Below are 288,358 nucleotides of genomic sequence, written 5' to 3'. Positions count from 1 at the left end.
GCAGAGGCTGAGTGGAACCAGAGGCTACATACCAGAAGAAAGTGTGCAAAATGACTTAACTCTAATCTACAGTAGCAAAGACTACCTATGGAAGCCAGCCCCAAATTGTACTTTAACCAATATACATACTTTATTTTTTCAGTCAGAGTTATACTAGTATAACTATAAGAACAGACTATCTCCTCTCTATTCCCTGATATGGTTTGGCTCTGTCCCCACCCAAATCTCTTGTTGAATTGTAATCCCTGTAATCCCCACCTGTCAAGGGCAGGATCTGGTGAATGGGGGTGATTGGATGCGTTTCCCCCATGCTGTTCTCGTAGTAGTGAGTTCCCATGAGATCTCATGGTTTTATAAGGCAGTTTTCACTGCTCTTACAAGCTGTCTCTCGCCTGCCTCCATGTAAGATGTGCCTCTTCCACTTCCACCATGCTTGTAAGTTTACTGAGGCCTCCAAAACTGTGAGTCTATTGAACCTCTCTTCTTTATAAATTACCCCATCTCAGGTATGTCTTTATAGCAGTGTGAAAATGGACCAATACATTCTTTGACTGGAGACTTAGGAGAACATAGACTTTTGTGTAGTAAATTAATGACTTTTTGGAATGGTCAGTTCACAGTTTCTCTATCTGCCCTTAAGGGACTAGCTCCTAAAATATATGTAACCCATTTTGCTTTCTAGTGGATAAAAAGATTTAAACCATAGCAACAGAGATAAGCTGGGGAAGATTATTTGATAATGCTGGGTCCTAAATCGTATTCCCAGATTCTGAGATCTCTATGTAGTACAGGAATCTGTCCTTTGAGAAACCAACTCAGGAAATGTGCACACAATTACACCTGAAGCTACTTTCTAATTATTAGAAAGACAGTCTCTAATTCAAATTAGAAGAACACAAAATTAAATGAAGGAGAAATTAAAGAGTAATACAAAGAGATCAGGGAGGCAGAGTTGGGGTAAAGAAAAAGTTTCCATAGAGTCCATATCCAAGGTGAACCAGAGCATATCCCTGAGCACTGCTTGCTCTTCTTGAGTTCCCTTGTCTGCAAGTTTATGATGAAGTAATTGATCTGTTTGTTTACACATCTCTTTACTATCCTTTTGTTATAACCCACTTTCCCCCAATAGAAAATTCAGTCTCAGAACCACTGCAAGAGGGAGGCTGAAATCTCATAATTAAAGAGTATCATGGTTAATGCCTATTTTTATGTTTGAAATAAATGTCATCAGAAATAAACACTTTTAAACTTAATGCAATCTTCCTGTTTTTTTTTAAAGCTCCTCAAGCCACTTAGAAGTCAAAACATTTATGTTATTGAATGATTAAGAATTTCTCACTTGATCATAAACTTATATCTGTTTCTATTTCTAATATAAGTAGCATTGTCAGTGTCCTTGGGTCTTCAGAAAGAGAACGAAAGATAAATGAATATAGGCCTTGAATCCAGAGAGTTGAAATATAAACTACAGACAGAGATAAAAGCAGCGGCGTTGTCAGCTATTTGATTCAAAGTTACTGGGACAACATTCTCCTGTCAGTGTATAAATTCCAGAGTCACATTTGTGTTATAACAGCAGAAATAATATTGCACAAATTAAATTGTTTTGTATGTGTACATAACATCATTGCCTACTAGGGCTATCTATGTAGGAGTTGGGGTGGCTGCTTTCCTGTAGAGGAAAGAGATGTTCAAACACCTTATTTCATAAATATGTATAAATATATATCAATAAAAATTTTATTTTTTTTTTATTTTTATTTTTTTTTTTTGAGACGGAGTCTCACGCTGTTGCCCAGGCTGGAGTGCAGTGGCGCGATCTCGGCTCACTGCAAGCTCCGCCTCCCTACCTCTGGATAGTGGCTACAGCAACAAGGTAAAGAATTGCGCTCTTGCTAGCCAATCTGCTTCAAAGGTCCCCATATATCTCATCCCTACAAAAAAAGAAAAATAGTAGAAGGAAAAAAAAAAAAACAGTTGTTCTATTTCTTTCCATTACTTCCTGCTAAAGTAAACTGAATGCAAATTGGTTTTAATTTTGACTATCTAATACTAGTTAGATATTTTGAAAATCTAATACTAGTTAGATATTTTGAAAATCTAACACAAGTTAGATATTTTAAATATCTAATATTTAAAATGGGCAGCAGGATACACTTATCACAGAAAAAATTTTCTTTGATGACTAGACTAATATTAGAAAATTATGCAGGCCCTTGTATGTTTCTCTTGGAAAACTCATCTATTTTACTGTCTTTCGTACTCTACACTATTGCCAAACTATACCACATGATGTTTTTCTACTGCTTTTTTTTTTTTTTTTTGCACCTACATGCTTTGTGAGATTCTGTCTAAAAAATTATTTCTTTGAATCTTCACATGGCTAATTTATCCATGTGATCTAGCTCCAAAAGTTTTTTTCTACCTCTTACTTTTTTTTTTTTTTTTTTTACTTTCCTCATGTTGTGCTATAATAACCTGTACTTCTTTTTGTATAGCTGTATAGCACGGACTTCTGGTTTGTGCCCTAATGTGGAAAGAGATTGGAATTTATCATTTCTTTTCTTACAACAAGAAAAAACTGGACAAAAGGAAAATCAGTGATTTTGTTGAATCTGTCAGTGAGGTGACATTATGAAGCAAATTGCCATCCCCAAATCTGGAGAGACAGGCTGATACAGAGAGTCACAGTTGATATTCTTGTTCATAGCATAAGTCGTTGAAGCCATATTCTGCTAGAAACACTGAAATGGTCATTTTAACAAACTGTTGCAGTCCAAATGTGTGTTTGTGTAGACTAACTAGCATGAGAGTATAAAACTTCTTTGGGCCACAGTTTTAGGGGAGCCACCATATTTTCATAGGTTTTGCCTCTAGGAACAAATTTTCCCCCTGGAGGTTCTCATCGAGAAAATCAGAAAAGATGCCCTCAGGATTCTGGCAGAGGGTGGGAGAAGTAATCATAAAATACACTCATGACCTTCTCCATAGAAAAGGCCTATATTCTAGCAGACATGACTTTACTAAAATCTTATGCCATTTGGGGAAGGACATTCCTCTTGCCATTAGAGCCTCTTGTTGCCTTTCTATCGCACCTAAGGAGTAAATAAACAAATATAAAACAACAACAACAACAAAAATACTCAAAAAGGATTGGGGAATTGAGGAAATAGACTGGGAACACTGCAATAAGAGGAGAAAAATAAGTTGTATCACCAAAAATATATTGTGAATTTCACAGCCCCAAGACACAAGTTGAATAAACGTGGTAATATTCAATTGGAAAATTATAGAACTCTCTGTTCTTCACACATTATCCACATGAACAATGCTTGAATATGACAGGGGATTAGAGATAAATTAGCTCCAAAATATAAATGCTTTCTGAAGAAGAACACACAACGAAGCTAAAACTCAAAAGAAAAGGCAAAAATAAAGAAACTAGAGAATTTTGAAGTTTCTGGCACCTATAGCTAGAGAAAACATTAAACACAGCCAAGTCTTAGCCCATACATCTCGCTAAACATCTCTTTATGCCCTCTTCTTATGTTATGCATATGTCCAATTTTCTACCAAAAGTGACAAAACATGCCAAAAGGCAAGTAAATAAAAGCAGTCTAAAGAGATAATCAGTAGACTCAGACATAAATGTTCAAATTATTATATAGGACATTTAAAATAACTATGACTAATACAAGCTATTTCCTATCCAAAATGCTTGAGACCAAAAGTGTTTTGCAGTTTTTCAGATTTTGAAATATTTGCATTATACATAAGGAGATGCCTTGAGGGATGGGACCCAAGTCTAAACATGAAAGTCAGTTATGTTTCATGTATACCTTATACACATTGCCTGAAGGTAATTTTTCATGATATTTTAAATAATTTTGTACATGAAAGTTTTTATGACTTTTGACTGTGATGCAATATGAATAATTTTGGATTTTAGATTTTTGGATTAGGGTTCAACCTGTATGTTAAGGCTGTAATGCAAATAACTAGACAGCAAGCAAGAAGGATACTCAATGTAAGCAGATGCGTGGAGACACTACAAAAACATAAAGAGGAAACATGAGAAACCAGACACTGTAACAGAAATGAAGAATGCCTTTAGACTCAACAACGTACTTGATACAGCTAAGGGAGAACTTCACAAGCTTAAAAGAAACCTTCCCAACTAAAACAAACAAACAAACAAACAACAACAACAACAACAAAAAAAAAAACGAGAAAACAGAGAAAAACAAAACAGAATAGAACATGTAACCGCTACAGGATAATTTTAAAAGGCATAACAATGATGTAACTAGAATGTCAGAAGAAAAAAAAAGGCAAAAGAAATATTTGGACAAATAAAGAAAAACGTTTGCCAACATAATAAGACCTTTCCAAGATCCAGCAAGCTTAGAGAACACCAAGAGTGGGATACACACCAAAACAAACAAACAAACCTCACCACCAACAGCTCTTATAACAACTACAACATCACCACACATACACTTCCCTATCACATAGGAACTGAAGAAAGCCAAAGACAGAAAAATCCTGATTTAAGTCCTGGGGCTAGGAGTGTGGGAAGGAAATGACTTGTCTAAAGAGGAACAAGAATAGAAGTTAGAGTGAACTTCTTATCAGACGCCACCAAGCAAAAAGAGAGTAGAATGAAATATTTGAAGTGTTCAAGAAAGTCAACGGCCAACACAGACTTTTGGATTCAGTAAAAGTATGCTTCAAAAGTGAAGGAGAAAGAAGGACTTTCTACAACAACAAAAAACGGAGGTAATTCATTGCCTGCATACCTGCCCCAAAAGAAATGTTCAAAGAAGTTTTTCAGGCAGAAGCAAAATAATATAGATCAGAAGCTTGGATGTACATTAAAAAGAAGAAGAAATAAATGAAAGCAAAGTGAAATATATTAATTTTCTTACTCTTACCCAATCTAAAATACAACTGGTTAAAGTCCTAATAGTAGTATTTTAGGTTATCATAGTATATGAATAAGTAAGAAGAAAGTCAGTACTGTCACCAGGAATGGAAGGAAAGAATTGAGAGTACTCTTATAAGATACGTGTACTATGCGTGAAGTGTCATCGTATTATTTTAAGATGGACTTAGATTAGTTAAAAATGCACAATGTAAACTCTAGGAAAACTGCTAATTTTTTTGAAAGAAGTATAAATGAAAAAATAAGTGAGTTGATCAAATTGAATGACACAAAATTTTCAATTAAAACCAGAAAAGGAAGAGAAGGGAATAGTGAGGACAAAGAAAAAACACAATAAATAGCAAACGTTTAAAACATGCTAAATACTAGTCCAACTATATCATTTTAAGTGTAAATTATCTAAATAACCAATTAAAATATGGTTGTCAGCATGTATACAAAAATCAATACCCAGCTGTATGTTGTCTGCTGTGAAGATCGAATTGGGTCATGGCAAAAGAAAATCTCTTTGAAAAATGTGGTTGCTCTCTCCTTTTGTAACCTAGTAAAAATGTGGAGAGATTAACTAATGGGAAATTACGTGTGTACCTTTAATTTTTCTTAGGAATTGCTTTGATTGTGGTTATTTATTTCAAGAATATCAGTAGAGAGTCACGTTTTCTAAAATGTGTGCTATGGTAAAAACAATGCAAATCTCTAGTTATTTTCTATTCATAAAGATTTGGTCATTAAATACTGTACTATTTATCAATGGTAGTGATAAAAGGACTTTAGCTTTCTGAGAAAAAATTAAACAAAATGTTATTGGTTTCAAATTCATAGTCGATTTCTTAAGTGTCCTCAAATGCATACTGGAAAACTGGCATTCCTGGATTTTGACAGCTCCCAGATACATTCACATGCATCTTGGTAAACGTTGCCTCCAGGTTATCAGTTAAAAGTGAGATCTTAAAATGTCTTCATCTTAAAGTTCTGTCTGCAGTGGGACAGTCACACACAAGTTTAATTGACTGAATTACAGATTGCACCTAGGGAAATCTACTCAATCTAATTTAGATATATTAGATGATATCTATTTCTCAACACCCAACCCCTCCCATTCCCAAGCCCTTATAGAATGAGAGCCATCTTTTACTCATTACCCATTTTCACATTCAACCCTAAATATCTTTATCATATAATCATACAATGACCATCATAATGTTTGTAGAAGGTACCTTATGTTGCTTTGCTTGTCTTGATGCTTGTTTGCTTATTGGCTAGCACCAACTGTTTCTCTGAGCTCTTTCTATTAACATCTGCTTCTGGACTGGATTATCTCCTGTAATGTAAGAAAATTACTAAAAATGCTCTTTTGATAACAGAGAAGGTGCATACTATTTAACAAAGATTGGTCGGAGGGTAGCTAATATTAAATTAATTTTGTGATAAGCCTTGAGTGTTTATTGAAAAAAAATCATTTTCTTCTATTTGAATTCTTTAATCTACAGTTTGTTTTAAAATATTCTATTGAAATATATTTATCTTCGGAGAACTTCCATAAAATAAGGATTATTAAATAGATTGATTACTTTCCAGCAATAAAAGCAACACCATGACCATTTATATTTTCTCTTATCATTGATTTTTAAGCAGCAGAGCTTTATACAGGAGTATTGTAACTCAGTTAATTGAATGAATTTTCATGGGAATTTCAAGTGCTCTCAAATAAACTAAGTGTATTTTTACTAGTGTATGTAAAAATTTACTTTTCATAGCTAACCACTATATGTATTCACAGGACAGTATTAATAATAACCTGAGCCCATAAGACAATGTAGTTTCTTAAATATCTTCTCTTGAGCTAAACTAAAGTATAATCTTCTGAATTGCAATCCTAATTTGAATCTAATTTCTTTCTCAAGTAGAGTAATTTTATATAAACTCAGCCTACTGAGTCCCTGGAAATTGATATTCTTCCCTGTAATTAAGTAACAAAGAAAAATTCCTATTCAACATCAGGCCTCAGGCCTATAGTAAGTAAATAATAATGAACTTCTGATCACTAATAGGCAACATTATGGGGTAACATCAAAGGCAAATTCTTCTGGAACTGACAGGTGACTGAAAAGGCTAGAAATACAGATTTATTTTGTATTTGTGCTTACATTATGATATTTAAGTGCCAAAGGATAGTGAAAAAAGTCATTGCACATATAATGAAATTTAGGAGAGGTACTGACATATACATTAAGAATTATCTTTAAATCAGAGACCTTAACATATCTATTGTTTAAGACAAGGATGACTATAATATAACAAAAATGGTGAAAAAATGTTGTATCAATTAAATTTTGTCTCAAGTGGTGATTTTAAAATAAAATATATCATATTTGTATAGAAAGAATTATTTAGTATCATTTTCTCCAGTAAAGTAGTTTCTTTTTGCCAAAGCTAATTTATATTTCCAGAATAAAGTAGATAAATTAAAAGCTTACTTGAATAATATTTAGGCAACAGAAGCTTTTTGAAACATTTCCTTATGAATGTTCTTGTAACGTAAGCATGTAGAGAAGTCGAGGGTAGTGAGGGAAAGACAGGAATCTTATATGTGGTCTAAAAGGCACTTCCATTTCCCACTTTTCCCCCTAGTAAATAAAGACAGGATGAACGGCTAAAATTACTAATTGGTTTACTGATCAGTTGTACTTTGTTCGATTGATTTGCAATTAATTCTGGTTTGTGGTGCGCTGAAGAAGAAGGTTGGCGCCAACCTTTGAGGCAGCTGATACTTAATACCCTGCTGGAGTCTGCAGGGTAGGGTATTCATACTCGGTTTGGAGGCAGCTCCTAGAGTCTCTCATGAAGAATTGCTCTGCTCCATGATCTTTCTAGGAAGGCTGAGCTCATATTATTTGTTTCAAGAAATAGTAAAATGTAGTCTTCAGTTTGAGTTTTAATCTTACATAATTAGGAATGAAAACACCACACACAAACAAAATTTGGAAGTATCAGTCTTTTCAGTTCTTAATTTGCTCATTTTCTTTTTCCCCTACTTGTGCCCCAAACTCCACATATAGTCGTGTAGTCACACACATGCTCCTGAGTGCTCATGAATGTATGTGCGCGCGCACACACACACACTCACAGACACACTCATCCATTTAACTAAAGAGATTTTGATAAACTTATTTATTTCTCCTGAGGGAAAAGGATTCATTAAAACTTAAATAGTAAACTTTCTAGGTTAATTTTAAATTAATATCCATTTTAAATAAAGTCAAAGCCTGAAGAAACAAAGCTTTTTATTCTTAAAACTACCACTATCAGACAATCAATGGGTTAAGTGTGGAAGGCAAAATATTTTCTTGGTTTTGATGACACTATGCGTTTGCTGACTCTGCTGCTGTTAGTCCCTGTTTTCTCCCCTCACTAAGAAAATCGTGAGTTTCATGCCTTCTGTTCTTAAGTAATTTCTTGTGTCTATATCCAATTCTTTATAGAACATTTTATACTGTTATTTATCCACTGCATTTTCCTTAATAAGAACTATATTAATGCTAATATTATAAAACTATATGACCTCATTTAATAAAAATCAAAACTATTCTTAATATATTTTTGACTTTAAAATCTAAACTCCTTTTACATAAATATAGAATGTAAAGTTTCACAAAAATATTTTTAAACCTTATTTGTATATTTTCCTGCTCTTCTATAATGGTAAGATTTGTTTCACACTCACTACTGATTCTCTGACACATGTGAGCACAATTTTCTTCCGCTGATATCTGAATAATCACTTTATCAGTTAGGACTGCATTAGGTGCACTTAGCAGAAACTGTGATAAAATTAGTGTTTGCTTGTTTGTTTTTCTTACCCTACATGAAGGGGCTGGGGGTTAGGCAAGCCACAGCTGATACCACTATTTAAGAGCCAGGCTCTTTCTTCCTTACTTTGCCATCCTTAGGGAATGACTAATTTTCATGGTTGATAGTCATCTGTTGCACTTCCTATCATCATCTGTTCCACTTTCCCGACAGGAGAATAGAAGAAAAGAAGGAAGAAATGAAAGACAGCCTTGTGTGGACCATCCAGTGACTTACGCTCATTGATTAGGACTGCATCATGTGGGTATACCAAATTTCAAGAAATTCTGAGAGGTAAATATGTTGGATGGGGTACCTTGCCACATCAAAAAAAAAATTGAATTCTCTAGATAAGGAAAAAATGAGAATAGATATTGAATTTAATATTTACTTGTTAAATTTAATGTTTATTAACATTAAATGATTATTAAATTTGATATCCACATTTAAGACTCTGAAGTTATAGTTCTGCTATTTTCTTTTCATTGAATAAATTAATGGATTTAATCATTCAGGAATTTATAACAAATTTGTCCGGCATCTACATGGCATTTCGATGCCAATCAGAATGCCAAGTATTAAAAATACAAACTAAAGCAGTATTAGTTTGCTTTTTTAATAAAAATTTTCATTTTAGCTTTTGCGGGTACATTGCAAGTATATGAAATGTTAGTTTTCTAACACCAAAATGCATAGAGTTTATGGGGAAGTCAGTCATGGAAACAAGTGATTGGAATGATATGCAGTAAAGGCCCTGATTAAAGTATATATAGGGAAGGATTCCAGGAATCAGGACGTCTAAACCCAGGTTCAAAATATAAGAGTCTATGAGCCGGGGAAGTAGAGTGGAAATTGCGTAGAAAAGAAGGGAAGTAGGAGCTAGGCCAATCTACAAGACAGAAAAGCAATAATGTAAAGTCAAGAAATCCTGGCACTATCGGGAAACTCTAAGAAGGTTAATATGACCAGACAAAAGCTTGTGTGTATGGAAGGTGTGGGAAGTTGGCGGAGGGGGGCCTTGTTGGTTATAAGAGGAAGGTTGGGGTTGGAAAACATGAAATTGGGAATAAAATAAAAGGCCCTATTATGAAGGGCTTGTTAGCTAAACTGAGGAATTTGATCCTGAAGTCAAATAGAAAATCTGACACAATGTAATATGATTTGGTTTTCAGAAGTATATAAAGTTAATTAGAGGTAAATAAGAAACTGGGGGCAAGGAGATAGTTTAAAACTAGTAATAGTTGGAATACATTAGGAGATAAATTACAAGGATGTGAGTTAATATCCAGGGAATAAAGGGAGGAGGCAGATTCCAAAAGAAGAAAACGGTTACAGGGCAGAAGAATGGTTTAGATGATGGGTGATTGTGACAGAAGGAGGAGTCATGAATGGCTCATGGTTTCTTAACTGGTTAGACAGAAACACAGGAGGATTATAGCTTAGGGGCTTAGAAGTTAAGAGTTTAGTTTTGGATGAATTTAATTGCAGGACATTCAGACATTATCCAGTCTATCAGAGTTTTGAAAAGAGTAAGAAATCACTCTGTAGGACATGAATATATAGCTGGTAAGTGATTCCATGGAAATGAATATTTTCCTCTTAGAAGAATGAGAAACATAAGAAGAAAGAGCCCAGGATAGAACCCCGAAAAACACCAAGAAGAGATTAGAGACTGATGAGTGAAGTGAACTTTATTAAAGACATTAGTAAGAAGTAACTACAAGCTAAAAAGGAACCAGCAGAGAAATCTGTCCTTTAAATTAGAGGAGAGTATTTTAAGAAGGCAGTAGTGGTCTGCATTAATTTCTTGAGAATCAGTCCAGTATTACTAACACTATTTTTCTTGTGGAGGACATTGGCATTGTAAAAAAACATCTCACTGACATTTGTAACTAGGGAAAACCTAGGCTCTAACAGTACTAAATCCTGCATCTCCCAGAGCAGACATAAAGTTCTGGGCCATGATTGGTGCTAAGAAATTTTTTGTTACCCAGTATCTTACCAATTACAAATTAGAATGGAGGTTGAAAAACAGAATATCTAAGATTTGGTGAAAATCACAATTGCAGAATTTATTTTTTAAAAAGTCTTACCTCAAAGGTCGGTATTTCATGAATTAAAATGTAACTAATAAATTGTTGTAAGTTAGAAAAAGTCACAGAAGGCATAAATTAATATGTTACATAACCAAATATAGGTTGGTACAAGAGTAATTGAGATTTTTGCTATTGCCTTTAATGGTAAAATATTTGATAACATATTTTTAGTAGATCTTGGAGTTTAAAAAACAAGCTTCTTTATTTTATTTTATTTTATTTATTTTTACAGCTTCTGATGAATGGAACTCCCTTTATTAAGATGTAAGAAAGTGATTAATTAGAGAGCACATTTTCCCGAAAGCATGTAATCTTCCTTTAGATTATCAGAGACTAAATCCTAGGCCATGAGTTTTCCTTCATTAAGGAAGTTCCTTCTTCTGGTCACAGTTAGAAAATCCCTTAAATTCAGTTCTAAATTCTGATTTTGGACAACCATTCTAATTCAATCCTGTTTTCAGACTGTCTAATGGAGGAAACAATATTTACAATTCCGCCTGTTTATATTAATTTCTGAGTACCAATGATTATTGATTAGTCATGGTCATTATTTAATTATATTTATAAAAATTTAGAGACTGAAATGCCTGTGATGTCAGAAAGAGCAACAATTAATGCTTTTGAATAAAGGTGGAATAATTCTAAATAAAATTAATGAGATCAAGTACATGCAAACTTGCTCAACTTAACATAATTTTTTCTGCTTTATAATGATCAACTTTCACCTAAATATACTACTAATAAATTAGGCCACATACTCCACTTTGCCAGATGAAAATGGATAGACAGTTAATTTGGGTCCCATATTATAATAAGAAAAATGCAAAATATGCCAAGATAAGATGAGCTCTTTCAGATAACTTGTAAAGACTGATTCAAGACCTCTGGGTGCCTAGCAATGTCTTCACACCAATGCAGGACAATGTTAATGACTTATAAGCGTTGCTCCCATATAGCCAAGTTTGTTGTTGTTGTTTGTTTACTGGGGTCAATATAGCTGACACACAGCACAGAGGCTGATATTCAAGCTTACGTCTATTTCACTTATCAGTTAATTCAAGCAAGCTAGCATTAAAATTGCTTTACATTTTTTCAATGATATTTTTCTTTTATTTTTTCTCTATCTTTCATGATGTCCTGTAATTGAAAAGAATGCACTCTTGAGAGATTTGTAACACACTCTTAATACACACTTAGCAATGTGAGAATCTTATCAATTTAGATTTCACTGAGTTTTCTGTATACTTTGTTCCTCGTAGTAAAACAGAAAGCCTGAAGTAATTTGTGGAGTTAATTTTTAACTTCTTTTTCTCTCACACGTTATTTCAGGAAACTTATCCTGCCATAAAACAAGTTTTAGCGACTAAAACAAAGAATGTATTCTGATTACTCCCATGTAAGTTTCACTTGTCACTGAGAACAGCCCCATCCCCACCCGGTACACTTTATACAAGAGACACCTGTTTACATTACTCTAGCTCTATGATGAGTTTTGATTTTCAACTATCTTAATCTTGAGTCTTACTCTTGTATAATTTATTAGCACCAATAAAGGAGAATAAAGGAGGCTCTTTTTCTAAATGCGCATTTTTTTTTTCATTAAGAATGTGATGGCATGCCATGGATATATAACAAAGAGAAAACAGAATAAGGGCAAATGCTTTGTTCAGACTTAGTAGAGCTAATAAATTAGATACTTGATTTGAGGTATTGAAGAACAGTGATAAGAAAATGAAACTCAGAATATGTGTTACTCTAGAGTGTGCTTTTCACTACTGTAGTGATCGTGTTTCTGCTACTGAATGAGTTTTCAGCTCTGTTTTAAATCAGCTACCTTAAGGATGTTATAGTCTTCATAGAGCATTCCCGTGAGAGTGGTGAGAGGGTTTCTTGACTCCAAGGTAAGAAAGCTATCTGTCACTTTATCCAACTGAGCTCTCTTAACTGATGTCGAGTCTGCTTACATAAGGAGACTTTTTGCATCCATACTCAGTGGAAGCTTGTGTGGCTAGCAAAGATGTGAGGCAAGATAGAGTTGGGGAGGGGAACAACTTTGCTAAATGAGTAAAATGATTCTTTCTATTCATCAGAAAGATGACTTTTTATCCCATCTATTCATTGTGATGCTTAGTTGTATGACATCGATTTGAAGAACAGAATTCCTTATGGGACAATTCCTAGCTTATGTCATAATTCAGTCAGCATGTCACATTACTTATGTGTCATGAACGAAGAACCCAGATAGTAGGTCTTAGAAATCTATAGATTCACTGCTTGATAAAGAGGAAACTTCAAGTTCTAAATATGTGAACTGCAAAAATCAATCATTTACTATTAAATCAGTCCTAGTCCAAGCACTGTAATCAGTGGCAAGGATGAAGTATAACATATTTCTAAGTTCAAGGAGAAATAATTATCATACCACATGACAATGATGAACAAATAAGGCCCCAAAATGGAGAAAACCACCTTTAGGTGGAAGAGGGCATAGAGACGAGAGCGAGGGAGGTGAGCGATGGGAGAGAAGGGAGAGAGAGCAGGGAGGGAGAGGACACTATAGTCTCCCTAGAGCTATAGTGGAGGGAGAGAATCGTAGACATGCAGGAGTTGAATTCAGTTTTGAGAAACAGTGGAAACAATGCAGAAACGAATCATTGTTTCCTTATTTTGTGTATTTTTCTTTGTTTTAAATATTGGATCCTTTTCAAAGATACTATTTTGAAAAATAGATGTGGTACTTTAAGATGACATCATCTGCATAAGCCATACTACAGATCTGTGGCCTCCTGTAGACGCTGATAACACATGTCGTGCTTTTATAAACCACTTGAAAGGAAGAGGAAAAGCTTGAGTGGAAAAGCCTTGACATAAATGTATTCTTAATGAAGAAGGCTGGTGAGAAATGTAGCTGTTTAGTGGTGAAGGCAAAGCACAGGTGTCACTAGTGGCATAGTGACACTACCATTAATTTTAGGTCAAGAAGCAGGTAAAGATGACATGGGCAAACCATGATATCCTTCACCTTTATAGATGGAAAAATCAATAAGTTTCATGTAAGAATTGGAAAGAAGGGGTGGGAAGAATAACTGAAACTGAAAGAAGAGGGAAACTGATGAAGCTGTTAATAAATTATAGCAATAAATTATTAAATAAAATAAATTATTATAGTAGAGCCAATGTTCAAATGACATACAATGGAATGTCTGACTGATAAAATGCTGCAATACCAGTATGTAGATGTAAAACAGTGAGTGTCCCAGATCTTCCAAATGATTGTGCTACTCTTATCTTTTCCATGGAATTCCCAGGAGTATTCTTAAATCCATCAAGTAAGTGGGTAAACTTGGAGCAGCGGGGTCATTAGAACCCCATCCCAAATCTAAAGTCCCTGGTCCCAGACATTGCCCCCCACCCCCCCACCCCCCCACACACTGCTTTAACCAACTTCTTTTGTATTTTAAATTTGTCATATAATCTTTAAATTTAAGACTTAATACCAGATTTTCCTTCTGCCTGAAATGCTTTAATCTCCCATACTCTCCTACAAGTAGCCAACTCCTACTCATTCTACAGACCTCAATGGTTTTATCTTGAATTACACCATGAATGCTTGTCTTCTCTGTGAGCGTACAGACTGTGCCTTGCTGAAGACCTAACACTTATCACCATGTCTTGAACATAGATGTTTAATAATTATCAGTTAAATAAATACATAAATAATTCCCCTTGAATTCCCATCCTCCCTTTCAGATCAATTAATGCCATGATTTTACCTACATCATTTTCTCCTAAAGCAGAAATGTCCTTCCTGCTGTCAAAATATAATGCCTCTACAGAAATTCTGGTCCTTAAACCCCTTACACAAAACCATCTTTCATCAATTATCCCTTCCAACTCAGGGATACTCAAGTTATCCCTACCACCAGCAAATAGGTTTTTTAAAAATTATCATCTTAAATATAGTCTACTTATTACAAATTTCCAAAATGCAAATCAAAACAAAATAGACTTCTTTACTCTATGTTTCCTTAAATTATCAGGATTCTATGCTTGCTTTCAAGCATGTAACATTACAGGACCAAATTGAGCACCAAATTAAACTACTCAAATTGCATTTATTTAAATAGTTTGAAATAGAGAGAGAAGCAGAAAAAAAGATAGTGTATGTTTACACCCTTAAAAGAGGGCGTAGTGGGATGAAATTATTACACTGTCAAAATTCTATGTTATTCAATGTTCATATTGAAGATAAATGAAACTAAGTACAGAAGCAAGTAGCTTGTGAGACATTTTAGACAAATATACAATAAAGTATATGTGTGCTGATGACAGATAGGAAGATATATAAAGACCAATTGAAGCAATAAACTTTAACGTGTCCATCAGCCTTCCCCATTGACAGTGCAGATGTGAGGACTGGAGTTGAGGGCAAGCAAAGGTGATCAGAAGATGATATTTTCTTGTAGCTGAACACACTTGCTTTGTTAGAGAGATACAAGGCTACCATAGTCTATCTTCCCTCTTCAGCAGCACTGCTCAAGTTGCTTCTGTCTGAAAGGCCTGTCTCTGGGACATAAATGTACCTAAACAGCTACATTTCTCCTAAGCCTGCTTCCTTTCCTGGGAGAATCTATCTAACTGCATTTCAAATTCCTGGTCAAGCTGTCTGTCTCTAAGGGTATTTCTTAATCTATGCGTTTGAGATTCTAGGCGCTATTATAGTAGAAGTATTTCCTCTATTTTATTAAATAGAAAATATTTTATTGTAGAAAATGTCCTTATCATATGTTTTATACCTGTGATATGTTTCCAGATAGTTTGAGTTATTGTGAATCTGCTTTCTGAGGACCACCTATCAAATGCTGCTTATTGTCAAGGATATATAGTTATCCAGGGCATTATTGCCAAATATTAATATTTGAATTCTAAAGAAAGCATTCTAGTTTTATTGCAGCAGTGTAAATGTAGTTGCAATGCCTTATAATATAATTTTGTGTTAATATTTCTTTGTTTATAAATGTATTCATATGTTATAAAAAGTTGGCTTAATTATAAAAATTTGAAGTTATTTATTATACTCTTTTCTAAAATAGTTATTTTATAGTTTATAGTTATTTAACTCCAATTAATGTAGAATTAATTACTTATTAAAAAGGGAATCCAAAAAAATAGGAGGGGAATCAAGGTTATTTTTCATATTTAAACATTCAATAAAGGTTCTTGAAGTGCAAGATTATTTACAAAATATCTTCTGTCTTAAAAAAAAATAACACACCAAGTATTTCATGTTTCTTTTTTATAAGTGAATACTAAGTTACTTCCAAGGAAGCTTGTGAGTTACCAAAAATTGTACTTAGGGAATTAAAACTATAGACAGTTAATTGCATGGTTAAATATAAGTGCACAGAAACCTCTGAAAAGGCATGATCCTAATACCATATAATATGTTCCTATTTTCCCAGTGTTTGCTTATCTGTTTTTTATCAACAGCAGTTTTACAATGTCCTTATTTTTGCAGTCACTTTATAATGAGTTGTTGTAAAGAAATCCCAACAGAGCACTTTGATTTCCCAACATTCTAATCTACATTCTCACTCCTGTTTTCACTGCTTTTTACTTTCAAATGATTGGACAAAATTTTGTATTTAAGAGCTTCTTGATTTCCTTAAAACTAATCACCTGATATGCTACTTATGGCCACCTTATAATTGCTTCTGTAAGGAATAAAAAAATTTTACAGAAATAACTATATGCATTTAATTATGCATATTTCAGTTCTGAATCTGTTGCTTTTATGTATTCATATACATTGGATTTTATGTTCAAATTTCTTTATAAATATGTGTCCTACATGTTGTATGCCAATTGCAAAATTTATGAAATTATTTTTTAAACTTTTAAATTTACTGCCAAATAAGTTATTTTAAGTTTACATTAGATTACAGCTGAGATTATTTTCTGATGAAAATTAATGATCAGGAGAGGATCAAAGACCACTAAGTGTGTATGCTTTCCCTATTCAAAGATTGAATTAACATTTGTTAAAGTGAAAGATCGTTAAAAGAAAATATCTTTCTTTCTATTCAATTTCCCTAAAGGTAGGGGGTGGGCAGTGGGATTTGTAGTCTGGGGTTTCTTATATTTAATTGCCTCAATAGACCTGACGTACTATTTAGTGATGAATTTTACCTAAAATGAATACCTTATCTCTTGCTCTGTAACTTGAAATATAGAGCCAAGCTCACCAAGCTATTTGTATTCCTTACTCATTCTTTTACGTATTTAAAATATTGAGAATGCATGAATGATTCATGAATCTGAATCTTTGAAAAGTTGTTTTACACCCCAACAAAACTGTCATTCATCTTAATCCACTAACTCATAGGAGAGGGAGGTGGAAGGTTGAGGAGATGATATTCTTTAAATAGCACAGATGTTTAAAAATTGCCTGTATTTCTAATTAGTCATGTGACACAAGATAAGAGGGTTGCTTGTCATTGCTGTTGTGTAAATTGGAACTGAGAGGCAGGTAAATATTTGAGTACTTGAGGAGAAAATAAGTAATTGTGGTTAAGAATTAAAAATATTACATATATTTAATTTTCTACTGCTAATAAAAAGTAAAATCTCCACTATTATTTAGATTATGGCAGGTAGACTTTTTTTTTTTTCCCACTGTAAATGAAGAATCCATTGATAAACAAATGTAACAAAACACTAACCATGCATCATTGATCTTGGGAAAATGGTGGTAAAAGGAAAGGATAAAATTTTGGGTAACAGACAACTTCCCTTTCTACCTCTACTATTTACTAGTCATTAACACTCTGTCACCTGATTCTCCCTATGGGTTTAAAATGATTAAATGAAAAATTCAGTATAAGCAAATTATTTTTAATATTTAGTTGAATGTATTTTTATTACCCTGACTGTCATTTTTCTTCTTTAGTCGCATTTTTCCTTTACCTATGCCTACACACATACACATGCACACACACACACACGCACACACACGTATTTCTCCCCAAGATCCTTTTCTTATGCTTCTTTTCTCTTGTGTGTATGCATTGTCTTGTTCTTCGATGTAGTCAACTCTAATGCCTTTAACTTGCAAATGTACAAATGAGCCCCAAATTTCTCCAAACTTCCATCTTTTACACTTAAAATGCTCCAAACCTTATGTTTTCTTACTTTTTAATTTTTCAAAATTTTCTCCATAAGAAATTTATCTTTACCTATCCCATTTTACATACAATCATTGAAGCACAACCTTTATTTTCATCTACACTTTGTAGATAATTTTTCTCCACTTCTAAAATTATTTTATTTTCACAAAGCAGCACTAGTTTTATTTCCCACTTCCTAGTACTCATTATAATTTATTTTCTTTGTCTTTGTAATTAAACAGATAGGCATCTTTTTATTAATTTTACTTAGAACACAGTGAGCCCATGCCAAGTTTAATTTTAAGTTTTTATTGTGAACAAACTATATTATTCGAACTCTTCGTAAAAAATCCATACTGGTTTTTAGAACTCTCTGCTTCATTCAGGTTCAAATATTTTTATATCAAACGTCCAGACGTTAATTTAAATAGCAAAAATAGTGTTAAATAAGATCCACTGATTAAATAAAAAGAAATTTTGAAAAAAAACTGGGTGAAACCATAAATTTTAACTGGGAAATTTTACAGGCTCTTGCTTCAAAGAAGCAGTATAATCCCTTGATTTTTGAAAAGTGTACAGCTTTGTGAATTTTGGCAAACATGTTCAGTTTTATGAAGCCTAATATAGCCAAGATTTAGAAGGTTTTCATCATCCCTCCAAACTTCCTCCTATCCTTTTATAGTCAACTCCTCCTGCCACCACTACCCTCTGGCAATTGCCAACCACTGATTTGTTTTCTGTCCCTATAACATCTTCTTTTCCAGAATTTCCTGTAAATGAAATCATACAATGTATGTAGCCTTTTGGAACTGGCTTCCTTCACTTAGCAAAATGCATTTGCAATTCATGCATGTTGTTCTGTGTGTCAATAGTTTACTTCTTATAGCTAATTAGTATTCCATTTCATCTATGTACCAGTTTGATTAGCCATTCATTGGTTGAAGGACATTTAAATTGTTTCCAGGTTTTGACAATTATGAGTAAAGCTGCTCTAAACATTTGCAAATGGGTTTCAGTGTGAACATAAGTTTTCAGTTCTCTGAGGTAAATATCTAGAAGTGGAATTGTTCAGTTATATGGTGAGTGTGTGTGTGATTTTAAAATAAACTAGAAACCTGTGTTCCAAAGTGGCTTTACCATTTTGCATTTCCATCAGCAACTATGTGTAGTTGCGAGAACTTACAAAAACTGAAAATTTATCTCTCTCTTTCTCTTTTTTTTTTTTTTTTAATAATCATTCTGTTAGATGTGAGGTAGTACTTCATTGTGAATTTAATTTGAATTTTGCTAAAGACTAACAATTACTACTGCCTTAACTCAGATGCATAGCCTCTCTGGGATGGATTATGGATTACCTCCATATGGACTTCCCTGACGCTAGGTCAAATCTCCCTTGATCTATCCTTCAAGCTCTCAAATGTATTCTTTAAAGCACTGGTAAAACTTTGGCGTATCCATATTTAAAAGCCTTTTATTGTTTCTTAACACAATGATTCATGCATTCATTCACAATACAGTAATGCCCTGCATAGTGATTTTCAGTCAATGACAGACCACATGTATGATGATGGTTCCATAAGATTATAATGGAGCTGCAAAATTCCTATGACCTGCTGACACTGTAGCTGTTGTATGGTCCTAGTGCAACACATTACTCCCATGTTTATGAGGATGCTGATGTAAACAAACCTACTACACTGCCAAAGGCATAAATGTAAACACATACGAGTATGTACAATACATAATACTTGATAATAAACAACTATGTTACAGGTTTATGTATTTGCTATTATATAATTTTTATCATTATTCTGAAGTACACTTCTTCCACTTATTAAAAATATGTTAGCTGTAAAACAGCCACAGGCAGGTCCCACAGCAAGTATCCCAGAAGAAGGCATTATTACCATACGAGATGACAGCTCAATGCATGTTACTGTCCTTAAAGACATTCCAGTGGGACAACAGATGGAGGTGGAAGACAGTTCTATGGAGGATACCGACATTCTGTAAGCTTAGGCTAATGTGTGTGTTTGTGTCTTAAGTTTTTAGCAAAAAAGTTTACAAAGCCAAAAGAAAGTAGAAATGAAAGTTTATAAGGATATAAAAAAGAAAATATATGTAACAGTTGTACAATGTGTTTGTGTTTTAAACTAAGTGTTATAAGAGTCAATAAACTTAGAAAATAAAAAGTTTATAAAGTAGAAAAGTTTAAGGCTAATATTAATTTCTTATTGAAGAAACAATTTTTGAACATTTGTGTGGCTCAATTATACAGTGTTTATAAAGTCTAAAGTAGTAGACAGTAATGGCCCAGGCCTTCACAGTCACTCTCCATTTACTCATGACTCAGCCAGAGCAACTTCCCATCCTGCAAGTTCCACTCATGGTAAGTGTCCTACACAAGTGTAATCACTTGTTTTCTTCCATACTATGTTTTTACTTTATCTTTTTTTTTTCTTTTTTTTTTTAAATTTATTTATTATTATTATACTTTAAGTTGTAGGGTACATGTGCATAACGTGCAGGTTTGTTACATATGTATACTTGTGCCATGTTGGTGTGCTGCACCCATCAACTCGTCATTTACATCAGGTATAACTCCCAATGCAATCCCTCCCCCCTCCCCCCTCCCCATGATAGGCCCCGGTGTGTGATGTTCCCCTTCCCGAGTCCAAGTGATCTCATTGTTCAGTTCCCACCTATGAGTGAGAACTTGCGGTGTTTACTTTATCTTTTCTATGTTCAGATATATTTCTATACACAAATACTGTTTTGTTAAAATTGCCTAGAGTATTCAGTACAGTAGGATACTTCACAGAGTTTTAACCTAGGAGTGATAATAGGGTATATAACATATAACCTAGGTGTGTTGTAGGCTATACCATCTAGGTTTGTAAAGGCACACTGTATGATGTTTGTACAATAAGGAAATCACCTAGGAATGCATTTCTCAGAGAATATCCCCATCATTAAGTGATGCATGGCTTTAGTAACAAATGTTTTTTGAGAGTTTGCTGTGTACTAGTAAATGCTTTAAGTGATTAAAATATATTAATTTATATCAGTCATCACAACTGTATGAGGAAGATAAAATTATTTTAACTTTTAAGATGAGCAAACTATGATTCAGAAATATCGGGAAGATTTTGAAAAGATAGATTTTCAAGGCCAAGCTTCCAGTTTTGGAAGCTTCATTTTCAAAGTTCATGCATTTGACCCCACCACATTATTCATTCAGCAAATTTCCACTGGGTACTAAGTACTAGGAATTATGCTACCTGTTAGGTCTTTTTAAAAAAAGTACAGAGACAAAGTATCACTGCAATACAATTTTAAGACAAAAAGGACAGTAGGAAATGAAAAGAGAGATGAAAATGTTAGGAATATGACAAAAAGATTAATGAAGAGTAAACAATTTTGAAGAAAAGGAGGTATAAATCTTAAAAATTAACTCAAATTTTGAAAGGCTTCAGACTGTTATAAAGGTGGCATCAAACTCAGATGAGGAGGTAAGAGATTATCAAGTCATATACTGATAAAACTTAGGCCATTATGGTTGTCTATTTCTACTTGAGTGAACTCTTGTTGTTTGTGTCTTTCGAGGTATTTGTCCATTTCATCTAAGTTGTCTAATTTATTGGCATAACGTTGTTCATTTTTTTGGTTATTTTATGATTATTAATAGAATCTGTAGTGATATTACCTCTTTCATTTTCAGGTCAGGGATCACTTCACTGAGCTTTGTTGATTAATTTCCAGTATCTTAAAAACATAACTTTCCACATATTGTGTTTATTTATTAGCTGTTTTAGGCAGGAGTTAAAGCAGGAGGTAAAGAATTGCAATTTATTTTAATTCATCTCGGAAGGAAGCAAAGGGTTCTAATATAAATTGAATTTGAAAAATTTCAAGAAATTAGCATCCAAATAATTTGATACTCAGTTGAAGAGGAGGAAATAAAATTTGAGGAACAATTCTAGATTAATATATAAACATTTAATGTGTTAATTGATGAATTCTTAAATAAAAGAGGACTAATCTTTAGAGAATTCCTTTATTTAATAAGTAGAAAAGGAATAAAAGCCAGTAAGATGGAATTCACTGGTTCCTGTAGAATGTTGGATATTTTAAAACACAACATTCTCATTGAATTTAATTGGCCAAAGAAGCACAAGTAACAAGGAAAACGACTTGAAAAATTATCCAGGTATAACCAATTGTTTTAAGGCATAAATTATTTTTCTTAAATTTTTAACCATTTTGATCCAAAAAGATAAGGACTTTGAAAGGAGATGGAGGCCAGGCACAGTGGCTCATGCCTGTAATCCCAACACTTTGGGAGTCTGAGGTAGGGGGATCACCTGAGGTTAGGAGTTCGAGTCAGCCTGGCTAACATGGTGCAACTGTGTCTCTACTAAAAATACAAAATAAAAATACAAAAAAAAAAAAAAATTAGCCAGGCGTGATTGTGGGCACCTGTAATCCCAGCTACTTGGGAGACTGAGGCAGGAGAATCGCTTCAACCCAGGAGGTGGAGGTTGCAGTGTGCCGAGGTTGTACCAGTGCACTCCAGCCTGGGGAGCAAGAGTGAAACTGTCAAAAAAAAAAGGAAGAAAGGAAGGAAAGAAGGAAGCAAGGGAGGGAGGGAGGGAAGGAGGGGGAAAAATGTGAAAGAAAGAAAGAAAGAAAGAAAGAAAGAAAGAAAGAAAGAAAGAAAGAAAGAAAGAAAGAAAGAAAGAAAGAGAAAGGAAGGGAAGGAAGGAAGGAAGGAAGGAAGGAAGGAAGGAAGGAAGGAAGGAAGGAAGGAAGGAAGGAAGGAAGGAAGGAAGGAAAGAAGGAAGGAAGGAAGAAAGATGGACATTATAGTTGTTAATGATTAAGTCAATGATTTTTTGAGAAGAAAGGAAAAAGAAGGCACCACTCCCACCTTAACTTCCAAAGTGTTAGGGAAGAATCTCTTTGGGATGAGAAGGATTTTATTTGAAAACATAAAATAGGATCTACCTAGTCTACTTGCTTTACAAATGAAAAACAAACAAACAAACAAATAAAACTAAGTTAAAATAAAAATGGTATGCTTCATCCCACACATCAAGCTACTTGGCAAATGAAATAGTTGGAGCATAAAGAATTGTATTAAAGCAGCAAGTATTTCCTGGTTGCTAAGACCTCATTTTGGTTGACTGAATTGAACCATGCCAACCTGCCAATTAATTATTTCTGCCAATTTCTGCACCATTTGAAATGTGATTTTGTAGCTCCTCACTTCAAGAGTTGGAGATTTTTTACATACTCTTTTGAATCTAGGCTTGCTGTGTGAATTTCACTAGCCAATAGAATTTGTCAGAAGTAATGGTAAATGTGGTTCTGAGCCTAGCTTTTAAGAAGCATTACATTCTTCTTAACACCCTTTATCTTTCTCTTTGCATCCTCCCCCAGAATGAAAATAAATTCAGACTAATCTAGAAGATGGGAGAACATATGCAACAAAAATGAGGTCATCCTAAATGACTCAGCTGAGGTCATCCTAAATCAGTTTGTTCAAACCTGACCTGTCAGCTGACCCAAGAGTCATGAGCAAGCCAAGCCAAGACCAACTAAGACTGGTTCTTATCAGACTTGCCCATAAATACCTACAAAGTTATAAGTAAATACCTGTTTAAGCCATGCAGTTTTGAATGGTTTGTTACATAGCTATTGCTAACTGATTCATCCATCATTATGTGCTATAATACACAAACAAGTCAACTATAGCTTTGTTCGTTTCTCTTAATGAAGACTCTCACATTATTTTCCTCCTCAGGAATACATTGAGTTTATTGTTGAAGACTAAAGACTTTTCTGAATGAAGCATGCAATTGGTAGTTTCACATGTAATCACACACATGTTGCACATCCTGATCCATGCCCATCACTTTGTACCTCCACCATCATTGTGTACTTCTGAAGCAGATTGAAGAAATCAGATTAAACTTACTTCTCCCCCATAATTGAGATATGAACCTTAAAGGGTGGTATGATTTGGCTGTGTCTCTACCAAAAATCTCATCTTGAATTGTAATTCCCACATGTCAAGGGCAGGACCAGGTAGAGGAGATCGGATCATGGAGATGGTTTCCCCTATGCTGTTCTCGTGATAGTGAGTGAGTCTCAGGAGATCTGGTGGTTTTGTAAGCATTTGACATTTCCCTGCCTTGCACTCCATCCTGCAGCCCTGTGAAGAAGGTGTCTCCTTCTCCTTTGCCTTCCACCATGATTGTAAGTTCCCTGACACCTTCAAAGCTATGCAGAACTGTGAGTCAATTAAACCTCATTCCCAGTCTCTTTACCCAATCTCAGGCGATTCTTTACAGCAACCTAAGAACTGACTAATAGAGTAAATTGGTACCAAGGTCATGGGAAACTGCTATAGGGATATCCGAAAATGTGGAAGCAACTTTGGAACTGGGTAATGGGCAGAGGTTGGAACGGTTTGGAGGACTCAGAAGAAGACAGGGAAATGTGGGAAAGTTTGGAACTTCCTAGACAATTGTTAAATGGCTTTGATCAAAATGCTAATAGTGATATAAACAATGAAGTCCAGGCTGACGTGGTCTCAGATGGAGATGAGGAACTTCTTGGGAATTGGAGCGAAGCTGACTCTGGCTATGCTTTAGCAAAGAGATGGGGCATTTTGCCCCTGCCCTAGAAATCTGTGGAACTTTGAATTTGAGAGAGATGATTTAGGTATCGGCAGAAGAAATTTCTAAGCGGTAAAGCATTCAAGAGGAAACAGAGCATAAAAGTTTAGAAAATTTGCAGCCTGACAATGCAATAGAGAGGAAAAAAACATTTTCTGGGGAGAAATTGAAGCCCACCGCAGAAATTTGCACGAGTAACGAGGAGCCAAATGTTAATAACGAAGACAATGGGGAAAATGTCTCCAGAGCATGTCAGAGACCTTCCTGGCAGCCCTTCCCTTCACAAGTCCAGAGGCCTAGGAGGGAAAATGGTTTCCTGTGCTGGGTCCAGGACCCCATGCTGTGTGTAGCCTCAGGACTTGGGACTTGTCCCTTGGTTCTCTGTGTCCAGCTGCTCCAGACATGGCTAAAACGGGCCAAGGTACAGCTCAGGCTATTGCTTCAGACAATGCAAGCCTCAAGCTCTGGCAGCTTCCATGTGTTGTTGGTCCTGTAAGTGCACAGAAAACAAGAATTGAAGTTTAGGAACCTACACCTAGGTTTCAGAGGATGTATGTTAACAAGTGGATTTCCAGGAGCTGTAAGAAGAGGGACACCATCCTCCAGAACCCAGAATTGTAAATCCACTGACAGGTTACACGATGTACCTGGAAAAGCTGCAGACACTCAATGCCAACCCATGAAAAGAGACAAGAGGGGGCTATGGCCTGCATAGCCACAGGGGTGGAACTGCCCAAGGCTGTGAGAGCCCACCTCTTGCATTACCATGACCTGGATGTGAGACATGGATTCAAAGGAGATCATTTTGGAGCTTTGAGATTTGATTGCCCCATTGGATTTTGGATTTGCATAGGGCCTGTGGCCCCTTTGTTTTGGCCAATTTCTCCCATTTGGAACAGGTGTATTTACTCAATACTTGTACCCCCAATGTATGTAGGAAGTAAACTAACTTGCTTTTGATTATATAGGCTCGTAGGCAGAAGGAACTTGCCTTGTCTCAGATGATACTTTGGCCTTGAACTTTTGGGTTAAGGCTGGAATTAGTTGAGACTTTGGAGGACTGTTGGGAAGGCACGATTGGTTTTGAAATATGAAGACGTGAGATTTGGAAGGAGCCAGGGGCAGAATGACATGGTTTAGCTGTGCCCCACACAAAATCTCGTCTCGAATTTTAATTCCTATGTGTCAAGGGTTGGACCAGGTGAAGGTAATTGGATCATGGGCATGGTTTCTCCCATGCTGTTCTTATGATAGTGAGTCTCAGGAGATTTGATGGTTTTATTAGTGTCTGGCATTTCCATTACTTGTAGTCACTCCATCCTGCTGCTCTATGAAGAAGGTGCCTGCTTCTCCTTTGCCTTCCATCATGATTATAAGTTTCCTAATGCCTTCTCAGCAATGCAGAACTGTGAGTCAATTAAACCTCTTTATTTTATAAATTTCCCAGTCTTGAGCAGTTCTTTATAGCAGCATGAGAACAGACTAATACAAAGGGTAATCCAACTTTTCTGGAAAGTCAGCTAGAACTTTTTGGCAGAAAAATTTTATCTGCTAAATTGTAGCCCATTGTGGATGCAACTGTCACAGTAAACTGTCCTAAATTTGGCAATGTCAGTGCTATCCTGAGAGCTCTGACAGTCTCCACTGTATTTAATTTCACTAGACTCAGGCTTCTTGTGTGTACATGATAAGACTTTTGTTTCAGCTCTGCATTAAAAAATTGTTTCCTTGGAGACATTTGAAGTAACAATGAAGACTTACTTTCAAGTTTAATCATTTGTGGAACTACCAATAAAATACCTCAGCTGACAAGAAGATAAACAGATACCTTCTTAGCACTGCTAAATACACACATGAGCAGACAATGACATCTATATCATAATGTAACCCTTCGCCTGACAGATGGCACATTTCTTTGCATGAAACATAAGAAGCTGTCCCATTTTAGAGAAGATAAAATGTGATAAAAGTCATATGACAAAATTGAAGAAAATCAGTAACTACCATTTACTGAGGGCATTCTATATGCAGGATCTTTTTAGTTTCAGGCAGTTTTGTATGGCTTTGTATATAATGTGTCATTTCATCTTTATATAATACCCTAGGAAGAATGTCTAATTATCCCCTTTTCATATGATGACACTGCTATTAATAACTAGGAAACCAAGTCTGTTCTCCTACAGCTCAGCAGTGACATATGAGGCCTTGAGTAACGCAGTGCTCCCTCCTCAGGAGATTTTGCCTGACCACAAAAGATCTACACTGTTTGAGTTTCAAATGGGTTTAGGCAATGTGTCTTTATGATCATGCAATTTCATTTGTATGCATGTATCACTTTTTTCCACATTGTGTTATAATTACCTGTTTGTTTATCACTACCTCTTGATTCTGAACTGCTTGAAAGCAAAAAAAATGTGTTTATTTAACTCTGTTGACTGATGAAGCAGAACAGAGGATTCCAGCTGAGAGTGTATTCAACCATTTGGTCTAACTCTACACAACCTCTGCACTAAGACGTATAAGATTTTGAAAAGGAAGATGTAATGGTTGGGAATGAAAACTAGATAACATTTTACAGGTCCGTGTATGAATAAGTAGACTGACCTGTCCCTTCTAATAAAACTGCAACAGCAGAGTGCTCTCTCCTAGGCTAAAAAAAATGCAAGTATTATTACCTAAACAAAGTGAATAAATCATCAAAGAGGAGTTAGGTAGCTAATGTAGGTGACAGATCCCTAGAGTACAGGCCTCTGTGTTCAGACATTTAGACGTTCCTTATATAGTGACAACCTCACGGTGAGTATTGTACCCTCCCACTCTAAAATAAATCCTATAAATTAACAAACCCAGCAATGTACACAGAGTCATGTAAACTTTTATTTGGGATGGGGGCATTATTATTAAATATGAGGGGATGTACATAGAATACCAAAGATTTGAGAAAAACCTGTAGCATAAGGGTTTAAATAAATAAAAACATAACCCTAAGAGAAAAGAGAAGAGATTTGAAGGACAGTATAGAAACAAAACATAGCAAAATGTTTAAGTGGAATTTTTATATAAAGTTGAAAAGATATTATATCTAAAAATCCAGAATGAAATGTCAATAAAAAAGAGCTAATAAAAACAAGAAAGAGCTTTTGGAAATTAAAATTGTTCTCCCCAATATAACGCTAAATAGAAGGGTTACAAATACAGTTGCAGAGAATTCCTAAAGAAAAGCAAAAAGAAAATAGAATTCAAAGCTCAAACATAAAGAATGCAGATATTCAATATGGATGGCCAAAATTTGACCAATGGAAGTTTAATAGGACTCAATATGGAAAATGAAAAAAAAAAAAAAAAAAAAGATACTTTCAAATAACCCAAGAAAGTTTATCAAGCTAAAGAGAAATATCTAAAAACTGAAATGGTCTACCAAATGCTCACAAGATTAGTGAACACTACCTTAGTAAACCTATCATTGTGAAATGGTAGAACAACAAATTAATAACAACAATCACAAAGAGCAAAAATGGAGTTTTTGCAGTATCATGACATTTTACAAAGATCCTCCCACTTTTTGCTCATCCCCATACCTCTTTCCCTAACTTCATTGTCTTGGATCTTTCAACATTGCTTCTTTCAGCCCCACTGCTAAAACATTTGCTCCTGTGTATTATTCCAGTATATACTTACCCTAGACCACTTTTCTCTATCACAGAAAGATCATAAGTTGCACTTTCTGAAGCTATGCCCTTGGGAAGAATTTTCCCTTTGCGATGAGAGCCACCTTTGAGTGGGGCTGTGATACATGAGTGTTTATAATATTTGGCTGTCCCTCATGCCAAGTTGAACCATCTGAGAACAAATCTCATGCCATTTCCTCTTTGTTAGCATGTCTTGGCACTCTCCCATAAGGTCATCAATATGAGCCAAGAGAGTAGCATTGTTTCAATTGTGGCACATGATAGGGTTTCTGGATCATTTTTTTTTTCTTAATTTTTAAATTATTTGTCTTCTTTTTTATTTTTATTTTTATTTTTTAAATTATACTTTGTGTTCTAGTGTACATTTGCACAACGTGCAGATTTGTTACATATGTATACATGTGCCATGTTGGTGTACTGTACCCATTAACTCCTCATTTACATTATGTGTATCTCCTAATGCTATCCCTCTCCCCTCCCTCCACCCCACAACAGGCCCCGGTGTGATGTTCCCCTTCCTGTGACCAAGTGTTCTCATTGTTCAATTCCCACATATGAGTGAGAACATGCGGTGTTTGGTTTTCTGTTCTTGCGATAGTTTGCTGAGAATGATGGTTTCCAGCTTCATCCATGTCCCTACAAAGGACATGAATTCATCCTTTTTTATGGCTGCATAGTATTCCGTGGTTTATATGTGCCACATTTTCTTAATCCAGTCTGTCACTGATGGAAATTTGGGTTGGTTCTAAGTCTTTGCTATTGTGAATAGTGCCACAATAAACATACATGTGCATGTGTCTTTATAGCAGTGTGATTTGTAATCTGGGCCATCTCTTAATGCAAGGTTACTTATACCATGTGGACCTACTGAAGCTTGATTCCAGATGTATTGCCTATACTTTGTAATAGATTGCTGTTGGACTTATCTAATATTACGACTTGGTAGGTCTGATATTCAGCTCATGATGGAGGACTCTAATTGCACGGTCATTTGAAGTCTCCATGTTTGGGAACTTTCTATCAGGACCCATAGCATGCCTACAGTTGCTTTTTGAGTGATGCATAGTTCTCTGCTGCAGATAGTACGGCTTTGCTCCAGAACTTTAGGGGTCTTTGGAATGACACTCATATTGGCACTTGTCATAGTGGTAACACCAAATCCTTCTCTATCAAGATATTCTCATAGCATTAGATCTGCTGTCCCTTGGCTCAGGTGTCAGGGCTGCTTGTACTGAAGTTTGAACCTGTAGAAAAACCTTTTCTAGCACTGGCCCCATTCAAATCTAGCAGCCTTCCTTGTTGCCCAATAAATTAAGTATAACAGTATTCACTAGTACACACTATGCTACTTTCACATTCAAAATAAAAATCTATTCGAGTCCTCTGAGAAAATGATGCCAAAATGAGGTTAGATCTACTGGGGGATATGCCTATAAAAGATAAAAAGAGGGAGTAAAAATAGATGGTGAGACCCTCAGATTGTTGTGAGAGATCTAACGTTTGTGAAAGAAAGGGGGAAACAAAAAGGATTGGGTAGTGTATTACTATTCTGTTATTGCTTCAACAAGCTACCACAGACTTAGTGGCTTAACACAATACGGCTTTGTGATGTCACAGTTTCATAGGTCAGAAGTCCAATGCAGGACTCAGTTAAAATCAGGCTAAAATCAATCCATAGACAGGGAGGGCTGCATTTCTTTCTGGAAGTTCTAGAAGAAAATCAATTTTCTTGCTTACTTGGGTTATTTAAAAAATTTAGATCTTTCAGTTCTAGTAACTGTCTTTTTCTTTTTTTCTAATAGTAAACTGAGGGACGTTTCCATTTTTAAACAGCCATCCCCATTCCTTGTCTCATGGATCTCTTCCACCATTATCAAAGCCAGGAGTGTCATGTTAAATTCCTCTCATGCTTTGTATCTCTTCTGATTTTTCTTCTGCTATACCTTCTGCACTTTATCTGGAAAAGGTTCTGAGTTTTCAGCGCACTTGTGATTAAGTTTGGTCCATCCATACAATCCACGATAATTTCTCGATTTTAATCATATCTTCAAATCCCCTTTTCCAGGTAAGAACATATTCACAGGTACTAGGGATTGGGATCAGATATCTTTAACAGGGTCATTATCCAGACAACAATACTGTTCCAAAATATTTTGGCTAGGCTTATGGATAGGTATCAAGCTACAGTTGTTAAGGGATCTTGCATCTTGTGGGAATTGGACTGTGTCAGTACCCATGCTGTTCTCAGTCACTAGCTGGAGTAGTTTGCAGGAAGTGTGGACTCTCTGCAAATATGGTAGAAGACTCAAAGGAAGAATAGCTGGTGCCATTAATCAGTTATGGTCCCTGAAGCAAATCTGCAAGGCACATTTTTATGGCTGCCAAAAACACCTATTAAATATTGCAATGCTTTCTTACCGGTTAGTTGGTTATGTTTTCAATTGTCTACTGTAATCTACCATGGTTAATATGTGTTTGGCAGATTCCTGACTAGTGAATTTAATTGAAATATAATTAATATATTTGCAGGGAGATGGGCTACCCAAAACTCCTTTCAGGGAAGATTTTTGTGCAGCATAGTTAGTGGATAACCTCCAACTTCAAGCTTCTTCAGGGTCTGCCTTAGTTTCAGATAATTGCGTTGCTGAGGTTATGCCCATCCAATAATTGTTCAAGGTAGAGTATAAAATATTGATGATTTAATCCAATTGGAGACAATTTCACAAACATACTAATTCCAAAATTCTCAGCTGACTTGGCCAAAGTTTCATGAGTCTTGACTGAATTTAGCTTTACTGGTAGCTTGTTGCAACAATAACAGAACAGTGATACACTACCCATTCCTTTTTGTTTCTCCCTCTCTTTCACAAACGTTAGATCTTCTGTCCAGATACACTTTATCCTCTTTCTTTTCATAGGTACTGATATCTCATAAATATATTACATCAAACTTTACTTTAGCCAGGTTCTAGAAAACCCAACCTACCTCAGATAAAAACTATCAACTCTTCATTCTCTGTCTTTAAAAGTGACACTAATCACTGTTACCCCTTATTTAAGGAAAGGTATTATTTTTTAATTTACTATACTGGCTGGCCAAGACAGGAAGCCTTCCCTACTACAATACTTTTACTATACAAATGAAGAACAAATATGAGAGTTCTTTCAACTATTAAGTACAGTAGGTCCTGAAATAACATTGTTTCATCCAATGTCAATGCATTATAATGTTGATAAGAAAAAAGTAATTGATTCCATGTCAGGGCCATTGTTTGTGAGGAGTTTCATGTTCTCCTCATGTCTGCATGAGTTTTCTACATGTATTCTGGTTTCCTCCCACATCCCAAAGATGTACATGTTAGATGAATTCGTGTATCTATATGGTTCCAGTCTGGGTAGGTAGAGGTGTAGGTGTGAATGTGCCTTATGATGGGATGGGTCCTGTCCAGGGCTGGTTCCTGTCTTATTCCCTGAGCTGCTGGGATAGGCTCTGGCTACCTACCTCCCTGAACTGGAATAACTGAGTGAATAATTCTTTCGCTTGTTCTTGGTAATCTTTCTGAAATGTGTGTATAAGTCACATTTACTTCAACATTTAATATTAGAAGTGTTTGGTCTTTATTCAGTCATTTGGTGAATTTTTCGTGACCAGAAATATGCCGTAGGAACTTAACTCTTATTTATATCAGTTAACCTATGGTAAAATTGGTTTGTGTATATATTGTCTTTGTGCTTAGAGTTCCAAGAAACTATTGATGATGTTAAGTGAAAGCTTATTGTATATCCATTTCAACTACGTATTTGCAATCTGGCAAAATGTCGAATGGACACAGCGGTGCACTGGAGCTGACTTTTACTGGCTCACAGGAGCTAATCACACACATCTCCCAGCTCTATGTCCAGTGTTGTCATGTTGGTAGCTCAAAATTAGCTATAGTGGGAGTATTTACACCATAGATATCAAAATTGCCACATATTAGGATTTTGTGTTCTCAGAGAACTAATTGACACACATGTACCAGCACACTACTTACCAGATGTATCTGTTGACCCAGTAGACCCCACTGTGAGGTGGACCTAAGCACAGGCTTCATTTTTTACCTGACCTGTATGTGCTACTACTAGAAGGAGGCATGATGGCACTGCTTCCTCCAATCCCAGCATCAACTTGGATCTTTCACTAAACAACCCTTAAAAGCCCTGGAGACTGTCCTTTCCTACTGTGTACTTACTCTTGGAAGAAGGACTTGAGGGAATCACTATGGTTTATATTTGCTCTAGTGTTGCAGAATCTTTCTTCATGGAGATCCAACTTCTAGTAGGTTCTGGGTATAAAACTTAACTTAGGTTTGATAACTGGGCAGGAGCTTGTGACATATTTAGAATTACAAATTTCATTATTCTGCTTACCCCTTTTTGATTATATGTATATGTCAATTGATTATATTTATTTCTTAGCTATTTATCAATGTTCTGGTGTCATACACTCCTGAGTGTCCTTCAAACTTTGCTACTGATTATATTAACTATACTCACCTTGGTTTAGACAGTTAAATGCTACAACCTGACCTCTGATATTCCACAATGCATTACCATCATTACTACCAGAGATCTGGGTTACGCATCTTCTGACAGGAATCTCAGTGGACAGACCACAGTCACGGATAAGCTTTAACTGATGCTTGTCCCATCCTCATTAGTGCAGTTCTCATTGCCTTGGTAAACACATTTTCCTCCAGGCTGTCCAAAAGATCATAGTCAGTTGGTGAGTTTTCTAATTTTTCTATTAGACACCTTTCATATCATGCTCACTTTTCTGAATCTTTTGTTCTCTTCCTACCTAGTCTGCCATAGCAGATCTAAGATTTCTGTTCCTTTTATTGTTGACCATCACTTTTTTCAAATTTCCAAAACCAGTCTCAGGAATGTATTAAACCTGTCAGTTAGGGCCCTCGAAACTGTACAAAATCATATGCCATTGGAGAGTACTTCCATATCACCAACCTCTCCTTTATCCAGCTTTATCTGATAGTACCTTTTGATCTAGTACCCTCGGGAGATATTCTCAGCCATACTATTCTCATTCCTGCGTTACACGTTAGCTGGGTCCTGCAAATTCTTTGATGTATGGAACTGTTCTTCTATTACCAAGCTCACCACTTCCCCAGTTGGGTTATGCTGAGGTTTTACCATAATAATGTGTCTGAAGAATAAGAAGACAAAATATCGATCGAGTAAAGTTGGGGTAGACCACGAAGTGACAAGCCCTGTGTTATAAGACACCTGCTTCATTTGAAGACTCTACATAGTCTTTAATAAAAGGAGCCTCTTTTTAAAAAATAAGATTATTCCACAGGTCCAATCTGGGAATTTAAATTCTCACATGCAACTACTCATATAATTCTATCTCAAATTTCAGTTTTTAATTTTTTTTTCTTTTTTTTTTTTTTGTCTAGTAGGACCTTGATATTTTGTTAGGAGACTTGCCTAAGATGAACTTCTTTCATTTTTACTACTAAGTCCAGAATATACCTTTAATTATTCTAACTTTCTGTTATAGGAATCAAATGTCTTTTTACATGCTGCCAAGTAGGCCTTCACCTTTACCTGAAAATATTGTAGATTAATAGATTTGAACTTATCATGTTTCTTCCACATGAATTAATAACAATTAGCATCACCCATTCAATTACTCAGCCAAATAATTTTTATTTGGCCCATATACCTTTAATGCCTGAGATATTGGACCCATATGATATGTAATATAAGAGAGATTTTGATGTGGAATTTTTACTTTCAGGTGCAGTATTTGTGTAGTTTTATTATGGTTGTCTTGACCTCTTAAGAATATTGGGTAATGTTGCATTTTCCTCTATTTCATTAAATTGTTTGAGATTTGTGTTATACCTTTGTAAAAAGTTTGATAAAATTCATCAGTGAGACCATCCTCACCTGGAGTTTTACTGATGGAAGGTCATTAATGACAAATTTAATTTTGTAATAGATATAACACTATTCAAATGTTCTATTTTATCTTTTAGTTAGTTTTGGCAAATTGCTGTTGGAATATTTTATTATACCTGGTATTGATAAAGTTGTTTATAACATAACCTTATTAACTTCTTAAATATCTGTAGGATCTAAAATCATAGGTTTTCATTACTTATATTGGCAGTGTGTGTTTTCTTTTTTCTTTTCTTTGTCCTGCCCTCTGTCCTTCCTTTCCCTTTCCCTTCCCTTCCTTCCTGTGATGGTTAATGCTGAGTGTCAACTTGATTGGATTGAGGGAAACAGAGTTTTAATCCTGGGTGTGTCTGTGAGGGTGTTGCCCAAAAGACATTAACATTTGAGTCAGTAGGCTGGGGAAGGCAGATCCACTCTTAATCTGGTGGGCACAATCTAATCAGCTTTCAGCAAATATAAAGGAGGCAGAAAAATGTGAAAAAGCCAGAGGGGCTTAACCTCCCAGCCTACATCTTTCTTGCTGGATGCTTCCTGCCCTCAAACGTCTGACTCCAAGTCCTTCAGTTTTGGAACCTGGACTGGCTCTCCTTGCTCCTCAGATTGCAGGCAGCCTATATTGTGGGACCTTGTGATCAGGTAAGTTAATACTACATACATACATATATATCTCCTATTGGTTCTGCCCCTCTAAGAGAACTCTAATACACTTCCTTCCTACTCTCCTTCTTTCCTTTCTTCCTTCCTTACTCCTCTTCCTTTCTTTTCTTTGTCTTTCTTTTCTTTCTTTTCTTTTCTTTTCTTTTCTCTTCTTTCTTTCTGTCTTTCTTTCGCTATTCTAGCCAAATATTATCAATTAATTTTCTTAATCTTTGTTAGATTTGGTAAGTTTTCCCTGTATTTTGTTTACCTTCTTTTATATTGATTTCAACTCTTATATTTGTTGTTTCCTACTAACTCTTGGCTTACTATATGTCTTTTTTTCTGGATTCCTAACATAAAATCTTAGTTCATTAACTTCAGACTTTTTCCCCCCCAAATATAAGCATTTAAGCAATACAGTTTCCTCTAGTTACAACTTTGGCTGCACCTTACATACTTTAATATATTGAGGTTTTTCTTTCATTTTGTTCAAAACATAGTTTTCTTTCAGTTTATTCTTTTTGCCAAGGATTATATATAAGTTTGTTTCATATTTGGCATGGCCATTGGGGTTTGCTGTATATAAGTATTTCCTTGGCCTCTCTCCTGAATCAGATTCTTCATGAGTGAAGTCCATGAGTGAATTATTATTTGAAAACTTCTCCTACTTTCATTTATGTAGCCAAATGGACACTGGTCCATGGGCCAGCCTTAAGAGTCACTGCTTTTCTCTCATGATTCATGATGAGCTTGTTGATTTAGCTCCTGTTTGTCTCTACCACTAACCAGCAACTGATACTACCTTCCATATGTCTCTCATTCAGCCGTTCAAGAAAAAAATCTGATCACTTCTATCAAACACACACTTTAATTAATAAGTAGTCATACATAAATTTATATTTCTGTATGTAAATATGTATGGAAACATGTATATATGTGTGTTTGTATATTATGTGTATATGTAAATATATATGTTCACACACAATTGTACCCATGTACACACATGAATGCAATTATACATGATCAGATATATATATACACACACACACATACACACACACACACACACACACACACACACACACATATATCCAATTTGTCCTTTGGGTCTAGTTCTTGATCTTCCTTTTTCAGTGTTTCTACTCTTTTTCTGTCCCTTTTGAATTCACATGATCCCATGAACATTTATGATTCATTGGGCACAATGGTTCTCTTTCGGTCTTTGAAAAAAGAAGAGTTATGCTGGGTAAATATAAAAAGAGCTAAATTTACTGCTCGGTCTACTGGTTTCGGTTTCAATTTTTTTTGGAAATATAACAGCATAGCAGAAAGATTCAAATAACTCCAAGTGGTGTTTGAAGATTCATTCCAGCTATGTGCTGACTGACCTGCAGGATAAACAGACTGCCAAAGTCCAACAGCTTTGGCATTTTCTAAGTGTCAAGATTTCCTTCAATGATCTTTTGATCCAGGGCTTAGAGCTCAGAAATATCATTATCTCCCTCTCTCTGTCCTTCTGCAGCATAATGTAGATGCCTCTGTTGGAGACTCTTTGAATCTACTTCACGAGATCCATGACACAGTCTGCTATCTTGTTGCAGAGCTTCTTGCAAGGAATGATAGTGATGTACTTGCTCATGTGTAATTTCTGTAGTACTTCTCTGTGAAGACCCAGTTACCTTTATGGCTTTGGGCCAACACTGTTGGTGTAAATGCTATCGGTGGGTACCTTGTAAAAGACCTCAGTCTACTTTTATTACTTTTGTTAATTCATTTCCTGTTGCCTAATTTTTTGTAGCAGATACATTTTCCTATAAGATATGCCAGCAGGTAAAAAAAAAAAAAAATGTCTTTATCAGACAGAGAACAGAGATTGAGCTTGTCCACTAAAATCACATATATGGAAGCGATAGATCTTATTGATGCTGGCTGTTGCAGTTTTTAGAGCAACAAGACTACCTGCACATTAGGAAAAAAAACGTTATTGTGAAGGGGAGTTTAGTGGGACTCACTGGTGAAAACTGGAAGTTAGTGTCAGCATTAAGTTCATTGTTCTCAGCATGGAAGCCTTTGATTCTGATTAGAAGATTTATCCCTTGGCGTAAGAAGATAATTTTCACTCAGCAATGTGTCAAAAAGGGTGGATAATTCTTCAACAATATTAAAATAATACTGTACTACTTTTTTTACTACTGAACTAAGATCAAATCTCTGGAAACAAATGCGTGGACATTCATTTAGTACTTTTGCTCATCTGTCTATAGCTTGCAGAGAAGGAAAAGTCTGAATCATTATACATACATCTTGCGAACCACTGCTATAAAGAAAATCATGGTAGTCCTATTCCTTTGTAAATAAAACATGAAAGGTAATCAATGAAAGGATTTGTTTTCTTCTATCTTAGAAAGAGACAACAAAAATAAACAGTCTCCTTGTTTTGTTTCTAGATGCTGTCATATCTGCATGAGAGACACAGAATTGCAGCAACCACTCTAGTATCAGGAAGAGAATTAAAGAGTCATGCTCAAGATGGCAGAGAGGAAAAAGGAGCAATCATTGTTCAATAACTCAATGATATTGACAATTCACTGAATTAATAAAGCCTGCAGTCACACCTACTCCTAACTCCTTATTATTTGAGACAATAAATCTTAAATTTTTTAGAGAAATAGATTTTTCTATTTTTTTTTTGAGATGGAGTTTTGCTCGTTGCCCAGGCTAGAGTGCAATGGCCTGATCTCGGCCCACCACAACCTCTGCCTCCTGGGTTCAAGCGATTTTCCTGCCTCAGCCTCGCAAGTAGCTGGGACTACAGGCACACACCACCATGCCTGGCTAATTTTGTATTTTTAGTAGAAACGGGGTTTCATAATATGGCCAGGCTGATCTCAAATCCCTGACCTCAGGTGATCCACCCGCCCCAGCCTCCCAAAGTGCTGGGATTAGATTTTTCTTAAATTTCTTGTTTAAACTATTTTAAACTGGTTCTTCTATTAATTGCTGCCAAATGCCTTGTAACTGATTTGTATGGATTAATACATCTTTCCTTTTCACAAAATCTTGACATAAGCAAAGCAAATATTAATAGCTCCATTTTAAGAATGAGAATTCTGCAATTCAGAAAAATTGAATGAACTTCATAATAAATAGTGATTCCTAGTTAGTAGAAAATCTGTGTTAGAGTTCTACTGATTAATCCTGAAGGTTAAGGGATGGCCTTTCAAAAAGAATACATGCAGGATCACTGAATGCTAATGATGAGGACTTTTACTATATAATGCCCTTCTGCAGAAAGACATTTTAAAGGAGAATATTATCTACTCTCAGTAGGTAGTTAGATATAAAAAGTGATAATAGAATGATTACCTAAGTAGGAAACACCACTTACAGTACATTTAGTATTTCACTAGCTTATTTGTACATTTTTTAATGCGTAAATGTTAATTCACTCAACACGCATGTATTGAGGGCCTTCTATGTGCCATGTACTGTACTAGGCACTGGTGTTGTAAAGATAAAGTATAGATGACTTTGCCTGGAAAAATATTACAGATATATAAAAAAATAAGTGAGATGTAATGTTTTCAGTCCTATAGATTTGATCCTGGATGCCATTCTTTCCTGACCCATGGATCCAAAGGTGATTAGCAATGAGCGAAAGAATCCAGCAGATAAATCTGAAAGAAAATACTGTCAGTGAATAGGATCTATGTGTCAGGGAAGAACCTCAACCTCATAGAGGTTGTCAAGGAATATCAAGACTCTAAAGGCAATAACTAAGCAAACAAGCACATTGGCGTGCCACAACTTCATAGGTGGTGAAAGTAGACAATGAGTTTCAGTGGTTCACAGTATGACAGTTTATTGCTTACAGCACAGCAAAGAGTACAAGCACCAACATTGTGGCAGTGGCTCCCTTAAGCATCACAAGTGAACAATGGGCCATGTAATGGCCTCCCATTCAGTAGGTGGAATTACAACAAAGGAACCCAGGGGCAAGGGCTGAATGCTTATTGCACCAATAGATAAAGTTGTAAGTAAGCCAGTCTATCTCCCTTGGAGAGCAAGCTCTCAAATGACAGTCATGCTGTGTTTGCCTTGACCTACTTAATTGCTTATATAGCTTTGTACAGAAATGGCTCAGAGTCAATGGATGGTGAGATTTGCAATATGGCATACTCAGCAAAGATGTGTTGAGAGATGGGGGCAATGGTAGATTGCATGTCCTAAACAGTTCGCTTATAGCAAGAATTTCTACATTCAAGAAAATCTGCCATTTACCTACACTGTTTACTGGTATTATGGATTTGAGTAACTCACTCCACCTCTTTATTTCCCCACTTGTAACATGGAATTGAAATCTGGGTCTCCTGCTAATGGGATTGCTTAAAATCAGTCCTGGCATATAGTAAGTGCTAAATACATGTTCACTTCCACTTCAGTGTGATAATATTTTCAGGTTGCTGGAAGAGAATTAGCATGATTAAAATTTTTAAAATGACAATTGTCGTTTTTTTAGAGGTAAACTAAAGTGTGCACGAAGAGTTATTTTGGAGAGCAGAAGTCAGGGACCTAATGTTGAATAAGGAAGAGGAAGATGGCAAATAAATCCAAGTGGACATAAAGCCCAAAGAGTCTATGTAAATGAATCATTTGTAATTTCAATAAACTTGTATATTTCAGTAAAGAATCAATGCCTACATCCATCCAATTTCTTGTATATGAGGCTGTTCACTTTTTTTATTTACAAAACTGAGCGTTTTCTTTTATGTGGTACTCTGATTCTTCCTCAAAGTCAATATCTCCGATTTAAAAACTGACATATTGACTTGTAGAAATTTCAGTAAAAGAAACAATCAGTTAGAGTCCTGAAAAAAATGTGTACGTTTATGTCCTCTTTATGTTGTAAAATATTGCATATAATATTACTACTCTAGACATCTTACTATTAATAAGAATGACAATAAAATAATGTTAAGATGGTAGAAGTATTGAGTGCCTACTTTGTGCCTGGAATTATTTTCAGTTGTTAAGTACTGTGGACAGACTAATTCATTTAATTCTGAAAAATATCATATGAGTGAATGTTAATGTTACCTCATTTTATATAAAATGGAAATTAAGGCATAGAGTAAGTACACTGTTCAATGTCGCACTGCTAGTAAGTAGCTAAACTCTGACTCAGACGGCTGGACTTCAGAAAGCATCCACTTAAACAACATCTAAGAAGAAAGACAAAACTCACTAGCAGGTCAAGCAAGCAGATTATTTCTCCTAAAAATGTAATCTGTTTTTTGATATATATACTTTAGTAATTTATGCATGGGTTTTTCATGCTCAGTAGACCAACCCTTAATGAACAAATCATTTTGAACAGACTTTCACAAATTTACTACTAGAACTCCAGTGACCTATTTGCTGACCTGGAAGTTTGGTGTCAAAAGTTCTTACTGATCTTTAACCATGCATATCTTATAGATTCTCAGTCTAGTAAAGGGACTTGATAGATTTATGGATTTATTTATTGTAAATTATTCACAGGAGAGAGAGATTTCATTGTAAAACGCTCCCTGGTATTGATTTGGTAAAATGAGGGTGTCATCATTAAACAAATCTTCCCGAATATCCATGCTATCAAAACTAATTGACCGTGTCTTTTCTTTAAGGAGGTTAGCTGTACATTTCATGTGCTTTCTAAGGAAGGTTTTATATGGCATATCTACCCTATTTACACAGTATCTCAGGATGACACCTCTTACTTGAGGCTTTGTGGAGGTTTTCCCTATCTGGATAAAAGGAAATCATCTAGAAATGCTCAAAACAACTATGACTATAAAAATTACTTTTCATTTCAATATATATTATTATCTATTGAAAAACTGTAATTATTTGAACCACTAGAAATCTGATTTTTTAATAAAAAATGTCATTTTATTTGTATTATTTTCTATGAAACATTTTGAAATTTTCTTGTCAATGTTATTAATTTTTCTCAGCTACTTTGTATCAATTCCTCTCTTTGACTAACAATTTAGGGTTAGGGTTGTTGTCCTTGCTCATTTTTTAAACTTCTAAATTTATTATTATTATTATTTAATATTTATGGTTACATAAATACTCTTTTAAAAATTTATTATTATTATTATTATTAAATTTATGTGGGTACATGAAAAAAAAAGAATGTCCTCTTTGTTCTTGATTGCTTCTTTGGATGATGATTCTCTAGCTCAATTATTTAAAATAAAGTAAACTAGCTGTTCATCAGGACGAATACGTTTAGTTAAATCATTCTCTCCCTCTTTATAATAAAAGTGCAAACTTTGGCATGTAACTCACAGTTTCCTCTATCAGCCACGGAAATGTCAATATTCATATGACTGACTCATTTGATTTCCTTACTTCTAAGTTTCTTTATACCTTATCTCTACTTCGTTCATACTACTAAAGTTACACTTTTACTACCAGAAACTACTCTATCATTCCAAATCCTTGAAAAAAGCATGCGATTCTATGACAAACTATTCCAGAATTCTACTATTTCCATGAGAACTTTTTATTGACTTTCTCTTGTGAATTTTCTTCTTTCTATCACTCTAGGCCCCTCTTCTAATTTTTATTAATAACTTACTTAGGCTCATGATCTATCATTTAGGTAACAATCTTGCTTCTTTATCTTATATTACCAATCTGGAAAAAACAACCTTTGATGAGCAAAAATTTACTTACTCTCGATTATCTTGAAGTTGATTATTGCTCAAGAAATTTATGAACTAATAGAGATTGGCACCATTGTTAAATTGTGATTGCCAAACTCAAATGTTCTTTAATGAGTACAGAAATTCTATTATGTTTTTCTAATTGACTCCTCAACATACACTGCAGAAGCTATTTCAAAACTTCTTTACTCTTCAAAACACTCTGATTTTGCCAATCCACTACAGTTACTCTCAACAAATGAGCATGTTTTCAAGATCATGGAAAAAATAGAAGACATGAAACAAAAAATCACTCTTAATTTTGGGCACCTGTGCTTATTTTATCCTCGTTTTCCTTCTTTAAAGAGAGATTATCTTCCTCTCTCTTCTCAAACTTTTCACCATTGCCCTGGATTCTACATATTCTAAATTTCTCCAAGATTAAGAAGGATGGTCATTTACAAGCCTCTTTACCCTCATTCTGTGTATGGAGACATTTTTAAGGCCAAAGGAGAAAGACCTGTTTATACTGTGTTATGGTACCTATAATATGTTGCCCAATAAATAGCAGAAATATTACTTTGCTAATAATTTTCACGTAATTGGTCTGCAAAGGGCAAGACCAAAATCATGCTCAAATAAGAAATATAAATGACTAAAATGATATTAGACTCTGTTAGCCATGGAATAACATTCATGTTTGCTTGGTCAAAAGGGGCTTGATTTTTAGATAAACAAGTGAAAAATCTAGTCATATCTATCCCTGGTACAGAAGGAAGCTAGAATGAGAGCATCTGCTCTTACTCTCACTTCTGGCCCTATAGGTCACACTTTCTATTTGGAATCACAAGCAGTATATAAAGAAAGTCTTCATGGATATCTGGACTAAGTTGAAATACTTTACTCTGTAAGACACAAAAGGAGACCAAGATTGTATGTGACAATTGTAGTAGGGGAAGGGAAACACAGTGCTCTTAAGGGAAAAATGGATTTCCTAAGGGCAGATGTGGGACAGCAAATCTGGAAACTTGAAAAGGGGAAATGAGAGAGCAGAAGACAAGGATTATTCACATGAAGATTCAAGTTTGTGAATTAAGAGGAAACAGTGAAAAGTCAAAAGAATCTTCACTACTTTCTCTATGCTGTATTATTCTGTTAAGAACACCTGAGTCTTCATTGAACAACTTGGTAACTTGGGTTGTGCTAGGTCTGGAAAAATTAGTCTAACAAAGGTTCTCAAGAGCAGGGATGTAATTAATTGCTTCTTACCCTTGTTGAAGAAACTGGTGGAGACAGAGGCAAAGGTTGCTTGAATAAATTAGATTTTTTTTTCATTTTTTGTTTTAAAAAAGTATTACAAAAACAGAGATGGGTCGTGCTTTGTCATTTGGGCTGGAGGGTGGTGGCACGATCACTCACTGCAGCCTTGAACTCCTGAGCTCAAGCAATCCTCTGAAGTATCATTCAAATGATTTTTCAAGTTTTCAAAAACATCTTTCCCTTGGCATTGGCAATGGCACGTTCTCCGCCTTTTCTCGTACTTTTTGGCTGTTTCTTCTCAGCCTTCTTCCGATTCATTTTTTCCTACCTGATTCTTAAGTGTTTTCATTGTTCTTTCATGCTGTACTGTCTTTAGACTCTCTCTTCCATACCTATGGCTTCAATTACTGTCTCTAGGACAATGATTCTGAAATTTCTATCTTCAGCTTTGAGTTCTCCTTTGATTTCCAGACCTCTATCCAACTAACTACCTACATTTGGATATCTCAAATCCAGTTAAACTCTACATGCGAGAATTGAACTCATGGCCCTCTTTCCAAAGTTATCATCTTCCAATGTTACCTTGTATGGTAAAGTGACATAATGATACTGAATTAATAGATTTAGAATTTGTGATAATAAAGATTTATCTTTAAGAGTTTCTTTTTCTCTCCTTCCCTTTCTTGTTTCCTTCCTTTCTTTCCTTCTTTCTAATTGACAAAAGAAGGAAATAAGGATATAACATGATACTTTGATCTAAGCATACATTGGAGAAAAACTCAGTCAAGCTAATTAACATATTTTTCACCTAACCAACTTATCATTTTTGGGGATGAGAACATTAAAAATTATTTTCTAAATGATTTCTAAATGATTCTAAATAACTAAAACTCATTTCTCCAACCTAACAGACTTTGTACGCTTTGATGAACATCTCCCTCCCCTTTCCCCATTCTTCTCTTTCTCTCCCCAGCCTCTGGCAACCAATTTTCTACTGTCTCTTTTTGTAAGATTGACCTTGTTAGATTCCACATATAAGTGAGATCATGTAGTATTTGTTTTTGAACCTGGCTTATTTTACTTAGCATAATGTCCTCCAGTACCATCCATATTGTTGTGAATGACAGAATTCTCTTCTTTTTAAAGGTTGTATAGGATTCCATTGTGTATATATACCATATTTTCTTTATTTATTTATCCATTGGTGAACATTGGGTGTTTCCATAGCTTGGCTATTGCCAATAATGCTGAAATGAACATGGGAGTGCTGATATCTTTTGAACATACTGATTTTAATCCCTTTGGATATATACTCAGAAGTGTGATTTTACACTCAATCGCTTTTCAACAAAGGTGCCATGAACACACAGTGGAGAAAGGATAGTGTCTTTAATAAATGGTGTTGGAGAAACTAATATCCACATGAGGAAAAATAAAATTGGACCCATATATCTTACATGCATTGATTATGTCTCTGCCTGTAACTTCTGTCCTTCTAAAATATATAAAATTGAGTTCTGACCCAACTACCTTGGGCACATGTCTCACAATCTACTGAGGCTGTGTCATGGGTCGTAAACCGCTTTAAATATTTTACAGTTTGGCTTTTTGCATCAACAAGACAAATGGGATTGCATCAAACTAAGAAACTTTTGCATGACAAAGAAAACAGTTAATCAAGTGAAAAGACAACCCACAGATTGGGAGCAAATGTTTCAAAACCATACATCTGATAAGGAGCTAATATGCAAAATGTATAAGGAACTCAAACAACTCAATAGCGAGAAAACAAATAACCTAGTTAAAAAAAAAATGCCAAAGGATTCAAACAAACATTTCTCAAAAGAGATACAAATGACCAACAGATTTATGAAAAAATGCTCAACATCTATAATCATCATGGAAGTACAAATTAAAACCACAATGAGATACCACATGACACCTGTTATAATGGTTATGATCAAAAAGACAAAAGATAGCAATTCTTGTGAAGCTATGAAGCAAGGAGAATCCTTGTATACTGTCGCTGAAAATGTAAATTAGTGCAGCTATTTTGGAAAATAGTGTAACGGTCCCTCAAAAAATGAAAAATGGAATTATCACAAGAAATAATTCCTTAAAAGAGAAATTTGTAAATGAATACAGTTTCTAAAGTGAGTCATCACATTGCAATAAGATAGCACCTTAACTCTTGTCTCAGGCTATTCTGGTCAGTTGAATAAAAATAAATTTCACTTTGTTTATAATATATTGCTGTAATTTTAGGCCTTTAAAACAACCTTTTTACTTATGTCATCAGAAAATCTTAAGGCCTAATACTATACATTGATGTAAATATAGGACATTTTTCTTCTAGATGAAATTCTTTTTTTTTTTTTTTTTCTTGTGGGGAGCACTTCAGGCCCTGAGCTCCTCTGTGATATTCTGTCCCCAGAGTTGGACATTGCCCACCCAATCCTCTATTCCGTGTGCACTTTCAGTGGCTCTGTGTCACAACTTACTCAGCACTCTCTGCTATCAAACATTGAACCATTTTCAATTTTTCAGGCTCAGAGTAGTGCTGGAAGAAACATCTGCATCTGTAAATCTCTATTTTTTTAACGTTTATGTTAGGTTCGGGGATACATGTGAAGGTTTGTTGTGTAACCGGGGTTTGTTGTACAGATTATTTCATTACTCAAGCATTAAGCCTAGTACCCAATAGTTATTTCTTCTGCTTCTCTCCCTCCTCCCAACCCCTAGGAAGACCCCAGTGTCTGTTGTTCCCTTCTGTGTTCATGAATTCTCATTATTTGACTCCCTCTTATAAATGAGAACATGTGCTATTTGGTTTTCTGTTCCTTATAGCAGGAATTTTTATAATTGAAAAATAAAAGAGGGTGTTTTAAAAATATATATTATTACATTGTACCATGATGTTTTGTTTAAAAATAACTTTTAAAAAAATTAAAGGAAATGAAAAGTTGTGATTATTTTTAATATCACATTTTGGATCTCTCCCATAGGATCATATTTATAATATAATCTCTGCTGTTAAGATTAAGAAACATGGTCCAGTAATTTTAATTAAGTAAATCTGCTTGGAGGTTGCCTTTTGAATAAAAAAAAAGTACTTAAGGTTGTTATATCCCCCTTCAAATTACTGACAAAAGACGGAGGTGTGAGGTCATTCCTTAGACTTTTTCCTCACATCCAGAGTGAAAGGGAAATGGAAGCATGATGAGAATCACCCTCATTTGCCCATTTTGAGCTTAATAAGGCACTTTTACACAGATACTTAGGGGTCTCTTGTAGCTGCACTAGTCCTAATTAATGCTCGCCACCTAACATCCTGGGCTTAAAAACGAAATCAAGAGAATCTCCTCAGGGGGAGGAAAATGAATTAAAAAAAAAAAAAAAAAAAAAGTCCCTCTGAAAGATTCAATGATACAATGCAGGGACTTTATGAAATAATATAAAATGATTGAAAAAATGTTTACATGGTTTTCAATAATATGCTCATATTTATGTTACGTTTGCTGAATAATGAACAAAAATAAATGAGTGATGCCTTTTATGTATGATGCATACATTATGGGCAAGTCACATTTTAATTTCATACTTGATGCTTCAGCTTGTGCTGTGTTTTTAGTTAGTGCTGGTCTATTAAGCTGCTAATTTATCTACTGTTGTTCAGGCCTCTGGAAATGCTGCTCCATAAATAATAGAGCAGTGATCCATAACCACCTCCCATGTAACAGCATCAAGTCCACTGCAGCTAATAGGAATGAACTGCTGGTTGCTAGGTGCCAAAATGCTGCTTGCCTATTTAGGAAGTGATATAGTTTTGTCTCCCTGCTAAGATGACAAAACTGTAATTAGAGATTAATCAAGAGCTACATTAGTGCCACAGTTTCCTGCAGTCTGACTTTTGTTGCCCACCAGCAGTTAAGTGCATCTGCCTGTATTTACCAGTTCTCTGGAGATTTAGAAATTTATTGTCATATTTACAGGAACAGCTGCCGTGCAAGTTGTCAAATCATAAAGAACTAACTCAAGAGAATGCATATAATTAACTACTCTGTCTTTAGTCTATTTATTTTTAAAATGAGGCTTCATTTGAAAAGATTAAATAACATATTACATAACCAGCTTTTTTTTGTTCTTGGATTTTGTTATTTTTCATTAAAACATTTCTACCAACTATTCAGTGATTTATACTGAATAAATAAAGATTAATTCAAATATTAAAAGAGATACAAATTCACGCAGATATCAAAGAAAACTTGAATCTAGTGATTATCCTGGGGGCTGGGATGGTGGTATACATTCACATCACATAGAGTTCTGGGCCACTATGGCTTTCTTAAGAAAAAATAATATGTGTTTTTATAGAATTCACCTTTATTTCAGTTTCACTTGCTATTCTCTAATAATCTTGGTTATATTTGCTTTGGACAAATTATTCCTCCTCCATTATTTGCATCCATTATACTTGAATGTCTTTCAAATGTGTTAGCATAGGGGACACATTAATCACAAGTATTTTTTCTCATAGAAAACCTGATACCATTAGAGAATGGCTTATTTGATTTAGTTAATTACTATAGCAAATATGCTATCAAAATTAAGACCTGAAATATTTGAAATCTTAGATTGCAAAGTTATGAACAATGCTAAATCATGAATGCTTTAGCTTTTCCTTTTTTATATTTAATATGCAATTTTCTTAAAACTTGAAGTGAAATTAAATGTAAAATTTGTTTTTATTGACTTTGTTGCAAAAAGCAGTTATGAATGAAATCATTGGAAAATAATTTTCTTATGAGTACACTTGAGACTACTGTATACATATCACACATATACACATATTTAAGCATACTCATAGTATATATATTATTTTGAACTTAAAAGAAATACACTAGATCCTATTTTGATTCTTTTAGTTTGCAGCAGAATTTTGGTATAGTTGCAATTCATTCCATAGAGTTATTGCCATTAAAGGCCAGATGTGGTGGCTCACACCTGTAATACTAACACTTTGGGAGATCAAGGTGGGAGGATTGCTTGAGTCCAAGAGTTCAAGGCCAGCCTGGGCAACAAAGCCGTACCCCCATCTCTACAAAAATAAAAATAAAAATTAGTCAGGCATGGTGGAGCATGCATCTACTACCAGCTACTAGGGTGGCTGAGGTGGGAAATTCACTTGAGTCTAGGAAGTTGAGGCTCCAGTAAGCCATGATTATGCCACTGAACTCAAGCCTGGGTGACAGAGTGAGACCCTGTCTCAAAAAAAAAAAAAAAAGAAAAAAGAAAGAGAAAAAAAGAATTATTGCCATTAGAACTTGCAAAGCCTTTAATCACATTACAAAACTAAAAGCTACTTTCAAAATGAATTGAGGTTTTATGCTCAGATTTCAAATCATGATACTACATTTCAAATGCGCAATACACTTAGACACCCAATTCACTAATTTTGGACTTCACAGGAAAAGTATGTAATTTTTTCAGAACACTTCATGCTTCACTCATCCTTCCTAAAAGTGAGGAAGAAAAACACTGTATTGTTATTGATGTAATTATTGCTTCTAAAATTATTCTATTTTTGTATACATATATACATATATCATATATGTTCAAATATTTGTCAAAAATCTTGTTGAAACTCTTTAGACTTCTTATAAAAAATACCATGAGATCAGTTACAGAACTGTTTGTGTTAAGGTATGTCAAAGTTTATTTTAAAGTTTTTGTTTTTGTTTTCTCTTCAATCTGTGACAAACTGCTGCATATCACAGAAAAATTCTGTCTATTTATAAATAAAAGATGAAGTATAGAAAGGGTTATTGTGTCTGTTGCTGTAAGAGGACTGCAGAGACTGCATTGAGGGGTTTAACAGATCTGCTCTGTTCACTAAACTCTGGCATGCAATCAGGTGGAAATCTCTTTGCACTGTAGTCAACTATAGCACTCGTAATAGATAAAAACTTCTCCATTAAAAAACCCGAAATCAGAGTTTTACTGATAATTTAATAAGCATACCATATTATTTGCAAAAATATGGCATTTTTGTAGTCAGAGATTATTTTGGAAATACCAAAGATATCCTGTAAATTTTATAATAATTTATTTAGCTAACATAGAAAGCACTGATTTTGAATAGAAAATGACAATGTCCTTATGTGTACAAGAGCATATAGATATTTTAAAAACTTTAATAATATATACAGTCAAAAATTTTCTTAAATTTTTATTACTACTACCACCTATTGATCAGTACATATTTAAAAATGTAAAGCATAATAAATGAAAACACTATTAACTAGAGTGCTATGGAAATAAAGCAAACCAATGCTGTTACAAGTAATTAATAGGAATTTTTCTTCCCTTACAATACATATGTTCCTTTCAGTTGGAAATGTGGGTAGGACTTAGTTCTTCAATAATATTAAAAGAAACCCCAGAGCACCAAAGTTAATTTCAGGCAGACAAGTTGTAAGCTGAGGCCAAAAATTTATTTTATGTAACATGTCATTATCAATGCAGAAAAGCATTTCGGGGCAATGAAAGAGGGAGTGTTTCATCAGCTAATCACTAGACTTAGCTTCATTATTGTGTTGTTTGTCCTCCAAATTACTTAAGATACATCAATAATAACAACAATACAACCTGTTATTTTTCTCTAAGGATGTAATCTGACACAAACATTAAAAAACAAGGAAATATCCATGAGCTTTGAACTATCAAATTCCAATATTTTAGGGTAGACAGAGGCTAAATATCTCATTACACTTTTATGTAAGTACTTCATTAATTCATTTGTTAGTGTGATGTGCTAAGTAATTTATTAGTTTTTTATCAACATTGTAAAAGCTATGTAAAAACATTACTGTAGTAAGTTTCTTGGAGCCAAAAAGGCCTTGGATTGAGAGTGCCATATTCTGCCACATTTTTGTTTGTGGTCTCAGGCACATTATTGTATGTGCCTCAGTTTCTCCATCTGAATGGAGACTATAAAATCTACCATGAGGGAGGTCTTGAGATTTATCTTACTTGAAACGTGAAATACTTAAGATGCTTGGCACGTATTACTGCCTCAAATATCCATTTTAGGAAGTCAGGTAAACATAAAAATGAGTGAGATGTTTTCACTACAAGTACATTGCTATTAATACATTAATATATTTACTTTTAGAATATATATACACAAATGTAGAGTGAGTGTATTTGTTTATACAAAATTCAAATTATGCATTTAGACTTGTGTTCTGCCTGGTAACTTTGTCCCATTTAATGCACTCTGAGCATTTTTCATGTGGTTAAATTACTTTTAAAAATAATTTTAATGAATGACAGTTTGTGAACATATTATACATTTAGCTATTCTATCATTATTGATCATTAGATTGCTTACTATTATCATAAAAGTACTATAACAAATTTTTTGCAAATATACTTTTGTTTCCCATCTTCATAGGATAGAATGCTAGCAACAATTATTATTAGAAAAAGATTACCAAAAAAACAAGAACTATAGATTGGTGCAAAAGTAATTGTGATTTTTGGCATTAAAAACCGCTCTTACTTTTGCACCAACCTAATATTTTTTTTCCAAATTGTTTTCCCAAAAGGCCATACCAATTTATACTTCTATATGTACCTTATGAGACCCCTTGTCCTACTATACCAATACCTTTATTCAGAATTTTTTGCATTTCCCAGTTTTATGGTATCTTTTTAAATTGTACATTAATTAATTACTGGTGTTACAAAATCTTTATGTGCTTAATAGCTATTTTTCTTTCTTTCTTCCTTCCTTCCTTCCTTCCTTCCTTCCTTCCTTCCTTCCTTCCTTCCTTCCTTCCTTCCTTCCTTCCTTCCTTTCTTTCTTTCTTTCTTTCTTTCTTTCTTTCTTTCTTTCTTTCTTTCTTTCTTTCTTTCTCTCTCTCTCTCTTTCTTTCTTTCTTTCTTTCTTTCCTTCCTTCTTTCTTTCTTTCTTTCTTGCTCTCTTTCTTCTTTTTTCTTTTCTTTTTTTTTTTTTTTGAGACAGAATTTCACTCTGTTGCCCAGGCTGGAGCACAGTGGTGCGATCTTGGCTCAAGGCAACCTCCACCTCCCAGGTTCAAGCGATTCTCCTGCCTCAGCCTCCTGGGTAGCTGGGACTACGGGCACCTGCCACCACGCCCGGCTAATTTTTTTACTATTTTTTGAAGAGATGAGGTTTCACTGTGTTAGTCAGGATGGTTTCGATCTCTTTTTTTTTTTTTTTTTTTGAGACGGAGTCTCGCTGTGTCGCCCAGGCTGGAGTGCAGTGGCGCGATCTCGGCTCACTGCAAGTTCCGCCTCCCGAGCTCACGCCATTCTCCTGCCTCAGGCTCCGAGTAGCTGGGACTATAGGCGCCCGCCACCACGCCCAGCTAGTTTTTTGTATTTTTAGTAGAGACGGGGTTTCACCGTGTTAGCCAGGATGGTCTCGATCTCCTGACCTCGTGATCCACCCGCCTCGGCCTCCCAAAGTGCTGGGATTACAGGCTTGAGCCACCGCGCCCGGCCTGGTTTCGATCTCTTAACCCTGTGATCCACCCACCTCGGCCTCCCAAAGTGCTGGGATTAGAGGTGTGAGCCACCGCGCCTGGCCCATTTATGTTTCTTTTTCTGTAAAGTGCTTAAAGAATTTTGGCCATTTTTCCTATCGCATAGCTAATGATTTATCTACCTGACTTGAAAGTGATCTTTGTGTAACAGTGCTTGTTTTAAACATTGTATTTTATTTTATCATTTGTTTTATACATTCGGTTATGAAATTATTGATAGGTTTAAAATATTTATTTACATCTCGACATCTTTCCCTTTAGGAATTATATAATGCACCTAGAGACTCATCTTCCATTCCTAAATATATTGATATTCATCTGCTATTTTTTCTCATCTTTGGAATGAATTTAATTTTTACATCTGATGTTTTAACATATAAGTGCATTATTTCTAAAATTTTAATAAAGTCTAGTATTTTGTTCCCGAGAAGTTAACCTAATACTGCTAATATCATTTAGAGAGTAAGCATTTATTTCTCCACTGATTTGTTATATCATATTTTTATCATAGCCAAATGTGATGTGTGCTGAAGCCTATTTCTGATTAATCAGTCTATTGAGTCTCCCAGTAACTCTTGAAACATGACTATACTGTTTAGATCTTTGTTAGTAAATCTTAAAAACTACAGAATTATTTCATTATTTTTAAAATTACTTTTTAGTTTTTGAATCCCACCTATTCTTCCAAATTACCTGTCAGTTCCCAAATAAATCCCATTAGTATTTTGCTTGGAATTTTGTTAAAATCAAAATGTAATTTGGGAAAAAATAACCTTCTCTACAAAATCTATACTTCCTATCAAACAAATATGTTATGTCTTATCTCTCTATACAGCTATTTTTTACTGTCACTGAATATTCTTTTTAATCTTTATGCTTTCTATAAGCATTTTCTATGTGTTTGCCACCTTGATGAGTCCTGTATATTATCTGTTTAAATTTTGTAATATCCCCGCCAGGTGAATATTGTTATTATAACCATTGTATAGAAGAGCAAGTTGGGAATTATAGATGTTAACTTTATTCAATGTCCCATGCCAGTGAGTGGCAGGGCAAGTTCTACCTTACTCTAAGCCTATAAACTAAACTACCATACCTGTTATCTTAGGAGGCAGTCCTTATCAGTAATTATAGGTAATAACTTATGAAGGAATTTTTAACCTGAAAATGTTACTCAATACAAAATAATGCTCATTGCATTAATAAGTGTAACAGTTTGACAATCTGTCCCACTTGCCTTTTTGTATAAAAAACGAATGATTTTCTGATAAAGACATTACATTTTTAATTATTTCTGTGGCTTATGATGTTTATCAGCCTTTTTACTTAGAACAGGATTATTCAACTTGAATTTATTGTAATATTACACAGATAAGGCCAAGCAGAAAAAAGGGGTATATGCATTTTTAATCTCTATCATTTCAAAAACATTCGAGCACAGAGTATCCGATCCCCAGTCTGTCGCCATACCCAGAGGTCATTTCAAATGACCATAGAAAATTAAACAATTTCTCATCACAGACTTGGCAAAACTCCACAGTGTCTAAGTTATTAGAGTAGCCTGGGAGGGTGAGTCTTTTCTTAAACATTGTTCCTTACTTCAGTACAGTTGATTTTCAGCCATATAATTATTCCCATCAAGACTTTAATTTCAATTTGGATATTTTTGCCCTTCAAATTTCCCAGGTCTCCAAATACATACCACTTACTATGTTCTTAAATTCAAAAATAATCTCTGACTACCATTCTTCAGGTTAAGATTAAGTACAATTCAGGATAAAGCAACCACAACAACACGGCCAGTTTTGCACATTCTATTTTATTATTGTGTAAACTGTACTACGAAAATACTTTTTTTTCTGGCTTAAGCTTACAACTTGAATGTGAGTTCCCAAATACTGTCTTTTATTAATGGATGAAAGAAATCCATCAATGAATCTAGAATCAATACATTGATTTAAATACATATTTTTTTATGGGGCAATTCACTTTTGCATCATTAATATACTATTTTTCAACTTCTCCACTGCCCAAGCAACTGTTTATTTTCTAGAATTTCACTTTGTGTAACTGAAATCCCAATGAGAAGTGACTTGCTTCTGAGTCTTTGTGTACATTGCTGAAGTGGTTTTGATTCCTCATATTTGAATCATGACACTGAGCTGCGTTTTCTACTTTTGATCACAGAGGAAAAGTGGTATCTATGGCAACAGAAAAGTGGAAGTGTGGCTCCTGACAGGGTTTTCATGTGACAAAAATGATAGCCATCTTTGTTAAGTAATACTATGTTAAGATGCTATCTTTTGTGTCAAATTTACTGTGATATCCAAAATTGGGGAATTACAACTTGAAAGAAAAAGATAGCTCACCAATTAAAGTGTATATTATAGAGTCTTTAGACTGAGTTTCTGTGACCTGCCTTTCAGCCCAGTGCTTCATTTATACAGCAGCATGGACTTGTGTTCCCAATTCATGATTAGGTAATTAAAAGATGTCAGCCTTGAGTCATGACCCAATCTATTTTTTATAAAAGTGATCAAAATTGCAATATGAGGGGAATTTTGACTTCTTTCTTGTCCAATTTATTACAAAAATGAAAAGTTCAAGTTATTCAAAAGTTGTGATTAGCAAAATCCAATTAATATTATCAGTGGCCTCTTTTTCCACCTTTTAAAAAAAGAGTGACAACTATCTTCCTGGACATCCTCCACACACATACACAGAAAAACATCCCATATATTTTATTAAAGTTTCAGTTAACGTAGGTTTTGTCTTGTAAAACATTACATGATACCTACCCTTTCTCCTCTTTCCCCAGTCCCTTAGCAACCACCATTAATTTTTCTGTCTTTATGAGTATTCTAGACATCTTACGTAAACAAGACCATACAGTATTTGTCCTTTTGTGACTGACTTATTTCACTTAGCATAATGTCCGGAAGGTTCACCCATATGTCAGAATTTCCTCCCTTTACATGGCTGAATAATATTTAATTGTGTATATAAACCTCCATTTGTTTATGCATTCATCCACTGATGGAAACACGGGCTTTGGCTATTGTGAATGATGCTGCTATGAACATGGGTGTCTTTTCAAGTCTCTGTGTTCAATTTTTTGGGTGTATACCCAGAATTGTAATTGCTGTATCGTATGGTAATTCTCTTTTTTCATATTGTGAAGAATGACCATACAGTTTTCCATAGATGCTGCACTGTAGGAATATCTTATATTCCCACAAACAATGCATAAGTATTCCAGTTTATCCATATCTTTGCCAATATTTGTTTCCCATAGACACCACAGCTTAAAACGTATCTCAGTATTTGAGAATGATGTAATGGTTGATTAATATGGCCTCTGGTATCAAAGTGCTTATGTTCAAAACCCAGATCTGTATGACACTGGCAGTATTTAACTTCTTTGAATTTTGGGTTTGCTATGGATAAATAAGGATAATAGCATATACTGTTTGAATATACTTTTGTGAGAGAAAAATGGGATATTGCATTACAAAGTCTTAGTACAATGATTGCAATTTATTTAGTCTTCAATATTGGTTATGTATAAGTGTCATTAATTACTCAATGACACAATTAGATAATACTATAATTATTTTAAAGATAGAGAGGTTGAGTAAGTAGCTCAATGTCATGGACCCAATAAATAGTGAAAAAAAAAAAAAAGATTCAAACTGTGGGCAAAGGCCATATCCTTGGTCTACTAGGCTTATAATTCTGTAAGTGAAGGTAAGTGAAAGTAAATGAGAATATTAATGTCTGAAGATCTCAGTTTCACATGATAGGAAACCAGAAAGAAAAATTATAGTTCATTTAACTCATTCAAATCCTTCTCTGTTTCAAAGCTCCAGCTCCTTCATCACCACTGCCATGAGGACTTAACATTCAGCCTCTCACTTATGGATTTCTTTCCCATTTTCTGTATCATTCCTTGTATTCAAATCACTCATCAAATATTTGTTATTAATTTTTTTGTGTTTTCCTCTCTTACAACTTTACTAGATTCTTAAGAAATTATTGGATATATTTTATTCTTTCATGTTTCCTTACTTTTTAAGTAACATTTTTATTGAATAAACTGTTTGTAATAGTTTTCTGATAATAATATTTGACCGATCCTAATAAAATCCTGCTGTTTTTATAATATTTGCATATAGTTTTAAAAAGATTACTTAGAAAAGGAATGTTTATATTTAGAAAGAGATTTTTGCTGATTATCCCTTCTCTCCCTTAATTGACATTAGATGAAACAAGTATGATTACTTCACTTATATACAGAATTTCATACCTACAGAGGCCAAGTTACTTCAGTGATTGAATAGGTATGAGACAAAAGTTTTGCTTTCCTAAGATCAATTTTTCAATATTCCATTTATACTAAATTGCTCCTCCTATTGAAACTGTGCCCATATTGCAAGTTTGAATGTTTTACCTTATTTAAAGGCATCCGTTCTGAAATAGTGTTTATCAAGGCTTACTTTGCCGTGTGTGTGTGTGGATGTGTCTGTGTGTTTCAGGCACACACCATTGTGAAACTGGATCAGCTTTAGTAAGCTTCACTAAATTTTACTTTAATTGCATAGAAAATGAGAATAAGCCTATCCATAGAACTGAAAATATTCAAAGTGATAACACATACAAAATATTCAGGACAATGTCAACCATATAATATGCTCAAAATAAATGTTAGTAGTTAAAATAGTTTTAATGATTGTTCTAAATGGCATTTTTATCTAAATCTAGACTTCCACCTCTGTAGTTGGGATTGTATTAGCATATTTTAGGCTTTGATTCTTTAAATGAATCATACAATTTTGCTCGAAAAATGAAAGTTTCTAGTTTTGCTACCATATTACTTTTATTACTCCTACTCCTACTACTTGGTTTTCCCATGTTGATGGCAACTAACTGCCCACAAGTAATAGAGACAGTGTTTGAGAGAAAATCAAGTAAAAAACTAGCATGGTAACCAGTGAACAAGTGAGGAGACTTTATGGCAAGTGAGAACCCAACAACCTTGATCCAATGTGGGCCTATACAAGTGCTAAAATCAGGCATAGCATAAAACACAAATGATGGAGGTCACGAAGCAAAACTTTATCCTCATCAAATAAATATTGACTTTGATTTTTCTGAAAATATTAATGTATGCCTTTCATTATTATGAATTTTAAGATTTATAAATGATAAAAAAGGAAATATACATGATGTATATAATTAAGGCAGAAACTATGAATTTAAACTATATCAACTTCTTAAGGACTATTTGCTAATGAGAGTCGTAATTTATGAGTAATATGTAAAATATTTTTTTTTCCACTGGAAGAAAAATATCAAAGTAAAGTAGAAAACATATATAAACTGCCCTTTTAAAATGCTTGCAGATTAAGCTATCCCTCAAGTAGTTGTCATTCTGAAGAATAATGATTGAAAAATCTTTTTGGTAATGGCAGCATTTTGCATCAATAATTATTTGAAATAATGGATTAAGAAGCAGAATTTACTCATAAGTAACTGAGTCCCACCAATATAAGATATAGATAGACTCTGATAGATTACCCAGAATATTAACCAGGCAGACTTAACATAAGAAAAAAAGAATTATTAATTTTTACAGACACAATCACACAAACAAATATAGAACTCAGAGTCATTTTATAATTGATAGCAACAACTCTGCTAACAAATTATCAAATTATATATCAAAATTCATAAGAAATCTAATTCAACCACACATAAATATAAGATTTTTTATAATATACAGAGATTCTTAACTAACTGTTAAGAAAACAGAACATTTAAAATTGAAATGGAGGCATGAGATATTTAAAATATTTACTGAAAACTAGTACAAATTATTTTCAGCATCAAATCAGGTTGCATTTCATTTAAGTGCCACAGGGTTTACAAGTTTTCTATTGATATTTTGGCTCATGTATTATTCCACTGGGAAGAATGAAGAAGTCAAAATGAGTTTTTTAAAAGTGAGTTTTAAAATAAAAAAGTTTCAATGGATTAAAGAACATTTGTATAGTTGTAACTTCTTCAGTCACTTGGGATCAAGCACAAAATCCAAAAGGCAGCTGCACAGCACAGATGAACAATTTTGTTCTCCACAATTACCTTGATTGTAGATAATCTAATTTGGACTGCTCTCTCTCTCCTCTCTCTCTGACTCTCTCTCTCTCTCTCTCTCTCTCTCTCTCTCTCTCTGTGTGTGTGTGTGTGTGTGTGTGTACCTAATCTTATATAAGGGTTGATGCTTTTGGTGGCTGAATTAGGCCAAAATAACAAAAGACAAAATAGCTAATAAGTAAGAAACGTTATCAAGATTTAAAATCCACAATTGTACTCTATTTCTCCAAACCCAAGCTTTGATGAAAATTGTTTACTACATGGCTAAATTCTTATCCTGAAGGCATCTTCTGGGCTTTGAAGATTTTACCATAGTCTTAGAAATAAAAAATTGAGCAAATTGCAGTGCTTTTCTGTAATTTTGTAGAACAGGGTGTTTCAAGATAAATTATACCAGTGGACTATATCTGTTTTGTACCACAAAACACATGTAAAATACCTGTAATTTAGTCATTTCAAGGCATGCATGAAAAAGGTAATAAACACAAACACAGACATCCTAGTTTGCAGACATGCAGTCTTCACAAGTTAGAAAGATCTCAGGCTTACTAAATATCAAAGATGAAATCTGTACTGCACACCAAACTACCGAAAATTGCCTTCAAATTTAAGGTGCAATTTATTTCAAATGGGGTAAAGTTGTAGATGGAAGCATTGAAGCAGACAGAGTTACACCTAGACTTATTATTTCACATTTACAATACAAACCCACATAAAACGTTCATACAAACAATGTACGCTTCAAATACTGTTCATTCTTATTTAGTTTTTAATGGCTTAACAGTTCTAATATTTAATTTATATTAAAATCTTTATTTCAAAGCATATTTTGATCTTCAGAGGTTTTTAAATTCTGGATTTCCTTAAAATATTTTGGGGTGTTTATAAACACGTACTTATATTACGTTTTGTTTATGCCATTAAATCATAAGGCTCTCTTATTCCTTATAGTAAACTAAATTAAATGCTAATAGTTTTCATAAATTGGAATATATTTTTTTCTCTTTCAATTGACTAATAGTGATTCTGGTCTCATTTTCTTAAGAAGTATATGCAACCTCAGGCACAGCAGGCATGCAAAAAATGGATAACTCCAGTAAAATTAAATAACTGCAATATTTAGGTTTCCACAAAAAATGTTCTACTTACTTGTTTGAAGAACACATGAAACAATTCTTTCATGCTTAGTTGCTTAAGTTGGGAACCAGAGATTCAGTAGTGTCAATACTATTTTCTTATTTCAGCAACAGATATATCTAAATATGTGAAAAGGTTCACAAACATAATACATGTGCAATTTCAATATGGGAATCTTAATACAATAGAACATTGAACTAAGTCTCAGGAAAGCAAACTTTTTGTCTTCTACCTATTCAAAAGATTAAATTAACTTGGCCATTTCATTGACTTCTGTGGCTACGAGAATTCTACGTAACAATGTGAAAATAGCAATTGTCTTGCCTATGCCAATTAAGGGAAAGACAGGATAATCAGTAAAACTCACTTGTGGGTGAGAATAAAGTTAAGAGTAATAACATACATACAAAAGTAGAAGAGTTTTTACTTACAAAGCAAAAATGATTGAAGGTGTAATTAGAGACTTCAGGTTAGAGTCAATTTTATGGTACATCTTCTGACATTTTGTATTCCTCTTGTGACATTGTCTACTTCTGTTCAAAGGTTCTGCCTTTCCTTAACAGCCTTATGTTTATTGCCACGATTCTCATGGCAGCCTCAGAAGAGGTTCTTTACGTGTAATATACTTCCACAAGGCCAGCTTCATGGGCTTGTGACCTGTGATGTCAGACAGGGCCTGTCATTTAGAAGGGCTTTGTGCTTGGTTTAATGTTGATACTGTTTTGAAATTTTTGATAATATACTTTTTAAACTTGTGTTTTGTAAGTGAAATTCAATGGGACAAAGGAATATGCAGATGAGCAGAAGAGATACACATATTATGCATGTCTGCAACAGTTCTTGATATGTGGTTTGTACAGAGCATTTGCGATGCTTATAAGCACAGCCTTGTAGGGAACACATACTTGTGGGAGCTCAGTGAAGTTCAGAGTATTAAGTAAGCATGTTGCATTTTCACTGAGTACATGCAGTGAGTAAGGGGGCACTAACAAGAGATCATCTTTTCTGTCTTTTGAACCAGAACTTCCTTTGAATACAGAAAGAAACCCAAATGACACTATCATATACCTTTTCTTGTCTTACTTCCTTATATTTGCCAACTACTTACATTGAAAATGACATGGAAGGAATGAGAAAGATAACATAACCCATAGTTTATTTTCCTTTCAGTTATTTCTTACTCATTGATAGAATGAGTGTGTATCAAGTAAAATAAAACTAGTTTAGTTCTGTGCAACTATTTCTGCCATTTCGTTTAGAATGAAGTACATAAGCAAGCACAAGCTAAGAATACAAATTGTGTGATTTTCATAATTTTACACATAAGTTAAAGGCTCTTATCTTTGCAGTTAAAACTGGTGTTACACAGTATAAAGATGAATGGTAAAGTTCACATTAATAATTTTGTTTTTAATTTTTCTTTACTTTTAGTAACATAAAACAGCAAAATACACTAGGGCAAGTTGAGAGAAAATCTGTGAAAGAAATAAAAACTTTATATTTAATACTTTAATAGTATTTTTCATGTTTTTTGAACAGAAGACCCACAATTTTAATTTGTCATTGGGTCCCACAAATTCTGTAACTCACCCTGCATTTCTAAGTTATAGAAAATATGCTTTGAGTGCATACAATGTGTCTACAGGTAGTTCCAAACAGCTAGGGGAAGGGGGAACAATGTATTTTATAAACCCTCATTTTATTCTTATAATAAGAATCTTGTAATTTAGGTGGTAATATCCTCATTTACCAGATGGAGAAAATGAGGCTGATGTTACAAAACAGGTAAGAGTCAAAGCCAGAATTTAATCTTAAATCTACCTGACTAAATTCCCATACTTCTTCTAATATCTACAGTCACCAAATTATTGACCTTCCAAACTAGGACACTTTTGACAATGAAATGGGATGATATTAATAAAGACTCCAGGACTATTGGCATAAACTGGCTGGATGGGACAAACCACGATGCGTGATCATGTAGACAGCCATTGATTTATCTTTTATTATTCCTTTTATAACTATGGGAGGGCAGGTCCTATTCAACACTTGATAGGTGATCCATAAATTATTTGTTGAAAAAACAATTTTTGCCTAGAATATCCTAAAAATCATAAGGTGAAGGTTTTTCTAGATGTAAAATAATAATCATGTTAAATAAGTATATTAAGTTGAAAAAATCAAATAGATTTGTAATATGTTTGATTTTATTTCATTTTATGCCTGGTAAACTTTGGATATTACTTCAAACTTAATATGATACCAGATTACAAAACAAAATTAAAAAAAAAAGTTCTAATTTTTAGGTGTTCGCAAGTTTTAGAATATCATTGCCTGAAAAGTTTGCCATAGGATTTCTTGGTCTTTAGGGGGTTTAACTTTTATTTGGTCCGACACCAATACAGTACAAAACCAAGCGTAGATCTGTCAATTACTTAGGGGAATTTAATCTGTCATGCAGTCTGCACTAGACTGAGAGAGAAGAGTTTTGGAATACTTTTGATACTTAAATCATTGAAGAGCAAATCACTTGCATCCGTGTCTCACTATGAATTTAGTTTTAATTTGATACTTTCCTACTTTCAGACAGCACATAGCTGTTCTAATTCGCCATTGTATTCTACACAGTCAGTAATCAGTGCAGAGTTCAGGACAAAATCAGAGCTCTATCAATATTTATTAATAATATTAGATAGAGATAAGGACATTTAGGAAAGCTATGAATACAGTTCTAAGAATCACTATTAAGGGCCATCTTATAAAAATAGTAGTGGTTTTGGGAAAGAATTAAGACATTTTGTTGATAATAAAGAATGCTATTCTCACATTCTAGAGGAAGGAGACAGAAGTTATATATCCTTCTAGATGAAGCTTACAGTATATTATAAAATTTGATGCATTGTTTTAAAAATTGGATGTTCATAAAAGTTCCTTGAGACTTACAGTATCTAAAGCATGGTTCTCTCTTTTCATTCTGTTTCTACCCCTTACTTAAAAGTTACTGAATGAGAAAACTTTACGTCCTTCACTCTGCTGATTACCATTTCTGGGAACATTGCCTTTGAATGCAGGACATGCAGAAGTGACATCTCACTGCTGGATGTGCTGATTCACTGGCACTAATTTGTCATTTTCAGAAGCGTTCACTCTCACAGATATTTCAGCATGGCAGATTCGTGGGTCGAAGGGTAAAAGCAGGTTACCTATGGATAGAAGCAGATAATGGGCATTTTATTACCCAGACATCTCTCATTTTAAAGCTGCTATTCTCAAGGATTAGACAGCTGACCTCCAGTCATGATTTTGATTCCATAAATTGAAATTGGTTGCAATACTATTCATTGCTCACATATGATTATGCATGAAGTTAATGCTATGTGATTTTCCAACTGAGGTGATTTCTTAACCTTTTCACTGCCTGACTCCTCTTATGTCCACTGTATTTAAGTTCCCACAGAAATCTACTAAATTCCATAAAATTCTGAGTAATAAAGAGCACATTTAAGAAACTGGTCCAAGTGATTTTGTTATTTTTTGAATCCACAATGCCCAATTTAAAATAATTTTATTTTTACAGTTAGGGCACTTGGCTAGGTACTGAGCAGTACACATGGTCTCCACCTGGTAAAGAATAACTAATTATAATAATAAAGTTACAGCAGTTATTACAACAGAAAACCCTTCCATAGTGTGAATTTTATACTCTTTACTGAGTATTTACATATATTAATTACTTTGGGAAATGCACAGTGTTTAAGGTAAAACAAAACAAGTACACATAATTAAAACACAAGTAACTTTTCATTAAGTGCATAAAAATATGTACAAAAATGACATGTAAATTTAGAAGGATAAACCACTCCTAGCTGCTAAAATCAAGAAAGATTTATTGGCTATCTTCTATATGCTGCCACTGTGGTACATATATCAGGGGCCTCCGAGAAGAACATGAGACTAACTTATTCCTCAAAGAAGTCCAGAAGGCAAAATTCATACAAAGCACATAATTAGAGAACTACATAAGACAATATATTATTTAAAATTTATTATATATGTGTATATATTCCTAAATATTTTATATATATGTGTGTGTATGTGTGTGTGTTTATGTGTGTGTGTGTGTGTGTATATATCCTTATCCCAATCTTATGGAATAGTCAGATATGATCATTTTATGTAACAGCAAAAATTGAAACTAAAGGACACATCTTCATGATTTAAAGCACATTTCCATTTAAATAGGAGATTTAAAGCACATTTCCATTTAAATAGGAGACCCAAAGCAACTAGTAAATATAGTCAACTTTTAAGTGAATATTTACTCTGTATCATGCCCTAAACCCCAAATAGTGTTATGATATAGGCATATAAGGAGGAATCCAGGACTTAAAAAAAATAAGCAATTTGTCCAAAGTAATGTATATCTTAGTAACAGAATTGATATTCATTCTGGGCTGAAAAATTTGAGAGGTGAACCTCATGACAGCTCTGCAATTTTCCACATGTTGATGTTGTCTGAATGTAAAATGGAGGCATAAAACAATAGTCTTGCATGCACCCAGTGAGTCATGACTTTTTGTTGTTAGTAACACAAAATGGAGAAAAATCTATAGTTTCAAACAATAAAATGATTTCTAATATTTTCTTTCACCCCTCCACCTCCATCATCTATTAAGTCCTTTCAGCTTAAATATCTCTTTCAGAAGCCTCATCTTACGTAATTATGACAATTGTCACCATTCTGAACAAAGCACTTTAAATTTCTCTGTTCACGTGTTTGACATCTTTTAAAATATTACAATTTTAAAAAATGAAAAGATTAGACATTTTGTGACATCTACATCTACCTCCACGTCTGGGATTTTTATTTACTAATCCCACAAAAAGTTGTGGAAAACAGCTCTGCACCATGGAGGCAAAATTCTTGTGTTCAGCTCCAGGTTCTTCCTTTAACCAGCTGTAATATATGACCCTTATTTGGATCTGATTTAATCTGCTTAATACAATGAAATATTTTTAAGTGTATAAAGAAATTGGGGGAATATGATCTGTAACTAGATATTTAATTATATGAACAAATTAATGTCAATTTGTAGGTGAGATGATGTCTGGTAGCTATTTTTGAGCACTGTTTTTTTACAGATATGCATAAAAATATTTACCAGTGAAATGATCGGATATCTAGGTTTTGCTTCAAAGTAATCAAAAGTGCTAAGAGGATAGGGGAAGGCCTATGGATAAAATAATAATGTTTGGCCATGTGATGCTCAGCTTCATATTAGGTCACATTATTTATCCAGCTAAACAATAACGCTGATGAAATTATGAATTTAATATGCTAGTTTTATATTTTCATTCTATCATATATTAGAATAAATATATAACCATTAAAACAAAAATGTAATACGAACATGTACAATATGAACATTATAAATTTTTCATTTTATTTTTATCTCTACTTTCATTTTGTTTGAAATATTGCATAATAAGGCATTCAAATACATATAATAAAAATATTCAGGGAAAAAAATCAAATACAAATGAGAAGACTGGCCTAAAGATTATTAGCCAGTGATGGGTAGTGGAATGCCTAAATAATAATTCATGTGAGTGAAATTTGGCAGCAGATTTTGCTCATTTGTGGACATATGAAAATTACTAGGATTTTGCAGGTTCATCAACAATGTGATTTAAGTTGCCATTCTGAAGATCCATCAACAATGTTGTTTAATTCCCCATTCAGTGCAGCAAAATATAGTAAACCATAGTGGTGATAGGAATGTTATACAGGCTACTGAGTAGCAGAAATAAAACAAATAATCCCTATGAATAATGTCTTCTTGTATGAAATGAGTACAATAACAATATTTACCTCATAGATTCATTGTGTTTACACTTTTACTAAATGAGACAGTTTGATTAAGGTAATTTGGTGCAGTTACTGATTTATAGTAAACATATGACACATGATAGTATACTATTACTACTATAATCAAGAAGTTTTGTGTTTTTACATGCTTTTATATGTGGCCTTTACATGACAAACTTAGTAATTAATCTTCCACAGATGATAAAGTCTGAGAAAAATTATATAAAATGTTATGGCAGGGGAATTTGGTTTATAATTCATTAATTTACAGTGAGAAAAATTATGCCATACTAATTAAGCAATTTATGTTGCTACGATTTGGCTCTGTATCTCCATCCAAATCTCATGTCAAATTGTCATCCCCATGTGTTGAAGGAGGGGCTTGACTGGAAGTGATTGAATCATGAGGGTGGATTTCCCTTTGCTATTCTCACTATAGGATTCTCTAGAGATCTGGTTATTTCAAAGAGTGTAGCACTTTCCCCTTCATTCTCTCTCTGTCTCCTGCTCTGCCTTGGTAAGACGTGCCTCATTCCCCATCGTCTTCTACCATAATCGTAAGTTTCTTGAAGCCTCCCAGCCATGCTTCCTGTACAGCCTGTGGAACGGTGAGTGAATTAAACCTCTTTCCTTCATAAATTACCCAGTCGTAGGTAGTTCTTTATAGCAGTGTGAGAACAGACTAATATACATATTTCCATGTTCTGTGAATTATATTTAAAAGCAAATTTGTTAACATAACATTAAATGATAAGCTATATTTGGGCAGGAATTGATTGTCCTCATATCCCCTAAAAGTTGCTCAGTGACTATGTTCAATGCATGTTTTCTGGAAAAAAGAAAGAATAGAATGGGCGTTTCATGTAACTCAGATAAACTATCATATTCAATGTGTCAGATCAATACTAACTTCAAAAGAAATACCAGTTTATTATCCAGAAAAACAATTTAAATCACATGTAATATAGTATATTATTAAAATATCCTCATCATTTTTTTTTGGTGATGCTAAAGGAATGCTCTCTCAAAAAGTATTTCCCATTGAAAATATTTACTCAAACTTCTAATCTTCATGTTTTCTCCATTATTCTCCTACTTTCTAATTCTTGTCCCATTTTCTACTTTTTAAGCTATAATTTTCTTGTAAAAGCTTCTCTTTACTACTTAGAATAGGGGAGAATTCTAAAATGTTTATTTCTTGCCTCTTACAAATAACTGCTGTCTTTGCAAATCAAAGAACAATACATTTTTTTCTACAAAAAAGTCCTTTAATCACATTCAAGCTGCTGCTACTCCCCTGCTACTACTCCTTCTCTTTTTTCTCTCTTCCTTCAGAATGAAGTTTGGTTCTCCCCAATGTAAAAAGGAAAAGTACAAACTTCAAACTTGGTGGTTTCTATCCTGGTGTAATCCAGCCAAAGCAAATTTTGGGGATTTAAATTTTGAGAGTAGTAAATCTATCTGAAGCTCAGTTTAATACCTCCGAAATTCACCAGAGCTGATTTTTCTGCATGGATAAAAAAGAATGAAATGAGTTCCTTTTCGTTATGGCTATCTTAGTCAGTTTTGGATTGCTCTAAAAGAATACCTTATGCTGGGTAATTTGTAAAGAACAAAGGTTTCGTTGGCTCACGACTTTGATGGTTAGAAAGGTCAAGTTTGACCACATACATTTGGTGAGGGCCTCTGACTGCTTTTACTAATAGAGTAATGAGAAGGGAGGCCAGAAGATACAGAGATCACATGGAAAGAAAGAAAGCAAATGAGACAGAGAAAGAGAGAGAGACAGAGAGAGACAGAGAGAAGGTAGATCGAGGCTCTATTCGCTCTCATGGGAACTTATAGAGTGAGAACTCAATCCCTTCTGAGGATGGGCATTAATCTATTCTATGAGGGACCCATCCCTATGACCTGAATGCCTCGTCTCCTCCAGCAACAGGAATCAAATCTCAACATGCAGTTCGGAGGGGACAAACATTCTAACCATAGCTATGGCTGAAGTTGGCTTCTAATTATCCTTCTTTTTATAGCTGAAGAAAGCAAGGACTTAATTCCCAGGAAGTCCTGGTTTGTGACTCAATTATTCTTACATTATCTAGAAGTTTTCTGAAGCATCATGATATTAGCATCTCATTAGCTAAAATTATTCTTTTGTGAACAATGTTTTCTTTCAATAAAAACAAATAATTAAATAAATCAGAGGATACAGTTCCTAGCTCAGATTGGTTCTGAGCTTATCTTCTGTTTGATTTTGTTATAGAACTTAGTCTTCTCCATTCAAATCTTTATTTTTGATATCTGATTATATTAGAGTGGGGTTCTGCATTAATTCCGAGTCAATGAGTATTTGGACATTTCAAGTCCATGTTTCAGTCCGACTTTATTCTTTGGCAGTCTCCACAAGGGCATCTTTCTTTTTTCCCTTTTTAATTGCTTTCGGTAATGCTTGAAATGTAGATGTCCCCTCTACTATGGTAAATTATAAGCCACATTAAAAAAATTACTGTTTACCTAACTCTCTTACTTGACTGGATCATGTAGACTTTTTGTTGGTGTTATCATTTTGATTTTCATTTTCAAAACACTGCCCTCATCCCAATAGCTAACCTGCTACAAAGTCCATGAAGTATGAATCATGTAGAACTACAATTTTTACCTTGAAATGCAATTCTGAATGTCATCTAGATATTCCAGCTACTTTTCACATGAACCACACTCTTTTTGGATGGTCAAGCTATCCAATAAAGAAACGGAGGTTTCTTGGGAACTTGAGTAAATAATATATATTCTAATGCCAGAAGAAGAGCATGTCACATATTATTCCACATATTTCCAACTCTGACATCTGCTCCTTTAAGCACTTCTGTAGCATTTTCCAAGCAGACACAAAATCCTCCCTTTTCATCATGGAAGTTTTATTAGTTCATTTTCACACTACTATAAAGAAATACCCAAGACTGGGCAAATTCTAAAGGAAAGAGGTTTAATTGATTCGTAGTTCCAAATGACTGGGGAGGCCTCAGGAAACTTACAATCATGGCAGAAAGCAAATGAGAAACAAAGGTATGCCTTACATGATGGCAGGTAAGAGAGAAAACAAGCATGGGAAATGTCAGACACATAAAAATATCAGATCTCATGAGAACTCACTATCACAAGAACAGCATGGGGGAAACTGCCTCCATGATCCAATCACCTTCCACTTGGTCCCTCCCTTGACACATGGGGATTGTGGGGATGATAATTCAATATGAGATTTGGGTGGGGACACAGAGCCAAACCATATCAGAAGTGTTTATTATTATTATTATTATTAGGTCTTGGAACAAGCTATCTTTACCTATTATTGTAAAGGCTACATAATTAATGATTTCCCAGTGATAATTTACTTTCTAATGGTTTTAGAATCATTCAGGTAAGATGAATAAAGTGACTTGAACTAGTCTTAACTTTTCTTTTTAACAAAATCAGGGAAATGTGCAGTGGTTCATGCCATATGATTTCAAAAATCCCTCTTTTAAAGTACTCGAGAAAAATCAATATAAAAGACAGGAGCAGGAAGGAGTAAAACGACTGAAAGAAGATAAAGCTACTGAGTGAATTCCACATTTATTAAAGTTCTTTAGTAAGGGCAATTATCTCTTGCATGGAGAATTAAACTCAAATACAAAATAAATATTTTATATTTTTAGGTCAGAGTTTGGGGCTTCCAAAGCCAATATAAATAAGCATAGGAATCCTGAAAAGCCACCCTGGGCAACGTGGTGAAATCCCGTCTCTACAAAAAATACAAAAATTAGTTCAGCATGGTGGTGCATGCTTGTAGTCTTAGCTACCGGGGAGGCTGAGGTGGGAGGATCACCTGAGCACGGGAGGTGGAGTTTGCAGTCAGCTGGCTGAGATGGCACCAGTGTGCTCCAGCCTGAGTGACATCAATACCCTGTCTAAAAAAAAAAAAAAAAAAAAGAAGAAGAAAAAAGAAAGAAAGAAATCTTGAAAAGGGAAGGAGACACAAAGGAAGCTCCCAAACCTGCCAACAAACATCTGCAAATTCCTGGTTGATTACTGGATGTTATAAATGTGGAGTAAGACTCACAGTTTGAAAGTAACAATGGGAAAGATGACAAACTGAACACAAATTTGAACAATGGAGCAGCACTTGAGAATATGAGTCTGGGGTTCAGATTATGCCAAAGTAAACAGTCTTGCTAAATGGTCAGCCTATCCATTGAAACTCCAGAAGAATAACATTTAAAAATTAAGAACCCTAATACTTAAGAATAATAGTTATACCTTAGTGTTAAGGGGAAATAACAAGACATAGGTCCCAAAGACACCTAAAACCAAGCTTCCCATAATATCAAAGTGGCCAAAAATAATTTATCTGCCAGTAGAATACAATTCAGTCTCAAAAACACTACATAATCAAATCTCTTTCTCTGTCTTTAGTATATGAAAAACATGTGAAGATGGTCAAAAATATGACCGACAGTCAAGAGAAAAAGTCAATAGAAAAAAATCTAGAGCAAACATGTTGTATTTAGCAGAAAAAATAATTAAAATACCCATTGTAGATATGTTAAAACATATATGGAAAATAACTGATATAAGTAGTGAAGAGAAAAGAAAAAATCTGAATAATCAGAAAATGTTAAAAACTTCATTTACTGCTTTAAAATATAATTTTAAAATATTAAACTTTGCTAATTATCAGGAAAATAAAAATTAAAACTGCTATGAGATACCATCTTACTCCTGCAAGAATGGTCATACTTAAAAAGTCAAAAAGCAATAGAGGTTGGTGTGAATGTGGTGAAAAGGGAACACTTTTACACTGCTGGTGGGAATGTAAGCTAGTACAACTGTTATGGAAAACAATATGGACATCCCTTAAAAAACTGGAAGTAGAACTACCATTTAAGCCAGTAATTACACTACTTAGCATCTACCCACAGGAAAATAAGCATTATATGATAAAGACACATGCACATTCATGTTTATAGCAGCACAATTCACAACTGCAAATATATAGAACCAACCTAAGTGCACACCAACCAATGAGTGGGTAAAGGAAAAGCGGTATATATACATCATGGACTACTATTCTGCCATAACAAGGAACAAAATATTTTTTTGCAGCAACTTAGATGTAGCTAGAGGCCATTATTCAAAGTAAAGTAACTCAGGAATGGAAAACCAAATATTGTGGGTTCTCACTTATAAGTGACAGATAAGCTATGAAGATGCAAAGGCATAAGAATGATATAAAGAACTTTGGGGACTCAGGAGGGAAGGCTGAAAGGGGGACGAGAGATAAAAGACTACATATTGGGTACAGTGTACATTCCTTGGGTGTTCAGCGCACTAAAATCTCAGAAATCACCACTAAAGAACTTATCCATGTAACCAAAAACCACCATGCCCCCAATACTATTGAAATACAAATACAAATTATTTTTAAAAAGAAAATTAGAATGTGTTAAGTGGTTCATAAAATATGTCTACATGGTATAGCATGAAGTTTAGAAGAAAGTATAAAAATTATGGTCTTTTAAGTTTCTCATATGTGTTGGCATAAAAAGAATTGATGGCTGACTGTAATAAATGAAGGATGAATATTCATGGTGGACTGTAATGACTACTAGAGCAATCATTAAATGAGTAAAAAGACCAGTTAAAAACTGAATAAAGGTGATATAATAAAACTAGTAAAATAGCTAATTGATCCAAATGGAGAACACACAGAAGGACCAAACAAACAAACACACAAACACCCAAGAAAGGAGACAAGTAGAAAACAAAGAGCAAGGTGGTAGGTGTTAACTCATTCACATCAAATAATCACATTAAATGCAAATGAAAGAAACATTGCAATAAAAAAAGCAGAGATTGTACAAGTGAACTGAAAGAAATAACTAAGCATATAACCTCTAGTGTGAATAAAATAGATCAAAGTAAACTTTAAGAGAACAGACATTACCAGAGGTAAAAGAGAATCATTTCACAATGATAGAAAGATTATAAATTTATCAAAAAGATAAAATAATCCTAAATATGTCTGTACAAAATAACAGAGCTTCAAAAGTACATAAAGCAAAATCTGAGAGGACTAAAGGCATAAATAGACAAATCTATAGTTATGGTTGAAAATATTAGCATTTTTCTTTCAGTAATTGATGGGAAAAAAACTAAAAATATAGACAATTGAAACAATGCTCTCAAGCAACTTGTCACAATTAGCACAATTAATATTTATAGAACTCTCCACCCAAAACATCACAATATTCATTCTCCTGGATACTATGCCATAATCAAATGTATGTGTATGTGTGTTTGTATATAAATATAAACACACATGTTATATATGCTATAGTATAAATTATATATTGTACATATGTTTATATAATATATCAAAAACATTTTAAAAATAGAATAAGAAAAATATATAGAGATATCAATCTATATCTATATATGCAGAGAGAATTTTCTCTGACCACATGGAATTAAATTGGAAAATTTTACCTAAATTACCTAGAAAACCTTAAATATCTGAAAAGCAAACAACTGTATTTCTGGATAACACATACAAAAGGTCAGTCTCAAAAACAAGAACAACTGTTTAACATTTTTAAACACATGAAAATGAAAACTCAACATTTTAGATTTGGAAATGGTGTAAAGGGTTTTCTTCTTTAAGAAAACAAGAAAATATTTTTTTCTTTAGAAATGTATTTAAATACTTTTATTGGAAAAGTTTTAAGATAAATTATGTGATCATTCACTTTGGAAAATTAAAAATAAGCGAAAGGTAAATTAAATGCAAAGTTGAGTAAAAATGATAAAGATATACATACAAATTAACAAACTATGAAACAGAAAATAATAAAGATAATCAATTAGCCAGACACCAATTCTTTTTTTTTATTCATCTATTTTTATTTTTTTTTATTATACTTTATGTTCTAGGGTACATGTGCACAATGTGCAGGTTTGTTACATATGTATAAATGTGCCATGTTGGTGTGCTGCACCCATTAAATCGTCATTTACATTAGGTATATCTCCTAATGCTATGCCTACCCCCACCCCCCTCCCCACAATAGGCCCTGATGCATGATGTTCCGCTTCCTGTGTCCAAGTGATCTTATTGTTCAATTCCCACCTATGAGTGACAACATGCAGTGTTTGGTTTTCTGTTCTTGCGATAGTTTGCTGAGAATGACGGTTTCCAGCTACATCTATATCCCTACAAAGGACACAAACTCATCCTTTTTTATGGCTGCATAGTATTGAATGGTGTATATGTGCCACATTTTCTTAATCCATTCTGTCATTGATGGACATTTGAGTTGGTTTCAAGTCTTTGCTATTGTGAATAGTGCTGCAATAAACATACATGTGCATGTGTCTTTATAGCAGCATGATTTATAATCTTTTGGGTATATACCCAGTAATGGGATGGCTGGGTCAAAAGGTATTTCTAGTCCTAGATTAGATCCTTGAGGAATCGCCACACTGTCTTCCACAATGGTTGAACTAGTTTACAGTCCCACCAACAGTGTAAAAGTGTTCCTATTTCTCCACATCCTCTCCAGCACCTGTTGCTTCCTGATTTTTTAATGATTGCCATTCTAACTGGTGTGAGATGGTATCTAATTGCAGTTTTGATTTGCATTTCTCTGATGGAGATTGATGATGAGCATTTTTTCATGTGTCTGTTGGCTGTATGAATGTCTTCTTTTGAGAAATGTCTGTTCATATCCTTTGCCCACTTTTTGATGGGGTTGTTTGTTTTTCTGTTGTAAATTTGATTGAGTTCTTTGTAGGTTCTGGATATTAGCCCTTTGTCAGATGAGTAGATTGCAAAAGTATTCTCCCATTCTGTAGGTTTCCTGTTCACTCTGATGGTAGTTTCTTTTGCTGTGCAGAAGTTCTTTAGCTTAACTAGATCCCATATGTCAATTTTGGCTTTTGTTGCCATTGCTTTTGGTGTTTTAGACATGAAGTCCTTGCCCATGCCTATGTCCTGATTCGTACTACCTAGGTTTTCTTCTTGGGTTTTTATGCTTTGAGGTCTAACATTTAAATCTCTAATCCATCTTGAATTCATTTTCGTATAGGAGTAAGGAAAGGATCCAGTTTCAGTTTTCTACTTATGGCTAGTCAATTTTCCCAGCACCATTTATTAAATAGGGAATCCTTTCCCCATTTCTTGTTTTTCTCAGGTTTGTCAAAGATCAGATGGCTGTAGATGTGTATTATTATTTCTGAGGGCTCTATTCTGTTCCATTGGTCTATATCTCTGTTTTGGTACTAGTACCATGCTATTTTGTTTACTGTGGCCTTGTAGTATAATTTGAAGCCAGGTAGCGTGATGTCTCCAGCTTTGTTCTTTTGGCTTAGGATTGTCTTGGCAATGTAGGGTTTTCTTTGGTTCCATATGAACTTTAAAGCAGTTTTTTCCAGTTCTGTGAGGAAAGTCATTCATAGCTTAACGGGGATGGCATTGAATCTATAAATTACCTTGGGCAGTATGGCCATTTTCACAATATTGATTCTTCCTATCCATGGGCATGGTATGTTCTTCCATTTGTTTGTGTCCTCTTTTATTTCACTGAGCAGTGGTTTGTAGTTTTCCTTGAAGAAGTCTTTTACATGTAAGTTGGATTCCTAGGTATTTTATTCTCTTTGAAGCTATTGTGAATGGGAATTCATTCATGATTTGGCTCTCTGGTTTGTCTGTTAAGAAGGCTTGTGATTTTTGCACATTGATTGTGTATCCTGAGACATTGCTGAAGTTGCTTATCAGCTTAAGGAGATTTTGGGCCGAGACAATGGGGTTTTCTAAATATACAATCATGTCATCGGCAAACAGGGACAATTTGACTTCTTCTTTTCCTAATTGAGTACTCCTGATTTCTTTCTCTTGCCTGATTGCCCTAGCTGGAAATTCCAACAAGATGTTGAATAGGAGTGGTCAAAGAGGGCATCCCTGTCTTGTGCCAGTTTTCAGAGGGAATGCTTCCAGTTTTTGCCCATTCAGTATGATATTGCCTGTGGGTGTGTCATAACTAGCTCTTATTATTTTGAGATACGTTCCATCAATACCGAATTTATTGAGCATTTTTAGCATGAAGCGCTGTTGAATTTTGTCAAAGGCCTTTTCTGCATCTATTGAGATAATCATGTGGTTTTTGTCTTTGGTTCTGTTTATATGCTGGATTACGTTTATTGATTTGCATATGTTGAACCAGCCTTGCATCCCAGGGAGGAAACCCACTTGATTGTGGTGGATAAGCTTTTTGATGTGCTGCTGGATTCAGTTTGCCAGTATTTTATTGAGGATTTTTGCATCGATGTTCATCAGGGATATTGTTCTAAAATTATCTTTTTTTGTTGTGTCTCTGCCAGGCTTTGGTGTCAGGGTGATATTGGCCTCATAAAATGAGTTAGGGAGGATTCCCTCTTTTTCTATTGATTGGAATCGTTTCAGAAGGAATAGTACCAGCTGCTCCTTGTACCTCCGGTAGAATTCAGCTGTGAATCTGTCTGGTCCTGGACTTTTTTTGGTTGGTAGGCTGTTAAATATTATCTCAGTTTCAGAGCCTGTTATTGGTCTATTCAGGGATTCAATTTCTTCCTGGTTTAGTCTTGGGAGAATGTAAGTGTCCAGGAAATTATCCATTTCTTCTAGGTTTTCTAGTTTATTTGTGTAGAGGTATTTATAGTATTCTCTGATCGTAGTTTGTATTTCTGTGGGTTTGGTGGTGATATATGCCCTTTATCATTTTTTTTATTGCATCTATTTGATTCTTCTCTCTTTTCTTCTTTATTAGTCTTGCTAGTGGTCTATCAATTTTGTTTATCTTTTCAAAAAGCCAGCTCTTTGATTCACTGATTTTTTGGAGGTTATTTTGTGTCTCTGTCTCCTTCAGTTCTGCTCTGATCTTAGTTATTTCTTGCCTTCTGCTACATTTTGAATGTGTTTCCTCTCACTTCTCTAGTTCTTTTAATGGTGATGTTAGGGTGTCAATTTTAGATCTTTCCTGCTTTCTCTTGTGGGCATTTAGTACTATAAATTTCCCTCTACACACTGCTTTAAATGTGTCCCAGAGATTCTGGTATGTTGTATCTTTGTTCTCATTGGTTTCAAAGAACATCTTTATTTCTACCTTCATTTCTTTATGTACTCAGTAGTCATTCTGAAGCAGGTTGTTCAGTTTCCATGTAGTTGAGCAGTATTGATTGAGTTTCTTAGTCCTGAGTTCTAGTTTGATTGCACTGTGGTCTGAGAGACAGTTTGTTATAATTTCTGTTCTTTTACATTTGCTGAAGAGTGCTTTATTTCCAACTGCGTGTTCATTTTGGAATAAGTGCGATGTGGTGCTGAGAAGAATATATATTCTGTTGATTTGGGGTGGAGAGTTCTGTAGATGTCTATTAGGTCTGCTTGGTGCAGAGTTGAGCTCAATTCCTGGATATCATTGTTCACTTTCTGTCTCGTTGCTCTGTCTAATGTTGACAGTGGGGTGATAAAATGTCCCATTATTATTGTATGGGAGTCTAAGTCTCTTTGTAAGTCTCTATGGACTTGTTTTATGAATCTGGGTGCTCTTGTATTGGGTGCATATATATTTAGGATAGTTAGCTCTTCCTGATGAATTGATCTCTTTACCATTATGCAATGGCCGTCTTTGTCTTTTTTGCTCTTTGATGGTTTAAAATCTATTTTATCAGAGACCAGGATTGCAAATCCTGCTTTTTTGTTTTTCTTCATTGGCTTGATAGATCTCCCTCTATTCCTTTATTTTGAGCCTATGTGTGTTTCTGCATGTGAGATTGGTCTCCTGAATACAGCAAACTGATGGGTCTTGACTCTTTATCCAATTTGCCAGCCTGTGTCTTTTAATTGGGCCATTTAGTCCATTTACATTTAAGGTTAATATTGTTATGTGTGAACTTGATCCTGTCATCGTGATATTAGCTGGTTATTTTGCCCGTTAGTTGATGCAATTTCTTCCTAGCATCGATGGACTTTCCATTTTGGCATGTTTTTGCAATGGCTGGTACCAGTTGTTCCTTTCCATGTTTAGTGCTTCCTTCAGGATCTCTTGTAGGGCAGACCTGGTGGTGACAAAGTCTCTAAGCATTTGCTTATCTGTAAAGGATTTTATTTCTCCTTCACTTATGAAACTTAGTTTGGCTGGATATGAAATTCTGGGTTTAAAATTCTTTTCTTTAAGAATGTTGAATATTGGCCCCCACTGTCTTCTGGCTTGGAGAGTTTCTGCCAAGAGCTCTGCTGTTAGTCTGATGGGCTTCCCTTTGTGGGTAACCCAACCTTTCTCTCTGGCTGCCCTTAACATTTTTTCTTTCATTTCAACTTTGGTGAATCTGACAATTATGTGTCTTGGAGTTGCTCTTCTCGAGGAGTATATTTGTGGCATTCTGTATTTCCTGAATTTGAATGTTGGCCTACCTTTCTAGGTTGGGGAAGTTCTCCTGGATGATATCCTGCAGAGTGTTTTCCAACTTGGTTCCATTTTCCCCCTCACTTTCAGGCACCCCAATCAGACGTAGATTTGTTCTTTTCACATAATCCATTTCTTGGAGGCTTTGTTCATTTCTTTTTACTCTTTTTTCTCTACACTTCTCTTCTCACTTCATTTCATACATTTGATCTTCAATCACAGATACTCTGTCTTCCAGTTGATCAAGTTGGTTACTGAAGCTTTTGCATTTGTCACATAGTTCTTGTGTCATGGTTTTCATCTCTATAAGTTCTTTTAAGGTCTTCTCTGCATTGATTATTCTAGTTATCCATTCATCCAGTCTTTTTTCAATGTTTTTAATTTCTTTGCAGTGGTTACATAGTTCCTCCTTTAGTTCTGAGAAGTTTGATAGACTGAAGCCTTCTTTTCTCATCTCGTCAAAGTCATTCTCTGTACAGCTTTTTCCATTGCTGGCGATGAGCTGCATTCCTTTGGAGGGGTGAGATGTGCTCTGATTTTTTGAATTTCCAGCTTTTCTGCAGTGCTTTTTCCCCATCTTTGTGGTTTTATCTGCCTTTGGTCTTTGATGCTGGTGACGTACTGATGGGGTTTTGGTGTGGGTGTCTTTCTGTTTGTCAGTTTTCCTTCTAACAGTCAGGACCCTCAGCTGTAGGTCTGTTGGAGATTGCTTGAGGTCCACTCCAGACCCTGTTTGCCTGGGTATCAGCAGCAGAGGCTGCAGAAGATAGAATATTGCTGAACAGTAAGTGTTGCTGTCTGATTCTTGCTCTGGATGCTTCATCTCAGGGATGTACCCAGCTGTGTGAGGTGTGAGGTCTCCACCTAGTGGGGGATGTCTCTCAGTTAGGCTAGTCAGGGATCAGGGACCCACTTGCGCAGGCAGTCTGTCCATTCTCAGATCTCAACCTCCGTGCTGGGAGAGCCACTGCTGCCTTCAAAGCTGTCAGACAGGGACTTTTACATCTGCAGAAGTTTCTGCTGCTTTTTGTTTAACTATGCCCTGTCCCCAGAGGTGGAGTCTACAGAGGCAGGCAGGCCTCCTTGATCTGTGGTGGGCTTCACTCAATTCGAGCTTCCAGAGGGCTTTGCTTACCTACTTAAGCCTCAGTAATGCTGGGTGCCCCTCCCCCAGCCTTGCTGCTACCTTGCAGTTAGATCTCAGACCACTGTGCTAGCAATGAGGGAGGCTCCGTGGGCATGGGAACCTCCAGGTCAGGTGTGGTATATAATCTCCTGGTGTGCCCTTCCCTAAGACCCTTGGTAAAGTGCAGTATTAGGGTGGGAGTTACCCGATTTTCCAGGTGTTGTGTGTTTTAGTTTCCCTTGTTTAGGAAAAGGAATTCCCTTCCCTCTTGTGCTTCTCAGGTGAGGCGATGCCTCGCCCTGCTTCAGTTCTCGCTATTCAGGCTGCACCTGTGGACCAGCATCAACTGTCCAACACGTCCCAGTGAGATGAACTTGGTACCTCAGTTGAAAATGCAGAAATCACCCATCTTCTGTGTCACTCATGCTGGGAGCTGGAGGCTGGAGCGGTTCCTATTTGACCATCTTGGACAACTGGATTTTATCCCAGAAATATAAATTGGGTTTACCATGTGAAAAATTAATCATTAAAAATCAACAATTAAAATATTACCTGAAAAAAATAGTCATCTCCATATATGTCAAAAGAGCATCTGAAAGAATTCAACACACATTTATAAAAATAATAAAAATTCTTAGCAAATTAGGAACAGGAGGCAATTTTCCTCCTCTCCTAAAGTGTGTGTGTGAAAGTCCTATAGAGAACATTATACTGAGATCAAGAAGTCATGAATATTTTATCTTATCACTTATACTTGACATAGTACTGGAAGTCTGGTCCAAATCTAAACAGCAAGGAAAAAAAAAGCATAAAAACTGGAAATGGGTTAAACTCTTTCCTATGTTAATAAAGCTACAAAACACAACTACTACTGAAATTGATCAAATTCATTTAGGAAGGTCACAGGGTCATGATTGACATAGAAATACTAACTGCATTTCATATTAGCAACATACAATTAGAAAATGGATTTAAAATGTTATTTGTAATGGCATCAAAAACATACAGTACTTAAGAACTGATTTAGCAAATTATGTGCAGTACATCCACATTGAGAATCTATTAGATTACAGAAAGAATAAGTCAATAAGTAAATACTATTAACTAAGTCTAAATAAATTGAGAGATATATAGTGTTAATGTATTGAAAGATTTAATACTGTCAAGATATAAATTTCCCCCCAATTGATATACACATTCAGAGTAATCTGGATTAAAATTTCAGCAGGCTTTTATATTTTCAAAATTTGATTAGCTAAATTTATTATTTGTATAGGTTTATATAAAATATCAAACTTCCTGAAACAGCTAAAACATTCTATAAAAGAAACATATTTAAGAACATACCCAATCTGGTTTTATGATTTAATATAAAGCTAAAATAATCAAAACAGTGTGCATTTGGCATAAGGATGGAAAAACAGGCTGTTAAAAAAGGATAGGGCCTAGAAATAAACCTTAACATATATAATCAATTGATTTTTGAAAAAGCACCAAGGTATCTCAATGTGTGCGAGAAAACTTTTTCATCAAAAGACGCTAAAATAACTGTATAATGTCTGGGAAAAGATAAACCCAGACCCCTACCTCATGCCACATGCAAAAGATAGCTTGAGATGGATCACAGACCTAAACTTAAAAGGTACAAATATAATTTATTTTACATAGAAAAATATCTGTGCTACCTCTTGTAAGAAAATGTATATTATACCAGACATAAAAAATAACAAAAAAAGAAACAAAGAAATTAATGAATTAGACTTAAACTAAATTAAAATTTTCTGCTCATTAAAAGACCCTTAAGAAAATGAAATATCAAGCTACAGACTGTAAAAAAATACGCCAGTACATATATCTTGCAAAAGTTTGTGTCCAAAATAGACTAATTTTTTAAGTCCAACAAGTCTATAATAAAAGTCAAGATCTTCATATTAAAATGAGCAACAGCTACTTCACAAAATAAAAATATATTAATAACCAGTAAACACAGAAAAGGATGTTCTCATAGTATTTGTCATCAGGTAAATACTAATTAAAATGACATTGATATATTATTATACAACCACTAAAATTGTTAAAATGTAGGAGACTGACAAAAATGAGTTTTAGCAAGGATAAGGAACTCTGGATCTCTCATACATTGTGTGAAGTGATGTAAAATGTTCAGTAGTAATTAAATCACTCAGCATATCTTTTTAAAAATAAATGTACAATTGCACTCTTTGTAAGTGACCCAGCAGTTGCATTCTCAGGTATTTTCCCCAAGAAGGGAAACATAGGTCTCCCAAAAAATATATATGAGAATATTCATAACAGTTTTATTCTCATTAATTAGAAACTTGAAATGGTATATTCATATATGATGCAATGCCCTTGGCTATCAGAAGAAATGAACTGATATATACAACAGAATGTATGAGAAAGAAAGTAGAATACTTACCACATGATTGCATTTATATAAGGTTCTGGAAAAGGCAAAACTTAGTTGTAGAAATTAGAACTCTGGATATTTCTGTAGGAGTTGGTCATTGGGTTTGATGACAATATCTGAGATAATTAAAATTTTTAATATCTTGATATGGGTAGTGGTTACAAGGGGATGTACATTTGTCAAAAGTAATTAGGATGTGCTTTTAAAATCTGTGCATTTTTGTGAATCATATTGCAATTAAAATATCATTAGGATTTTAAGTTTCACAGTTCTTTATCCACATCTCAAAGGGGAGCCATAGAATACTATTGTGTGGTGCAAAGAATAAAATGTCCCTCGACTCCTCAGAGCAGCTAATGAAAGGAAGAAAGAAAGAAAGTGAGAGAGAGAGAGGCAGAGACAAAGAGAGAGAGGAAGGAAAGAAGGAAGGAAGGAAGGAAGGAAGGAAGGAAGGAAGGAAGGAAGGAAGGAAGGAAGGAAGGAAGGAAGGAAGGAAGGAAGGAAAGAAGGAAGGAAGGAAGGAAGGAAGGAAGGAAGGAAGGAAGGAAGGAAGGAAGGAAGGAAGGAAGGAAGGAAATAGATAATATAAATTGTCTATATTTCCAGATTTTCTAAGTCAAAATTATTTCAGCTCTAAGCAGCTCTATAATTTTTCTCATAATAAACTTAGCCTTCTTTGAGTCTCCATTTTGAAATTCTGTCCTTTAGCACAACAAAAGCCCATGCCTATACTTTATACTTTTGTTCAAGCAGCCAGTAACTATTTCTCCATGAAACATTGGGCCAAAAGAATGGCATGGATACTCCATTCAAACACATATATAACAGAATCAAAATTGTGCTTGCAAAATATTTTGTCAGAATAAAAGAAAGCTAATACATTTAATGGTCAATGTAGAATTGTCTCAGAGCATTCACAAAAAAGTTTTGCCAATAGCACTGAACAGATTCCAAGTTAACAGCCAAAGCTTTCTCAAGGGTTGTTGACAAATTTTGGATGGGCACCACCAATATTTTTCTGTCTGACTTTCATTTTCCCACATGCCATGACTGACACACCCCTTTGGGGTTGACACTTTTATTTTGATTTTTTTTTTTTTGTCATTATTTGAGTGTTCATTTTGCATGTTTACCCCAGGTCTATAATTGGTTGATACAGCACTTTTGGGAAAAGGAGGAAAAAGTGTCTGTCTGGTGGATAGCAGACCTACAAGGGCATGGTTTGGTGATCAGTGATATTGCAATGAGTAGAAATGTCATTCTCTCTCTTTGGTAGATGCAGAACTGCATTGCAAACCTTGACATACGAATTATGGACTAAATTTTGTACCACATTTACCTTTCCCGAGGCCCTTTGGACAGTGCACAAAAGACATTAATGTCAGCTCTGCCTTTATTTTTCAGCAACACGTCTTTTACCATTTCAGTATTTAAACTTAAGTTGGTTATCTGTATTTCTTCAAAGTAATGGCTACACTGCTGATTAAAAACATACATGTGCGTGTGTCCTTTCTGCTAATTAATTTCTTTAGGACTAAATGAAATTCATGTCCATGTTTCAAATATATCTTTCCCTTTACCATTTTCCCTTTATTGACTTAGAACAGTTGTTAGTACCTTAAGAGTGGGAGATCCAAGCTTCTCCCTTTCTCTGTAAAGATTTAGTAAGACTTTCATATCAGAAAATCTCTGCATTAATTTTCTCTAAGATAACACTGTCTAACCTAACAGAACACATTTTGATTCTAAATAGCATTGGAAATATTACGATTTAATTAGATCTAACATTACTGCTTTGCACTTAAATAATTTTTCTATGCAAAAGTTTTATTCTTTTTCTTCTGCCTAAAAATACTGTGAACTTTCTCTTTGTCAGAGCTCAATGTTGCCTAAGCATACCTACCTTTATTTTTTTAATAATATGAATTGGAAGAAGCTTTGTGCCTTAAAGCCAGAGGTGGAGGGTTTGGAGGGGCCCAGACTGCTGGTGTGGATCCCTACCAATCAGGCTTGCTGGCTCTTTAGTGGTGGGGCAAAGGATGTCCCTCTGCAGGATTTTTTTGCTTGTTTTGGTCTACACCTGGTGGTGCTTCCAGATCACAAGCCTCTTTGGTACCCACATTAGGATATTTGGGAGACAAAAAGAAAACCCAGAGAATTTGGGGCTGTGAATTCATCTTTTTCTTTACTCTGTTCAGAGTTCAAAGTCCATTTACGATTGTCTGTTGAATAATTACTGGAACACTTAACTGTATTTATAGGGGAGGGACCAGGAAAAGGGAGTCTATGCCATATTTTAAAAAGCAGCAATTTAAATAAGATTCAGATGACAATATACTGTCAAGCAACACCAAGGACTCTAGTGTCTTTTAATGTGGCCATTTCTCATATTTTAACAGTGACTTATTTGTTAACAGTTATTCCTTCTGAATCTTTGTTCATTAAAATATTGAAAACCTTTCAATCTAATTACATAAAATTTTGCTAGCATATTTTTATCCTTTTTTGCTATGGTTGTCCATATTTACACTAATGTTTATGAAGGAATATTTTATTATTCATTTATGTGCTTCATAATTAAATGTTTTCTAATTTAAGCCCTAGTTGTTATAATACATTCATTCAGCTCAGCGATTGCCTCTGCAATGAGTAAATACATAGAAGACCATTTGGCTTCGCTTATTAATATATTGGATAGGCTTCCTTTTGACATCCTGATAGAGATATTATTTTTCTTTTGTTCTAAAAATAAATCACTTGGTCTCCTTCAGCACAAAAGTTTACATTGACCACAGCTGACCTAGGCAGCAAAAAGTGAAACTATTTGTTTTGTAAATTTGACCAAGTAGGAGGACAAGTTTCACTGACAGTACAAATGGCCTCACTAATACTGAGGCAAATGAGATTCTCCTCTAAGCTTTGCCAAAGTTTTAAAGTCAACTTTTAAACAATGAGTTTTCTAATCATAAAATATTTTAGGATGCAAGTGTCAGGTGTAGATAAACCACAATTAACACATAAAAATTGGTGGGTAGTGTGCTAAAAGTTTTGTTCATCTGAGCAAGAAGAATTGTGTACCAATCATTGTGAAATTGGTAAATAAGGCACTCCCTTTCCACAGCAAGCCAATAATGGATAAATTAGCTATAGTTGTTGACTATAGAGAGTATACCAGCATTATCATCAGAGTCCCCTTCTAAAGGCTGGGAGCCACCGCACAGAAAAACACTTTCATTCAGTGTCCATAGGTTCGTAAGAATGTCTGCTTTGTTAGCCATAAGTGAATCTTTTAATGAAAAGATTCAGTTTTGAGCTTTTTGATCACTATTGATTTTTCCCTTTACAGTCTACTCAGAAACAAGATTACTGAGAAGGTATTTGTTGTGATCTAAATAATGGTCCACCAAAGATGCCCATAGCTTCATCTTGGAAACTATGAATTTCTCACTTTTGAAGCCAAAGACATTGTGAGATATAATTAATAAAATAAGGTTGGGATGGGGAAGATTATCCAGGGTTATCCAGGTAGGAACAATGTAATTATGAAAATGCTTCTAAGAAGAAAACAGGAAGGTCAGAGACAGACGAAGGGAGATTGAAAGATGCCACATTGCTTGCGTCGAAGACGAGAGATGGAGCTACGAGCCAACTAATGTAGGCTGTCTTTAGAAGCTGGAGAAGGCAAGAAAACAGACTTTCTCCTAGACTCTCCAGAAAAAAATGCAGCCCTGCTAACCCACTTCAGCTTTCTGACCTTCAGAATTGAAAGATAACAAATTTGTATTTTTTCAGCCCCTAAGCTTGTGATAATTTGTTACAACAGTACAAAATAGGCAGTGCTCCACAGCCAGGAGTGTTTGCTATCAAAGAAGGTTTAACTTAGTGATTCAATGATTGGACTTAATATATAATCATTTTATTTATGTGTGTATTTATATATACATGTGTATGTATTTATATATGTGGGTTTATATTTTTGCTTGTAATTTTTGTACTTTCCTATAACCTTCAATATTTTTCACCTTGAATATAATGTTTCCATGAATAAAAAAGTTATTTTGCCAATAAATTGAAAGACATTTCAGGCATATAGGAATATATTAGTGTGAAAACAGGAAATATTGAAATTATGAAAGCAGATATGGCGGGCACTCCCTTACCAATGGAAAAAAAGAACCTTATTACTTAATGGCATTGATATAATAATCATTTATTTCTGGAAAGAGTTACCCTAATATGAGAAGGTACTTAAAAAAAACCTCAGCAAAGAAGTTTAAAAATTACTTGTCTTTGACTAGAATTGTTATGTAATACTTAAGTGGAATTTTTTTTTTTTTTTTTTTTTTTTTTTTTTTGAGTACCAGGAGATAATATGTGTTCTTAGTGGCACTGTTACAAATGCAACTATCTGGACATTACCCAAATAACTATCAACAGAAAAATGAGTACACAAACCCTGGTATGGATTACTATGCAGCAGCAAAAATGAATTAAATTTTAAACACAACATTATTTAATTTAGAACATGGTGACAGGTAAAAGGGCAAATCAGGGATTTCATATGATTTTGTTTATATAACATTCAATACATACACAACTAAACAATGTATCATTTGAAATAAAATCGGTGTGGTAGAAATATTCAGAAGGTCAGGGGTGATAAAAGACAACGCAGTGGTTAACTCAGAGAGAAAAGAAAATAATTTTTGTACTTTTCTGTAAATTAGAAAAGATTACACAAGTGACTTCACATATAAAGTTAAGTTTGTCCCTAAATTGATGTGCTTCACTGTATTATTAGACTTAATACTTCATATATCTGTTATAAACAATATATATCTACTCAATATTGAATAAGACATTTGTATAAAACCCATAATTAATTAAAACTACAGGATTTGCAGGCATGATCTTGTTTTGGGTGAAACATGATAATCCCTAATTTTTATTATTATTATTATTATTATTATTATTACTATACTTTAAGTTCTAGGGTACATGTGCACAACGTGCAGGTTTGTTACATATGAATACTTAGCTATGTTGGTGTGCTGCACCCATCAACTCATCAGCACCCATCAACTCATCATTCACATCAGGTATAACTCCCAATGCCATCCCTCCCTGCACCCCCCTTCCCATAATAGGCCCTGGTGTGTGATGATCCCCTTCCAGAGTCCAAGTGATCTCATTGTTCAATTCCCACCTATCGGTGAGAACATGCAGTATTTGGATTTCTGTTCTTGTGATAGTTTGCTGAGAATGATGGTTTCCAGCTGCATCCATGTCCCCACAAAGGACAAGAACTCATCCTTTTTTATGGCTGCATAGTATTGAATGGTGTATATGTGCCACATTTTCTTAATCCAGTCTGTCACTGATGGGCATTTGGGCTGATTCCAAGTCTTTGCTACTGTGAATAGTGCCACAATAAACATACGTGTGCATGTGTCTTTATAGCAGCATGAGTTATAATCCTTTGGGTATATACCCAAAGGTATATGCGATGGCTGGGTCATATGGTATTTCTACTTCTAGATCCTTGAGGAATTGCCATACTGTTTTCCACAATGGTTGAACCAGTTTACAATCCCACCAACAGTGTAAAAGTGTTCCTATTTCTCCACATCCTCTCCAGCACCTGTTGTTTCCTGATTTTTTAATGATTGCCATTCTAACTGGTGTGTGATGGTATCTCATTGTGGTTTTGATTTGCATTTCTCTGATGGCCAGTGAAGATGAACATTTTTTCGTGTGTCTGTTGGCTGTATGCATGTCTTCTTTTGAGAAGTGTTTATTCATATGTGTGTTATTATTTCTGAGGACTCTGTTCTGTTCCATTGGTCTATATCTCTCTTTTGGTACCAGTACCATGCTGTTTTGGTTACTGCAGCCTTGTAGTATAGTTTGAAGTCAGATAGCGTGATGTCTCCAGCTTTGTTCTTTTGACTGAGGATTGACTTGGCAATGTGAGCTCTTTTGTGGTTCCATATGAAATTTAAGCAGTTTTTTCCAATTCTGTGAAGAAAGTCATTGGTAGCTTGATGGGAATGGCATTGAATCTATAAATTACCTTGGGCAGTATGGCCATTTTCACGATATTGATTCTTCCTATCCATGAGCATGGTATGTTCTTCCATTTGTTTGTGTCCTCTTTTATTTCACTGAGAAGTGGTTTGTAGTTCTCCTTGAAGAGGTCCTTTACATCCCTTGAAAGATGGATTCCTAGGTATTTTATTCTCTTTGAAGCAATTGTGAATGGAAGTTCATTCATGATTTGACTCTCTGTTTGTCTGTTATTGGTGTATAAGAATGCTTGTGATTTTTGCACATTGATTTTGTATCCTGAGACTTTGCTGAAGTTGCTTATCAGCTTAAGGAGATTTCGGACTGAGACGATGGGGTTTTCTAAACATACAATCATGTCATCTGCAAACAGGGACAATTTGACTTCTTCTTTTCCTAACTGAATACCCTTTATTTCTTTCTCTTGCCTGATTGCCCTAGCTGGAAATTCCAACAAGATGTTGAATAGGAGTGGTGAAAGAGGACATCCCTGTCTTGTGCCAGTTTTCAAAGGGAATGCTTCCAGTTTTTGCCCATTCAGTATGATATTTGCTGTGGGTGTGTCATAACTAGCTCTTATTATTTTGAGATACGTTCAATCAATACCAAATTTATTGAGAGTTTTTAGCATGAAGGGCTGTTGAATTTTGTCAAAGGCCTTTTCTGCATCTATTGAGATAATCATGTGGTTTTTGTCTTTGGTTCTGTTTATATGCTGGATTATGTTTATTGATTTGCATATGTTGAACCTACCTTGTATCCCAGGGATGAAGCCCACTTGATCATGGTGAATAAGCTTTTTGATGTGCTGCTGGATTCAGTTTGCCAGTATTTTATTGAGGATTTTTTCATCGAAGTTCGTCAGGGATATTGTTCTAAAATTATCTTTTTTTGTTGTGTCTCTGCCAGGCTTTGGTGTCAGGATGATGTTGGCCTCATAAAATGAGTTAGGGAGGATTCCCTCTTTTTCTATTGATTGGAATAGTTTCAGAAGGAATGGTACCAGCTCCTCTTTCTACCTCTGGTAGAATTCAGCTGTGAATGCATCTGGTCCTGGACTTTTTTTCATTGGTGGGCTATTAATTATTGCCTCAATTTCAGAGCCTGTTACTGGTCTATTCAGGGATTCAACTTTTCCTGGTTCAGTCTTGGGACAGTGTAAGTGTCCAGGAAATTATCCATTTCTTCTAGGTTTTCTAATTTATTTGCATAGAGGTGTTTATAGTATTCTCTGATGGTAGTTTGTATTTCTGTGGGATCGGTGGTGATATCCCCTTTATCATTTTTTATTGCGTCTATTTGATTCTTCTCTCTTTTCTTCTTTGTTAGTCTTGCTAGTGGTCTATCAATTTTGTTGATCTTTTCAAAAAGCCAGCTCCTGGATTCGTTGATTTTTTGGAGGGATTTTTGTGCCTCTATCTCCTTCAGTTCTGCTCTGATCTTGAATGTGTTTGCTCTTGCTTCTCTAGTTCTTTTAATTGTGATGTTAGGGTGTCAATTTTAGATCTTTCCTGCTTTCTCTTGTGGGCATTTAGTACTATAAATTTCCCTCTACACACTGCTTTAAATGTGTCCCAGAGATTCTGGTATGTTGTATCTTTGTTCTCATTGGTTTCAAAGAACATCTTTATTTCTGCTTTCATTTCATTATGTACCCAGTAGTCATTCAGGAGCAGATTGTTCAGTTTCCATGTCATTGAGCGGTTTTGAATGAGTTTCTTAGTCCTGAGTTCTAGTTTGATTGCACTGTGGTCTGAGAGACAGTTTGTTATAATTTCTTTTCTTTTACATTTGCTGAGGAGTGCTCTACTTCCGACTGTGTGGTAAATTTTCAAATAAGTGTGATGTGGTGCTGAGAAGAATGTGTAATCTGTTGATTTGGGGTGGAGGGTTCTGTAGATGTCTATTAAGTATGCTTGATGCAGAGTTGAGTTCAATTCCTGGATATCCTTGTTAATTTTCTGTCTCGTTGATCTGTCTAATGTTGACAGTGGGGTGTTGAAGTCTCCAATTATTATTGTATGGGAGTCTTTTTAAGTCTCTAAGGACTTGCTTTATGAATCTAGGTGCTGCTGTATTGGGTGCATATGCATTAGGATAGTTAGCTCTTCCTGTTGAATTATCCCTTTACCATTATGTAATGGCCTTCTTCGTCTCTTTTGATCTTTGATGGTGTAAAGTCTGTTTTATCAGAAGCTAGGATTGCAACCCCTGCTTTTTTTTGTTCTGCATTTGCCTGGTAGATCTTCCTCCATCCCTTCATTTTGAGCCTATGTGTGTCTCTGCATGTGAGATTGGTCTCCTGAATACAGCAAACTGATGGGTCTTGACTCTTTATCCAATTTGCCAGCCTGTGTCTTTTAATTGGGCCATTTAGTCCATTTACATTTAAGGTTAATATTGTTATGTGTGAACTTGATCCTGTCATCGTGATATTAGCTGGTTATTTTGCTCGTTAGTTGATGCAGTGTCTTCGTAGTATCGATGAACTTCCCATTTTGGCATGTTTTTGCAATGGCTGGTACCAGTTGTTCCTTTCTATGTTTAGTGCTTCCTTCAGGATCTCTTGTAGGGCAGACCTGGTGGTGACAAAATCTCTAAGCATTTGCTTGTCTGTAAAGGATTTTATTTCTCCTTCACTTATGAAACTTAGTTTGGCTGGATATGAAATTCTGGGTTGAAAATTCTTTTCTTTAAGAATGTTGAATATTGGCCCCCACTCTCTTCTGGCTTGGAGAGTTTCTGCCAATAGTTCTGCTGTTAGTCTGATAGGCTTCCTTTTGTGGGTAACCAAACCTTTCTCTCTGGCTGCCCTTAACATTTTTTCCTTCATTTCAACTTTGGTGAATCTGAAAATTATGTGTCTTGGAGTTGCTCTTCTCGAGGAGTATCTTTGTGGCATTCTTTGTATATCCTGAATTTGAATGTTGGCCTGCCTTACTAGGTTGGGGAAGTTCTCCTGGATGATATCCTGCAGGGTGTTTTACAACTTGGTTCCATTTTCCCCATCACTTTCAGGCACACCAATCAGATGTAGATTTGTTCTTTTCACATAATCTCATACTTCTTGGAGGCTTTGTTCATTTCTTTTTCCTTTTTTTTTTTCTCTACACTTCTCTTCTCACTTCATTTCATTCATTTGATCATCAATCATTGATACTCTTTCTTCCAGTGAATCGAGTCGGTTACTGAAGCTTGTTCCTTTGTCACGTATTTCTTGTGTCATGGTTTTTATCTCTGTCAGTTCATTTATGGCCTTCTCTGTATTGATTATTCTAGTTATCGATTCTTCCATTCTTTTTTCAAGATTTTTAGTTTCTTTGTGCTGGATACGTAGTTCCTCCTTTAGCTCTGAGAAATTTGATCAACTGAAGCCTTCTCCTCTCAACTCATTAAAGTCATTCTCCATCCAGCTTTGATCCGTTGCTGGCGATGAGCTATGTTCCTTTGGAGGGGGAGATGTGCTCTGATTTTTTGAATTTCCAGCTTTTCTGTCCTGCTTTTTCCCCAACTTTGTGGTTTTATCTGCCTTTGGTCTTTGATGCTGGTGATGTACTGATGGGGTTTTGTTGTGGGTGTCCTTTCTGTTTGTTAGTTTTCCTTCTAACAGTCAGGACCCTCACCTGTAGGTCTGTTGGAGATTGCTGAGGTCCACTCCAGACCCTGTTTGCCTGGGTATCAGCAGCAGAGGCTGCAGAAGATAGAATATTGCTGAACAGCAAGTGTTGCTGTCTGATTCTTACTCGGGAAGCTTCGTCTTGGTGGTGTACCCAGCTGTGTGAGGTGTGAGGTGTCAGTCTGCACCTAGTGAGGGATGTCTCCCAGTTAGGCTATTCAGGGTTCAGGGACCCACTTGAGCAGGCAATCCGTTCTCAGATCTCAATCTCCATGCTGGGAGAGCCACTGCTCTCTTCAAAACTCTCAGACAGGGTCATTAACATCTGCAGAGGTTTCTGCTGCTTTTTGTTTACTATGCACTGTCCCCAGAGGTGGAGTCTACAGAGACAGGCAGGCCTCCTGAAGCTGCAGTGGGCTCCACCCAGTTTGAGCTTCCTGACGGCTTTGTTTACCTTCTTAATCCTCAGCAATGGCAGTCACCCCTCCCCCAGCCTCTCTGCCACCTTGCAGTTAGATCTCAGACTGCTGTGCTAGCAATGAGGGAGGCTCCGTGGGCATGGGACCCTCTGGGCCAGGTGTGGGATATAATCTCCTGGTATGCCCTTTCCTAAGACCCTTTGTAAAGTGCAGTATTAGGGCGGGAGTTAAACGATTTTCCAGGTGTTGTGTGTCTCAGTTTCCCTTGGTTAGGAAAAGTGATTCCCTTCCCCCTTGCACTTCCCAGGTGAGGTGATGCCTCACCCTGCTTCAGCTTTTGCTGGTCAGGCTGCACCAGCTGACCAGCACTGATTGTCCAGCACTCCCCAGTGAGATGAATGCGGTACCTCAGTTGAAAATGCAGAAATCACCCATCTTCTGTGTCACTCACGCTGGAGTGCTGGAGGATGGAGCTGTTCCTATTCGGCCATCTTGCTCCCGACCCTAATTTTTTTTTTTTTTTTTTTTTAATTTTGACCCAAAGTTTCGTTGTTATGATCTTTTATTTTCTTTTAGTAAAAACTAATTTTTGGAAAATTTTAATGAATTTTGGAGTAATTTTTAATGTTTTGATTGTGACTTTGGGCTTTGTATTCTGCTGTATTATGGTACAAAGATGTAAACATATTTTCTCTTCAAAATGTATTAACATTTTCCTCTTAGGTTAACGGGTGGTAATTTATTTACATACTCTTGGAGGAGGCTGGTATGTTTAACACTTTATAGATTTAAATGCAATTTTTAATTATATTTCAAATGATCTGCACCTGTACTTAATTTTTACATTCAGTTGAAACTGAGCGAAACTATGTAAGATTTTACATAAATGATGTTTTATAAATTTCCAACACTTTGATTTTTTGATATCTCCACATGAGCATGCCTGTTCTTCACCAAAGCACTGCTTCAAATTTCCCTTTCTTCATGAGTCTTTCCCAGTCATACTCTAACCATATCCAATTATTGTTACAAAAGCAGCAAATCTTTTAGTTTTGTTTAATTTTGTCCCATTTCATTTGCTAATATTTGTTCTTTAGGCCTCCTACTTCTTTAAATTTTGTTGTGTGAATTCACAATCTACAAAGATGAGGAATATATCCTTCCTTCCCTTTAGTAGTTTACTAAATTGTATTTTGAGTTATTGTGATGTGGACGTACTGAGGTAAGCATAATATCTGGCAGTGTGAATCAGCTTTAAATTCTCTCTCTCTTGCTCTCTGTCTCTGTCCTCTCTCATCTCTCATATTTTCTTCTTTACCTCTGTCCAGGCTCAATTCCCATTAGACTCTGACTTGTATACTGATTGATATGAAGTGTTTGAAGAAATATCAAATATAGCTTATGAATACTTACCCAAAACAAAATCTAAACACTTCAGGAAGACAAACCTGTCTGTTCAATTAAGACACCATCTGTAAAAATGAAAAAGAGGGAGAAATTTTCATAATTTTTATGGTGTTGCCCTCTTCTTGGAAGTGATAAATAGCTGTCAGCTCAAGTGGAAAGCATTACACAAAACAAATAGAATTTGGTTTTCTTTCTCTAAGTTAATATGTAGTAGCTATAATCTATAAAAAGGGAACTTCTCATGCTCAAGTTAACATAGATCTACTACAGTCATTTACACATCTGGTGTCATTTTTGAATTAAAGTTTAAAGTAAAAGACATTGTGAAAAGACAAAATATCCTAAAACAAAAAGTAAATATAGGTAAACATAGACAATTGCTCACTTTTTATTTTTAAAAAGTAAAACCATATGCACATTCCATAGAGAAGCTATGCCCTCCTTTACTGACATAAAACTCTGTAGAACTAATGTGTCCCACTTGATGTTGACAGTTTAAATATTGAGCACAAAATGTCCATGGTATATTGACAAGCTTGCCATTTGCTTCTCTGTTGAACAGCATATACAGCCTTTAACTAATCCTTCTCAGCTCTGAGGAACAAACGGCAGAAATCAGTCAATATTTTGTCATTTCAATATTACTACCTTTGCCCACAAAATTCTGCATAGATGGAGATAAAAGCTCTACGACATGCAAAGAGGGCATTTCTTTCCCTTTACCACAAAATATTGATGAAGTGCTTTATTGAAGTGGAGATCTCATTAATTATTTGATTTACAGAAAAAGAAAGCAGAGGGAAATGAGTGCCTGGCTAATACCATGATGTACCATCTTGAGACTTAAGATCTTTTTAATGTATTCATCAGGGGTGCATCTGAAAGGGGAAAGAGTGAGCTGAATGAGTCCATTAATTTAATTGAAGCAGCTCAGACAAGAGATAAAACATCCTATCCTGCTTCTTTTCATACAGCATGAGCGCTGTAAGTAAACAGGCAGAGATCCAAACATACTGAAAAGAAATAAAGGTACATGAAGACTCTAGAGACTTCAAGGCCATGGGACATCAACAGATGCAGAGTTGAATTAACCCTGAAGAGGCCCTGTCTTCATGCACCACCATGTCAGTGTTCTGCAGGCACTGTCTAGACTTTGTTGTGAAACTGAAGGACTTTGAGGTTACACGTAAGTAATTTAGACTTCCTAAGGGAAAGTTGCCTTTGTTCCTTTTATTCCTCAAACTTCTGACATGTAGACTCCATCTCCTGCTCTTGAAAGGCATAGAAGGAAGAGGGAAAATGGACTTCAGCTGATCTCAGAGGCAACTTAAATGACACTGCTCTCTTTCAGCTATCTGGTTTTGCAACATAGTAGTCAGAAAATTATTTTAGACCTGAAGAGGTTGGAGCCTGTCGGTGCACTCAACATTTTTGCGTTTGGTGGTCAGCATGATTGTACAAAGCACATTAAGTCAGTCCCTGACTGCACAAGAACACAAAACAAGCAGAAGGAGTCTCCCAACTCAACATAAAACTTGTCTATGCCCGTATAGCATCTAAAAAAACAAAACAATTAATGTGTATAATCAAGATTGAATTACATGCAGATAGCTATAAAGTCTTTGAATATCCTCCTTTAGAGGTTAAGCCATAATGTGTACATTAAAAACCATTAGTGAATATCAAACTAAATGTATACATTTCTATACAAACTTTTGAAAAAAAGTCCCATTTAAAAGTGTTGTCAAATAATTTTCCATGCATAAAAATAAATAAACGATTTGTAGAAGAAATATATTTTAGTCAAGTTAGATTCTGTCCAATATTACAATTGTAATGGCAATAAGCATGGTGAATAAAAATGGTTCTGTGTTTTAGCATGTAAATGTAAAATAGACGACACAATACAGATATCTTCATAACAACAACTAAGATGTATTTTTAGGGCTATCTATCATGAAAAGAATTTAATATCAGTGTTCAAAACTCATTAAAACTGTAGGAATCCTTAAAAAGTCATTTTAACAAGAGGCATATACTCGTGATCAAAGTAATTGAAATTTTCATTTTTTATTGTTTTATTATTTTTATTACTTTTATTATTGAAATATTCTTTATTAATGTGTCTAGGAGGCATTTCAGTTTTTCTTTTAATTTTCTTTCCTTTTTATTCTTCAAATAAAAACTTTATTTCCACTCCCATACATGGAAAATTCTTCTTTCTTGCCTTGACAATTATTTCATCAATAGAACCCACTTTTTTCAAATATAATTTTAGGTGAATCACCATTATATAGAATGGTTGAAATTAATATTTACTAACTATATAAATTTATTTCATGTGTTCAAAGATATCACAAGCAATTTTTAGAGTTAATAATTTTTTATAGTTGAGTATATGAATTACTTTTCAAATCATCAAAATAAGTGGGGAAAAAAGAAGTTACTAGAATGTTTGTAGATTCCCTGAGGTTGTGAAACAGAATCTTGTCCCACAAAAACAAGAGGAAAACAACACTCATTCAATACCCTCCCAGAACAAGGGCAGATGACACCTCCGTGAATGAGGCAGCTTCATTAGCACAGATTCAATCACTGAATAATTCTTGACTGATTTTATATCACCTCTTAATTTACTCAGATTGGTGGTTCCACCTAAGTTCAAGATTGTTTATGCCCCTTTATCTTTCCTTGAGTCTCTGGAAATAAAAAATTAGAGAATCACTGTGCATTTATCTACAAGTTGACAAGTATTTAGCCTTTGTCTAGTGTTGTGTTTAAGACTGAAGTACATGTAGTCTCATTAGCATGGCCTTTTGACTGATAAGTCTAAGTTATTCAATTTGATTTTACCAGATATAATAAACAGCTTAGTTTTGAATCATTAATCCAGATTCTATGTTATATGAGGCAACAGATAAAATTTAATCATCCCAGTAAATTTTTTCTCCATTAACAATAAACAAATATTATGACTGCTTCCATATATTATTTGAAAATAAATTTACATGTCAGTTGTCTGATGACACCTTATGAACATCACTGTCATAAACACATAAAACTATGACAACTTTAAGACTCAAAAAAAGACTATAAATTATTTTCATTATTTGCACTATCAATCCAGTTTGGTGTATACAGTGATGGAATCACTGCAATTATTACTGTCTGAATAAATGGCCAAAATGTAATTTGCTTTGGACTTACTCTCAAGCTGTTTGGCAAAATCCTTCCCAGATCATCAGTGTAATCATCGTAATCAGCAGCAATATTAGTTATAGAAGAAAATAGTAATTTAATTTAATGCCTGAACATGTTATTATATTAGACATTGAACAAAAACAAACATAATTGTTAACAATATAAAACAGTATAGGCCTTAGAATCAGCCAACCTATGGTGAAAATGTAGCGAAATCATGTAATATTTGAATATCTCAATTTCCTCAAATATAAAATGGGAATTATAATATTAGGTATAATATAATATTAGTGTTATTAGTAATAACCTATAATGTTATTGTAAGAAATAAATGAGGTGAAATACATGAAACATCTCAAGGACTATTTAGTAAACATTATTATTATTACATAATTATTACATGCAATGGAATGTTGTTAACATTCCATTAGAAAAATGTGGTCAACATGAAAACAACTGACCAGAAATGGGTTTATGATAACAGCATCATTTATTGAAACAAACTTTATTACTCACGTATGCAACTTCAGGTATTTCCTAAGTTTTGGTATGGAAACCAAAAATTTAAAGCATATCAATTTAGAAAAGTATGTAGCTATAACCCGTAAGTCCTTTTTCCACCCCAGTCAAATCCGATTTTGAGTATTTTTTGTACTTTAACATGCTGAATTAGTCCATTTTCATGCTGCTGATAAAGACATACCAGGTCCCTCCCACAACATATGGGAACTCAAGATGAGATTTGGGTGGGGACACAACAAAGCTATATCACACGCTATGTATATACTAATTTTTAATCAAGTATAACCTGAATGAAAATACTATTAGAAGGTAAGTAAAAGTTCTTACTCTCATGGATTTTGTGATGCCTATTTTTATTACCACCATAATGGTTTTTGTGGACGTTACATTTCTTTCTAGATCAGAAGTTCATAGTGGACCCTTATACTTTTAAATATCACCTACCCAATTTTTTGCCTCCATAAATTCTCATGAGTATTTTTTGTAACCTAGATAATATCAGCTGAGGTCAACTATTCCTTTAAGATTTAAAGGAAATTGCTTACAGGCATCTATCTCTTGATTCATGGAAAGAAGCCCTTCCCAAGGTACCTATGAAATCAAGGGACTTAGATTCTCTGAGTCACTTCTGTCTACAGTTAATGTGCTTCCTGAAATTTTGATCTCTCTCACTTTTCTCCTTCTCTTTTCCTCTCTTTTTTTTCTGTGTGGACCCAGATGGAGAATTTAGTCATTTCTCTTTATTTCTACATAACCTGACATTTCTTTTCCTCCACTATACATATAAGGCTTTTGTTTTTGGCTTTTTTTGAAGATTTGGAGCAGCAGTTGTTTATTCCACAATTTACAACTCAGAAATGTGTTGCTTACATTTTTTCAGCTTAAATTCTATAGGAATTGTTTTGGTCAGTTTCCTCTATTACAGATTCCAGCTTTTGGGACCAAAGTTTCACCACTTCTAGCTTCAACCTGCTTAACCTCTGTAAAAAATCGTATAATTTCTTCCACTCTCTGCCTTATTCCTCAAAGACTGTCCTTCGTACATATAAATAATCCTATAATCAATAAATAATATGAGTTTGAGCAATATTGACAGAAGACTTCTAATTGCAAACTTTTAAAAATACCACTCATTTCCGTAAACAAAAGAAATTTATGATGTACATTTTTGCCTCTCTCAAATGAACTATGTCACCTTTTCTGTGGAAGGTAGAATAGCTTTTCTAAAAACATAACTTTAAATGAACTTCATGACACACATGAAAGTAGAGATTTTATTTAATATTTGCCTCCACTTTAACATGGTTGAGGAAACCTTTAAAATACGTCTTAAATACATTCTATACTTGTACCTGGAAGAAGATGCCACTACCTGGAGGGTCTCTCACAGGTCCCCTAGATTGTCAATTGGATTATTAAATTTAAGTTTCCACGTGGAAATGGGATTTAAATATGTGTACTTTGTTTTTCTTCTTATTTTTATAACTATTCTGCTTTTTAAATTAGTCAATTTTGTGTGATCTGTGTTAGCCAGTTATGAATCCTACAAAACATGAGGTACTATAGGAAATGGTCAGCAACAGAAGATGTATTTCTCATCACTACAGTTACAATTTGTCTCAGGGGATGAGACTAATATGTTATAAAATTGATTTAATAGAAAACAAATTATGGCTCATAAATCCAATAAAGTACAAAATTAGACTTAGGGATTTCAGGTAATAGAGCCAAAGAAGGTTTCTTTAGTAAGAAAAGTAGGCTACAGAATAATGTGTAGGAACTGGGAGAGAGCAGTTAACATGAGTGAAACTATGACTTTGGCATAATGCAGGACATTGAGCAAGCTGGAGAGAAAAGAAGCCATTTGCTATTATTCCAGTCAGACATGCTGGCTCTGCTTTTGAAGGCCTTAGGCTTTAAATACCCAGAGTTCATCTATTCTGTGCTTTTAGTAAGACTGTTTAATACAATTACACTCTTTCTTGTGAACATTATATATTTTAAAATAATGTAAAACTTTCATGACTCTTACTGAACACACACACATGTATTCACTGTGGTTTTTTGAATTCCAATTGCACACTAAAATGAGATTTAAAAATTATTTTGTGATGGTAATTGTTTACAAGGATGTAGTTACAAATATTTTTGTTTGAGTACATTTTATTGCCTACCAAGAAATAAATTTCTTTGCTTTAGGGGAATGTAACCTAAATTTATAAAGAAATAGTATTATACCAAGTTTAGAAATGATTTTAGTACAGTAGATATTCCATCAACATATGCATTTCTTATTAAAGTATCTGACCAATTTTATAAACATGTCGTTAATTTTACATATAAGGCTGTGTATGTGTAGTACAGAAGAGGAGAGTATCAGAGTAGATAGGTGCATAAACTTTGAAGAAAATCATGGTTTACTAATTATAGAATGTGTTGAACTTAAGGTATCTATTATTCAAATTATAATGCAAGTAGACAATTAGAAGCATACTTCTAGAGCTTAGGGCTTAGGAGAAAGGTCTGGGCTATAGATAAAAAAATTGGGAGTGCTTTGCATAGAGATGGTGTCTAGAATTATGAATTTGGATATGATCACCAAGGGAGTAAGAACAGAATTGAGAATTGAGCCCTTAGTCATAGCAATATCAAAAGTCTGGGGAGAATAAGAGGAATGAGGATAGAAAGCTGAGGAGAAGAAAGTAGAAGAAAAATAAAGAGGATGTTCTTCTAGAAACCAAGTGAAGAAAGTATAGTAAAGAGGAGGTTAATGTGAAACCATCTAAATATTTTTGATAGGTATAAAGAAGAATGACAAGTGACCATTAGATTTAGCAATGGAAAATTACTGATTCACAAAACCAATCTGGGTAGAATGCTTTTGGCAAAAATTTGATTTGATTAAGTTTGAATGAGAGGGTGATAGTAAGTACAGATAAATACTTCAAGGTAATAGAACTCTCTTTATCAAAGTCAAAGAAAGAAAACCACTGCAAAGACTAAAACTCTAAATTACCATAATTAACAATAAGGAATGAAATAGGGTTACCCTTTCTTAGTATTAGCATTTGATATTGTCCTTCAGTTTTAGCAAATATAATAAGAAAAATGAAATACCTAGCAAAATATAAAGGAAAAATTATAAATTTATTTATCCGATGAAACCCAAAAGTTGCTAGTTGAAAATTTATTAAATTAAGGAGATAAAAATGCAAATTAATTTGATGCAAGTATAAAAACTAAACATCTTTTCTACTTTCTAGAAAAAAACTTACAAATGTAAATGGGAATGTTATTTACAGTAATTTCTAAAATTATAAAATGTATAGAAATAATTTTAATAAAAGTTAGAGAATGTATAATAAAAAGCTTTTTAAAAAGAGTAAAATATGTGTAACAAATGGAAAGAGAGATCATGCTTTTAGAAGGAAAGACATACAAATTACTAAACTCCAAATATTTTTCTGTAAGTTCAATTGAATTCATATTTGTATGGCAATATTTTTAATTGAATTCATATTTGTATGGCAATATTTTTAATTGGATACGTGTTTTTCCAGATCATGTTAAAAAAAGTTTTCTAATAATTTCCAATGCAGTAAAGAGAAAGCACAACTATGATGTTTTTTCCTTTTCAGATAATACTATAAAGCTACCATTATTATTTAATTTGATTCTGCCTTAGCTTCTAGGAATAGAGAAAGCATGCAGGAATAGATCCCATCACATTGAGAATGTAAATGGTAGGAAACTAATGCAAGAAAATTTAATAGTTTCCTTTAAAATCTAAGGATAAAGGAGATGTTTAGATGTTTATAACCAAGTCTGGAAGCACTGATGCTATAAAATGCACATATAACTAAAATGTGTATATATATATTTTTATATATGTAAATATATGTGTATATATGTATGTATGTGTATGTATATGTATATATAAAAATACATATATATACACAAATACACACAAGTTGTATATAGAACTTACGTAGGGTAAAGAATAAGATTAACATATCCAGTTCTTAGATAATAGATGTGAGGGAGAAAAGTGTAACATATGAAGAATTTCTGTAATAAACAAATAGCTCTCATAAATTGGAAAGAAAAGACAAAAGCATCCAATAAACTATGAACAAATGAATAAAGAGGGATTTTACTAAAGAGTAAATACAGTCAACAAACATATTAAAAGCTATTCGAATACAATAGCCATCAGAGAAACACAAATTAAAGAAACATTAAGGATTGATTTATGAATGGTTTAGGAGAAATCAAAGAGTTTTACCGGCGGAGATGTGATGAAACTGGGTATTCTCATAAATTGCTATAAGGTGTGTGAATTGTTAGAGATGAAAGCCAATTTGTTAACATATATTGCAATTAAACACATAAATAATGCTTGACCTGGCAATCTTTCTCCTGGGACTCTATCCCTAAGAAATAATAACTTTTGGAACTCAAGGACAATTGGCAAGGGTATGTATGATAGTATCACTTGTTATTTGTAGAGGTAAAAGTGGAATACACACACATAAAAAAAAAATTTAAAGATTTAGGAAATATACAGAACATTCACACTATAGAATAGAATGCTGGCATTAAAAATAATAAATTGCAGAGATGCTAGCTAATTTGCAATGATTTTAATTAGATATTATTGAATGAGAAAAAAACGTACTATTTATGTATAATATGTATATACATATGATCACATTTTTATAAAGTAAATTGACAAAAACGTTGTGTTCGTGTGTTTCTCATTAAATAAGCATAGGGAAATATTATGAAGAGTATTAACATGAGATTACAAATGGTAGTGAGATAAAGGATGATTATTTGGTTTATTCTGTTCTGGAAGAATATAATTAAAAAGAAGGCAGAAATGCAACAAAATTGTGTAATATGATCATATTAATCTAGTTTTGTAAAATTTTCTGCAAATGTCTAGATAAGAGTTTTTTAAAAAGAAAATCAATATTCCCACATTAATTGATGCAATTTGAGGAATAACTCAAATATCTAGATTAGATCTGAACTATACTGTTTCTAATACTTTAAGTATTTTGGAATTACCCACTCCCTCTTTATTTTCCTTATGAATCTGCTTGGGTCTTTTTTAAAGGTAATATCAAACTTGGTTTTCTGGAATTAAGCGTCTTGAAATGTCTGATTTGTGACTATTACACGTTCTGATCATTTGTGAAATTCAGCACTGGGAATCCTTTGGCTATGAATTCTTTGGGTAGTCTCCTAGCAGTGCAAGTTTCTGAATTCTAGGACATTTATAAGCTAACATATTTTTATCAAAAACATAGAGCTATCATAACAAATTAGTGCCCTACTTTGCTCCTAGGACAAACACATGAAAATGAATGTTTCATATTATAGTTTTATTAACAGTTTTTCTTTTACTTTCATTTAAAATAGGCCTAAAACATGAAACAATTGACTCATTCCAAGAAGATGTACCAAGAAAAAGAGATCTGGATTCTAATTGCCCTTCTACACAACAAAGCTATACTATTTTGGTCCAATGAATTTTTGCATTTATATGACAGGATTGCTAATATTTAAGCTACATAATTCACAAAGTTTTGGGGGAGAATAGCATCTTTAAAAGGGAGAAAAAGTGCTATATTAGATACTTGGTATAATTAATCATAATTAAAATGGTCTTAATTAGCACCAGAAAAGGTAGAAAACACATTTTTATGCTGTGGGAGACATTTATTTTCAAGTATTTGATATTATAACATACTATCAAAGGTGATTTTATATATAAAAAAGTGTGATCTACATCCATATTTCATAATGCACTTTGTATGATAAATTCTGTGTGCTGTTAATTAGCTATTATGTGGCAGAGTAAAAGTGGTTTGTAATCAAATTTATTATAGTAAATTCTAGACAAATTCATATTAAAAAGTTCTCTTTCTCTTTGTAGAAATTCCTTGAACTTTTATTATCTTGACACTTACTGTAATTTTCTCAGAGGGGAAAGAGGATATACCACTTTCCATACGTGTTTGATGATCAAGTTTTTCCCCAAAAAATTTCCAGGGTAGGCATTTCTTTAATAACATAGGAGGAAATATTAAGCAAGATGTCACATTTTAAAAGTAGAATTTAAAGTAGAAAAGAACAAGCAAACAAAGAAAAAACACACACAAAATACTGACGCCAATATAATCGCAAATCTATTTTCTTATTTAAGAATAATTATTTCACTTGGACTCAGGAAGGGGAACATCACACACAGGGGCCTGTCATGGGGAGGGGGCGGGGGAGGGATTGCATTGGGAGTTATACCTGATGTAAATGACAAGTTGATGGGTGCAGCACACCAACATGGCACAAGTATACATATGTAACAAACCTGCACGTTATGCACATGTACCCTACAACTTAAAGTATAATAATAATAAATAAATTTAAAAAAAGAAAAATAATAAAAAACAAATATCCATTTGAAAAAAAATAAAAAAAAGAATAATTATTTCTGCTAAACTTCACATTTTAAAATTAGTTTTTATGAAAAATAAATTGGTATTTTTTCTTAACCTACACTCTTGTCGACCATATATATAAATATAGCAAAGATAAGGTAGTAGTTATTTAACATTTTTTAAAATTAACGTTTTTTCCAAATACCCTTCTATCAGAAACATTTTTCATAGTTTAATCAAAATATTTATAATTTCTTATTTCATATTTTTCTTGTTCTGCAGAAATATTTGGTTTAGCAGATGTCATGATTCATGCTTCATTTATATCATAATCCAAGGGTCCACATAAAATTAAAATAAAGAAAGCCTGAAATAGTATCAAGATAATTCAAGATTTGGAAAATATAATTAATTAATCTCTATGTTATTTTTATGATGGCAAACACATTATCTCTGCCTGCCTTTTTTATGAAATTAAGGTATATTCATGTTTAAATATTATGGAGTTTGGGAAAATTGAAACCAGACTAATTAGGAGATTTAAATCTATTTCTACACCAAGAGTATAAAGCAGATATTTTTTGGTTCAGAAATAACATACAAACACCTAGGACCACAGCTTCTTCAAAGCACTGCTTTTAAGTTATTCTAGAAAAAAAAATTGACAAATTAACCCGAATATTTTTTTCTTCATTTTGAAAAGTACTTTTCAAAGATTATGGGATGAAGCAAGAATTATAATATTGAAATAAAAAAGCAAGTGCATGCATTCTGACAAATTCATCTCTTGGAGTTGTAATCACCCCCTAATTTTGGCATTTTAGTTTCTGCTTTTCTATCTTCCATTGTCACAGTATCTTTATATTTTACTGTTCTAATGGCATGGTGGGTGCTGAAAAGGTCAGGGATAGCAGTGATAAGAAAGTTAATAATATAAAATAGGTCTTTCTATAGGTTAAACTGTTAAAAGGAATATTGAAACTAATCAGAAATGAAATGAATCAGAATTATGAAACCTTCCATGTGAAAAGAGAAGAAATGTTAAACATAGTATGTTGAGTTGTTTAGGACTGAATAAAACTGCTCACGGGATGATGGTAGATGTTTGCTTTATAATGTAGTCTATACTTAAGGTCATAACATTGGGCTCTTTTGTTACTAGACAAAGTATTAACAGAAAATCTTGACATAATCCTGGTGCATTCTAAAAAGAAAAAAAAATGGATTGCCACATGCAGAAAAATGAAACAAAACCTCTATCTCTGGTAGAGAGAGGTTCTCTTTTGTAGATCTACCATCTATAATAATCAACTCAAGAAGGCATAAGACTTAAATGTAAGACCTAAAAACATAGAAATACTACAAGAAAACCTAGAGAAAGTTCTTCTGGACATTGGTCTAGGTGAAGAATTCATGATTAAGACCGCAAAACACAAACAACAAAAGGAAAAATAGAAAAATGGGATGAAATTAAACTAAAACACTTCCATACAACAAAAGAAATACTCAACAGAATGAATATTCTGCAGATTGGGAGAAAATATTTAGCGAACTATGCATCCAACAAAGGACTAATTTCCAGTGTGTACGAGGAACTCAAACAACTCAACACCAAGAAAACAAAATACCATGGCTGGGTGAGGTGTCAGAGCCCCAGCTTCGAGAAGTGGTCAACTTGAGAGTTGGTAAAAAGAATTTACCAACAACGGTATAGGTTAGAAAAAGGAGAGTTTTATTAGAAAGAAAGAAAGCTGCAGAAAAGTGCAGCCAGGCACCTCAGCGAGAGGACTGAGCGCATGGTGGTAGATTTTTTCCTGCAGGGTATTTATGGACCTTAAAGAGGGCACTTAAGGGTAATTTAGCCATGTGGGTCATAATAAATGATTACATTTTTAGTGATTTGGGTGCCTTGATGTACAATGAGTTTTGGCATGGCATTCCAGAGACATATAGAAATTCTAGTTACTTACAGATTTTTAGATGGGGAAAGAATTCTGGAACCAGATGCCTGCTTTAGATAAGAGAGAAGTCTAATTACTTCTAATTTCCCCAGATAAGGAGTTTTGCTTCTGGATGGCCTGTTTGATGATCACCAGGTTGTTTTTGCTTCCTTCTAAATTCCTCAGATAGGGAGTATTGGTACCCAGGGCCTGTTGAATGGTCATCAGGTGATTTTGCTCCTTCATGCACAAATATTCCCATTAAAGAACAGGAAAAGAACATGAACAGACTTTTTTATTCAAAATAAGGCATACAAGAAGAATAAATGGCCAAGAAGCATAAGAAAAGATGCTCAACATCATTAATCATCAGAGATATGCAAATTTAAACCACAATGAGATATTATCTTGCACCAGTGAGAATGGCTATTTAATATATAAGCAAACACACACACACACACACACACACACACACACACACACACACACCAGATGTTGATGAGGATGCAGAGAAAAGGGAACCCTTGTATGCTGTTGGTAGAAATGTAAATTACTACAACTTCTATGAAACACAGTATGGAGATTTAAAAAAAAAAAAAAAAAGAACTAAAAATAGAACTACCATCCCATCTAGCAATTCCAGCAATTTCCTGGGTATCTACCCAAAGGAAAATAAATCATTATATCAAAAAGACACTTGCACTCGTAAGTTTATTTCAGGACTATTTGTAAAGCAGAGAAATAGAATCAACTTAAGTGTTCATCAATGGATGATTGGATAAAGCAAGGTGATACACACACACACACACACACACACAGAGAGAGAGAGAGAGAGCCATAGTAGAATGAAATCAATTCTTCTGCAGCAATGTGGATAGAGCTGGAGACCTTAAATTTATACAAATAAAATACATTTTACAATGTATAGAGTTATGTTTTTTGTTTTTTGTTTTTTTAAAAAAGACACTTTGGCTTAGCTAAATTGATGTCTACCATTTTTTCTTTGAGATACTGGTGGCTCTATATATGCACCAGAAAGGATTGAATAAAATTATGCTCTTTGATTTCAATCCAAATTGAAAAACAAATACCTTATTATAGTATTTGTGTATATCTCCTTATGCGTAAGCCAGATTGACTTTGTAAGAGAAATTTATCTAACATAGATAAAAATTTCTGCTGAAATGAGGTACATGTGTTGGTTAAATAATTTGTAACTACAATAAAATAAATTTTAAAAGGCAAAATTATGGAGAGAAAAAACTGTTAGCAACATAAAAGACAGAAGAGAAAGAAAAGAATAATAAAGAAATAAAAAATATATTGAGAAAACATAATCAGTAAACAAAATTACAAGATTTTGAAATAGCAATATATGCCACATTATTCTTTGATTAATAGTTATATCATGTTGAGTGTAACAAGATAGGATAAAATTATAAATGCTTAAATAATTACAGAGTAACTTATTCTATCAATCATCAAATATATTTTAGGTTACTGTTGGGAAACATACACACACAGGTATACATTTGACTAACAATAGTTTTATGAGGTGTTCATGTAAATAAAATAATTGTTACATATTTCATGGTCTACAATTGTTTTTAAAACAATGGAGACAGTGAAGATTTTATATTATATACTAATTACTAAATTAGCTTATAAAATGTGTTCAATCGTCTAGTCTGGAAGGTAAATTAACTCACAAATAAAAAGTATTGCCCACAGATGGTTCTTTCCAATGCAGTCATAGGTCTGAAGTTAGGGAAGATTACAGTTTTTGAAGGTTTTATATAAACTTAGACACACTGTCCTATTAAATTTCAACTATTTAACATTAGATATCTCAGCTCCTTTTTGATTGTACAAAGCAAATGTTATCATGTTATATACACTATGTGACACAGTAATTCCATGCTAAATTAAAAGAAGAAAGCAAGCAAAGAATAAGATGACAAACAAAACAGGTTTACATTTGTAAAATCTAAACAGTCCTTTAAAAATGCACTTGTGCTGCTATAAAGACACATGCACACGTATGTTTATTGCAGCACTATTCACAATAGCAAAGACTTGGAATCAGCCCAAATGTCCATCAGTGACAGACTGGATTAAGATCACGCCACTGCACTCCAGCCTGGGAGACACAGCGAGACTCCGTCTCAAAAAAAAAAAAAAAAAAAAAGAAAAAAAAGAAAATGTGGCACATATACACCATGGAATACTATGCAGCCATCAAAAAGGATGAGTTTGTGTCCTTTGTAGGGACATGGATGCAGCTGGAATCCATCATTCTTAGCAAACTATCACAAGAACAGAAAACCAAACACCGCATGTTCTCACTCATAGGTGGGAACTGAACAATGAGATCACTTGGACTCAGGAAGGGGAACATCACACACTGGGGCCTATCATGGGGAGGGGGGAGGGGGGAGGGATTGCACTGGGAGTTATACCTGATGTAAATGATGAGTTGATGGGTGCAGCACACCAACATGGCACAAGTATACATATGTAACAAACCTGCACGTTATGCACATGTACCCTACAACTTAAAGTATAATAATAATAAATAAATTTAAAAAAAATGCACTTGTATGAGACACAGTAAGATAACTTCATATATGAGATTTAAAATAATTTAAAAATGGAAACTAATATACAGGAAATGGTAGTATCTTTATTTTTGTTTCATATAATAAAATGGATAGTGTAGCTAATCTATAGAAAGTCATATTTTCATTATAATTTATTCTGATAAAAGTTTTATAGTTGTCATTGTACTCAAGATCTACAAATTTGAAATGAAACATTTCTTAATCTCTATTATTATTAAAACAGATAGCTATGGAATCTGTTAGATTTCTGACACTTTATCATCAAGAAACTTTCTTTGATATGATAAAAGACACCATGTACCAGAATCTCTGGGACACATTTAAAGCAATGTCTAGCGGGAAATTTATAGCACTAAATGGTCACAAGAGAAAGCAGGAAAGATCTAAAAGAGACACCTTAACATTGAAATTAAAAGCGAGCAAACAAATTCAAAAGCTAGCAGAAGACAAGAAATAACTAAGATCAGAACAGAACTAAAGGAGATAGAGACACGAAAAACCATTCAAACAATCAATGAATCCAAGAGTTGGTGTTTTGGAAAGATCAACTAAATAGACCACTAGTCAGAAAAAAAAGGAAGAAAAGAGAGAAGAATCAAATAGACGCAGTAAAAAAAATGATAAAGGGGATATCACCACTGATCCCACAGAAAGACAAACTACCATCAGAGAATACTATAAACACCTCTACGCAAATAAACTAGAAAATCTAGAAGAAATGGATAAATTCCTGGACACACACACCCTCCCAAGTCTAAACCAAGAAGAAGTTGAATCCCTGAATAGACCAATAAAAAGTTCTGAAACTGAGGCAGTAGTTAATAGCCTATCAAACAAACAAAAAAAAAAATCCAGGACCAGAAGGATTCACAGCTATATTCTATCAGAAGTAAAAAGAGGAGCTGATACCATTCATTCTGAAACTATTACAAACAATAGAAAAAGAGGAAATCCTCCCTAAATAACTCATTTTATGAGGTCAGCATCATCCTGATACCAAAACCCGGCAAAGACACAACAAAAAAAACAAAATTTCAGGCCAATATCCCCGATGAACATCTATGTGAAAATCTTCCATAAAATACTGGCAAACCGAATCCAGCAGCACATCCAAAAGCTTATCCTCCATGATCAAGTTGGCTTCATCCCTGGGATGCAAGACTGGCTCAACATACACAAATTAATAAACATAATCCATAACATAAACAGAACCAAAGTCAAAAATCACATGATTATCTCAATAGATGCAGAAAAGGCCTTTGACAAAATTCAACACACCTTCATGCCAAAAAACTCTCAATAAACTAGGTCTTGAAGGAACGTACCTCAAAATAAGAAGAGCTATTTATGACAAACCCACAGCCAATATCATACTGAATGGGCAAAAGCTGGAAGCATTCCCTTTGAAAACCAGCACAAGACAAGGATGCCCTCTCTCACCACACCTATTCAACATAGTATTGGAAGTTCTGGCCAGGGCAGTCAGGAAAGAGAAAGAAAGAGTATTTGAATAGGAAAAGAAGAAGTCAAATTGTCTCTGTCTGCAGATTATATATTTGTATATTTCGAAAACCTCATCGTCTCAGCCCAAAATCTCCTTAAGCTAATAAGCAACTTCAGCAAAGTCTCAGGATACAAAATCAATGTGCAAAAATCACAAGAATTCCTATATACCAATCATAGACAAACAGAGAGTCAAACCATGGGTGAACTCCCATTCACAATTGCTACAAAGAGAATAAAATACCTAGGAATACAACTTATAAGGGCCGTGAAAGACCTATTCAAGGAGAACTACAAAACACTGCTCAAGGAAATAAGAGAAGACACAAACAAATGATAAAACACTCCATGCTCATGGATAGGGAGAATCAATATCGTGAAAATGGTCATACTGCCCAAAGTAATTTATAGATTCAATGCTATTCCCATCAAGCTACCACTGACTTTCTTCACAGAATTAGAAAAAAACTACTTCAAATTTCATATGGAATCAAAAAAGAGCCTGTATAGCCAAGACAATCCTAAACATAAAGAACAAAGCTGGAGGCATCATGCTACCTGACTTCAAACTATACTACAAGGCTATAGTAACCAAAACAGCATGGTACTGGTATCAAAACAGATATATAGACCAAAGAAACAAAACAGAGGCCTCAGAAATAACACTATACATCTACAACCATCTGATCTTTGAAGAACATGGTACAAACAAGCAATGGGGAAAGGATTCCCTATTTAATAAATGGTGAAAACTGGCTAGCCATATGCAGAAAACTAAGACTGGACCCCTTCCTTACACCTTCTACAAAAATTAACTCAAGATGGATTAAAGACTTAAATGTAAGACCTAAAACAATAAAAACCCTAGAAGAAAACCTAGGTAATACCATTCAGGACATAGGCATGGGCAAAGACTTCATGAGTAAAACACCAAAAGCAATTGCAACAAAAGCCAAAATGGACAAATGGGATCTAATTAAATAAAGAGTTTCTTCACAGCAAAAGAAACTATCATCAGAGTGTACAGGCAACCCCTACAGAACGGGAGAAAATTTTTGCAATCAATCCACCTGACAAAGGGCTAATATCCAGAATCCACAAGGATCTTAAACAAATTTACAAGAATAAAACAAAGAACCCCATCAAAAAGTGGGTAAAGGATATGACCAGACCCTTCTCAAAAGAAGACATTTATGCAGCTAACAAACATATGAAGAAAAGCTAATCATCACTGGTCATTAGAAAAATGCAAATCAAAACCAAAATGAGATATCATCTCACGCCAGTTAGAATGGTTTAATTGTCATTAAAAAGTCAGGAAACGACAGATGCTGGAGTGAATGTGGAGAAATAGGAATGCTTTTACACTGTTGGTGGGAATGTAAATTAGTTCAATCATTGTGTACCTAATTTTCCAACCATTGTTGAAGACAGTGTGGTGACTCCTCAAGGATCTAAAACCAAAAATGTCATTTGACCCAGCAGTTCCATTATATACCCAAAGAATTATAAATCATTCTACTATAAAGACACATGCACACGTATGTTTATTGTGGCACACACAACAGCAAAGACTTGGAACCAATCCAAAGGCCCATCAATGATAAACTGGATAAAGAAAATGTTGCACATATACACCATGGAATACTATGCAGCCATAAGAAAGGATGAGTTCATGTTCTTTGTGGGGACTTGGATGAAGCTGGAAACCATCATTCTCAGCAAACTAACACAAGAACAGAAAACCAAACACCATATGTTCTCATTCATAAGTGGGAGTTGAACAATGAGAACGCATGGACACAGGGAGGGGAACATCACATACCAGGGTCTGTCAGGTGGTGGGGGGCTAGAGGAGGGGTAGCATTAGGAGAAATACCTAATGTAGATGACGGGATGATGGGTGCAGCAAGCCACCATGGTACATGTATACCTATGTAACAAAACCGCACATTCTGCACATGTACCCCAGAACTTAAAGTATATATATATATATATATATATATATATATATATATATATATATATATGACCTACTGTTTGATAGCACAATAGGGTGACTATAGTCAATAATGATTTAATTGTATGTTTTAAATAACTTAAAGAATGTAACTGGATTGTTTGTAACTCAAACGATAAAAGCTTGAGGGGATAGATACCTCATTCACCATGCTGTGATTATTATGCATTGCATGCCTGTATCAAAACATGTCACATACCCCACGAATATATACACCTACTATGTACCCACAAAAACATTTTAATTAAAAAACCTAAAACATGCTAGTTGAAAACGATGAGACATAAAAGATCACATATTATGAGATTCCATTTTAGGAAAAGGGATATGTTCTGAGAAATGCATTGTTAAGCAATTTCCTCATTGTGCGAACATTAGAAACTGTATTTACACAAACCTAGATGGTACAGCCTACTACACACCTAGGCTAAATGGTAGAACCTATTGCTCCTAGGCTACAAACCTGTACAGCATGTTTCTGTACAGAATACTATAGGCAGTTGGAACACAACAGTAGCTATTTGTGTATCTAAGCACAATAAAATATAGAAAACAGCCTGGGCAATATAGTGAGACCGCCTCTCTACAAAAAAAAAAAAAAAAAAAAAATTAGCCAGGCATAGTGACACGTGCCTGTAGTCCCAGCTACTGGGGAGGCTGAGGTGAGAGGATCGCTTGAGCCCAGTAGATCAAGGCTGCAGTGAGCAGAGATCCCGCCACTGCACTCCAGTCTAGGTAACAGAGTGAGACCTGGACTGGAAGTTACTCTGGGTAAGTCAGAGAGTGAGTGGTTAGTGAATGTGAAGGCCTAGGACATTACTGTACACTACTGTAGGCTTTAAAAATACTGTACACTCAGACTTCACTAAATTTACAAAAAAAAAAAAATTCTTTCATCAATAATAAATTAACCTTAGGTTACTGTAACTCTTTTACTTTATAAACTTTAAAGTTTATTTTAACCTTCTTGACTCCTCTGTAATAACACCTGGCTTAAAACACAAACACATTGTACAATTTTAAAATAACTTGAAAAGTGCTGTTGAATTGTTTGCAACTTAGTAGATAAATGCTTGAGGAAATGGATACCCATTCTCCATGATGTGCTTATTTCACATGTGTGCCTGTATCAACACATCCCATGTACCCCATACATATATACACTTACTATGTACTCACAAAAATTTAAACATTAAAACAAATTGCACAGCTTTAGAAAAATATTTTCTTTATATCTTGATTCTATTATTTCTATTTCTTAAATTTTTAATTTTTTTTTTTACCTTTTAAACTTTTTTGTTAAAAACTAAAACACAAACAATTATCAGCCTAGGCCTTCACAAGGTCAGGATCATCAATAATAGCATCTTCTGCCTCCACATTGTGGAGGTGACTAGAAGGGGACAATAACCTGCAGGGAGCTGTATCTCCTATGATGACAATGCCTTCTGGAATAACTCCTGAAGCTCCTGACTGAGACTGTTTTACAGTTAACTTTATATATATATACACACACACACACACACGTAAGAGTATACTCTAAAACAACAATAAAAATATAACATAATAAAAGGCCGGGCGCGGTGGCTCATGCCTGCAATCCCAGCACTTTGGAAGGCCGAGTCGGGCGGATAACAAGGCCAGGGGGTTGAGACCAGCTTGACCAACATGGTGAAACCCCGTCTCTACTAAAAATACAAAAATTAGCCAGGTGTGGTGTCATGTGCCTATAGTCTCAGCTACTCAGGAGGCTGAGGCAGAGGAATCGCTTGAACTCATGAGGTGGAGGTTGCAATGAGTCTAGACTGCCATTGCAATCCAGCCTGGGCAACACAGCAAGACTCTATCTCAAAAAAAAAAAAAAGTATAGCATAATAAATACATAATAAGCTAATAATAGTCATTTATTATTAAGTATTATATACTGTACATAATCATATGTGCCAGGCTTTTATACGACTGGCAGCACAGATTTGTTTATAGCAGCAGCAGCATCACAAAAATGTGAGCACTGCCTTGTGCTACAACATCATGATGGCTACAGAGTCACTAGGTGATGAATGGAGCTGGAGTTTTTCAGCTCCGTGATACTGTTGTGGGACAGCCACCACTGACTGTCTGAAACATCTTTCTGTGGTAACTGTAGGTAAGAGAAAAATCACTGGGGCTGTGTGATAGATACACAGAGGTTTGTTATACCAACCAGTCTAGTTGTGTCTACATCTGAAATTCTGCAAGATAAGAAAGTTAAAAGAAAAAAAAAAAACATTTCTAACAAGTACCTGTTTTTATTTGGTTAAGTATCTGCATATGTCATGAAGAAACTCACTTGAGCATGGGGGTAAGGTTAGCAAGTGGTCAAATTGTGCAATATGGGTTTCTGCTTCTTTTTCCTTACTTATGAAGTCAAGATTAATTTGTTGTATCTGTACTATTCTGCTGTCAATAAACGCATAAAGTCATTACCACTAATCAGTTAAAAAAATTACACAAAATTTCAACATAAAAATAAACACAATGTAAAATGAAAAATTCCAAGTAGACATTATTTAAAATATAATATTTAAAATATAATTAGTTATTAGACTAGAAATGAAAATATTACGGTGTTTGACACCCAAATGCAAAACTCTTGATGTGTAAATGTATATAACATTAAAGTAGACAACATTACCCAGATGTACACACAGTTTTCTTTTGTATTTAATTATAAGAAAGTTAAGTATGCTACTTTGGTTAAATTAAACATTTATGGCAATTTTTAAAAGTTATAAGCAAATAACATTGACCTTATATGAATGCAACGGATCATTCCATTTGAAGAACTATAGATAAAAAGGAAAAATATACCTTGTTATAGAAATTATAGCAAGTCAGGGAAATGGATAAATTGAAGGTATGTTTGATTCAGTGAATTACATCTAAGTAGCTAATATTCATCAAAAATTAGAATTTTACGTCTGCTTCAAAATATCAATTTTTAAAAAACTAAAGGTACTTTATGGAAGTTTCTTAAGAAGTTTAGACCCCTTAACTTAAAGCTTGTTCACATGGAATTTTGAACTAAGCAAAAGAATACATTGTGCTTTCATTTGTTTTCCCTGGGTTAATTCCTTTAGTAACAGTCCAAATAAGAAAAATAAATTAACTAAAAGTAAATTTATGAAAATGAGACTTTTTTTATTTCATGAATTGTTCTAGTTGTAATTTTTGAGCCAAATGTCTTTTATACATAATACATATTCTCTCTATTATATACTATTCACACTGTGAAACTTTCTACTAGAAGTAGCAAATACAAATATATAAAGAGGTGTTTTAAGCATGTCTGTATTTTTATTTTTGAGACGGAGTCTCGCTCTGTGGCCCAGGTTGGAGTGCAGTGGCGCGATCTCGGTTCACTGCAATCTCTGCATCCCTGCTTGAGGCCATTCTCCTGTATCAGGCGCCCGCCACCACGCCCGGTTAATTTTGTGTGTGTGTGTGTGTGTGTGTGTGTGTGTGTGTGTGTGTGTGTGTGTATTTTTAGTAGAGATGTGGTTTCACGGTGTTGGCTAGGATGGTCTCGGTTTCCTGACCTCCCGATCCTCCCGCCAAAGCCTCCCAAAGTGCTGAGATTACAGGCGTGAGCCACTGTGCCCGGCCTGTACTCTTTAATACCTCTACATGTACCTTCTAAAATACATGTATTGGAAAAAATGAGACTATATTAATATCAAATAAAGTAAACTTTAGAACAAACAAATTTACCAGAAACAGAAAGGGGACATTGCATAATGATTGTCTAGTCAAACCACTAAAAGATACAGCCATCCTAGATGTGAATGAATCACAAAGCAGAGCTACAAAATATGTGAAGCAAAACTGATAGAACTGAAAGGAGAAATGGGCAAATTCATAATTATAGTTGATTACTTCAAAACCAATCTGTAAAACACTGATAGAACAACTAGACACAAAATTAACAAGGTTAGAGAAAATCTGAAAATCAAAAAGAAAAAAATTATCAACCATGAGGATCTAATAAGCATTTACAGAACACACCAAAAGAACAGAATACACTGTTTTTAAGTTGCCACACAACATATATGAAGATAAATCATATTTGGGGAATGAAACAAATCTTAACAAATACATTAGTTGAATCAATACAGAGTCTGTTCCTACTTTTTTTGTTTGTTTTGTTTTGTTTTGTTTGTTTGTTTGTTTTGAGACAGAGTCTTGCTCTGTCGCCCAGTCTAGAGTGCAGTGGTGTGATAACTCACTACAGCTTCTGCCCCCTGGATTCAACCGATTCTCCTGGCTCAGCCTCCCAAGTAGCTAGGATTACAGATGCCCGCTACCACACTTAGCTAATTTTTGTATTTTTAGTAGAGACAAGGTTTTACGATGTTGGCTGGGTTGGTCTCGAACTCCTGATATCAAAGAATCCACCCACCTCAGCCTCCCAAACTGCTGGGATTATAGGCAAGAGCCATCGGGGCTGGCCGAGTGTGTTCTCTGATGACAATAGAATAACACTAGATTGAACAGAGAAAGATAACATGCAAATCTTCAAATACTTGAAATCTAATCAACAGCATTCAAACAGGAAGTCTTCAGAGAAATACAAACTACAGAGAAAGAAAATTTAAAAAAATAGCATGTTAACATGTCAAAATTTGTGGAGACACAACTAGAACAGTGTTGAGAGGGAAACTTAAAGTACTAAAAGTTTACATTATAAATGAGGATGGGTCTCAGGTGAACAATATAAGCTACTACCTCAAGAAATCAGAAAAAGAAGAGAAAAATAAAACCAAAGCAGTAAGGAAGAAAGAAATAATAAAGCCATAGCATAAATCAACGAAATTGAAAATAGAAAATAGAGAAGACAAAGCAAAATGTAGTCCTCTGAGAGATCAATAAAATTGAAAAAACTAACATAAAAAAGAAAAAGACTCAAATGAAGAATTATCAAGCATAAAATGAAAGTCATCACTGTAGTCCCAAAAAGAAAAAAGGAGCTGACATGGAAATACTATGAATAAATCTATACACACAAATTTAACAACTTAGATGAAATGGCCCAATTCCTCAAAATTTAAGGCATACATATTTTTTAAAATAATCACACAAAATAATATAAGATTATCCTTTGTTTTCCAAGTTGTAGCCTCAGATGAAATGAGGATAACTTGATGTTAGATGTGATAATAACATTATCAGAGTTGTTTAAAATAAACTTAACAATCATTCCTGGTACAATGTAGATGAATTGGATGGTTAAAAAAAAGTAAAACAGGTAAGTCCTAGGTGAACAATAATCAAGAAATAAGTGAAGGCAATAGCAGTAGAAAATGTGGAGAATAAGACAGGTTCATGAGCTTCAAGGAATTCTTAATAGGCTGAATTGGTTGGTTTGGTAGCCAAAATGAGCAATACTAATGTCATTAGTGGCCTTTCTTATCTCTGGTGAGAATGGTCAGCATTTTATCCACAGACAATGTCACATTTTCCTTCCATGCAAAGGTTATTTTTTTAGTATAATGAAGTTAAGACTGAATGAGTACTGGTTCAGGGACATTATTTTTATTGTTGATGCTGTTCTTCTTTTCTGGTTTATTAATTTTTCTTTCTTATAATAAAATCTCCTATATGTTGTCATTGGGTGACTAGCCATCTCAGTTTGCCTGCGACTGTTCTGATTTTAACACTGAAAGTCCCACATCCAGGGAAACCCCCAAGTCACATGTAATATGGCCTGATTGGTTACTGTATCAGAATATAATACAATAGAAATAAGTTCCTTATGGCATAAAGTTTATTTTATATTATATAATTGTGTCTGGACTGAGAGACACACATAAATATATTCTATGAATTGCATAGTTACTATTTCCATTAACTAAGTAGATTTACAAGGGAAAACTCCAATTCTAGGTAGTACAGACTTATTCAGTGAAGAAAGTAAAATATGCATGTTTTATTATTCTGCATGGAAATTTAAGCAATAAACTTCCTTAGAGAATATAGTAAGTATAAGTTTTTGAAATTTTCTTTATGGTATACAGAAACACTTATAAGTAAGTACTTAAACATCATTTACAATTTTATCTGTGTGAAGTGTGGGTGTTATTGCTTTAGTTAATCAACACTGTAAAGATGAAACATTATTTATTTCTTGAGTGAGCTATTGGCAGTAGTGTGTATGACTTGTGGCTTGATATACAATTGTTTTCAAATCCTATTTGAAAGATTGTTTGCTTTTTACAAGAAAGAATGGCTTATTTTGAAATCAGCCTGACTGCTTGCCTCCGTTTTTCTGACTTTACCAAAGTGCAATTGCAAACACAGCTCCGATGTGGAATTCTGTTTATTCTTCTTTGACAGGACTGCCTCATCCTTCTTTCATTGACTAACACATGGACTTTGTCAAGTTCAACTGCTGATGTCATCCCATTGGCCAGAAAGTATTCATGGAAGGAGAGAAAATGCTGTCTTCTGGAACGCATGAGTGATAGAATGCAGGAAAATGCAGGATAAGTTATATATGCATACATGTGAGTATTTCATACATAACATGTTGATGAATAATTGTAATGGCCTTTTATCAAACTGAAGGTTCATGTACCTATATGTTTTGCTATTGATTTAACAATTATTCTATATTTAATCTGTGAAATTATTGAGTTAGAATTGAAATATACTTATAACTGCTTCATTAAAGAAAATGTTACATTTGTTATAGCTTTATTTAGCTCTACCTGTATATGCAATTGTACAATCAATATTTTTCATTTAATGCTTTAACATTTTTGCAACCAGAAATTATTAAACAGCAACTATTTAAATAATAATCTTTATATCTGTTGTCATGTATCTATTTTCTACATGAGAAGATAAACATGTGATTTGTCTGTGGAATATATGAACTGCATTAATAACTAGAATGGCCAGAACATCACAAGCTTACAAGATATTGTTTAGTTTAAATTTTAAAACTTGCTGCTAAATATTTATCTAATATATCTAAATTAAGTTAGCAAATAAGCCAGATATAATCTTGACATTACAGAAACATGATTTCACTGAGTTTTTCTCTTTAATAGTTCAGTAGTATATTCATTTATTCATCTAATGCTAATTAAGGGTCTACTGTGTTTCATTCAGCACAAGGCTAAGCACTGGCAATAGCTTAGGTATCCATAGTATATCTCTATATAGATCTTACAATTTAGTTACCTTGAAGTTAGAAATATCAAGATATGTCTTTTCTATCTATTATATACCTACTTATATATTGTTATGGGTTGAAAAGTGGCCCCAAAATTCATGTGTTGAAGTCCTAACCCCAAATATCTCAGAATAGGACTGTATTTGGAGATGGAGCCTTTAAGAAGTTACTAAGGTAAGATTAGGTCAGATGTATGAGCCCTGATCTAATTTGACTGGTGTCCATATAAGAAGAGGAGATTAAGACATACGTAACACATAGAGAGATGACCGTGGGAAGACACAAGAAGGTGGCCATCTGCAAGCCAAGTAGGGAGGCCTCAGAAGGAGCTAAACTTGCTCACACCTTGATTGTGGATGTCTAGCCTTCAACCACCCTCTCTGTGGTATTTTCTTATGGCCGTCCTAGCCCCAGAAGACTAATACAATATCTAATCTCTCTCTCTCTCTCTCTCTCTCTCTCTCTCTCTCTCTCTGCATATATAATACTTGTTTTTTTGCTTTTTGCTTCTTTGGTTATCCACATACATGTAGAACTATCACTTTCTGTTAAATATAACTGCATCACTTTTTTATGGTTGTATACATGGATGTATCATGTATATGTATCATATATGTATAATATGTGTATATAGATATATAAATATATGTGTGTATATAGATATATAAACTCCTGAACTCTTTCAATCAATCATTGAGGTTACAAATTTTGCCAATCTTGTTGCATCTGGGACTCCCTTTCCATGCCTGCCACTTCTTTCCCCACCAAATTTTAAGAGGACAAAAATGAAAGCAGAGGATCAACAAGGGAAAGCCTGCAGTAGTCTCTCTCTCTCTCTCTTTATCTATCTATCTATCTATCTATCTATCTATCTATCTATCTAAAACCTTTACTTCATGAAGGCAGGAAAACCCTAGAGAATAAATAGTTTAATACATAGTATTTCACATTTCCAGGGATGATAACAGTAAGAACTTCCTACAGAATATTCTGCATTTTCCTGCACTGCCATTTATAATTTAATTTCTTATAAAATAATAAGCTTTGATTTAGACATGAGAAAAATAATCCTCACATAAGCATGACTTTTTTAAGTAGAACAGGAAACTTGATAAATCAAAGCATGTTATTTTTCCTTTGGATATTCCTAGTTCTGTGCCTTTATTAATCAATAAGCTTTCTGTAGAAATATATTTAAAAACACAAGCTGAAAAACATTTACAGTTAGTTAAGGGTTTTTGGTTTTTTCTTAAGAGCTTAATCAAATAATAATGGGGTTTGTTGAAAGGATGGAGGAATTAAAATAGTTACCGGAAGAATTAGAAATAAATGTAGCCCAACAAAGGCCTCTGATGTTCATCATCCTTTATATTGGCTACCACAGGTTTTCCCTATTGTTCTTCTGCTTCATTATTGTCCTGTTACAATTTGGTGGGAAAGGAATTGGCAGGCATGGAGAGCGAGGCTCAGATGCAACAAGATTGGCAAAATTTTGATCATTATCACCTGAGTGATGGGTTGAAGTTTATTTTTCCATTTCGATTACGTTTGAATTTGTCACAATAAATAAATTAAAAGTATTAAGTACATGTAGCACACAGCTAAGACCTGAATAATCAAATATATTACATCGATGTAGGAGAAAATCTTTCTATCCCACCAAACACCCAAAATATGAATTTCATGCAATTTGCATACAACTTGTACTCAACTATATCATCCTCTTAAAATAATTACACAAAGAGAAACTTAGGGTACTTCTTTTCTGCACTTTTCCAAATACTTGTTTTTTGCTCTTTGCTTGTTTGTTTGTCCACACATGTAGAGTTATCACTTTCTGTTAAACACAACTGCAACATTTTTTTATGGATGTATCATGCTTTTAATTTAACTAAATCCCAATTACTTGTACTGTAAATATTACAAGCTATGATGTAGTATCCATGTGAATATAAGTAAATGAACTTCTGTGAGTATATATGTTAGTTAAATTCGTAGCAGAAAGATTGCTAGACATATACATTTTGAATTTTAATAGATATTATCACATTTTTCCACTGAAGTGTTGCACCTATTTACATGCTCAGTAAATGTAAAAGCCATTTTTTCAGTAAGAATACCATTAATTCCATTTAGTTTAGTTTACTTTGTTTACTGTCATGCTGAATGGAATTCCATTGTTGTTATGATTGGCACATCGTTTTTTCCACTTTCTTTTTAATAACAAATATATTTTGAGTATTTTTTTAATTAAGGAAATTTACCCTTTTTTATATTGAATATTTATTGTTTGTGTACTATTTTTAATGAATGATCTATTATTGTGAATTAAATAATATTAATCACTAGCCCTTAGATTTTTATATTTTGTATTGCTTAGAAAGGCTATTTTCACTTTGAGATTATTAAAAATTTGACCTGTGTTTTCTTAATCTAGAGTAAAACATGCTCTAAAATTTATGAATCTTGAAACTATTTGTAACAAATTTTTGTTTAAATATTAGAATAGGGTTTATTTTTATTTTAAATTTTGTTATCTACTTATTTCAATACTTATTCATTTATTCTTACTCATTCATTAGTTTATTCATTTATATATGTGTTAACTGTGTCATACCTTTTCCTAGTACCGATGATGATATAGCAGTGAAAGGTAATCAGACAAATTATTTCTCCTTATGAAGTTTATATTGTTAGGGAGAACAAGTGCATAAATAAATAATAAAACTATTGTAAGTTAGATGATAGGCATGAATGTAGCAAGCATGTGGAGATTAAGTGGAACGGCATTCTACAGAAAGGCAAAAAGAATGAAGACTCCAATACATTCCAATGAAGGAAATTCTTTCTGTGCATGGATTACAGTTAAATCAGTATCATAGAAGAATTTTGGAGATGAGTTAGAATGATTGGGATAAAATATCTAAAATTGGCTTATTAAACTTTGCAAGGTTTGGGAGTTTATTCTGAGAGTGGTTGAAACTATTAGAGAGTTTTTGTTTGTTTGTTTGTTTGTTTGGTTTTTTTTTTTGAGACGGAGTCTCGCTCTGTCACCCGGGCTGCAGTGCAGTGGCACCATCTCGGCTCACTGCAAGCTCCGCCTCCCGGGTTCACGCCATTCTCCTGCCTCAGCCTCCCGAGTAGCTGGGACTACAGGCGCCCGTCACCTCGCCCGGCTAGTTTTTTGTATTTTTTTTTTTTTTTAGTAGAGACGGGGTTTCACCGGGTTAGCCAGGATGGTCTCGATCTCCTGACCTCGTGATCCGCCCATCTCGGCCTCCCAAAGTGCTGGGATTACAGGCTTGAGCCACCGCGCCCGGCTTATTAGAGAGTTTTAAAAAGGAAAGTGAGATAACTGAATTTGCCTTTAGGAAGGTTAAGTCGGCCTGTCACATTGAGAATATACTGGCCTGAGAAAAAATATCAGGAGGATTATTAGGATCCTAGGGCAAAACTCCAGGAAAGAGGTGACGACTGTATTAAGTAGTGATTGGAATCCAGACATATTCTGAAGCTAGAGCCACAGGATCTGTTCTTAGTTATGTTATTGGAAATGAAATAAAGAGAGAAATCAAGTTATGTCTCAAAAATATTTAGCCAGAGCATCTCGAAGTCTTATGTTTCCCTTTACAGAATCAAAAAAAAGTACTAAGGGAATAGGGTTGCAGGAGCAAGAATAAGGACACGTTTAGTTAAAGATACTTAGTAAACATCTGAATTAAAATATAGGAAATTGAATAGAGAAGACTAGAGATAAAAATTTGGGCATCACTGGCCAAGAAATTAGATGACATCACCAGGGAGAGAGTATGAATTCAGAACAGGTCTGGTCGTCACATGTTGGTAGAGGATGTGGTCGTCTGTGGCAAAATGATGGAAAAACAAAGCAAAGTAAAAATCAAAGCTTTTAAGAAGATAAGAACTGTGTCATCTCCTCACCTGTAAACAGCAGAAAATAATAAATTGTATCTTCAAAGAGTCCCTTTAAGAGTGCATTAGATCAAACCAGTTTCTATCTTTAGACTGTTCGGCTCAATTTTGAAAGTGGGGAGAAATTGTATGATTGACAGGACAGATTAGGGTACTTTGGTTTTCTCCAACTGTATTTAATGAGATTTTCCCAAAAGAAAGATCAAGGCTTAGAAGAGTACAGGGAAGCTGGATAAACAAAAACTTAAGATGTACATTACAGCTTCTTATTTTGGTATAAATTCAATCTATACACCTTAACGTAGCCTACAAGACTCGAATAAACTAGATATGCCTTCCTGGACAACATTTTTCTCATATAACTCTAGCTCCTCACACTATACTCTAGCAACACTGATCTTTTTAGGTTTATTGAGTACTCCAAGCATTTTTAATTTCCAGCTTGCTGAATTTTAAGTCTCAACTAAAACATCATCCTCTTCTATGAATCTTATCTAAAGCAGCTAGTCCTGTCTCCTCAATTCCTGTTACCCTACTATGCCTCTATTTCTTTTATAGCATTTACAAATGTTCTGGTTTATTCTCTCTTCTCTCATCCATGTCAAATGCAAGCTACTAGTAGATGTGGATATTTTTTCTATCCACTTCACTGATCTATATAAGAATCTAGAAGTGTAAAAACACATAGGAGTTGCTTAATAAATTTAGATTGAATACATAAAATTGTTAATCCACCTGAATTGAAGCCCTAGTTCGTTATCCGTGTTTCCCAACATTTCTCAAACTATGGCCTTCAAACCATTCACATCAAAGTTGTGGCATGTGGATTAAAAGTACAGATTTCTTGGTCCTATTTTAGCACTACAGCTAAGACTGTAGGATTGGGCCATAGCAAAATGCATTTATATCAGACCTCAGTAATTCTTATAGAATCTAAAGTTTGTAACCATAGTTACTGAAAGTATATTTACTCATGGTGTTACATAATACTACATTACTTTCTTATTATAAGAGAGAAAAAAGATTAGAAGGAATATTCCCTACACCAAGTAGCTGACAATTAATGGCCAGTTCCAGGTGCCAAAAAAAAAAAAAATGATGAACTGTGAACAAAATTGCTGAAAATAAATCTAGCTGATATTGTTTATATAAATGTAAACAATGATCTGTTTTCCAATTTATATGTCGTATCATATGCACTGGGTCGAACCACTTATTAGACTTTTTGTGAATGTTATTATATGTATGCCTGACATATAGTGAGTACTCAATAATTAAATATTAAAAATAAATATTAATGTGAAAGTAAAATTGATATTAAAATAATTTTTAAGTGAAATAAATTTAAAATACTGTCATTTAGCATGCAGTCATCCTTAAAATATTATTAAGGAGATACTTTGTATTCTTTTATTTTATGATAAGGTTTTGGACTCCAACGTGATTTTTTGTTTTTGAGACACACTCTCTCTCTTGCCCAGGCTTGAGTGCAGTGGCCCAATCTCGGCTCACTGCAACCTCCACCTCCTGAGTTCAAGCAATTCTCCTGCCTCAGCCTCCCCAGTAGCTAGGACTATGGGCCTGCGCCACCACACTCAGCTAACTGTTTATATTTTTAGTAGAGATGGGGTTTCACCATGTTGGCCAGGCTGATCTCCAACTCCTGACCTCCTGATCCCCTGGCCTTGGCCTTTCAAAGTACTGGGATGTGTGAGCCACATCCCAGTGTGAGCCACCACGCCTGGCCCAACATCATTTTTTCACACTTACAGCACAGCTCAACTTGGACTAGCTACATTTCAGGTGCTCCATAGCCACATGGGACTCATCGCTACCATATTGGAAAGCATAGCTCTAGAATCTCATCTCTGATTTTAAGATATTCTAATGTTAGACTTTTTCCATCATGAGCTACTTAGAGTAGCTCTTGCTTTCAAAAACAAGGAAACAGTCGGCCAGGCGCAGTGGCTTATGCCTGTAATCCCAGCACTTTGGGAAGTCAAGGCGGGCAGATTATGATGTCAGGAAATCGAGACCATCCTGCCTAACACGTGAAACCCTGTCTCTACAAAAAAAAAAGAAAAAAAATTAGCTGGGCATGGTGGCAGGCACCTGTGAAGTCCCAGCTACACAGGAGGCCGAAGCAGGCGGATCACCTGAGGTCAGGAGTTCAAGACCAGCCTGACCAACATGGAGAAACCCCATCTCTACTAAAAATACAAAATTAGCCACCTGTGGTGGTGCATGCCTGTAATCCCAGTACTGGGGAGGCTGAAGCAGGAGAATCATTTGAACCCAGGAGAGAAAAGTTGCGGTGAGCTGAGATCACACTATTGGACTCCAGCCTGGGCAACAAGAGCAAAACTCTGTCTCAAAAAAAAAAAAAAAAAAGAAAAAAAGAAAAGAAAAGAAAAAAGAAAAAAGTTATATTGCTTTTAATTTTCTTCATTTTCTACACAGGGTCTCAATTTGCTCTCTAACCACCCTCTCATCGACATTGATAGCAAAAACACAAGCTGACACACATAGGCATACACAACGTGCAACTTAAATCTGACATTGAAAAGAAATGTAATATTTCCCAATTCATAATATTTTCTTCCTACTTAGCCGAATGTTAATTCAATTTCTTCAAGGTTTCTTCTTTTACCCCCTTTTCTTCCTTTTGCACTAAGGTCATGTAAGGCTGCATGTATCTTACATACTCATGGGAAAGAAAATGAACTGCTCCTTTTGTGCGTTCTTTGGTCTACACCGCAGCCACAAGTTCTGTGTCTGGCTCATTTACCTTCTGGTGCTTGATCACAGCATGGTAGAGATCCACATGTTCTGCTTGCTTCCTTGTTTCTTGTTTTGGCTTTTGCTGGCACTCCTGATACTGTTAGGCCTGATGCAACTCCCGTTTGATTATCGACTAAGTAGTTAAGCCTCACCCCTCTTTTTGGTGATTATCCTGCTGAAATGCTAGCAAACACCCCATAACTTCCACATCACTCCAGGACGTGGGAGCACCTCAGAATTCTACACAGGACACTCAAAGGAATGAGGTGCTGCTGCACTAGTTCAGGTTGATCTGTACAGGAAGCTCTTTCCGCCACTTCTCTACCATTCAGATGCACTTTTATATGCAGAAATCCACTAACCATGGACTTCCACTGTAAAGGACTAAAAAGAGGGGAAATGAAAAGGAGGAAATATTTAGCTTAGCATTTAAAAATATTACCATGATAAAAATTAACTGCACTATCATAAGAATTAGGTAGACACAAGTTCCATGGGCATAAAGAGAACATTTCTACAGTTATTGAAATGCATTTAAAAATATTTTGAAAACAACCATTTCACATTATTTTTTCCCAAAGTATTATTATTTTGTGGATGATTGAGTAAAGTTTTAAGAAAAAATAACATCAGAAGGGGGAAGAAAGAGGAAAATCAGGAACTTTTTTTATACATACTCTTAAAGGTCTTATTAACCCCAAGTAATTTGGGGCTTTGGTAAGACTCTAACATTTTTCTCGAAATGAAGATATTCTTCCATTTAAAATTCCTTTTAGTGCTGGGAGACAAAAATAAATCAATTCTTAGCTATAATGATTTGAAGGCTTTGAACTTTTCCAGCTGAATCAAATGTCATATGAGTTATCCTTCTGTCTTATAGCTATTATTCTAACACAGTTCACTTTAATGATGCTCTGTCCACAGAATCACCATCTGTTTTTGACCTTTTTAACTTAGAAGTTACTCAGTTCTTGCCAGAAAATTATTTCTCCTTTTGTCTCCTTCTGTCAGATTATTTGAACTAATGTTTTTCCTTTATTTAGTAATCTGTCTTAAGGTTGTTTCCTTCCAATTCTTATAACTTTTAGCTTCGTTATTAGAACTCAAAGCTATACCAAATCTAGATAGATGTCTGATAGTTTTATACACAGAAAATATTAAGAATTAACTGAATGTAAAGTAAGTTGGAGATGGTTCTATTGGCTTTCACTGAGGCTCTTTAAATAAACCATATCACTCTAATGCATACAACATACAACTATTTCATAAATAAATTTCATGTAATAAAATATATTTAGGTTGATATCATTTATCATGTGAATCACAAGCAAAATCTCCACTGTAAAGTAAAAGCAATTAAAACACACGCGCGCGCGCGGTCACACACACCCCTCTAGTACTAGCATGTTTTCTAAACCAGGTTTAATCATATGCCATTGTCGTTGCTGAAATGCCAAATAGCCTACTGATAAGATTATTTCACCAACATAGCATTGATACTGAAGATGATAGCAGAGTTGTCCTTATGCTTACAAAAAGGGAAGACCATAAGTAAGGCAGACCATTTGCCTTTACTTAACCTGTGAGGAGCTAACTAATTGATAACATCTGTTGAAGATAACCTGCTAGGGGTGAGTCAGTTGAAGCAGGGGAAAAAGCCAGATTTTGAGTTTCACTTGTTCTATAAAACCGACATATAGAACCATTTCAATGTATGTGATATGTTTTATAATTAATTTAGTTTTTTTCAAATAGTTGATATATTTTCTTACATATCCAAGTTCAGACTAATGCCTCTAAGCTTCTGTAGAAGATTTTGATAAGCATAAGCAATTTAATTAATTTATTTTATTTTGAGTTTCATTATCACCTATTTGGGCCTGTGACTAAATAATTCAAGTTATGTCTTTGTTTCATCAGACTCTAACATTTAGTCTGTAAAAATATCTGTTTAGATTGTACAAAATTCAACATACAGTTATAATTAGTGTTTATATTTTAATATGATAAATTCAGGAGGCTACTGTTCTTAAACATAACACTTGAAAGTGAAACACTTTAAAAGAAAATGTACTTTTAGTTCTACAGTTGTTCGATTTCTTCAGCTTATAAATGAGTAAGTATTTACATACCATGTAGAGAATCACTGCAAGGCACCCTGTAACTTCCTCATCACCCCCTGGGGCATGCAAGGTTTGATAGTGAAAAATTTAAGACTAGTCTTTTCAAGTTAAAGTTAGTAATAAGGTAATTGACACCAACATGAATTGTCTTGAAAGAATCAGATATGTATGTGTGATCTTACAAGTTTCCCATTCCTAGTCTACATTATCTTTAAGCCCTGATTTGTCAAATGCTAGCCTGCTTTTTGCAAAACTCTCTTCACCATTTTCAACATAAGAGTCAATCTGGTAAAGATAGAGTTCCATTGACCCTTACGTAATTAATTGCCTTTATCTTTCTTTATAATTCTTCTGATAAATGTTTTGCCACTCTCCTTAGTCTCTTTAACCTTTATGAAGACTTGAACATTAGAGATTAAGTGATTTTGGTGGCAATCTCTCTATGTATGTAATTTTATGACTTCTGAGGTATAGAAATTATTGATACATTTCAGGATGAAATTTTAAAAAAAAATTGTGGCCTCATACACAGAAATTTATTTATTATGAAATAGTACATGCTTTCATCTACATGTTTTTTAATGAAATTATTGTAAGTACTTTTTAACTATAGTGATTTATTTTACCACCAGTTAACCAGATGTGATGATTTTTTGAGTGGAACATATCTAGAATTATTTCTTCTACTATTTCCTACTTGTGTTAGATTTCCCACATTCTAATACAATGGACATGTAAAATATTTTATCGACCTCTTTTTGTCAATGTAAAATTTGCATTTCATGTCAGCATATACTATCATTGCCACCCAAATTTGCATTTTAATACTTCTTAATAACTACAAAGATCAAATTGCTCAAATATGTATTAACCACACAGTTGAGATCATCCTCATTGCATATACAAGGAAAAATCTATGTATTTAGACAGATCATTGCTTTTAAATCCTGGATTTAAGCTTATTGTGATACACACTCAGATTTGCTGTTCAATTTCCCTTCAATGATCCATGAGTGTAGACAGAAGCTTCTATCCATAGCAGAGAGCTGCTTTTGCTTAGGTGACAATCCTTCTTGAGACAATTGGTATTCAATAACTCGTAAATAGGTGAAATAAAGTTCCAGTTTTCTTTGTTCAACACAGTATAACTCCAAAGAACTATTTTATTTCCAGATCTCCTTGTGGAGTTGTCCAAGGCTGCCATCTATATTGCAGTTTGACTTCTCTGCTCAATCCTGTCTGCCCCTTTCCCTGCATAGCTGCAACATGTGGTAGAGCCCAATTTTATGACTGTGGTACACAAACTGTGGCAGGAGTAGAGATTTACTTCACCAGAATTGTACAAAAAGGAGTCAAGATAATATTCAGATTAAATTTTCTATATGTTTTTCCTCTTGGAGAAATTTCAAGTTTAGGCATACAAAAATTAGTTAAAATGGGTTTTTCTATAGATATAGATCCGGATTGGAGAAGCTACCTTGGCAGATGGTATATCTAAATGGCATATCTAAATAGTCCTAGAAGGGTAAAGAGATAGAATTATCTCTGAAAAGCCACTTTATAATACAAGAAGTTGGTTTCTCAGAAGTGATTTCAGTGACTATCAGCCACCAACAGAACTATAGTATTTTACAGTCTTATAATGATAAATTAGCATTCAAGGGCTTTTCCTCTCCAGGTTTCTATGGCAACCTCTGTACCACATACTCATTAGAAAGAAGTTCTGTTTAATTGATCTACTAATGTATTGCTTAATAGTAACTGTTAAGCAGTCTTTTGTTTCCAGGTCATATTTAGGGTTCACATATTTGCATAAAAGCATTTCGTTAGCTGAAACCAATCATTACTAGTAATTTTCTTTCTTTAGTTTAAAATAACTAAACCCTCATTGAGGTTTTCTGAATAGCAAATATTTATATCTTGGAGAATAGGCTTTCTGTGTGAGCTTGGCTTGCTTTGTTTCTGTGAGCAGCAAGAAAATTACAGAGCTTGAAAATGTTAATCAGGGAAGACAAGAAGAAGGTGTCTTTTTCTCCAGTTGAAATGCAAATTTACAGTGACGCTAACTATAGGCCATATCCAATATTTGATGACAAAGTTGTAATGGATAAATATAATTTAGAATGCACAGTAGTTATCCACTACATAACTTTCACTAATTAGAATTTTCACGTGTTTCATGCAATGCAATTGAGACAGTTTTAACTAAGCTGTTTCTTGTATTTCAAGTCCCTCCAAAGGCCCAAGCTTAAGAATGCACTTGTCATAGGGTTTAAATTAGCCTAAAAATAAACACTAATACAACTGATGGGTCCTTTTTTTTTAATTTGGAGTATGGAACAAGGTACCTTTTTTTAATATATTTATTAAAATATATTACCAAGTTTATTCTACATAGTACACTGGGAACTTAAAATATTTTGAGCCACTCAGTCATGCCGGCCACTAAAAAATATACAGTCGTTTCATGTAATTAAATATATTTAGTTTGATATCACTCATCGAAAATCAAAAATAAAAGTATTTCCATTGTCAAGATAAAGATGTCTTTAAAAAATTTTAAGTCTTCATCTATTCAGTTGACTCAATAAATATTAATTGGATACATGTAATGTACCAACAAGTACTAAATATTAAACTACTAAAGAAGGCAAGCAAGAATTTTACACTCATAAAATACGCATATACCTCTTATTTCACTAAAAAGAATCATTAAACAAATGTTTGTGTGCCTGTCATGTACGGGGCAATGTAACATGTGATATCCAACATGATTATGCCAATCAATTGTGGAACTGGGTTTTATACTGAAGTGTTTGATTCCAAATCCTATTCTCTTTCCATTATATTTTCTGTGGTAGAATGTGTACATATCTAAAAAGAAGAGATGCTATTATCTCTAATTTATCTCAACTACTATTGGTGTTTGTCATAGATCTAGTTCTCCTGGAGATCTTATTTGCCACAGTTCATATTCCGGCCATTCTTCAGAAGAATATTTTCCATACTATCAGCTCTATTGTTCAGAATTTCCTGAGATGCTAAGTACAGTATAAAACAGCCAATTATCTAGAGAAGAAAAATAGGTTGGGTGAAGAGAGAAGAAGTTTAGGGCATGGGCATTGAGGCTCAATACACTTGAGATCAAATACTTGTTCTCTAGCCTGTGCAAACTATAAGTCTCTCACTTCCTCTTAGCGATAAAATGGCAGTAATGAATATGATTTATGAGAGTGCACAAAATAACATAACAATTGCACGATCATATTTTTTTTTTTTTTAATTATCACTGCTGTAAATATCCTTGACATTAGCTTAAGATACTGGACAGGACACAGTTGCTCATGTCTGTAATCCCAGCACTTTGAGAGGCCGAAGCAGGCAGATTATTTGAGGTCAGGTGTTCGAGACCAGCCTGGCCCACCTACATGGTGAAACCTCCGCTCTGCTAAAAATACAAAAATTAGCCAGGCATGGTGGTGTGCGCCTAGAATCCCAGCTACTCAGAAGGCTGTGGCAGGAGAATCGCTTGAACCTGGGAGGTGGAGGGTGCTGTGAGCTGAGATCACTCCATGGCACTCCTGGGTGACAGAGCAAAACTCTGTCTCAAAATAATAATAAATAAATAAATATTTAAAAAGATACTGAAGAGTAGGAATAGAGTAGATATGAAGGGAATTCAACATCTCTCTTTTCTGTTGGAGAAAAGAATACAAAGAAACATGAAGTCATGCGTCTACAAGGACACTTAAAAACACATATAAATTTGAAAGATGAGTGAAATATTTATGCATTACACTAAGTGTAGGTAATGAAGATGAGATAAACAACATTAGATGAGTTAGACAATGTTTAGAGTTCCTTCATGAGACCTGAAGAACAATAGTAATGAACTTGCTTCTTTTGATACTTGGGTTTGGCAAATTAAGTTTTTCTTCCATCAGTTGAGGCAGAGACAAAAGACATCATACAATATTTAGTAGGCATCATGGGCACTATTTTAAGAGGAGTAGGCCACGCTGCATGATGGAAGTATTGAAGAAAATGCTTGTGGCAAAATTTGTGTGCTACAGCTAGCTGGACGCAGCTTATATTTGAGGTGATAGGCAAGGATACTGAGGAAGCCCTGTCTGAAGAGTAGTACAAAGACTTGTTAGATGTTAGGTTTATTTTGAAATGTATCAAATGTATCTAAATTTTAAAATATGAAAGGGACCAAGAAACTGGTGTTATAGTCTTTTCCTATATACCTATATAGTCTTTTTCTATATATCTTTTTCTATATGCCTATATTTTTTTCTGATTGTACAAAATACTCTTAGGATCACTGTCTAAATACTGTTCAGGCCATTGTTTTTCCACCCACACAATCATGTTCAATACATATATGCAATGTCTGATGTCTTGTTCAGTTATTCATTCATACGTTACTTCTCTGTTTTAGGTTCCTACTCTTAATACCCTGGTCTGCAACAACTCCCTATTTCTTGAAAATTCTGACTCTCGGTTATCATAATTTCAATTCATCCTTTAGGGATTTCAAAAGTGTGTTTCTTTCTTTTTGGGTGTTGTGATGGGGGGCGTGGTGTGTAATTCTATTTTTCTTCAAATTTAAATCCTATTACTAACAGAATATTTTTATTTCCAAAATGAATTTTGATTTTCTAATTTAAAGATTAATGCATGTTCATAAAATATTTGGAAGGTGTGAAGAAACAAAAAAACCTTAAGAAAAAGAATAAAATTATCAGCTCTAATTACATCACCCAGACATAAATATAATTACTAATTTTGTATAGCTTGTTCAGACAGGCATTTGCTGCTGTACATCTTGAATATAATTATATGTTCAATATAACTATTTTTAAATAAAATGTGATATAAATGCATGCTGTTTTATAATTTGCTGTTTCTCATTACACAATGAGAAAATTTCCATATCATCATTCCATATCCATACATCCAATGATGTATATTAAATATACATCATTATTTAATAGTTGCATATTCATTCAATGGATATTCAATGATTGTGACCTCTATGCTATGCTCCAGTGAGCGAACAGTGCAGAAATTAAGCAGAGTACCTGCCTTCATCTAAATTTGTCATGCGTATAAGCTAGTAACCTTATTCTCTAGAAGAAACATACTATTGAATGTGTTCAAATGACTTCAATTTCTGCCCTTATGGAGTTTATACAGTCTAAGGAGAAGCAGCCATATTACACAAACAGGTTTCTCCTAGGTTTCATAGAGAAAAAGTACAGAGGGCTTTGAGAATATGCAACTGAGGGGTTTGAAGCCTCTCTGGCATGGGTGTTGGATCTAAAAGGTGGAGATAAATAGCAGTTATGTAGAGAGTACATAATGATGATCTGCAGGAAGAACACAGAGAAAGTGCTAAAGAACAGCATCGGCAAGGCCACCACATGATATTTCTGGAGGCTTTGTGAAATCTTAGAGAAAGGGAGATGGCCATAGAACTTAACAGATTAATTCACAGACTCTTTGGTATTCTAATTCCCTTCCTCACTCTCCCTTCTCCCGGATTTTCCTCCAGCCTAGACTTCATTCCAAAAGTCTTTATTTGATCACGGAATTCCCCCAGGAATGTACTTTTAGCATAGTCCCTAACTCTGACTTTTTCAAAGGGAGAATGATAAATTAAATTAATTAAAGCGACTGTGTTCTGACTTTGATAATTAGATTGGTGTTTTTAAAAAATCATTTTGAAGCCCTTAAAGGAAGATTATTACTCATTTGTTTTAAAATAATGTTTCTCAAAATACTGGAGAATATAGAAATTAAGGAAAAGAGACTAAAATGCAAGTTGAGAAAAAAGAGTAAGAAAACATGTTAAGCAAACAAAAGAACACCAAGAAATCTCTATAAGAGTAAGTTACATTATCTTGTTAAGAAAATATGCATTTTACATTGAAAATAGGAAATCAGTTTATGAATTTATAACTAAATAATCTAAAATAATTGAACACAATTTTAAAGAATAATATCTGAGGTATATGAGACAAAAAAGGAGGAAATACAACATTTACATCAAATGAAAAAGAAACAGTCATTCTATATCAATAGAAAACAATGAACAATAAAAATGTAACCTTCTAAAAACCCATATGCTATATAACATTGCATTGCAATGGAAATTGTTAGAAAAAGAAAGAGAAATTGATTGAAACACAATAGCTGCAGCAGATTTTATAACCCCTCTTAGATTTTGACATATGAAAAAAACAAAGATGACTTGAATATTAATTAATGTTCCTGATTAAATAGCTACTCACCTAAATGCTCCATTTTATATATATATATACACACACACATACACACACACATATATACACACACACACGCACAAATATGCAAATGTACATGTAGGTATTTATACATATATATGCATTATAAAGATAAATATTATAAATTATATACTTATTATCTACATACTATATATACTTTTCTGGTTTGATTTCCCACTCTCTATATTTTTTCTTTCTTATTATATTTTATAATATATTCTTATGTTCTCTCTTTTCTGGATCATGACTAGAAAGGCTTCATTTCTTAAGTAATTATATATTTATTACTAGGTAATACACACACAATTAGCAAGAAGCAATTATATAGTTTTAATATCAAAGAATATGCATACATTATATATACCTAAATATGAAAGAGAAAGAAGTAGATTTCAAATAATAATTTAAAAATAGAAAAACATAAAGTACTACAGAATATAGTAATAATGTGATGCCATATACACATAAAAAATAAAACCAGAAAATTAAATAAGGGAATATATATTATTATATATCATAACACATATAATTATATACACATATAATTGTATATTAGAAGAAATTTAATGATAAGTAATATAAACTGCTAAATGTATCTAAGTATAGGTGCATATATGAAATTTACATACATATGCATATTAAATATTTTGTTATATTTTATATAAATTATTTATTCATTTATTATTTTATTAATGGAACTGCCTCTCAATGATTTTGTAAAAGAGAGAGAGATGTCAGTAAATAGTAAATATGGGCTATGTGACTATGTTATGTCACAAACCATTAAAATTTGAAAACTAGAGAAACTGAAAATATAATATTATAATGATATATATGTAGTGATTTCACATTAAAAGTCTTAATATAAAGTGTTATGTTCAAAATCAATTTTTGGAAACCAATTGTATGGTGTAAACTGGGCATTACCTACCTGTTTCTGGGTGAAGCAGTTCATTTGAACAAATCTGTTTACTACGTTCTACCCTTACTGTTTTCCATATGCTTCTATTGGTTTCCTGTGCCTCTGCACATCATAGCATTTCTGATATTTTACTGAAAGTATCCGTTTGTTTCTCTTTCTTCATTAATCTATTAGCTTCTTTAGGTTGTGTTCTTTATTGCTTCATAATTTTATCTGAATGGCCTAACATCTTCTCTGGCTTAGTATCTGTGCAGTTAATGTGTGGAAAGGAGAGAGAGAATAACAATAACAAAAAAGCAAAGAAAAGGAAGAGATGGAAAATTTGAGATTGCTATGAGAAGTTATTCATCACTGTTTCCTTTCACTTTAAATGGCTTTTTGAATAGAACCCAGGTAAGCTTAAAATAAAAATTGTTTGAAAGTGGTATTTTAGATATGTTTTTGTCTTCTCGTTTTCTTTCTAATAAGTCTCTCTCAAGCTTTCTCTCTCTCAGTACACACACACATACGTTCACATCTTACCTGGGTTCTATTCAAAAAGCCATCTGAGTGAAGATTTTTTTTTCCATATATGTGCATGAACATATGTGTGTGTGTGTGTGTGTCTATTGAGAGGGAGAGAGTTTGAGAGAGAAATCTTATTAAAACAAAAAAGAAAAGACAAAAGAATATGTTAACACTTATTATTCTTGAATATTTAAAATGTTTATATATATTTCATACACATATATGAATAAATATACGTGTTCCAATGCTTAATTTACCGTGCATATAAATTAGTTTTTTCATTATATCCTGTGATATAAATGTACTGTTGCACTTGCATGAATTACTACAATATCTGAATATAAATGTATTTTTTACATTTAAATTCAAATTGTTGATGACTTAGTGATCCTTAATTTAAAAAGAAATTGAAATAAACCTTTTAAATGATTATCTTTCAATCTGTCCCTAAATAGAATGTTCTTTATTTCTGGAATTGAGTCATCTAACTACTTACAACTTCCAGATACTTATTCACATTTTAAATCCAATATTTTTGTAACTTCCTTACAGTAAAAAAATAGGAAACATCCTTTTTATTATTATTATTATACTTTAAGTTCTAGGATACATGTGCACAACCTGCAGGTTCGTTACATATGTATACATGTGCCATGTTGGTGTGCTGCACCCATTAACTCGTCATTTACATTAGGTATTTCTCCTAACGCTATGCCTCGCCCCTCCCCCCACCCCACAACAGGCCCCGGTGTGTGATGTTCACCTTCCTGTGTCCAAGTGTTCTCGTTGTTCAATTCCCACCTATGAGTGAGAACATGTGGTATTTGATTTTCGGTCCTTGCGATAGTTTGCTGAGAATGAGGGCTTCCAGCTGCATCCATGTCCCTACAAAGGACATGAACTCATCTTTTTTTATGGCTGCATAGAATTCCATGGTATATATGTGCCACGTTTTCTTAATCCAGTCTGTCATTGATGGACATTTGGGTTGGTTCCAAGTCTTTGCTATTGTGAATAGTGCCACAATAAACATAAGTATGCATGTGTCTTTATAGCAGCATGACTTATAATCCTTTCGGTATATACCTAGTAATGGGATGGCTGGGTCAAATGGTATTTCTAGTTCTAGATCCTTGAAGAATCGCCACACTGTGGAGGGGGGGGCGGAGCAAGATGGCCAAATAGGAACAGCTCCAGTCTCCAACTCCCAGCGCGAGCGACACAGAAGACCGGTGATTTCTGCATTTTCAACTGAGGTACTGGGTTCATCTCACTGGGGAGTGCCGGACGATCGGTGCTGGTCAGCTGCTGCAGCCCGACCAGCGAGAGCTGAAGCAGGGCGAGGCATTGCCTCACCTGGGAAGCGCAAGGGGGAAGGGAATCCCTTTTCCTAGCCAGGGGAACTGAGACACACAACACCTGGAAAATCGGGTAACTCCCACCCCAATACTGCGCTTTAAGCAAACAGGCACACCAGGAGATCATATCCCACACCTGGCTGGGAGGGTCCCACGCCCACGGAGCCTCCCTCATTGCTAGCACAGCAGTCTGTGATCTACCGGCAAGGCAGCAGTGAGGCTGGGGGAGGGGCACCCGCCATTGCTGAGGCTTAAGTAGGTAAACAAAGCTGCTGGGAAGCTCCAACTGGGTGGAGCTCACAGCAGCTCAAGGAAACCTGCCTGTCTCTGTAGACTCCACCTCTGGGGACAGGGCAATAACAAACGCAGCCGAAACCTCTGCAGATGCAAACGACTCTGTCTGACAGCTTTGAAGAGAGCAGTGGATCTCCCAACACGGAGGTTGAGATCTGAGAAGGGACAGACTCCCTGCTCAAGTGGGTCCCTGACCCCTGAGTAGCCTAACTGGGAGACATCCCCCACTAGGGGCAGTCTGACACCCCACACCTCACAGGGTGGAGTACACCCCTGAGAGGAAGCTTCCAAAGCAAGAATCAGACAGGTACACTCGCTGTTCAGAAATATTCTATCTTCTGCAGCCTCTGCTGCTGATACCCAGGCAAACAGGGTCTGGAGTGGACCTCAAGCAATCTCCAACAGACCTACAGCTGAGGGTCCTGACTGTTAGAAGGAAAACTATCAAACAGGAAGGACACCTACACCAAAACCCCATCAGTACATCACCATCATCAAAGACCACAGGCAGATAAAACCACAAAGATGGGGAAAAAGCAGGGCAGAAAAGCTGGAAATTCAAAAAATAAGAGTGCATCTGCCCCGGCAAAGGAGCGCAGCTCATCGCCAGCAACGGATCAAAGCTGGACGGAGAATGACTTTGACAAGATGAGAGAAGAAGGCTTCAGTCCATCAAATTTCTCAGAGCTAAAGGAGGAATTACGTACCCAGCGTAAAGAAACTAAAAATCTTGAAAAAAAAGTGGAAGAATTGATGGCTAGAGTAATTAATGCAGAGAAGGTCATAAACGAAATGAAAGAGATGAAAACCATGACACCAGAAATACATGACAAATGCACAAGCTTCAGTAACCGACTCGATCAACTGGAAGAAAGAGTATCAGCGATTGAAGATCAAATGAATGAAATGAAGCGAGAAGAGAAACCAAAAGAAAAAAGAAGAAAAAGAAATGAAGAAAGCCTGCAAGAAGTATGGGATTATGTAAAAAGACCAAATCTACATCTGATTGGGGTGCCTGAAAGTGAGGGGGAAAATGGAACCAAGTTGGAAAACACTCTGCAGGATATCATCCAGGAGAACTTCCCCAACCTAGTAGGCCAGGCCAACATTCAAATCCAGGAAATACAGAGAACACCACAAAGATACTCCTCGAGAAGAGCAACTCCAAGACACATAATTGCCAGATTCACCAAAGTTGAAATGAAGGAAAAAATCTTAAGGGCAGCCAGAGAGAAGGTTGGGTTACCCACAAAGGGAAGCCCATCAGACTAACAGCAGATCTCCCGGCAGAAACTCTCCAAGCCAGAAGAGAGTGGGGGCCAATATTCAACATTCTTAAAGAAAAGAATTTTCAACCCAGAATTTCATATCCAGCCAAACTAAGTTTCATAAGTGAAGGAGAAATAAAATCCTTTACAGATAAGCAAATTCTTAGAGATTTTGTCACCACTAGGCCTGCCTTACAAGAGACCCTGAAGGAAGCACTAAACATGGAAATGAACAACCAGTACCAGCCATTGCAAAAACATGCCAAAATGTAAAGACCATTGAGGCTAGGAAGAAACTGCATCAACTAATGAGCAAAATAACCAGTTAATATCATAATGGCAGGATCAAGTTCACACATAACAATCTTAACCTTAAATGTAAATGGACTAAAAGGTCCAACTAAAAGACACAGACTGGCAAACTGGATAAAGAGTCAAGACCCATCAGTCTGCTGTATTCAGGAGACCCATCTCACACGCAGAGACATACATAGGCTCAAAATAAAGGGATGGAGGAAGATTTACCAAGCCAATGGAGAACAAAAAAAAGCGGGGGTTGCAATACTAGTCTCTGATAAAACAGACTTTAAACCATCAAAGATCAAAAGAGACAAAGAAGGCCATTACATAATGGTAAAGGGATCAATTCAACAGGAAGAGCTAACTATCCTAAATATATATGCACCCAATACAGGAGCACCCAGATTCATAAAGCAAGTCCTTAGAGACTTACAAAGAGACTTAGACTCCCATAAAATAATAATGGGAGACTTCAACACTCCACTGTCAACATTAGACAGATCAACGAGACAGAAAGTTAACAAGGATATCCAGGAATTGAACTCATTTCTGCAGCAAGCAGACCTAACAGACATCTATAGAACTCTCCACCCCAAATCAACAGAATATACATTCTTCTCAGCACCACATCGTACTTACTCCAAAATTGATCACATAATTGGAAGTAAAGCACTCCTCAGCAAATGTACAAGAACAGAAATTATAACAAACTGTCTCTCAGACCACAGTGCAATCAAACTAGAACTCAGGACTAAGAAACTCAATCAAAACCGCTCAACTACATGGAAACTGAACAACCTGCTCCTGAATGACTACTGGGTACATCAGGAAATGAAGGCAGAAATAAAGATGTTCTTTGAAACCAATGAGAACAAAGATACAACATATCAGAATCTCTGGGACACATTTAAAGCAGTGTGTAGAGGGAAATTGATAGCACTAAATGCCCACAAGAGAAAGCAGGAAAGATCTAAAATTGACACTCTAACATCGCAATTAAAAGAACTAGAGAAGCAAGAGCAAACACATTCGAAAGCTAGCAGAAGGCAAGAAATAACTAAGATCAGAGCAGAACTGAAGGAGATAGAGACACAAAAAACTCTCCAAAAAATCAATGAATCCAGGAGTTGGTTTTTTGAAAAGATCAACAAAATTGACAGACCACTAGCAAGACTAATAAAGAAGAAAAGAGAGAAGAATCAAATCGACACAATTAAAAATGATAAAGGGGATATCACCACCGACCCCACAGAAATACAAACTACCATCAGAGAATACTATAAACACCTCTACGCAAATAAACTGGAAAATCTAGAAGAAATGGATAATTTCCTGGACACTTACACTCTTCCAAGACTAAACCAGGAAGAAGTTGAATCCCTGACTAGACCAATAGCAGGCTCTGATTGAGGCAATAATTAATAGCCTACCAACCAAAAAAAGTCCAGGACCAGATGGATTCACAGCTGAATTCTACCAGAGGTACAAGGAGGAGTTGGTACCATTCCTTCTGAAACTATTCCAATCAATAGAAAAAGAGGGAATCCTCTCTAACTCATTTTATGAGGCCAACATCATCCTGATACCAAAGCCTGGCAGAGACATAACAAAAAAAGAGAATTTTAGACCAATATCCCTGATGAACATCGATGCAAAAATCCGCAATAAAATACTGGCAAACCGGATTCAGCAACACATCAAAAAGCTTATCCACCATGATCAAGTGGGCTTCATCCCTGGGATGCAAGGCTGGTTCAACATTCGCAAATCAATAAACATAATCCAGCATATAAACAGAACCAAAGACAAGAACCACATGATTATCTCAATAGATGCAGAAAAGACTTTTGACAAAATTCAACAGCCCTTCATGCTAAAAACGCTCAATAAATTCGGTATTGATGGAACGTACCTCAAAATAATAAGAGCTATTTATGACAAACCCACAGCCAATATCATACTGAATGGGCAAAAACTGCAAAAATTCCCTTTGAAAACTGGCCCAAGACAGGGATGCCCTCTCTCACCACTCCTAGTCAACATAGTGTTGGAAGTTCTCGCTAGGGCAATCAGGCAAGAGAAAGAAATCAAGGGTATTCAGTTAGGAAAAGAAGAAGTCAAATTGTCCCTGTTTGCAGATGACATGATTGTATATTTAGAAAACCCCATTGTCTCAGCCCAAAATCTCCTTAAGATGATAAGCAACTTCAGCAAAGTCTCAGGATACAAAATTAATGTGCAAAAATCACAAGCATTCTTATACACCAGTAACAGACAAACAGAGAGCCAAATCATGGATGAACTTCCATTCACAATTGCTTCAAAGAGAATAAAATACCTAGGAATCCAACTTACAAGGGATGTAAAGGACCTCTTCAAGGAGAACTACAAACCACTGCTCAGTGAAATAAAAGAGGACACAAACAAATGGAAGAACATACCATGCTCATGGATAGGAAGAATCAATATTGTGAAAATGGCCATACTGCCCAAGATTATTTATAGATTCAATGCCATCCCCATCAAGCTACCAATGAGTTTCTTCACAGATTTGGAAAAAACTGCTTTAAAGTTCATATGGAACCAAAAAAGAGCCCGCATCTCCAAGACAATCCTAAGTCAAAAGAACAAAGCTGGAGGCATCACGTTACCTGACTTCAAACTATACTACAAGGCTACAGTAACCAAAACAGCATGGTACTGGTACCAAAACAGAGATATAGACCAATGGAACAGAACAGAGTCCTCAGAAATAATACCACACATCTACAGCCATCTGATCTTTGACAAACCTGAGAGAAACAAGAAATGGGGAAAGGATTCCCTATTTAATAAATGGTGCTGGGAAAATTGGCTAGCCATAAGTAGAAAGCTGAAACTGGATCCTTTCCTTACTCCTTATACGAAAATTAATTCAAGATGGATTAGAGACTTAAATGTTAGACCTAATACCATAAAAATCCTAGAGGAAAACCTAGGTAGTACCATTCAGGACATAGGCATGGGCAAAGACTTCATGTCTAAAACACCAAAAGCAACAGCAGCAAAAGCCAAAATTGACAAATGGTATCTAATTAAACTAAAGAGCTTCTGCACAGCAAAAGAAACTACCATCAGAGTGAACAGGCAACCTACAGAATGGGAGAAAATTTTTGCAATCTACTGACAAAGGGCTAATATCCAGAACCTACAAAGAACTCAAACAAATTTACAAGAAAAAAACAAACAACCCCATCAAAAAGTGGGCAAAGGATATGAACAGACATTTCTCAAAAGAAGACATTCATACAGCCAACAGACACATGAAAAAATGCTCATCATCACTGGCCATCAGAGAAATGCAAATCAAAACCACAATGAGATACCATCTCACACCAGTTAGAATGGCGATCATTAAAAAGTCAGGAAACAACAGGTGCTGGAGAGGATGTGGAGAAATAGTAACGCTTTTACACTGTTGGTGGGATTGTAAACTAGTTCAACCATTATGGAAAACAGTATGGCGATTCCTCAAGGATCTAGAACTAGATGTACCATATGACCCAGCCATCCCATTACTGGGTATATACCCAAAGGATTATAAATTATGCTGCTATAAAGACACATGCACACGTATGTTTATTGCGGCACTATTCACAATAGCAAAGACTTGGAATCAACCCAAATGTCCATCAGTGACAGATTGGATTAAGAAAATGTGGCACATATACACCATGGAATACTATGCAGCCATCAAAAAGGATGAGTTTGTGTCCTTTGTAGGGACATGGATGCAGCTGGAAACCATCATTCTTAGCAAACTATCACAAGAACAGAAAACCAAACACCGCATGTTCTCACTCATAGGTGGGAACTGAACAATGAGATCACTTGGACTCAGGAAGGGGAACATCACACACCGGGGCCTATCATGCGGTGGGGGGAGGGGGGAGGGATTGCATTGGGAGTAATACTTGATGTAAATGACGAGTTGATGGGTGCAGCACACCAACATGGCACAAGTATACATATGTAACAAACCTGCACGTTATGCACATGTACCCTACAACTTAAAGTATAATAATAATAAATAAATTTAAAAAAAAAAAAAAAAGAATCCCCACACTGTCTTCCACAATGGTTGAACTAGTTTAAAGTCCCACCAACAGTGTAAAAGTGTTCCTATTTCTCCACACCCTCTCCAGCACCTGTTGTTTCCTGACTTTAATGACTGCCATTCTAACTGGTGTGAGATGGTATCTCATTGTGGTTTTGATTCACGTTTCTCTGATGGCCAGTGATGATGAGCATTTTTTCATGTTTCTGTTGGCTCCATAAATGTTTCCTTTTCAGAAATGTCTGTTCATATCCTTTGCCCACTTTTTGATGTGGTTGTTTGTTTTTTTCTTGCAAATTGGTTTGAGTTCTTTGTAGGTTCTGGATATTAGCCCTTTGTCAGATTAGTAGATTGCAAAAATTTTCTCCCATTCTGTAGGTTGCCTGTTCACTCTGATGGTAGTTTCTTTTGTTATGCAGAAGTTCTTAAAGGCCTTTGACAAAATTCTACAGTCTTTCATGCTAAAAACTCTCAATAAATTTGGTATTGATGGAACGTATCTCAAAATAATAAGAGCTACTTTTGACAAACCCACAGCCAATATCATACTAAATGGGCAAAAATTGGAAGCATTCCTCTTGAAAACTGGCACAAGACAGGGATGCCCTCTCTCACCACTCCTATTCAACATAGTGTTGGAAGTTCTGGCCAGGGCAATCAGGGAAGAGAAAGAAATAAAGGGTATTCAATTAGGAATAGAAGAAGTCAACTTGTCCCTGTTGGCAGATGACATGATTGTCATATTTAGAAAACCCTTCGTCTCAGTCCATAATCTCCTTAAGCTGATAAGCAACTTCAGCAAAGTCTCCGGATACAAAATCAATGTGCAAAAATCACAAGCATTCTTATACACCAGTAACAGACAAACAGAGAGCCAAATCATGGATGAACTCCCATTCACAATAGCTTCAAAGAGAATAAAATACCTAGGAATCCAACTTACAAGGGATGTGAAGGACCTCTTCAAGGAGAACTACAAACCACTGCTCAATGAAATAAAAGAGGACACAAACAAATGCAAGAACATTCCATGGTCATGGAAAGGAAGAATCAATATCGTGAAAATGGCCATACTGCCCAAGGTAATTTATAGATTCAATGTCATCCCATTAAGCTACCAATGACTTTCTTCACAGAATTGGCAAAAACTTCTTTAAAGTTCATATGGAACCAAAAAAGAGCCTGCACTGCCAAGACAATCATAAGCCAAAAGAACAAAGGCTGGAGGCGTCACGCTACCTGACTTCAAACTATACTACAAGGCTACAGCAACCAAAACAGCATGGTACTGCTACCAAAACAGAGATATAGACCAATGGAACAGAACAGAGCCCTCAGAAATAATACCACACATCTACAGCCATCTGATCTTGGACAAACCTGACAAAAACAAGAAATAGGAAAAGGATTCCTTATTTAATAAATAGGGTGCTGGGAAAACTGACTAGCCATAAATAGGAAGCTGAAACTGGATCCCTTCCTTACACCTTATGCAAAAATTAATTCAAGATGGATTAGAGACTTAAATGTTAGACCTAAAACCATAAAAACCCTAGAAGAAAACCTAGGCAATACCATTCAGGACATAGGCATGGGCAAGGACTTCATGTTAAAACACCAAAAGCAATGGCAACAAATGCCAAATTTGACAAATGGGATCTAATTAAACTGAAGAAAACATCTTTTAACTACATTTTCAGCATAATTTCCAGTAAAGTATACTAAAAAACAAAGAATGTGTTAACATTTAAATTTGCTTGACTATTTAAAAGCTTTTGCAAAAAAGTCTTTACAATTCTGTCATTACAGCTTAACATAGTTATAGACTGTCTACTATTTCAGTTTTTGCTATTGTTTTATCAAAGCTGTTTCTAGTCTGCCATTTAACATATTCTTTACAATTTTAAGAAGATTTTATATTGGTCCTATGTAAATTATTTTATAGCAGTATAAAATTACTCCCATTTCAAAATATTAGAATTAGATATTATATAGTTAATATTAGGTACTAATCATATGTATAATTATACATCTAAATAGTTCTTAATTGCTTTACTATTTTTTCATTTGAAAGCACAACTAATATATTTACGATGTTGAGATATATATATGTGTGTGTATATGTATATGTATATACATATACATATACACACACACACATATATATATATGTACACACACACACATTTTTTTTTTGTTTTCCCCCCTAAGCGCAATAGATCACTTTTTTTCACCTTTTACATCTCTTTGGAAATTTATTGTTCTTAATGAATATTTGTTTGGTTGGATTTATTTCAATATCACTTGTTGCATATGCAAAAGAAGTTCAAACAAGTAGTTTAATTTTAAAAGTTGATTTTTTTTTTACATTCAAAGAGTGAAGTTCCTTTCATTGTATGGGAAAACATAAGTCTTTGATATAAATTATTCCATTTAACTAACTAGTTGGACAAATTTTCATAATCTCTTATTTTTCTACTTCTACTTATGTTTGAAGACCAAGATACCTAGAATAAAACTCAACTTCTTAAAGTATTTTTAATATAAATAAAATACATGATAGCTGCAAAAATATAGCAATGAAGAACATCAACCAAAAAGCAAGTCTCCTTTTCCCTGTGCCCCTCAATCCTATTCTTCCACGGTGAGTAATTATTTTTGTATTTCTTTAAATTTATTCAAATCACACAGAAGAATAAACCAAACCATCTCTGTTTCTAACCTCTAAATGAATTCCCAACATGTTTATTTTTGTAGCTTTGTTACAAACAGATTTAAAACCTGGTTAATAGAAAATGGCAGAATTTATGATTTCATGATATCCCCTTTCTTTGTGCTTCAGTGTCTCTGCCTAATGTCTCAGCTTTTTTCAGATTATTAAAAAAAATTATTGTCTGTATTAATCCCACTGGAAAATTTGAACTACTGAGAAACATGATTTGACTAACAATTTAGAAGTAAGAGAATAGATTGAAGGGTCAAGGGCAGAGGCAGCTAGATTACTTAGGAGACTACTGCAATGCAATAAGGCAATTAAGATATGATGGACAAAGTGTCAGCAGGGTGGTGTTGAAAACTGGTCATCTACTAGAAAGAACTCAGGGATGATTCCAAGGCCTTTGGTCTGACCTACTAAAGGACAGAGTTACTGTTTGCTGCCATGGGAAAGACCGGAAAAATATAGTTTGGAAGTAAACTAGGAGTTTGGGATATATAAAATTTGGTTCCAGCCGGGCGCGGTGGCTCACGCCTGTAATCCCAGCACTTTGGGAGGCCGAGATGGGCGGATCACGAGGTCAGGAGATCGAGACCATCCTGGCTAACACGGTGAAACCCTGTCTCTACTAAAAAATACAAAAAACTAGCCAGGCGAGGTGGCGGGCGCCTGTAGTCCCAGCTATTCGGGAGGCTGAGGCAGGAGAATGGTGTAAACCCAGGAGGCGGAGCTTGCAGTGAGCTGAGATCCGGCCACTGCACTCCAGCCTGGGCGACAGAGCAAGACTCAGTCTCAAAAAAAAAAAAAAAAAAAAAAAAAAAAAAAAAAAAAAAAAAAAATTTGGTTCAGAACATGTGAAATTTTAGATGGCCATTACACATTTATCTTAATTTTCTATTGCTAAGATGCTAATTAAATATTTATATTGATGTCATATTGCTACCATAACAAATCACCAGAGACTTCCTGACTTAAAACCACATGCATTAATTATCTTCCATTTTCATAGTGTAGACGTCTAGGCACATTGTGGTTCTCAGATGGACCTTCTCTTCTGGGTCTCATAAGATCAAAATCAAGGTGCTGTCAGACGGAGTTTCCTTTCATTCTAGAGGCTCCAAGTAGTAGCCCATTTCTAAGCTCGTTCAAGTTATTGGGAGAATTCCGTTCCTTATAGATGTAGAATTGAGGTCTCCATTTTCTTACTAGGCTTCAGCTGGAAGCCACCCTTAGACCTGAGAGGCTTCGCTCTGGTCTTTACCTATGGCCCACTACATTAGAACAGCAATGGAATGTCATGTCCCTCTCAAACTTAAAATCTCTCAGCCTTCTGCTGCTTTGTAGCTCTGTCTACAGTCAGTAAAAGCTCAATGCTTTTAAAGGCTCAAGTCATCGGATTGGACTAACCTAGATAATTTGAGCCCTATCATATAATTTGTAATATTTTTGAAACAATTAATTTTTTTTACATTTAATTAACAAATAATTGTACATATTAATGGGCTACATTCATAATATTAGTTACATCTTTGGAGTCTCTTTTGCCATGTCATATGTTGAATGAGGAGATGACTTTCGAGTTGCCTAAGAAGACTCCAAGATGACCTTAGATTATGGTACTTGGATACATATTTACATATGTAATGTAAATATGTAAACTTATATGTAAGACTAAAGTACATGAGAGTAATTTGGAAGTCTGTATTTTTAGAAGTCATCTATGTATTGTTATTACTTGAAGTAATCGGATTTATGGACAAATCTTAAACATAGAAAAATGATGCAGTCTAAGCATAAATGGGAAGAGTAAAATGAAGTCTAAGCATGGAATTTTAGAATACTGGTGAGTATAATAATTTCTGGATAAGAACTGGAAGAGAAAACTAATGAGGTTTCATAAGAGTATTGTGCTCCATCCTGTATGCTGTATTTCAAAAAGATATTGGTGAAGCAGAGAAGTTCCAGCAGAGAATGAACAGAACAAGCAAGAGTTCAAGAAAATGTAGGCATTAATCCTGAAGGGAAAAAAAATACTCCAAGGAGACCTGGAACTGGTTTAAAATTTTAGGTTGAAGGAAAATTCCTATTAGAAAATTCAGATATACAGTTAATAAAAGTAAGATCATTATAGCAATTTGGAAATGCTCAAACGTGGAACAGATTGCAAAATACAGTGTCCACCGTTACTAGCTGATTGATTTAGTGGCTAATGATTGGCTGGGTCAGGGGGATTCTTTGATTGGTGGGGGGGTTCAGACTAAAGTACCTGTAAGATTCTTTGCACATTATAGTTTGACACTATCTATCACAAAACTTATGTTATGAAGAATCAACCGTAGGCTAATTAAGCCAAAATAAAAATGGAGAAAATGGTGCCTTAAAACAGACAAGTATGCATTTCTTTATATATAAAACTGATTTCATTAAGCATTTAGTTTATACTTGAAAACATTTTTCATTGAGATGTTTTCAAAACAACATAAACTGTGTAAACATGCATTTATTAGAATTAAGATTCCACAAACACAAACTGAGATTTTCTTTCTTTCCATGAATTCTTAAAATTAAGAATATAAATTATTTCACTTCAGCATATTTATTAAGTAAGGAAACTATTTCACTAATCATTTATCCATGTGCATTTAATGGAAATTCTTATCTTTAAAATATCATCTATATAACTGCTATTAGCCATGTTATTCATGACATTTACAGACTATGTCTCTCATTATCTCATAGTCTCACAGAAGTGGCACATCTCATTCAAATCCTACATATCAAACCTCCATTTTGGTAAAAATATCTTGTGGAATTTGTAATGCTACTAAAATCAAAGGAAAACACACACACGCCTTGTAGTTCAGTTGAGGTAATTCTGGTTTTCTCTACATTCCTATGACAGTTAGCCATGAAGTTAAAACTCAGTCTTAAACCTTCCTTTTGAAATTAAAGTAAAATGAATTAATATAATCTGCTTCTAGAAAAGTATCAAATGTGAACATTTGATTCGAATAGTTTTAGAATCTTATCATTGCTTATAAATGTTGACGAACAAATACTCATCAACATTTGAAACATTAAATACTCTCAAGTATTCTAGGAAAAAAGTTTTTAAAAATTGTGTGTTTTCATTTTATCTCTTACAAGTGATATACTAGATGTAGATATTTTCCCTCCTTTTTTAAAAAAAATAAAAGAGATCAGCTCCAGAAAACTAAGTGAAGAGAAATATCTGGGCATTTTTCACCTTGGTTCATTAATGAAAACCTTTTGAATCTCTATGTACCAGGCATTGTGGTGAACATTCAAGGTTGATTGAAGGAGGAGTTAAACGTCAGTAATAAACTCAGTTATTGAGTTCCACATCCTCTCTCCAATTCATTTTGTCTGTCTTTAATTCATAGACAAGCAGCAGAAAATAAACTACCTTCCACAATCACGCTTAGTGTTCCAAATATATTAGTTAATGAAAATTTTGAACAAAAGGGAATAGAAAAGGGGCAAAGTGGCTGGCATGGGATGAGATACAAGGAATACAGAAGTCAGTTAAATCACAGTGAAACCACAGTCCTCAGGCAGATGGAGATGGGATAACCCTGTGCTGACTTCAAGATAAGCAGCAAGGAGAAGATGGTTGGCAGTCTTTATCCCTCTATTGCAAAATTTAAGATTTAAGTGTCTTTAAATTCATGTAGAAAGAGATGAAAACAAATAATGAAGATAGTGATGCTTTCTTTAGAGACAGATATGTATATCTTTTTCTAAGCAGTAATTTTTCATTATACTATAACATTTAAGAAATCAGGCCATGCATGGTGGCTCATGCCTGTAATCCTAGCACTTTGGGAGGCCAAGGCAGGCGGATCGCTTGAGGTCAGGAGTTTGAGACCAGCCTGGCCAACATGGTGAAACTTGTCTCTACTAAAAATACAAAAATTAGCCAAGTGTGATGGCAGACGCCTGTAATCCCAGCTTCTCTGGAGGCTGAGGCATGAGACTCGCTTGAACCTGGGAGGTGGAGGTTGCAGTGAGCAGAGATCACGCCTCACTACAAAAAGAAATCAAATTCTGCTCGTCGCTCATTCCAGGGTTATCATTTTTATGTGGCTCAAACTACTCGGCCAGTTAATTCACTTGAGCATTAAATCTCATTACATAAACACTTAGTCTTCATGTGGAATACATTTTTTCTATTACTTTTTAAAGCATATGGTCCAATTACAAGTTTAAATCAAAGAGTTCTCATTTGCATAGTCATATCAGATGGTCTGTTTAAAACTATTAAACATTTAGTCTATTATAACTTCTGTTTTGCTGAAGCAATATATTATGGTAGAATTAGTTAACTATAACTTTGATTTTTAAATGAATTGAGGAAATACCTTTGTTAATAACAATAATATTATTTAGAGTACTGAACAAGTTACATTAAATTCTGCCATTCCATTCATTGCAGATTGGATCTAAATTGGGTAGTAGTCATTTGAAATATTCTGCTACTATCTTTAACTCCTTTCCATTTTCCTCTTTGATATTTTGCATAACTGGAGAGCTGGCAGAAACCAATTGTGCAGCCTAAGCTAGCCTAATGATGCCCTTGTACACTTTCTCTGTCTCTTGCTTTTGCATAGCTTCAGCCCCCTTAGAGGCACAATTCAATAAGCACTACTGTTTTGAAACAGTGCCATTTAATGAACTACTTAGAAACCCTTTCCTATTGCTTGTTTTTATCTCTGTTTCTTTCTTAAACATTGCACTTCCATTGTAAGATAAAAGTGAAATATGTTCAATAGCTACAGCTGAAAGAAAGGCACTGCCACGTGGGTTCTGGGTATTGCTCTTTGGTACTTTTAGAGGGTTTGGATAGAGAGGCTGTAATCTGATCAACAGTAAATGAGACCTCGGTCACAGTTTTGTCGCTGCTGCTGGCACTAAGATATTGATTCTCTACTTCCACGGCTCTTTGATGTCACCTTGGAGCGGGGATGTAGAAAAAATATATACTCACAGATTTCACCAGGCATACAATGCAAGGTGATTCTCTTGGTGGCAAAGATGGAATTTTCTTTTTATTTTATTTATCTATTTCTTTTTATTTTTTAATTATACTTTAAGTTCTGGGATACATGTGCAGAATGTGCAGGGTTGTCACACAGGTAAACACATGCCATGGTGATTTGCTGCACCCGTCAATCCATCATCTACATTAGGTATTTCTCCTAATGCTGCTATCCCTCCCCTAGCCCCCTACCCCTCGACAGGCCCTGGTGTGTGATGTTCCCCTCCCTGTGTCTATGTATTCTTATTGTTCAATTCCCACTTATGAGTGAGAACATACAGTGTTTGGTTTTCTTGTCCTGTGTTAGTTTGCTGAGAATGAGGGCTTCCAGCTTCATCCATGTCCCTGCAAAGGACATGAACTCATCCTTTTTTATGGCTGCATAGTATTCCTGGTGTATGTGTGTCACATTTTCTTTATCCAATCTATCATTGATGAGCATTTGGGTTGGTTCCAAGTCTTTGCTATTGTGAATAGCATCACAATAAATATACAAGTGGATGTGTCTTTATAGTAGAATGATTTATAATCCTTTGGGTATATACCCAGTAATGGGATTGCTGGGTCAAATGGTATCTCTGGTTCTAGATCCTTGAAGAATCACCACACTGTCTTCCACAATGGTTGAACTAGTTTACACTCCCACCAACAGTGTAAAACGGTTCCTATTTCTCCACATCCTCTCCAGCACCTGTTGTTTCCTGACTTTTTAATTATCACCATTCTAACTGGCGTGAGATGGTATCTCATTGTGGTTTTGATTTGCATTTCTCTAAAGACCAGTGATGATGAGCTTTTTTTCATATGTTTGCTGGCTGCATAAATGTCTTCTTTTGAGAAGTGTCTGTTCCTATTCTTTGTCCACTTTTTGATGCAGTTGTTTTTTTCTTGTAAATTTGTTTAAGTTCTTTGTAGATTCTGGGTATTGGCCCTTTGTCAGATGGATAGATTACAAAAATTTTCTTCCATTCTCTACATTGCCTGTTCACTCCCAAATTTTGTTTTTATTTTAGTATTGGAAAGTGAATTGTTCTCAGATGCTATATGGTTGTTAAAAATTGATGTTCAGATTTTAAGACCTGTAAGAGTTTGTACATAATCTGTATAGAATTCGCCCTTTCCTAGTAAGAAGTTTAATTTCTCCTCACTTCCCAGGTCTCTAAATCCAGGATTAGATAAATTTTTTCCTTTTACTGAAATATCTAGGAGATATTTTGCCTCCATAAATGTTTCAATTTTTTTAAGAGCAATTGTGGCACATTTGAGCAGAAGTTCCTAAAAGGTTTAAATTATACATGAGATGATTCTCTTGTCTATACTTAAGTTGTAGCAGAGCTCATTTCTGTTAAAATGCATTGTATTTTCGATTTGTTTATGTTAATGAAATTTTACTGCTTCTCTAATAAATTTTACTACCAGATACACACCTATAATGTACCAATTCTCAGAAAACGTTTTGTCAGAAGAGCCTGAGAATTTATTTATGAGCTACTTTCAACATATGGGTTAAATTTTACTGACTTGCTCTTACTTTCAGGATGCCATTAACTCAGAGTCATATCACAGACTTTGTTAATCAAAATTGCTTTGGCTATCTTTTAGCAAAACAGAAGTAAATACTTTTCTCTTGAATGAACAGGCAACTTATGAGACTTAAAATTTCTTTAGCCAACTCTTAAAATCACCATGAAGACTAAGAAATCCATAGAGAAGATCATGAATATAAATAAACAAGTATTTTGAAAAAATACTGATTAGTCTCTATCTTTTCCTGGCTGGAATTTTTACCCTGATAAATAATGAGCTCCTAAACTAGCCAACGTATGTTTAAAACGATCCCTTTGAAGCAGTGTGATGTTTCACTTTCTTATTGCTCTATGAAATATTTAGTTCAATTGATACTTTGGTTTTAGAGATGTGTTTCAAAGAGATCACATGACTTTTAGCTCTAATTCACAACTATTTATCATTCAACCACAGGCAAATTTTCTGAATTACAGTTGGACTTTGTAATTTATATTTGCTGTATTTTAATGCTAAAAAGGTTTAATATTTACAATGTATTCCTCATTTTTCTCCAGTTTTCTTGAGGTATTATCGACTCATAAAATTATATATATTTAAGTTGTACAGTGTTATGTTTTGATATACATATGCATTATTATTTTGATATACATATGCATTATTTGATACACATATACGTATGCAGAATTATCACATTCGTCACCTCATATAGTTACTACTTGTATGTGTATATATATGTGTGTTGAGAACACAAGATCTACTAACTTAGCAAATTTCAAGCATATGACACATTATAATTATAGTTACCATGTTGTGCATTAGATATCCAGAACTTAATTATAACTAAAATTTTGTACCCTTGGACTAAACTTTCTACATATGCTCTAACCCCAAGACCATTGAAACCACCTTTCTATACTCTGTTTCCATGAGTCTGACTTCTTGATTCCACATATAAAAGGGATCAAGCAGTATTTGTCTTTCTGTGTCTGGTTTATTTCACCTAGCATAATGTCCTCTAGGTTCATTTTTGCAAATAGCAAAATGGTTCAATCTTGCAAATAGCAGGATTTCCTTTGTTTTCGGTGTGAATAATATTCCTCTGTGTGTGTATAACATTTTCTTTACTCGTTAATTCATCAATGAACCCTTAGGTTGTTTCCATACCTTGGTATTATGACTAATACTGCCATGAGCAATTTCTTCCTCTTAAATGAAGATACCATGCCTGGGGCATCTGAAGTATATTGCATTATATCTCGAAAGGAATTAAGATATCTAGCAACAGAAAATAACTTGCGACACAGCACCACGTTAGAAACATGCTGAGTTGCAAATACTAAAGAGAAAATAAATATCGCAATGAGCTACATTCTAGAATCCTCCAAATAGAATTATATTATAATAATTTAGGTTATTAGTTCTTATCTGAGTGATCATCTTAAATGTTAGTTGAATTTTTGTTGGAGAGTAAAATTTTTAGAGAACTAGAATGGGCCTTATGAGCCTAGATACCAGTAGACAAACTACTAGAAATACTGTTTCTTAACTGGGTTTCATTCTTTGTTTTTAATTATGATTACATTATCACTACCTGATTGCCAGTTTTGAAAACTGATGTGCTAAGAAATTCTCTGACTTTTCAAACTCTGTGTTTTTTTTTAATAAAAGAAAAATGCTCATGGACAGTTTATGTTAACTGAAATTTATAATTCCTGATTGGGTAGGCATTGGTTATAGTCACTTTAAGGGTTTTAAAAATATCAATGGATAGCAGAACAGAATATTGTTTATTTCACAAATGTAGAATAAACTGCTCTATTTGGCAGTAAAAGAGTTAACAATGATTTCCTAAGGGGGAATTTTGTTTTCTTACTTGCAGGAAAAAAAGTCTATTATTTTATTTTTCATTGAAGCAGAATACAAGGTAATTTTAAATGTTGATATAAATATGTGGTTTGTCTAGTTTTATTAACCATAGTTGTATAACCATGGCTGCAGCATATTTGGAAATCTTATGAGCTCTGATTCATCCTTAGGGAAGATATTTTTTCTCCAACATATATATTTCTCAAGAACATAGGAAACATTCTAGTGTTTACCTAACATAATTATATTCTATATTCTCTAATAAAAGTACCAATACATGTTTCCTGGAGAGCTTTGTTATCTTTCATGAAGTTGTTTTATGTATGTGTCCAGTTTGAACTATTTTGAATTGGCATATTCATATCACAAACCAGGGACTTAATTTTAAACATTTTGGTAACATCTTGACAGTTCATACAGTGACTAGACACTTGACCCTGATTGTATAATTAAAACTGAGGTGTTTTTAATTATTTACAGTGTCTTATAAGGATGTAGAAAACAAATAAAGCAAAATTCTAAAATTACTATAGAATTATAGAATATAGAGTAACAAACTGAATACATATAGAGACCAATAATACATAAAAGCAACATGCTAAATAACCTGTAAGTAAATATCAAATAATTAAGACAAAAGAAAAAAAAAGTTTAAATTTTGATATGATTTCCCAAACCATTGGTTATAGACTTTTGCCTATTTATTGCAAAGTAGAATTCACTGTGAGAAAGTAAGAAAAAACAAATTTCCTTGAACACTGCCATATGTTATTTCTTCTGCAAAAGATTGAAACAAAATGGACAATGGCTGGGAACATTGAACCAAGATTCATGAATTTTGTTTTTGATTATGCCATTGGTCAGTTTCATCAATGAGGTAAATCCCTTAAATTTAATTATCTAAAAGGTGAATAGAAGTCAATATCCAAGTGGAAATTTTAATCTAAAAGAGGTTAATAACTTAATGTCTGCCTCATGATTAGAATTTATAAAGTTTAAATTCATATTGAAGGATTTCATTTTGATTTGGATAAAAATATACACAGTAAAATTATATGAGATTAGTAACTTAAGATACATCTAAAATTATGTGTATTTTTGAAAAAACATTAAAACACTGATTATACAATACAAACTAATTACCGAAGGTAATTCTTCCCCTTTGTATATTTTATCTAATCAATACCTAGATCCCTGACAAAAGCAAAGTTGATATTATATTATTTAGATATTATAGATTCCAAAAACCAGAATTTGTGGTGGTGTCTCAAGGATAACTAATTTTTAATGCTAATTCTCATTTAATCATTTTATACTTTCAGTCTACTAAGGATGAAACATTTTGTAGCAGATTAAAAACAAGTCCAGTGCTATGATCAGAATGTCCCCCAAAATTCACGCGTTGAAATTTAATTGCCAATGTGACAGTACTAAGAGGTGGAGTGTTTAGAAGGTAATTAAGTCATGAGGACAGAGCCCACATGGATAAGATTTGGGCCGTGGTGGTGCGCGACTGTAGTCCCAGCTACCCGGGAGGCTGAGGCAGGAAAATCTCTTGAACCTGGGAGGAGAAGGTTGCAGGGAGCCTAGACTGTACCACGGCACTCCAGCCTGGGTGACAGAGCGAGACTCCGTCTCAAAAAAAAAAAAAAGGCTTGATGAATGGGTCCTTTCTCTTCTACTCTTCTGCTTTGTGAGGACAGGAAGAAGGCACAACATTGAAAGCAGACAGTAGCCTTTACCACACACCAGACTTGCTGGCGTCTTCATTTTGGACTTCCCACCCTCCGGAACTGGTAGAAAGAAACTTCTCTTATTTAAAGCTATCCAGTCTAAGGTATTTTATTATAGCAGCACAAACAGACTAAAAGACCCAAGAAATTAGACATTCTAAGCTTTAAACCTCCCTGCTTTGGTCTATTTTATACAAAAAGCCCAAGTTTCCTAATTATGATATTAAACATACATTGTGAAGTTTTGTAATTAATTGGCTGTACTAAAGAGTACTTAATCGTTGTTTCCAAACTATTTATTTTAAAAAGTCAGATCTACTTGATTATAAGTTATATGCAGTAAATGTAACTCTATTTAGGTATATAATTATATGAGCTTTTGCAAATGTATAGTCATTTACGACGTTTCTATCACCCCAAACAATTAGCTCACCCTGACATCCTGGGCGCAACTAATATATTTCCTGCCATTATAAATTTGCCTTTTCCAAGAATGTCTTGTACATGGAATAATGCAAATATGTAACTGTTTGGCCCTGGATTATTTCATTTAGCTCAACATATATGAGACGCATCCATTTTGCTACACGTTAGTTGTTTGCTCCCTTTTATTGATGAATTTATTGGTTTTATTCTATCTTACAATTATCCAACATATGCTTTTAGACTAAAACTTGTGTTCTGTTTCTGACATAGACCTTGAATGCCAAATACTGTTTTGAGAAATTAGCATGATGCTAGAAAGTTTTATTCTTAATTCACATGGTATGTTTTTAATAGAAAACAAAATGTATATGTTCACTCTCTAAAAACATGACATTGTCACTTTTGTAGAAAAGTTGCATAATAAGTAAAAAGTACATGGGGTCTCTATTCGACATCAAAATTCTCTTTGAGTAAGTTTAACTTTGAGTCCGTCAGAAATGACTTTGGCTTTGCCACTGCCAGGGAATTAAGTAATCTAATTAGGGACAAGCTGATTCAGCACAGATAACTCCAGAAAAGACCGTCCCAGGCCTTTCTGTACCCTTGCAGGCATCATAAGTAAAATTTCTTGGCTCAGGACTCTGTATTTGTTTCCAGTACCAGTGTTTGTGATTCTTCCCTTTGGCATTACTCCATTTTGTAGAGTTGTTAACGTCTCTGGTTTGAGAATTATTTTTTTTGAACTTCTTACTGTGTTTACAACCTGAAATGTTAAACACAGCTACCACTTAAATATTGTTAAAAGAACAGTCATCTATATAATGACCATTTTATACCATGAAAGCTCTGAAAAACACTATCAATCACTGCCAAGTTTGACTCTCCCTGTAGAGCCTATTGTGGGAATTACCAAGCTGAAGAGTGCAGACTCCAAATTAAATTCTCTGGCTGTATTATCCATGGCTAAAGAGACTCTATTTACCTATGTTCAGCTCTATGCTAGTGTCTTTTATGTTTAAACAAACACAGACATAAGTTCTCCTCCCATAGTAGCCAAACTTTAAAAATAAAAAGGATTTTCCTGACTGTTTACACCGTAACTATTACTATGTGTTGAAACTTTGCAGGGCATAAGCCTTGATCTGCTGAGTGTTTTTTCACATTGTATGGATTACTTTAAATGCTTATTTATATCATGGATGATAGGGGATATTTATCACCCAAATTGTTGTGCCTCCAACCACAATATAACATTCTTCAATTTCAGAATAATCCTAAAAGACAAGTTACCTTTAAACACAATTATTTAAATTATGGAATTAAGGGCACAATGGGTTTAGTATAGGAAAAACATATAGAATTTTCAGAATTTCTCACTGGGTTGCAGCCTTTAGTAATTGATAAATCCTATAATCCCTTTTAGCCCAAGAAATAAACCACGAGGATGTTAATAATTTTAATAGGTGCTTCTAATGCTCTTTAAATTTAATATCCAATCTTTTTACGTACATAACGATGAACCAATTACTTGAAAAATTCACTAGTATCAATTAATAACGCTCTAAATTTAAATTTTAAAACAGTGCTTGTATGTGCCACCTTTAATGGGTGATATTCTCAATATTTGCAAAGGATTTCCTGGTTTTGCCACTGTGGTTTATTGCAATCCCTCTTTCCATGGATGATTCTATTTAAGTCGAGATTCATAACAGATAATTATTATTACCTTCCGAAACAGACTTATTGCAAGACTGGTGAACATGATGAGAAGTAAGGGTGTCTCTAGAAGAGAAACATTAGGGGATCCTCCAAATTGCCTTCATGGCAATCAACTCAGTGTTCTAAAACTCCCTTTCAAAATGGGGTGATTGAAAAAATAAATCTAGTTTTTGGTCATGGATTACCCTGTCAAAGTTATTTCCAAAGCACCTCTGTGATTTTTGAAAATGTAGTCAAATACACAGGTATACGTGTTATGTTAAATACATTAGTGAATATAAGGAATAAAATAACACACTTTCAGAAGATCCCTCAGAGATAAAAGAGACAGAGAACAATAACTTCAATGGAAGTATTCAATTTTGTGTTTTTTTCATACACTAGAAAATAAAATCACCATGTATTTACATATATTATAACAACTTTTCCATAACCACAAAATCAAATAGAGTATACATTCCAAAAAATTGTTATAAACATAAAATAAATCACAATGGTTAAGGAAAACTGACCTGAGTATTTTTATCTAAAATATTTAGGTTGATAATAATGTTGGCAAATTCATTATACAATTGCTCAGTCTTCATATCCTCAAGAAGATTGCATATTTTATTTATTCCTTAACCATGAAGTTTCTTATATATGCATGCACAGATAGAAAAATGTTCCAGAGAGGAGCTGAAGAAGTCACCTTTTGAATAAGCTGATGCAGCATATTTGCATCAAGAGATTTGACAAATCGCTGACAGAATAAACAGCAGAGGAATACGAATTCAGATTTAAGGCCTACATAATATACGAAGAGAGAAATTGAATGAGAAAACACGGTCGTTATGCACAGGGGCATGATTATGCTAATACAATTTCAATAACTCTGTAGGTAATACACAGAACATATCAACAATGTTGATACGTCATGCATAATGCTTTAGATATGATAGCAATGCCTTACATTTTTGCATTTTGGTCATATTAGTCCATGAACCACTTGTATACGCATTGAATATATTACTATTTAAAGTGAAGCAAAGTTTTTACTTTATCCCGTAGAGTCTCTAGTTTTTATCATTTATTATTTCTCCATCAAGACTATGAAGTTAAAATGACTTTGTAATTATTTTTAAAAAGAGAACTGCTTTAACATTAACTGCTTTGTTACTCATTCTCTACATTTTATATATTTTTAAAATGTAAAATAATAAATGGCAATTATTAGGAAATATGTCAGTCAATGAAATAGGAGCAATACTGTAATTCAATTTTATTAAATAGGTATGCTAACTTAAAATAAGGCACTAATATGATCTAGTTTACTCCCAAGTAGTGTCCAAAAAAATACTGGTAGATGTTTCTTTACAATAATTAGTTACAACAGTTTTCTTCTAAAATATACTTAAATATATAGTAAATATTGCATCCAGATCTTGGTATAAAGTAATATTCTCCAAGTAAAAGAACCAAAGTTCTTTGGAGAAATGCCTGATTCTAGGACTGAGATGGAAAATCCAAAAGATGAACCTAGAATTCATTGCAGGAACAGAAGATAAGAAAATGGCTAAAAATATGCATGCACATAGACATACTCAAGACTTCAAAGGAACCAAGGAAGGAAAGAGCCAGCTGAAATGACTGCAAAAGACCAATGCTAGAAAAAGTAGAGCAACAAAATAAAGAGTATTGAGTTATAATCCAAAGTATAAAATAAATATCATGATTTGATGCAAATATAAAGTGATTCAATTAATGAATTAATGGATGAAATGGGAGAGACTAATCTCCCACTGAAGAATGTAACATAATTTATATAGATACTCTACCCTTGGGAGGTGAAGCATAATTCCTCATTCCTTACGTATGGGCTAGATATAGTAAATTTCTGCCATATAGTACAATATGATAAGAGAGGGAGAAGAACAGACTGGAGAGGTCTGACCAACAATATCTCAAGCCAGGTGTTTAAAGTAACATCAATAATGTTAATAATAAATACCTATTTATAAATAAATACCTATTTCTAAATAATAACCTTTTTAAATAGGTGTTCTTCATTCAACTTGATGAGAATAAAACTTCATCTTTGAGGTCTTCCTCCCCAAAAATCTATAATCCAGTCTAATCATAGGAAAACACCAGGCAAACCCCGACTGAAAGACATTCCACAAAATACCTAGTCAGTTCTCAGAACGGTCATGATCATAAAAACAAGGAAAGTCTTGTCACAGTCACACGAGACATGACCATTCAATGAAATTTGGTATCCTGGATGTAATTGTGGAACGGAAAGAGAACACTGGGGAAAAAATGGAACATATCTGAATAAAGTGTGAACTTTAGCTAGAAATAATATATCATATTGATACATTAGTTGTGGCAATGCATGTGCTCAGTTTTCCCTCCGATATGCAAGCAACATTTACCACCTAGGCATTAGATTGACATATATCATTGAATTAATGCTCACACAAGTCTAAGTCAAGGATATTATCTTATTATTAGTTGAATCTGTAAACAGTTCTTCAACCCATGACAATATTAAACATGACATTAATATGAACATGATAAGAGTGTAACTCTAATACACTCAATCCTGTTTGCTACAAAATGTACATTGATCAAAGTATGACAACCCTACACTCAAATTTTAGTCAAAACAAGTTGACCACACAAGTGTGTTTTTCTGTAAGTTTTTATATGTGAAAAACTTTCCCAGTTAAATATCAAATGTAAACCAAATAATGACCCCCAGCTAATATAAAACAATGTAATTCCAATTTTTTTTGACAAGGCATATATGAAAATCTTCTAAAAGAGAAACGCAGAATCATCATCAAAAGTATTTGTGTCAATGCACATATTTTTTAATTGTTGAATAATGATTGTATATATTTATGGGGTACACGGTGATGTTTTAATCTATGAATACACTGCAGAGTCAGTCAAGCTAATTATATCCATCATCTCACCAATTTGTCACTCTTCCTGTGGTAATAACATAAAATTGATTCTTTTAGCAATTTTGAAATATACCATATATTATTATTAACCTTGCAGTCTAATAGATCACTAAAACTTATTCTTCCAGTCTTCCTGAAACTTTGTACCATTTTATCAGTATTTCCCTTTACTCAGCATCACCATCAGACTCTATCATCTCACACCTCTTAGAATAGCTATTATCAAAAAAAATTTTTGACATAAGAGCAAATAAAGATATATGATAATAACTTTCTTGGATTACTTTAAAGCTATTGAAATTATTACAATGTTTCTAATATGAAACGTAGACCAGGCATGATAGCTCATGCCTGTAACTCCAGCACTCTGGGAGGCTGAGGCGAGACAGATTGCTTGAGCTCAGTGGTTCAAGACCCGCCTGGGCAACATGTTGAAAGCCCAGTTCTAAGAAAAATACAAAAATTAGCTGGGCATGGTGATGTGCAGCTGTGGTCCCAGCTACTTGGAGGCTGACCCAAGAGGATCACTTGAACCTAGGGAGGGCAAGGCTGCAGTAAGCCGTGATTGCGCCACTGGACTGCAACCTGGGCCACAGAATGAGACCCTCTCTCAAAAAGCAAGTGTGTGTGTGTGTGTATATATATATACACTTTCTCTGTGTGTATGTGTATATATATTTATATATATAACATATATTTATATATAACATATATTTTTATATAACATATTTATTTATATAACATATATTTTTATATAACATATATTTATATATAACATATTTATATATATAAATTATAGATAGTAGAATGAAATATAAAGACTGAAATCTTATATATGAGTATAAAGCCATTTCAACTCAGTAGAGAAAACAGTGATTTATTCAACGAATGGTGCTAAAATAATTGGTTACACAGTCTAAAACTAGATTAAAAATTCCAATTGCTTATTATAGACAAGAAATATAAACATGAATTAAATAACTATAAAAAGTTAAAATAAAAAGAATAAAAGCATTAGAAGAATATACAAGTAATGAAAATAAAAATCCTGAGGGTGGAAATACCTTCCAAAACAAACACACCCCAGAAGTGATAAAGAAAATATGTGTATTTCTTTATATAAAAATGAAAAACTACCAGCATATGAAAAGATCAGCACTCTAATCAAAGAGATAAATAACAGAGTAATAGTTTTGTGACATAACAATAGACAGATGACTTAAATTTTTAAATATAAAAATTATAGCTAAATATAGAAGTAAAGTATATTCTGAGGCAATTTTCAATTTCATTATTATTTAGACAAATGAATTTTATAAAACAATTGTAAAAATCATTTCATCCATCAGATTCATACACACACACACAATATTTTTTATATACATAATTATAAACAAGAACTTTGAAATAGGTAAAAAGCACCAATGAGTACAAAAATACTCCCTTACTCCTTTATGTACTTCACTATTTAATCCAAAGACATAATCTTACATTAAACATGAAATTTTAATGATTCAGTAAAGCAATTATAGTATATCTACCAAACTAGTAAATACCAAAATAACACAGGTTTAGATCTCCCACAAATTCACTTTGGGGGCAGATTAGAAACATTTATCAGTTGCTTATCTGCCATTATAATTTGTGACTTTTTACAATCAAGAGTCTTGGTAATGTTTTTAAACAAAATATGAATGTACACGCATGATACGGAACATCCATCACCACTGTAGAGCTTTGTCAATATACTCCATTTAAAAAAGCAAATGATAAATATACATAGATTAAGAAAAGAGACATGTAAAAGACGTAAGTTACACCTTTCATGCTATACATTTTGATTTACTGACGCTTCTGCAGTATTGGCAGTGACCAAGATAGAAAATACACACTAAATTTAAAACATTTCTTGAAATTAAAAGCATAATGACAGAGACTAATAGATTTCATTCCTGTTTGATCTCTGCACTGACGTAATATTTAGCTTGATAATTTTAGCAAGTAGCATTGAATCAATAACTCAATGATCTCAGCTTTGTTGATGTACAATTTTATCTTACATCATCTATAAAACATTTATCAGTAACAATTTATAATATGAATGTTTAAATATGATGGGTTTAGGTCAAATATCTATTGAAATGATAAACAGCTATTAGTTCATATATCTCTGTTAAGTGATGTTAAAAGTAAACTCCTAAATGGATGTTGCAAAATTATTCAACACAACATGCAGAGTCCATCACTTCATCACCTTTTTGGCAGACACAATTCAGGGCAGCTCAGATTTAGGGGAAGTCGGCCACATATCTGTTCAAACTCATTTTAGAATTTAAAATAAAATATTGAGCTATTCTAGAGGAAGGAGGAAAAGGAGGAGGAAGAAAAGGGGAAAAAAGTAGAAACACTGTATATTTGTAATATCATAAATGTATCATATTCTGATTCTAATTTAGACATAACTTACTTTATAACTACATGACCCCAAACTTCTAAGTACAATATCATTTCTCATTGTTTTATATCATCATTTCAGAAACATATTTCCCTTTTTATTTACTTCAATTATCAATGCTTGTTAACACTTTTGTTATGAGACTCATTATCTCCCAAATCAGTTATCAATGTTATGCATTTTATAAATTTTCTAGGCATTGTACTTATTTCTGCTGAAATAATAAATTAACAGAATTTGGCATTTTAAAATTATGTAGGTGAATTGTAAACATACTTATAGTCTTAATTTATTTTAAAAGTAAATTTTCTTTATTATTTGGATAAAATAATTATTTTTATTTGGTACACAAAAAGATAAAAACAGGCAAGCCCTTATTTTTCACTAATGTTGCAATTTCTAGAAGAAAAAATTAAAAAGGTTACTTTCTAATGACAACGAGATAAAAAATTGCAAGGACTGAAACAAAAGAAATGAATAGAGGCCTGTATCCATGATATAAATAAAGGCTCTAATATAATATATGGTACATTGGAGAATTAATTTAAAGCCATATAAGAGGAGGACACACTTTCCAAAGATAAATAATTAACTTAGGTATCGGATATTTAAAATAAAAATCCCCCTACATGAAGGCAGAATCAAAAAGTATCTATCAATTTTGTTCCATAAAAACTGTACATCCATTCATTTGTGCTCTCCTACCTGCTCCCAATACCTCCCTAGTGCTGAAATGGTGACTTTCCAGGTTGCAAAGCAGTCTTGGACAAAGAAGAGACAGGTGCAGAAAGTCACCCACACAATATCCGAACAAAGAGAAAAATAACTTTAAGGTTATTATGCAAATGAATTATTAACGTTCAAAAATTAAAAATGAAAAGGCAAATAATTACTTGGAATATCAAAACAGATCAATCCAGATTATAATATCCTAGAACAAAAATAAATATCTCACAGTTCTTCCAGCTATCGAACAAATAAATAAGAACATACAGTTTTATTTTTTTAAATGCAATACAAAGTTGAAAACTACAGGAAACAAATATAGAACCAAACATAGTAATTTATGGAATAAAAATATATTAGAAGTACTAAGGAAAAAATAGAAGTGGACAGAATGCAGCATGAATATACAAGGAAATGGATGATACAAAAAGGAAGTTAAGATACAGCTAATTAATAGGGCAGGGCAGAGAAGGATGGAGAATGGATCAGGGAGGTAAAGAGAAGATTCCAGCACTATGTGGTATCAGTAATTACTTTTAATGGCAAAAACTGCAAATAATATACATAATTGAAACCCTACATATTACAATTACAAGATGAGGTGAGTATTATTAAAGGGCAATATTATCCTTATATTTTTACATTAGGAAATAAGAATGAAATTAGTAAAATCATTTAAGAAATTAATGAAATCACAACAAAATATTTCCAAAAAAGCTAATATGAAGAGTTAATAAGGATGAAAATAAATAAATTTATTAAAAAGCAAATAAACACAAGGCACAAGATGAGTTTCTTCTGTGAAAATGCTAACAAAATAGATAAACTTATAGAAAGGTTATTGATTAAAAAAATAGAGAACATGAGTTAATGCTATTAGGGAAAAAAATAACTATATATATAAAAAATACAGATCATCATGTAATAAGATGATGTTATGACAAAAATTATGCCAGTATATTTAGAAAATTAGACAAAATGGCTACATTTAAATAAAAATGTAACAAGCCAAACCAAAAAAAAAAAAAAAAAGGCACGGTGGTAGTTCTATAAATTAGAGCGAATCCAGTTACAATTAATTCTACAACTAAAAACATTTTTTAAAAACATCTAGACTGTTTTTCATAATGAAGGTACTAATATACTTTCTTTCTCACCAAAAGGGTACAAGGGTTCTCTTTTCTCCCCATTCTCCCAACACTTGTCATCCTTCTTCTTTTCTATAATAGCCAGTCTAACAAGTGTCAGATGATATCTCACTGTGTTTTTAACTTGCTTTCCCTAATGATTAGTGATGTTGAGCATTTTTTCATGCACCTATTGGCCATTTGTATACCTTCATTTAAGAAATGTCTTCTCAGAACCTTTGCTCATTTTTAAGTTTAATATTTATTTATTTATTTACAATTGAGTTGTTTGAGTTCCTTATATATTTTGGATAAAATATAAATAGAACTATCAAATAATCCAGCAGTCCCACTACTGGATATATATCCAAAGGATATGGAATCAGTCTGTCAAAGAGATATCTGCACTCCATGTTCATTGCAGTATTATTCACAAGAGTCAAGATATGGAATCAACCTAACTGTCCATCAATGAATGAATGGATAAAGAAAATGCAATATATATCATATCTATATATCTATAAATGCAAGAAAACAATATTCAGCCCTATAAAAAGGCTGTATTGTCACTTGCAATAAAACAGATGAACCTGGAGGGCATTATGTGAAGTGAAAAAATAACAAAAAAAAGACAAGTGCCATATGATCTCACTGATAGGTAGAATCTTAGAAAGTGAAACTCATAGAAACACAGTCTTTGGTGTTTATCAAAGACTTGAAGTGTGGGGGAGAGAGACTGGGGAGATGGTCAAAGAACAAACAATTTCAGTTAGGAGGAATAATTTCAAGAGATCTGTTGCACATCATGGTGACTGTAGTAAATAAGAATATAATGTGTACTTGAAAACTTTTGAGAGGGTAGATTTTAAGTGTACTCACTACAAAAAAAATAATAAGTATGTGAGCTAGTGCATGTGTAAAGTAACTTGATTTAGCCATTCTACAGAGCATATGTCTTTCCAAACATAATGTTGTACATCGTAAACATATACATTTTACTTGCCAAAGAAACATTAAAATAATTTTACACAAAACTACCACTCTATCATTTTAAAATTCTTTTCAATTTCAGAACAATTTCTGAGAAGAAAAATTAAGAGATAACTATTGGGTACTGGGCTTAATACCTGGATAATGAAATAATCTGTACAATAAGCCAGTAAGACTTGAATTTATCTATGTAACAAATATTCACATGTATCTCTGAACCTAAATTAAAAGTTAAAGAATGAATGAATGAATAAATAAATAAATCTGCACTCCCACCCCCGCTAAAAAAAAAAAAAAAAAAAAAAAAAAAAAAAAAAAACTTAAGAAATAAATCCAAATTCATTTATAAGACCACTCTAACATGAATCAAAATTCAAACAAACTCAGAGTAATAAATAAAAATTATAATCCAATCTCAATTGGGAAAATAGATATAATAATTTTAAACAATATATTGGCAAAGCCCTGTCAGCAATGTGTGAAAATACATACTAGAGCAGATTGTGAATACCAGAGGAATGAAACTTTTTAAGATATCAGTTATCATCATTAAAACGTTAAGTACTGAGAAAAATATAAATATTTTGAAAGTGGAAGAAATTCAACTTTCATTCATTTTGATAAAAACATCTTTTTGGTATACTAGGAAGAATAAGATAATTTTAAACAGGCAAAATGTTTGAAAGCATTCTATTTAAAATTCCGATCAAGACCAAGATACCTGCTCTTTTAATTTGTTGTCAATAACAATTTTTATTTTCATATATTCAGAAATCACAGAACCCACTTCTAAATAACTTCATGAATCAAAAGGGATCTTCTAATAAGTGTTGTAAGTACTTATCAGTGTAAACAATAATAAAAACAAGGTACTGAATGTCCTAGTAGCTATACAAAGACAAAAGAAGTTTGTAAAAGACTAAATGAAACTGATTGTGAAAATGATATGATTAACTGCATAGAGAGTACCAAAAAATTTATGAATATCTTTTTACAAAAAAAGAAATTCAGTAGGGTTAGAGGATTTAAAATAATTGATAAAAATCAATTGCCCTTTTGTTCATCAGCTATAAGTAATTAAGAAACATTTAGAGCAACAGTAACTAAAATATCAAGTACCTACCCGTAAAACATACAAACACTAAAAGAAATCTGTAAAAATACAAAGAACAAGAAACAAAACTTTATTGATACACATTAAAGGAAACACACACAAACAGAAAAACTTACCTTGAATATAAAGAGAAAGACTCCGTTTTGTACATGTTGTAAATATATTAATTCTGTTACCAACAAACAAAGTATCTAAGGGTTCATAGTAATTGCAATAAAAATTCCAATAGAGTTTTGTGGTGGAACTCAATAAACTGATTCAGAAACGTAGGTGAAAATGCAAAGGTCCACCAACAGTGAAAACTGCTTGCAAGACAAAAGGATAAGGTTGAGGAAATGCACTACTAGATATTGACTTCTTATAAACCAATATTTATTAAGATAGAAATGTATTGGCTCACCAAGAAGCAAGTAGAGATAAACAAAAAACACAAAAACACCGTTTAGAAAGAAAAGAAAAAAATTTTCAATAAATTTGTAACTAGTTATCTATGTGGGAAAAAATTGTGAGGTATGTATATCAGAACGCAGAACAATAAGTGAACTCCAAATACATTCATGACTTAAGTATAAAAGACAAAAAGATAAAAACAAAATCAGCAGAAAATTGGAAAAAAATATTTTAAATATTTATTAAACAAGACTCAAAATGTATAACCCTTGAGAGAAAAACAGTAACAAGTGTCACCATGTTAAAATGGTTAATTTTATTTATCTTAAAAACAGTGTGATGGTTAATATTGATTGTCAACTTGATTGGACTGAAGAATGCAAAATGTTGTTCCTGGGTGTGTCTGTGAGGGTGTTGCCAAACGAGATTAACATTTGAGTCAGTGGACTGGGAGAGGCAGACCCACCCTCAATCTGGGTGAGCACCAGCTAATCAGCCGCCAGCAAGGCTAAGATAAAAGCAGGCAAAGGGCTAGACTGGCTAAATTTGCTGGCCTCCATGTTTGTCACATGCTGGATTCTCCCTGCCCTCGACAATCAGACTCCAAGTTCTTCAGCTTTTGGACTCTTGGATCTACACCAGTGATTTGCCGGGGCTTTCTAGCCTTTGGCCACAGACTGAAGGCTGAACTGTCAGCTTCCCTACTTTTGGGGTTTTGGGACTTGGACTGGCTTTTTTGCTTCTCAGCTTGCAGACAGCCTACTATGGGACTTCACCTTGTGATCTTGTGAGCCAATACTCCTTAATAAACACCCCTTTCATATATACATCTATCCTATTAGTTCTGTCCTTTTAGAGAACCCTAATACAAACAATAAACTTTTTTTTTTAATAAACAACATATTGCAAACCTCTCCTTCATTCTCTATTCACTTTCCCTGCTTTGTTTCTTCAAAGCAATGATCATTTTCTGATTACTATGTAGTTCATGCATTTATTTTGTGTATTATCTATATTCCTTCATAAAATTTAAATCTATGAAGGAGGCATATTTGTCTATTTTGTTTTATGTTGTGTTCCAGTAACTAGAAGAGTGTCTGGCAAGCAGGACACAATCAATAAATATTTGTTGAAAGACTACATTAATGAATCAATAAAATAAAGAGAAAAGCATCTCAACAGAGAAATGACCAAAATAAAAGAACAGCATTTTATAGAAGACGAAAAGTATGTGTCATATAAATCAACATATGGAAAATGCTTAAATCTATTAATAATAAGATAAATATGAATCAGGATAACAATAGTATAACACTTTACACTCACTATATTACAGGCTATTGTTACAGATATTGGTGAAGGTGTATGCCAATGGAAATCTTATAAGCTACTCACTGCAATATAAATAAGTGCAACTCTTTGGGAATTTTACTGAAAAACTGAACAGCCATTTACTTTACAAATGAACAATTCTTTTTTCAAGGCATGTATTATACCATGGACAATCTCTTACAAAAGTACAATAAACCAAAGTACTTGCATAGTCATAACATTATTTAAAATAGTAAAACAATAAAGGAAAAAAGTCTAAAAGTCCATTGACAAGAGAATAGATATTAGTTTTGTTATATTTACAGAATTAAATACTAGACTATATTTGTAATTATTGAATTGTAGCTTTACACAACAACATGAATTGATAATATAAAAATATTGAGTGAGAACACAAATTGCAGAAGCCTGCTGTATGAGGGATCTCCAGAGAAACAGAACCAGATTAGATAGATAGATAGATAGATAGATAGATAGATAGATAGATAGATAGATCGATCTAACAATGATTCAGTGTTGTGGGAAGTCAGGGACCCTGAACGGAGGGACCGGCTGAAGCCACGGCAGAAGAATATAAATTCTGAAGATTTCATGGACATTTATTAGTTCCCCAAATTAATACTTTTATAATTCTTATGCCTGTCTTTACTGCAATATCTGAACATAAATTGTGAAGATTTCATGGACACTTATCACTTCCCCAATCAATATCCTTGTGATTTCCTATGCCTGTCTTTACTTCAATCTCTTAATACCGTCATCTTCTTCGTAAACTGAGGAGGATGAACATCACCTCAGGACCCTGTGATGATTGTGTCAGCTGCACAAATTGTTTGTAAAGCATGTGTGTTTGAACAATATGAAGTCTGGGCATCTTGAAAAAAGAACAGGATAACAGCAATGTTCAGGAAACAAAAGAGATAAGACTTCTGGCCTCCGGTGGGCTGGATGCAACAGAGCCATATTTCTCCTCTTTCAAAAGCAAATAGGGGAAATATCACTGAATTCTTTTTCTCAGCAAGGAACATCCCTGAGAAAGAGAATGCGCCCTGAGGGCAGGCCTATAAACGGCCTCCTTAGAAGCATGCCGCCTTTTATGGTGGAAGCGGAAGGGATGAAATAAGCCCCGTCTCCTGTAGCACTCCCAGGCTTATTAGGAGGAGGAAAATTCCCGCCTAATCAATTTTGGTCAGACAAGTTGTCTGCTCTCAAACCCGGTTTCCTGATAAGATGTTATCAATGACTATGTGTGCCAGAAACTTCATTAGCAATTTTAATTTCGCCCCATTTGGTGGTCCTGCGATCTTGGTCCTGTGATCTCGCCCTGCCTCCATTTGCTTTGTGATATTTTATTACTTTTTGAAGTATGTGATCTCTGTGACCCACACCCTATTAGTGCACTCCCTCCCATTTTGAAAATCGCTAATAAAAACTTGCTGGTTTTATGGCTGAGAGAACATCATGGAGCCTGCCGACATGTGATGTCTCCCCCGACACCCAGCTTTAAATTTCTCTCTCTTGTACTCTTTACCTTTATTTCTCAAACCAGTCGAGACACCTAAGAAATAGAAAAGAACCCACGTTAAACATCGGGAGCGGGTTCTCCCAATAATTCAGCTCATGCATTTATGAGATTGTCGAGTCCAAAATCTGTAGAGCTGATGTTCCAGTTCAAGTTCAAAGGTCTAAGCTACTGCAGACACAGGAGGTGTTAAAGTTTCAGTCCAAAGGCTCTCAAGCAGGAAAATTATTGCCTACTTGGAGGAGGGGTGGCCTTTTTCTAGTCAGGCCTTCAATTAAATGGATAAGACCCACACAGTGGGTGGGTGGGGATGGGACAACTGCTTTACTCAGTCTAAGAATTTAAGTGTTAATTTCGACCAAAAATACCTTCACAGAAACTCCCAGAATAATGTTTGTCCAAATATCAGGGCACTCCATGGCCCACTCAAGTGGACACATACATTAATCTTTATACCTATGTATAGTGCTCCTTTTTTATACAGCATAAAATTAAGAAATACTAACCATTGAGCTATTTAGAAAGTATTATAAACTGTAAGTGTAAAAAACTGCAATAGTTAATAACAATAAACAATGAACGAATGCCTACACAAATCTAAAGGAACTACATTTTTATGCAAGTTTAGAGAAGGTGGAGGGGTGTCAAAGAGAGAAGATGGCACTGTGCAACTTCAGTAACTTTAATTTTTAAAGGATAGCATTGGTGCAGAGGTACACAGAAACATAAAAAAATCAGAAAGGACATAGAAGCAACCGTGCGTGTGTGTGTACATATCACACACACATACACGTATATAATATACACAAATAGTAAATACATATATGTAAGCTTATATATATATAAATATGCCCTCGTGTATTTTACATTTACCTAATATTTCTGGGGAAAGAAAGATAAAACAAGTCTACATCTGTTCTTTCAATTAAGTTTCTAATCTATAAAACCTGTGAATAAATAACAAATATCATTTAATAGATATTATGAGGAAAATAAATTATTACAGGTAATTATATTCCAGAGTAAGTAATGAAAATACAGTTTGGGAGGAATTTGTAATACTGAAAATTAAGTATAAAAGTCTAGTTGTAGTCACTTATGTAATTGAATGTAAAGAGGAATTGAATATCAATAAAAAAGGAGATTTTTCTTGAAAAAATATTTTTCTATTTTTTTCTTCAGATCATTTGAAGAAATATGTTATTAATCATATGGCCATTTATGGATCAGTGCTAAATTCAAATTTCTGTATTAATGGTGAAAGAATGAGCATGAAGCTCTGATGGTACAGTTTACTTTCCAGAATCACAATTATAACAACTGTGGTGGGGGACAGCCAAAGTTTTGTCATTGATTAATTAATGGTTTTGATGCCAGACTATGTCTGAGTAGAAAAGAACTCCTATAATCTCCATTTATTAAATATATTGCTCTTAGAAGACATGAGTTTGGTTTATTTTTTTTACTTATTGTTATTTTTTTTCAGTTGGAGTCTTGCTCTGTTGCCCAGGCTGGAGTGCAGTAGCCCAATCTCAGCTCACTGCAACTTCCGCCTCCTTGGTTCAAGCAATCCTCCTGCATCAGCCCCCACCAGTAACTGGGATTATAGGCAGGCACCACCACACCCAGCTAATTTTTGTATTTTTAATAGAGACAGGGTTTGCCCATGTTGGCCTGGAAGGTCTCGAACTCCTGACCTCAGGTGATCCACGCTTCTCGGCCTCCCAAAGTGCTGGGATTACAAGTGTGAGCCACCACACACAGCTAATACTTATTTATTTATTTATTTTCAAATTGTGAGAATTTTTATTTAGAGGGATATTACTCACTTGGAAACAGAGGCTCACAAAGTTGCCAAACCACATGGCCAGTGGGCATGAGTAGGTGTTTCTTTCTTATCCTTTGTTCATGAATATATACCTAATATTTCTTAAAAAATAATTCATTAGAAGACAGAAAAGAATCAAGATTCCCATGTCCTTTCTTTTTTTTTTTTTTTTTTTTTTTTTAGAATTACTAGTTTTCTCACATGTCCCTTTTTTTTTAAGTTTTATTATACTTTAAATTCTGGGATACATGTGCAGAATGTGAAAGTTTGTTAACAGGTATACATGTGCCATGGTTATTTGCTGCACCCATCAACCCATCATCGAGGTTTTAAGACCCGCATGCATGAGGTATTTTTCCTAACGCTCTCCCTCCCCTTTCCCCCCACCCCACAACAGGCTCCAGTGTGTGTTGTCCCCCACCCATTGTCCGTATGTTCTCATTATTCAACTCCACTTATGAATGAGAACATGCAGTGTTTGGTTTTCTGTTCCCATGTTAGTTTGCTGAGAATTATGGTTTCCAACTTCATCCATGTTCCTGCAAAGGACATGAACTAATTCATTTTGATAACTGCATAGTATTCCATGGTGTATATGTGCCACATTTTCTTTATCCAGTCTATCATTGATGGGCATTTGGATTGGTTCCAAGTCTTTGCTATTGTAAATAGTGCTGCAATAAATATATGTGTGAATGTGCCTTTGTAGTACAATAATTTATAATACTTTGGGTATATAACCAGTAATGGGATTGCTGGATCAAATGGTATTTCTGGTTCTAGATCTTTGAGGAATCGCCACACTGTCTTCCACAATGGTTGAACTAATTTACATTCCCAACAACAGTGTAAAAGCGTTCGTATTTCTCCACATCCTCTCCAGCATCTGTTGTTTCCTGACTTTTTAACGACAATTAAACCATTCTAACTGGTATGAGATGGTATCTCATTATGGTTTTGATTTGCATTTCTCTAATGACCAGTGATGATGAGCTTTTTTTCATATGTTTGTTAGCTACGTAAATGTCTTCTTTTGAGAAGGGTCTTTTCATATCCTTTACCCACTTTTTGATGGGGTTGTTTTTTTCTTGTAAATTTGTTTAAGATCTTTGTAGATTCTGGATATTAGCCCTTTGTCATGTGGATGGATTGCAAAAATTTTCTCCCATTCTGTAGGTTGCCTGTTCACTTTGATAATAGTTTCGTTTGCTGTTAAGAAACTGTTTATTTAATTAGATTCCATTTGTCAATTTTGGCTTCTGTTGCAATTGCTTTTGGTGTTTTAGTCATGAAGTCTTTGCCCATGCCTATGTCCTGAATAGTATTACCTAGGTTTTTTTCTAGGGTTTTCATGGTTTTAGGTCTTACGTTTAAGTCTTTAATCCATCTTGAGTTAATTTTTGCAGAAGGTGTAAGGAAGGGGTCCAGTCTTAGTTTTCTGCACATGGCTAACCAGTTTTCACCATTTATTAAATAGGGAATCCTCTCCCCATTGCTTGTTTGTACCACATTTGTCAAAGATCAGATGGTTGTAGATGTGTAGTGTTACTTCTGAGGCCTCTGCTTTGTTGCATTGGTCTACATATCATTGGTCTATATATGTTGCATTGGTTTGATACCAGTCCCATGCTGTTTTGGTTACTGTAGCCTTGTAGTATAGTTTGAAGTCAGGTAGCGTGATGCCTCCAGCTTTGTTCTTTTTGTTTAGGATTGTCTTGGCTATACAGGCTCTTTTTTGGTTCCATATGAAATTTGAAGTAGTTTTTGTTTTTCTAATTCCGTGAAGGAAGTCAGTGGTAGCTTGATGGGAATAGCATTGAATCTATAAATTACTTTGGGCAGTATGGCCATTTTCACAATACTGATTCTTCCTATTAGTGAGCATGGAATGTTTTACCATTTGTTTGTGTCTTCTCTTATTTCCTTGAGCAGTGTTTTGTAGTTCTCCTTGAAGAGGTCTTTCACAGCCCTTATAAGTTGTATTCCTAGGTATTTTATTCTCTTTGTAGCAATTGTGAATGGGAATTCACCCATGGTTTGACTCTCTGTTTGTCTATGATTGGTATATAGGAATTCTTGTGACTTTTGCACATTGATTTTGTATCCTGGGACTTTGCTGAAGTTGCTTATCAGCTTAAGGAGATTTTGGGCTGAGACGATGAGGTTTTCTAAATATACAAATATATAATCTGCATACAGAAACAATTTGACTTCCTCTCTTCCTATTTGGATACCCTTTATTTCTTTCTCTTTCCTGATTGTCCTGGCCAGAACTTCCAGTACTATGTTGAAGAGGAGTGGTGAGAGAGCACATCCTTGTTTTGTGCCAGTTTTCAGAGGGAATGTTTCCAGCTCTTGCCCATTCAGCATGATATTGGCTGTCGGTTTGTCATAAATAGCTCATTATTTTGAGATATGTTCCATCAATACCGAATTTACTGAGTGTTTTTAGCATGAAGCAGTGTTAAATTTTATCAAAGAATTTTCTGCATCTATTGAAATAATAATGTGGTTTTTGTCATTGGTTCTCTTTATGTGATGGATTACGTTATTGACATACATATATTCAATAAGCCTTGCATCCCAGGGATGAAGCCAACTTGATCGTGGTTGATAAGCTTTTAGGTGTGTTGCTAGTATTTTATTGAAGATTTTCACATAAATGTTTATTGGAGATATTGGCCTGAAATGTTCTGTTTTTCCTGCGTCTCTACCAGGTTTTGGCATCAGGATGATGCTGGCCTCATAAAATGAGTTTGGGAGGAACCTCTCTTTTTTTTTTTTTTTAAAGTTTAGAAAAGTTTTAGAAGGAATGGTACCAGCTCTTCTTTGTACCTCTGGTAGAATTCGGCTGTGAATCCATTTAGTTCTGGGCTTTTTTTGGTTGTTAGGCTGTTAATTACTGCCTCAATTGCATAACTTGTTATTGTTCTATTTAGGGAATGGACTTATTCCTGATTTAGTCTTGGGAGGGTGTATGTGTCCATGAATTTATCAATTTCTTGTAGATTTTCTAGTTTATTTACATAGAGGTGTTTATAGTATTCTCTGATGGTAGTTTGTATTTCTGTGGGATCAGTGGTGATACTCCTTTTATCATTTTTTATTGTATCGATTTGATTCTTCTCTCTTTTCTTCTTTATTATTCTGACTGGAGTCTATCTTTTTTGTGAATCTTCAAAACACCAGCTCCTGGATTCAATGATTTTTTTCAAAGGATTTTTTGTGTTTCTCATTCCTTCAGTTCTGCTCTTATCTTAGTTGTTTCTTGTCTTCTGCTAGCTTTTGAATTTGTTTGCTACGGCTTCTCTAGTTCTTTTAATTGTCATGTTAGGGTGTGGATTTTATATCTTTCCTTTTTCTGATGTGATCATTTAGTGCTATACATTTCCCTCTAAACATTGCTTTAGCGGTTTCCCAGAGATTCTAGTACATTGTATCTTTGTTCTCATTGATTTCAAAGAACTTCTTTATTTCCGTCTTAATTTTGTTATTTACCCATTCAGTAATTCAGGAGTAGGTTGTTCAATTTCCATGTAGTTGTGTGGTTTTTAATGCATTTCTTAATCCTGAGTTCTAATTTGATTGCACTGTGGTCTGAGAGACTGTTTGTTATGATTTCTGTTCTACTGCATTTGCTGAGGAGTGCTTTACTTCTATTTATGTGGTCAATTTCAGAGTAAGTGCTATGTGGTGCTGAGAAGAATGTATGTTCTGTTAATTTGAGGTGTAGAGCTCTGTAGATGTCTGTTAGGTCCAGAGCCGAGTTCAAGTCCTGAATATCCTTGTTAATTTTCTGTCTTGTTGATCTGTCTAACATTGACAGTGGGGTGTTAAAGTCTCCCACTATTATTGTGTGGGAGTCTAGGTCTCTTTGTAGGTCTCTAAAAACTTGCTTTATGAATCTGGGTGCTCCTGTATTGGGTGCAAATATATTTAGGATAGTTAGCTCTTCTTGTTGCATTGATCCCTTTACCATTATGTAATGCCCTTCTTAGTCTTTTTTGTTTGTTGTTGGTTTAAAGTCTGTTTTATCAGAGACTAGGATTGCAACCACTGATTTTTTTGCTTTTCATTTGCCTGGTAAATGTTCCTCCATTCCTTTATTTTAAGCCTATGTGTGTCTTTGCACATGAGATGGGTCTCCTGAATACAGCACACTGATGGGACTTGACTGTTTATCCAGTTTACCAGTCTGTGTCTTTTAATTGGGGGCATTTAGCTCATTTACATTTAAGGTTAATATTTTTATACGTGAATTTGATTCTGTCTTTGTGAAACTAGCTGGCTATTTTGCACATTAGTTGATGCAGCTTCTTCATAGTGTCATTGGTCTTTACATTTTGGTATGGTTTTGCAGTAACTGGTACTGGTTTTTCCTTTCCATATTTTACTGCTTCCTTCAGGAGCTCTTGTAAGGCAGGCCTAGTGGTGACAAAATCCCTCAGCATTTGCTTACCTGTAAAGGATTTTCTTTATCCTTCATTTAGGAAGCTTAGTTTGGCTGGATATGAAATTCTGTTTTGAAAATTATTTTAAGAATGTTGAATATTGGCCCCCACTCTCTTCTGGCTTGTAGGGTTTCTGCCAAGAGATCCTCTGTTAGTCTGGTGGTCTTCCCTTTGTGGGTAACCTGACCTTTCTCTCTGGCTGCCTTTAACATTTTTTCCTTCATTTCAACATTGGTGAATCTGACAATTATATGTCTTGGGGTTGCTCTTCTCGAGGAGTATCTTAGTGAAGTTCTCTGAATTTCCCAAATTTGAATGTTGGCCTGTCTTGCTAGGTTGGGGAAGTTCTCCTAGATAATATCCTGAAGAGTGTTTTCCAACTTGGTTCCATCTCCCCATCACTTTCAGGTATACCAGTCAATCATAAGCTCGGTCTTTTCACACAGTCTCATATTTCTTGGAGGCTTTGTTTCTTTCATTTTTCATTCTTTTTTCTCTAATCTTGTCTTTACACTTTATTAAGTTTATCTTCAATCTCTGATGTCCTTTCTTCTGCTTGATCAATTCAGTTATTAATACTTGTGTATGCTTCACAAAGTTCTCATGCTGCATTTTTCAGATCCATCAGGTCATTTACGTGCTTCTCTAAACTGATTATTCTAGTTAACAATTCCTGTAACCTTTTATCAAGGTTCTTAGCTTCCTTGCATTGGCTTAGAACATGCTTCTTTAGCTTGGAGGAGTTTGTTATTACCCACCTCCTGAAGCCTTCTTCTGTCAATTCATCAAACTGATTCGTCCATCCAGTTTTGTTCCCTTGCTGGCGAGGAGTTGCGTTCCTTTGGAAGAGAAGAGGTATTTTGGTTTTGGGCATTTTCAGCCTTTTCGCACTGGTTTTTCTCCACCTTTGTAGATTTATTTACCTTTAATCTTTGAGGCTGATGACCTTTGAATGGAGTTTTTGCATGGGCATCCTTTTTGTTGATGTTGATGTTATTGCTTTCTGTTTGTTAGTTTTCCTTCTAACAAACAGGCCCTCTGCTGCAGATCTGCTGGAGTTTGCTGGAGGTCTGCTGTTTGCCTGGGTATCACCAACACAGGCTGCAGAACAGTAAAGATTGCTGTCTGCTCCTTCCTCTGGAAGCTTCGTCCCAGAAGAGCACCTGCCAGTTGCCAGCCAGAGCTCTCCTGTATGAGGTGTCTGTCGACCCCTGCTAGGAGGTGTCTCCCAGTCAGGAGGCACAGGGGTCAGGGACCCACTTAAGGAGGCACTTTGTCCCTTAGCAGAGCTCGAGTGCTGTGCTAGGAGATACATTGCTCTCTTCATAGCTGGAATGCAGGAATGTTTAAGTCTGCTGAAGCTGTGCCCACAGCCATCCCTTTCCCCAGGTGCTCTGTCCTAGGAAGATGGGAGTTTTATCTACAAGCTCCTGGCTGGGGCTGCTGTCTTTCTTTCAGAGATGCCCTGCCCAGAGAGGAGGAATCTAGAGAGGCAGTTTGGCTACAGTGGCTTTGCCACAATGTGGTGGGTTCCGCCCAGTTTGAAATTTCTGGAGGCTTTGCTTACACTGCGAGGGGAAAACCACCTACTCAAGCCTCAGTAATGGCAGACACCCTTTCCCACACCGAACTCAATTGTCCTATGTTGACTTCAGACTACTGGGATGGCTGCGAGAATTTCAAGCCAGTGGATCTTAGCTTGCTGGGCTCCGTGGGTGTGGGACCTGCTGAGCAAGACTACTTGACTCTCTGGCTTCAGCCCCCTTTCTAGGGGAGTAACCGTTCTGTCCTACTGGGGTTCCAGGCACCCCCGGGGTACATAAAAAAACTCTGGCAGCTAGCTCGATGTCTTCCCAAACAGCCTTCCAGTTTTGTGCTTGAAACCCAGGGCCCTGATGATGTAGGCACCCGAGGGAAGCTCCTGGTCTGTGGGTTGTGAAGACTGTGGGAAAAGCATAGTATCTGGGTCGCATAGCAGTCCCTCATGGCACAGTCCCTCAAGGCTTCCCTTGGGAAGGGGAGAGAATACCCCAGCCCCTTGTGTTTCCCAGGTGAGACGACACCCCACCTTGCTTCCGCTTGTCCTCTGTGAGCTACACCCACTATCTAACCAGTCTCGATGAGATGAACCGGGTACCTCAGTTGGAAATGCAGAAATCACCTGCCTTCTGCGTTGGTCTTGCTGGGAGCTGCAGACCGGAGCTGTTCCTACTTGACCATCTTGCCAGATCCCCCAGGTTTAATATTTTAACTGTATGAGAAAACACAGTATAGAAAATAATGAAACGTAAGTAGTCATAGAAACATTGAAAATATTTAAGAGGAAATAAATGTAACCTAAGAACAAGAGAAAATACTTTCTTATTTAGGAGCCATTTATTTGCATACATACATGTATAGAAAGCAACTATCAACCTTGTTTATTTAAAGTATCGAAGTTGTTTGGTGATTAATCAGGATTTTACATCTAGTTCTTCAATAATTCAATAAAATATTTTTCAATCAAGACTTTTTTTTCACTTAATCTGTACATTAATAAAATGAATGTTTCATGATTTTTTTTTTTTTTTTTTTTTACGATTTGAAATGTATAAAAACGCACTTGGCCTTAGATTATTTTTGCAAAAAATACCCTATATTTTAATGTACAATAAAATTTCAAGCAGGGATTTTAAAAAATCTTAATTTATTGAGCATATGTATGTGAAGACACAAATACACACACATATGTGTGTTCGTGTTTCCATAAGAAAGCTTTAGTGAGTTCCTACATCTGGCAAGCATATTAAGGAGAATTTATTGGAAATGATAATTGTGAACCAAATTAAGATTGCTTTTTATGCATCAGATTAAATTAGCTTTAATATTATGATAAATCCACTGAATGATTTCCTAGAGGCAGTTTATTGAAATTGTGAAGTATTTGACCAAACTGTATCCAATCTGAATTAAAAGAAAAACAAACATGTAAAAAGGCACTAAGAGAAGGAACAATCGGCAATAACAGTCTTATTGATTAAATATAGGAATACGACAGGGTCAAGACAGTTGTCAAGGAGGATGGTGTCCTTACAGGTTGTATGTGAGAAAACAAAATACCCCCAAAGAGTGACTTAAGGGTGAATAATTTTTCCTTTCTTTGAGACCCAAGGCATATATTTAAGCATATACTTGTTCACTAGTTGGTCCCAGTGGCTTTAAATATAGGCCTTTCTTATTTAGCCAACATTCCTTATCCAAGCCCTTACTATTATAATGAACAATAGGAAATTATTTATTAATGAAATAAACTTAAGAAAGTAGCTCTCCTGCAAATATGTGTCTTGGTTAAAAATAGCATTTATGCATACTAATCATGTTAACTTTTATCATTCATTTGTTGATGATTAATACTGTAAATACCTAACAACACAATACCCAAATACCTCAAATCAGTGTCTCCTTCATTTATGCCAGTCTTAGTGATTAAAGTCATTGCTAACACAATGATCCTGTCAGACATCCAATAGTCCTCTGAACACTTCTGTTTCTGTTTTAGGCCCCACATCACAAAGCTTGGCCTAATTGTTAACGCATTTCAAATATGTTATGTCCATTGCCATCACCACAGTGCTAATCTAGGTTACTATTACCATTATCCCTTCTCTGGATATCTGCAATAGCCTTATAATGGATGTACTCACAGCCACTCTGAATCCTTCTACTCCAAACATTCAACACAACGTTACATATTGATAACACATTCTGATTGTGTAGATCCCATCCTCTCACTACCATCTTTTCAGAAGTTACAGTTGCTCTAGGATAAAATATAAACACCAAATATGAAAAGCAAAGCTCTTTATTGGACCCTTAAACTGAATCTTCCTCTTCCTCTTCTTCCTTTTGAAGCTGGCACCAGGGCCGCCTTATAGTTCCTCCTGAGAGCGATGCTGTTACTGCTTGAGAGCTCTCTCACATTAAATCTCTTGCCCCTTCCCTATAAAATATCCACACATACACATCACCTGCATAGTTCCTACCCTGCCCTGATCTTTAACACAGTTATGTGCCCATTAACAACTGGGGACTGTGTCCTTAGGCAAATTTGTTGTGCAAACATCATAGAGTGTACTTACACCAACCTAGATGGTATAGTCTATTATAGACCTATGCTGTATGGTATAGCCTATTACTGCTAGGCTACAAACCTGTATAGCATATTACTATACTGAATACTGTAGGCAGTTGTACAAAATAGTAAGTGTTTGTGTATCTAAAATATTTCAACAGAAAAGGTTATGCTAGGACACTAAGGTGACTGCAATGTCACTTATCAATCAGAATTTTTCATATCCATTATAATTTTATTGAATTATACTACCATTGTATATGCAGTCTGTCACTGAACAAAACATTATGTGATATGTGACTATATACCTTTTCAGAGAAGAATTTTTCTTTTCTTCAGTATATGTAAGATACTCCTGTTACAGGTAATTTCTTATTTCTCCATTTATTCTTTGTTGATGAAACTGACCATACCTGCTGGTTGTATAATTGTTGTATAATGTACTACCTAATTTTTTTCCTATTCAAAATAGAATATCTTCTAGAAGTGAATCAAAACATAACTTTTAGGGTTTATTGAACAAGAGTCTACAAGTTATTGATCGTAAATGTGATTAGATAACACAGTGGTATCGAGGCTCTCTATCAGCATTTCTGCAATTCCCTTGACCAATCCCAACAGTTTCCAATATGGCAATATAATTATAAACATTGTGGCCACATGTAAGATACCCATATGATAAGGAAAAAAGAGATACCTTTCTGAGTAGACTTTTTCCTTACTAAGGAAGAAAATAACTCCCACATGCCTTCTCTCTATATATTAATGGTAGGAACTGGTCACACATGCATCCACAGGTGAAGCAATGGCAAAAGAGAATGAGAATATTTTGATTGGCCCAATACCAAGCATTATAATAGCATCACATATGGAGTTATCACAATGACTAGCTGGCCTTGGTCAACTCTGTCACTGCAAAAACTCCATGTGAGAAATTGCATAGGAGAAGGAACTAATACAGGAAGAAACAGGGGGACATCAATTGCTAGACATATTAAATTTGAGAAAGTTGCCATGGGTTGAATACGTGAAAACAATAGATTGCAACCTGATACGATTTAATTCAACTCTCAGTTTAGTAATTCGTTCTATGGCATTCATGAATGACAACCATTTATTCTGCTTAAAAACTTTCAGATGGTAATACCATTATTTTGTATCACTTATTTGACTTTTGGATTGAACTGTTTTAAAATTATTCCTTTTTTTTTGTTTTGTATATTTTCCATAAGAAGTAATGAAATTTCAACACGGATCCCTTAGGTAATTGTCATGTAATACACTTTACAGAGTTTCTCTTCTTGATGCTTTTTTAGTGTACTTTACTAAATTAATGCCCATCTTGAAATGTGATTCCTACAATGTACACAAACAAGAAGAAATAACTTCATTTATATTGCAAACTTTGTACCATACAGCCTTGGTCCTGTATCTATAGTAGTTCTATTTTTTGTTTTTAATTTTTTATTTTAGTGGATGTTTTACACTGTTAACTTCCATTGAACTTGTATCCAGCTAAACACTTAGTCATGTTTTACTTAAACGACTTATAATCCAGGTAAGAGGGCTATATTTTCTTATTAGTTGTATTTATTTATGGCAGATACACAGTTCTTGTATATTGAGGTTATTTTTTGATTTAACCCTTAGCTGTGTTTTATAATATCCACTCATGCCAATTTTCTCATTATTAGTATTTTGCTGTTTCTGAGATTTTCAAGACACTCATGAAATTTATAAATATAAAATTCATTGTCAAATATGTATGTAATCTAATTTTGAACAAAATCTGATAAGCAGCACTTTTATAAATGCTATGAATGTCATTGATTAGGTTATTGACAAGGAAGGGCCAGTATCTTATGGTAAGTCACCTTCCAAATTAGAGTAATTCATTAATCAGTACAAAATGGACACTGCTTTTCAATATGTTTTGAATCCACACATATATATTATTAGTCATCGAATATTGTCTCCAAATTTATACAATTATAAGTAATATTATGAAAAGCGCTTGATCATTTGCTTTGTTGAAAGGAAAATCCACACACTTTAGACCATCTATTAGACAGTCAAGATTGGTAAAGCTATTGTAAATAAAAGAATAAGATTTGGTTTGATTTGATGCTAATAAATTCCTCTGTTAGAGATTTACTATACTAATTCTTTCATATATTGGTGTTATATTACCATAGCAATTTATAGAATTTGCTGCTTTGATATTGAGAGAAACAGGTAGAGGATGGGGAGAGAGCATGAAGATATACTGTTTATCTCAGTTCTCTGCTATAATTCCAAAACATTGCCATTCTCAAAAATTATTGATAATGGCTACAGAATGACATTCGCAAATTCTTACAAAGTCCTAGAGTTTGATTTTTCTGGGTTTGGAAAAACTAGTTCATCTTGAATTTATTAAAAATATTTATTCTACCACTTGTAAAAGAAGCTGAAATATGTTAACAAACTCTCCTTTTTTTTTAACAACAGTGTTTCACTGTGAAAAATAAACCTTTTGACTCTGTCTGAAAATAGTGTCCCCCTTTATTTCTGTCCCCATACTTCAGTAAATACATGCAAGTCTAGTCTGCAAACTTCCACCAGTAAATGAGACATTTTAAAAACATTTACTCATTACACTAAAGTGCAAAGACCTTAAAAATATTATTGAGCTTTGATTTAGAGAAATATAGAAAAGACATTCAAATATAGTAAAACATAGTAAGATATTTTGAAAAACAGATAATAAAAAATATAGCTTACATGTACTGTACTTGACTGTGACCAAATTTGATCACTGCTAAAACAATATATGGCTGAAAGCACACCATACTATTTTATGAGTGACTAGCACTTCTAGGATACCAGCAAAATAGAGAATTGAACTGCAATTAATTAAGTGGGAGAGATGTGAGAGTGTGTCACAATTTGTTGCTCTGTTGATCAGTAGCAATTATAGATTTTGTAATGATAAATTAAGCTCCAAAGGGACAGGACAGGAGAGAAGGAAATTACACTAAACTAGAATCAAAGCATGTGTTCCTAACTCCGACTACCATTGAAGTATAAAGCCAAATTCATCACTTCAATACCTTTGTTACTTCATCTTCAAAATGAGAGTTGTATAAAAATAGATTTGAAACTTTCTTTTGCTTTCAAAATGCATTAATTCTAAGTTCTCAATCTCGCCACACTTAGTTTTCTGATCTGCTTCCTGCATTTTATTGATTCTCTAAATTTAAAAAATGCTAATTAAATGTCATGTATAAAATGTTAATATGTCCTGTTCCTGACTTTTTTTTTCCATATTTGAGCACTACATATCTGAACTGATGAACTGAGTTTAATCTTCAGTGCCTAACACATTCTTGCAATGATTACTCTTTATCAATCACCAAAGTTTGTTGTGCTAACTTTGAAATAGCTGTTGATAGTATAGTTATTTCATCCAATTGTAACAAAAAGAATTTAATGAGTGTTTGAAGTGTGTGTGATTATATTATTTAAATATACATTTTCCGAGATAAGGATTAAACACAACTCAAAAGAAGTCAACATTTCATTATGAATGGAAGTGATTGTATATTATCGGGAAACTTTGAAGCTTTCTACACTGGCATTCTGAATAATCAACTCTGTTGTTTTGTCATTATCAGTGGGGGTGCACTTTTGTAGCTTTTGAAATTTCTGCTGTTTGCGTAGTTAGAGGTAGAGAGGAAAGTTTGTTTTCCCACTGACATTTCATTGCTTGTTTGCTCTTCACTGATAGTTTGTGACACTTTGTCTCCCTGGCAGCTGGACTTTTTACCTGGCTTATATGGAGCGGTTTCATTAGAATCTAATTGATTTTGCAATTGAAGAACTCACCGCTAGTATGTGTCTCTTATAAACTATTTTCTACCTATTTCTTCTTTTTTCTAGTGATATCGGAATAATTGGTTCAGTACTTAAATTACAGCTTATTGAAATAGTAAAAAGTTATTTTAAATCAGTTATGATGTGGTATTTATTTCTTATCAAAATAAAGATATTTCCCACCGTCACTTCCTGCCAAGTTTGGGTTCACAAAAGTTGATTATTAAAAGAAATTATAAAAATTTATGTAATTCATTTTAGATGTCAGACAATGGCTTTATAAAATGAGAGACAATCTTATAGCATGCAAGCTAAATATAGTCTTATGATTAACTTGATGAGTTTTCTTTTAATTAATGTTTTTCACAGGTAAAACATAAAGTTTGTTTCTATGTATCTAATACTTACCTCTAAATATTCTCTTCCTTGTGTGTGTGTGTATGAGCATGTGTGCTTCTTTTTTGTGCCTGGACTTTTCCATGGTGACTTTTTAGGGTTTAGACAATATTTTTGGCTCTTTTCTTTATGAAAAATGTTTTTAAGTCAAAATTACAACTTGATATATATGGTAGTTCTTTTATCAAACTGAGTATACCTACTGCCCTATTGTAAGAAAAATACAGCATGTTTGACTTTCCATAAGAAAACCCCAAGACTTAATGAGCTAAAGAAAGTCCTAAGTGAAATCCACTAGCCTATTATTTTGTTGTCCTTGGGATTTAATAACCATGCGGAAAGCATTGTTCAGAGAACTAGAGGGTGGCCCCTTCAGGTGAAATCTTAAATGTACCAGTAAAGCAGGATGGAAACCTCCTCTCTCTATTCAGTCTTAATCTCTTTCTTTCAGGGATACTAAATTCATAGCTTCAAGTTGATTAAATTAAAATTCAATTAAATACATATTTTTAAGTGGACATACTAGCTTTGAATAGGACAGCATCTTTTGAATTACAATCAGTTTTCAGAAGTAATATTCATCAGATACAGGCATTGCCATTTTCTCTAAGAAGTTATTTGCATGTTTTAAATTAGAAAATTTAATATGCACTCCAAAGATCAAAGGACTAATAGCTAAAAGCTGGATATGAATATCGTCATGTAATTTTCTATTTTTCTCTTTCATTGAGTATAAAAGACTATCCAGAATGTTGTATCCAAAGAAATATCCTTTGTTATTTCTTTATTTTTAAACTTTCCCCCTGCATTAATCATCTTGTAATACTTGGCCCTTATTATTTATTTTAAATCAAAGTATGTGATAAGCAATTCTTTCACAAAATTCTTTATTATAGAAAAATGCCCTGTACTCTGACATCAAGAATTGTGTCAAAACTAGCTGAGTATTATTAGTAATAAGCATTACCATGTCTGAATTATATATATAAGTAGAAGAAAAAATACTTGATTAAAAAAGTGTTGTCTACTTTTTAGCATCTTAGAGATGAAGTGGCTTTTAATAGAGTATTGTATTATATTTGAGACTGTATGTGGAAGTGTGTTTTCTGAGAAAATGTGTTATCATTGAACTTGTTTGAGGGCTATATTCTCAGTGCTCATAACATTAGGTTAAAGTAAGGTTTTCAGGTACATGTATGAACAAAGAGAATTCTGAAATACATCCTTGATCAATCACCTCCATTGGGGAGATGGAAAGCCCCAGCTTTCATCATGTCCTGCCAAGTGGCTTGGTTTAAAAGGCTAAATTAGATATACAACAAAGCCAACACCCTGAAACTCATAGTAGAATTTAGTCATTGAGATGACTAAAAAAAAAAAAATTACAACTGGACTTTGAATGTTTTAAGCAAAAGATTTTTCTCCTACACTGTATTTGAATTTATAGCACTTAGTGTATCCCTTAGGACTTGCTGTATGGTAAACGGTCAGTAATTGTTTATTATGCTTGCTTGTTTTTTGTTGAATTAGTACAAAGTAATACTGAAGCCGACAAAATAAAAAGAGAAAGAGATGACGTGGATTAAATTTCTTAGAGCTTGTGACTGATTTTATTAGTTATAGCATGCTATACTTTAAGGCTCAGCTAAGTGACCAATGCATATTTATTTGTTTCATCTACTTCCTGAGAGTCTCAAAAATTTATCATATTTCCGAAAAGTATTGAGGGAGTTCCCCTGCTAAAGTTTTAGTTACAGACAGATCCATATACCTTGTGGATTAGTTTTCAGTGGCTTCAAATCCAATCGTAAGCTTCTCTTCTAAAAAGTCTAAAAAGTCGCTTCTAAAAAGTCACTGAAATTACCTATCTACAAAATAACTTTTTGATTTTTGAGTATTTGGTCACCCCAAAGATAAGGATTTGTTTTTTACCTTTTCTTCATTCAAGAGGCAATAGATATGATACTTTAGCTAGGAAGAGAGAGCACTACAAGGATTTCTCAGGCATAAGTAATTTGAAAATGGTTAAAACACAGGATTTTATAATTAATACTAAAAGTCTTTCAATTCATATTCTGATATGGATCAGAATCATTCCAACAATTAGCTCACTAAAAAAATAATGGCAAAATGCTACTTTTAGAACAATTTTTGAATATCCTTTCCTAGCATGATTTCTACCAATAAACCCCTGCTGATATTTTGTTGAATTTCTTTGCAATTCTCCTGATGGAAAAAAAAAAAATCAACAAATAATTTACTTTCCTTTCTCTTTTTATTTCTTTTCACATACCTCAGAGGTGACAAATTTTTTTATTCCTTCAAAAGGAATATTTTAAACAGGATTGGCTTTATCTTAATTCTTAAAAAATATTTTACAGAAATTCTTCATTATGTAATTGAAAAAATGATATATTATTTTGAGCTTCCTTAAATTTGGTTAACATTTAAGAATTGCTATGAACTCCTACATATTTAAAATTTGGTTTACTTTAAACAATAGTTAAACATTTTTCTAAGGAATCATGCATTATTACACTCTACTTATGAAGACGAATATACATTTTATATTCATGTAAGAAAAACAATTTTAAAACTTCCATGTGTGCAAAGAATATTTCTCTCACTCTCTTGCTATCCCTCTCTCCTACAAAACATTCATAATAATACATGAATTATTCAAGACTTAACTTCATCCCAAAATGCAAACCAAAAATTATTAGACCCTAAATTTTTGAAAATTCTCTCTGTATCTTCCACATGGTGAGTATTAACTCATTAAATATTTGTTGAATAAAATTATTGAAAGTATTTCAAAGTCTTTCTTATACTTAAATGAATTTTCAATAAAGAATAAATAAACCATTTAGTAAACATAGTACATTTATATACTGGAATACCTTAGATACGTAGGTATAATAAAACACATTCTGTATACTGCATTATGCATTTGTGAGCATACAAAAAAAATAATCTTTATAGGAAGCTCAGAGACAATCAACAGCCTTCATTTTGCATGGGAGGACATTTTTAGTGAGCACTATTGTAAAACTTTTCATACTTTAAATCAGAGTTGAGTAATGATAAAATTTAATTAGAACTTCATACTTTGGGGACTTAAACATATAGTATAATAGAAAATGCCATCCTTGAACTTCTCTGTATTTATTTTGTGTGAGATATATCTAGAAAACCCAAATAAATAAATATTTTTAGTTAGGAATTTATTTTATAAATCCTCTCTCCAAAAAACTAATAATATATGGTCAATTGCACAGTTATAGTAAAAGTATTGTGAGCAATGCATAGAGAGCCTTGCTTAATCTTGCTTATTCTCTACTAAGATATAAAGTATTGACAGCAGAGCAAAGCTCTCAAGTATGACACATATGAGTTTATATGTTGGCTTATTTTGAATAGTTTGATACTTGTGATCCCTTTCTTTTATAATTGTATCCTAGAATTCTGAAGATTATTGTAGATGATGAGCTAACGTTAGGTTTTCCAACCTCCAAATTTATCTTTAAGAATTTAACACATTCTCTTAGATATTTGCTCAGGAGAGGTAATTTTGTTTTATCCTTAAAAGGATATAATTTCAAACCTGAGAGAGATCTTAGTCCGCCTCTTGAGTAACCTTTTCAGATAACAGAGAAGGAAAATTAGTCTAGAAAGGTTGGTGAATTTTAAGGATGATGCAGTAACACAGTCAAATACCTTGGAATAGGACAACAGTTACCACATCTAGGTGAATTTTTTTCCACAATACCAAACCTATATCCAGAGCTTTATTAGATACTTAAATCATATCTCTTATGAAGGGTTAAGATGAAAATTTGATTTCAACTGACAACCTTTCCCTTTGCTACCTGCCTTTTCACTTATCCTTCTTGTTTTCCTGCATATCAAATTCTGCCAGCTGAGAAAACAGTGTCTTGGGGCTCTCCTCCCAAAGATAGGATAATTTTAATGTCAGAATTTATCTAAACTCCTATTGAATATTTCATAGGTGTAAGTTTTTACTCATAATTTAGATGAGTTTTTTAATACCAATCATCGTTTAAGGTAAAAAAATTTATACACTTATAACAGTAAGATTGAGTAATCAGTTTTTTTCTGATTAGTGAACTTTATTTCACAGAGCAATTTTAGGTTTACAGAAAACTGAGTAAGAAATTCAAAGACATCCTCTCCACTCCATTCCACCCGTGTGCACAGTTTCCTCTTACAAACATCTTGAATCGATATGGTCCATTGTTTATAATTAATGAACCAATATTGATACATTATTGTTAACAAAAGTTCATTGTTCACATTAGAGTTTACTTTTTGTGTTGTGCAGTTACGTGGATGTTTCCAAATGCACAACACCGTATATCTACCATTATAGTATCATACAAGAGTTTCACTGCCTTATCTTCCGCAATACCCTGAACCAATCTCTGGCAACTACTGATCTTTTTTACTGTCTCCATTGTTTCTAGGATGTCATATAGTTGGAATCGTACAGTATGTTGCCTTTTCAGACTGACTTCTAACAATTAACAATATGCATTTAAAGTTCTTCCATATCTTTTTGTAGCTTGATAGCTCATTTTTAGGTTGCTGAATAATTTTTCATTTTGTGGGCATACAACACTTTGCCTACCATTCAACCATCAAGGACATACTCATTATTTCCAATTTTGTTATGAATAAAGATGCCATACACATTCATGCTCGGGTTTTTCTGTGCACGTAAGTTTTTAACTCCTTTGGATAAATATATAGAAAGACAATTGCCAGATAGAGTGGAAAGACCATGCTAGCATTATTAAGAAATTGTCAAACTGCTTTCCAAAGTGTCTGTATCAGTTTAGATTCTCAATAGCAAAGAATGAAGGTTTCTGTTGTTCCGTTGTGGAACAACGGAAGCATTTGTTGTCAATGGGTTGATTTTTAGTTCTTCTAATAGATAATGTATTGATGCCTTTGGTTTCATTTTGCAGTTCCCTAATGATATATAATGTTAAGAATCTTTTCATATTTATTTGCTATCTGTATATCTTCTTTGATGGAATACCCACTCAGGCACATCAAGAAAAGCAGGCTCAAATAAAAATTTGATAAGTTGGATTTCATTAAAATTAAAACTTTGCTCAGTGAAAAACAGTATTAAGAGAATGAAAAGACAAGCCCTAGACTTGGATTAAAAAATATGCAAACACATATTCATTAAAGAGGCGGGTGGATCACGAGGTCAAGAGATCGAGACCATCCTGGCTAACACAGTGAAACCCTGTCTCTACTAAAAATACAAAAAATTAGCCGGTCGTGGTGGTGGGCACCTGTGGTCCCAGCTACTGGGGAGGCTGAGGCAGGAGAATGGCATGAACCTGGGAGGTGGAGCTTGCAATGAGCAGACATGGCACCACTGCACTCCAGCGTGGGCGACAGAGCGAGACTCCATCTCAAAAAAATAAAAAAAGAACTTGTATCCAAAATATACAAAAAATCTCTTAAAACTCATAATAAGGAAACTGAACAGCCCAATTAAAATATGGACAAAACATCTGAGTAATCAATTTTTTAAACAGCAATAAGCATTCTATACTCATAAATTTAATATAGTACTCTGTAGAAACGAAAGAGCCACCTAGTTTGCACAATTTTGATGTTTATCAGTCTTTAATTTTTAAAAGACTGTTTTCACACTAAAAGGGAATTAAATGGAGCACTCAAAGGCTATTAACTGGGAAAAGTAACTCTAACACATCATTAGCAAAAATGAGAAAAATGCCTTAGTATATGTTATATTGATCAGTATAGATAAATAAAATAAAAATCAAAAGCATAATGCTGCTTTATTGTTTTTAAATAACAGATTTATTGAGCTGTCACTTGCCCACCATAAAATTCATGTTTTTTTTTTTTTTGAGTTGGAGTCTCGCTCTGTTGCCCAGGCTGGAGTGCAGTGGTGTAATCTCCGCTCACTGCAGCCTCCACCTCCAGGATTCAAGTGATCCTCGTGCCTCAGTCTCCTAAGTAGGTGCACACCACCACACCCAGCTGATTTTTGTATTTTTAGTAGAGACATGGTTTCACCATGTTGGCCAGGCTGGTCTCCAGTTCCTAACCTGAAGTAATCCTCCCGCCTCGGCCTCCCAAAGTGCTGGGAAATCAGGCCTGAGGCGCTGTTCCCAGTCATACTCATAATTTAAAAGTGTATAATTTAGTATTTGTTGAGTATAATCACAGAGTTGGGCAATCATCACTATCTAATTTTAGAACACTCACTTATCACAATGCTTTCGATATCTGTCTATGTTGAAACATGTATCAGCACTTCATCCTTTCTATTGCCCAATAATATTCTATTGACATCGTTTATTATTGGCTTAGAAAACATTTCCTGGTGTTTCATGCAAGATATCTACTGAATGTTGACTATGTAGCTAAAGATTTTCTTCTAGCAGTTGGTAATCAATTTTAAAAATGGCAAATAGTTTCAGGAGGGCCAGAGATGACTTTGATGGGATTAAAAAAAAAAACAGTCTTCTCAATTTTTCAGTATGTATTTAAGGATGCAGCAGATACGATTCAAGAATATAGTTAAGCCTTGTTCAATATAACTTTTTTTTTTTTTTTTTTTTTTTTTTTGAGACGGAGTCTCGCTCCGTCACCCAGGCTGGAGCGCAGTGGCCGGATCTCAGCTCACTGCAAGCTCCGCCTCCCGGGTTCACGCCATTCTCCTGCCTCAGCCTCCCGAGTAGCTGGGACTACAGGCGCCCGCCACCTCGCCCGGCTAAGTTTTTGTATTTTTAGTAGAGACGGGGTTTCACTGTGTTACCCAGGATGGTCTCAATCTCCTGACCTCGTGATCCGCCCGTCTCGGCCTCCCAAAGTGCTGGGATTACAGGCTTGAGCCACCGCGCCCGGCCTGTTCAATATAACTTAAAGAAAAACCCAAGACCTCTTCTACTGACCTTCAAAATGTATAAGTATCAATGGCTGAGTGAAAATAAAGCTAGTTATTACAAAAAGAATTAGAATTTTTAAAAATAAAAATGCTGTTGGAAAGTGAAATTATTCAAAAGAAATGTTTAATTGTTTTTGTAGTCTTGAATGCTTTATAAATAATAAATTTAAATGTTATAAGGTGATGCGTATATATTTTAACATGAACAATTCTAAGTCTCCTCTATTTAGAGAAAGCCTATTAGGAAATCTTACAAACTCACTAGGTAACTTGCTTAGGTAGTCTGAGTGCTATTATTCTGAAATACCAACATGATTTTCGTGGTAGACACATAATTATTTTAACAGATTAAAGATTCATTTATTCACTGAGCCAATTATAATAATTTATTCAATGTATTTAATATGCAAGGATTACATTTTCCTCAAACTAAATATAGCATTTAACATGTTACATGTTTAAGAAAAATAAAGTCCTTTTACATTTAATCAAAACTATAAATTGCAAAGGTTATCAAATTGATGTGAAATCTACACTAAAACCTTTTTAGACATTCATAAGAATGCCTAAAATGCACAAAAATAGGTTTTCTTGAGAACAAACTAGTCAAAAACTACATTATTTCTTTGCCCTTCCTTGAATCACTTGAACATTCTGCTCTTTTGACATCTTTAACAGTTTTAACAGATTTTCATCTGGTGGTAGTATAGGCTGAGCTTTCTGGCTTACTTTAGAAAATGTAGCATTGAGAAATCTTATGACCACTGTTACTAGCTCCCTTGGTGTGATGTGACCTCAACAGTAGACCTTATGAAGATGGATCATTCTAAATCAATAAATAGCAGATTAACCTTTAAACTTTACATAGCTATCTAGAATTTATAAATTATTTTGGTAATCACAAGCCTATTTCTAGTGATCCAGAGCTTACTATTCATCTTATTTATATTTATCTATAATTTTAGCATTAGAAAAAAGTAAAACAGCAAGTAGATTTATACAACAGTGTTACCATTGAGACCGTGATGAAATAGTACATATTAGGTGATCTCATTCAATACATTTGTATAGATAATGTAAAGAATGATAAATATAAAAACTTTATAAAGTAATATATGTAAAGTTGCATATCCTATATGTCACTTATAATACAGATTTATTTGTCTCAAGAATATTTTAATCTACTGATGCATTATTGTTTGATTAGAAAACAATTTTCCTGCAAGTAGTTTTATGTAGAAAGAAAGTTTTGAACTAAATAAAGTTCTTTAAGAAAAATATTATAAATAATATATTGAAAATCAGTTATAATGTCTCACATAAATCAAAATAGTTCTGAAAATAATAGCAGAAAATAGCCATTGATGATGAAGTTTAAAGACAAGAAGTTTGATGGGTAGGAAGGAGACGTACTGAACAGTTTATATGAAAAAAATCTTTGATTCACCCTTGGATTTTCAGAAAAATGTAGTTCAGTCAGCAATGACTCCTGGCAATATATAGATGTGGAAAACACACATCTAAAAATATATTATCAGCCAAAAGTCTTCAATGGATTCAGAATTCTGTCTAAACATTTCTTTATATTTCTGTGTAGGTTTTTAATTACACTGATACATGTGTAGTACTATGGTAACTTGAAATGATTTTATAAAGTTGCCTTTCTAGTATAATTATGTTGTTGATATTTAATTTAATTTATATACAGATTCAAACTGTCAATTAAACTCTGGTAATTATTGACTTCCATAAAGGAAACACTTTTTTGATAATAACTGCCAATCAAGTATCTTTCTATATCTCTGCTATTTCCTAGGCTGAATTCCACCAAATAGAAATTATGTTATTTGAATAAGGGTTGCAGATTGTTTATCATATTATTTGAATACACATAGAATTACTCCACAAATTGAGGGGGTTGCTTTGGATTTTAATGCCTTTGCTAGGTACTCTTCTAGGCACAAGCAAAAGCAGTCATGGATTTGTTTTCATCTGCCAGTTCAGCTAATTTTATAAGTGCTTACAAATTTATATCTGCAGCACTGATATATATGGTACATTCCAAATCGGATAGCCAAAACAAACTTGCCATTTTAAGTGAGCATGACCCTTGCCAAGACTTGTTGGCATTAGATCTCAGCTAACAGATCATTATCATTAGATCAAATGTCTTACTTAATCCCTCATTGTAAATTAATCTCTCTCAAATGGTCACTCTCCATGACATCATTCTATTTGTATTTTACTCATAATTTTTACCACAGTCATATTTGTTTATGTATTTATTTTCCTAGGTGATGTCTATCTCCTCCAGTAGAAAGTGACTTTTCCCCAAGGGCAACATCTTCTCTGTCTTGTTCAACTTCATATCCCCAGCACCTAGAACAATGTCTGGCATACAGAAGGTGCTCACAATTATTTGTGGCATCAGTAATTCTCTCACCTCACATGTCTATAAACCACAATACTCAGATCATTTAGTTTAATGGAGATGCCCACAACCTAATTTTTAATCTGACCTACTCAATATAGTCTGGTCACTGTTGACATTTTGCGCTGGATGAATTGTTGTTGTGAGGGACTGTCCTGCGCATCGTCCTATGTTTAGCAGCATCCTTGGCCTCTACCTACTACATGCCAGTGACACTCCCTTCCCTTGCCATGGCAACAAAAAATTGCCAGATGTAGCTCCAGGAAGGCAAAATTTCTCGTTTCAAACCAATGAAATACAAAGATGTCTGTCTTGGAGACCAATCACATTTAATCTGTGTATCAACTTGATCTCATAAGCATTTTGTATATTGTTTATTGATAACTTAGTTCAACTAATCAAGACACTCAAAAACACAAATTTTTCCATATACTCTTATTCACGCCTTTAAACCACCACCAAATTCTGTTCATAGTTCATTCATAGTATCTTTTCATTCTCATTGAGAGTTATGTTTCAAGCTTTTTTCAACATTTCCTTGTATGACTGTATTTCCTTGGTATGACTGATTAATTTGCCTAATGAAAACCTGAAACAGTTTCATGCCTTAATCCTGTGTATTAGTCCATCTGTGCCGCTATAAAGGAATACCTAAGGATCAGTAATTTATAAAGAAAAGAGGTTTATTTGACTCATGATTCTGCAGGCTGTACAAGAATCATGACACCAGCATGTGTTTCTGGTGAGGGCTTCAGGATACTCCCACTCATAGCAGAAGGCAAAAAGGAAGGAGTGTGTGCAGAGATCACATGGCAAAAGAGCAGAACAAGAGAGGGGGAAGACACCAGGCTCTTTTAAACAATCAGCTGTGAAAGGAGCTAATAAAGCGAGAACACGCTCATTACCACAAGGATGGCATCAAGTTAATCATGAAGGATCCACTGCCAAAATACAAACACCTCCCACCAGATCCCACCTCCGATACTGGAGATTAAATTTAACATGAGACTTGGCAGACCAAATAAACCATATGCAAACCATAGCACCTTGTCTCAACAAGCCTGGGTAGCATGGTTACCAGAAGAATCCGGTGCGGCTGATATAGCTATGCAGCCTGTCCCTTCCAGTGTTTCCTATTCTCTTCAACTAGAAAAAGCTAATGATTTTTCTAATTGTCCCTGGGACTGTGCTATACTTTAGTCATTTCTTCATATGAATGGACTTTATGCCATTTTATTGTGAGTGACTCTCACACCACCCACTGGCTCAGAGGCCTCTTGGTTATTCATTAATCATTTTAGTTTCTATGCTTGCCATTGTTGAGATTTTCCACCTTTCTTGAAGCCAGAGGACCAAGTATAATTAACTTTATTTTTAAAAAAGCAAGTTATTTCCACTTTACTCTTTAAATTTCACCTCATGACAATAGATGTTACATTACCGATTGATTGGAAATCAGTGATATTTGGGCAATATCCTGAGATGATGTAAGAGAAGTATGTTGAAAGTCTCCTACTTTCTGCCTCAACAGATGAAAGAAAAGTCTGTTTATAATCGTTTGCAACTTTAAGGATATTCTTAGTTGTACAAAAACGGTGACATTTTAAATTCTTGATAACAATACCTTCGTACACATGCACCTACACACACAGAGACACTACACTTTTCTACACCAAAATAATTAAAATGCATACTTAAATGGTTATTTTCTTCAACTCTAAGACAAAAAGAAATGGTTGAAACAAATCGTTTGTACTAACAAGGAACAAAGTAAAATTGTTTTGTTGCCCAGTAGTAATAAATTGCAGTAGTTTCTTAAGTTTTATTTTTGACACTTTCTGGCTGATGTACTACTGTTTTTGTTTTTTTTTTTTTGTTTTTTTGTTTTTTTGTTTTTTGATACAGAGGCTTTCTCTGTTGCCCAGGCTGGAGTGGAGTGGAATGATCTCAGCTCACTGCAACCTCCGCCTGTGGGGTTCAAGCAATTCTTCTGCCTCAGCCTCCCAAGTAGCTGGGGCTACAGGTGTGTGCCACCACGCCTGACTAGTTTTTTTGTTTTGTTTTGTTTTTTGTTTTTTCTTAGCAGAGATGGGATTTCACCATATTGGCCAGTCTGGTCTCAAACTCCTGACATCATGATCTGCCTACCTTGGCCTCCCAAAGTGCTGGGATTACAGGCATGGGCCACCATGCCTGGACTGGATGTACTACTTTATGGTCATTTTGTAACTTGAAAACTGCATTTTTTAAATTCTTCACTTGTACGTATTCACTGTGTTACAGAATAAAAATTAACTTATTAATTTACCAAAAAGGAAACAAAGTTATATTTTCCATTTTGAGACATTTTCTAGGTAGAAAGTAAAATCTCCTAAAATTTTATAAACATAATAAAATGACCAACAAAAACAACCACTTCAAAATACATATGAAAGTTAGGTTTATAAAATTTATCTTTATATTTTAATATCAGTAAAATATGTTAATATGAATCATTTCATTAAAATAAGACTTAGAGGTAGATTTCTCCAATTTCTGTGATCACTTCTATTATACCATCAAGAGTCAATGAGTAAGTTAATTAGCTTGATGGAATCTTTCTACAATGTACACAATAATCAAAATTACACATTGTACCCCATAAATATACACAATTATTATTTTTCAATTAATAATAAATTAATTTTAAGAATGTTTTTCTAAAAGAGTCAATGATTATATTTTTATGAGATTTAAAATATTTTTAAATTTATGTGCTCATTTTAAAATTTAGATTCAACTATATTTCAAATTAAAGAATAAAACAATCTAAGTTCTGATTCCAAAAATGATGAGAAAATAACTAGTATTTTTAAATTGAAATAATTACATTTCTAATTCAATAAAGTAATTGAAGTGCATGATAAATTATACAAATTTGGTATTTTAGGGCATAATTTATCAAATTCAGATTTTGTCTATAATATCTATAATATATCATGTCTGATTTATTGTTCATTTATCTAATATATTTACTTTGGTTACATTCAATAGTTTTACATACATAGGCTGATGCACATTTCTTATTTTCATTTACATACCTGTTTACAAACTAAAATTTATTCCAAAGCCTTGAGTTCTATCAAATGGATATTTTTCTGATGACAGGTAATATAATAGTTTATATGTCAAAATAAAATTAGACCCGTCCCACTCAAGCCCTAAAGTTATAACTTTATCAAAACATTTATCCAATAGAAAAAATGTTTTAATTTTTAACATTTGAGATAATGCAATAAATGTACTAATATTCTAAGGCTAAATTTTAAATTGAAAAACTTGTCATTTCTTGAATCTCTAACTTTTCAGTTTGCCCTTACAGAGGGCACTAACATTTTTATCTTTTGATTTAACATAATCATGGAATTTGGTGGAAAGAAATTATTTAAACAGCAATTATATAACTAAAAAGATAACCTGCTTTGCTTTTCCACAAATGAAAAAGGTTATACAAATGAGCTATACAATCATCTCTTTCCTGATTACATTTCTCAGTTTACTTTACTCAAATTTAGGAAAATCAACCATTTTTTACCCGATATTTTCAATCCCATTTTTATCTATAATTTAAGTATTCTGTATGATTTCTTGAATACACAAACACGAGTGTAATTAATAAAGTTCTTTGAAAATAGTTTTTTGGCAGGTACATGCAGACCTTCAATTTCAAAAACGCACTTGAACAGTAATTATAAATAATGGTTTAGTGTCCCAGAGGGTCTTGTCAGTGCAATCATTTATCTGTGTAAAAGTCTGTCGTAAATTTTGAATGCAAACCAAGGCACTAAATGTCTGGATTAAAAGCTGACTTCTCTGAAGCTAAAAAAGTCATGTCTACCTATTTTAGTTGCTTTTCTTTTATTTGGCATTCATACACTGTTTCCCCTTAATGTGACAGTCTAAAGCAGACAAAGAAAAAGAGGCACTACACTTTTAGACAGAACAGTGACCGACATCAGGACCTCTTGACTGTGTGTCTTGCAGTCAGGGACATCCAGAGTAGTGCAGGTGGGGCTTGCACAAGGCCAAGGAACATCTGCTTTGCCACGATGAGAGTCAATGATAGTGCTCTGTATTATCCTGTAACAAGCTTGAAGAAAAAAAAAAAAAAAGGATAAAAAAGGTTGTAGAAATTTCTATCACAAACAGAGCTAGTGCCAGCAGGTGAGACTCTAGCCCATCTGTGCATGAAGAGCTCCCTTAGCAAATGAAATCATATTTTCTTTTCAATGTAATCCATAAAGATGAAGGGCAGAAAGTATCGTCTTGGATCAGAGAAGAAAAAAGATAGGAATAAAACAAATCTGATACATCCTAAGTAGCACTACTCTACCGCTTCTCATAATATGTATTAAATACCTCATTTCAGCTAAGCCCTGACTGAGCTACCACGAAAGAGCTGCTGTAAAGAGCTGCTGGTTTGTTGCAAATGTTTTGCCTGACAAGTAGATTGATGGTTGAGACTTAACTCAGATATTTAAAATAATATGTTGTTTTTCTGAATATTTTCACATCTTGGCACGTCACTCTTAACATTTTGCTTGGATTCTTCTACTGTGACCCGGGGAGAGGTTCCTTTCTAGCGAGTCTTTGGGCAACTTCAAGGATGGGAGGGTATTTTTTACATCTCTGGTCGTTAGCAATTATGCCTGGCAATAAGTGTTTGTTAAATGAACCCAATAATCTTAGAAGAATGTGCTCATACTTCTAATTTGATTTTACTTGTTCATCCAAAAGTCAATACAGATCATCTAAAATATAAATCTTAAAATATTTTGTTTTATTTTGCTTTACTGGAAAACACGGTGCAAAAATCAACTAAATATTTAATTTTATTTAAACATGGTTATTTTGTAGTGTTCTTGTTAAAACTAATTTGGGCTTCTGTGAGGAGACAAGGAGCATGGTATTCCAACTTAGAATGCACTAATAATCTATTTTATAGCTTACAAAAATATGAGAATGTTCTCCTCAAAAAATGATCTTGCAGGAATGTATTCCATGGGTTTTCAAGACCCATGTGAAATTCCAGTGAACATCAGCAAGTCCCATTTCAATTGTCTTACATAATGATATAGAAGCTAAAACAAAGATGATTTCTTCTAGATTGCTGAAAACATCGAAAAATTCACTATGTATTTTCAGTCTCTGTATTTTTTATGGTCTGAATGTTTGTATCTCCTCCAAATTTACATGTTGAAATCTAATCACCAGTGTGATGGCATTGGGATGTGGGGTCTTTGGGAGGTGACCAGGTCATGAGGGCAAAGCCCACAGGAATGGTATTCAACCCTTAAAAAGAGGCCCCAGGGAGCTGCCTTTTGTTTTTCACGACGTGAGGATGCAGAGAAAAGTCCCCTTATATGAACTAGGAAATGAGCCTTCACCAGACACCAAGTCCGCTGGCACTGTGACCTTGGACATTCCACCCTCCAGAACGGAAAGAAACCAATTTCTGTTGTTTGAAAACTACCTAGTCCATGGGACTTTGTTGGTACTTTGTTATAGCAGCCCAACTGGACTAAACAATTTTTTTTTTTTGAGACCGGGCCTCGCTCTGTCAGCCAGGCTGGAGTGCAGTGGCCTGATCTCTGCTCACTGCAAGCTCCTACTCCCGGGTTCACGCCATTCTTCTGCCTCAAGTAGCTGGGACTACAGGCGGCCGCCACCACACCCGGCTAATTTTTTGTATTGTTAGTAGAGACGGGGTTTCGCCTTGTTAGCCAGGATGGTCTCGGTATCCTGACCTCGTGATCTGCCTGCCTCGGCCTCCCAAAGTGCTGGTATTACAGGCGTGAACCACCGCGCCCGGCCTATAACAACATTTTAATCCTCAAAACAGAATATTTAAGGATATCAAATTGGGGTAGAATAGCAGCATCTGAATTTCTACACTGACCAAATATAGTTTTTTTTTCAAATTAAAGCTTCATGAAGAGATTGTACATTTATTATTTCAACACTACTGTTGAATTATTTTAAACCCTTCTGGGCTGCCAATAAGCAAAACCTAGCTACACAATAAATGAGACACCCACATACCATTCCTATGACAAACTCAAAGAAAATTTTCTCCCAGAGAAATAAAGGGTAAGATGATATTTTAATTAAATATTATTGTATGCATTTTGATGAGTGCACCATAAAGAACTGCTTGTATTGAGCTGATATTTTTATACATTATAGATTTTAAGAATTATTTTAACTCATAAACATCTTTTTTTATTATTCAATTTAATATTTTAAACCAAAGTTCAAAAAAAGTATCCTTTTGTTGTTGTTGTTGGGGTGTGCTGATTCTGGGTATTTCTGTAAGCCTTTGTACATATTACAATTACAACCCTACTGAAATGCACTGTCTGAGCTTTCTAAGCCAATTATGAATCTCGGAAGTGCAGCTCTGCTTCCTGACCAAAAGGAAGCCAACCAAGCACAATATTATAACTCCTTAGAGAGTAATTTTTCCATAATGGGTTTTACTTGAGTGACTCATACTGATTATATACGATGCAACACAATTAAATACGATTCTGTGTGGCTTTGCACACGTGTACACGTGTATCAGAAACAATGCAACATTTGCAGTTGCTTCCACAAATAGCCTTAAAAAAGGAATGAGTAACGTCATACAGATTACCAATAGCCACTTCAGTGGAGAAGCGTAGGAGAGGCTAGATAGGACAAGAAGAACTTTAGCAGAGGGAAACAGCAAGGCTCAGGAAAAAGAGGTTGATTGTTTCTTTAAGGTTAGGAGTCATAAGGCTGATGGAGAAATGGGGGTTAGAGATATGATTTGAAAAGAGTCAATTAAGTCCAGAGAGGCAGGGAAGTGGTTCCAGATGGCAGGTAAAACACAGGAGAAAGGGAAAGTGGTGGAGTGGATAGAGGTGAAGAGGGTGAAGAGGGGGCCTTGAGAAAGCAACTAGGGAGGCTTTTAAATCTGAATTTAATGACAGAATAAAACAAGTACAAAAAAGCCAATGTTCTGAAACAATTTTCAATAACAATCTAATATAATTCAAGTTCAGAATTTTAAGTATATTTGCAGCTGAGAGGTCCAACAGCATAATCCTTCACAAGAAGCTTCTTTTTCCTGCCCAGGCCTCACTCTATCACCACCAAAACCTATGACCTATACACAAAATACCACATGACTTATAGCCCACATTTTGAAAGAGACTGGTATATTTTTCACAGTTGTTTAACTCTGTAATCGTGAGATTTACATGTATTACAGGAAAATAAAAGTGAATTTATAAACCCATGTTTTTCAGACTTGGGTTGAATCTCCCATGCCAACCTACCAATTTTCCTCATGGGATTTAACAGGTAAGGGAGGAAGAAACTTCATGTAAAAATGCCCTTGATCTCTACCCATTGTTCAGACAATACAGATGGCCCTTCATAGAACAGCAGAGATTTCCCCAGTACAACACACAATCTGTTTTCCCAAATGACAGCCCCCTTTAAGTATTAACTACCAGCAGTGGAGAAAATACTTTTGTTCCTGCTCTTGTATGGGGTGGCATTCTCAACAGCAGAAGGCAGTGGCCCTGAGTAAACCTGGTTCCATTGAGAGAATAAGTATTTATTAAATATGTACTGGTTTAATTTTTTATTGGGTATCTATTATGGAGTAAGCCCTGTGCTGTGTAATACAGATGCAGTGACCAATTAGGCAAAGTATTCTTCAGAAGTGTATACACAAGTGAGGGCATAGAATTCAGAAGACAGCTACAAAACCAAATAAGAGAAATGATAAAGCTAAATATAAAGGTAACACATAAAACTAATGCTTATTTGTTGTTGAGACATCAAGAACAGTTTCCATGATAAGTGGATCCCAGCAACTTTAAGAATTCATACTATGCACAAGAACCCAAGGACAGAAACAATATTTTCCAGGAATTAACAGTAGCTATTCAAGTTGCCTGGTGTCACAGCAGTACATTTTAGCTCTTTTTAAAAGCTTTGGAAGCTTTGGCTACTGGTCAGTGTATCTTATTAAGCCACTCTCAGAATCACTTTCTCAGTATCGCCTCTGCAGAGAAAGAGTCTGGCTGAGAATCCTTGAGTGTCAAATATACTAGTACAACTAACATAACAAAAATGTCCCCAGAGACATAATCTGGTGTAAGGCAGAGTAATATCAAAGTTTTAAAAAGCTTTATTGACCCTTTTTCTTAAATGTTCCAGATCGGTGGTTCCCAAACTTGGCTTCATAGTAGAATTGTCTGGGGAGATTTTTGTAAAAAGACAGACACTTGCACACACAATTCCAGCCATCACCCAGAGACCTGTTATATAGCAGTGGTCAATGAAGAAATTCTATGAATATACATATATAAGCTAGATTTCATGTACGCTAAACTCCCTTTTCAAAAATGTAGGTTTAGGATTTGGAAAATACTGGTTTAGGGAAAAAATAATTGGCATTTGGAGCCAGCAGTAAATTCTCCATTTGCCACTAAGTTACTGCTTTCTTCTTTATGACTCAGGATCCAACATTCAGCACTGGCACAGGACAACATTAACCAGAGACATCTACTCTCCTGACCAATGAGGTACAGACTCCAGGGCAATGCTTCACCACAACCCTTACCTGATGTACTCAAAGACAACTGCATCCAGATACCACCAACAAAACTCTGAGTTTTGTCCCTGCCAGTACCAGAGATGAATAATGCTTCATCGTGTAGGGAGGATTTGAATGGCGAAGAGCCTGGATAGGAGAAAAGACAAGTTAATTAACCTGTCAAATCATTCCGTTCAGAGAACATAAATTCAAAGGAAACTGCATAATGAAATAACATTTCCATTTTCTTGCTTTTTTTTTTTTTTTGTATTCTGATTCATTGTTCAAGAGGTACCTACAAATTAGCATGGTTTTTGCAAAGATCACATATAATGTCTGAGGACTTTTGCAATGTAAAACAAGTTATATTATTCTTAAATTTGTATGTGCATAGGACTAACAGGAAATGTAATTCTGTTCCTTTACAATGGTTACTCGATAGATATGAAATACTAGAAAATATATGAAAAATGTTTATAATAGGTTTAAAAAGTTAAAGACCTCTGTAATGTAGACCTCTGTAATGTAAAAGAAGACATTTAAAAAGTTATTTACATTTACTAAATTACACTCTTAATAATAATGCAAAATTTATTTTAAATATAATTACGTTTCAAATTTCTAATCCTTTAGCTCAAGAATTGGCAAGTTATGGTCCACTCCCTGTTTTTGTAAATAAAGTTTTATTGAAACACAACCTCCCTCTTTGTTTACTTGTTGTTGACAGCATCTTTTGTGTAACAACAGCAGGTCTGAGTAATTGTAATACACTGCATGTTTCTCAAAGCATAAAATACGTATTATCCCACCTCTTTACAGAAAATATTTGCTGACTCCTGCTTTAGACCATTACTTGAATCAGATGTAAAATATGTCAAAATCTCCATAAAACATTATAGCAAAATTAACACTGAAAAATTGCTGAAATTAAGTAAATATGTTTTATGAAATAAAATAAAGTTAAACATTTATTATGTGTCTGTATTTCAATTTCATTTCTAAACATTGCCAGTCAACCAAAAACCTTTCACACACATGGACAAGAATAATTAACTCAAAACTTCTTTAATATTTTGCTGAATCATATAAAAAATTTTACATTTTTTTGGTTGTTTCCGAAATTTAACAAGTTGAGATGATGGACTGCATTTTATTTAACAATTTGTTAGTTCGATTCATAACTTTTAAATATTTAGAAATATGCTATGTAGCCTCATTTGTACTCTTACCTAGGCTCCACCAAAGTTTCCACCTGGCCTCTAGGCTGTATTTCGTGCCTCAATCATACCAGAGAGTGCACCATTGTGCAAGAAATGCACTCTGGAAGAGCCAGTTGTAAACTTTGGTCAAGCCCAGAAAGCAAAATTTCTAAATTGTCATGGCATTATCAATCAAGTACGAACTGTCCTCCTTCCATTCTCTGTCTGTACGGGCCTTGAAATCAATCTAACTGAAGTGAAAATAGAAGGGGATGAAAGAAGGAATGGTTCCCTTCCACAACAAGAGATAGCCAGCCTGCAAGATAGCCAGGCCTGGATACATAGAAGGAGGAAATGTCAATTTAAATCAAATCTGACTTTTGCTTTTATCTAGATGTGTCTATGATGCAACTTAAAGTAAGTTAACATTTTTTGTTACTCAAGAGTGACTAGGTAAGTAATGAGACCCTACTGTATAAAATTAATGGGAGACATAAATAAAGGTGCTTTGTGAGTACAACCCATGAGTCACATTCACAAAACCTAATAGTTTATATATATGTATGTGTGTATGTGTATATATTTGTGTGTACATATATATAATCTCCCAAAGACTTAGATAAATGTTTCACCCATGAGTCACATTCATAAAACCTAACTCTGTGTGTGTATATATGTGTGTGTGAGTGTGTATGTGTGTGTATATATATGTGTGTGTGTGTGCATGTATATATAAATATCCCAAAGACTTACTCTAAAATAGGTCATAGGATAGTGCTGAAGAATCCAGAATCGGACAATCTTGCCTAGAGTTGAGCTCCAGGTTTACTACTTAACCTTGTGGCCGTGGGCAAGTTATGTATCTTCTCTGTGCCTCAAAAAGGAAAAAAAAAAAAAAAAAAAGGAAGAACATAAGCAAATTAACTGCAGCAAATAAGTGTTGTGAATACTGAATGAGTTAATAAATGCCCAGTGTTTAGAGTAATACTGACACAACAAAGTGAGCTGGAAATGTTTGCCATTTTTGTTTCTTAGTTTTTACTGCTTATTACAATATAAATACAACCATCATAGAGTGAGAGAACAAATCTTAAGTGCAGAAGTCAATGAGTTTTTACCGATGTATACACCTATCTAAATACTGAGATCAATATAAAAATATTTCTTGCCTTCTGGAAAGCTCTTTAGTCCCCTTCATAGTTGTTACTCAACTACCACAAAGGTAACCACTATTCTGATATTTTATCCCCATAGTTAGTCTGTTTCTGATCTTCATGTAAATGAAATCTTCCAGCAAGCACCCTGTGGTTCTACTACTTCGGCTCATTTTCTTTTTTTTTTTTTTTTCTGTAAGATTCATCCTTTCAAGGAGAGTACTCATTCATTTTCATTGCTTCATAGCTTTCTAATGTTGATGGACTTTTATGTTGTTTTCTAGTTTTCAGCAGTAATGAATAAAGTTGCTATAAACATTCTTTTACATGTCTTTTGAGGCCGTAAGCATTAGATTTTGCCCAATATGTACACAATTTGTTCAACCCGCTGTGTCAGAGCATGCATGTATTCTTTGACAGAAACTATTAGTTTACCTAAGTCAGTGTATTAATTTATACTCCCAGAAGCAATTTATGTGAGTTTTAGTTGTTCACAGTATCGTCAAAACTTGATGTTGATATTCTCTTTAATTTTAGTCATTCTAGAGTGAATGTGGTAATATCAAAAGAAAGTTGGTTTTACATTTTGATTAGAAATGAAGACTGAAGACTTGTGATGTTTAGAGTCAAATATGCTTATTATCCATCTGGATATCCTTGTTGATGAAGTGTCTGATCAAACTTGTGTCCATCTGAGTTTTGAATGTTCTATTCTTTTTGTTTTTAGACGTTCTTTACACTGGATATGAATGCATGTTGCATATATGTATTGCGCATATATCCTCTGAATCAGTGGCTTACCTTTACAGCCTTTTAAAAAAATCTTTTTTAATGGAGAAAAACTATCCTAAATATTAACAAAGTCGAATGTATTATTTTTTAGTTACATAATTGGTTGTTCTGTCTCCTGTAAGAAATATTTTTCTACTCCAAGGTTGTGGAAATATTTCCTTTTGTTTTCATCTAGATTTTTTTTTTGTTTTACCTTTCTGATTTAAATTTATGATCTTTTGTAAATAATGTGAGTGGTGAGATGGGATCAAAGTTTATAGTTTTAAAGTAATAAACTGTCTATTTTAGATAAGTTTTAGGTTCACAGCAAAATAGAATGGAAAATACAGAGTCCCACATACCCACTATCCTCACACATAAACAACCTCCCTGACTATCAAGATCTCACACCAGAGGTGTACATTTGTTACAGCGGGTAAATGTACATTGACACATCATTATCACCCAGAGTCCAGTTTACATTAGGAATCACTTATGATGTTGTACATTCTATCGGTTTTGAAAAAAATATAATGACATATTTCTGCTTGTATGGAATAGTTGTATTGCCTAAAAATCCTCCTTTCTGCCTATTCATACCTTCTTCCCTGCAAATCCTTGGAAACAATTAATATTTTTTACTGTATCCATATTTCTGTCTTTTCCAGAATATCAAATAGTGTAAATAATGGAGCATGTAGCCTTTCAAAAAGGCTTTTTTTTTTTAACCTAGTATATATGTATTTAGATTTTCTTATATCTTTACATGGCTTGAAGCTCATATATTATTTTAACACTGAATACTATTTTATTATCTGGCTGTGCCAGTTTATTTATCTATTCCCATACTGAAGGACATCTTCGTTGATTCCAAGATCTGACAGTTATGAATAAAACTGCTATAAAGATCTCTATGCAAGTTTCTGTAGTAAATATAAGTTTTCAAGTCATTTGGATAAATATCAAAGAGCATGATTGCTGGGTCATATGGTAAGAGTATGTTTAATTTTGTAAGAAACTTCTAAACTGTCTTCCAAAATGGCTGTACCATTTTTCATTCCCACCAGCAATGAATGTGAATTTCTGTTGCCCCACATCCTTGACAGCATTTGTTGCTGTCAGTATTTTGGATTTTTGCCATTTTGGAAAATGTCTAAATTCATTTTTTTGCATGAATGTCCAGCAGTCTCTGTACCATTGTTTCAAAAACAATATTTTCTTCCTTGTATTTTATTTCCTTCTTTCTCAAAGGTCAGATGAGTATATTTACGTTTGTCTTTTTCTTGACTATGTATTCTGTTCCATTGAAAAATTGGTCTATTCTTTCACTAATACTACACTATTTTGATTATTCTAGCTTTATCATAACTTTTGAAATCAGGTGGTATCAGTCCTCCAATTTTGCTCTTCTCTTTCAATGTTGTGTAAGCTATTTTGGGGATTTGCCTCTCCATATAAATTTTGGAGTCAGTTGTACAATATCTCCACAAAATAACTTCCTGGGATTCTGATTGTGATTAGACTGAATCTATAGATCAATTTGGGTAGAACTGGTATCTTGACAATATCAGTTCTTCCTATCCATTAATATGGAATATTTTTCATTTACTTAGTTCTTGATTTTTTTCATGAGACTTTTATAATTTTCCTTAAATAGATCTTCCACATATTTTGTTAGATTTACATCTAAGCATTTGTTGGAATACTAATGTAAGTGGTATTTGTTTTTTATTTTAAATTCTAAGTTTTCAATGTTGTATATAGGAAAGTGATTAACTTGTGTATATTATTCTTGTATCCTTAAACCTTGCTGTAATCACTTATTATTATCAGGAGTTTTTTCATCAATTCTTTTAGATTTTCTACATAGACAATCATGTCATCTGCAAACAAAGGGAGTTTTGTTTCTTTCTTCTCGGTATGTAGACTTTCTATTTCCTTTTCTTATGTTGTTGACTTAGCTAGAATTTCCAGTAGGATGTTGAAAAGCAGTGGTAAAGGGGGATATCCTTTCTTTATTTTTTATCTCAGTGGAAAAGCTTCAGGTTTCTCACTGTTAATTATGATGATAGCTGTAGATTTTTTGTAGACATTCTTTATTAAGATAATGGAGTTTTCCCTTTAGTTTACTGCTAGTTTCTGTCATAATGTGATGTTGGATTTTATCAAATGATTTTCTGTATTTATTGATATAATAATGTGCTTTTTTTCTTTCAGTCTGTTGATGTAATACATTGCATTAAGTCACTTTTGAATGTTGAAATAATCCTGCATGTCTGAGATGAAGCTCGTTTGTCCAAGGTGTATAATTCTTTTTACATACTATTGAATTTACTTGCTAATATTTAGTTGAAAATTTTCTTCATGTCTATACAAATATTAATCTGTATCTTTTTTTTTCTTTTTGCTCATAATGTCTTTGTCTCATGTTGTTTCAGTGTAATGTTAGTCTCATAGAATGAAGCAGAAAGTCTTCCCTCTGAATTTATATTTTAGAAGAGATTGTAGAGAATCGGTAATTTTTTTTCTTAAATGTTTGGTGCAATTTATGAGAATTCTGGTTCTGGTGCTTTGTGCTTTGGAATATTATTAATTATTGATTTAGTTTTTAAATAGAGAGAGGCTTATTTAGATAATCTATTTCTTCTTTTGTGAGTTTTGGCATATTGTATCTTTCAAGAAATTAATTTATTTCATCTATGTTGCCAAATTTTGGGGAATAGAGTTGACCATAATATTCATTTATTATTATTATTTTATTAGATGGAGTCTTGCTTTGTTGCCCTTTTTTAGTGCAGGGACATAATTACTGCAACCTTGACCTGGGTGATCCTCCCAACTCAACCTCCCAAGTTGCTGGGACTACAGGGGTCTGACACCATGCTTGGTTAACTTTTTATTTTTCATAGGGACAGGGTGTCACTATGTTGCCCAGGCTGGTCTCAAGCTTCTGAACCCAAGTGATCCTACTACCTCAGCCTCTAAAAGTGATGGGATTACAGGCATAAGCCACCACACCCAGCCTCTTTATTATTATTTTAATGTCCATGGGATCTAAGCTGATGTCTCTTATTTTATTTTTGATACTAGTCATTGATATTCTCTCTCCTTTTTTCTCAGTCTAACTAGAAACTTATTGCTTTTATTGATCTTTTCAAAGAACCAACATTTAATTTTATTGATTTTCTCTATCCATTTTCTATATTCAATTTCATTGATTTCTCCTCTAATTTTTATCATTTCTTTTATTCTGCTTACTTTGGATTTAACTTATTCTTCTTTTTCCTAAGGTAGAAGTTTAGATGATTGATTTTTAGTTCTTCTTTTTTATTATATGCATTCAATCCTACAAATCACTCTCTAAGCATTGCTTTCACAATGATATGATTGTCTATGTAGAAAATCTGAAAGAGTTGATGAATAAACTCCTGGAACTAAGTGATTACAAGAATAATATACAAAAGTTAATCACTTTCCCGTACACAGCGTTAAAAACATAGAATTTAAAATTAAAAACAAATACCACTTACATTAGTATCCTAACAAATGCTTAGACATAAATCTATCATGCTTTCATCCTACAAAAAATTTAATGAGCTGGGTTTTATTGTCATTTAATTTAAAATATTTTTAAATTTTTATTGAAATGTCTTATTTTCTTAATGGCTATTTAGAAGTGTGTTGTTTCGACTCCAAGTATTTTGGTATTTTTCAGCTATTGAATTCTGGTTTAATTTCACTGTGGTCTGAAAGCAGACATTATACAACACTGTTTTAAATTTGGTAAGGTGTGTTTTAAGACCCAGAAGGTGGTCTATGTGAATTTTCCATGTGATCTTGAGAAAAAAATAGGATTCTGCTATTGTTGGATGAAGTAGTGTGTAGTTCTTGATTATATACAGTTGATTGATGGTGCTATTGAGTCCAACTATGCCCTTACTGATTTTCTGCCTACTGGATCCACTCATTTCTAATAAAGAGGTATTGAAATCTCCCACTATGAAAATAGATTCATGTATTTCTCCTTATAGGTTTGTCAGTTTTTGCTTAGCATTTTTGACACTCTGTTTTGGGGTTCATACACATTAAAATATGTCCTCTTGGAGTACTGACCTTTTTATTATTATGTAATGCCGTTCCTTATCCCTGATAACTTTCCTTGCTCTGATATCTGTTCTAACTGAAATTAATAAAGCTATACTCATTTTGTTTTGATTAATGTTAGCATTGTATATTTTTCTCTATTGATTTGCTTTTAATCTTTTCTGTGCCCTTATATTAAAAGTGGGTTTCTTGTAGACCACATATAGTTGGGTCTTGTTTTTTGATTCACTCTGAAAATCTCTGTCTATTAATTGTTGTGTTTGGATTATTTATGTTTAAGTGATTATTGATATACTTGGGTTAATAGCCATATTCTTTGTGACTACTTTTATTTGTTGTACTTATTTTTTGTTTTTATTTTTGTCTTCTATAATTTTTCTGTCTTCTATAGTTTTAATTGAGCATTTTATAAAATTTAGTTTTCTCTCCTTTTATAGCATAGCCATTATGCTTCTTTTTTAACATATTTTTTAGTGGTTGCTCTAGAGCTTACAATACATACAAAACTAATCCATGTCCAGTTGTAAACACCAATATATCACCTCATGTTTAGAGTGTGTACTTTATAATAACAAAGTATTACAAAGGCCTTCCTCTTGTTCTTTGTGTCATCGTTGTCATTAATTTCACTTATATATAAACACACACACATATACATAAGCATACATCACTGAATACATTGTTGCTATTGTTATTTTGAACACACTTATCTGTTAGATTATTTAGGAATAAGAAAAGCAAAGTTCTTTATGTTCGTTTATCATTCTCTGGTGCTCTTTCTTTATGTAGATTTGGGTTTCTGACCCTTATAATTTTCTTTATGAAGAACATTTAACACTTCTTAAAGACAGATTCTATTTTCATTTTTCTGAGAAGGCATATTTTTCTTCTTCACGTCGAAGGATAATTTCACAGTGTATACAACTATAGGTTGTTGGTGTTTTTGTCTCAGCAATCTAAATATTTCACCCTTCTTTCTTGCATGGTTTCCGAGGAGATGTGGGATGCAATTTTTATCATTAATCTTTTATAAATAACGTTTTTAAACTGATTTATTTTAATTTTTTATTTTTGATTTTCTGAAGTTTAAATATGATATTCTAAGTTTAGTTTTTTTTTTTTTTTTTTTTTTTAGAATAACAAAAAATATTTTACTAAAACATAAGATTTACAGAAGTTTCCAGACAAGCCATACAAAATGGTCACAAGCTTTTTTTGAAGGGGGGAATCTACACTTGACAGCAATGTTTTAGTGAGGGCTGTGATGTTTGTTTAATGTTCTCATTTTGGTTCAAACAATCAAGCTTGTCCATCTACAGTGTCTAAATAAAGTTAGACTTGGCTAGAGAGCATATTCTAAAGACCTGGTTAGCTGCTTTTAACCAATGCAATTAGATCACCAAAAAAGGGGGAAAGGAGCCCATAAAATTAAAAATAAAACTACCTCCTCCCTCAAATAAAATAAAATAAAATAAAATAAAGAAAAACACCCACACCCCTGCAGCTAACCTGACAACTACCTTCATTCACAGTGCTTTGTACTTAAACCAGGATGGGGGAAATGAATAAAAGCAGGGAGAGGCCACTGCTTTTAAACGTTTCACAACAATCCAGATGATACTTCTAGCCTCTGTTCACGCTTTATGACAGTGAATCAGGACAAGACATAGATTTGCTAATGTGCATTTAATCACCAAAGGACTGAAGATGTCTAGGCTTTTTTATTCTGTAATGTTTCTAAGACTGTGTCCATTAAATGCAAACAAAAAGGAGGAAGTCTTGGCAGAACAGGAGAAGTGATTCACACTTGATGATCGGATCAATTTAAATATTATTCATGGCATATAGCCTAGTCCATGCTCTAGCTGTTTCTATGGCTTGGGCTTCGTTGGTCTTCCACTGCTCCGCTTCATCATTTGCTAATGGATCATCTGGATTGGGAGCACTTAACAAGGCCTGGATAGATAGCAGAACTGTGCGGATCTGCAGTGCTGGGGACCACTTATCTTTCAAAATATCTAAACATATTCTTCCCAACTTGTCTACATTAGGATGATAAACTTTGGTCATGAAACGTACTTTAGGGGCTGCCATTGGGTATTCTTCAGGAAGGAATAGTTCAAGTTTAAAAGTCCCTCCCTCAGAGGGGGAATCTTGAGGGCCAGCAATGACCACATGAAAATAATGGGCGTTGCTCTCATCTGGTTCTGCTTTGATGCCAAGAACTGGTTCTACCAGCAAACACTGGGTTTCCTTGATGATCCTGCGGGGCAGCCCGGCCATCTTGTCAGAACCCGAGTTTGGCCTCTGGTCTCGTCTCCCCTAAGTTTAGTTCTTTAACATTTATTCTCTTAGTGATCTCTGAACTTTCTGGATATGTGGTTTTGTGTCTGACATTAATCTGGAGGAAATTTTCAATCATTATTTCTTCAGGTATTTCTTCGTTTTTTTCTCTTTCTTTTTTCTTTCTGGTATTCCTATTTCGGATAGGTTACACATTTTGCAATTGTTCCACAATTCTTGATTATTCTGCTCCGTTTTTGTTTTTTTTTTTTTTCTTTTTTTTTCCCCCCAGTCTTTTTTTCCCTTTGCCTTTCAGTTTTGGGTTTACATTGTCACATCCTCAGGGACAGAGTTTCTTTCCTCAACTTTGTCCAGTCTACTAATAAGCTCATTACCGGCATTCTTAATTTCTGTTACTTTGGTTTTGATCTGTAGTATTTATTTTTGATTCCTAGAATGTTCATCTCTCTCTGCTTCTATTACCTGTCTGTTTTTGCATGGTGTCTACTTTTTCCACTAGGGTCTTAGCCTAATAATCATAATTTTATATATTTCTGGTCTAATAATTCCAACATTTCTGCTGCTAGTTCTCATGCTTGTTTAGTATCTTTGAACTTTACTTTTTGCCTTTTAGTATTATTTTCTTGAAAGGTGGGCACTATATACTGACTAAAACAAACTGTGGTAAATAAGCCATTAGTGACGCAATTGTAAGGTGTTGAGGTAGAGGAATCATTGTGTAGTCATATTATTAGGTCTCAGGATTTTAGTGAACCTAATATCTCTGGACTGTGAACTTTACCGCTGGCTCTCAGTTCCCTAACCTAGGTGGGACAGAATGGCTGGAGAAGGGCTGAAATTTTGTATTTTCCTTCCCCTACATGGAAGACTAGAGCTGGCTACAGTTGGATATTTTAACCTACCTTCATCCAGGTAGGTTAAGCTGTTCTAAAATAGTTTCTCCTGAGGGCAGACCTTATTAAGAAGAAGAGTGTATTTTAAAATGGTTCCTTTTTCTCTTCTGTCGCCATAAATAAAAGAGGCTTTTACTTCAAAATTTACTGTGAACATCTTGGGGAATTCCTGAAAGTAAAATTCGCAAAAGTGTGGGAGTTCCCTGTGATTGGTCTTGCTAGAGTTTTGTTTTGTAATTTTTTAATAGACTTCATTTTCTAGAGTAGTTTTAGGGCCACAACAAAATTGAACAAAGAGAGAGAGAGATTTCCTGTATACCACCTCTTCCCACACATACACAGCCTCCCCACTGTCAAAATCCTACACCAGACAATTTTTCTCTCTCAGGTTTGCCCACATTGATTTTCTAGCAATTCATCAATCACAGTTCAGGGGTTCTATCCTGGTATTGGTTCCCATGGAGGTTCTGCTTGTGGGTTTCTGCTCTGAAAAGTTGTGATTCTTTGTATCTCTCTGTTTATCCAATTTTTGGAGCAGCATTTTCTTTGTGACCTCACTTCCCTGATGAACTAAAAAGAGTTGATGATTCTTTTAGTTTGTTCATATTTTTACCTCTTGAAAAGACAGAGTGAAGACCTCTAAGTTCTTCACATGCCAGACTGGAAGCCAGAAGCTCAACACTTAGAAAAAAGTTAATGTAAAAAAGAAATATGTCCTTTTTTATTTGAAAGTTACATTTTTACATGAATTTTTATCTAAATGATTTAGTCATTATACTTGTCTTCTTTGTGAAAATACAGATGACCATCAAGGTGTGGTCCTCTTTCTGTACTATCTATCTTGAAATCAGAATACTTGTATTACACACTTCATTACTGTCCTGTAAGTCTTCCATCTTTGTTCTCCTTCAAGGTTCCTTAATGCATGTCTACTCTTAGCCATTTGTATTTCTATAGAAACCTCAGAAACTGTCAGTGTTCACACGCGCACGCAGTTTTATTGGTATTGGATTTAATTCATATACCTACTTTAATTTGAAGTGAATTAATATGTTAAAAATATTGAATCCTCTGACATGTCTCCACTGATCAGACCTTCTTTTATTGCTCTCATCTATATTGCCTATTAGTGTTAATGCCGTGCACAAAACTCCACAAAATTAATATACAATTAATATGTATTTACAAACTCTTGTAATGAAAGGAATGAGGCACATCCCCCATATATCTCCCAACTTCCTGAGCCCAGCACAAACACATTCCTCCATATTTCTTTCAGACTTCAGAAAAACATCACCTGGGAGATCTCCGATAAGGAATGCTAAATGTAGAATGTTAACCAATTGTAATGCTGTAACCGAGAGAATTACCTTGTTCCCTATAACTTTATATATCTGTTTACATCGGGCTATAAAAAGCAAGCACTCGCATTGTTCGGGGCCCTCTTGTATGCTGTGGAATGGAGGGATCAAGTTCGAACTTGCAGTAAAGATCCTTGCCGCTTGGCTTTGACTCTGGACTCTGGTGGTCTTCTTTGGGGAACAAACGGTCTGGGCATAACATCTGGGGGCTCATCCGGGATTCCCCAAGCCCACCAGACCCCTGGTCAATGGATCTACTAGGATCGATCTACTGATAGGTGAGCCGGCTCGTCTCCGTTTGTCTATCTGTGTCTGTTCTGAATCTGAATCTGTGACTCGCGAGGTCTGAAACTGGAGCTGGCACAGTCCTGGCGGACGCGCTATAGGACGGCCAGCGGAGACCGGTGGGAGACGTCCCCTGGCTCTCGTCTGATCTAGTTTGCGATCTGGGCTGCCGGAGCGCCATCACGATCCGAGCAGCTAACTCTGACCCAGGCTCCCGGTGCGCGCTTACAATCTGGGCTGCCGGAGCACCAACGTGATCAGAGCAGCTAACTCTGACCCGGGCTGCCGGGGCACGCTCACGATGGGAGCCACCGGAGCGCGTCCGTGATCCGGGCAGCAACTGTCTCTGACCCGGGCTGCTGGGGCGCGCTCGCGATTGGAGCCCCCTGAGCGTGTCCGCAATCCGGGCAGCAGCTGTCTCTGACCCGGGCTGCCGGGGCGCGCTCGCCATCGGAGCCGCCGGAGCGTGTCCGCGATCCAGGCAGCAGCTGTCTCTGACCCGGGCTGCCGGGGCGCGCTCGCGATGGGAGCCGTGGGGGACGCGCTCCGGGCAGCAGCTGTCTCTGACCCGGGCTGCCAGGGCGTGCTTGCAACTAGATATTATTAATAAGCCAGATTTCCTTTAAAGGGATTCTAACCCATATTCCTTTACAAGAAGAGACTACAAATTAGTACAGGATGGGTAATACCCAGAGCACTCCCCTATCTCTCCTTACAAGTAATTTCAAAGATGTAAGAGCAAGGGGCCATGATCTTAGTTTGGAAATCAGGAGGAGAAAGCTCATTACCCTATGCCGCTCCAATTGGCCTGCTTTTGATGTGGGGTGGCCACCCGAAGGGACCTTCCGACTTGCTGTCATCACTAGAGTAAAGTCCAAGATTTTCCTACCTGGGCGTGGGGGCCACTTAGATCAAATCCCATATATCCTCATATGGCAGGACCTTGTTGAGAACCCGCCTCCTTGGCTGTCCCCTTTCCAATTAGCCCCTGAACCCTGTAAGGCACTGGTTGCTCGACCACTAAAATCCAAGCAACCAACTGCCCCCCCATCCTGTTCTACCTGATAGCAGGGACCCACTGTTCACAGAACCCCTCCGTACCCCTCCGGGCCCCAGGCTCCAGCCCCCCGGGCTGAGCTGGGGGAGGGAGCAGGCGGATGGGAGGCAGCCGGGACACAGGGACCCGCTGAGAGTGAAAGTAACTTTGAAAGGCCGGCGGGGCAGACGGGAGGGCGCACTTCGCAGGCTAGCCCCCCCCCAGCCGCCTGACTCCACAGTGGCTCTACCCCTTCAGGAAATAGGGCGCCCAGATGACACAGGAATCCCCAGGCTCCAGTACCGGCCATTCTCTACCAGTGATCTGTATAACTGGAAGACCCAGAGTGCTCGGTTTTCAGACAACCCCAAAGATTTAATGGCTTTACTGGATAGTGTCATGTTCACCCACCAGCCCACTTGGGATGATTGTCAGCAGCTCCTCCGAATCTTGTTCACAACGGAGGAGCGAGAGAGAATACAGGTAGAAGCTAGAAAGCTAGTCCCGGGGGAAGACGGTCAACCGACTGCCAATCCCGACCTCATAAACGCGACTTTTCCTCTGATCAGGCTGGCATGGGACTACAACACAGCAGAAGGTAGGGGACAGCTACGCCTTTATCACCAGACTCTAATGGCGGGTCTCCAGGCAGCTGCTCGCAAGTCCACTAATTTGGCTAAAGTATACTCTGTTCTGCAGGGAAAGACAGAGAGCCCAGCCACCTACTTAGAAAGATTAATGGAAGCTTTTAGACAGTACACCCCCATAGACCCAGAAGCTCCAGGAAGTCAGGCAGCCGTTGTAATGTCTTTCGTAAATCAGGCAGCCCCAGACATTAAAAGGAAACTCCAGAAATTAGAAGACTTAGAGGGAAAGTGGATTCAGGACCTCCTTCAGATAGCCCAGAGGGTTTATAATAACAGAGATACCCCAGAGGAAAAGCAAATAAAGGCCACTGAAAAAATGACCAAGGTCCTGGCAGCAGTAGTACAGAAAGAGCATCTACAGCCAGAGAACACCCAACCTAGGCGGCCTCCCAGGCATAATAATCTGAGCAAAGACCAATGTGCCTACTGTAAGGAAGCTGGCCATTGGGTAAGAGACTGCCCCAAAAAGAAACAACGAGGACAGGGACCCCCTAGGTCTACACCCGTACTAGTCACTCAAGACGAAGACTAAGGAAGATGGGGTTCGGGCCCCCTCCCCGAACCTAGGGTAACTTTGCAAGTGGAGGGGTCCCCAGTCCAGTTCTTGATCGATACGGGAGCACAGCACTAAGTCCTAGTTAAAACTAATGGAAAATTATCCTCCAAGTCCTCGTGGGTACACGGGGCCACAGGAGTTAAGAAATACCCATGGACAACACAAAGAACAGTAAACCTCGGAGCCAGGAATGTAACCCATTCTTTCCTGGTCATCCCTGAGAGCCCCTGTCCCCTGTTAGGGAGAGACCTGCTAACTAAAATGGGAGCACAGATCCATTTCCTCCCTGAGGGGCCCGTCGTGACCAACTCCCAAAATCAGCCCGTGTCCGTCCTGACTATAACCCTAGAAGATGAGTACCGGCTCCACCAGGAGCAAGCGGCCCCTGACCAGGACATAGCAACTTGGCTCCAGCAATATCCAGAAGCTTGGGCGGAAACGGGGGGCGTAGGACTAGCAAAACACGGTCCTGCCTTGTTTGTCGAACTTAAGCCTGGGACAGACCCTGTGCAGGTACGCCAATACCCGATGCCCCTAGAGGCCAAGAAAGGAATTGCCCCGCATATTCGCCGGCTCCTTGACCAAGGGGTCCTTCGCCCATGTCACTCGCCCTGGAATACTCCATTGTTGCCAGTATGAAAATCTAATAGTGGAGAATACAGACCTGTACAAGACTTAAGAGAAATCAATAAGAGGGTTGTGGACATACACCCAACTGTGCCTAACCTGTATACCCTCCTGAGTACCCTAAACCCTAAACATCAATGGTACACTGTTTAGATTTGAAAGACGCTTTCTTCAGTTTGCCTTTAGCCCCTCAGAGCCAAAAGCTCTTCGCCTTCGAGTGGAATGACCCTGGAAAGGGCATAAGTGGCCAACTGACATGGACCAGGCTGCCACAGGGATTCAAAAACTCTCCTACCCTGTTCGATGAGGCCCTCCATGAAGACCTGGGTGAGTACCGATGTAAACACCCTGAAGTAACTTTACTACAGTATGTTGATGACCTCCTGATTGCTGCTGAGACCCAAGAAGCTTGTATTCAAGGGACCAAAAGTCTCTTACAAGCTCTGGGAAATCTAGGCTACTGAGCCTCGGCAAAGAAAGCTCAAATCTGTAAGCCAGAAGTAACATATCTGGGGTACCTGCTAAAAGGAGGGCAGCGCTGGTTAACAGACGCTCGGAAGCAGACTGTTCTGCAGATCCCCAGGCCACAATCCACCCGACAAGTGAAGGAATTCCTGGGGTCGGCGGGATTTTGTAGACTATGGATACCTGGGTTCGCAGAACTGGCTAAACCCTTGTATCAGGCAACACGGGGGCAGCAACCATTTAATTGGACAGACGAAGCCGAGTCGGCTTTCCAACAGATCAAAACCGCCCTACTCTCTGCGCCTGCACTAGGACTACCTGATGTCACCAAGCCCTTCCACTTATACGTGGATGAGATTAAGGGTGTCGCCAAGGCGGTAATAACTCAGAACTTAGGCCCCTGGCGGAGGCCAGTTGCCTACCTGTCAAAGAAGTTAGACCCAGTGGCTGCCGGGTGGCCCCCTTGTCTCCGAATTATTGCGGCCATGGCTCTGATGGTACAAGATGCTGATAAACTTGTCATAGGTCAAGAATTGCGGGTCGTTACCCCACATGCCATCGAAGGTGTACTCAAACAGCCACCTAGTCGATGGATAAGTAACGCCCAGCTCACCCACTACCAAGGACTATTACTAAATCCTATCAGGATAACCTTCCTGCCCCCAACGACCTTAAACCCTGCCTCGCTGCTGACCAACCCTGACCTGGACGTGCCACTCCATGATTGCACCGAGATACTAGCTCAGGTGCACGGAGTTCGAGAGGACTTGCAGGACCGCCCACTCCCTGACGCTGACCTCGTCTGGTTCACTGATGGGAGCAGCTTCATGCATCAAGGCCAGAGGTACGCTGGAGTGGCAGTGACTTCAGAGACCGAGGTAATCTGGGCGGAACCCCTGCCCCCAGGGACATCGGCCCAGAAGGCCGAACTGATAGCGCTCACCCAAGCTCTTACCTTAGGGGCAGGGAAGAAGCTGACAGTATATACAGACAGCCGATATGCTTTTGCTACGGCACACATACATGGGGCCATTTACAGGGAGCGAGGGTTACTAACGGCTGAAGGAAAAGAGATAAAAAACAAGCAAGAGATCCTAGCCCTGTTAACAGCGCTATCGAAGCCAGAAAAGTTAGCCATTGTGCATTGCCCAGGGCATCAGAAACCAACCACTCCAACTGCTCAAGGCAACTTTCTGGCAGACCAAACTGCAAGAAATGTGGCAAAGGCTCCCAGCCAACTCCTTGCACTCCAGCTCCCTGACCCGGGCCCCTGGGACTTGCCATATTTCCCTGGTTATTCAGAACAAGATCTCCAGTGGATTGACAAACTTCCCCTGAAACAGATCCATAATAGGTGGTAGACTGATACTAATGACCAAACCATCCTACCAGAAAAATTAGGACAACAAGTGTTAGAACACATCCACCGAACCACCCACCTGGGTGCTCGGCAGATGATAGACCTGATCAGATGCTCTAAGCTCAAATTCAGACATACAGCCGAGATGGCCAGCAGCATCGTGACAAGTTGCAAAGTCTGCCAGCTTAACAACGCCTACCCTCAGTCCCAGGCTGCAGCGGGAACAAGGCTTAAGGGAACCAGGCCCGGTATCTACTGGGAAGTAGATTTTACTGAAATAAAGCCAGGAAAGTACGGGTATCGGTACTTATTTGTCTTTGTAGATACTTTTTCAGGGTGGACTGAAGCATTTCCAACCAAAAGAGAAACTGCTCAGGTTATAGTAAAGAAAATTCTGGAAGATATCCTCCCCAGGTATGGCTTCCCCGTCCAGATAGGGTCAGATAATGGGCTGGCTTTTGTCCCTAAGGTAAGTCAGGATTTGGCTTCCATCCTAGGGGCAAATTGGAAACTACATTGCGCTTACAGGCCCCAGAGTTCAGGACAGGTAGAGAGGATGAATCAGACCTTAAAAGAGACCTTAACTAAATTGACTATGGAGACTGGCGCTAATTGGGTGGTCCTTCTCCCCTATGCTCTGTTCCGGGCCCGTAATACCCCTTACAGACTAGGCCTTACCCCTTATGAAATCATGTATGGCAGACCCCCACCCCTGGTTCCCAGTCTAAAAGATGATCTGCTCAAATCTGAAACAGAAAATGTCTCTGAACTCTTATTTTCCCTACAAGCCTTGCAGAAAATTCATCAAGAGATCTGGCCCAAGCTGAAGGAGCTATATGAGACCGGTCCCCCACCGACACCCCATCCGTACCAGCCGGGAGACTGGGTCCTGGTTAAGCGACACCGACAAGAGACCCTAGAACCCAGGTGGAAGGGACCACTCCAGGTACTCCTGACCACACCCACCACCCTGAAAGTAGAAGGCATCGGTGGACAGAGCTAAGAACAACCCCTTAAAACTCACCCTGCGCAGGCAACATAGCTCCCTGCAAACATGCAGTTAGGTAGTCTAGCCCTAATGTTAGCCACCCTAGTGGCCGCTAGAGAAAACACCAAACCAGCACCTAATCCCTTTGTCTGGAGATTCTGGCTTTATGAAAACTGAACCCACCCTGGACAACTTCATAAGCCCGGGAAATTATTGGCCAGTGCTGATTGCCCCTCCTCAGGGTGCAGTAGCCCAATCTTACTAAATTTTACTGGCTTTCAAATAGCCAAACCAGTGACGCCAATAATATGTTTTGAGTTTGATCAGACTGAATACAATTGTAAACACTATTGGTGGCACCAAAATACCAGCTGTCCTTATAACTATTGTAACATCCATAGGTCCCGTTATTAGGGAGAGGAAGAACAGTTGGACCCTAAGTGGCCCTTCCATCGTAGACGGGACGGAGACTTTTCATATACATGGATAGTTAGAGACCCCTGGAACTCCCGCTGGACCACGCCTCAACATGGGGCTGTATACTACTCCCCCTCCTCCACATGGCCCAGCAGTCACCTCTATCTGTGGCAAGGTCTAGTGCAGGTACTGCCCCTGGTCCACAGGAATATCCAACAACAGGAAAGCAGACTAACACAAGACTTACGTCCTTTCTCCTGGTTAAAATTATTACAAGAAGGACTAGAGCTTGCTAACCTTACAGGACTTCACAGCCTGTCTGGCTGCTTTCTGTGTGCCACCCTAGGGCATCCACCGCTAACCGCTGTCCCTCTACCGTGGGAATCCTCTACCTCTGCCCAAGCTAACAACCTCCGAAACCTCTCATATGCCCCTATCCTAAACGTGCCCCTATACCTAAACCCCAGTCAGGAGAAGTTTCCCTACTGTTTCTCAGGAACCAATTCCAGCCTCTGCAGCATCACTGCAGTGCCGCCTAATATCACCCTAAGGGCTCCGCCAGGCATATTCTTCTGGTGTAATAGGACATTATCTAAGAACCTACCTAGTCCCTCTGTTACCAACCTACTGTGTCTTCCTGTCACATTAGTTCCCCGGTTGACTCTACTAACTGCTGGCGAGTTCCTAGGGTACACCGGTAACTGGACTAGTACTGCTATTCACCCAGTCCCTAGACCGAGACCTGCCCGAGCCATATTTCTCCCCCTCATTGCAGGAATCTCCCTCACCGCATCCCTCATTGCGGCCAGGATGGCGGGGGGAGCCCTAGGTCACACCCTCATAGAAAGCAACAGGTTGTACCAACAATTTGCCATTGCTATGGAGGAGTCAGCTGAGTCCCTTGCATCCCTTCAGCGGCGGCTCATGTCCCTAGCTCAGGTAACCTTGCAGAACTGGAGGGCCCTAGACCTACTCACTGCTGAAAAAGGTGGTACATGTATGTTTCTAAAAGAAGACTGTTGTTTCTACATAAATGAATCAGGGCTTGTAGAAGACTGGGTCCAACAGTTACGCAAGTTAAGCACTGAAATAAAAACACTGCAGTTTGCTTCAGCTGCAGACCAATGGTGGAATTCCTCTATGTTTTCTCTGTTAGCCCCCTTCCTTGGACCCCTGCTAAGTCTACTATTTCTGCTAACCGTAGGACCTTGTGTTGTTAACAGAATTTTGCAGTTTGTCAGAGAAAGGTTTGACACTGTTCAGCTCATGGTCCTCAGAGCCCAATACCAACCTGTAGACGCTGAAACAGAGTCAGACTTATAAGACCCAAGATTGGCTCTAAAGTTACCTGAAAAGAATGGGGGAATGAAAGGAATGAGGCACATCCCCCATATATCTCCCAACTTCCTGCGCCCAGCACAAACACATTCCTCCATATTTCTTTCAGACTTCAGAAAAACATCACCTGGGAGATCTCCGATAAGGAATGCTAAATGTAGAATGTTAACCAATTGTAATGCTGTAACCGAGAGAATTACCTTGTTCCCTATAACTTTACATATCCTGTTTACATCGGGCTATAAAAAGCAAGCACTCGCATTGTTCGGGGCCCTCTTGTATGCTGTGGAATGGAGGGATCAAGTTCGAACTTGCAGTAAAGATCCTTGCCGCTTGGCTTTGACTCTGGACTCTGGTGGTCTTCTTTGGGGAACAAACAGTCTGGGCATAACAGTAACATATACAGTTTTTAAAATTTTTTGCTTATTTTTTTATTTTTATTTTTTTTTTAGATGGAGTCTTGCTCTGTCACCCAGGCTGGAGTGCAGTGGCATCTCGGCTCAATGCAACCTCCGCCTCCCAGGTTCAAGCAATTCTCTGCCTCAGCCTCCCAAGCTGGGATTACAGGCACCCACCATCACGCCCGGCTAATTTTTTTGTATTTTTAGTAGAGACAGGGTTTCATGATGTTGGCCAGGCTTATCTTGAACTCCTGACCTCATGATCCACCTGCTTTGGCCTCTCAAAGTGCTGGGATTACAGATGTGAGCCACTGCAGCCAGCCAGCTTGCATGTTTTATTATAGAAAGATATACTGTCTTTCAACAATAATACCCAGTAATCTTGCTTACATTGCCTCTCAATTAAAATAGATTACAGACTGTTTTGGATTTTCTGCAACATGCAGTCATATCTTCTACAAATAATAAAAACTTTACACCCCCCTTTATAATATGTATACCTTTTATTTTTTTTCTTGCTGTTTTTTTAGAAGATCTAGAGTCTCTAAAGTATATTCAAAAGATATATCTATGGTAAATATTATTGTATTTATTTTTCAACCTTATGGGGGGAAATTCCAATAGTTCATTAAAAATGGGATAAGTTGTAGGTGTTTTGCTGCTATCTTATCACATTAAAAATATTTCTTTTAATTATAGTTTGAAGAGATTAGTTGCTAGTTTCCTTGTAAACATATGATAAATTTTATTGATTTTTAAAAATATTTTGAGATGATCATGTGTATTTTTCCTTATATAGCACATATATCTGTAAATTTTCATTTGATTACCATTAATGATGACTTACAATTTTTGGTATTAAATTCTTATCAACTGCAATTTGCTGATTAGTGCAACACCACCCTGGGCAATATGGTGAAACCCTGTCTCTACAACACACACACACACACACACACACACACGCTGATTAGAAAAATGATATAAAAACGTTTAATAACTTTTTTGGACTATAACGTTCAGTAAAAATCTGGTTGAATTCCAAAACCCTTTGTTATAATTACAATTCTCTGTGTGTGTGTGTGTGTTTCATGAATAATTTAGATGTTTATATTATATTTGTGTGATGAGTCAGCAGATCCTTAGAATTTGAAAAGTCACTCATATCTCAACCTATACCACGTTTTCTTTTTTATCTTAGGGAAGATAACATAGAGAATGGTTTAAACACATGTCGGCATACTAAAAAAGCTAAACCAGAACCTCCAGGTAGCAGAGATAATAATTACAGCAAGCAGCTACTACCTGTAGGATTGGGAAGGTAGATGTAAAGGAATGAAGTTAGGGTTCTCAGAACTTAGAAACTTGAAGAAAAGGCTGTGCACAGTGGCTCACGCCTGTTATCCTAGCATTTTGGGAGGCTGAGGCAGTGGATTGCTTGAGCCTGGGAGTTCAACACCAGCCTGGTCAATGTGGTAAAACCCCATCTCTACAAAACACACACACACACACACACACACACACACACACTAGCCCGGCGTGGTAGTATGCACCTGTAATCCCAGCTATTCAGGAGGCTGAGGCAGGAGAATCGTTTGAATCCTGGGAGGCGGAGGCTGCAGTGATTGGATTGTGCTACTGTACTCCAGCCTGGGCAACATAGCCAGACTAAGTCTGAAAAGAAAGATAGAAGAAAGAAAAAGGAAGGAATGAAGGAGGGAAGGGAGGGAGAGACCGAGGGAGGAAGGAAGGGAGGAAACTAAAGGAAGAAAGTTAGTTGAAGGAAACATCTGCCGAGCTGAGTTCCAGAAAGCACATGGCTAAATTGATGTTCATATATCAAGGATGTCAGAGATGGGACCTTGTGGAATTGTTTCTTAGAACTCTGAGGAAGAAGTGTTGTCCATCGTTGCTAGTATATAAAATGTACTTAACTTAAAGATCGTGAGACAGAGAGATTACCCTGGGTTCTTGGCAGAACTTAAATGGAATTTCCAGTGTCTTTTTAAGAAAGACACAGAGGGAGATTCACACACAGAGAGAAGATGAAGAAGGCTATGTGAGGATGGAAGCGGTAAGAGATTTTGAATATGTCATGCTGCTCGCTTTGAATATAAAGGAAAGGGCCATGAGCCGAGAAAGAAAAAAATATATACAGCTGTAGAAATTGGAATAGTCAAGGAAACAAGTTCTTCCTAGAGCCTCTGGAGGGAGTATATTCCTGCCAGCATTTTGGTGTGAGCCGACAGCATTTCAGACTTCTGACCTCCAGAACACAAGATAATAAATTTGTGTTAGGTTAAGCCAATAAATTTGTGGTAACTTGTTACAGCAACTACAGAAAGCTAATACATAATTTGTTTTAAAAATATTTATGACTCATATTGTAATTGTAACTAAATCATTTTCTACTTTTGGATTCAATAGATCAATAAATCAATTTTCTGAAAATTATACAATACAAAATTGACATCATGAGAAATGTAAAGATGTGAAGACATGGTAAGATTTTGATTTTTAGTCATTGCAAATTACTTTCAAAATCAAAAGGGAGTGTTCTTCTGACTGGCAAGGAAAGTTGGCAATCTCAGATTAATAAACACAGTAATTTGTGTTTTTTAAGTTAGAGGTTGACCTGGTCGGTTTGAGCTGCTATAACAAAATCCCATTAACTGGGAGGCTAATAAATAACAGAAACTTACTTCTCACAGTTCTGAGGCTGTGAAGTCTAAGATCATGGCACCAGCAAATTTAGCATTTGTTGAGGGCCCATTTACTGTTAAACAGATGGGTCTTTTTATTGTAATGTCATGGAGTAAGAGGGGTGAGGAATCTCTCTTGGGTCTCTTTTATAAGGACATTAATGACATTCATGAGGTCTCTACCCTCATGACCTAATCCCAAGTCCCCACTTTCTCATACCATCACATTGAGGTTAAGAATTCTAACATACGACTTTTGGGGGCAACATAAACATTCAGATTATAGTAAAGGGTTAATATCCACAATATATAATAAACTTCTACAACTCAATTTAAAAAAATGAAAAATTGGTAGAGTACTTCAATAGTGATTTCTCCAAAAAAGACATACAAATGGCCATCAGTTGTATGAATAAGTGCTCAGCATCACTAGTCATCAGGGAAAACCAAATCACAACCACACTGAGATATCACTGTATACGTGCTAACATAGAAATAGTAATAATCATAGTAATAATAATAAAAAAGACAAGTGCTGACAAAAGTGTGGTATAATTAGAACCCTTGCACACTGCTAGTGGGAATGCCAAATGGTGCATCTACTATGAAAAACAGTATGGATGCTCCTCAAAAAAGTAAATATAGAACTACCATGTAATCCAGCTATCCCAATTCTGGTATTTATCAAAAAAAAAAAAAAAAAAAAAGAAAAAAAAAAAAAAGAAGTCTAGATCTCAAAGAGATATTAGCACACCTGTGTTCACTGCAGCACTATTCATAATAGCCAAGATGTCGTAACAACTTAATTGTCTGTCAATGGATAAATGGATAAAGCAAATGTGATATGTATACATACGTATATATTAGAATATTTTTCAGCCTTTAAAAAGAAGGAAATCTTGCAATATGCAATACATTGATGAACCTTGAAAACATTATGCTAAGTGAAATAAGCCAGTGACAGAAGGACAAATGCTGCATGATTCCACCTATACATGAAATCTGAAATAGCCAAATCCATAGAATCAAAGAGTTAAATGGTGCTTACCAGAGGCTGAGAGAAGGAAGCAATGGAAAACTGTCAATTGATAGGGACAAAGTTTACTTATACAAGATGAATAAATTGTAGACTATTGTACAACATTATGCTTATAATTTACAATACTGTGTTGTGAACTAAAAATTTGCTGGTCTGTTGTGGTGGCTTACACTGATAATCCCAACACTTTGGGAGGCTGTGAGCAGACCACCTGAGGTCAGGAGTTCGAGACCAGCCTGGCCAACAGTGAAACCCCATCTCTACTAAAATACAAAAATTAGCCAGGTGTGATGTCATTTGCTTATAATCCCAGCCAATCAAGAGGCTGATGCAGCAGAATTGCTTGAGCCCAGGAGGTAGAGGTTGCACTGAGCTGAGAACATGCCACTGCACTCCAGCCTAGGCAACTTCCATCTCCAAAAAGAAAATAAAAAACAAAAATAAAAATTAAAAAAATTGCTAAGAGGGTAGATCTTGTGTTAAGCATTCTTACCACAATAAAATATACTTTAAAAAACAGAGGAAACACCATGACAAATAATGCTAAATAGACTGTTTTAATCAGTAATCGGCACAGTATTCTATTTGAAGGCAGCAACCAAGAAATTATTATTGGGCTAGAAATTATGCACCCTATTACCACCCCGAAAACGTCATGCCCTATAAAAACTTAAAAGTTCTTAAATAACCTATTATATAGCTGTTTTTCATAAGTTTATCCATGTTTTTGTCAGCCATTTGTATTTGCATCCTATATCAATTTAGTAGTTCAAAAAGCATAGATTTGATTTTACTTTATCTTCTCATTGGCTTGATGTATGTTATGTCATCAAAGAATAACCATGTTATGATGATATTTGGTAAATTCTGCCCACACTATGCATATTTAAAACATCTCATTTCCCATTATCCATTTTTCCATGATAACACAATCTTTTTTCCTAATAACTCTTGTGCTATTATTTTTCCATTAGAAAGGGATTTTTGTCTGTTTACTTGCTTGCTTGTGTCAAGATCTACCCCGCCACTATTTGCACACTTGCATTTTTCTATACCTGAAAAATTCCTGCTATATATTATCTTTTTGTCTTGACATTTAGTGAAATATTGTGTGATAGTCCTGTTGTGGACTTGTCACAAGTATTTACAATATTATTTTTACCCTCATCTTATTTATATTTTACTTGGGGGTCATTTGATTGGTTCAAGATAAAATATCTGATTAGAAGTATGAATTATCCTAATTATTGATTATTTGATAAACTCAGAAGAAGCCCAGGAAGCTTTGAGTACATATTACAATTACAAGTCACGTCTGAATAGAGAGGCCTACAGTTGTTCTTCAGGTGTCACTAATATGCTCCATGTTTATTAAACTGCAGCCCTAGACAAAGTGGCCAGAACTGAACTAGGAATTTATAACAATAGACAGCCAACTAGAAACTGGACAATCAGACATGAAAGGTGCCAGTTTTCTGTGAAGAGGTCTGTCTTGCAAACTCTGACTACCAGGAAATTCTCTCATTTGTTTGGTAAATCACCAATGTGGACAAAACCTTTTTGGATATTCTTAATATAAATCACACAGAGAAGGGATAATCTAGAAGTAATGTAGAAAATCTACATTAAATCAGAACCGAAGGTATAGCATGCATAGAAGCCCACAGACATAAGCCTTCTGGAAGAAATATTAGTGGAACTAGTACTAACAAATTGTAGTGGAAGTGGAAGCAGAGACAAAAAAAAATGTGGACTCATGACAGTGGTGGGCTGCATGTGATTGGCTGGGGGGACACAACTACTGCTGAAATGTCTAGATTTCTTTATGTCCCATGTGTTCTAAATCTATCCCACAGTAAGTTGGGCATCTATCTTTTTCTTGAAATCTGCAATAGCCCTACTGAACACTGGAAATATGATTATCATCTTTAACTCTGAAATCATCTACAATATTTTGAGCTATTGAAATAATTTAAGAAATAAATTCATAACCTTGCCTCTGCCCATCAGCTAATTTTTTACAGCTCTTTGTTCATTCTTAAGGGACAGTTGGAAAATAATCTCAGCCTTATGAATAGCCAAACTCAATTTTGGCATATTTTAAATTAGTATTTAAAGACGCCTTAAATTTTCAACATAAAGATGTTTCTAATGGATCTGATTAACTACATAGCATCGATCCCTTTAAATGTTAAAGAAGGCACAGCAGGATAATTGCTAGCACTATAATAAATAGTGTGTTTTTATTATGTTCATTCTTGGGAATCATAGTGTCAAATCTAATCTTATAATAACAATTATAATACTGTTAGGAGTAGAAAATGACTTCTGAAAGAATCAGGCTGCCACTAAATTAGTGTTCTAATGTATAGTAATTTTGTTGCTCTTAGCGTAGAATTTCTTTGTCACTGTATTTGTGACTTGACCCCAAGGACATAGATTTGGACCGAACTCCAGATGATGTCAAAAGATGATAAAATATTTTGCTCTAAACATGGTCAGGAGGCACCATATTTCTTGAATTAAGGTCTCATTTTTAATCCCAGGGGATTTTATTTGTAAAACACGTGCTAGAAGAAAAAAATGTTAATTGAATCTTCTCATTTATACCTTCCATCTGTTTTCATTCCAGCTGTGTCTCCTTAGATACTTGAGAAGCTAGTCAGATTTGCATTTAATGGTTTCAACTAATGGCAATTATAATTTAATAAAACCATTATAAATTAAAGGAAAATGTAAAAAAATCTATATATTTTATATTAAATCTACAAAATAAAGAATCTACCTACTTTGAACTAATAAAATATGAAAAAAAAATTTAACTCAGCACATCAACATTTTTTTCATTAGGTTATTTGATTATATGTTGCACACACATAATAAAGCTTTTATATTTAGTTCATGTAAGTCAGGGTTTCCCAATCTTATGCTATTGATATTTTGAACCAAATATGGGCTTTTACTGTGCATATCTTGAGATAACAGTGTTCCTGGCTTCTATTAAGTTGAAGCAAATAATACTCACCCCATCCCTCATTCATAACAATTAAAAATGTCTTCAGACTGTGCCTATGTCTCCTGAAAGGCAAAATCACCTTGTTTGATAATCACTAATGGAAATACAAAAATGAAGTATTTTTTCTTTCTAGAACAGAAGGGTGTTCTAGATGCCTCAATCATTGCAAATAATTTGATAATATTTAGTGAGGCAAGCAACTAGAAATCCACCAAATGTATTTTTTTCTCTCAAATTCTTAGTATACTAAAAGTGACTAAATCTGTTTTATAGCCCTAGTTGCACTAAAATATAAATATTTTACTAACTCTAAAAAGTATTCATATTTATTTATAATTTTGAGTACATAAAATAGGAGATACCAATATTTCATCAAGAAAGACTGAATCACTGCTTGGCCCAATACTTTCCATACGTAGAAATGTCATAAATATTTGTTGAATATGAATGAAGGACCATGCTTCTTACCAGACATTTTAATAATTAATATACATTAAATAAATAAATATCCATTAAGTATCCATTGAAAAAAATCAAAGCGAATACAGCTTATTGTAAAAAGTATGATCAAAATCTACAGATCAAAAGATTAACAAAAAAATAAGATTGAATAAAAATCTTTCACCCCCAGATGATCAGAAAGAAACAATTTTGACAGTTTTGGCTTCGAATGAAATAAAAAACACATAAGCCTTCTCAGAAGATGTGCAGATGACATCAAGTTGGTGCAGGTGAAATAGAAGAGAAAAACATAGCTGCCTTAGACTCCCAATAAAAGAGGGGTGAATATGCTGCACAAAGATTTGTCTTGTAGAATAACAGAACCCACAACTAGAATGGTATCATATTATAAAGACTTTTAATGAATATATTTGCCTTATAAAGTAGCAGTGGTAAAATTTTATAAATCTTTCAACTTGATTATTTTTGGGATGGGGGGCAGGGACAGAAGAACAGAAGTGAAGGAGACTAGTAGCCAAAAACTGTACTAGTAAAATTCTGATAAAGTATTCTTTGTATAAACTGTATAGAAAATACCTGAATTATTCAAATAAGCAATTGTAAAGAATTATTTCATGCAACAAATATTCATTAAGTCCTTAAATGTTCAAAAATGAAAATTTTGGGAGACATAATTTAAAGAACTTTGTTATTAAATTTCTCAGTTCCCTTATGTAGGTAGGTACTTTCTAGGATGTAATTTTGTAAGTAAAGTGATGTCAGCATATCTGGCAACACCTTACAAGATCATTATCATAAAATCTAATTATGACCTCTCAGTCTATCTCTAAATAAAAAGTGACAGGAAACTTGGACTTTCAGACTACAGTAGTACCCTCTTAATGGTTTTGATTTCCAAGGCTTTAGTTACCAGTGGTCAACCACAGCCTGGGCATATAAAATGAAAAATTCTGGAAATAAACAATTTATAAATTTGAAATTGCCTATCATTTTGAGTGGCATTTTGAAATCTTGAGATGTTCCTCTTTATCCCACCCAAGATGTGAAGCATCTCTGTCCAGTGTTTTCATGCTGTATACACTACCTGCCTGTGAGTCAGCTAGGAGCAATCCGGGTTATCAGATCAACTCACAATATCCACAATTTGTGTTCAAGGCACCCTTATGATACTTAGTAATGGCCCCAAAGTGCAAGAGTAGTGATTCTAGCAATTTGGCAATGCCAAAGAGAAACCATAAACTGCTTCCTTTAAGTAAGAAAGTGAAAGTTTTTAACTTAATAAGGAAAGAAAAAATATATAGGCTGCAGTTGCAAAGAGTTATGGTAAGAATGAATCTTCTATTTGAAAATTTATGAACGAGAAAGAAAATTTACGCTGATTTTGCTACTGCATCTCAAGCTGCAATAGTGATGGTCACAGAGCATGATAAATACTTACTTAAGATGAAAAGGACAACAAATTTGTGGGTGAAATTAACAGAAATGTGTTTGAATGATGTTTGCATTTGGGTTCTATACAATCTGCAGTTTCAGACATCCACTGGGGGTCTTGGAACAGATGGGTGGGACTACTACATTCAGAAGTGGTTCATGTTGGTTTGCTGTTCTCTTGATATATTAAAACCATACTAAAGGCACTTATCTACCTTTAATAGGTGAGGGGTGTGTGTTGCTTTTCTAGGAAACAGGCAGGTCTGTCTTCTGTGCCTTCAGCTCAGTACCTCACGACCTCTGAATTTGTGTCTTCTTCTTTGATGTGGAAAGGATGATGGGTGTGGGCTCCGGTGTTGGGGGTGAGACACTTCCTGGGAAGTGCTTCATCTGAGGTCAGCACATGCAAAGCATGCAACAGGGATTGTCCTGTCTCCTTTGATGTCAGGAATGAGTGTTAATGTGATTTACTTTATTTATTCAACAAATAAATAAATTGAACTTATAAGAATAAGGTTCAATTATTGATGAAATAACAATAATTTTCTATTTTTCCTAAGTATAATAATGATTTTTATAAAGACTAAGTTTCGCAAAAGTTAGTCTAGTACATAAACTGAAGAAAACAGTCACATCTCCATGGTATTTAGCAAATAACAGATATTAGCACAGGTAAATATAGGTGTTCTAAAATCACAATTCTAACTTTACATCCTAGAAGATTTTGCAAGACTATCAATTAATGTTAAGGTTGAGTTGATGAGGAGGGGTGGAGCAAGATGGCAGAAAAGAAGACTCCACTGATTGTACCCCCACAAGGACACCAATTTAATCACTATCTACATTTCTTTTTAAAGAAAGCACCTTTGTAAAAACCAAAAACCAGGTGAGCACCCACAGTACCTGGTTTTAACTTTATATCACTGAAAGAAGCTCTGAAGAGGTAGGAAAAAACAGTCTTGAGTTGCCAACACCACCCTTCTTCCATACACCAGCAGCAGCAGCGTGCAGAGAATGTTTCCATACCCTGGGGAGAGGCGATCCAGCAATTGTGAGGTATTGAACTCAGTGCTGCCCATGTTATAACAGAAAGCAAAATGGTATCAAACTCACCTAATGCCCACCCATGGAGGGAGCATTTAAACCAGCCCTAGCCAGTGGGAAATCTCTGATCCTAGTGGTAGGAAACTGAGTTTCTGCAAGCCTCATCACCACAGGCTAAAGGCCTATGGGGCCCCAAATCCTTGAAAGGCAGTCTAGGCCACAAGAATTGCAACACCTAGGTGAGTCCTATGGCTGAACTGGGCCCAGAGACAGTGGACTGGGGGAGCACAGAACCTACTGAGACACCAGCTGGGGAAGCTAAAGGAGTGCTTGCATCAGTCATCCTCTAACCCCAGGCTGCACAACTCACAGCTCCAAAGAGACTCTTTCCTTCTGCTTGAGAGGAAGAGAGGCAAGAGTGGGGAGGACTTTGTCTTGCACCTTGGATGGCAACTCAGCCGTAGCAGGATAGGGTATTGGTCAGAGTTGTGAGGCCCCCTTTCTAGACTCTAGCTCGTGGACATTTACAGATATATCTTGGGCTAGAAAACAATCTACTCCACAGAAGAAGGGCTCATTCCTGGTAGGGTTCAACACCTGCTAACTGAAGAGCAAGGCTTTGGGTCCTGAATAGCCAGCAGTGATACACATGTACTACATCAGTGGCCTTGGATGAGACTCTGAGACTTGCAGGATTCAGGTGAGACTCAACACACACCCAGCCGTGGTGGGTACAGGGCAAGACTACTTCTGCCTGAGAAAAGTGGAGGGGAAAGTACTTAGGCACCAGTTTGGCCATAAGGGCTAGAGCACTAAGTGGGATCTTGGGGTCACCAGTTCCAGGACTTGACTCTTAGCTGACATTTCTGGACCTGCTGTGGGCCAAAAGGGAGTCCACTTCCCTGAAGAGGGAGTCCCAGGCCAGGCAGCATTCACAACAAGCCGACTATAGAGCTCTTGGGCCTTAAGGTAATGTTAGTAGCAGTTTGGCAGTATACCCAGTGGGCCTGAGGTGTTGATGGCCACAGAATGAGGCTCCTCTGCTTTTGGAAAGGGGAGGGAAATGTGGCAAGGACTACATCTTGTGGTTCGAGTGTCAGTTCAGCCACAGTGCAATAGCAAACCAGGCAGACTTCTAAGGTATTTGACTCTAGCCCTGGCTCCAGGCTGGTAACTTTGGACACCCTCCCCTGCTATGGGAAATCACCTCCCTGAAGGGAAGGACACAGGTCTAGCTGGCTTTGACACCTGCCAATTGTAGAGCTCCAGGACTTTGAGTTGACGTAGGCAGTACCCAAGGAGTGGTTAAAGCAGGCCTTGGCAAACCCTAGTACTATGTTGTCTTCAGGTCTGACCTAATGCAGTCCTAGAGGTGGTGGCCACAGGAGTGCTTATGTAATGCCACCCCCAACTCCAGTGGCTCAAAACAAAGAGACTCCATTTGTTTGAGAGAATGTAAAGGAAGAGAACAAGCGCTCTGCCTGGTAACCCAGTGAATTTTTCCTAATCTTGTCCAAGATGATCAAGGTGGTACCTCTACAAAAATCAAAGCATTACTGAACTTGGGGGTTCCCCTAAAGTAGATACAGCTTAGATCACAACACGCAAGTCATTTTGAGCATCTAGAAATCCTTCCCAAGAAGGATGGTTATAAACAAGCACAGACCGGAAAGATACCACAAAATATCTAACTTTTCAGTGCTCAGAGATGGGTATCTACAAGTATTGACACCATCAAGAAAACATGACCTCACCAAGTGAACTAAATAAGGCACCAGGGACCAATCCTGGAGAAACAGAGATATGTGACCTTTCAGACACAGAATTCAAAACAGCTGTTTTGAGGAGTCTCAAATAAATTCAAGTTAACACAGATAAGGAATTCAGAATTCTATGAAAAACATATAACAAAGAGATTGAAATAATTCAAAAGAATCAAGCAGAAATTCTGGAGCTGAAAAAAATGCAATTAGGATACTGAAGAATTCATCAGTGTTTTAAAGCAGAATTGATCAAGCAGAAGAAAGAATTAGGGAGCTTGACAACAGGCTATTTGAAAATACACTGTCAGAGAAGATAAAACAACAAAAAAAAGAATGTAAAACAACAAAGAATGCCTATAAGGTCTAAAAAATAGCCTCAAAGGGGCAAATCTAAGAGTAATTGGCCTTACAGAGGAGATAGAGAAAAAGATAGGGGTAGAAAGTTTATTCAAAGGGATAACAGAGAACTTCTGAAACCTAGAGAAAGATATCAACTTTCAAGTATAAGAAGGTTATAGACCACCAAGCAGATTTAAGGCAAAGAAGAACACCGGAAGGCATTTAATAATCATCCTCTCAAAAACTAAGGATAAAAAAAGGAACCTAAAAGGAACAAAGATAAAAGAAACAAATAACTACAATGGAACTTCAATACATCTGGCATCAGATTTTTCCGTGGAAAATGTACAGGCCAGGTGAGAGTGGCATGATATATTTAAACTGATAAAGGAAAAAAAAAAAAAAAAAACTTTTACCCTAGAATAGTATATCTGGCAAAATTATCCTTTAAACATGAAGGAGAAGTAAAGACTTTCCCAGACAAACAAAAGCTGAGGGAGTTCATTACCACCAGACCTGTTCTACAAGAAATGCCAAAGGGGGTACTTCAAAATAAAAGGACATTAATGAGCAATAAAAAAATCATCTGATGATATAAAACTCACTGGTAATAGTACACACACAAAAACACAGACTATTATAACATTGTAACTGTGATGTGTAAACTATTCTTATTGCAAGTAGAAAGACTATACAATGAACCAATCAAAAATAACAACTACACCAACTTTTCAAGACATAGACAGTACTGTAAGATATAAAAAGCAATAAGAAGTTAAAAAGCAAGGGGATAAAGTTAAGGTACAAAATCTTTATTAGTTTTGTTTGTTTATTTGTTTATGCAAATAGTAATAAGTTGTTATCAGCTTAAAATAATGGGTTATAAGTTCATATTTGCAAGCCTCATGGTAACTTCAAACCAAAAAACATATAATGAATATACATAAAACAAAGCAGGAAACTAAATCATATCACAATAGAAAATCACCTTCACTAAAAGGAACACAGGAAGGAAAGAAAGAAGACAAGGTCCAAAAACAATCAGAAAACAGATAACAAAATGGTATGAGTAAGTCCTTACTTACCAATAATAACATTGAGTGTAAATGAACTAAACTCTCCAATCAAAAGATGTAGAGTCTCTGAATGGATTAAAAAGAAAATACATTGAGCCATTGCCTACATGAAACTCAATACATCTATAAAGACACACATAGACTAAAAATAAAGGATAGAAAAAGATATTCCAAGTTAATCACAACCAAAAAGGAGCAGGAATAGCAATACTTACTTTAAACAAAATAGACTTCAAGACAAAAACTGTGTAGCACAGAGGATATCTATATAATAATAAAGGAGTCAATTCAGCAAGAGAATATAACACCTTTAAATATAGATGCACCCAACACTAGAGTACCCAGATATAAAAAGCAAATATTATTAGAGCTAAATAGAGATAGTCTTAATACAATAATAGCTGGATACTTTAAAACCCCCTTTCAGAAGTGGACAGATTTTCCAGACAGAAAATCAACAAAGAAACATTGGGCTTAGCCAGCACTCTAGACCAAATGAATCTAATAGATATTTACAGAATATTTCCTCCAAAAGCTGCAGAATACACATCCTTTTCCTCAGCACATAGATCATTCTCAAGGATAAACCATATGTTAGGTCACAAAACAAAAACAAGTCTTAAAATATTTTTTAAAAACTGAAATAATGTCAAGCATCTTTTCTGATACATGGAATAAAACTAGAAACCAATAATAAGAGGAATTTTGGAAACTATAGAAATAAATGGAAATTAAACAATATGCTCCTAACTACCAGTGAGTCAATTAAGAAATTAAGAAGAAAATGAAAAATTTCTGGAAACAAATTATAATGGAAACATACCACCAGATTTCTGGAAACAAATTATAAGGGAAATACAACATGCCAAAACCTATAGGATACAGCAAAAGCAGTACTCACAGGGAAGTGTACAGCTGTAAGTATCTACATCAAAAAAGAAGAAAAACTTCAAATAAATAACCTGATAATGTATCTTAAAGAACTACCAAAGCAAGAGCAAACCAAACTCAAAATTAGTAGATGAAATAATAAAGATCAGAGTAGAAATAAACAAAATTGAAATGAAGAAACCTGTACCAAAGATTAATGAATCAAAAAGTTGCTGTTTTGGAAAGTCAAACAAAATTGACAAATATTTAGCCAAACTAACTAAGAAATGTAGAGAGAAGATCCAAATAAATGAAGTCCTAGATGAAGAAGGAAACCTTACAACTGATACTGCAGAAATCGAAAAGATCATTAGTGGCTACTATGAGCAACTATATGCCAATAAATTGGAAGATCTGGAAGATATAGACAAATTCCTAGACACATACCACCTAACAAGATTGAACTAGGAAGAAACCCAAAACCTGAACAGACTAATAACAAGTAACAAAGGCAAAGCCATAATAAAACGTCTCTCCGTATAGAAAAACCCTGGACCTGACAGTTTCACTGTGGAATTTTACCAAACATGTTGAAAAGAGTTAACGCCAATCCTATTCACATTATTCTGAAAAATAGAGGAGTTGAGAATACTTCCAAACTCATTCTACAAGGCCAGTATTACTCTAATACCAAAATCAGACGATACATTAAAAAAATGAAAAGGAAAGAAAGGAAAGTAAAGGAAAGGAAAGGAGAGGAGAGGAGAGGAGAGGAGAGGAGAGGAGAGGAGAGGAGAGGAGAGGAGAGGAGAGGAAAGGAAAAACAAAACTACAGGCCAATATCTTCAGTGAATATTTATGCAAAAATCCTCAACAAAATATTAGCAAACCAAATTCAGCAATGCATTAAAAAGATCATTCATCGTGACCAAATGGTATTTATCCCTGGGATGCAAGGATAGTTCAACATAGGCAAACCAGTCAATGTAATACATCATATCAAAAGAATGGAGGACAGAAAACATATGAGCATTTCAATTGATGCTAAAAAAAGTATTTAATAAAATTCAACATCCCTCCATAATAAAACCCACAGAAATATTAAATACTACGTTAGAACATAATAAAAGCTGTATAAGACAGAAGTATGGCTATTATACAGAATGAGGACAAAACAAAAGCTTTTCCTGTAAGATCTAGACACAACAAGAATACACGCTTTTACAATTACTGTTCAACATGGTACTGGAAGTTTTGGCTAGAGCAATTAGACAAGTGAAAGATATAAATGTCATCCAAATTTGAAGAGGAAATCATCAAATTATCCTTGTTTGCAGATGCCATAATCTTATAGTTAGACAAACCTAAAAACTTCACCAGAAAACTGATAAACAAATTCAGAAAAGTTGCAGGATATAAAATCAATGTATAAAAATCAGTAGTGTTTCTATAAGTCAACAGTCAACATTCTGAAAAATTTCTCATTAAAAACAGCTACAAACAAAATTAAATACCTAGGAATTAATTTAACCAAAGAAGTGAAAGATTTCTATAATGAAAACTATGAACACTGATGAAAGACATTAAAGAGGATACCATAAAATAGAAACATATACCATGTTCATGGATTGGAAAAATCAATATTATTAAAATGTTCACACTACTCAAAGCAATCAACAGATCCAATGCAAACCCTGTCAAAATACCAATGACATTCTTCACAGAAATAGAAAATCTGATCCTAAAATTTATATGAAATCACAAAAGACCCAGAATAGCCAAAGCTATCTTAAGCAAAAAGAACAAAACTGGAGGACTTACATTATGTGTCTTTAAATTGTACTACAGATCTATAGTAGCCCCCTTGGGTTGGGGGATAGGGGGTAGATGAAGATTGCTAGTGGATACAAAAAAAATCATTAACCGAATGAATAAGGCCTAGTTTTTGATAGCACAATAGGCTGACTACAGTCAATAATAATTTAATTGTACATTTTGAAAGAAAGCAGTATAATTGGTTTGCAACACAAAGGATATATACTTGAGGGGATGGATACCCCATTTTCCATGGTGTAATTATTATGCATTGTATGCATATATCAAAAAATCTCATGTACCCTAGAAATATATATACCTACTATGTACCCACAAAATTTAAAAATAAAAAAGTTATTTTAAAAAATTTGAGCTGAAATCCATTATTCTCTAAATATACATTAGAGCCAAAGATAGTTCACCTGTAGTATACAATTATACCAATGATCAAAAATATGATGTGGACATATATGAATATTGGAAATACTTGAATGCTTTACTTACATCCTTTGAAGGATCCTTTGTTTGTGTGGGTAGCAGAATAATGGCCCTCAAACATGCTGATATCCTAATCGTTGGAACCTGTAAATATACTATAGTAGGGTTGAAAAGAAGCGTATTTCCTTCCCATCCCTAGGTTCATGCTGAGGCACCTATAAAATATAGCTTAATAAGAGAAAAATATGACAAATGTATTTAATATAAATTTTATGTGACATAGAAGACTTCAGAAATAAAACCTGAAGAAACAGGGAAACCTGCGTGTTTTTATGATTAGGTTTAATGAAGAATGGGCAGTCATGCAGAAGTATGATTGGACGAAGACTGTATGATCGGACAAAGACTGTATAATCTGATGGGAATTACAATTGTGGGTAACTTAGCAAGGTCTTTTTTTTCAGATTCTTCTGGGCATCTCTGTGTCTTTGCGGATAAGGATATTCCTTCCTTCTTGGTATAGGGAAGGTAGCTCTGAAATAAAGGTTTTATGACCTGCTTCAGGGAAGGAGGGAAAGGGAAAGGTAAATGTGACCATCCTGCTTCTACTGGAATATTTGATCATTAATGATTTTAGGACATCTATATATACTTTTGGTATTGACTCCTTTTGTGATACACACATATATGTAATATAGATATATAAACACATTATACAGATATACAAATATATATATACACATATATACATAATTATAATTTTTTTCTCTCACATAAGGACAGTCCCAGTTCTCTCTATTGTCCACACTGAGTCACTGAACATTCAGGTTGCATGTGTTCCTTAATGCATGTGAAGTTCTGAAACAGTACTTGAAGAAAACTGTTGCAGGGAAGGCTCACCTTTGAAGAAATGACATCTGAGAAGTGAAGGATAAGAATACATGAGCTATGGGCTGAGTTGGGAGAAAGGCCATTCCACCATCAAAGAAAAGCAAAACAAAACAACACACAGGAGTCCTCTTTTTGTTTCTTACATGTTAAGCAAAGAGGCAGACAGTAAAATGATGAATTAAGAGGTAGGAAAAAAACGAAAGAGAGACATATTTTACAAGGAAAGAATCAGGAGGCTTCTCTAGGGAGATAAGGCAATGGTGAACAATTGCATGTCCTAAAAACCGGGATGCTCAGAAACATCTTCTTTGAAAAGATAGTATTTAACTTGAACCTGAGGAAGGAAAAGTAGCCAGATACAGGAATGGGTAAAAAAGAAAAAAATAAAGTAACTTTGGGTGCAAGGGCCCAAAGTGATCATGTATCTGGCATGATCAAATAACTGTGGCCTGCAGAAAAGCAGGATGCTGCTTGTGGCTGGCAGGAAATATGCTGTCTAATAGCAAATAGGGTCTCAGAACTGAATCTTGAATGAACTTTAGGATATTACATATTTGTATGTTATTCTGGAAGAATTGCCAAAGTTTCAGAATCTATTTAAGCACAGAAGTTACTTGGTGTCTATATAATATGATAGCTCTGATTACATATTGTTAGATATTTGCACCTACTTTTCTCTCTCTCTAGAGCTTTCTTCTGCCAAGTGTTTTCATAGCTCATGCCTGAACCTCCGCAAATATTTACTCAAGTATCACATTCCCAGTAAAGTCTTCTCTTTCTACTCTATTAAAAAAAATAGACCTCATAATTTCTTATTCTCGTTTATCTTTCTATGCTTCCTCTACCTTCTTACCACTTTAACCATCAAAATTATACGTATTTTACTTACATTTCTTATTTACTGTGTGTTTCCCTCATTAGGATATAAGCTCCATAAAGGCAGGAATTTTTGTCTGTTTTGTTTAATGCTATATTCCCTATATGTAGAACAATGACAGACACATAACATATGTGCCTAATAACTACTGCTTGAATTAAAGAACGGTATGCAAAATTCAAACCAGGAAAAACAGGTAGGATTTATATCACTCCATGAGATGGATTTGACTGACTTGGATTATGAAATGTTCATAGAACCTAAGAACTAGCAATGGGTTGAAAGTGAGTGAAGAAGAAAAGGATAGATAGTTTGGATCAAGGATAATTGCCTGATTTGACTGGCGATGTATGGAAGGAAGGAAGGAAGGAAGGAAGGAAGGAAGGAAGGAAGGAAGGAAGGAAGGAAGGAAGGAAGGAAGGAAGGAAGTGAGGGAGGGAGGGAGGGAAGGAGAGAGGGAAGGAGGGAGGGAGGGAGGGAGGGAGGGAGGGAGGGAGGGAGGGAGGGAGGGAGGGAAGGAGGGAATTGAAAAGAAAAGTTTATTGCATCAGCCAGGCACTGTTTGGCCAAAGTCATTACACTTCCCTGAAGGCATTCTATTAATGTATGCCTTGAAAGACTCTCCCACTGTTTTGGGAAGTTGTATATATGAAAAACCATCATCTGGTCTCTTAAATATCTATTGCTCATGTTGATTGTACCTGTCAACATCGAGAAAGTAAGTTGTTACCTTTCCATCCTTTAAATCCCAATAAAGCATGCTTATTTTCAAAGTGTTATAGCACTGGGCATTTCATATGTCATTACTCACCATCAGGCCTAATGAAGGGATTTACCACAAAGGAAAAAGCAATTTCAGACAAAAGAAGTATTTTTTTTTCGGGTTTAAATTCATTGTGAATATGGGAAAGTTTGCCTCGGGAAAATATATGGACTTCTCTATTCAATTTCATTTTAGACAGCAGATGACATTTAGTTGCAGGCATTACCATAATAAGTTTGCATTTAGTCACAGGCATTACCATAAGTCTGTTTCATCCAAGTTCTAAGTCATAAATTTTTTAAAGTGCATCTTTTGTTTGGTGAAGTCAGGGTGTGTCTGTTGGTGTAAAAGAAGTAACTAATTATCAAATTTACAAAATAGCCAACTCTTTCCCCTCTCTGAGGTCTATTCTTATTCATTCTTCTTATGTCTATCACAAGTGGCATGCTTGGTTAAAGCTCATGAACCCTGTCTTATGAAGAGAACAGCACTGTAAATGGTCAGGTCAGTTGGAGATATTGCTCCAGTAATTACTTTTGGACTTCAATTCCATAAACCCTGTCATACTAGGGTACTGTACCTGATATGGTTTGGATCTGTGTAGCCACCAAATCTCAAGTTGAATTGTAATCCAATCCCCAGTGTGGGTGGTAGGGCCTGGTGGAAGATGACTGGATCATGGGATCCAGGTGAAGGTGAAGGTGACTGGATCTTTCATGAACTGTTTAGCACCATCCCCATGGTGCTGTTCTCATGACAGAGTTTTCACGAGATCTGGTTGTTTAAGAGTGTGTAGCACCTCCCTCTTTCTCTCTCTCTCTCTCTCTCTTGCTCCTGCTTATGTCATGTAAGATGCTTCACTCCCCTGCTGCCTTCTGTCATGATTGGAAGCTTCCAGAGGTCTCCCTAGAAGCAGATGCTGCCATGCTTTTTGTTCAGCCTGCAGAACCACGAGCCGATTAAACTTCTTTTGTCTTATACATTACGCAGTTGCAGGTATTTCTTTATAGCAATGCGAGAATGGACTAATATAGTACCCAATAACTTCTTAGAAAATTGTTGCTACCTGATTCTGTTTCCCATTGTTCCTCTGATATTCTGACACATTCCAATAAAATCTACACTTTTATACTTTCCTCATGGTTGGTTTCTCCTTTTACTCTCCAGTTTTTTATTTTTAAATTTAAACCTGTTGATGTTTTAGAATGTCTTAACACTGAACATCTCACCCTTCTTATCATTTATATACATATATATATATATACACACACACACACACACACACATACACACACACACATATACTTTAAGTTCTAGGGTACATGTGCACAACGTGCAGGTTTCTTACATATGTATACATGTGCCATGTTGGTGTGCTGTACCCATTAACTCATCATTTACATTAGGTATATCTCCTAATGCTATCCCTCCCCCTGTCCCCTCCCTACAATAGGACCCGGTGTGTGATGTTCCCCTTCCTTTGTCCAAGTGATCTCATTGTTCAATTCCCACCTATGAGTGAGAACATGTGGTATTTGGTTTTCTGTTCTTGCAATAATTTGCTGAGAATGATGGTTTCCAGCTGCATCCATGTCCCTACAAAGGACATGAACTCACCCTTTTTTATGGCTGCATAGTATTCCATGGTGTATATGTGCCACATTTTCTTAATCCAGTCTGTCACTGATGGACATTTGGGTTGATTCAAAGTCTTTGCTATTGTGAATAGTGCCGCAATAAACATACGTGTGCATGTGTCTTTATAGCAGCATAACTTACTTTTTAATTTCAACCTTGCTTTTTAACTCTCATGTTATTTCAAGTTAGAGATACATTTCAATAAATACATCTTTGGATTCATCAACATATTTACCACTCTCTTTACTCTCAATTACATTTTTCTCACTCCTTCATTCAGAGTTCAATTTCATTTTGGCCAAAGTGCATCGTTTGGTAATTCATTAAGCAGGAATGAATAAGTAGCAAACTCTTTGCGTGTCTGAAAATATATTTATTTAGTCTAAATATTGAAAGATACTTTTCCCAGATATATTATCCCAGTTTAAATATTTATCTGCTCTATTTTAGCAATATTAAAATATTGTTTAGACAATTGTTTGTTTCTGCTATTATTACTAACAAGAGATCGGCTGTCAGAATAATTATTGTTTCATTGTACATGTGTTTGTTTTCTAGTAGATCTTTAAGAACTTCTCATTTTTTGTTTATATTTTTGTAGTTTCAGTGTACTAAGTCTAAATCAGAATGTGTTTTATATTTCCATTCCAGGTATAGTTCGCTCCTTCAAAATTCTCATCTATTATCACTTGTAACATTGATTCTGCTCTGTTCTTTCTATTCTAACCTAGAATTAATGCTATTCATATGCTGATGGTACTGAAAACCATTTTGCAATTCAGTCATTTTCTATGCTTGTCTGGATATTTCTGCTGTAAATTTTCAAGTCTGTCTTTTTTTATTTCTGGGCCTTCAATATGTTTGTGGTTTTGAAATCTACCTATATTTTTATATATGGTGGTCTTATAATATGCAAGCTGGATTGGTCCCAGAATCTCCACAGACAACAAAAGCTGTGAATACTCAGGTCACTTATAGAAAATAACATAATAATATCACATAAATTATGCACATCCTCTTGCATACTTTAAATCATCTCTAGATTATTTATAATGCCTAATTCAGTGTAAATGCTACATAAATAATTGTTAGACTATATTTTAAAATTTGTATTATATTTATTGTATTAATTTTGAGAGAGGGTCTCCCTCTGTTGCCCAGGCTGGAGTGCAGTGGTACAAACAAAGCTCACTGCAGCTGTGACCTTCTAGGCCCAAGTAATCCTCCCACCTCAGTCTCTCAAGCAGCTGGGACCATAGGTGTGTACCATCACGCCTGGCTGAATTTTTAAATTTAGTTTTTGTAGAGAATGGGTCTCCCCAGGCTGGTCTCAAACTCCTGTGCCCAAGTGACTCTCCTACCCCAGCCTACCAAAGTGCTGGGATTACAGGCATGGGCCATGACACCCAGCCTATTTCTTATTGCATTGATATTTTTTATTGTTTTGTTTTCAAATATTTTTGAGCCATGGTTGGTTGAATCCCTATATATGCCGAACCTGCTGTTACTGAGAGCTGACTGTAGTATATCACACTTTTTCTGATCTCTAAATATTTTCCATGATTTTTTGCAAATTTTTTTCAAATAATTTCACTATCTTGAGTTCTTTATAAATACATTTTGGTTTTGTTGCTGCTATTCTCTCGCTACTTCATTGTGGAGATATATACATATATCTTTCGACTTTAAAAAAATGTTTACTGTGAGTTCATTTTCATCAAGGGCTGTTTTCCTTGAGGGCTCTTTTCCCATGGAAAATTGAATCCTACCACTCTAATGAATCCTTCATCTTTAACACCATTCTCCACTATTAATTTTAACTCAGATTTTTTTTGACTTCCTTTAAACTTTGCACTTTGTTTATATATATATATGTATTTTTTTCCACCATTTTCCTATTGGGAGATACTATATTTGCTGCTTCTAAGGCTCCACAGATGTTTCTAGTTCAGGAACAGTATTATAATGAGCTACTGATTTGGGTTTTATTTTTTTCTTCATAACTAGTATGAATTTTAAGGTTATACCAGTGATGACACCCACGTAGGTTTCTGATTTTCATCTCCTGGTCCAGGTAGACTTTCTAGATTTTTCCTAAACTGAAAAATCGAGGTTTTCTAGTCAATGTTTCTTTTGTTTGTTTGTTTGTTTTTGTTTTTTTGGTTCAACAAATCTTTTAGTTCTGGGATTTATGCATGCAGCAAAGTTCCAAGTCCCCAATCTCTCAAAGTTATAGCCCTCATCTCAATTTTTACATCGGTTTTTAAATTCCAGTTCCCAGAGCTCTCAAGCACAATGTATTATGAATTACTTAGCTTTAATTTCAATACTACATAAAATTCAATTTCTGTCTTTTTTTTTCCCGGTTTCTGGAGTATTCCCTTTCCTTCTGTTGAATATGTTCAATCTCATCATTATATTCTGCTGAGTATGTCTATGCATTTAACATATCAAACAACATAGGAAATCTGTACTACTTTGCCTATTTACCAGATATCCCCAGATGTTTTCCATTAGAGCCTTGCTACTCATTTTAATGTGTTGTCCAGTATTATCACTCCTATTCTCAGATTATCCCCAATAAGTCTACCATATATGAGTCCTCTATGTTTAATACTATTTTTTCCACTATAAGATACATTAAACTTCATAGTCTGATCTCCACTTCACCTCCAATATGGCAAAAACAGAATGCAAATTTATTGTAAATTTCTTTTTTTTTAAATTTATTTATTTATTATTATTATACTTTAAGTTCTAGGGTATATGTGCATAACGTGCAGGTTTGTTACATATGTATACTTGTGCAATTTTCTATTTTGTTCTGTTTCTGGATGTGCTGTTTCCACATGGAGAGGTAAATCAGTACATAATTTTGATTATTTTGGATATATGATAATTATACCTACTAACACAGAGTTTCTGTCTTTCCAGCTGAATCCTGTCTCCACAGTCTTTTCATAGCCAAACTCCTTTTCTCAAAACCAAAAATTAACATCTTTATCTGTTGTATATAGCTCTCTTTATTACCTGTTTGAACTCACTCCTTTACCAAATCGCTTTGTACTAAGCGCAGCATCCTTAGCACTTAACTTTATTTGCATTTTCTACTTCATACTGTCTATTTCTTTCTTCTCTGCAGCTTTGGTGCTATGTCTTTTCTGTAAAGTACACTAACTCTGTTCTCTGTATAGAAAAGTACTGACACTGTTGAGGTTAGGTTTATTTGATCTGCACATAGATCTATAGCATTTTAAGAGGAGTTTCTTGAATCTATATGAAAAATACAGTCATGGATCATGATGTATGATGAAAAATTCAAACACAAATAGAGGCATTGATTTTAAAAATTCATTTCAGAGAAATTTTGAGAAGTGAAGAGTCTTATAATTAGGAGAATGTTTTGAACTAGATCTGAAGAGATTCTTCGATTTATTTATACAAAGTTCATCTTCTCTCATGCAACTTTGCATTTTAATTTGCTGCATCATGAAATTGAAGACTTCACACCAAATCTCTATTAACTCACTAAATAGAATTCCATATGTATAGCTGTTGTTTCAAAGGGCTTTATTTGCTTGCAATAATGACTGAAAAATTATATATATATATATATATTTCTGACAAAGTGTGAAAATTATAATATTACTATACTTATTTTATTGGAAAGATCATCCAGTTTTGATACAGATAAAAATAATATTTGGTTAGAACATGATTGCTCCCAGAAATGTCATGAATAGTATAGTCAAGTAGCTTACTTGCAAGGGCAGTAGCTCAGGACATGTGGCTTTTAGTTATATGTTTAATGTATATATTTTATAGCATGAGTTTAAGTTTTTTTTTTTTTAAGAACACATTGCCAGTTTGCTGGCATGGGCGCATAAGCTCAAACAATTTTTATATAGTAACAGTAGTTTTTTTCTATAAGTTTTATCACTTCCCTTATTTTTAAGATTTTTATAAATAATTAAGGTAAATTGATAGTAGACTTACATGAAATCTTAGTTTGAATAAGTATCCATATTTGTTCTATTTATCCAACCAAAAGCATTTAATTGAACAATTACTTTGCCCAAGACATTGTGTAAAGGTGAAAGAAGATGATGGAAGCAGTGCTCAATGAATAAATAAGTTGTTTTCTTGCAAGAAGTTCACTGTTAAGAGTTTTATATATCTTTAAAATAATAACATTGAAGTGACTCATGTTAGGAGAAAAATAGCTGTTACTTTGCAGTGGAAAGTATTACCCATATGGTTACTTTTGCACAGCAGCATAGAAATACATGGAGAATATTTCCTATTTGGGAAGTACTATGCCAAGTGTTTCCAACAAGCTGTATCATTTAATTCCCATACCACACCCATGTGTAGATGAAGAAACAATGGAATGAAGTTAACTCATTCACTCAGCTAGCAAATGGCAAAGTATTGTCTCATTCACAGTGTAGTCCTATTTCAAATACATAATAAAAACAAGTTAATTACCCGGGATATGATGCATGTCAGGTTTGACAACTAGTTCTAACACTTACTAAACATATTGCACAAGTGACTTGACCTCTATTTGCCTTTATTTTACCATCTATCTATATATAAAAATAATAATAGTCCTACTTTCTTAGGGTTCCTGAATCAAGTGCATCACATATGTTAAATAGCTTACCATTGTAAATGTCTAATAAATTTTAGTCATTTTTTTTTTTACTACTACAACTATTAACCTATAGCAAGACAGATTTGAGTTGCAGTAGGTTTAATTTCAGAATTTTCTGACAAGTAGAGTTCTACACTGATACAATGTGCTGCCTCGAAATATACTGTGCTGGTTATCACTAGACACAGGTACTGCTAATTTTACATAAGACTGTTATTTCTCTGTGTGTCTGGAGAGAGAGCATTGAGATATCTATCTATTCACTCATAAACCTTTAATGAGTTTCCATTTGTGCTAGTTACTGAGACAAATGCAGTAAAACAAAAAAAGTAAGGCACAGCCTACATTTTCAAAAAGGCTACTATCTACTGGGGAGAGGAAAGAGAAACTGACAATTAAAATCTGATAGAGTTCAGTTTTATGTTAAGGATATACTAACACCTTTATTTCAGGATGTAAGATAAAGTGCAGAAACTTTGTCTTGTTCTCTGCTGAAACTCCAATGCTTTTGGAAGCGTCTTGCACATAACAGGGTCTCAATAAATACTTAAAACATAAAGAGTGAGAGGAAACAAGGGGAGTCTTATTGAAAGTGGTGACAAGTAGGGATTAACTCAAGAGAAGAAAAAAAAATGTATTATGGAATGTAGTTATCACTTCTAGAAAATCTTGGAATCAAATAGTCATGTGTAGTTTCAGGAAAGTGTAAGAAGTTCATCACGACTGAAGGTTAGGTCAAGAAGGGGGGAAATAAAAGAAAGATCTTGAAGACTCCTAGTAAGGAATCTATGGGTCCATGGGGGAAATGGCAAGCAAGTCAGCCCCAAAGTGCTATCACCAGATTTACCTGTTAGAAAAAGAATTATAGTCACAGTTGCAGAGTGAGTAATGGTTGAGATGGACAAAAGGAGAAATGAAACAAAATTAAAAGTTAAATATCATTTTTAAATATTACAGTCTTCACAAAGCCCTGGCTCAATGGCTCACACCTGTAATACCAGCACTTTGGGAGGCCATGCAGCCGGATCGCCTGAATTCAGAAGTTCGAGACCTCCCTGGCCAACATGGCGAAGCCCCATGTCTGGTAAAAATGCACAAATTAGCTAGATGTGGTGGTGCCTGTAATCCCAGCTACTCAGGAGGCTAAGGTAGCAGAATCACTTGTACCCAGGAGGCAGAGGTTGTAGTGAGCTGAGATAGCACCACTGCACTATAGCTTGGGCAACAGAGTAAGATTTTGTCTCAAAATAAATAAAATAAAACATTTATATAGATGATTTGAGCATACTTTTAGATTAAACCTAAATTTCCGACATTAGGAAGCCACTCATGGTGTACTCATAGTCTCTGAAACTCTCAGCTGAGCATATTAGAAAGTAGACATGAAGAAATAGAAGGTAAAAATTCAGTTCTTGATGTTTAATTCTGTTGATACATGACAGAAAGCACAGTTATGATTTCATAGTCTGACTGAAAAGCACTCAATATTTAATTAGAGGCAAGCAAGGCATCCTTATTATTGAAATGTAACACTATGAAACAAATCACTCTAAGAATTCACTAAAATGACTTTCTTGATTACCACTTGTTACAGAAACTGAGCTGGAAACTTTGAACATGTCTTTCAAAGAAAAACATTTTCCATTTTAGTGACAAACAGCAGAATTTCATGAGGTTTTCTTTTTTATAACAATTTTAGCTTTAATGACTAGCAATTGTTTATATTTTCATAAAATTAAATCTCCACTCTGAATTTCAACATTTGAAATGTAGATCCCTCTTAACTTAATCTTAAGACAGAAATCTTTGTGTAATAAGTTTTGTACCACCACTCAGTGTAAGATATATACTGTCTCTTCTTATTTTTATTTAATTTTTGATATCTCAAGGTTTAGCTGACTGAAATACATCCAATCTGGAAAAATAAAAAAATACATTCTGAGGCTTCAGTTATTGTACTGATTTCTTGGTTCCTAAAGTTCTATTTCCTAAATTGGAAGATTTCTAAATGTTACTAAAAAGAGGTAGAAGTGCTGCAACTTCAAACTGAATAGAGAAGGTTCACAAAGAATCTTTCTCAGGGGAGTATATATATATTCCCTAATACATTAGCTTACTCTCTTACTGTTGCCTCAAATCTGAAACAAGGAATTTGGGACGTGTGTATATTACATGCCACATTCTATGCTATTAGCATGTCCTAGCAGAACATTCATGCTGCCTGAATAAAAGTAAATGCTCCCTCTGTGGTAATATACTTGTAAATAATACAATTCTAGCAACTTTTTTTTTCTTTTTTTTTTTTGTTATACTTTAAGTTCTAGGTTACATGTGCACAACGTGCAGGTTTGTTACATATGTATACATGTGCCATGTTGGTGTGCTGCTCCCATCAACTCATCAGCACCCATCAACTTGTCATTTACATCAGTTATAACTCCCAGTGTCATCCCTCCCCCTTCCCCCACCCACAATAGGCCCCAGTGTGTGATGGTCCCCTCCCATGTCCAAGTGATCTCATTGTTCAATTCCCACCTATGAGTGAGAACATGCAGTGTTTGGTTTTCTGTTCTTGCAAAAGTTTGCTGAGAATGATGGTTTCCAGTTGCACCCATGTCCCTACAAAGGACATGAACTCATCCTTTTTTATGGCTGCATAGTATTCAATTGTGTATATGTGCCACATATTCTTAATTCAGTATGTCACTGATGGACATTTGGGTTGATTCCAAGTCTTTGCTATTGTGAATAGTGCCACAATAAACATACGTGTGCATGTGTCTTTATAGCAGCATGGTTTATAATCCTTTGGGTGTATACCCAGTAATGGGATTGCTGGGTCAAATGGTATTTCTAGTTCTAGATCCTTGAGGAATCGCCATAATGTTTTCCACAATGGTTGAACTAGTTTACAATCCCACCAACAGTGTAAAAGTGTTCCTATTTCTCAACATCCTCTCCAGCACCTGTTGTTTCCTGACCTTTTAATGATTGCCATTCTAACTGGTGTGAGATGTTATCTCATTGTGGTTTTGATTTGCATTTCTCTGATGGCCAGTGATGACGAGCATTTTTTTCATGTGTCTGTTGGCTGTATGAATGTCTTCTTTTGAGAAATGTCTGTTCATATCCTTTGCCCGCTTTTTGATGGGGTCGTTTGTTTTTTTCTTGTAAATTTGTTTGAGTTCCGTGTAGGTTCTGTATATTAGTCCTTTGTCAGATGAGTAGATTGCAAAAATTTTCTCCCATTCTGTAGGTTACCTATTCACTCTGATGGTAGTTTCTTTTGCTGTGCAGCAGCTCTTTAGTTTAATTAGATCCCATTTGTCAATTTTGGCTTTTGTTGCCATTGCTTTGATATTTTAGACATGAAGTCCTTGCTCATGCCTATGACCTGAATGGTATTACCTAGGTTTTCTTCTAGGATTTTTATGGTTTTAGGTATAACATTTAAGTGTCTAATCCATCTTGAATTAATTTTCTTATAAGGAGTAAGGAGAGGATCCAGTTTCAGCTTTCTACTTATGGCTAGCCAATTTTCCCAGCACCACTTATTAAATAGAGAATCCTTTCCCCATTTCTTGTTTTTGTCAGGTTTGTCAAAGATCAGATGGCTGTAGATGTGTGGTATTATTTCTGAGAGCTCTGTTCTGTTCCATTGGTCTATATCTCTGTTTTGGTACCAGTACCATGCTGTTTTGGTTACTGCAGCCTTGTAGTATAGTTTGAAGTCAGGTAGCGTGATGTCTCCAGCTTTGTTCTTTTGACTGAGGATTGACTTGGCAATGCAAGCTCTTTTGTGGTTCCATATGAAATTTAAGCAGTTTTTTCCAATTCTGTGAAGAAAGTCATTGGTAGCTTGATGGGAATGGCATTGAATCTATAAATTACCTTGGGCAGTATGGCCATTTTCACGATATTGATTTTTCCTATCCATGAGCATGGTATGATCTACCATTTGTTTGTGCCCTCTTTTATTTCACTGAGCAGTGGTTTGTAGTTCTACTTGAAGAGGTCCTTCACAACCCTTATAAGTTGGATTCCTAGGTATTTTATTCTCTTTGAAGCAATTGTGAATGGAAGTTCATTCATGATTTGGCTCTCTGTTTGTCTGTTACTGGTGTATAAGAATGCTTGTGATTTTATCACATTAATTTTGTATACTGCGATTTGCTGAAGTTGTTTATCAGCTTAAGTAGATTTTGGACTGAGATGATGGGGTTTTCTAAATATAAAATCATGTCATCTGCTTACAAGGACAATTTGACTTCTTCTTTTCCTAACTGAATACCCTTGATTTCTTTCTCTTGCCTGATTGCCCTAGCCAGAACTTCCAACACTATGTTGAATAGGAGTGGTGAGAGAGGGCCTCCCTGTCTTGTGCCAGTTTTCAAAGGCAATGTTTCCAGTTTTTGCCCATTCAGTATGATATTGGCTGTGGGTTTCTCATAAATAGCTCTTATTATTTTGAGATACGATTCATCAATACCAAATTTATTGAGAGTTTTTAGCATGAAGGGCTGTTAAATTCTGTCAAAGGCCTTTTCTGCATCTATTGAGATAATCATGTGGTTTTATCTTTGGTTCTGTTTATATGCTGGATTATGTTTATTGATTTGCATATGTTGAACCAGACTTGTATCCCAGGGACGAAGCCCACTTGATCATGGTGGATAAGCTTTTTGATGTGCTACTGGATTCGGTTTGTCAGTATTTTATTGAGGATTTTTGCATCGATGTTCATCAAGGATATTGGTCTAAAATTCTCTTTTTTTGTTGTGTCTCTGCCAGGCTTTGGTATCAGGATGATGTTGGCCTCATAAAATGAGATAGGGAGGACTCCTCTTTTTCTATTGATTGGAATAGTTTCAGAAGAAGTCGTGCCAGTTCCTCCTTGTACCTCTGATGGAATTTGACTGTGAATCCATCTGGTCCTGGACTTTTTTTGGTTGGTAGGCTGTTAAGTATTGCCTGAATTTCAGAGCCTGCTATTGGTCTATTGAGGGATTCAACTTCTTACTCATTTAGTCTTGGGAGAATGTAAGTGTCCAGGAAATTATCCATTTCTTCTAGGTTTTCTAGTTTATTTACATAGAGGTATTTATAATATTCTCTGATGGTAGTTTGTATTTCTGTGGGGACAGTGATGATATCCCCTTTACCATTTTTTATTGCATCTATTTGATTCTTCTCTCTTTTCTTCTATATTAGTCTTGTTAGCGGTCTATCAATTTTGTTGATCTTTAGAAAAAAATCAGCTCCTGGATTTATTGATATTTTGGAGGATTTTTTTCTGTCTCTATCTCCTTCAGTTCTGCTCTGATCTTAGTTATTTCTTACCTACTGCTAGCTTTTAAATGTGTTTCCTCTTGCTTCTCTAGTTCTTTTAATTGTGTTGTTAGGGTGTCAATTTCAGATCTTTCCAGCTTTCTCTTGTGGGTATTTAGTGCTATATATTTCCCTCTACACATTGCTTTAAATGTGTCCCAGAGATTCTGGTATGTTGTATCTTTGTTCTCATTGGTTTCAAAGAACATCTTTATTTCTGCCTTCATTTCATTATGTACCCAGTAGTCATTGAGGAGCAGGTTGTTCAGTTTCCATGTAGTTGAGCAGTTTTGATTGAGTTTCTTAGTCCTGAGTTCTAGTTTGATTGTACTGTGGTCTGAAAGACCATTTGTTTTAATTTCTGTTGTTTTACATTTGCTGAGGAGTGCTTTACTTCCCACTATGTGGTCAATTTTGGAATAAGTGCAATGTGATGCTGAGAAGATTGTATATTCTTTTGATTTGGGATGGACAGTGCTGTAGATGTCTATTAGGTCCACTTGGTGCAAAGCTGAGTTCAATTCCTGGATATCCTTGCTAATTTTCTGTCTTGATGCTCTAGTGTTGACAGTGAGGTGTTAAAGTCTCCCGTTATTAGCGTATGGGAGTCTAATTCTCTTTGTAAGTCTCTAAGGACTTGCTTTATGAATCTGGGTGCTCCTATATTGGGTGCATATATGTTTAGGATCATTAGCTCTTCCTGATGAATTGATCCCTTTACTGTTATCCAATGGCCTTCTTTGTCTCTTTTGATCTTTGATAGTTTAAAATCTGTTTTATCAGAGATTAGGATTGCAACCCCTGCTTTTTTTTTGTTCTTCATTTGCTTGGTAAATCTTCCTCCATCTCTTTATTTTGAGCCTATGTGTGTCTCTGCATGTGATATGGGTCTCCTGAATACAGCAAACTCATGGGTCTTGACTCTTTATCCAATTTGCCAGTCTGTGTCTTTTAATTGGACCCTTTAGTCCATTTATGATTAAGGTTAATATTGTCATGTGTGAACTTTATCCCCTCATTGTGATATTAGTTGGTTATTTTGCTCGTTAGTTGACGCAGTTTCCTCCTAGCATCGATGGTCTTTACATTTTGACATGTTTTTGTGATGTCTGGTACCTGTTGTTCCTTTCTATGATTAGTGCTTCCTTCAGGGTCTCTTGTAGGGCAGGCCTGGTGATGACCAAATCTCTATGCATTTGCTTGTCTGTAAAGGATTTTTTTTTTTCTCCTTCACTGATGAAGCTTAGTTTGACTGGATATGAAATTCTGGGTTGAAAATGCTTTTCTTTAAGAACATTGAATATTGGCCCCCACTCTCTTTTGGCTTGTAGAGTTTCTGCTGAGAGAGCTGCTGTTAGTCTGATGGGCTTCCCTTTGTGGGTAACCCGACCTTTCTCTCCGGCTGCCCTTAACATTTTTCCCTTCATTTCAACTTTGGTGAATCTGACAATTATGTATCTTGGTGTTGCTCTTTTCGAGGAGTATATTTGTGGCATTCTCTGTATTTCCTAGATTTGAATGTTGGCTTGCCTTACTAGGTTGTGGAAGGTCTCCTGGTGATATCCTGCAGAGTGTTTTCCAACTTGGTTCCATTTTCCCCATCACTTTCAGGCACACCAATCAGACTTAGATTTGGTCTTTTCACATAATCCCATATTTCTTGGAGGCTTTGTTCATTTCTTTTTCCTCTTCTGTCTCTAGACTTCTCGCCTCATTTCATTCATTTGATCTTCAATCATTGATACTCTTTCTTCCAGTTGATCAAGTCAGTTACTGAAGCTTGTGCATTTGTCACATATTTCTCGTGTCATGGTTTTTATCTTGTCAGTTCCTTTATGGCCTTCTCTGCATTGATTATTCTAGTTATACGTTCTTCCATTCTTTTTTCAAGATTTTTAGTTTCTTTCCACTGGTTACATAATTCCTCCTTTAGCTCTGAGAAGTTTGATGGACTGAAACCTTCTTCTCTCAATTCGTCAAAGTCATTCCCCATCCAGTTTTGATCCCTTGCTGGTGATGAACTGTGTTCCTTTGGAGGGGGAGATGTGCTCTGATTTTTTGAATTTCCAGCTTTTCTGCCCTGCTTTTTTCCCATCCTTGTGGTTTTATCTGGCTTTGGTCTTTGATGATGGTGACAAACTGATGGGGTTTTGGTGTGGGTGTTCTTTCTGTTTGTTAGTTTTCCTTCTAACAGTCAGGACCCTCAGCTGTAGGTCTGCTGGATTTTGCTTGAGGTCCACTCCACAATCTGTTTGCCTGGATATCAGCAGCGGAGGCTGCAGAAGATAGAATATTGCTGAACAACAAGTGTTGCTCTCTGATTCTTGCTCTGGAAGCTTTGTCTCAGGGGTGTACCTGAGTATAAATCTAACAAAAATATGCACAAGATCTACACAAGGAAAGTTACAAAATTTGAGTACAAAAAATCAAAGAACTAACCATATGAAGAGATATTGCATGTTCATGGATTGGAAGACTCAATATTGTCAAGATGCAGTTCTCCTCAACATGATCTACAGATTCAATGCAATCACAATCAAAATGTCCCCCGAAAATATTTGTAAGTATAAATTGATGTGAAGCTTAAATATAGAGATGAAAGACCCAGAATAGCCAATACATTATTGAAGGAAAGGAACAAAGTAAGAGGACTGATTCTACCGGACTCCAAGAATTACAATAAAGCTTAATAATCAAGACACTGTGCTATTGATAAAGGAATAGACAAATAGATAAATGGAATAGAATAGAAATCCCAGAAATAGGCCCACACAAATATAGTCAACTGGTCTTTGACAAAGGAGTAAAGTCAATACAATATAGAGAAGATAGCCTTCAACAAATGGTGCTGGAAAAACTGAATATCCTTATTTCAAAACAAAATCAATCTGAAAAGATACCTTACACCGTTCACAAAATTAATTCTGAATGGATCATAGACATAAATGGAAAACTCAAAACTATAACATTTCTAGAATATAACAGGAGGAAACCTAGATGATCCTGGGCGTGGAGATGACTTTCAGACATGACGCAAAAGCACAATGCGCGAAAGAACAAATTGACAAGCTGGACGTTGTTAAAATTAAAAATCTGTGCTCTGCAAAAGACACTCTTAAGAGAATAAAAAGACAAGACACAGACTGGGAGAAAATAGTTGCAGACATATCTGATAGAGAACTGCTATCCAAAATAAACAGAGAACACTGAAATCTCAATAGTCAGAAAATGAACAACCTGATTTAAAAATAGGCAAAAGACCTGAACAGATACTTTATCAAAGAATATATAGAGATGACAAATAAACATAAGAAAAGATGTTCCACAATATATGTCCTCAGATAAATACAAATTAAAACAAGATATCAGTATTAAAATGGCCAAAATCCAGAACACTAGAAACAAAAAATGCCAGTCAGTATGCAGGAGCACTCATTTACTGCTGGTAGGATTGCAAAGTAGCACACTCGCTTCAGAAGATGCTATTGCACTTCCTTACAAAAGTAAATATACTCTTACCATATGATCCAACAATCTCATTCCTTTATCCAAAGGAGCTGTAAACTATGTCCATATAAAAACCTGCACAACACAGGTGTTTACAGCAGCTTCATCAATAAGACAGAGAGAAACTAAATGCATATTACTAAGTGAAAAAACTCAAACTTAAATGGCTGCATACTGTATGATTCCAACTATATAACATTCTGGAAAAGCAAAACTATGGAGACAGTGAAAAGATGAGGGGTTCACAGGGGTTATGAGAGCAGAAAGAATAAATAGGCAGAGCACAGAGGATTTTTAGGGTACTGAAAAATAAATGATACTATAATGCTGAATATATGTCATTATGCATTTGTCCAACTCCATAGGATGTAGACCAGGCGTAAGCCCTTATGTAAAATGTGTACTCTGAGTGGTATTGATATGTCAATGTGAGTTAATCAACTGTAGTGAATATGCTACTTTGGTGGGGGATGTTGATAATGAGAGAGGCTGTGTGTGCATGGGGTCAAGGATTATGTGGAATATCTCTGTACCATCCTCTCAGTTTTGTTGTGAACCAGACACTGCTTTACAAAAAATACAGTCTAAAAGCAACATCAGCTCTCATTCTTATCATTGGGTTTATCTGTATAATATATATTTTTCCTGACCATTTCAGTGTTTTTTTTTTCTGTGATTTTTCTAAGCTTCAATGAGATATGATTCACATATTATAAAACTAAATACATTTAAGTGTGCAATTATGTTGTTTTTATTATATTCACAGTGAGGCAATCAGTACGACTATCCAATTTTAGAATGGTTTTATCACTCCCCAAAAGAACCTTGTACCCATTAGCAGTCACTCCCATTTCACCCTAAGCCCACCAGTTAGAGTTAACCAGTAACCTACTTTCTACTTATATAGATTAGTCAGTTTCGGACATTTTACATGAAGTAAATCATACAATGATATGATTTGTCTCTGTGTCCCCACCCAAGTATCATTTTGTAGCTCCTATAATTCCCACACAATACAATAGATTGGTACCAGTAGAGTGGGGTGCTGCTGAAAAGCTACCCAAAAATGTGTAAGCCACTTTGGAACTGGGTGACAGGCAGAGGTGGGAACAGTTTGAAGGGTTCAGAAGAAGACAGGAAAATGTGAGAAACTTTGAAACTCCCTAGAGAATTGTTGAATGTCTTTGAGCAAAATGCTGATAATAATATGGACAATGAAATCTAGGATGAGGTGATCTCAGATGGAGATAAAGAACTTGTTGGGAACTGGAGCAAAACTGACTCTTGTTAATTTTTAGCATGGCTGGGGAGGCACCAGAAAACACAAACATGGCAGAAGGCAAAGAGAAGGTAAGGCACCTTCTTCACAAGGTGGTAGGAAGGAGAAGTGCCAAGCAAAGCTGAGGAAGAGCCCCTTTTAAAACCATCAGATCTCATAAGAAATCACTTACTATCAGAAGAACAGCATGGAGGAAACTGCCCCCATGACTCAATTACCTCTACCTGGTCCTGCCCTTAACACGTGGGGATTATGGGGATTACAATTAAAGATGAGATTTTTTGTGGGGACACAGGTAAACCATATCAGGGCATTTGAGTCTTTTCTCCTTTTTTTATTTTTGATAAGTCTAGGTAACGTTTTTTCAATTACATTGATCTTTCAAAGAGCCTGGGCTCAAGGGATCCACTCACCTCAACTTCCTGAAGTGCTGGGATTATAGGCATGAACTATTGTGCCAGACCTGAATTCTTTGTCTCTTCAGTCCTTTATTTTATTTCATGTATTTCGAAGCTCTATTGTTAGGCACATATATAATTGTTATAGCTTCCTAATGGATTGACCCTTTATCATACCAAAGTGTTCATTTTAATCTCTAATAATATTTTTTTTTTACCATTTAAAGATATTTTGTCTATAGAAACTCCAGCTCTCTTGACGTTTGATTTCAATCTTTTTTCTGTGATGTGCCTTAGTATAATTCTTTTTTAAATTTATCTCACTTGAGACTCACTTAATTGATTGAATCTCTGAGTTACTATTTTTGAAGAAATCAGAAAAAATGGAGAAAATTTTCTTGACATTTTATTCTGCCCTATTCACTCTCTTCACCCCATTAGGAACTCTAATTAGAGGTTGTGTCATTATATTCAAATAATGATGTATTATTTTCACTTTGCTTCAATTCACATTTCTTTTGGCATGTCTTCAATTTCACGTATCCTTTCTTCAGAGGTACCTAAAGATTTATTCTTTTAAATCAATTTGTAACATCTTCATACATGAATCTGTGAAAAACAATATAATAATGAGCCTTAAAACAAATTTTGCTGAGTCTTATCAATGTATTTCTATGAAATGTTATACTTTTCTTGTTATATATTAAATGTTCTTTATATTTTTTGGAACATCTTATATTTGTTACTGTTGGACATGACATATATATATGTGTGTGTGTGTATAGTATACACACATATTCCAATTATATTTCTAGTTGTTGATATTTTAAAGTCTTTTTAAAATTGATTTTATATACAAAAAAATTTTATACTTTCATTTTAGTTTTCACTGTTTGCATGTATATTCTTTCACAAAAATATTTTCCCCCCTCAATTTTCTGTTTTAGGGAAGATGTCAAGGACACAGCACAATAGAAGCTGTTAAGGTAGGCTTCCTTGATATTAAAGGCAAACCACAAATGATTTACAAGTAGGTATCACATTTTTTGCAGCTTTTTAGTGGATACCGTATCAAATTATTAAAGTTTTTTTTTTTTTTTAATCTCAGTTTCTTAGAGACAACAATTTCTATGCTTTTCCTGAATCTACCAAGATGGCTGTATATTTTTCTCCAATAATTTCTTAATGTAGTAAGTTAAGTAATTATTAAATTAGTATTAAAATATTGAAATATTAAAATATTTTCTGTCTTTGAATAACCTTTGCATATTGGGAGAAATTTAATTTGTTTATACTACATTAGTTTTCAAAGCCCTAATGGATTTTTAAAAATCTTAGGATTGTAAAAAACACTTTTATAAGATATTGGCTTAAAAATGATTCAGTAATGTACATTTTTAAATTATTTTTGACATCATGATTATAATTAGTCTGAAAACTAAGTCAGCATGTGTACCAAAATGATTCTCTTTTCCAAAAAGAAGTTGTATAACATTGAAATTTAATTTGAAAATTTCATCAAAACCCACTTGTACTGCCATTTAAGCATCATCACTTTTGTGAGCTTAGGTTTTTTTTTTTTTTTTTTTTTTAATACTTTATGTTCTAGAGTACATGTGCACAACATGCAGGTTTGTTACATATGCATACATGTGCAATGTTGGTTTGCTACATCCATTAACTCATCATTTACACTAGGTATACCTACCATGCTGTTTTGGTTACTGTAGCCTTGTAGTATAGTTTGAAGTCAGGTAGCGTGATGCCTCCAGCTTTGTTCTTTTGGTTTAGGATTGTCTTGTCAATGCAGGCTCTTTTTTGGTTCCATCTGCTAAAAGGGACAATTTGACTTCCTATTTTCCTAATTGAATACCCTTTATTTCTTCCTCATGCCTGATTGCCCTGGTCAGAACTTGCAACTCTATGTTGAATAGGAGTGGTGAGAGAGGGCATAGCTGTCTTGTGCCAGCTTTCAGAGGGAATGCTTCCAGTTTTTGCCCATTCAGTATGATATTGGCTGTGGGTTTGTCATAAGTAGCTCTTATTGTTTTGAGATACATTCCATCAATACCGAATTTATTGAGAGTTTTTAGCATGAAGGGCTGTTAAATTTTGTCAAAGGCCTTTTCTGCATCTACTGAGATAATCATGTGACTTTTGTCTTTGTTTCTGTTTATATGCTAGATTATGTTTATTGATTTGCATATATGGAACTAGCCTTGCATCCCAGAGATGAAGCCCACTTGATCATGGTGGATAAGCTTTTTGATGTGCTGTTGGATTCAGTTTGTAAGTATTTTATTGAGGATTTTTGCATCGATGTTCATCAGGGATATTGGTCTAAAATTCTCTTTTTTTGTTGTGTCTCTTCCAGGCTTTGGTATCAGCATGATGTTGGCCTCTTAAATGAGTTAGGGAGGATTCCCTCTTTTTCTATCGATTGAAATAGTTTCAGAAGGAATGCTAGCAGCTCCTCCTTGTACCTCTGGTAGAATTCGGCTGTGAATCCATCTGGTCTTGGACTTTTTTTGGTAGGTAGGCTCTTAATTATTGCTGCAATTTTAGAGCCTATTACTGGTCTCTTCAGGGATTCAACTTCTTCCTGGTTTAGTCTTGGGAGAGTGTAAGTGTCCCGGAATTTATCCATTTCCTCTAGGATTCTAGTTTATTTGCATAGAGGTGTTTATAGTACTCTCTGATGGTAGTTTGTATTTCTGTGAGTTCGATGATGATATCCCCTTTATCATTTTTTATTATGTCTATTTGATTCTTCTCTCTTTTCTTCTTTATTAGTCTTGTTAGCGGTCTATCAATTTTGTTGATCTTTTCATAAAACCAGCTCCTGGATTCATTGATTTTTTGGAGGGTTTTTTGTGTCTCTATCTCCTTCAGTTCTGCTCTGATATTAGTTATTTCTTGCCTTCTGCTAGCTTTTGAATGTATTTGCTCTTGCTTCTCTAGTTCTTTTAATTGTGTTGTTAAGGTGTCAATTTTACATCTTTCCAGCTACTTTTGTGGGCATTTAGTGTTATAAATTTCCCTCTACACATTGCTTTAAATGTGTCCCAGAGATTCTGGTATGTTGTATCTTTGTTCTCATTGGTTTCCAAGAAAATCACTATTTTTGCCTTCATTTTGTTATGTATCCAGTAGTCATTCAGGTGCAGGCTGTTCAGTTTCCATGTAGTTGAGCGGTTTTGAGTGAGTTTCTTAATCCTGAGATGTAGTTTGATTGCATTGTGATCTGAGAGACAGTTTGTTATAATTTCTGTTCTTGTACATTTGCTGAGGAGTGCTTTACTTCCAAATATGTGATCAATTTTTAATAAGTGTGATGTGGTGCTGAGAAGAATGTATATTCTTTTGATTTGGTGTGAAGAGTGCTGTAGATGTCTATTAGGTCTGCTTGGTGCAGAGTTGATTTCCATTCCTGGATATCCTTTGTCAACTTTCTGTCTCATTGATCTGTCCAATGTTGACAGTGGGGTGTTGAAGTCTCTCATTATTATTGTGTGGGAGTCTAATTCTCTTTGTAAGTCTCTAATGACTTGTTTTATGAATCTGGATGCTCCTATATTGGGTGCATATATATTTATGTTAGTTAGCTCTTCTAGTTGAATTGATCCCTTTACCATTATGTAATGGCCTTCTTTGTCTCTTTTGATATTTGTTGGTCTAAAGTCTGTTTTATCAGAGACTAGGATTGCAACCCCTGCCCTTTTTTGTTTTCCATTTGCTTGGTAGATCTTCCTCCATCCCTTTATTTTGAGCCTATGTGTGTCTCTGCATGTGAGATGGTCTCCTGAATACAGCACACTGATGGATCTTAACTCTTTATCTAACTTGGCAGTCTGTGTCTTTTAATTGGACCATTTAGCCCATCTACATTTAAGGTTAATACTGTTATGTGTGAACTTGATCCTGTCATTGCTATATTAGCTGGTTATTTTGCTCATTAGTTGATGCAGTTTCTTCCTATCATCGATGGTCTTCCCATTTTGGCATGTTTTTGCAATGGCTGCTACCAGTTGTTCCTTTCCATGTTTAGTGCTTCCTTCAGGGTCTCTTGTAGGGCAGGTCTGGTGGTGACAAAATCTCTAAGCATTTGCTTATCTGTAAAGGATTTTATTTCTCCTTCACTTATGAAACTTAGTTTGGCTGGTTATGAAATTCTGGGTTGAAAATTCTTTTCTTTAAGAATGTTGAATATTGGCCCCCACTCTCTTTTGGCTTGGAGAGTTTCTGCCGAGAGATCTGCTGTTAGTTAATGGGCTTTCCTTTGTGGGTAACCCAACCTTTCTCTCTGACTGCCCTTAACACTTTTTCCTTCATTTCAACTTTGGTGAAACTGACAATTATGTGTCTTGGAGTTGCTCTTCTCGAGGAGTATCTTTGTGGCATTCTCTGGATTTCCTGAATTTGAATGTTGGCCTGCCTTACTAGGTTGGGGAAGTTCTCCTGGATGATATCCTGCAGAGTGTTTTCCAGCTTGGTTCCATTCTCCCCGTCATTTTCAGGAACACCAATCAGACATAGATTTGGTCTTTTCACATAATCCCATATTTCTTGGAGCATTTTTTAATTTCTTTTTACTCTTTTTTCTCCAAACTTGTCTTCTTACTTCATTTCATTCATTTGATCTTCAATCACTGATACCCTTTCTTTCAGTTGATCAAATCGGTTACTGAAGCTTGTGCATTTGTTACACAGTTCTCGTGTCATGGTTTTCAGCTCTATCAGGTCATTTAAGGACTTCTCTATGTTGGTTATTCTAGTTAGCATTTCATCAAATCTTTTTTCAAGGTTTTTAGCTTCTTTGAGATGGGTTCAAACTTCCTTCTTTAGCTCAGAGAAGTTTGATCATCTGAAGTCTTCTTCTCTCAACTTGTCAAAGTCATTCTCCGTCCAGCTTTGTTCCGTTGCTGGCAAGGAGCTGCGTTCCTTTGGAGAGGGAGAGGTGCTCTGAGTTTTAAAATTTTCAGCTTTTCTGCTCTGTTTTTTCCCCATCTTCGTGGTTTTATCTGCCTTTGGTCTTTGATGATGGTGATATACAGATGGGGTTTTGGTGTGGATGTCCTTTCTGTTTGTTAGTTTTCCTTCTAATAGTCAGGACCCTCAGCTGCAGGTCTGTTGGAATTTGATGGAGGTCCACTCCAGACCTTTTTGCCTGGGTATCAGCAGTGTAGGCTTCAGAAGAGTGAATATTGCTGAACAGCAAACATTGCTGCCTGATCATTCTTCTGGAAGCTTCATCTCTGAGGGGTACCCAGTCCTGTGAAGTGTCAATCTGCCCCTACTCGGGGATGCCTCCCAGTTAGGCTACTCGGGGGTCAGGGACCCACTTGAGAAGACAGTCTGTCCGTTCTCAGATCTCAAACTCCATGCTGGGAGAACCACTACTCTCTTCAAAGCTGTCAGACAGGATATTTAAATCTGCAGAGGTTTCTGCTGCCTTTGTTTTGGCTATGCCCTGTCCCCAGTGGCAGAGTCTAAAAGGCAGGTAGGCAGGCCTCCTTGAGCTGTGATGGGTTCCACCCAGTTTGAGCTTCCCAGTCACTTTGTTTACCTACTCAAGCCTCAGCAATGGTGGGCACCCCTCCGCCAGCCTCGCTGCCGTCTTGCACTTAGATCTCAGACTGCTGTGCTAGCAATGAGGGAGGCTCCATGGGCATGGGATCCTCCTAGCCAGGCACGAGATATAATCTCCTGGTGTGCCATTTGCTAAGACCCTTGGTAAAGCCAGTATTAGGGTGTGAGTGACCTAATTTTCCAGGTGTTGTGTGTCACAGTTTCCCTTGGCTAGGGAAGGGAATTCCCTTCTCTCCTTTCACTTCCTGGGTGAGGTGATGCCTCAGCCTGCTTCAGCTCTTGCTCAGTGGGGTGCACCCACTGTCCTGAACCCAACATCCAACACTCCCCAGTGAGATGAACCCGGTACCTCAGTTGGAAATGCAGAAATCACCCGTCTTCTCTGTTGCTCATGCTGGGAGCTGGAGGCTGGAGCTGTTCCTATTCGTCCATCTTGGACAGTCCCCAAGCTTAGGTTTTTTAAAACACAAATTCAGTTTCCCTAATGTTTATTTTTAATTCAAGTTTCTTATTACACTTTGAGAAATAATTGATGGATTTTCCTTTAACAACTTCAATTCCTTTTACTTTTCAAACGTGTTATTATATGGAATTCACAATAATGTATTTGAATTTGATTCTGTATAATATATATGTATTTCCCTCTCTACTTCTTATTATTGTGACTTACTATTGGACCATTACTCACTTTTTGTTTTTAGTCCAACGAATGTCTGTCTACCTTATTGCTCATAAAACAAACATTTGGTTTATTTTGATACTTATGTTTTTGTTTGGTTTGTTCCTATTACATTAATTTTGGTTACTATATTTTATTATTTCATTCAGTATGGAAACTAACATATTAAAGGAAGCCAGTAATTACCTTTTCAGTGAATAAATATCTGTAGTACTCAATGCAACCCAAGCCCAGGCTTGATAACAACAGTAATAAACCCAGCGATCTATGAAGGTTTTAGACTATTCTATACCATAACATAGCAAACTATATCAGCATCACTAAATGAGCATGAAAATATAATTTAGTTCCTATCAAAATATTAGTAAGAAATTTGATTGACTCATTCATATGTATTTCTATTATATTACATGTAAAAATACTATAGATTAATTTTATATAGTAAGAATAATTAGCAAGTTTTAGGAAAAATAAAGTGGCTTATGTTTTTCTTAATAGGTATTCAATATTTTTAAAAAATACTTTAAAAACAGTAATATTTATACCTGCATTGGCATAGGAAGGTAATGAAAGTTCAATGAAACAGAAAAGTTTATTCTAAAATGAATGTAGGCATATACAAGAATTTAATATGAGATAAAGTTGATGTTAATAATCAGTGGGATGAATTTTTTTAAATAAATTGTTGGGACAACTGACCCTTCATGTAGGGGTGTGTGTGTGTGTGTGTGTGTGTGTATACACATATATACATACATACCTACCTACACGAAGGGTTGGTTGCCTCAACCTGTATGTATGGCTGAATTTATCTCTCTTAAACCCAATTTGTAAGATTTGAATGAAAGAATATAAACATGAAAATAAAATTACAAAAGTACCAGAAAAAAATAAACGGAAATATTTTTACATTTTTTATAAATTATGTGATACAATAAGAAATCAGAGAGCAAATTGCTAAAACATTTTACTATTATCAGAGCTACACTTTTAAAAGCTTGCATAAGAAAGCAATTTTAAACACATTTTAAGATGGGGATAAAAATTTAATATACATGGCTAGCAAATGATTAATATTCCTTGAAAATTTACAAATATTAATTCCCCATCCTGGTTTTATGTTTTAATAACACACATGTCTTAATAATTGATATATATGTATATATATATATATATATATATATATATATATATTACCATCTCTCTTCATTTGATAAAATGTGAGTCCTAAGAAGGCAATTATTTTTGTCTGTTTTATTTAATTATGTATTTTCAGTACCCAGAATATGGCTTGGCTCAATATAGATTTTAGTAAATGGCATCAATAAATGTGCACTTCCATAGTATAAAAATGACATAAGAAAAGATTGCCAAAGAAGAAACATAAAGTATCAATGATGTTGTGAAATATGTTCAATTTTGATATCTACAAGTTGAAGCATTTACATAATTTTCATGTAATACTGGCAAGCTTTTAATTGCTTAAACTTAGCAATTGTTTTTAAGAATATGAAGTATATAATGATATAATATGCTGATAGTACTATACACTGAGGAGTAATATAACAATGAAAAGTATAGTTGCATGGTGGTGGAGACATTTTATTTCTGGACACATTCTAAAAATACAATGAAACAACCATGCAAAAACTTTTGGTGATAAATGTGTGTGTGTGTGTATGTGTGTGTACTTTATATAAATGCTAGATACATGTTACCTATATATCAGGTAGCAATTTATATTTAAATTACACACACTTTACATATTCTTTCTGTAAAACATATTCTCATCCTTATCTCTACATACTTTTATAACTCTAAACGTATCTTGAGAAGATAGATATATGACTATAGATATAGAAGTCTGGTATAATGCTGATATGGTTTGACTGTGTCCCCAGTGAAATCTCAACTGGAATTCTGTCTCCCAGAATTCCCACCTGTTGTGGGAGGGACCTACAAGGAAGTAATTGAATCATGGGGGCCAGTCTTTCCCTTGTTATTCTCATGATAGTGAATAAGTCTCATGAGATCTGATGGGTTTATCAGGGGTTTCTGCTTTTGCTTCCTCCTCATTTTTCTCTTGCCACCACCATGTTAGAAGAGCCTTTTGCCTCCTGCCATGATTATGAGGCCTCCCAGTCATGTGGAACTGTAAGTCCAATTAAACCTCTTTTTATTCCCAGTCTTGGGTGTGTCTTTATCAGCAGCAGGAAAATGGACTAATACAGTAAATTGGTATCAGTAGAGTGGGGAGTTGCTGAAAAGATACCTGAAAATGTGGAAGTGACTTTGGAACTGGGTAATAGGCAGAGATTGAAACAGTTTGAAGGGCTCAGAAGAAGACAGGAAAATGTGGGAACATTTGGAACTTCCTAGAGACTTGTTGAATGGCTTTGCCCAAAATGCTGATAGCAATATGGACAATAAGTTTCAGGCTGAGGTGGTCTCGATGGAGATGAGGAACTTGTTGGGAACTTGAGTAAAGGTGACTTTTGTTGTATTTTAGCAGAGACTGGGGTCATTTTGTCCCTGCCCTAGAGGTTTGTGGAACTTTGAACTTGAGAAAAATTATTTAGGGTATCTGGCAGAAGAAATTTCTAAGTAGCAAATCATTCAAGAGGTGACTTGGGTTCTATTAAAGGCATTCAGTTTTATAAGGGAAGCTTGGCATAAAAGTTTAGAAAATATGCAGCCTGGCTATGCAATAGAAAAGAAAAACCCATTTTCTGGAAAGAAATTCAAGTTGGCTGTAGAAATTTGCATAAGTAGCAAGGAGCCTAATGTTAATCCCCAAGATCATGGGGAAAATGTCTCCAGGCCATGTCAGAGACCTTCATGGCAGCGCCTACCATCATAAGCCCAGGAGGTAAAAATGGTTTCATGAGCCGGGCCCAGGGTCCCTGTGTTGTGTACAGCCTAGGGACTTCAAGCCCTGTGTTCCAGACACTCCAGCGGTGGCTGAAAGGGGCCAAGGGTACAGCTCAGGCTGTGGCTTCAGAGGGTGGAAGCCCCACACCTTGGCAACTTCCACAATGTGTTGAGCCTGCAGGTGCACACAAGTCAAGAGAACTGAGGTTTGGGGACCTCTGCCCAGATTTCAGAGGACGTAGGGGCACACCTGGATATGTGGCGGCTGGGTCACGGCCCTCATGGAGAACCTCTGCTAGGGCAGTGCTGAAGGAAAATGTGGGGTCGGAGTCTCTACTGGGGCACTGCCTAGTGGAGCTGTGAGAAGAGGGCCACCATCCTCCAGAACCCTGAGATCCGCGATTTGAGATTGGCCAACAGCTTGCACTGTGCGCCTGGAAAAGCCGCAGACACTCAATGCCAACCCGTGAAAGCAGCTGGGAGGCAGGCTGTTCCCTGTAAAGCTGCAGGGGCGGAGCTGTCCAAGACCGTGGGAACCCAACTCTTGCATCAGCGTGACCTGGATGTGAGACCTGGAGTCCAAAGAGATCATTTTGGAGCTTTAAAGTTTGACTGTCCCACTGGATTTCTGATTTGCATGGGCCCTGTAACCCCTTTGTTTTGGCCAATTTCTCCCATTTAGAATGGCTGTATTTACCCAATACCTGTACCCCTATTGTATCTAGGAAGTAAAATGCTTGCTTTTGATTTTGCAGGCTCATAGATGGAAGTGACTTGCCTTTTGTAAGATGAAACTTTGGACTGTGGACTTTTGGGTTAATGCTGAAATGAGTTAAGATTTTGGGGGACTGCAGTGAAGGCATGATTGGCTTTGAAATGTAAGGACAAGAGATTTGAGATTTTGAGGGTCCAGGGGCAGAATGATATAGTTTGGCTGTGTCCCCACCCAAATCTCAACTTGAATTATGTCTTCCAGAATTCCCATGTGTTGTTGGAGTGACCCAGGGGGAGGTAATTGAATGAATCGTGGGGGCCGGTCTTTCTCGTGCTATTCTTGTGATAGTGAATAAGTTTCATGAGATCTTATGGGTTTATCAGGGGTTTCCACTTTTGCCTCCTCCTCATTTTTCTCTTGTCATCGCGTGTAAGAAGTGCCTTTTGCTTCCCATCATGTTTCTGAGGCCTCTGCAGACATGTGGAACTGTAAGTCCAATTAAACCTGTCTTTCTTCCCAGTCTTGGGTTTGTGTTTATCAGCAGTGTGAAAACGGACTAATATAAATACTCATGCAAACTCACAGTGTTAATATTTAGAACTACTTTCTTCTTATTTTTAGCTATTTTGTTTTAAACATTTACATTGTCCAAGTTTCAAACTTCCATACTTTAAAGACAAAAGAATCAATGGCATTTTTAAGAGAACCATGAAAACTTCTGGTAAAAATATCATGCTTTATTTTTGTAAGGGAGGAGCTATGTCCTATTTACTATTGTGCTCCTGTCAGTAAGTGGAGTGCTTGGCAACTAGTAAGCAGTCAATACTGATGTACAAACGAATGAATAAATAGGAAGAGGATGCTTCTTATTTCCCATCCCTACCCTCCTTTATTATCTTCAAGGAGAAATGAACGAAGGCTCAATCTGTTATTAATGGTAAAAATTAATATTTGCTTTTTCTAACAGATTTTTAATGTATTTTTTTCTTTACTGTTGAACACAGTCTTAAGATTTTGATTCTCTATACTTGGAATACTCTCTGAGTAGTCCAAAAATTCCCTGTTGCTAATTGGAAGGTAGAAGAAACTAGGGCCAGCCAACAGTCTGTCTGAAAATAGAGACACCATCCACCTGGGGTCAGTGAGCCAGTCTATTTCATGAAGCCATCTCATTTCCACACTGAAGTGCTCTGGATCAGTGAAAATGGCAACACTGATTGGTTCAGGTAACCAAGGTCACAGAAGGGGTTCACTTTTCAATTAGATTCTCTCAGAGAAGTCTGTAAAGTATCCTGCTGAGGAGAATTAAGGCTCCAACTTGCTCATGTTCTGTCTGAGTGAACTGATTGGTAACCTATGCTGTAGCATCCTGCCTCTCTGCCTCCAGAATAGCTCAACCTATCAGAACCAAATATTCACAGATAATGTTTTTAAATGCAGAGCATAAAATAAGATGGAATCAGAATCAATTGCCTAGTTTTTTTTTTTTTTTAATTTAAACATCTGGATAATAGAGGAGTCATTTCTAAAGGAAAATTTTTGAACCTCCAAATAATAAACCTAATTTTGATTAATTTGATTAATTCAGGTTAAATATTAGTGTGAAGGTTTGTTCAAACCTGTTTCTAAAGATTCACTCATTTTTGATGTAGTCACATTTAACATTGACCACAGGAGACTCAACTACACACATACACATCACCTACATGCCTCACATACCTGCAAAGAAACGTCTGCAGGTATTTAATTTACTGAAAAGTAGTAGAAAGCTTGACAATGTCCACAGACTTTTAAAAGGTACATTCTGATACCAGAGAGCTGAGCTAAAACAGAATTCCCAAACTGGTTAATTTATTATCACTTCTGAAAAAAGCAATGAAACGTTTGGTTCCTTAACTTTGACACAGATTATTCTGTAAACAGCGTCACAGCCAAGAACAGAGATTCTCTGGGATAAAGCAGGAATGTAGTTAAGAAGAAAAGAGGAGGCAGAAAGAAAACAGCCTAAGCAGTGGGTATGAAACATGGTGGCAGTTTAGATGGAATTTGATAGTTACCTTTCCCAGGCTGGCACATGAAAGCATGTAACACATAGTGCATGGCTTCAACAATCACCCTCAGATCCCATCCCAAACACTCTCACCTACTTACAGGTTCCAATATCCCAATTTTAGAATTCCTATCTCCAGAGACCTTGCCTCAGTCTACTTCTAGATCATTCCCCTGACTTTTCCTTCGGGCTTCATACATGGCCTTGGACTTTTATTGTTTTATTGGAAGTACATTTTTTCTGCCTGCACTTCAGTTTCGTCATATGGTCTCTATAAGGTGGGGAGGCCTTAGGATGTAGCAAAAGAGGTTGGGTTTCAGATGGCAGATGTTTTTACAGAGACCTCCCTCTGTGAGCCTGGGTCCCTGAGAAAGTTTATTCAGCTTTTGACATTAAGCAAAATTTCGCCAACATTTTTTGAAGCATTTTTATGATGGTGAAATTGTATTCCTTTAAATTATAAAGTACACAAAACATAGTTCAAATAGACTGTGAACTCTTTACATCAAGCACCTTGTCTCAACATTTATCACAACGCTTAGTATACTAGAAGTCAATGAATACCAAATGAAGGAATTCAAGAATGAAAAGAAGCAAACAAAATGTATCTTATATATTTCTTAAATAAGTTTAAGAAATAAATTTAGGTAACATAAATTGATGAAATGTTTAGTCAGTTTTTATGCAACTTTAAAAATTTTATCTATTACCAAAGTCTTTTTCAGTAATTTTTCCCTTAGATTCAAGCAGCAGCAATGAATGGAAAATCCTATATCAAAATTGTTTCTAACATTTAAATTCAAGTTTCCAACATTCAAAAACTTTTAAAGTTATTTTAAAATTAAACTTAGTTTACTTTAATTTTTATAAACTTGTATGAAAGTCACATTTTTATCACAGGTTTTACACTTTCTTACGACTTTTCCTTCTTTTAAGAAGTCCTTAGTACCAAAGATTTCCTGATCTATTTCAATCATTCTTGACTCTACCATATTACTGCAGATAGTTGACTTTCTTATATTTTTCTGTGAAGGTATTTTTTATTTGACATTTTAGCAACAATAACATTGAGTAAAACATAAAAATACTAAAATCTTTTCCTCTATTTTTAATATCATGGTAACCTCTCTTTATTGTGGCATTTGATTAATTGTATATGTTCAGGTAAATTAATTTTCTTAAACTTTATCTTTCAGTTGCTTTCCAGTCTGACAATTGACAGGTAATAAAATGTTACAATTAGCACTTTTCTACAAACTTATACAAAGTTGAACTTGATGTCAAGCTCTCTCAGAATTATTTAATCACTATGATTGGAAGGGAAGATGGATTTTGATTAACACTAGCTGAACCAATCAATAAAGACCTTGAACTTACAAAAGTTACTACTGGCTATTTCAAATAACAGTGATAATCTAAAAGTAAACCTGTAAGCCATTAGCACAAAATGGCCAATGATAACTCAATAAAAGGGCCTTTTTATTTCAAGTTTTTATTCTGTGCCAGTATTCTAGAAATTCAAATTGTGCTATTCTTACTGTCACTACTGGTTTTGGTCTAGAATTTTTTCTCCAGCTTATCATTTAGATAACTTTATTCCCGAAGTTCCACTCGAAGTACTAATCAGAGAAATATCACAGAAAAAATAACCAACAGGGTACTTTTTCTGCCCACCTGTTTTGCAGATCCCAATTTTGATGTAGTAGTTGAAGTCAAAAGGTAGGTAAGGTCAAGGTGAAGGCGTGCCACTTCAAAATCCTCAAGATCCATTGGATATGAGACTTAAACAAACAAGAAATTACTTTCATTGATTAAATGCAGATTGAATTAGGAGGAAAAAATGACAGGCACTGCTAAGGTTATGTCCTCTACTCATTGTTTAACTCAGCATGACTGATTCAATCTGCTGAGCCCCAAGGAAGGCCAAAGATGTCACTCATGGACTCCACACAATGCAGAATCCTTAGAAGAGCAAAATCGAAAAGTTGCACTTTATCCACTCACAGCCTGGAGCCACTGTTCTCATTCCATCTTGTGTTAGCAGAACAATGAACTGCAGCAGGCACTGGGCTGCTCCGCATAATAATTATAGGTATCCCACAGGCAAAGCTGTTGTTGCTTTTAAGACTTGACAGAATGTGTCTTGTAGGCATGACCTAGCAGATGGGGACTTTTTCCTTTCATCTTTTCCCAAAAGCCACCTAGGTGAAATATATAAAGCGTCTTGATAAGGGATATATTTTCTCCTATAGGGGTAAGTTGATTACTATAAGCTGCTCTTCTTGTTCATTCACCTTAAAAATAATTACCACTCTGGTGGAAGAAGTCAAGTACAGCCACAGAGGCAGGGATAGACCTTTTGCTCCATCCTGCTAATTTGTGTCACCTACTGCACTGCCTTATGTATTGATGGTAGAAAAAAAAAAAATGAAGCAGAAAATTAAGTCTGAAAGGATTTTTTGTCCTGCTGTCACTTTGTACAACATTTAGTTCAGTTGACATGACACTGTGCCTTTTGTTACATAAAACTGTCACATTGTCCCCTTCTAGTTAGCTGCAGTTGCTGGCCAAATCAATAATATCTGTCAAAACTGTCAAATAATGAAAGGATCCTATGATATGTTGGCTACAGAGAATATTTTTTTACCATCTTTTAAAAATGTTACCAAATTAGGTTCAAATGCATATTAGAAATAAAGAAAAGAGATAAGTTTTGTGAATGATATGACAAAATTGAAGATGAAGACCTCAGCTATGCACATTGCATATATATTATTTGATATACTGCTTGTAGTTTTAATAACAATTTTTAAAGTCAATTTTAGATGGATCTTTTGTAGAATAAAAACTTTTAATGCATAAGCAAATGAATAACTTAAAAACTGTGAGATTCTATTCATTTTTCCCTGTATGTAATGATAACATTTAGTTGGTTAGGCAGACAGAGAGAGAATTTATTCCACATTTAGTTATCTATGGAGGGACTACTAAGGTATGGTTAGATCGTGAGAGAGCGTTGTCATTTACTGTTATAGTTTTTCATCTGGGAGACTCAGATATTGCCCTGTAACATCATTTGCAAACAGGAAACGAAAACGCAGGCAGCTATCGCTAGAGCCAATGGTCTTAAATATTCCTTATCAGTCCCTGTAATTGAAAACTACTGGGGAAAGCACAACAGCTGTCTTTTTAGTTGTTTCAGGTGATTGTATATTTTAATTAAACTGACCTCAATATACCTTGTTCCACTTAGAGAAAACATCTATGTCTTTATGTTTTTAGCCTCTAGCCAAGCAAAGAGAACACATGCAAGATTATGCTACTAACAGCTACCTGAACCACCTGCTCCATGCTTTTTATTAATTTGCTTTTTCGCATTTGGTTTTGGCATGCTCTCAGCGTCCCTCTTCTTCAAACTCCTTTAATCATATTTTCCCATTCCTCAGGTTTCTCCAATTGTCAGAAATATTCAGAATGCATTTTTCTCTTTATACCTGATATGACTTAGGATATTAGGGTTCATGATACCTAGTAGTTTAGTAGTTTCATGACAGCTGATAGTTTACCTATATTCTCCAGTTCTATGGTCTATAGAAATCTAACCCTATGCCTCCATACAGAGTGCTGTGTACTTCCCCTAATGCTATCTCTACTCAGCAGTGAGTTGACTCAAATATATGACTCAATACCTGTGAATTCTCAAAAAAATGTACTTACATAAACATTAAGATACAGAATAGATTTTAACAAATATATTGTGGATTAAAGATGATGAGTTAACATACTGAACATCTTCCAATGAATATTTCACATATATTCTCTTTAACATTGAATTATAGCAATAAATTATTGCACGTAAAGGTAATGTGAACACATTACAACATGTTATTACTTAGTTCCTAGTATGCCTAAGCTGTGCCATTTTTTAGGATTTTTAACAAAATTCTTTATAATTTTTTTTTGGTGGGGGAGGGGATGGAGTCTCTCTCTGTCACCTAGGCTGGAGTGCAGTGGTGCCATCTTGGCTCACTGCAAGCTCTGCCTCACAGGTTCATGCCATTCTTCTGCCTCAGTCTCCCGAGTAGCTAGGATTACAGGTGCCCACCACCACACCCGGCTAACTTTTTATATTTTTAGTAGACACGGGGTTTCACCATGTTAGCCAGATCTCCTGACATTGTGATCTGCCCACTTCGGCCTCCCAAAGCACTGGTACTACAGGTGTGAGCCACCCTGCCGGGCCAAATGTAAATCTGAAATAAAGCTGACTACTATCCTTCATATATGAATTTCAGTGATAGGTTTAAAGGCAGAGAACATTTACCTCTCTCAGTAAAGCACTAAGTCACATGCCTATTCTGTACAATCCTATAAGCCCTTATAAATGCTAACCAGGAAAAAAAAAATGGTCTTAGGTACAAGAAAAAATAAATAGATAAATTTATTTAAAATAGGTTAATCCTGGAATAGGAAGAGCTCCAGCCTGCAGCTCCCAGTGTGAGCAACACAGAAGATGGGTGATTTCTGTATTTTAAACTGAGGTACCAGGTTCATCTCACTGGGGCGTGTTGGACAGTTGATGCTGGTCCGCTGGTGCAGCCCAACCAGAGAGAGCTAAAGCAGGGTGAGGCATCGCCTCACCTGGGAAGCACAAGGGGGAAGGGAATTCCTTCTGCTAGCCAAGGGAAATTGAGACATACAACACCTGGATAATCGGGTAACTCCCACCTTAATATTGTGCTTTACCAAGGGCCTTAGCAAATGGCACACCAGGAGATTATATCCCACACCTGGCCTGGAGGGTCCCATGACCACAGAGACTCCCTCGTTGCTAGCACAGCAGTATGAGACCTAACTGCAAAGTGGCAGCAAGGCTGGGGGAGGGGTGCCCACCATTGCTGAGGCTTAAGTAGATAAACAAAGCCACCAGGAAGCTCAAATTGGGTAGAGCCCACCACAGCTCAAAGAAGCCTGCCTACCTCTGTAGACTCTACCTCTGGGGACAGGACATAGCTAAACAAAAAGCAGCAGAAACCTCTGCAGATGTAAAAGTCCTTGTCTGACAGCTTTGAAGAGAGCAGTGGTTCTCCCAGCACAGAGGTTGAGATCTGGGAACAGACAGACTGCCTGCTCAAGTGGGTCCCTGACACCTGATAAGTCTAACTGGGTCATCCTCCACTAGGTGCAGACCGAGAAATCACACCTCACATGGCTGGGTACACCCTGAGACCATGCTTCCAGAGCAAGAATCATACAGGAACACTCACTGTTCAGCAATATTCTATCTTCTACAGTCTACGCTGCTGATACCCAGGCAAACAGGGTCTGGAGTGACCTCAAGCAAACTCCAACAGACCTGCAGCTGAGGGTCCTGACTGTTAGAAGGAAAACTAACAAACAGAAAGGACACTCACATCAAAACCCCATCAGTACATCACCATCATCAAAGAACAAAGGCAGATAAAACCACAAAGATGAGGAAAAAGCAGGGCAGAAAAGCTGGAAATTCAAAAAATCAGAGCACATCTCCTCCTCCAAAGGAAAGCAGCTCATTGCCAGCAACGGAACAAAGCTGGATGGAGAATGACTTTGATGAGTTGAGAAAAGAAGGCTTCAGTCAATCAAACTTCTCAGAGCTAAAGGAGGAACAATGTAACCAGTGCAAAGAAATGAAAAACCTTAAAAAAAGAATGGATGAATGGATAACTAGAATAATCAATGCAGAGAATACCTTAAAAGGACTGACAGAGGTGAAAATCACGACACGAGAACTACGAGACAAACGCACAAGCTTCAGTAACCGACTCGATCAACTGAAAGAAAGAGTATCAGTGATTGAAGATCAAATTAGTGAAATGAAGCAAGAAGAGAAGTGTAGAGAAAAAAGAATAAAAGGAAATGAACAAAGCCTGCAAGAAATTTGGGATATGTGAAAAGACCAAATCTACGTCTGATTGGTGTGCCTGAAAGTGACAGGGAAAATGGAACCAAGTTGGAAAACACTCTGCAGGATATCATCCAGGAGAACTTCCCCAACCTAGTAAGGCAGGCCAACATTCAAATTCAAGAAACAGAGAATGCCACAAATATACTTCTCGAGAAGAGCAACACCAAGACACATAATTGTCAGATTCACCAAAGTTGAAATGAAGGGAAAAATGTTAAGGGCAGCCAGAGAGAAAGGTCAGGTTACCCACAAAGGGAAGCCCATCAGACCAACAGCAAATCTCTCGGCAGAAATTCTCCAAGCCAGAAGAGAGTGGGGGCCAATACTCAACATTCTTAAAAAAAAGAATTTTCAGTCCAGAATTTCATAACCAGCCAAACTAAGTTTCATAAGTGAAGGGGAAATAAAATCCTTTACAGACAAGCAAATACTTAGAGATTTTGTCACCATCAGGCCTGCCCTACAAGAATCCTGAAGGAAGCACAAACACGGAACAGAACTACAGGTAACAGACATCACAAAAACATGTCAAAATGTAAAGACCATCGATGCTAGGAGAAAACTGCATCAACTAATGAGCAAAATAACCAGTTAATATCATAATGACAGGATCAAGTTCACATATAACAATATTAACCTTAAATGTAGATGGACTAAATGGTCCAATCAAAAGACACAGACTGGCAAATTGGATAAAGAGTCAAGACCCATGAGTTTGCTGTATTCAGGAGACCCATCTCACATGCAGAGACACACATAGGCTCAAAATAAAGGGATGGAGGATCTACCAAGCAAATGGAAAACAAAACAAAAAAAAACAGGGGTTGCAATCCTACTCTCTGATAAAACAGACTTTAAACAATCAAAGATCGAAAGAGACAAAGAAGGCCATTACATAATGGTAAAGGGATCAATTCATCAGGAAGAGCTAGCTATCCTAAATATATATGCACCCAATACAGGAGCACCCAGATTCATAAAGCAAGTCCTTAGAGACTTACAAAGAGAATTAGACTCCCATACAATAATAATGGGAGACTTTAACATCACACTGTCAACGTTAGACAGATCAACGAGACAGAAAATTAACAAAGATATCCAGGAATTGAACTCAACGCTGCACCAAGTGGACCTAATAGACATCTACAGCACTCTCCACACCAAATCAAAAGAATATACATTCTTCTCTGCATCACATCGCACTTATTCCAAAATTGACCACATAGTTGGAAGTAAAGCACTCCTCAACAAAAGTACAAGAACAGAAATTATACCAAACTGTCTCTCAGAACACAGTGCAATCAAAGTAGAACTCAGGACTAAGAAACTCAATCAAAACTGCTCAACTACATGGAAACTGAACAACCTGCTCCTGAATGACTACTGGGTACATAACTAAATGAAGGCAGAAATAAAGATGTTCTTTGAAACCAATGACAACAAACATACAACATACTAGAATCTCTGGGACACATTTAAAGCAGTGTGTAGAGGGAAATTGATAGCACTAAATACCCACAAGAGAAAGCAGGAAAGATCTAACATTGACACCTTAACATCACAATTAAAAGAACTAGAGAAGCAAGAGGAAACACATTCAAAAGCTAGCAGAAGGCAAGAAATAACTAAGATCAGAGCAGAACTGAAGGAGATAGAGACACAAAAAACTCTCCAAAAAATCAATGAATGGAAGAGTTGGTTTTATGAAAAGATCAACAAAATTGATATACTGCTAGCAAGACTAATAAAGAAGAAAAGAGAGAAGAGTCAAATACATGCAGTAAAAAATGATAAAGGGGATATCACCACTGACCTCACAGAAATGCAAATTACCATCAGAGAATGCTATAAACACCTCTGCGCAAACAAATTAGAAAACCTAGAAGAAATGGATAATTTCCTGGACACTCACACCCTCCCAAGACTAAACCTGGGAGGTTGAAGAAGTTGAAGCCCTGAGTAGACCAATACCAGGCTCTGAAATTGAGGCAATATTTAACAGCCTACCAACCAAAAAAGTCCAGGACCAGATGGATTCACAGCCGAATTCCAGCAGAGGTACAAGGAGGAGCTGGCACTACTCCTTCTGAAACTATTCCAATCAATAGAAAAAGAGGGAATCCTCCCTAACTCATTTTATGAGGCCAACATCATCCTGATACCAAAGCCTGGCAGAGACACAACAAAAAAAGAGAATTTTAGACCAATATCCTTGATGAACATCGATGCAAAAATCCTCAATAAAATACTGACAAACCGAATCCAGTAGCACATCAAAAAGCTTATCCACCATGATCAAGTGGGCTTCTTCCCTGGGATGCAAGGCTAGTTCAACATATGTAAATCAATAAACATAATCCAGCAGATAAACAGAACCAAAGACAAAAACCGTACGATTATCTCAATAGATGCAGAAAAGGCCTTTGACAGAATTCAACAGCCCTTCATGCTAAAAGCTCTCAATAAATTTGGTATTGATGCAACGTATCTCAAAATAATAAGAGCTATTTATGACCAACCCACAGCCAATATCATACTGAATGGGCAAAAACTGGAAGCATTGCCTTTGAAAACTGGGACAAGACAGGGATGCCCTCTCTTACCACTCCTATTCAACAGTGTTGGAAGTTCTGGCTAGGGCAATCAGGCAAGAGAAAGAAATCAAGGGTATTCAGTTAGGAAAAGAAGAAGTCAAATTGTCCCTGTTTGCAGATGACATGATTGTATATTTAGAAAACCCCATCGTCTCAGCCCAAAATCTCCTTAAGCTGATAAGCAAACTCAGCAAAGTCTCAGGATACAAAATCAATGTGCAAAAATCACAAGCATTCTTATACACCAGTAACAGACAAACGGAGCCAAATCATGAATGAACTTCCATTCACAATAGCCTCAAAGAGAATAAAATACCTGGGAATCCAACTTACAAGGGATGTAAAGGACCTCTTCAAGGAGAACTACAAACCACTGCTCAGTGAAATCAAAGAGGACACAAACAAATGGAAGAACATACCATGCTCATGGATAGGAAGAATCAATATTGTGAAAATGGCCATACTGCCCAAGGTTATTTATAGATTCAATGCCATCCCCATCAAGCTACCAACGAGTTTCTTCACAGAATTGGAAAAAAACTGCATGAAAGTTCATATGGAACCAAAAAAGACCCTGCACTCCCAAGACAATCCTAAGCCAAAAGAACAAAGCTGGAGGCATCACACTACCTGACTTCAAACTATACTACAAGGCTACAGTAACCAAAACAGCATGGTACTGGCAATAAAAAAGAGATATAGACCAATGAAACAGAACAGTGTCCTCAGAAATAATACCACACATCTACAGCCATCTGATCTTCAACAAACCTGAGAAAAACAAGAAATGAGGAAAGGATTCCCTATTTAATAAATGGTGCTGGGAAAATTGGCTAGCCATAAGTAGAAAGCTGAAACTGGATCCTTTCCTTATTCCTTATAAGAAAATTATTTCAAGATGGATTAGAGACTTAAATGTTAGACCTAAAACCATAGAAACCGTAGAAGAAAACCTAGGTAATACCATTCAGGACATAGGCATGGGCAAGGACTTCATGTCTAAAACACCAAAAGCAATGGTAACAAAAGTCAAAATTGACAAATGGGATCTAATTAAACTAAAGAGCTGCTACACAGCAAAAGAAACTACCATCAGAGTGAACAGGCAACCTACAGAATGGGAGAAAATTTTGCAATCTACTCATCTGACAACAGGCTAATATCCAGAACCTACAAAGAACTCAAACAAATTTACAAGAAAAAAACAAACGACCCCATCAAAACGTGGGCAAAGGATATGAACAAACACTTCTCAAAAGAAGACATTCATACAGCTAACAGACACATGAAAAAATGTTCATCATCACTCGCCATCAGATAAATGCAAATCAAAACCACAATGAGATACCATCTCACACCAATTAGAATGACAATCATTAAAAAATCAGAAAACAACAGGTGCTGGAGAGGATGTGGAGAAATAGGAACGCTTTTACACTGTTGGTGGGATTGTAAACTAGTTCAACCATTGTGGAAAACAGTGTGGCCATTCCTCAAGGATCTAGAAATAGAAATATCAGTTGACCGAGCCATCCCATTACAGGGGATATACTCAAAGGATTATTATTCATGCTGCTATAAAGACACATGCACAGGTATGTTTATTGTGTTACTATTCACAATAGTGAAGACTTGGAATCAACCCAAATGTCCATCAGTGACAGACTGCATTAAGATAATGTGGCATATATGCAACATGGAATACTATGCAGCCATAAAAAGGGATGGCAATCATTAAAAAATCAGGAAACAACAGGTGCTGGAGAGGATATGGAGAAATAGGAACACTTTTACACTGTTGGTGGAACTGTAAACTAGTTCAACCATTGTGGAAAACAGTGTGGCGATTCCTCAAGGATCTAGAACTAGAAATACCATTTGACCCAGCCATCCCATTACTGGGTATATACCCAAAGGATTATAAATCATGCTGCTATGAAGATACATGCACATGTATGTTTACTGCAGCACTATTCACGGTAGCAAAGACTTGGAATCAACCCAAATGTCCATCAGTGACAGACTGGATTAAGAAAATGTGGCACATATACACCATGGAATACTATGCAGGCATTAAAAAGATGAGTTTGTGTCCTTTATAGGGACATGGATGCAGATGGAAACCATCATTCTCAGCAAACTATCACAAGAACAGAAAACCAAACACCACATGTTCTCACTTATAGGTGGGAATTGAACAATGAGATCACTTGGACACAGGAATGGCAACATCACACACTGGGGCCCATTGTGGGGAGGGAACATGGGGGAGGGATGGCATTAGGAGATATACCTAATGTAAATGATGAGTTAATGGGTACAGCACACTAACATGGCACATGTATACATATGTAACAAACCTGCACGTTGTGCGCATGTATCCTAGAACTTAAAGTATAATAATAAAAAAATAAATAAAATAAAATAAAATAAGTTAATCTTTATGATATCCATATAAGAGAATACGGTCACTTACATTGATAAATATGACAATATCTAATACAATTAAATAATTTACTTAATTTATTATAAAATAATTTTATCAACATTCTTATTTTTTAAATTCATGAGAGTCTAATTTCGTGATGTATCTGAATTTGCTGTCTTAAAAACACTCAGCAGTGGAAGTCTGAGTCTGAATCTAGAATTCGGGCATATGTAGGTCATTTTGAAGGATGCTGGATTATGTTCACTAAAACTCTATTTCATGATTAAGGACATTTCTGAGTAATGCTTATCATAAAAGTAAGGCTGAAATTGAGCTGAGGGACAATAAACCATTATCTAAAATTTTATATCATTTACAGGTTAAAACCATATCTGTTGCTGATTTCTCTCTGACTCAACTCTATAAAAATTGTGTCTAAACAGGAGCCTGCAATAAATTTGCAGGGGAAAACTAAGATTTAATCAGTACATGAGTAAGGCATTTGCAGCAGAGATGTCAGCAGCTGCAATGGTGTTTGAATAAAATGTCACCAAAAACAAAATTTTGGGGAGATAGTTTTTAATTAGGGATTAATACTGTTGTTTAAGGTTAATAAAATTAACAAATCTACAGCCGTACTGATCAAGGTGGGGAAACAAGCAAAGAATGCCATGCATTACCACTGCCACTATTTAACAAAGGGGCACCACCACAGATCCTAAAGATATTAAAATAAAAGAAACTGTTATGATTTACTTTATGTCAACATGTTTAACAATCTAGGTGAAATGGACTAATTCTTGAGAAACACAAGTTATCAAAACTGACTCTAGAATATTGAAAATCTGAACACTCCTACATCTGCTAAGCAAATTAACTTTGTAATTGAAAGCTTTCAACAAAGAAAAGTACAAGCCCACACAGTGTCACTAGTGATTCGATCAAACATTTAATACAGAAATAATACCAATAATATACAAATGCTTTGTAAAAAAAAGAAGAAGTGGGAACATTTCTCAAAAATTTTTGAGCCAGAATTATTCTAACACCCAAACCAAAGATATAATAAAAAAAGAAATTACAGACCAATGTCATTGTATGGATGTAAACAATACGATTATGTTAGCAAGTAGAAAAATATATAAAAGATGCTATTTCACATCCAAGTGGAATGTATTCCAGGAAAGCAAAACTGACATTCAAAAAGCATCAGCATAATTCAATGCATTTACAGAATAAATGAAAAAGCATATGGCCATATTCATAAAGGTAGCAAAAGAGTTCAGCATCCATTCATAATATAACTCTCAAAAATTAAAAATAGAAGAGAACCTGAAACTACATCTATAAAAACGTACAAAAACAGTGTATTTAATGGCAAAGCAAGGAATGCTTTGCTCTGAAGATTGAGAGCAAGGAAAATATTTTTATACTCCCCACTTCTGTTCAACTTTTAATCAACTTCATCTTAAACTTTTCTACCCAGTTTAATAAGGCAAGAAAAGAAAATGAAAGGCATACAAATTTGAAGGATAGAAGTAAAACTGCTTGTATTAATAGATAACATGACTGTGTATGTTGGAAATCCTAAACCATTTAATAAAATTATCTACTAGAAATAATAACTGAATTAAGCAAGTTTGATAATAACTTATATCTTCCTATTTTGAGAGAAAATTGATATATTTTTGTTTATTTGTAAGGCAATTGGTTCATGTTTTATAGAAGCAGTAATTAATTTCTATGTTTTTCTCAATATTAAAGAAACAGAAGAAGGGTTTTGATATTAGCAGTCAAGGAATAGCCTTTAATAGATACCTGTCATTTCTATATGCTCCAACATTTTGGAACACTCCTTCAATGTTTGGAAAAATGTTCTGCATTGCAATTCCTTCATAATTTACATAGAGTTAAGATAATTACCATATGTAATTATTTGCTGCACAGTATAGTTTTCACTTACCACATGAATCTGAATAAGAGTTTGATACAGCAATCTATTGGGTAATCAAGTTGGAAATGTGATATCCATCTTGTGGCACTGGCAACAATAGACATGTGTTTTGGTGGGAGGAGACAGAGTGGGAAGGGTAGGTTCCAGACACTGCCAAAGGCAGAATGGTTCTGATGCTGGAGGTAGTGCCACAGTCTTGGTCCTATCTAGTTCTACATGGTTTCATGATTGGGGGAAATGTCACATAAATTTACAGATGCAGTTTGAAGTATGATTCTGAAAATTATTCCTCAATCTTAATAAAACTCCTCCTTGACTTCAGCTTGCAAAAGAAGGTTCAGTGATGGGAATCTGCGAATTCTGATGGATGTAACAAGATTTATGAAATGACATATTTACATAGGCTTTTCTTATTTCCCCAGTTAAAGTGACTCTTCTCACATCTACGCTGACAGCATATTTTTTTCCTGAAATGTATTATTTGTTCTTAATGCTTGCTGTCGCCTGTACTTCTTGAATGTGATGCATGTAGGAATTACTCCCATTTCTTTCATTTGTGAAACTCCTCTAAGTCATATCAGAGTGTGCAATTAGTTTTTGTCCGGTGAATAGATCTAGACATATTTAAGTTATGTTGTGAAAAGTGTATTTACTTCAAGGTAAAAATGTACTCACAATAAAATAAAAGCTTTCTCTGCCATCAAACAAGGACTGATGTACTTTGCTAATTTGGAGCCAAATTTTGGTACCTTCTTCCCTGCTTCAAACAATTGATCCTAAAGTCAGACCTGTTTTGAGATAATAATGGGAATCTGTAGAAATTAGGGACAAATCTAGGAAACAAGTGAACTTCTCAGTTATTGTCAGTGGCCTAGTCACATAAGGAAGAGAGGTGCTATGGTTTGAATGTTTGTGTCCCTCTAAAATTCATGTTGGAACTTAATCCTGAATGCAATAGTATCAAGAAGTGAGGCCTTTAGATAATTAGGAAGTGATACCACTGTGAAAATAAGTCCCCATCAGGCACCAAATCTACTGTAGCTGTGATTTTGCACTTTTTAGCATCCAGAAATGTGAGAAATAATTTTTTCTTCCTTGTAAATTACTTAGTGTAGTATTTTCATAGCAGCCCAAACAGACAAAGATAGGAGGGCTCAAAGGCAATAATCTTTGACTTGATTGCTTTTTCCAGAAAAGATATTTGGGATATAATTCATTTGCTAGTTTTACTGTACCTTGACTATGCTCACATTAATACATCAGTGTTTGCTATTACAATGGCCTCAGGAGGAGGATAAGAGAAACAGAGATGGGTAAGACAAACAAGGAACGTCCTCTCTATCCAGGTTCTGAGAACGCAGGATACAAATCAAGTATGTAACAACAGGCTTATAGATCCAGAATGCTGGTGAATCTGTGAATGAATTCCTACTGAGAGTGATGTGATGGGAATGATGACTGTTCACTAATTTCTGGCTTTTCCTTACTTTGGAAAATTTGGACCCCCATGACTTTTTAAAGTTAGGTATAAGAATGTGACTTGCTTTTGTCAATTAGTTATGAATGAAAGTGACATGTGTCACTTCCAGAAAGAAATATTTAATGTCTGGCTCTTGACTCTCAATACCAGTTTGGATGAAACAGGGCAATTATTGAGGTGAACCCTCCAAAGCCTGAATCTTTGAGTGATGGTGATGAACAGATTCCTCTGGCTGACTGATTAGTAGCTTTAGCAAGAAACAAGCCTTCATTCTTTGGATCTACTGAAATGGTTTAAAGAGTAAGATATAGGGTGTTTCTTGCCAAAGCATGGTGCAGCATATTTTGACTGATGGGAGAAAAGGAAACAGTGGGAAAACGGCAGCAAAAAACCTCACTAAACCCAGCATGAAGTGATATCAATGACTAAGAATAACTCTGTGAAGTCATCTCAGAATCAACATATAGGGCAAAGAACAGGGAAGGACTTTTGTTCCAACATCTATTAAATAAAGCGTATTTATGGCTCCCAGTCACTGATTTATTTATACCTCTAAACCATGGAGTTTCCTGTGTAGACTTTAGCCTCATCCCACCTGCCCTATCTCTGTGGACCACAGAGGTAGGATCTGATTTCACGCTACAGACTAACATCAGGTTATGAAATGCAAAAGTTGAACCTTTTCTATTTCCCATGTGTTTTTGCTATATACCCCTGCCAAAAGAGACTAAATATACAATGTCTTGCTACTGCCCAACTCATGAACACAGGGTTCATGGAGACAAATTGGAAAAGAGAAAAATACAGTTTAAATTTCAAAATTTTATCCTGCCTATTTTCATATTTATACATTTGCTCAAATGTATGCAAATATTATACCCTTTTCTCAGCATTCATTAAATACAAATACTTTTTTTAAAAATAGCCCCCAAAACCATAAATAAATTAAAAAGAGATAAATTATACAGGGCATATTTTATGCCTACAAGATAAATAGTACAGAAATTAATTTTTCTAAACATCATTTGCTTAGTAATTTAAAAATATCAAATAACTTGTATCACAACCAAAAATAAACTGATTACAGACTCTTGAAAATCAGTAACAATGAGAACTTGAAGTTTCTATGTTGCAGGCAAAACCATATTCACTATAATAGAACATTTTCCCCATTTTGGTGGACATTCCAAGTCTCAGTTGGACATCAATTTTTCTTTTCAAGCTTTATGAAAAGCTTTCTTCTTTAAGGATATTATTCTTAATTTATATTTGTAGAAATTCTAATTCCACAAGTTTCCTGCTGTGTTCATAAAAGACCTAAATTAGAATATAATTTGGCTTTTCTGCACTACTCTTTCTGAGCTGGCCACGAACAAGCCCTGTCACTCTGCTGCTCCCAGCTGTAATTAGATTATATTGAAAGGTACATCTCCGTAATCCAGAATTTCCCTGAAGTAATCAAATTCTATATTTTTTATCAGATGAACAGCCTTCCAATAGCTTCCTCATATCCTCAGACTTTCTCCTGGATAATGTTTGATCTATCTTTTATTAAAGCACAACCACAGAAGTGCTGGGAAATCATCTCTCCAGTGTTCAAAGGCAGCCCTCTAATGGGCTCTGTGAACGAATGACTATGTTCAAATGTGTATGTTTTCCAAACTCTTTTTCACCCCTTGATTATTTCTCATCCATCAGAAACTGAGCTACTTTTCAGTAAAATGATGCAGAGACTGAACTAATTTAATGGCAGACCACAGACTGTCCTTTCTGCAGACGCAGATGATCAACCTATATCAACAGCCACCTTGAAGCTTTCCAGCTAGTCCTCCGTAATTCAATCAAAATTTATCAAAATGTGTTCTTGTCCTTTTCGACCTTATTATTATGGAGGTGTTATCGGTTCTGGGACCCAGGCTTGATAGCCTTTTCCTTCCTGCTACTATATGCTATAGAAACCAGTCTGGTTCTCAAATAATCATGAAAATATGTCTTCCTAATGATATCTGGATTATAGGATAGGTAGCTTAAGGGGTCATGTAGCCAAATGGAAAGAGTAAACTTTTAGTTTTATGGGTTTTTCTCTTGAAAAAATATAAATTTTGCCTCTCTTACCTGTGTCTTAGAAACTAGTGGCCCACAAAGGGGTCATTATGAGAGATACCAGAAAAGTAAGATTGAAACCTTTTGCACTGGAGATGTTTCTCCTTGAAATCTATTTTCAATAAGATCTTCTGATGGATGCTTCAAATTTTGTGAAACAGTGCATGCACATGAATCCATCAAGACACTCTGGCCACCTTGGACATACATTGTACACTTCTTCAAGTTTTCTTCCACATCCAGTATCAGCAAGCATGACAAAAAACAAAACAAACAAACAAACAAAAAACTCTTACATAAATTCTGCATATCAAGAAAGAAAAAAAATGCTCTATTAGTTCAAAGGATTAAATGAAAATAAATATTGATAATAATAATGTCTGGTGTAAACAGAAATACATAATAGTAGAGAATTAAAAAATGAAAAAAGACAAATATATAGATTTGAATCAGAATTTACTTTTATATTAACATAATTTGAGAATATTATTACACCATTATTACTACATTAATAAAGTCTATTCATGTTACCTGAAGACCACCATTTTTATTATTTTTATTTATAATTGATACACAATAATTATACATATTTATGGGGTTCCATATAATATTTCAGTGTTTCAATGCATGTATACATTATTTAATGTCAAATCAGGGTAATTACCATATCCATCCCATTAAACATTTATCATTTCTTTTTGGTAATAGCATTGAAAGTTTTCTCTTCTAGGTATCTGGAAATATGCACTACACTGTTATTAGCTATAGTCACCCTACTGAGTCTTAAGATACCAGAACTTGTACTTCCTGTTTAACCGTAACTTTGTGCCCATTGACCAACCTTTCCAGGTACTGCCCTCCCTTCTACTCTCCTCAACTTCTGGTAACCACTGTTCTACTCTCTTCCTCTATGAAATCAACTTTTTCAGATGCTACATGTGAGTGTGATCATTTAGTGCTTGCCTTTTTGTGCCTGCCTTATTCCACATAACATAATATCCTCCAGGTTCATCCATATTGCTGCAAATGACAGTATTTAATTGTTTTATGACTGAGTGGTATTTCATTGTATATGTATACCACATTTGCAATATCCATTCATATGTAGATGAGCATTTAGGTCGATTCTATATACGGCTATTGTGAGTAGTGCTGCAGTAAACATGGGACTTTGGTATAGGTTTGCATAGACCTGCCCACCTCAAAACAATATCTCTTTGACATACTGGTTTCAAATCTTTGGATATATATTCATACATGAAATTGCTGGACTATGTGGTATTTTGAATTTTTGAGGAAACACCTTTTTCATAGTGGCTGTACTAATTTACATTCCCACAAACAATGCATAAGAGTTTACCTTTCTCCACATTGTCACCAGCATTTGTTATTTTTTTTACGGTAGCCCTTCTTTTTGTTGTGAGGTGGTATCTTGTTGTGCTTTCAATTTGCATTTTCTTGATGATTAGTGATGTTGAATATTTTATATATGTTGTCAATTTATATGTCTTCTTTGAAGAAATGTCTGTTCAAGTCTTTTGTCCACTTTTCAACAGTATTTTTTGGTTTCATGCTATTGAGTTGTTTGAATTCCTTAACATATTCTGGATATTGTCCTTTTGTCAGATGGATAGGAGACAAACAAATACCTTTTCCATCCTGTAAGTTATCACTCCACTCTATTAATTGTTTCCTTTGCTGTGAAGAAGCTGTTTAGTTTTATGCAATCCCATTTTGTCTGTTTTGCTTTTGTTTCCTGTGTTTTTGTGGTCTTATTCAAAAAATTATTGTCCAGGCAAATTTTATGAATCATTTTCTCTATGACTTTTTCTAGTGGTTTTATAGCTTTGGACCTTACATTTAAATTTTTAATTCATTTTGAGTTGATTTGTGTTTATAGGGAAAGAAAAGGGTCTAGTTTCATTTTTCGGAATGTGGATACTAAGTTTTGCCAGTATCATTTATTAAAGAGACTACCTTTTCCCCAACATGTGATCTTGGCATTTCATTAAAAATCATTTGACTGTAATATATGCTTTTATTTTTTAGTTCTCTCTTCTGTTCTATTAATCTATTTGTCTGTTTTTAGGCCAGTACTGTGCATTTTTGGTAACTATACTTTGGTAGTATATTTTTGAAATCAAGTAGCATGATACCTCCAGCTTTGTTCTTTTTTGCTCAAGATTGCTTTGGCTATCTGTGGTCTTTTGCATCTCATATGAATTTTAATTTTTTTATATTTCTGTGAAAAATGTCAACGGTATTATTATAGGAATTGCATTGACTCTGCAGATCACTTTGAGTAATAGGAACATTTTAATAATATTAATTCTTTCAATCCATAAACATGTGATGTTTTTCCATTTAATTGTGCTGTCTTCAATTTTTTTAATCAATGTTTCACTATTTTTAGGGTAGAGATCTTTTACCTTCATAGTTGACTTTATTGCCAGGTATTTTATTTTTTTTTTTGTAACTACCGTAAATGGAATTGCTTTCTTGATTTCTTTATCCAAGAGTACACTACTGGAATATTAAAAACACTATAGATTATTGTATTTTGATGTTCTATCCTGCAACTTTACTGATTCTTTTTTTTTTTTTTTTTTGGTGGAGTTTCAAGGGTTTCTCTCTATATATATATGATCATATCATCAGAAAATATGGACAATCTGACTTGCTCCTTCTCAGTTTGAATGCCTTTAATTTCCTGCTCTTGGCTAACTGCTCTGGTTAGAACTTTCAGTACTATGTTGAATAAAAGTGGTGAAAGTGGGCATCCTTTTCGTGTTCCATATCTTAGAGGAAAAGGTCTCAATATTTCCTCATTTAGTATGGTGTTAGCTGTATATTTGCCATATATGGCCTTCATTGTGTTGAGATATGTTCCTAATAGACTCAATTTGTTAAGGATTTTTATCATAAAGATTACTGAATTTTATTAAATGATTTCTTAGCATGTTTTAAAATGATCATATGGTTCTTGTTCTTGATTCTGTTAATGTGATGTATCACATGTATCGATTTGTGTATGCTGAACCATCCTTGCATTCCTGAAAGGAACTCACATGATCATGGTTAATGATACCTTTAATGTGTTGATGAATTCAATTTGCTGACATTTTGTTGGGGATTTTTGTATCTATGTTTATCAACATTTATTTTAAAAATTATAGAACATATTCTATTGTTTAGAAATCCTTCATTGCTAATAATTGTTTCTGTAGTCTATAACTTATACTCACCATCACGAATACTTTCTTGTTTTTTTGAAAATGGTGTTTATCTTTTTCATGTCTGATGCTTTTTGTGGGTTAAACACATAAGAGAATTGAATAGAAAATAATTTGTTTCATATTTAAGACGCTAAAATCTCTTTTTGTAATTACAGATAGAAGCTGTCTATATGTATACTTACAACTTTCTTCTGCTGCCTACTTACAACTTCTTTTCTTAACACATTTACTTCCCCAATTATTGTTTTTTGCATACATTCTCCATGTAAATTAACACTTCTTGAGTCACATAATTTTGAAACTGTATCATACTTACCTGTTTTTGAATGTCATGCTGTGATTACTTCTGACTACCTAACTTTAACTTAACAAGTTATAATTTTCTGACTAGAAGTTCTTTTGATAATTCATTGTCACCTATTACTTTATTCACTACAAAATGTCAACTTTCTCATAACTAATTTGCTGACACTTTCAACAGATGCATTAATTTTTTGTTGACATATGTCAATCTATTTTGGTGAAAATTGTTTAAAATGTATACTTTGTGTGTTTGTCTAGTT

At 35.2% G+C, this 288,358-nt stretch overlaps 1 protein-coding gene across 1 annotated transcript; it reads right to left on the bottom strand.

The window, feature by feature from the left end:
• Nucleotides 1-209,808: 209,808 nt before the first annotated feature.
• On the bottom strand, nucleotides 209,809-210,462 carry LOC703337 (ubiquitin-conjugating enzyme E2 N-like). Its single transcript, XM_015140068.3, has one exon. The coding sequence runs from the start codon at nucleotides 210,422-210,424 to the stop codon at nucleotides 209,966-209,968; it is 459 nt and encodes a 152-aa protein (XP_014995554.3). The 5' UTR covers nucleotides 210,425-210,462; the 3' UTR covers nucleotides 209,809-209,965.
• Between the last annotated feature and the right edge of the window lie 77,896 nt (nucleotides 210,463-288,358).

The sequence above is a fragment of the Macaca mulatta genome, chromosome 6 (genome assembly GCF_049350105.2).
Source record: "Macaca mulatta isolate MMU2019108-1 chromosome 6, T2T-MMU8v2.0, whole genome shotgun sequence".
Lineage (NCBI taxonomy): Eukaryota > Metazoa > Chordata > Mammalia > Primates > Cercopithecidae > Macaca > Macaca mulatta.
The sequence above is the reverse complement of the archived record's forward strand: the minus strand, read 5'-3'. Positions and strand labels throughout refer to the sequence as shown.

What these genes read in the sequence shown, in the direction of transcription:
- LOC703337 (XM_015140068.3), bottom strand. Translation starts at nt 210,424, where the DNA reads ATGGCCGGGCTGCCCCGCAGGATCATCAAGGAAACCCAGTGTTTGCTG.